Here is a 288358-nt window from a genome sequence, read left to right on the forward strand (position 1 = left end):
CGAACGAGTCTTTGTATAAAATGGCAGTGCCACACAGAGTCACAGTCCACATTGTAAATAACTCCATAGCCAGGAATATCACTAAAAACTCTGCCGGCCACCTCCTGAAGAAGAACATCATAACGGCCAAATTTTATGAGGTCAGTAAATAATAAAACTTTATACGCAGCAGTGACGCTATTGACATTCAACGTGAAGATCGAAAATAAAGTCATCGGTCTAGAGGTGGAGTACAGAGAAAAACATCAAGCCATCCGACGGGAGGCGCGTCACATAACATGGTAGGAAAGTACCCAAAACAATATGCATATCATGGGGATACAAATGGAAGTCAACATGTAAACATGTAAAAGTGGAAAGAGGCAACATGCATAATAAAAAATAAAACGTAGAAACAGAAGTGGGCAGATAGCACGTACCCACCCCGTAAGGAGCACAGTACCACCATTCAGGAAGTTGCACAAAAAAGACAGAAAACAAAAACTCCGCATCAAAGCAAGACCCATCTGATAATTGCAACAGATAAGACAGTCACTCATAAGAAAAATAACACAATGGATACAGAAAAACATGCACCGGGTTGTGTGTTGAACATGCGCGCAGCGGAGACCGAACACAGCGGAACACAACAGCTACGCAAAATGACAACATCTAACACCACATAATGCAACGTGCGGGTACAATCGTTCCGTAAAGACGGCGGAAACACGCGACAAACATGGCATTCCAATATCAGTTATAGAACGCGTGAAAAGGACGCCAAACTTACAACAGCACTGACATTACAAAACGTCACAACAATAGTAAGACAGCAAGGTAAACATGAATATCAATCGCCAGTAATAGACCGTCGATAGAACAGACATGTGGACAGCAAGCAAATATGGGAAATAACACGGATGTCTATAAAAGAAACTGCAAAAAAAAAAAAAAACGCCAACTAGCATACAAAAAAACCGCCCCTCAACATAACATTGCCAGACATGAGTATTATCGGCAGTAATAAACCGGCGATAGAACAACAGACATTAGACAGGAATCAAACACAGGGAAACACACGGATTTCTAAGAAATAAACTGCTGCAAAAAAGATGCCAATAGGCAGACAGAAACCGCCCCACAAAATAGCAACATTGCCACAAGACAACGTGACAATACAAGCGGAACATTAGAACAAGCACGACACTAAAATCAAAGTTTTAACGGCGGCAGCAGGACGTCAAACGGAGATACTGCACCGTCCAGTGGCCGATAAACACGGCACGGCAAACAGTCACAGTAAAAAACAACACCGTTGCTACTCTGGTAAGCCTTTGGCAAGCCACTGTACAAAAAGAACAAAAGGGAGAACACTCTATCGCAATCAAATATTGTCCACGTGCAAGACACAGCGTGATTAGTACAAATGCAGTGAGCATGATAAACACAGAAAGGTAACATTAAGCGTCCTCCGGCGACTTCCACCAGGCCTCATCCTGCTCCACGCGGTCCCTGTCGACAACCTGCGGAGCTTCTGCTTCCATCGGTTCCGCACGGGCGGGGGAGGCCGCAGCCGCCCCCGAACGCGTGCGCTGCCGTCTCAGCGACTGATCGCCGGCCTGATCGCTTTCACGTTTAACAGGCGGCTCAGCCTTATCGCCCTGACTACCCAGTAGCTGACGCAAATGCTGGGTCTGCTCCTGTATGCACGTCTCCCTCGTGCCTTTCGTCCCACCCCCCGAGCACGACGACAGTGCCTCAGAGTCACTGCCGGTCCCTGAGAGAGGGGTCGGTGAACTATCCCTGGATTTCTTCCCCTTAACCTTACGCTTACGCTGCTGCTTCGGCTGCGTAGGCTTTTCCTTCGGGGCGGGCGGCGGGGGCAGAATCGCCTCCACGTGTTCAGAAACAGGGACAGAAGTTTCCGGTAATGCAGCTGCCGGAATGGATTCTGGCCGCGAAGGAGGAGGTTCTACTGGTGACACGTCTACAACATCCATAGCATTATTCACGGAAACAGAGGGAATGGTTGCGTCTACTGAAGGTGGCGGAATCGGTTGAACGGGTTGGGATACCGTGCCCGCTGCACTGTCACTCAAAAGCGGGACAAACTGGCCAGAGGCGTCTACAGGCCGTTCCCGCGGGAGCTGAACAGGGCATCGGCGTGGGCAGACCATACGCAAATGTTCCGACGAGTGACAAACAGAACAAGTTGGCGGTTGCCCGACATAACTAATTTGCGCACGCACGCCCGCGATCATAAAATAAGACGGAATGTGTTTTTTCAGATCGATTCGAACACTCCGTATGCCACTGTTTACTTGGTAACGGTACCCACTACCCCAATTGTCATTACTTATGGACAAGACCGTGCGAAACTGTGTCAACCCGCAAGAGATATAGTCGTTCGGACATTCAGGTGGCACATTAAAGACGCGAACAGTTCGCACACCGTAGGCAGAGGGAACTATCTGCACATCACTGACACTGCCGTCAAAATGCTTAAACTTGCGAACGCCAGCAAACGTTTCGATAAATTTATCGTAATGGTCAACATTAGTAAACTTGATAAACAAGGAATACAGTATAAAGTCAAGCTGGAAAGTGTCTACGACTTCATCCGGTAATTTAAGCTCCTCAAAAATCCACTCGTGAATTTCGAATGCTGTCGGCCGCTTAGCATTACGATCAAAAACGCACTGTGCGCTATTCGCCCTGTTAAATGTCGACACGGTGGTACTTACCGGCTGTAGAACAGCAAACACAAACACGGGCAGGAACAAACCACGCGCCGACGCGCGCGCGACAACAGCGAAGTCACGACTGAGCGCTAGAGCCCCGGAGCGGTGCGACCAGCGCGCTCGGCGTCTCAGAGGCGACTGCCGGACGTAGATGAGGCGCACAGCACGGCTGCTCGGTGCGCCGCCTGTCATTCATTTGGTGCGTGCGGCCTCCGACACTCGCGGGCGACGCGCCTTGTTCCTGTTATCCGGCGCGGGGCTTGCGCGCGGCCGGGCGGCGGGGGGACTGCGTGGGGTGTGGCAGTGTCCTGCTGGACCGACGGAGGCTTTCTCACCTGGCTGACACATGCCGCGCTTCCAGATATTTGCGTAATTTGCGCGGTCCATTCGCGCCTGTCCCCCCCCCCCTTCCGTCCCGACTTGTCCCGACTTTGCTCGACTGCCGCTCGGGTCGCGGTCCATATGACAGCACAAGCGCGAGAAACATCTGCGGGAGGAGGCGAGACGACAAAAGAATAAAGTTATGATTAGAAATCGAACTTGGAGCTGTACGCCGCTGCACAACGATAGGGAGGCGCTAACGTATTTCGGAGCATACCGCCCGATTCGTACTGTTTTGTCGTTTTCAAAGACATCCTGGCAAACTTGATTGACACATTCTCCTTCAAACTGAGTTAATTACTGCAGTTTTGTACCTTACGGCCGTTTAAAATGCCTAAGGAAGTCTCTTTGTCACGACAGAAAGGTGGTATGGGAAGAGGGCTGGCAGGAGGAGCGACTAAAAAGCGAAAAATGAAGGCAGCCAGAGTTCCCAGGCGCTCACCCTTCCGAGTACTAACGTCGTTGCTTCACTTCGGTGATCGGACGAGAACGGAAGATTTTTTTTTTTTTTTTTTTTTGTTTATTTACATTGTGGAATTTAGCACTGCTACAAAACAGTAGGCCCCGACTTATTTCAGAACTCATCTGTCGATTCATAGTGTGTTGTTGTTTTCAAGGCGTTCTAGCACTCTTCTTTCGCGCATTCTTGCTCAAACTGAGTTCATTACTGTAATTTTGTATCTTATGTTTGATACAGTAGTTTAAAATGCTTGTGGAAGCATCTTTGTCAACACCTGAAAGTTAGTATGAAAAGAGGGCTGCCAGGTGTAGCGGCGTAAAAATGAAAAAATGAGATAGAGCCAACAGCACCTTTTTTTTTAACGTATATAGACTTTTATTGACAAAATAACAATTTCGTTTTACAAAATACAGTTTAAATTTTACTTGTAAAGACGAGACAATCCATTCTTTGCTCTTGTTTTTCTGTTGCTGTACTGTCCAGGTAATTATTTCATTTGGTGTTTTTTTAATATTTTTTTTTCGAGAGTCTGTCAGGGTTTTTTTAGTTGTTTCTTGCACCGTTTATTGTTGTAGTTTAGCAATTTAGCTTTTCTGAGTCTTTGTACGCTACATTTGTACGTATGGCAGAGTGAATTTGGAATAAGCATTGATTGTACGATCTAGTTATTTACAGAGAATAATTAGTATATAAGAAAAAAAAAGAAAACTTATTCTATGGAATTTTACTTATTACTACTTATGGTATTATTTTGTAGATATTTTGAGTGGTGGATGTGCTCTAATCATTTTAAAATAATGTTGAGTTATTATTATCTTCTTATTAAATCTTGTGTTAGAAAATAAGGGGCAGTCATTTTACGTTGGGTCTTGAAAACCGAGACCTTAGTGGGACATGCACTAGTCATGAAATCAGTTTGATAGAAACATTAACGAGTGTATCAGTTGTCAGCTCTTGTTTGATGAGTTAAGTGGTATCCCAAGGGGAAACACTCATGAAGAACTATTTTAACATATTAAACAAACCATGACAAAAGTAAAAGGGCATTACTATTTAAGCGAATTATTAAACCTATTGTTTTCGATTGAGCAAAGAGCAAAACACTAGGAAGCATTATATAGTGCAATTTTAGAGCTAGTTTATTATAGGTGGTGCGTGACAGTAAGGAAGACTGAAAGGAGGAAACTATTTGTGGTGGAGAGACAGACATCTATAGGCATGTGAGTCACTTGTTTGTTGTACTGGTAGACCTGTAATAGTTTTGTGGTACTCACAGTTACGCACACCTCTGGATTGCACACGATGGAACGTAGAAAACAAAAAACACACCAAAAAAAAACACAAAAGACAAAGGGGCACTCGGAGCTATGGTTATATTGACACTATATTTGAAACTTTTACGTGTTCAAACACTTTTCACTGTCACATTTAAAAAAAAAAAAGAGAAACACTTTATCACTTTAACACACGTATCACTGTTGGTGCTTTTGGGATGTGGGAGGACATCTGCGACTGCGACAAGGGCGTGGGGGGTGTTTGTGGCTGTGGGCGGCGGCGATGGCGGCGGCGGCGGCGACGGCGACGGCGGTGGCGGTGGCGGACACGTCACGTGGCGGCAGACAGGGCGTCCCTGAAGGCGGCGGTCAGCGGGATCTCCAGGAAGTTGTGGAAAGTCTGACGATATGTAGCGCGTTGTTTTGCCCTCTTGTGCTCTTCCCACAGGTCCGTGAGGAACTGCACGCTGTCTGACTGCTTTTTGGCAATGACTGCGTGTGCAGTCATGGCGAGTATCCACAACGTGGCCGTTCGTTTTGGCCTGGGGAACGGTTTCGCGTCAGGGACGGTGAGAGCCGTGACTTGGATGTTTCTTGGGTCGCTTCTGTTCATGTGGGCTATTATCTTCTTGCTTGTCTCCCATATGTTGCTGGTTGCCCTGCATAGGAAACGGTGCTCTACAGTGTCTTTTTCGTTGCACGTTTCACAATTGGGCGATTCTTTTATCCGGATTCGCGCCAGTCTCTCGTTGGTCGGTACGGTGTTGTGCACTACTTTGTACCACGTAGATCTGGCGTGCTCCGGTATTGCTTTTTCTGAGATATTTCTCCAGACGACTGGCCAGTCGTGGTCTGGAGATTTTATCTCGATTCTTGTTCTGTGTGTTTGCCCTCTTAGTGCGCCGTAGATGTTTTTCGCCACCCTTAGCTGCGGGTTTGTTACGGTGGGCAGTGCGTAACTTTTATCGAGGATCAGTTGCCTGATGTGTCGCATCTTAAACAGTATGTGACTGGTGTCTACCGGCGCTTCTTCTGATCGTGGCCTGTAGATGTTTATTAGGCAGGCCGTGATGCTGTCTTTGTTTTTGCCCTCCATTTGGATTGCTCTGTGGAGCAGCAGCGCAGCACACTTTGTCCTGACGTCCACCAGCCCCAGCCCTCCTTCCTCCTTCTTCAGTGAGCACGTCGCCTGCGATACTTTGAATATTTCCCGCCTCCACAGCAGGTAGTAGACGGCTCCTTGTATCGCTCGAGCGATTTCTGTTGGTGCACTCAATATCTGTGCCACGTACCAGGCTTTCGACAGGATCGTTGTGTTGATCAATTCTGTTTTTTGTCCTAATGTTAGATGTCTACTCGAGTGAGTCCTGGCGAGCCCTCGTATTGTATGTAGGGCTGTTCGCCAGTTCTGTGTCGCCATCTTTAGTGGGCATTTTTGGATGAGTATCCCTAGTGTTTTGTGGGTCTCGGTTACTCGATACCACTCCCTATTGATGGTCAGACTTCCGTTGCCAATGGGGAGCAGCACGGTTTTTCTGGGATTGACCCTTGCTCCCAATGCGTTTTGAAATGTTTTGATTATCGGTTCTATTTCGTCTATCTCCTGCTCGTTGTTCACAAAGATTCCCACATCATCGGCGTAGGCCATGCATGTGACCTTCTCCTGCCCGATTTGGTAACCGTGCAGGCTTGCAGCCAGTTTACGTAGCAGTGGATCAAGCGCTGCCGCGAAGAGGGCCATGGACAATGGGCAGCCTTGCCTTACTGACTTGCCTAGTTTTAACCTTTTTGTTGTCCATCCATTTACACCTATTATCGATGTGGCGTTCTTTAGAAAGTTTCTTATAATGTCGGTGAACTTTTGTCCGAATCCGATTTTGGTTAACGTTTGCAGGAGATATCGGTGGCTGATCCTGTCGAAAGCCTTGTCGAAGTCAACAGAAATTATTGCTGCGGTCGTTCTGCTGGTGGCAGCGTGCGCAATCACGTCTCTGTATGCGCAGGCGGCGTCGAATATGCTCCTGCCGAGCACTGCACACGTTTGCCATGGGCTGATCGCCTTCATTAGCGCAGTCTTGATGTTATTTGCGAGGCATTTCGCGGCAATCTTGTAATCTGCATTCAGCAAAGTTGTGGGCCTGAACTCTTCGATGTGTTTTGCTGCCTGTGTTTTTGGGAGAAGGATTACCGTCCCTTCCAGAAAGGAGGCCGGTACTGCTGTCCCATTTAGGATTTCGTTCACCATTTCTGTCAGATGTCTTCCTACTTGGTCCCAGAGCTGGCTGTAGAATTCCTTGGGGATGCCGTCGGCTCCTGGTGCTCTGCCGTTTGCGCTGTCTTTGAGGATGGCTCTCACCTCATCCTCGGTCACGTTTTCGGTCAGCAGCGCCCGATCTTGATTGGTCAAGAGCCGACGTGTCTCCAGCAGGATGTCTGCCGTTTCGGCATCGTCCGTCTCTTGGCTTCTGAAGAGCTTTTCGAAGTGGTTTTCCACGTGGTCCACAATTTCCCGTTTTGTGGACAGCTTGTTTCCGTCCTATTCGAGGAGTTCGGAGATAACCTTGCTGTTTGCCCTTTGCCTTTCCCTGACTAAGTGGTGCAGTGTGGCAGGCTCATCCTCGATGACGCCGTGCGTTTGACTGCGAGCGATGACGCCTTCCATTCGCTGCCGTTTCATGTTGAGCAGACGTGCTTTTAATCTTCTCACGCGCGTCAGGTACTGTGGGTCGTCAGCAGGGGCGTTCAGTGCGTCCTTAAGACAGAGTGCGTAGAAGTCTGCTGTGCTTTTCTTCCAGTATGCTTTTTCCGCGCTGTATCTGATCAGTGCTCTTCTGATTGCTGGCTTGGCAAGTTCTGTCCACCACTCTATAGTGGAGTTGTATGCGTGACGTTTTTCTGATCATTTCCCTACTGTGTCGGAGATTTCCGACCGTAGTTTCTCGTCTTTGAGGTGTTTGACGTTTAGTTTCCATCTCGCCTTTTGCCCAGTGGTCTTTCTTCTCGGCAGGTGGATTTTGGTTTCGTATGCGCAGTGATCAGAAAAAATCACTGGGCAGACCTCTACGTGTGATACAGAGGCGGCCAACACTCTGCTCACGTACACCCTGTCTAATCTGCTTTTTCCCCTGTTGTAATGAAAAGTGAACTCTGTATTCTCTTTGTTGAGCAGACGCCACGAGTCGTCAAGTTTTAGACGCCTTATGAGCTCTTGCAGTTCCATGCATAGATTCGGTACCGGGATCTGATCTTCTGGTGCAGCTACGCAGTTAAAATCTCCTCCTAGCACAATGTTGGTGTTATTGTGCGGGAGGAGTTCGCAAATGCGTTCGTTGAAATATTGTCCTCTCGCCCTCTTCTTTTCTGAGCCTGACGGTGCGTATATGTTTATGAACACCGTTCCTGATATTTCTACTGCGATCCCGCTTCCATCTGCCATCAGTTTTGGCTCCCCTGTCTCTATTTCTTCTCTTATCATAATCGCTGTCCCTCGTCGGGTTTCGGGGCCTATGTTGCTGATAACTTTGTATCCGGGTACCTCTTCTATTTGCGTCGTTACCACCTCCTGCAGGAGAACTACGTCTGCGGTTCTATGCTGCAAGAATTCTGATAGGGCGTCTAATTTAACTGAAGAGCTCATTCTATTGACATTGCACGAGATGATCGTGTGCGTTGTTTTACTGTGCATTTAGAACGAGGGTCGTCAGGCGCTTTGCTGGGGCGGGTCGGGTGTGTGCTGTGGCCGGTCAGGCCGTAGGACGACGTCCTCGGGTTTGCTGGTGTGCGTTACGGTTTTTGCGGGTGGTGCGTCTGATGATTCTCCATCAGATGTCTCCATCCGTTCTGCGTTATCGTGGCTCCTCCTGGCGCCTTTCCTTTTCGGTTTTGTCGGCTTTTGCCGCTCTGTGTTGGTGTCCTTCCTCTCGTCGTCCGACTCTTTAAGTATGTGCGCAATTTTGTTAACAGATTTCTTGATGCTGGCCTCGCGCATCTCACTAAACGTTTGTGGCGTGTTGCTGCTGGGGCCGGCCGTCTGGCTGGCCACAGCTGTTTCCTGGGCGGGGGCTGCGGCCACCACGCACTCCATTGTGCCTTCGCCCTCCGAGTCGGAGCTGAGCTGGCGTTTCTCTCCCGCGCTACCTGCGCTGGCCGCGGCCGGGGCCGGGACGACGGCAGGGGGTGGGGAGGCGCTGGGCTTTCCGTGGCGGCGGCTAACGGGGCTGCCACTTCCGCTGTCGCTTCTGTGGCTGCTACGGCTACGACCGGCTCTTCGTTTAAACGTGGCGCTTCTCCAGCTACAGCTCCGGTGTAGCTGCCGGTAATGTTCTGTTGCTCGGCATTCGTATTCGGTTGCCGTGGCAGTTGCGCCGGTCGTTTGTTTCTTGGGCAGTTTGCGCGCATATGCTCTGTGGAGTTGCATATGGAGCACGTCTGGGGCTGGCCATTGTACTGCACCACTCCCCTGTGCCCTCCAATCATCACGAAAGATGGCACGTGTTTCTTTAATACCATCGTCACAGCCCTGACGCCCGAGTCGACCTTGTATCTGTGTCCCGCTCCCCAGAACTCGCGGTTCACCGACAGGACTTCTCCGTACAGTCTGATACATCGTGCAACTTCCTCGTCCGGCACTTCGAAAGGCAGATCGTAGACCTTCAAGTGCCTCACACCGTAACCAGCATACGAGATCTTTACGTCACTCACGGCACCGTCCCTGTGCGTGAATTTACGTATGCCACCGTGGGTGGTCACCAAGGTTTCACATCGTATGAGCGTTTTTAATTTAATGAAAAGACTGTATACTGTAAAGTCCAGCATCAGTCCCTCAAGTTCATCCTCCTCTATCCTCAGTTCACTAAACATCCAATCCTCAATTTCAAACGACGTTGGCCTAACGAATTCCCGGTCAAATTGCAACTGCAGCATCGTATTAGATCGGTTGTAAGTAGTCATTTTGACTCACCAAATCGTTGAAGCTCACGTTAAGGCGAGGAAACAGCTACGGCTGGCGCGGCGCGGGAGCCGGCAGGCGGCGGGCGCGGGCGCGGCGCGGTAGGATGTCGGGCGGCAACGGCTCGGCGGCCGGTAATCCTCGGCTACCTGGGACGCACAATAGCGAGCGGCACACGTGTTGCCAGGCGGGCAGCCAGCCAAGTACTAACCGGGCCCGATGATGCTTAACTTCGGTGATCGGACGAGAACCGGTGTATTCAACATGGTATGGCCGTTGGCGTCCTTATACTGTAGCCGCACCACAGAAGAAGCATTCGCCTCTTCTGCCAACACACGCAATCGCCGCTTTCCGTGGCACATTTGACGCAAAGCACGTCCTTCCACCTCGAAGGTGGCGCGGAGTGCGTGCTCGCCTCGGCGTCTCAGAGGCGACTGCCGGACGTAGGTGAGGCACGCACAGCACAGCTGCTCGGTGCACCGCCTGTCATTCGTTTGGTGCGTGTGGCCTCCGTCACTCGCTGGCGACGCGCCTTGTTCCTGTTATCCGGCGCGGGGCTTGCGCGTGGCCGGGCGGCGGGGGGACTGCGCGGGGTGTGGCAGTGTCCTGCTGGACCGACGGAGGCTTTCTCACCTGCCTGAAACACGCCGCGCTTCCAGATATTTGCGTAATTTGCGCGGTGCATTGGCGCCTGTCCCCCCTTCCGTCCCGACTTTGCTCGACTGCTGCTCGGGTCGCGGTCCATATGACAGCACAAGCGCGAGAAACGTCTGCGGGAGGCAGCGAGACGACAAAAGAAGAAATTTATGATTACAAATCGAATTTGGAGCTGTACGCCACTGCACAACGATAGGGAGGCGCTAACGTATTTCGGAGCATACCGCCCGATTCGTACTGTTTTGTCGTTTTCAAAGACTTCCTGGCAAACTTGGTTGGCACATTCTCCTTCAAACTGAGTTAATTACTGCAGTTTCGTACCTTACGGCCGTTTAAAATGCTTAAGGAAGTCTCTTTGTCACAACAGAAAGGTGGTATGGAATGAGGGCTGGCAGGAGTAGCGACTAAAAAGCGAAAAATGAAGGCAGCCAGAGTTCTCTGGCGCTCACCCACCTGAGTTCTAACGTTGTTGCTTCACTTCGGTGAGCGGACGAGAACGGAAGATTTTATTTCTTTCTTTTTTGTTTATTTACATTGTGGAATTTAGCACTGCTATAAAACAGTAGGCCCTGACGTATTTCAAAACTCATCTGTCGATTCGTAGTGTGTTGTTATTTCCGAGGCGTTCTGGCACTCTTCTTTCACGCATTCTTGCTCAAACTGAGTTCATTACTGTAATTTCGTATCTTACGTTTGATACAGTAGCTTAAAATGCTTGTGGAAGCATCTTTGTCAACACCTGAAAGTTAGTACGAAAAGCGGGCTGACAGGTGCAGCGACGTAAAAATGAAAAAATGAGATAGAGCCAACAGCACCTTTTTTTTTTTTTTTTATAACGGGCCTCCCATCTCCCCTTATAGCACGGCCTTGTCGCTCTCCACAAAATGCCTTCTATTGGCGAGCTTCATGAGCTATAAAGGTGGTGTTGACTCCATGTCCCACGACGAACGGACGAAAAATCAGTATCCCCCGTTGGTGTCCTTAAAAGGGTCGACGTCCATTGGGAGAAAGCGGCAAGAGCAAAAAAAGTCCAGTAATCTTCTGCATGGAGACAATGACTCCGCCAGGGAAACAAAAATCCAGTACAAAAAAAAAAAAACACTTCCTCAGTGTCACAATTACCGGGGAAGTTCCACACCAGTAAAACTGAGGAGTAAAGTCCATCAGGTGGACAACTGAAACGAAAAGGGAAAAAAAAATGAAAGTCACTGCGCGGTAACACTAGTAAAAAAGTGAAAATAGCACTGCCGCCACATGGGAGACCTACAGGAGAAAACCAGTTCTCTTAAATAAAAGTGCCGATGTCCACAGCATAAAAAAATCAGAAACAAGAAAAAGGTAAACTATACCGGAAATGAAAAATAACACAAAGAAGAAAAAGAAGAGTTCCTCTGAGTACACGTATTTCCAATAATGTTCGTTCCTTGAAAAACACAGCTTGAGCGGTCAAAGTAGAATAATATACCAAACGCAAAACATGTTAAGTATCCACCGACATCCGGGCAAAGGCATGAGCAAGTGCAACCTTCAAAAAATTTGCAAAAGTAGCACGATAGCCAGGCAAAGCTTCAGTTTGTTCATGCTGAGTCCATAAATAGGTAAGATAGTCCAAATCAGTAGTCAATTTCAGGTGAAACATCACAAAAACGGTATGACCCAGGAGCCACACCGTAGCATTCTTCTTAGTATTCGGGTAGGCGACGCATTGAGAAATTAAAGCGTCGGTCGGCAAGACTGAACGCATATCCACTCGATTGATTAGGCGAATCATATCTCTGGCGGCATCCCAAACACTGCGAAAATGTCCACACATGAAACGGTGTTCAAGTGTATCTTCCGCATCACACAAATCGCAAGCTCCAGACGAGATGAGGTTGATGGAATGGAGCTTCGCATTCGTAGGGAAGGTACGATGCACAACCTTGTACCACACGGCATGTACAGAGGGAGGAAGAACATGGCTGGCAAGATTCTTCCATACCGTGACCCAATTATACCACGGTAGCCGATACTCCCACTTACAACGCACAGGTGATCCACGGAAAGCGGAGACGATGTCGCAGACTCGAAGGCTGGGAACATCACAGAGCGCGAGGTAGCTGTTATCCATATAGTAGCGACGCACATAATTAAGAAAAAACGGAATGTGCGAGACATTCACCGGCGCCTCCACTGATGAAGGACGATACATACTGAAAACCGCCGCAGTGGTACCGTTCAGGGCCCTCTCCATGACAACGGTGGTCCGTTTCCAAAGGAGAGCAGAGCACTTCGCGCGAAGATCTACTAGACCCAAACCACCATCTGTCGGGCTGAGAGTACAGGTGTCACACGAGACTTTAAAAATGTCACCTCGCCATAAAAACCAATACACCGCCTGTTTGAGGGCACGTTCCAACTGCCGAGGCAGTGGAAGGACCTGCGCGAGGTACCACACCCTGGCCAGAATGTTAGTATTGATCAAGGCCACCTTGTCACGAAGCGCCAACGTGCGAGCCGCATAGATCTTGGCAACGGCGCACACCTTATGCAGCGTGGACCGCCAATTGAGCGCTTCCATCCGTTGTGGATGAGAAGAAAAAAGCACGCCCAGGACTTTGTGCTGTTCGCGGACACAGAACCAGCTCTGCTGTATGGACCGTGCACGGGGTGTAAGAGGCAAACAAACAGTCTTAGCTGGGTTGACAATGGCACCTGTGGCTTTTTCAAAGCGTTGCAGTGCGCCATATAAAGTGTCAACGTCATCAGAATGGCCAAGAAAAACACCAAGATCGTCGGCGTACGCCTTGCAAATGAGGCGGTGCGTCCCTATCTGAATGCCGCGGCAGTCGCGGCCGATAATTCGCAGCAACGGATCTAAAGCTACAGAGAAAAGGGCCATGGAAAGGGGACACCCCTGCCGCACTGAGCGCCCAACACAGAAAGCAGGCGTCAAGTGGCCATTGACACTAACACGTGACGTCGCATTCTGTAAAAGATGCTTTACCACAGTCGTAAACTTAAAACCGAAGCCCATCCGCACAAGAACCTGGCGGAGGTACACATGGCTAATGCGGTCAAAAGCATTTTTGAAATCAATTAAGAAGATGGCAGCTGTCGGCAGTCTCGCACTTTTAACAAAACCGATACAGTCGCGATAGGCGAGGACGGCGTCAAAAATGTTTCGACCCTGCACCACACATGATTGACTATCACAGAGGACAGACGGTAAAACAACTTTAAGGTGTTGAGCCACACAGCGCGTCACAATCTTAAAGTCGGCGTTCAGTAAAGTGATCGGCCGAACAGCATCAATGCAGGGCGTCGCAGTCGATTTGGGAACCAATGTCACTACCCCCTCCTCAAACGCAGCAGGGATAACAGCACCATCCCGTATTTCATTTAAAAGAGCCACAAAAACATCACGAAAAAGATCATAAAATTTCAGATAAAATTGAGCAGGAATGCCGTCGGGACCAGGCGATTTACTTTTAGGGCTTCGTCGGATAGCGTCGTACAGGTCGTCAGGTACATAAGCAGCATTCAAATGCGTCCTATCCGTACGAGTTAAAACATGAGGTATGACTTGTAAAAAATCCCGCAACGCATTACAATCAACATCCAGCGCACGGAAAAGGGAACTAAAATGAGTAAAAACATCCCGCTCAATGTCGGACTGGACAGTAGTCCGTTCACCGTCGCACTGTTTCCAGGTACCGATGTGCAGACGGGCGCGCCGCCTTCGTTCCCTGTTCAGATGATAAAGCGACAAAGGTTCGCCATCCACAACCCCCGCAGGCTGGCTGCGGACGACGACACCGTCACTAACATCACGCAAATCAGCGAGAAGCTTACGCTGGAATTGCTTAAAAGCGGGCAGCAAGGCAGGCTGTGACGTCACGCGCAGCGCGAGGTCTTGCAAACACGCCTGATGGAAGTGGGCCGTAGCGCGACGCCACCGAGCCGCCTCGCGGCTGAAATCCAGCAAAAACCGCCTGATCACCGGCTTGGCCTCCCCGACCCACCACTCCAGCACACTACAGTCACCTCGCTTAGTCCCGAGCAATTTGTGCCACAAATTGGTAAAACACGTCACAAAATGGGCGTCGTTCAATAATGCACAATTAAATTTCCACAAATTCTTTCGTCTGGGAAGACAAAATCTAGGCAATAAAAGCTGACAAAGGTAACCGGAATGATCAGAAGACAGCACGGGAAACATTTCCGTGCGGCAAATACGGGCAGAAAGCGGGGCAGAAACGTAAATTCTGTCCAGGCGGCTGTGCCCCGTGGGATAAAAATGAGTAAAATGCGTAACATCAGGGTTTAAAACACGCCACGTATCAATAAGCTGAAAACTGCGAATCAAGTCGCCGAGCTCGCGACAAATGTTAGGACGAGGCACCTGATCAACAACATCTAAAACGCAAATAAAATCGCCGCCTACAACTAAAGCATCCACATTCCGGTGTAACAGCGCACACAATTCCTGCCCATAAAAAACAGCCCTCGCCGGCTTATTGTTCCCAGACGGAGCATAAACGTTAACAAAGACAACGCCCAGTATAGTGCAACTAACGGCACGACCATTAGGTAAAAGAGCAACATGTGAAATAGCGAGGTCAGAACGTACTAAAATGGCAGTTCCTGTACTGTGATCCGGTAAAACATTGTCAATAACAGTAAAGTCACTAAAATCGTGTAAAAAAACAAGGGCATCACGCGTCACCTCTTGTAAAAAGACAAAATGGCAGTGGTGATCGCGTAAAAAGTCCTTAAAAGCCAGTATCTTACACGGGTGACTCAATTTGTTAAGATTAATGGTGACAACATTCCACTGGCTAAAATCGTAAGTCATAGACTCACACAATTAAAAGACACACACAAAAGTAAAACACACATAAAACACGGGACGTGCAGGTGCGCGACAGAGGAGGGGGCACACAGGACACACACTTCGTCTCCCCACCCTCCACAACATCCTTCGCCCACTCTGAAGGCTCGAAGGGGGAGAGGGGCGGCAGGGTGGCAGTAGCCGTCACGCCAGAAGCGACCGACACAGAATCCTTAACGGACATCTCCACGTCGGAAGAAGGCACCGACACGCGGTCGTGAATAGAAGGACCAGCACGACGACGGTGTACATCCTCAGCCTTCCGTTTAGTCGACAGAGATGCTGCAGTCACAGCCGAGACTGTGTCTGGCGCTAAAACAGGCACGTCTACAGAGGCGGGTTGACTTAACACAGTCCGCAGATGGCGAACAGCAACGTCACGTTGCTGCACTGCAACACTCAGATCAGCTGACTGTGCGTGGCGAGAGGAGGCACGCTGCTGCTGTTGTTTGCGCGGCGGCTGACGCCCGGAGCCGGCAGCCTGAGGCGGCCGTAGCTCCACGTCGAGGTCTCGCCGCGCGGCGCTGCGACGCCCAAGAAGAGGCGGGGGAGCGCCCCACTGCGGACGGACTACGGTCACCTCTCGTTAAACCCCTGTCGTAGGAAGGGGAGCTACTTGCACTGCGAAAGCGTTGCCTACTGGAACTTCGAGAACGAGCTTCATCCCGCTGCGGTTTGGGTTCCACAAAAACATCGCACGATTCCGCAACAGGAAGAGGCACAGAAACGTCAGAGGGTGCAACGATGGGCGCAGGCACAGAAGGAGAGGGCTCCGCCTGCGACACAGTAGGTGCAACAGAGTCCGAATTAGGGCGCGAAACAACATCGCTTACCGACTGTGGCACGCAGTCAGAGACTGTCTCCGACACAACAGCACCCACAACCGGTTGAACAACAGCAGGCTCGTTTTCCGAAACCGCGGACAAAGATTCCTGGCCGGTAGTTGCAACAGCAGAGACAGTATGATCAGCAGACACATCCATCGCTTCCGCGGCGGCAGCAAGATTAACATCTGCCGCACGCCGCGCGGGGGCGGGGGGGGCGGAACCCAAGACCGTTGCGGCGACGGAAGCAAAACTAACTCCTTGCAAATCGGCCTCAAGTGGTAGCTGAACAGGCCGTTTTCGCTTCGGACAATCCTGCCTATAATGTCCTACACCATTACAAAAGGAGCAAGTTTGTGGCTGGCCACTGTACGTGACAAACGCACGGTGACCGTTTACCAAAATAAAAGATGGAATATGCTGCCTAACCACCATCTTAACACTGCGCACACCGTTCTCGACTTGAAATATATACGCAGACGACCATTTCTCTTTCACGACAGATAAAACAGTGCCATATGGCCGCAAGTGACGAGAAATAGTGTCGTTACGAATCTCAAACGGAAGGTTAAATATCCGTATATGTCGAAGACCAAAACCAGCGTGAGACACAGTGACATTACTAATATTTCCGTTAAGGTGTCTAAATTTGCGAACACCGTCATTAACAGAAACTACAGCATCACACAGATCGGAAGATTTGAGTTTTAAGAACACAGAATTTAAGAACGTATCGAACTGAATACCGAGTACGTCATTAGTAGACAACAACAAATCCTCAATTAACCAAGGATGAATCTCAAAAGCCGAAGGTTTCTCTACGGAACAATCAAACTCGCACTGAACATTGTTCTGTCGCTCTTCACTATCATCGTAAAGCATATCCATTACTTACAGTTCAGTAGAAAGAAAGCCACGTGGCAAAGGAAGCAGACGACACGCGAGGCGCCGCCGGCCAAGTCGCACAAGGTAAACACTGCTCGCTCGGCACCGAGGTGTTGCCAGGCGGTCACCCATCCAAATACTAACCGGGCCCAATGTTGCTTAACTTCGGTGATCGGACGAGAACCGGTGTATTCAACGTGATATGGCCGTTGGCGTCTTTATACTGTAGCCGCACCACAGAAGAAGCATTCGCCTCTCCTCCCAACACATGCAATCGCCCCTTTCCGTGGCACATTTGACGCAAAGCACGTCTTTCCACCTCGAAGGTGGCGCAGAGTGCGCTCTCGCCTCGCCGTCTCATAGGCGACTGCCGAACGTGGGTGAGGCGCACAACACGGCTGCTCGGTGCACCGCCTGTCATTCGTTTGGTGCGTGCGGCCTCCGACACTCGCTGGCGACGCATCTTTAGGACCTGCGTCTCGCGACCCGCTGGTCGCGATGCTGATTGGCTGACAGTAAAATTCATGACGTCATATACAGTAGCGAATCAGAAGCGCAGCATTGCGACCAGCGGGTCGCGAGACTCTAGTCGAGACGCAAGTAAATAACAGCAGTATTGAAGCCTGCGATTTTGCGTATTACGAAAGTAATGATCCACCATATTAAAGATCTCTCCAAAAAGTGCCATTTTTAATTCTGTCTTTCATTTGTGTATGAGGATGCTAGTATTATTGCGTGATTACTGATAGATAAATTGCAGTTGCGCATTCTACAAATGATTAAATTAATGCTCATATTCTCGTACTGGCATCTTCAGTGATCTTAAACAAAACACTTGCCAAGTGGTTTTCCGAAAGGAAGTACCGAGGTTTCTAGTAACAATATAATTCCAGTCTGACTGTATCCCTTAATAAAAGAGATCGAATTTATTACAATGTCTTATAGTGTATTTGTACGTAACATAACTCCAATATCTGTAATTGCGTAACTTTAACATTAAAGATCTCGAACAACTTCACATTTTGATATACCAGGCCGTATTACGTTGGTTGTATTGATAGAGAACGGTATTATTGTTTTACGTGACAGTTTGTCATATAATTTCCAAACACAGATTGTGTATGCGAGATTACTGCGTTATTAATAGATGTAACACAAACAAATACGACGTTTGATAAACCAACAAGAATAACGTTAGCGTTTATAGGTCCTTAGATCATCTTACATGATGACAGCTTGAAACAAGCAAGAAAAACAAGAGTTTTACGTTACAGGACTGATAAGAATCGTACATATTTTTGGATACACATTATCAACATAATTTTCCCAGATTTATCACTACACCCAAATACTTAAATATAGCTACTTGTCTGTTGTAGGTCTGTGTTCCCATACTTTAGGCTGATATTTTCAGTATGGATATTCCTGCTGGCTTTGAACTGCATTTACAAATTTTGTGTGTACCAATTATGAACAAACTGTTGCCACTGAAATACTGGTTTGCATTTTCTGTGTCCAGAGGAAGTTTTTTCTCCAGATCATTGTAAGTGCTGTCACTAGCTACAAAATATGCATTATCTGGATTACAGAAGCGTCCGATTCCACTCGTATGCTTTGACTCTCACTAATATGGTGGAAACGGCTTCTCAATATCTCCAATATAGCGCCTATAACGTCATTACATGAACACAAAAATAGATATAAAACCAACAGACACATCTTCCTCCAAAAATATAATCAAACTAACGAGACCAGTGCGGGAAATTGGGGGTTTATGGGTGGGGACAAACTAAATATAAACACATACAGGCACACACCACGATCCCAAACCACACAAAACGACTACATAAAAACACCACAATATCACAAATTCCGCTACACTCACAATATCGACAGGCATCGGTCACTTCCCTTCACCTGCATAGATCAACAGCAATTGTCGATACCACAAAATAAAAACCAACTACTCAAAAAATTATAATCACATCGCAACTATTAATACCACAAAACCAACACATGAAACAACGGGAATTGCACACTTTCCTTGACCTGTATAGGTCAACAGCAGCTTACGATACCAAAACAGCTATGACGACATATTGGTATCGGACACTTCCCTTGACCTATATAAGCCAACAGCAGCTCACGATACCAAAACTCACATAGCTACGATGACAAATTGGAATCAGACACTTCCCATGACCTATATGGCTCAAATACAACTGACGATACCAAAAAAATTGGAATTGAGTTCTTCCCCTAAGAAACATAAATCAACCACAAGTGCCGATACCAAAATATCAGCTACCAACACATGCAGTAAGTAACACCAACCGAACAACATATGAAAACTCCACCAAACATCATAACACGTGAACAATATATCCAAAACAATGACTATTTACCCCAAAAAAGTTCTGGCACTAAACACTAGGTCAGCCACCCCAATCTCTCTCTCTCTCTCTCTCTCTCTCTCTCTATCTCTCTCTCTCTCTTTCACACTTCACACTCCCCCCAAAGACAAAAACCCACCAACAGTCCCTGGTCCGAGATGCCAGAACTCTGGATAATCACATATTCAGCGTGCATACACCACATTTCACTATCTCCACCACAAGCCCAAAAAGTTGCAGATATTAATAAAGGACAATATGTCGTCCCCCATTTTAGTCCGCAGACGCACACTATTAAACCTAGAAGTCATATCCATACGTAATAATAGAAGCCACAAATAATCATAACACAACAGAAACTTAATTCTTAACTCACTGAAATCAATTTTCGTTCTGCTATAGAAGTCACGACTGATAAAAGCACACTTCTAGCACCGAGTCCCAAATGAACCCAGTGTACACCACATAACATGCGGACCATACACACACCACCAACCGCAACAAGACAGCATCTACAAACAAAACACACTCATAAACTAAACTCTGCACCATAATACGTCACACACCACAACACCTTTACGTCATGGGCCAAAGCTGACGGGTGGGATTGGCCACCTCCATTGACCCATGTCATCAGCATATATAATGACATTTGGACCCTTTAGTGTACTCATATCGTTTATATAGAGAATGAAAAGCAGTTGACCCAATACTGTGTTGGCTTTGAGGCTCAGGGATTCTTCCCTACACTTGTTTATTAGAAACGTCAGTGGCTCCACTATCGGGCCCTATGGCAATTTTTTCTTTATTTTCGTTTTGCAGATTATTTTTTATATTTACAGATCATTTGTGAGAAACAGAAATAAACACTCTGTTACATTTAAAATGCTTAAAGAAATATATCATTCTTTTTGTTTTGTTTTGTGGGATTTTGTCATATGAGATTGTCTACCATAGTTACAATTGTGTTCATAGAAAATGGAATAGATGAAATGTGGGTCCAAAAGTTCACTTCCTTCTCTTTTTTAGGTATTATGTTTTCATTATTGTCGGCACGAATTTCTTTTCTGTCTGTGCTAATCAAAGTCCAGACAGTCTTTGCCATATTAGGTGGGTAATTGATTTCTTGAAGTACATTGTCTTTATTTCTTTCAGCAATCTGCGGTAATATCTCTCTCTCTCTCTCTCTCTCTCTCTCTCTCTCTCTCTCTCTCTCTCTCTGTTTGTGCAGTCTTCATTACTGGTTTGATTTTTAATATTTTTTGTGACTCTCATATGGATGTTTCAGGTCCCTTCCTTCCCATGGAATGACTGGTGTGATCCATTTCTTTCCCATTATATTTTTGCTTTTCTTACAGCATGCAATATTTTTGCAGTAGCTTGGAGATGAATAGAAAGTTTCTCAATGTTTATCCATGGATTTTCTATAACCATGTTACTGTTATGCTATTTTCTGCACTGTACTAAACTGGTAAATCAGAAGTGTATAAAGAATTGTATGGTAGAGCTAAGTGTAAGTATGAGCAGGCAATCAATGAAGCAAAGAGACTACATGATATAACAAACATTGAAAAGTACAAAAAATTAATAAATAAATAAAATAATAACAGAAAAAATGCAAAGAAGTTGGAAGTGAAATTAACTCTATTGTCTACCCTAACCAAAAAGATGATATTGCCATAGCCCCAGACAAATGTAAGAAATTTTGTATCCAATCCATTGAAGAAATTGTTGTTGTGGTCTTCAGCCCAGAGACTGGTTTGATGCAGCTCTTCCTGCTATTCTATCCTGTGCAAACTTCTTCATCTCTGAGTAGCTACAGCAACCTACATCCTTCAGAATCTGCTCAATGTATTCATGCCATGGTCTCTCTCTATGATTTTTACCCTCCATGCTGCCCTCCAATACGAAATTGGTGATCCCTTGATGCCTCAGAACATGTCCTACAAAGCAATCCATTCTTCCAGTCAAGTTGTGCCACAAATTTCTCTTCTCCCCAATTCTATTTAGTACCTCCTGATTAGTTACATGATCTACGCAACTAATCTTCAGGGTTCTTCTGTAGCACCACTTTTTGAAACTTTGTATTCTCATCTTGTCTAAACTACTTATCGACCATGTTTCACATCCATACATGACTGCACTCCATACAAATACTTTCAGGAAAGACTTCATGACGCTTAAACCTATACCCAATGTTAACAATTTTTCCCTTCTTCAGAAACGTTTTACTTGCTATAGCCAGTCTACATTTTATATTCTATCTACTTTAACCATCATCATGTATTTTGCTCCCCAAATAGCAAAACTCATCTACTACTTTAAGTGTATATTTCCTAATCTAATTCCCTCAGCATCACCTGATTTAATTCGACTACATTCCATTATCCTCATTTTGCTATTCTAGATGTTCATCTTATATCCACCATTCAAGACACTGTGCATTCTGTTCAATAGCTCTTCCAAGTCCTTTGCTGTCTGTGATAGAATTATGTCATCGGCAAATTGCAAAGTTTTTATTTCTTCTCCATTGATTTTAATACCTACTTCGAATTTTTCTTTTGTTTCCTTTACTGCTTGTTCAATATACTCATTGAATAACATTGGGGAAAGGCTACAACCCTGTCTCACTCCCTTCCCAACCACTGCTTCCCTTTCATGTCCCTCGACTCTTATAACTGCCATCTGGTTTCTGTACAAATTGTAAATAGCCTTTCACTCCCTGTATTTTACCCCTGCCACCATCATAATTTGAAAGAGAGTATTCCAGTCAACATTATCAAATGCTTTCTCTAAGTCTACAAATGCTAGAAACGTAGGTTTGCCTTTCCTTAATACAGCTTCTAAGATAAGTCGTAGGGTCAGTATTGCCTCACATGTTCCAACATTTCTACGGAATCCAAACTGATCTTAGCCGAGGTTGGCTTCTACCAGTTTTTCCATTCGTCTGTAAAGAATTTGCGTTAGTATTTTGCATCCGTGACTTATTAAACTGATTGTTCGGTAATTTTCACATCTGTCAACACCTGCTTTCTTTGGGATTGGAATTATTATATTCTTCCTGAAGTCTGAGGGTATTACACCTGTCTCATACTTCTTGCTCACCAAATGGTCGAATTTTGTCAGGACTGGCTCTCCCAAGGCCGTCAGTAGTTCTAATGGAATGTTGTCTACTCCGGGGGCCTTGTTTCGACTCAGGTCTTTCAGTGCTCTGTCAAACTCTTCACGCAGTATCGTATCTCCCTTTTCATCTTCATCTACATCCTCTTCCATTTCCATAATATTGTCCTCAAGTACATTGCCCTTGTATAGACGTCTATATACTCCTTCCACCTTTCTGCTTTCCCTTCTTTGCTTAGAACCGGGTTTCCATCTGAGCTCTTGATATTCAGACAAGTGGTTCTCTTTTCTCCAATGGTCTCTTTAATTTTCCTGCAGGCAGTATCTATCTTACCCCTAGTGAGATAAGCCTCTACACCCTTACATTTGTCCTGTAGCCATGCCTGCTTAGCCATTTTGCACTTCCTGTCAATCTCATTTTTGAGACGTTTGTATTCCTTTTTGCCTGTTTCATTTACTGAATTTTTATATTTTCTCCTTTTGTCAATTAAATTCAATATTTCTTCTGTTACCCAAGGATTTCTACTAGCCCTCGTCTTTTTACCTACTTGATCCTCAGCTGCCTTCACTACTTCATCTCTCAAAGCTACCCATTCTTCTTCTACTGTATTTCTTTTCCCCATTCCTGTCAATTGTTCCCTTATGCTCTCCCTGAAACTCTGTACAACCTCTAGTTTAGTCAGTTTATCCAGGTTCCATCTCCTTAAATTCCCACCTTTTTGCAGTTTCTTCAGTTTTAATTTACAGTTCATAACCAATAGATTGTGGTCAGAGTCCACATCTGCCCCTGGAAATGTCTTACAATTTAAAACTGGATTCCTAAATCTCTGTCTTACCATTATATATTCTATCTGAAACCTGTCAGTATCTCCAGGCTTCTTCCATGTATACAACCTTCTTTTATGATTCTTGAACCAAGTGTTAGCTATGATTAAGTTGTGCTCTGTGCAAAATTCTACCAGGCGGCTTCCTCTTTCATTTCTTAGCCCGAATCCATATTCACCTACTACGTTTCCTTCTCTCCCTTTTCCTCCTACTGAATTCCAGTCACCCATGACTATTCAATTTTTGACTCCCTTCACTATCTGAATAACTTCTTTTATCTCATCATACATTTCATCAATTTCTTCGTCATCTGCAGAGCTAGTTGGCATATAAACTTGTACTACTGTGCTAGGCATGGATTTCATGTCTATCTTGGCCACAATAATGCGTTCACTGTGCTGTTTGTAGTAGCTTACCCGCACTCCTATTTTTTATTCATTATTAAACCGACTCCTGCATTAACCCTATGTGATTTTGTATTTATGACACTATATTTGCCTGACCAAAAGTCTTGTTCCTCCTGCCACCGAACTTCACTAATTCCCAATATATCTATCTTTAACCTATCCATCATCATCATCATCATCATCATCATCATCATCATTTAAGACTGATTATGCCTTTCAGCGTTCAGTCTGGAGCATAGCCCCCTTATAAAATTCCTCCATGATCCCCTATTCAGTGCTAACATTGGTGCCTCTTCTGATGTTAAACCTATTACTTCAAAATCATTCGTAACTGAATCCAGGTACCTTCTCCTTGATCTGCCCCGACTCCTCCTACCCTCTACTGCTGAACCCATGAGTCTCTTGGGTAACCTTGCTTCTCCCATGTGTGTAACATGACCCCACCATCTAAGCCTGTTCGCCCTGACTGCTACATCTATAGAGTTCATTCCCAGTTTTTCTTTGATTTCCTCATTGTGGACACCCTCCTGCCATTGTTCCCATCTACTAGTACCTGCAATCATCCTTGCTACTTTCATATCCATAACCTCAACCTTGTTGATAAGGTAACCTGAATCCACCCAGCTTTCGCTCCCATACAACGAAGCTGGTCGAAAGATTGAACGGTGCACAGATAACTTAGTCTTGGTACTGACTTCCTTCTTGCAGAAGAGAGTAGATCATAGCTGAGCGCTCACTGTATTAGCTTTGCTACACCTCGCTTCCAGTTCTTTCACTATGTTGCCGTCCTGTGAGTATATGCATCCTAAGTACTTGAAACTGTCCACCTGTTCTAACTTTGTTCCTCCTATTTGGCACTCAATCCGTTTATATTTCTTTCCCACTGACATTACTTTCGTTTTGGAGATGCTAATCTCCATACCATAGTCCTTACATTTCTGATCTAGCTCTGAAATATTACTTTGCAAACTTTCAATCGAATCTGCCATCACAACTAAGTCATCCGCATATGCAAGACTGCTTATTTTGTGTTCACATATCTTAATCTCACCCAGCCAGTCTATTGTTTTCAACATATGATCCATAAATAATGTGAACAACAGTGGAGACAGATTGCAGCCTTGTCTTACCCCTGAAACTACTCTGAACCATGAACTCAATTTACCATCAACTCTAACTGCTGCCTGACTATCCATGTAAATACCTTTAATTGCTTGCAAAAGTTTGCCTCCTATTCCATAATCTTGTAGAACAGACAATAACTTCCTCCTAGGAACCCGGTCAGATGCCTTTTCTAGATCTATGAAGCATAGATACAATTCCCTGCTCCACTCATAACACTTCTCCATTATTTGCCGCTAGCTAAAGATCTGGTCCTGACAACCTCTAAGAGGCTTAAACCCACACTGATTTTCATCCAATTGGTCCTCAACTAATACTTGCACTTTCCTTTCAACAATACCTGAGAAGATTTTACCCACAATGCTGATTAAAGAGATACCTCTGTAGTTGTTAAAATCTTTTCTGTTTCCATGTTTAAAGATTGGTGTGATTACTGCTTTTGTCCAGTCTGATGGAACCTGTCCCGACTCCCAGGCCATTTCAATTATCCTGTGCAGCCATTTAAGACCTGACATTCCACTGTATTTGATGAGTTCAGACTTAATTTCATCCACCCCAGCTGCTTTACTGCACTGCAATCTATTGACCATTTTCTCCACTTCCTCAAATGTGATCCTATTTCCATCATCATTCCTATCCCATTCTACCTCGAAATCTGAAACATTACTGATCATATTTTCACCTACATTGAGCAACTCTTCAAAATATTCCATTCATCTGCCCAAGGCATCCACAGGATTCACCAGCAGTTTTCGTGACCTGTCCAAAATACTTGTTATATCCTTCTTACCTCCCTTTCGAAGACTGCTAATTACACTCCAGAATGGTTTTCCAGCAGCTTGACCCATGGTCTCCAACCTGTTTCCAAAGTCTTCCCAAGATTTCTTCTTGGATGCTGAAATTATCTGTTTGGCTTTGTTTCTTTCTTCAACATAACTTTCTCTGTCTACCTGAGTTCTAGTATGTAGCCATTTTTGATACGCCTTCTTTTTCCTTTTACAGGCTGCCTTGACTGTGTCATTCCACCAAGCTGTTTGCTTCATCCTGCTTTTACACACTACTGTTCCAAGACATTCTTTAGCCACTTCTAGTACTGTGTCCCTGTACCTTGTCCATTCCTTTTCCAATTACTGTAATTGACTACATTCAACTAACTGGTACCTTTCTGAGATCGCTGTTATGTACTTGTGCCTGATTTCCTTATCCTGAAGTTTCTCCACTCTTATCCTCCTACATATGGACCTGACCTCCTGCACTTTCGGCCTCACAATCCCAATTTCACTGCAGATTAAATAATGATCAGTGTCATCAAAGAACCCCCTGAATACACGTGTGTCCCTCACAGCCTTCCTGAATTCCGGATCTGTTATTATATAGTCAATGACAGATCTGGTTCCCCTGCCTTCCTAAGTATACTGGTGAATGTTCTTATGTTTAAAAAAGGAGTTTGTGATTACTAAGCCCATACTGGCACAGAAATCCAGTAGTTGTTTCCCGTTCCTGTTGGCCTCCATATCCTCTCCAAATTTACCCACAACCTTTTCATACCCTTCTGTTCGATTTCAAATCCTGGCATTAAAATCACCCATGAGCAGAATACTGTCCTTGTCCTTTACTCTAACAACTACATCACTGAGTGCCTCATAAAAACTATCCATCTTATCTTGATCTGTCCCTTCACAATGCGAATATACTGACACAATCCTAATTTTCTTGCTAGATACTGTCAAATCTATCCACATCAGTCGTTCGTTTACATACCTTATTGCAACTATGCTGGGTTCCATTTCTTTCCTGATGTAAAGCCCTACACCCCATTGTGCTATTCCTGCTTTGACTCCTGACAGGTAGACCTTGTATTCTCCCTCTTCCTCTTCTTTCTCACCCCTTACCCGAATGTCACTAACAGCTAAAACGTCCAGCCCCAACTTACTTGCAGCCTCTGACAGCTCTACCTTCTTCCTAGAGTAGCCCCCATTGATATTAATAGCTCCCCATCTCATTGCCATTTGTTTGCCAAGTCGTATCTTAGGGGTCCCTGGTTTGTCAGTTAGAGGTGGGACTCCGTCACCTCCAAAGGTCCGAGGCATTTTGCTCTGATTGTTGCCAGCATCATATTTAAAGTACCAGGGAAGCAGGTTGCTAGCCTTACTTGCCCCGAGTCCCATTGGGTTTTACCCCTAACGGCTGAGGGACTAACCGGTGGATTTGGTAGTCTTTGCCGTATGGGCACAAAGGTGACCACGACTCAGAATATGTCCGAGATGCCCAGCCATATTCCAAAGTAACTGGTATTCCGACTGTTGGAGCACTTACTTGGCCACTCATACTCTGCCCGTGGTCCCTGAACTACGACATGACTACAGGAACCCACACCATGAACCATCCATTTCCCTTTTTAAATTTTCTAACCTACCTACTCGATTAAGGGATCTGACATTCCACGCTCCGATCCGTAGAACGCCAGTTTTCATTCTCCTGATAACGACGTCCTCCTGAGTAGTCCCGGCCCGGAGATCCGAATGGGGCACTATTTTACCTCCGGAATATTTTACCCAAGAGAACGCCATCATCATTTAACCATACAGTAAAGCTGCATGCCCTCGGGGAAAAATTACGGCCGTAGTTTCCCCTTGCTTTCAGCCGTTCGCAGTACCAGCACAGCAAGGCCGTTTTGGTTAGTGTTACAAGGCCAGATCAGTCAATCATCCAGACTGTTGCCCCTGCAACTACTGAAAAGGCTGCTGCCCCTCTTCAGGCACCACACGTTTGTCTGGCTTCTCAAAAAATACCCCTCCGTTGTGGTTGCACCTACGGTACGGCTATCTGTATCACTGAGGCATGCAAGCCTCCCCACCAACAGCAAGGTCCAGAACTCCTACCTAGTCCTTAGACTAAGGACATTTTACAGACTAAGCAAAGATTTTACAGAATTACCTGTAAATGTTTTTAAAGCCAAATTTTATAAGCTACTAGTAATTGATCCTTTTTACACTGTTGTTGAGTTTTTTAAGAGGAAAGTACTGCTTGGTAACATGTGGTTTCTACTTTTATCCATTTCATGCAAACTAAAATACACTGGGAAATGTATTTTTCTTGACTTAGTCTATTGCTTTAACAAGCTGAATGACAATAAAATTTTATTATTATTATTACTCCATTTTTCTGAGCTAAATGGAACATATTTATTTATATTTACTGTGTCTTACATCCATAAATGTAAATGCATTGTGTTTTGATTTGTCAATTATTTCTATCAACTACTTGCAATGGTCTGAAATTAATATTTAATACATGAACTTTTTATATAGACTGATGACATGATTTACCATGTCATATAGTAGTAGTCCCCTCCCCCATCAATTTAGGTTGTGAAGATCTGATTAGATCATATAAGTCTCTTGAATGAGAACTGCCTTCTAGTGTTTTTATACTATCACCTACTACTATTATTTAAGGGAATTCTCTGGTATCTTTTCTGGTAGTACATACAGTTACTTGAAAAAATGTCTTGCCTGACAACTTGGAGATTAGTACTGCCCTAGTATTAAGCTCTTCTTCCTTTCTCTGTATAGCCACTGCTTCAAGACAATTTCTGTATGTTTGTCTGTCCACAAAGTGGTATCCTTTACCTTTCTGTTTAAATATATAGCAACTCTACCTCCCTTACGTCCCTGTCCACTGAAACATTGCAAGTCTCTTGTATCCAAAAATGTGGCTGGAATATTTACATTGTTTTGTGTATTATAAAAGCTGTTGTTGTTGTTGTGGTCTTCAGTCCTGAGACTGGTTTGATGCAGCTCTCCATGCTACTCTATCCTGTGCAAGCTTCTTCATCTCCCAGTACCTACTGCAACCTACATCCTTCTGAATCTGCTTAGTGTATTCATCTCTTGGTCTCCCTCTACGATTTTTACCCTCCACGCTGCCCTCCAATGCTAAATTTGTGATCCTTTGATGCCTCAAAACATGTCCTACAAACCGATCCCTTCTTCTAATCAAGTTGTGCCACAAACTTCTCTTCCCCCCAATCCTATTCAGTACCTCCTCATTAGTTACGTGATCTACCCACCTTATCTTCAGCATTCTTCTGTAGCACCACATTTCGAAAGCTTCTATTCTCTTCTTGTCCATACTAGTTATCGTCCATGTTTCACTTCCATACATGGCTACACTCCATACAAATACTTTCAGAAATGACTTCTTGAAACTTAAATCTATACTCGATGTTAACAAATTTCTCTTCCTCAGAAACGATTTCCTTGCCATTGCCAGTCTACATTTTATATCCTCTCTACTTCGACCATCATCAGTTATTTTACTCCCTAAATAGCAAAACTCCTTTACTACTTCAAGTGTCTCATTTCCTAATCTAATTCCCTCAGCATCACCCGACTTAATTCGACTACATTCCATTATCCTTGTTTTACTTTTGTTGATGTTCATCTTATATCCACCTTTCAAGACACTGTCCATTCCATTCAACTGTTCTTCCAAGTCCTTTGCTGTCTCTGACAGAATTACAATGTCATCGGCGAACCTCAAAGTTTTTACTTCTTCTCCATGAATTTTAATACCTATTCCGAATTTTTCTTTTGTTTCCTTTACTGCTTGCTCAATATACAGATTGAATAACATTGGGGATAGGCTACAACCCTGTCTCACTCCTTTCCCAACCACTGCTTCCCTTTCATGCCCCTCGACTATTATAACTGCCATTTGGTTTCTGTACAAATTGTAAATAGCCTTTCGCTCCCTGTATTTTACCCTTGCCACCTTTAGAATGTGGAAGAGAGTATTCCAGTCAACATTGTCAAAACCTTTCTCTAAGTCTACAAATGCTAGAAACGTAGGTTTGCCTTTTTTTAATCTTTCTTCTAAGATAAGTCATAAGGTTAGTATTGCCTCATGTGTTCCAACATTTCTACGGAATCCAAACTGATCTTCCCCGAGGTTGGCTTCTACCAGTTTTTCCATTCGTCTGTAAAGAATTCGCATTAGTATTTTGCAGCTGTGACTTATTAAACTGATAGTTCGGTAATTTTCACATCTGTCAACACCTGCTTTCTTTGGGATTGGAATTATTATATTCTTCTTGAAGTCTGAGGGTATTTCACCTGTCTCATACATCTTGCTCACCAGATGGTAGAGTTTTGTCAGGACTGGCTCTCCCAAGGCCGTCAGTAGTTCTAATGGAATGTTGTCTACTCCCGGGGCCTTGTTTCGACTCAGGTCTTTCAGTGCTCTGTCAAACTCTTCACGCAGTATCGTATCTCCCATTTCATCTTCATCTACATCCTCTTCCATTTCCATAATATTGTCCTCAAGTACATCGCCCTTGTATAAACCCTCTATATACTCCTTCCACCTTTCTGCCTTCCCTTCTTTGCTTAGAACTGGGTTGCCATCTGAGCTCTTGATATTCATACAAGTGGTTCTCTTCTCTCCAAAGGTCTCTTTAATTTTCCTGTAGGCAGTATCTATCTTACCCCTAGTGAGGCAAGCCTCTACATCCTTACATTTGTCCTCTAGCCATCCCTGCTTAGCCATTTTGCACTTCCTGTCGATCTCATTTTTGGGACGTTTGTATTCCTTTTTGCCTGCTTCATTTACTGCATTTTTATATTTTCTCCTTTCATCAATTAAATTCAATATTTCTTCTGTTACCCAAGGATTTCTATTAGCCCTCGTCTTTTTACCTACTTGATCGTCTGCTGCTTTCACTACTTCATCCCTCAGAGCTACCCATTCTTCTTCTACTGTATTTCTTTCCCCCATTCCTGTCAATTGTTCCCTTATGCTCTCCCTGAAACTCCCTACAACCTCTCGTTCTTTCAGTTTATCCAGGTCCCATCTCCTTAAATTCCCACCTTTTTGCAGTTTCTTCAGTTTCAATCTGCAGTTCATAACCAAGAGATTGTGGTCAGAGTCCACATCTGCCCCTGGAAATGTCTTACAATTTAAAACCTGGTTCCTAAATCTCTGTCTTACCATTATATAATCTATCTGATACCTTTTGGTATCTCCAGGTTTCTTCCAGGTTTACAACCTTCTTTTATGATTCTTGAACCAAGTGTTAGCTATGATTAAGTTATGCTCTGTGCAAAATTCTACAAGGCGGCTTCCTCTTTCATTTCTTCCCCCCAATCCATATTCACCTACTATGTTTCCTTCTCTCCCTTTTCCTACTGACGAATTCCAGTCACCCATGACTATTAAATTTTCGTCTCCCTTCACTACCTGAATAATTTCTTTTATCTCGTCATACATTTCATCAATTTCTTCATCATCTGCAGAGCTAGTTGGCATATAAACTTGTACTACTGTAGTAGGCATGGGCTTTGTGTCTATCTTGGCCACAATAATGCGTTCACTATGCTGTTTGTAGTAGCTAACCCGCACTCCTATTTTTTTATTCGTTATTAAACCTACTCCTGCATTACCTCTATTTGATTTTGTATTTATAACCCTGTAATCACCTGACCAAAAGTCTTGTTCCTCCTGCCACCGAACTTCACTAATTCCCACTATATCTAACTTTAACCTATCCATTTCCCTTTTTGGATCTGACATTCCACGCTCCGATCTGTAGAACGCCAGTTTTCTTTCTCCTGATAACGACGTCCTCTTGAGTAGTCCCCGCCCGGAGATCCGAATGGGGGACTATTTTACCTCCGGAATAATTTACCCAAGAGGACGCCATCATCATTTAATCCTACAGTTAAGCTGCATGTCCTCGGTAAAAATTACGGCTGTAGTTTCCCCTTGCTTTCAGCCGTTCGCAGTACCAGCACAGCAAGGCCGTTTTGGTTAATGTTACAAGGCCAGATCAGTCAATCATCCAGACTGTTGCCCCTGCAACTACCGAAAAGGCTGCTGCCCCTCTTCAGGAACCACATGTTTGTCTGGCCTCTCAACAGATACCCCTCCGTTGTGGTTGCACCTATGGTACGGCCATCTGTATCGCTGAGGCACGCAAGCCTCCCCACCAACGGCAAGGTCCATGGTTCATGGGGGAAGTTATAAAAGCTATGTCTTGGTTTGTGAAACAAATACTAACTAAGAGATAGAGGGGCTGGCCAGTACTTACCTCAGCTCAGTACAGCCGATAGATACACATAAAACAGAACCGAAAATTACATTCCTAGCTTTCGGAACAGATGTTCCTTCATCAGGGAGGAGAGAGGGGAAAGAAAGGGAAGAAGGGAAAGGAGATTCAGTTACTCACAACCCAGGCTATGAAGCAACAGGGAAAGGAAAATAGGGATGGTAGCAAGGATGGAGGCATGGTTGTCAGAGGGAAGCCAAAGATATTCTACTGTAAGTACTGTGCCAGCTTCAAACCAAAGAGGATGCATACAGAAGTAAAGAGGTATGTAGTATAAAGATAAACACAACTATGTAGGAGGAAAAGATGCGTGAATGGCTAAAGAGGAAAGGGAAAGAGGAGAAGACTGAAGAGTAAATGGGAGTGAGGTTGTTTAACGTAGGTTCAGTCCAGGGGGATGGCGGGATGAAAGGATGTGTTGGAGTGCAAGTTCCCATCTCCGCAGTTCAGAGGGACTGGTGTTGGGTGGGAGAAGCCAAATGGGACATACGGTGTAGCAGGTTCCTAGGTCCCTAGAATTATGCTGGAGGGCATGCTCCGCTACTGGGTATTGGGCATCTCCTAGGCGGACAGTTCGTCTGTGTCCGTTCATGCGCTCAGCCAGTTTAGTTGTTGTCATACCGATGTAAAAGGCTGTGCAGTGCAGGCATGTCAGTTGATAAATGACATGTGTAGTTTCACATGTGGCCCTGCCTTGAATTGTGTATGTTTTACCAGTAGCGGGGCTGGAGTAGGTGGTTGTGGGGGGATGCATGGGGCAGGTTTTGCAGCGGGGTCGGTTACAGGGGTAGGAACCGCTGGGTAGAGAAGGTGGTCTGGGAATATTGTAGGGTTTAACAAGGATGTTACGGAGGTTAGGGGGGCGACGAAAGGCAACTCTGGGTGGTGTGGGGAGAATTTTGTCAAGGGATGATCTCATTTCAGGGGTTGACTTGAGAAAGTCATATCCCTGGCGGAGTAATTTGTTGATGTTTTCGAGGCCAGGATAATATTGGGTGACAAGGGGGATGCTTCTGTGTGGTCTGGGGGTAGGAACATTGTTGTTGGACGGGGAGGAATGTATTGCTCGGGAGATCTGTTTGTGGACAAGGTCTGCAGGATAGTTGCGGGAGAGGAAATCACTGTTGAGGGATTCATCACTGGAGCAGATGTGTTTGCCACGAATACCTAGGCTGTAGGGAAGGGAGCGTTTGGTGTGGAATGGACGGCAGCTATCAAAGTGAAGGTACTGTTTGTTTGTGGGTTTGATATGGACAGAGGTGTGGATGTGAGCTTCAACAAGACGAAGGTCAACATCCAGGAAGGTGGCTTGGGTTTTGGAGAAGGACCAGGTGAAATTCAGGTTCGAAAAGGAGTTGAGGTTATGGAGGAAATTAAGGAGTGTTTCTTCACCATGAGTCCAGACCACAAAGATGTCATCTATAAACCTATACCAGGCCAGGGGAAGCTGCTGTTGGGTCTTCAGGAAAGCCTCCTCCATGCAGCCCATGAAGAGGTTGGCATAGGACAGAGCCATCCTGGTTCCCATGGCCGTTCCCCTGATTTGTTTGTAGGTCTGGCCTTCAAAAGTGAAGTAGTTATGGGTGAGGATGAAGTTGGTAAGTGTGATAAGGAATGAGGTTTTTGGAAGATCTTCGGGTGGGCGTTGGGAGAGGTAGTGCTCAAGGGCAGAGAGACCATGGGTATGTGGGATGTTTGTGTAAAGGGATGTAGCATCTATGGTGACAAGAAAGGTTTCAGGTGGGAGAGGAGTGGGAATGGATTTGAGGCATTCTAGGAAGTGGTTTGTGTCTTTGATGTAGGATGGGAGTCTGCGGGTGATAGGTTGGAGGTGCTGGTCTACCAGAGCTGAGATACGTTCGGTTGGGGCTTTGAAGCCTGCTACAATGGGACGGCCAGGATGGTTCTCTTTGTGGATTTTGGGTAATAGGTAGAAGGTAGGGGTACGTGGCTCAGGTGGAATGAGTAAGTCTATGGAAGCCGTTGTGAGGCCTTGTGAGGGACCTTGGATTTTTAGGATTTTTTGCAGCTCAGTCTGGATGGAGGGAATGGGATCCTGGGTAACAGATTTGTAGGTTGAGGTGTCGGAGAGTTGACGCAGTCCTTCTGCCACATACTCCACACGGTCAAGTACGACAGTTGTGGAGCCTTTATCCGCCGGGAGGATGACAATAGAGCGGTCTATTTTCAGCTCCTTAATGGCACGGGATTCAGCTGGGGTGATGTTGATCTTTGACATCAATGCCATCTGGTGCAAGTTAAAAACAATACAATCCTCAAGTCTGCAGTCTTCAGTTCGACATGAAGCTCCCAGATAATATCTTCTGTTCCAAATGTTGCCTACCGGCAATTGCGTACGAGACGGTGTGTTTTTCTTGTATTGCTAACTCATATGAACCTGCCTAAGCATATTGTAGGTACTTGTACCCAGTATGTATTTTCATTCCTGATGTTACTTTTGCCTCATAATTATTATGAATTAGCTTTCATAATTTGTCTTTAGTGTAAATTTGCCACAATTATCTGATGACTCAAAACCCATAAAGTTTTTAGCAATTAAGGCATTTCCATCGAATTACTACATCGAAAGTCTGAATTGTCACATACCTTACAAATAGAAGAACGTTGTACATCTTGATTACATTTTCTTCCGGTCCACTTTCACACAATCTCTGGTGTCTCAGAATCAATTATTACTTCTATTGCTCTCAATTTCCTAGCAGCATAGTGCCCATTTTGAAGTAAAATTCTTACAATTGAAGCATATCATGTTGAGAAATATGTGTAGCTAAAGAAAGAATAAGTTACAGCATCTTCTGTACCAATAAAAATTGGGTGAATGACTCCAAAATAGTTAAAAGTTTTCCTCTTTGCTATCTATTGGTTGGTAAATTCTGCCAACCAAGCATTGCACAGTATCAATCTACATAAAAACTCCTATTCTGAAAGATGAATCTCAAAAGGTACTGAAGACAAGTAAAGGTATATAAATCTAAAAATATAATTGCTAGATGTAAAGCACATGAGACTGCAAACTCTAAAAATAATTCTAAAGCAGCTTGGAATGATACTGAAAAGGAAATGATTAATTGTAGTAAAGAAAATAGTGTCCCACTTGTCTTTACAATTCTCAGTATTCTGTAAATCATACTAACCACACCACACTGCTCAGTAACTGCACCCTGTTTCCTCAGACTGAGCACTGTGTGAAATTCTTTACCACAAATTTCCTTGGTCAATAATTACTGTAGGAATGCACATACAAAATTTTCAGGAAGTTGCTACATTCAGAGACTTTAAATAAATATAAAGGAGCATCAGATACTTAGCTCAAGTGCACTGAATTTTATTCTGTTGAACTCTTAGTAATGAACCACATTGAAATGCGATTCAGAAGTGAAAAATATATTTTTAATTTTTATGCAAGCAATTTTATTTTGCAATGTATTGTTACAACAGACTTCAGTACATCATATGATAAGGGGCTTCAAATTCATGCCACACAAGCTCTGCAGATGTCAATTTTCTTCACTAGTTACACAGCAATTCATTTTAATGTAATCGAGTAGTATTTCAAATGAAGGTTTTAATTGCACATACAAATAAAAGGATAAAGGTATCAATTGAAAAACAACACTGCAAAAAGATTTTATTTTCTTTATTAATATCACTTGGGTTTCCACATCACCAACAGGGGTACCAAGCACAATGCATTACTCTGTTTTACATGGCGAGTTTCCCCAGTAGGCCTACAAACCATGGAATGTACAGAAGCACATACACATCTAAAACTTAGTACCGACAGTAATTATGGTCAGAATTTAAGTGAACATTTAATATTTCACTTTCAGGCTGCCTCAGTGCCTAAACAATATTTGCTTTTTCAGCAAGAGTTGGTTTCTTCAAACTGCCCTTTGGCTGTTTGTTACATTTACCAGGTCTTCGTTGCACTTTCACCTTCTCGTTGCTGGGGCGTCGTGGAGCTTCCCTGCAGTCTGATTGAAAAAGTGACAGCGAATGAGCTGCATCCTTCTGTAGTGACTTCAGGATTTCTGTGGACACTTTACCTGAACTGACACGGTTAATCAAAATTTGGTATGTGGACACTAGTTCTCGGGCCAGAGATGTGTTCTCGTGATCATCAGTATTCGTTTACAGTGAACACAAAATGGCAGAAGCCTCTTCTGTCACCGTTGCTTCACTTGGTGTAAATGTGGCACTTGAATGTAATGCATACGTCATTGACACTGCATGAATGTGCTTGCATGTTCAAATGAATTAAACTGTCCACACAAGAACAACTAAAAGCATGTATACATATATTACATTTGGAGCACTTCAACTTGCACTCAAATTTACATTCAATGTTATTTAAAATCACAGTTTGTGTTACACCACAATGTGTTTGGGATTTCACATGAAACTTTGTACCATCAGTATTGACTGTAATGTCATTCTCCTTAATACTACATGAAGCTTTATGATGAGCCTCAATAAGATTGATTCTATATGAATGGCCACCCTTATACAGTTTAACCATTCGAGCACACAGTTTGTCACACACCAATTTCATCAACACAACAAGTAGACTGTCAAGTCTATTGTTTGTTTTTCCCTCTAGATAACAATATTTTAAAACTCTATGCATTGCTTCAAGGTGCACATTTGTATTTATACCCAGATTGTGACGGTGACAGTATGCCCACTGCTGAGGCCGGAATAAGTAATTTGACGAGAAATATACACCAAAGTCTCTTGTACCTTCATCTGCTTGAAGCTGCCCGACGAACGATTCCAGCAGCTCATTAAAATTGTCTATGTCTGCTTCTTCAAGCAATGTACGAAGAGCTTTGTACACAAGTGCTTTCTTCTCTTCATTGCCATGGACTTTCTTCAAATTATTCCGCCAGCTGCGGTCTATGTGCCAAGCACACAGTAGATTATTTTCTGCAGGTCCCATGACTCGTGACCATGCACTGCGGAAAGTATTAGTGTCGTCGGACATGAATACAGACGTTTTTATGATGCCAGCTCTCTCTTTCACAGCACTAAAGAAATGTGTCATTATGGAAGTAGTCTCCCGATTTGAAACACACAATGCTACAGGCATACCTGAACCAAAATCGTCTACCACTAACAATGTGGTCACCAACAGTTTGTAAACATTTGTACAATGTGTGGAGTCTACACATACAATATTTTGTCCAAATCTCTGTAATAACTGCTTCTGGTAGTCAGTCATTAACACTATCACCGAGTCAGTCCTATCAAAATCTTCCCTGGCCTCACCTTCTTTCTTATAGAGGAGAACACAGTCTTTCATTTTCTCCAACCACATACTAACACTGACTTCATCAATTTTATGCTGCTGATCATCACCAATGGCGAAGTCTCTCTTAATGTTATGAAGGTCATGTCGAGTCAGGAGATGCAGCCTCTCCACTCCGCTGGAATGAACTGAGTCCTGCACATCATCCAGAATTCTCTGGAAAGTGACCCCCTCAGCAATTTTACCTGCAACATTTTAAAATTACTCCAACTACAAAGAGGCCAATTCCGAGTATGTACATGAAAACACTCTTCAGAAAGGACACTGTAGTTAACCACCCCCAATAAAATAAATTCATGCAATATAACAATTGCTTAGTACTTATAAACTAGATAGTTTAACAAATGGCTTAACAGTATATTCAGTGTACCCTTCCAACAGTACTGAAGATGCTATTAACACACTGGGGATGGGAGAATAAACAGGCCTGATTAAAGCACCTGTTGCAATGTGATATTTCCCAGTTTCAGCTACCAAGGCTATTTTCAAATGATTACGAGGTACATGTACATGGGTACATGTAAAGAGAATTGTAACTGGTGTTTTTGTATAGTCACAAATCCATTATTGTAGTTGCAAATGCCCTGATCCACTATGTTTAACATGCTGGACAAGAAACAATAAATGTACTCCCTTTAGTCTACCCAGATACATTAATGATCTATTCTTAAATAGATTACTATGACACAAGCAATAACACAGGGAAACATAAGTATTTCAGAACTTATTTCCACACTTGCATTACTGTAATGCATTACACCTGCTCTCACACACACCTAAGTACATGGCATTACAGTCACCAATATTGTGGTCAATACGGATCACAACTGGTCTTTTACAACTGCTTTCATGCTACCTTCACATATTGTATTCATATGAACTGCCAATCGATATATTCACACCTTTTACGCCAGATCACATATCCATAACAATATTAATTTCTCAGCAGTAAAAAACAATACTCCTTCACTGCTTTAAACGCTTAGTGCCATAACTAGAGACAAAACTACTTTTTGTTCTCTCCTCCTCAGACTTCCACTTCATAAAGTCTAAAACAAAAGCATCGATGAAAGAATTGCATTCAGATTCAACTACTGCCAAGCACACAGCAGGAGTAAAAAACCTGCACTGTTAGATACCCTCACGAGTTACTGGTGTGATTTTAATCGTTTAAATTTGCAGCAATTTAACCTATACTTAATGTAGCAGACAGTAAGCTTACAGTTAATGTGAAATGCGTCTTTTTCAGGGTTTCAAATAAGCACATGTTCTATTGACCAACAAAAACAAGATCTAATGGCCACTGGTCAGGCAAGTACGTAATAATAATAATGGACGATATTAATTTAAGTAGGCAGTGTACACTTAACTTACCGTCCTTCGTTTGAAATTCACTAATTTCTTTTACCATCTCAACCATGTGCTCCTGCTCAACATGTAGGCGCAACTTAGCCAAAAAATTGCATTTAAAGCTGCAGTCACTTTTTGAGCACTTTATCGTACCTTCTTCACCTGGCTGAATTTTATGCACATTTCTCAAATGAGCATTCAAATGCTTCCTTGCTGAATATTCTCTATCACATACATAACACGCTACAGAACCAGCCATTCCAACGAAATAACTCGCTCTCACAAGGTGCACTGTTGCAAGGATATTCGCTCACATCAACTGTGAATACGAGAATAGGTTCGTACGAGCAGTTGCCAGCGGACTCGTGCGCATGCGCAGAGCTGAATTCGTGTACGAGCAGCGCTTTCTCCCGCTTTGTGGCTACTCGAAGTAGGGCTGTTTGGTGCACGAGCAGTGGCAGCAAGCTGCCAGACGCTACCCGGAAAAATGTTTCTGGCGCAGCCAAGCTGCCAGAATCGCGCATGCGCAGAGCTGTGAGAGTTGGAGTGGGGGGCAGACTCCACGTGTGTGCGTGCGTGTTCACTGTCCATTCCCTTGCAAGCTATTGTGGCGATAGGTCTGCTCTCTTGCTGTTACGCTTCATCATCGTGAATTGTAAGGTAAGCATTTTATTTATTTATTCTCATATGAAGTCACCTTTACTAGGAGTGTGAAGGACTTGGTTGAAACGTGAAATATATTGATACTGTTTATTCCAGATGTCCAGCGAATCTGAGACAGATTTTCTGTGGAGCGACGAGGAGCTGGAAATGTTGCAACCTCAAAAAAGACAGAGGATTGAAAATTATGTGGAGGATGTGGTGCCACAATATAATGACAGGGAATTTGTAGAGCATTTTCGGGTGCTGTGTCACGTGGCAGATGACCTTTGCGAAATGTTTAGGAATTCCAGATTCTACAATTATCAGGCAGGGGGAAATGGGAAACTGCTCCCACTGCAGCATATATTGATCTTTTTGTGGTTCGCGGGCCACGAAGCTGCAGGTTTCAGGGATGTAGCAGATAGATTTAACATTTGTATTTCTTCTCTGCGATGCGTTATTCAGAGAGTTACAAACTTTATTAGTGATTTGGGAAGAGAGGTTATAAAGTGGCCGTCCGCCGAAGAAAGAGCAGAGATTGAGGCTCATTTCCGGGGAAATGGATTGCCTGGTGCGATTGGGGCAATCGACGGTTCCCACATTAGGATTGATAGACCTCAGAAAGATCCCAAGTCCTATATGAATAGGAAGAATTATTTTTCTATTCAGCTTCAAGTAGTTTGTGATCAAAATCGATGGATTAGGGACTTATTCGTCGGCTATCCGGGCTCGTTACACGACGGGAGGGTTTTCAGGACGTCCACACTCTACCACACACTCGAAGAAAAGTGTGGAGATTTTCATATTCTGGGTGACAGTGCCTATCCCTGCACCAGAAATTTATTGACACCCTTTAGAAATACAGGGAATTTGTCCAGAGTGCAATGTGAATTCAATAGGGCACTCTCAAAAAACAGGTGCGTTGTGGAACATTGCTTTGGCCTGTTGAAGCAGCGTTTCAGACAGTTGTATCATCTGAAATTGAGGAGTGCTAGAGAGATGGCGCACTTCATCCGAGCGTGCTGTGTGCTACACAATCTCGCCGTGGAAGATAACTTGGAGTTAGAAGATAACGAAGGTACATACAGCAATAACTGTATCATTTCATTGTTTTACTACATTTTCAATAATTTTGTAAACGCTACCGACAAAAGCTGAATATACAAATAACTTCTAATTCTTTTGTGTGTATTTACGTATATGATCCTCACAGGTGAAGAAGATGATGCACCGGCTGAAGAACGAGTAGTCTGCTTCTACAACAGGGATGACAGAAGTGGCATTGCAAAGAGAAATATGATTGCAGCACAGTTGCAAATGTAAAAGCAGCACCAGATGCCCATCACCAACATATTACAACAAATGTAAGTGAAACCATATCAGATAAAATTATACCTTCAGATTAACAGCTTTAGTTACTACAAATTTGACGGTTTGATGTTCAGTGTCTAAGAATTTCATTCATTCATTCTTTATTGATCAACAAATTTTGTGTTCAGAGAGTACTACATGATATGGCACAAGTCATACTTCTGAAGCATTTAAAAAATACACAACACCAAATAAATACACCTACACTTACACAATTGTATGGGAATTATAGATTACAGGATACAGTATATTAGTACATTCAAAAGTTGTTTGAAATTAAGGTCAAAAAGGCCTAATTAAAATTTGTGTATAAATTTAAAATCAAATTCAGTACAGATAAGCATTACACAATGTATACAGTAGTTATGATTTGCTGGATAAATATAAGTACATACAAATAGATCAACTTTGACAGTTGTTTAGGCCATATTGAAATTTACATTTTGAAGGTAAATTATAGTAGAGAAAGATAAGTGTGCAAATATATTACATAAAAAAAATAGCATTCAAAACAGTCATGTTACAAAAACAGTATTTTAATAATATTGACAAGCCTTATTTTAAAATGTGCTGGGTTTTTGTTTAGTGGTAGATGATAATAAAGTTTAATCCCCATACATTTTACACTATCAGCTATATGCTGAAAGGAAAGGGTAAACTGTGTCAGCAAGTATTTCCCTCTAGTGTCTTGCTGGTGGTAGTCCAGATTCTGCTTCAGGCTGCCAATATTTAGCTTGGTAAAGCTTAGTATCTCCAATCTATACTGGCATGGAAGTGGAAGAATATCTAGTTTTTGGAATACTTGTTTACATGAGTCTCCCTGCTTTTTAAATAACACAATCCTGATGGCTTTATTTTGGAGCTTAAATATTTTATTGGATTCAGAACTGTGGCCACAGAATATGAGGCCATATGTTAGGATTTAGTGCAAGAGCATGGTAAACTGATGTTAGGATATTTATACTCATCAGTTCCCTGACTGACAAAAGCGTAACACATACTTTACTGAGGTAGCAGTACATTTGATTTTTATTACTTTTCCCCTCCAGATCATACCAATGATGTGGATGTTAGGATGTATTGTCACGGACTACAAGCAGGAGATCAAGGTGAAGGAAGTCAACTGCAGGCCATGGAGGAAGAATAAAGGGCTGTCCAAGAATAATCAACAGCTGAGGCATATAAAGGGAAGTTTTTTTATTTTTAATATAGACCATATTAGTTTTTGAGCTTTAATTGCATTTGTCTCTTGCCAAGTGAGATTGGTCGGTTATTTGACAGCATTTCTGTTTCTTGTGGAGAGGTATAACTTCAGCATATTTAAGCCAGCCTGGGAATGTTCCTGTAATAAGTGATTGATTACACAAATAACTTTAGATATGACTAAGCTCACATGAACACTCGTTTATTAACTCTGTTGATGTGTTATTGTAACCACTAGAATGGTTTAATTTCAAGGACATTGATACTATTTCTTTGGGTGAAGTGTAAATTTCATTTCACTGAGATTGCTTGTGTACACTGGTCTCAGATATTCCATTGTTTATCAGGGTTTCATTTACTTTTTGAGCTACTTGTTCCTCCTCATTTCTCGTCCTACCTGTCTCTGATTTAACTGTATCCCATATTGTTTTTATTTTATTGCTGGATGTACTTATCTTCTTCTCATAATGCTGGTGTTTAGATTTCTGGATAACCTTCTTCGATGTTTTGCAGTAAATTTTGTAATGAGCTGTAAGGCTAATAACCCATTTACTACTGGTTTTGTGATGTGGCTTACTTGCCTAGAATTGGCTATAAATATATTGTCAGTGGCTGTCTTAGCACATTTGTATACCCTAGTTGGGAAATTTACAGTAGAAATTAAATTGAATGTCAATGTAACTGATTTCAGTGTTTTTCAGGACATGTATATTAAAATCACCAGCAACCACTAGTTCTTTGTGAGTTTTTTTTAGATGTGTGATCATTAGCTACAATGTTAGGAAGAGTGCCTGGGACTCACTAGGACATGTCACCCATAAACTAACTTACATGACTAATTACACAATGTTATGGATTTACATTTACTCACACCAAAATTAGTTGATGCAGTAGTTTTTTGAGTTTATTATAAATGATTTTACAAACCACATATGTCGTATTGTGTTCATCATTTCTTCAAATTGCGTGCTTTGTCCTGTTTCCTTACTAAAGTCCTTATGAGCTCAACATCTTGTCATGCAAATGATAGGGTGTTGGCTCATTGTTTTTACAGGTTGAAGCTGAGGGCATCAGATGTCGCGTCTGAAGAGCAATGGAGGAGTAGTGATTATGAACTGTAATTTTGAACTGTGCATTTGGTGATTATAGTTTCAGTGTAATTGTGACTTGTCTTTGTGTTTGTAGTTAAATTGTAATTGTGAACTGTGCATTTGAGTATATTATAAATTTTAATTGTATATTGTAACATCCCACCCTCCTCTGCCATCCTGCCTGATGTGGGTCTTCCATGGTTTCCCCAGATAGTGTCAGGCGAATGCCAGGATGGATCCCTAAGTCCATGGCAGTTGTTCCAATACCCTTTATATGCTTATTTATAATATTGGAACAATTAAAGTGTTAAAAAAATGAAACTCAGCTTTTTTAATTCCTGTCATTTACCACCACTCAGTGACCTCATTTTATGCTTATAATCAGTATATTTTACAAATCAATGTTAAATGCCTATTTGCATTTGTTTTCCTGGTTTGACAATCAGTTAAACATTTTCTCAAAAGTAGTGTGCAATTTGTTTGGACCATACAAGGAGTGTAACTGATCAGACAGCAACTTGTACCAAACCAAACTCTAGATACCACACCTGCTAAATGACAAACATTCGCACTTGAATGAAAATGAATTAAGGAGTCAAGGTAACTCACAGTATTACACATGCTGAGACATGTAAAGCATATTAACAAGAGAACTTTTCTGGCTTTTGGACAAATTATTTTTCAGAGCTATACAGTCTATGTACTCACGTAATGCTGCAAAAACTGACCGAAATAAGTAAAAATAGCTGGTAACAGTATCAAGCACATGCACGGTTACAGCAGAACTTATTGGACATGTAGTCTTCAAGAGAAACAGGTCAATGCCATTTGTTGAGTCAAAGCATTCCACGCAGTAACGTGTGTGGACTGTATAATGTTAATTTTTCAGGTCTGTCTTCCTTTTGAGGAATGAAATGGATCTCTGCACAGCAGCCATACTCTTGCTTTCATGGGGTGAATTATGCTGAGGTCCAGAAGTGTAGGTGACTCGGGCAGTTTGCAAGGGAAAGAGCAAATGATGTTGCGTTTGGATGTGGAGATTAACTGTCAGTAATAAGAACAATGTCTGTCTCTGCTTCAACTTTACAATAAACTACTATATAGTAGGTCATTCCATTAATTTCAGAACCTTTTCCTGCTTGTCTATCACAGATTTCACTGAAATTTTATTGAACATTCACACGTCTCCCATGAACACTGATAAAGTTTAACATTTGTCGCAGCAATAATGGCAGAGATACAGCCGCTCGCTTTACTCCATGTGCAGAGTGAATGTAAATTTCTGGTGAATTTGAGATGTTACCTTGGGCAAAATTTTGTTGATGAAATGAAATTAGGCCATCTTGTACCACTTTATGCATTCTCATAAGAACAATAATGAAAAGAATTTTACAAATCATATTCAGCCAGAAAATTGTAGGCAAAATTGCCCAGAAAATTTTAGAGTTTGGCTTTATATATATATCTCAGGGACTAAAGGTATGATGAACATGAAACTTGGTATGTAATCCAATAACAAGGTTGTCAGGTATAACGTTTTGTTTTTGTACCACTTTCCAGTATGGAATAAATTAAATGGAAAGTAGATTTGGTAAGTAGGTGAAAAATGTGGTCTTTTTGACCTGATTTTGCAAAAGAACTGTTCTATTACTCTTTCCAAACTGGACTCGTTAAAACACCATTGTTTTAACAAAAAAAAAAAGACCAAAAAAGTTTTTGCTTACCCAATGTGAGCTATCAATGCTAAATAATTTGAATCACGGACATGCAAATTGTGGCACAGAAGAAATATAAACTTTGAATTTTTACATCTCATAGAGTAAACACGTGCTGATCATGAAACTTAACATCCAATAGATCAGAATCAGGATGATTTGGGATACAAAATTTCAGTTACTTTTGTCTAATGATGTACAAATTCATCCACAAGATGATGATCTTTATGAAATGATTAAAATGGGATACATTCCACACTTCATTTATAAATACAATTTTCTATTAACGTGTCAAAACTAATGTCCTTCTAACCAATGTCTTAAGCCCCCCCTGCCCCCAGACAGTGGGATTAATTTTCATCCAGGCCTAATACTGCTCCGTAAATTGAGGCAAAGTAGCCAGAAAAACCATGCTGCGAATAAAGTTTTATCTTTAGCTTCTTATAGCTTACTGATTAAAGTAATCATAAAACATGAAACTTTAGACTCAACAACTTTGCAATGTAAAGTTACCCAGTATAATATATCATTCACATACTTCTTTCGAAATTTCTAAAACATCAGTTCAAACTTGATGTTGTGGTCTTCAGTCCAGAGAAGGGTTTGATGCAGCTCTCCATGCTACTCTATCCTGTGCAAGCTTCTTCATCTCCCAATACGTACTGCAGCCTACATCCTTCTGAATCTGTTTAGTGTATTCATCTCTTGGTCTCCCTCTACAATTTTTACCCTCCACACTGCCCTCCAATACTAAATTGGTGATCCCTTGATGCCTCAGAAAATGTCCTACCAACTGATCCCTTCTTGTTGTCAAGTTGTGCCACAAGCTCCTCTTCTCCCCAATCCTATTCAATACTTCCTCATTAGTTACGTGATCTACCCATCTAATCTTCAGCATTCTTCTGTAGCACCACATTTCAAAGTCTTCTCTTCTTGTCCAAACTATTTATCGTCCATGTTTCACTTCCATACATGGCTACACTCCATACAAATACTTTCACAAACGACTTCCTGACATTTAAATCTATACTCTATGTTAACAAATTTCTCTTCTCCAGAAACACTTTCCTTGCCATTGCCAGTCTACATTTTATATCCTCTCTACTTCGACCATTATCAGTTACTTTGCTCCCCAAATAGCAGAACTCATTTACTACTTCAAGTGTCTCATTTCCTAATCTAATTCCCTCAGCATCGCCTGACTTAATTCGACTACATTCCATTATCCTCGTTTTGCTTTTGTTGATGTTCATCTTATACCCTCCTTTTAAGACACTGTCCATTCCGTTCAGCTGCTCTTCCAAGTCCTTTGCTGTCTCTGACGGAATTACAATGTCATCGGCGAACCTTAAAGTTTTTATTTCTTCTCCATGGATTTTAATACCTACTCCGAATTTTTCTTTTGTTTCCTTTACTGCTTCCTCAATATACAGATTGAATAACACGGGGAGAGGCTACAACCCTGTCTCACTCCCTTCCCAACCACTGCTTCCCTTTCATGTCCATCGACTCTTTTAACTTCCACCTGGTTTCTTTACAAATTGTAAAAAGTCTTTCGCACCCTGTATTTTACCCCTGCCACCTTCACAATTTGAAAGAGATTATTCCAGTCAACATTGTCAAAACCTCTCTCTATGTCTACAAATGCTAGGAACGTAGGTTTGGCTTTTCTTAATCTAGCTTCTAAGATAAGTCGTAGGGTCAGTATTGCCTCACGTGTTCCCATATTTCTACAGAATCCAAACTGATCTTCCTTACCAGTTTTTTCATTTGTCGTCTGTACAGAATTCGCGTCAGTATTTTGCAGCCGTGACTTATTAAACTGACAGTTTGGTAATTTTCACATCTGTCAACACCTGATTTCTTTGGGATGGGAATTATTATATTCTTCTAGACGTCTGAGGGTATTTCGCCTGTCTCATACATTTTGTTCACCAGATGGTAGAGTTTTGTCAGGACTGGCTCTCCCAAGGTTGTCAGTAGTTCTAATGGAATGTTGTCTACTCCTGTGGCCTTGTTTCGACTTAGGTCTTTCAGTGCTCTATCAATGTCTTCACGCAGTATCTTATCTCCCATTTCATCTTCATCTACATCCTCTTCCATTTCCATAATATTGTCCTCAAGAACATTGCCCTTGTATAGTCCCTCTATATAGTCCTTCCACCTTTCTGCTTTCCCTTCTTTGCTTAGAACTGGGTTTCCATCTGAGCTCTTGATATTCATACAAGTGGTTCTCTTTTCTCCAAAGATCTCCTTAATTTTCCTGTAGGCAGTAGCTATCTTACCTGTCGATCTCATTTTTGAGATGTTTGTATTCCTTTTTGCCTGCTTCATTTACTGCATTTTTATATTTTCTCCTTTCATCAATGACATTCAATATTTCTTCTGTCACCCGAGGATTTCTACTAGCCCTCGTCTTTTTACCAATTTGATCCTCTGCTGCCTTCACCACTTCATCCCTCAAAGCTATCCATTCTTCTTCTACCGTTAATCTTTCCCCCATTCTTGTCAATTGTTCCTTTATGCTCTTCCTGAAACACTCTACAACCTCTGGTTTAGTCGGTTTATCCAGGTCCCATCTCCTCAAATCCCACCTTTTTGTAGTTTCTTGAGTTTTAATCTACAGTTCATAACCAATAGATTGTGGTCAGAGTCCACATCTGCCCCTGGAAATGTCTTACAATTTAAAACCTGGTTCCTAAATCTCTGTCTTACCATTATATAATCTATCTGATATCTTCTAGTATCTCCAGGGTTCTTCCATGTATACAACCTTCTTTCATGAATTTTGAACCAAGTGTTAGCTGTGATTAAGTTATACTCTGCGCAAAATTCTACCAGGCGGCTTCCTCTTTCAATTCTTAGCCACAATCCATATTCACGTACTATGTTTCCTTCTCTCCCTTTTCCTACTCTCTAATTCCAATCACCCATTACTATAGTTCAAACTTAATTTTTCTAAAAATTAAAATAAGTCACATTCAACTTGCTTTTAGAAAATTATGGACAAAATTGAGGGAATGAACCCAAATAACAGGCTAGATTTCAACAACCTGTCGACCATGTTCTGCTGTGTCATTGACGAGTGATATCTCACTGTATTGCATTGGTCCGTGATGATATTGTTTAGAGATAATGCAAAGTTAATTTTACAAGGGTTAAAACAACTGTGCTTCACTATGAATGACCTATACATTAATGCCTAGCAGTTAATTGTAATCTAACAAAACTATGAAGAAACTGCGTGACTAAAATTTCTTAGGGCCAATAACATGCAAAGCATTAAAACAAACGACAATATAAAAAAATGAGTAAATGAATTTTTTTTTGGAGTTAAACAGGACAAATGAAAACAGCCTAAGAAATTTATCTCCAGATATGTGGGAACAAATGAACAAGCAATATCTTAGCAGTTAATTATAAATGAAAGTAGCTCTCCCCCCACCCCCTGTAAGGTTTCAGATTTAGGATTCCAAACACAGAAGCATTGATCAGTGCGAGCTGTTCTGAAGGGAAGACACGATGAGAAAATACTGGAGGAAAAATAGAGCAATGAAAGAATGACTTGCCACACAGTCCCGAACTGACCGAAGTATCTATTTGGGGACAGACATTTAAAAAAATCAGATTTTGGTTTATTTGTAGAATACAAGGGAAATGCAATCAGTCTACAAAGAAGATTGCTTATAAATCACTTTTGCCACCATCCCTAGACTATTGCTTAAGTGTGAGAGACTCATAACCAAACAAAGAGGTATATTGAATATACAGACTGAACAAATGGTCACATGGTGGATTCATGAAAGTGTCACAGATGCTTTAAATGAACTGGTAGACTAACAGTCACAGTGTCCCAAGAAAGCCTACTCACAAAGATTTAAGAAACAGCTTTAAATGACTGTACTAGTCTTCTACATATAACTCCTGTAGGGATCAAGACTAGATAAGACCAAATACAGCTCACACAGAGGCACTTCTACATGAACATAATGGGAAAATCTAATAAATGGCACACACCCTCTGCCATGCATTTTATCAGCAATAGAGCAAGTGGTAAATACCTATCAAATTCCAACACTTATCACTAACAAACCACTATTTAAAGTTTAGGTATCTAGCAGAGAGTTCAATATTTGTGATACATAAATTATAAAAATTGAAAGGGCACAATATAAAGAAAAGATTTAAAAATGAAATTTTGGAAGAGAACTTATCCGAGCCTCAAAATACTTCCTGATGAGCATATTATGCTCCAACGTTGCATTCAGCAAAGAACGATTCACTTCCATCCATTCACGTTTCAGTTCCAAGCTTTCCCGTTTCAACTGGAGCCTCTCTTTCTCCCTCTCGTCTCTCTTTTTCTGTCTTTCCCGCTCCATCTCAAGCCTCTCCTGTAAATAATTGCTCCTCTCTTCTCGGAAATCTCTTACTGTGCGACTCTTCAGTTTAAGCTTCTTGTGAGGAGGGGTGGATGTACTTGCAGAGTCCTTAAATATTAACATGCACAAAAATTGCTTACATGCTCATGCACCAAAATTGCTAAAATGCTCATGCATAAGTATGGCATAGAGAAGTATTACATCATAGTAATGTTAGCACTTACCCAGCGATGAAAATAATTTAGTACAGGAAAGACACTAAAAAATAGAGTAAAATCAGATTTGCTTGGATAGAGATAATGAACACAGTCAAATAGCAATGCTTTTAGGCACAAATTGTGTTACTGAAAAAAATTTTCGTATAACTAATAAACCAGTTTAATGTAAATACCTCCAGAAGGAATAGGGGTAGATTAGAGATGTCTGCAATACTTAAAGAGGGTAAAACGCATATTAAGGAATGAAAACTACAGTGCCTCTAACCAATTAAATTATTGCCATTAATAGTGTACAAATCAAACTGTGGTCATACTTGCTTGGAAGATTACTAACATATAAAGAAATTTGAATGAAATTAACAACGAATGCACTGAAAACGAAAAACGTTCACACAAACATCCAGTATACTCCCACAATATTCACCGAGAGACCTGACAAACTGCATAACTTCGGACCGCGATGTTGCAAATATGAATCAAACCATTTTATATTTACAGATATTTGCAAAACAAAATTGATACCTCCAGTTACCTTGGAGGATGAATTGAAAAATTACTTACGCACATAAACCATAAATTGAAGGATACAAAAAATAGGAAGGTCATATACAACAAAAATCTATGAAACTGCAATGCTCACACCCACGTGGACACTTAGCATTTAGTAATTAACAGCTAGTACAGTACGAATGAAACTATCAGAAATCATTTGCTTGGAAAATACTCCATGCAAAGCACTTCAAGATACTTTAGTAGTTTTGTTATGAAAGTCATAAAATGCAGTCTCAGCAAGCAGTAGGCATATTTCGCTCAAAGAATGAGCGCGCTGCCAAAGAGAGTGAGAATTAGAAAAAACTAACCTTCGTCGAGTATCCCGATGGACCTGGAACAGCCTGGTCGCTTGGTTGGTCGGTGGTCGCTGCCTTCGCCACAACGTCTAAAGAAAATAAAGCACTGCGTTAATGTACATCAAAAATCGTTATAAACCAAGTCTCTTGAAGAAATTCACGTGATGACTGTACGAAGTATCGAATGTAACTTACTTGCACCATCAAGCAAAATCTCCGGGTAAATGTTGGTCTTTTTTTCGAAGATTTCGTCCATTTCCTTCATATATACGAAATCTTTCCGACCTCTCCCCGACTTTTTGTTATTGTCCACTACGCCCTTATAAGAACGTAGCAAACATCGCCATTTGTTTTCCCATTGCGCTGGCGAGAACGTCTTTCCCAGCGCTTTCGTGATATACGTGGACATCGCGTCCCATAACTGCTGCTTCCTCTTCAGATCACGGCTCTTACCGAGCCGTTCATGATGAATTCTATAGAATTCAATTAATTTCAATGTAGACTCCTTGTCCCACAACGGTTCCGGTGTGGGACATGAAGGAAATTGTTCTTGGGTACGGGGTGGATGGAAAACCAAGAACTCGTCCATTAGATCGTAGTCTGAAAATAAATATATAATAGAGTTTCTATATTCTCACCCATAATTAACATACACTTTTTACAACTAATTAACAAATAATCTTACTTTGCATCACCTCGTCCCCAGAAAAAAACATTGCTGTTGCTGCTGCACATGGTCGGCGGTAACAACTGAAATCAGCTACGAGCTACGTCTCACGTGAGTCCAACCAGAAATGGGCCGCCAGAAAGTGTACGAGCAGAGCAAGCAGCAAGCGCGGAAGTTCTACGTCATCGTAGCCGCGCATGCGCAGTAGCGCCTTATTTCTCGCGCTGGAAAACTGCTTTCTGGCAACTGCTCAAACACACCTAATGTGTGTAGCAAAGATGTTGCATTCGCTCAGATGTCACCTATGCTTCTGATAACCTATATAAGGTTGGCCGCGCTGCAAGACAGGATGTCGACATGGAGATGGAGTACTTTTCGGGACTCTCAGGTAAACTTTGTTACTGCTTACGTTGGAACAGTAAGCTCAGCAGTTGCGTTGTTTTTTTGCCTTTTGTCTATCAAGTCGCCCAGCCGAATGGGAACGCCTGTCTGATAGTGACATTGGATCTGCTGTGTTCGTGGGTGCCTGCAGAAATTTATCCGGGGCCATTTGAGATAGAAAAGAGTTGTTCAAATGATTTGCGTACGGTGTTCCAGTTTGTTGCTATACCTACATTCTTTAACAACATTTGTGAAAATGGGACTTGCAGGGAATCACGTATCTTGCGTTTAAGAACAACCAATGTCACGGATTATAAGTCAATTTTCATCGACGTTTAAGAGATCGATGATGGTAATTCATATTAAATTTGGATTAAATCGAAGTTAATGTTCTTCGCTCTCGCGATTGTCATCACGTTTACTTAATGTTTACACTATTTCCAAACTTTTACAACCATTCGTTTTGGTATACCGTGCACGATTTTGTTGCCGAGTCATGTTAAAAAGAATGACACTCATTAGGGCTTATGTGGAATATTTAAACCGTTCAAAGTATACGCTAATGATACTCTGCTTCAAACAAAACTATCGAAAGAAGCTTTGTTTTGTGTCGAAGTTAATGATTTTTGGGTCTAGTGCAGCACGGGATACAACCCGTCGGCTTTGAACAATGACGTCATTCCTTAGTCATAGATCGTAATGTCTTCACTTCGAGGCATAGATAATAAAGCAGTTCTGTGTTCTAATAAGCACTATCATTAAAATAATGGAATGTAAATCTAAAAGCGATCGCTTGATATTGGGTGCATCATTTTACTGATTGCTTAATGAAGTAGGATCAGTTTATTCTATCTCGTGAGATTTTTTTTTTTAAAAAAGTCGAAAAACACTTATGCTTTTGACAAAGATCAATGTTTATCTCTCTCGCATTCCTTTGTTTCTCAACATTCTCCTCAGCTCTTTCATCCATGGAGGTAAGAATAAGGGGAGATGGCGCTACGTATCCCAGCCGTACTACGTTTTGAAGCCATAGGGGCGTGGCTCGCTGCCATGACACTCTGACCAAAACATTGCCAGTGTGCTATAGTGCTGCGTGTATTACAGTCGCTAATTGCACCATATACACATGTAACGTCATCAGCTTGGTTGTTTCAAAGTTTTTGTTTAACATAAAATCTCGTAAAGGCGAAATTCTGCGTTCCTTCTGATTAAAAATAGTTTTTAATGTAATATTACAAATAGCTAGCATTCAATGTAAACGATACAATTTTGTTAATACAGTAATAAACGTGTATCACAAACTAAATAATAGAAACTGAAAACTAAGTTAGCTATACCCTCCCTCCAAAGCCCCATAAATACATCTTGTTTGTAATACGTACTGGGACAGGAAATACGGAAGCGTCCGATCTAACCCATCGGCTTTGACCCATGACGTCACAAATATAGCGGAAACGACAATTCCAATATGGCGGATATAGAAACGTTGCATAGCTACAGATCAATGTGTAGGTCAATCAAAAGATAAAAAAAAGAAACAAATAAAAAAAAAAGAAAACAATATTGATTCATTAGACATGGGGGGTAAGGTGTGGGATGCGTCACCAATAGCCCCTCCCACACAAATGTCAACCTCTCCGGCACGTGGTATCCCCTGCTACGCTAACGAGGCTCTGGCGACCGAGTTTCTCCCGGGATAAGGAGAACCCTCTACTAAGTCAACGACCTTCTAGAAGGGCGGATGAGCTGGTAGAGCAAGGGCACCCTCTTGTCCTTGGAGTGAGAAATCACTCCTAAAGACGGAAGAATCACCAAGGGTGGTCAACGGCATACGATGCTGAAGTTAACGGGAAACCACAGCATTAAAGATCCAATGGATATCCCCAGGAAAACTCATCATGGCATGGTTCAATGTCAAATTATCCGGAGTTTCAACTCCCCCACTCGGATCTCCGGGGGGGGAGAGCCTTGAACAATGCCACAAGTAAATACAAAAATAATGCAACAATAGCAACTTGGAATGTAAGATCATTATACCAACCAGGCAAAGTAAATAATGTTATACAAGAAATGAAACGCCTAAAAATTAACATTTTGGGTGTAAGTGAAACAAGATGGCCTGACTCAGGAGAAATGACCATTAACATGAAAGTATATTACTCAGGAAATTCTGATAGCCAGCACAGGAATGGGGTAGGAATAATTTTAGATGAGTATGCTAGTAAATCTGTCAAAAGCATTTTACCAATCTCAGATAGAGTAATCAGTCTACATTTACAAACGAAACAAACAAATATTAATTTAATCCAAATCTATGCTCCAACAGCCGACAAAGACCAAGAAGAAATAGGAAAATTTTATGAAGAATTAACACAAGCAATAGGAACCTCAAAAAGCAGAGACATTATTATCATCATGGGAGATTTTAATGCCAAAATAGGTGAAGGAAGTGAAGGTGATCTTATTGGACCTTTTGGTTTAGGAACAAGAAATGAAAGAAGAGATTTGCTGTCACAATTTTGCCAGGAAAACAATCTGTCTATTACAAACACATTTTTTAAACTCCCTAAACGAAGACTTTATACTTGGAAATCACCAAGAGACTGTAATGAAGAAGTTTGCAGAAATCAAATCGATTTCATACTTATAAACAAGAGGTACAAAAATTCTATTCATGGTGTGAAAACATATCCAGGAGCTGATATATTTTCTGATCATAACCCTTTAGTAGCAAAGTTCCATGTGAAACTGAAAGCCATACAAAGGAAACAAAAGAAGGACTATATAAATACAACTATTCTAAGAGACCCCTTGACTAAAGAAAAGACTTATGAAGAGATTAATAAGGAATTAGTTAGGATAAAGAATAATCAAACAGAAGACATTGATGGCAAATGGGAACTTATAAAAGACACATTAAATAATGCATATAAAAACACAATGGCGACCAAACACGACAACATGAAAAAGAAGTGGATGACAGAGAAGATATTACAATTGATGGAACAAAGAAGAATACTTAAAAATAGAGATGAAAGTTAGTATAAAAGATTACATGCAGAAATACGAAAAGAAACACGGCGAGCAAAAGAAGAATGGTACAAGGAACAATGCTCTGAAATTGAGAGTTATGAAACAAGACATGATAGTTTCAACTTACACAAAAAAGTTAGATTTAGCTGGACTTAATAAAAAGAAAAGTACAAGTTTATTGTTAGATAAAAATGACAAAATAATTCCTGATGTTAAAGGAAACTGGACAGGTGGACAGAATATGTCAAAGAACTATTTGAAGATACAAGAAAAGATCAAAAATTTTATGATAACATGATCGGAGAACGAGGACCAAGCATATCGAAAGAAGAAATATTACATGTTATCAACAAATCAAAGACAGGAAAAGCCCCTGGACCGGATAAGATACCAAATGACATCCTGAAACTCATAGGAATAGACCATATAGATATATTTGTACAATTGTTTAATGATATTTATAATTCGGGAATTATTCCTAGGGATTGGTTGACATCTACCTTTGTTACATTACCCAAAAAGGCTAATGCCAAAACTTGTAATGATCACCGTACAATAAGCTTAATGAGTCACACCTTAAAGATATTTCTAAAAGTTATACACCAACGAATATACAAAAAAGTAGAAGAAGGTATAAGTGAAACACAATTCGGTTTTAGAAGTTCCCTCGGTACAAGAGAAGCATTGTTTGCTTTTAACATATTAGCGCAACGATGTATGGAGGTTAATCGGCCACTATATGTGTGCTTCCTGGATTATAATAAAGCATTTGACAAAGTTCGTCATGATCATCTCATAGAATTGTTAGAAAAGAAAACACTTGATAAGAAAGACATCCGCATTATATATAACCTCTACTACAATCAAACCGCAACCGTGAAGGTAGAAAATGAGTTATCGAATGATATAGAAATAAAGAGGGGTGTGAGACAAGGTTGCGTTCTCTCACCCTTATTGTTTAATATGTATTCAGAAGACATATTCCAGGCAGCTCTATCAGATGAAATAGCTGGCATTAAAGTGAATGGGCTAAACATTAACAATGTTAGGTTTGCTGATGACACTGCACTACTAGCTGGAAACCTCAAAGATCTACAATTACTTCTTGACAAAGTCGCAGAAAAAAGTGAAGAATTTGGCTTGACTCTTAACGTAAGCAAGACTAAGTTCATGGTGATATCTAAAACACACCAACAAGAAAATCTTCCAATCAATAGGGAAAGAGTCGATCAAGTACGTAAATTTAAATATCTCGGAACAATTGTAAATGAGGAGATTGAAATCTCAGAAGAAATTAAATCGAGAATAGGACAGGCCAGAAGTATCTTTAATAAGATGAAAAATGCATTCTGTTCGAGAGACATTTGTTTAAACACAAAAATGAGGTTGCTAAGATGCTATGTATTCTCAAAATTACTATACGGAATGGAAGCGTGGACATTGAAAAAGAAGGACATGAACAGTTTAGAAGCTTTTGAAATGTGGGCATATAGAAGAATACTTAGAATTAGTTGGGTGTCGAGGATTACTAATAAAGATGTCCTAAGAAGAATGGGAAAGGAAAAAGAATTAATTAAAACTATTAAAGTAAGGAAGCTACAATATTTAGGCCATGTTATTAGAGGAGTAAATTACAAAATATTGCAAATAATAATAGAAGGGAAAATTTGTGGGAAGAGAACGAGGGGTAGAAGACGGACATCCTGGATTGACAATTTAAAAAATTGGTACAATTGCTCAACGTCAGAACTCCTTAGATCAGCCAAATCAAGATCAGAAATTGCCATGATGACAGCCAACCTTCTTAGAGGAGACGGCACATGAAGAAGAAGAAGAAGACATAATGAGTAGCGACAAAACATAGACCATAAAGATTGAAATGACGTCACACACCACAACACCCTTACGTCACGGGTCAAAGCCGACGCGTGAGATCGGATGTTTCTGTTGACCCCTGGGACATTTCAGTTACGTTACACTACTGGGAAACACTGTTCATTACCACCAATATTTACTGAAATAAGATACATAGAATGGCAAATCTACACAGTGTCCTGTTTAGGCCTATACTTTACGCCAGTTAATGTAATGTTAGCTTTTAATTTGGTACATGATGAAGACAAAGTGAGTTACTCAACACTTCGATTATCGACAATACGTACGTATTATACTGAAACGTGAACTTGAAAACCAAAAATTTAATTATTTGAATTAACATACCTTTTGCAAATGTTTTGGGTGTGTAGGGAAAACTGATGGTACAGCATTTTATCGAAGCCTTATTGTTTTAAGGGAAGTTCGGTCTATGTCCTCTTCTCGGAAATGCTGAGAACATATAGTGCTCCATTTGGACGCACGCCAATTCTTCCTCCTCACGGCATTCTCCCACAGAGCTTTCCGACTTTCATTTTTAGGAAATCTAAAATCATTCAGGAGAAAAAACACGCTATAGTACAAGTACCGATGTAGCACACGTTCATTCGCAATGAAGTTGTAAAATCACACTTAATGAGACAACTTACACATGAAATATTATTCCCTTCGATTTCGCATCACAATCAGAATGATTCGTACATTCGAACAGCACACAAGTCACCATAATAGCGCAAAATCCTTCCAAAAGCGAGCGACAAGCCTAAACACACAAGCTTACAGCAGCAATGTTTTGGTCAGATTGAGATGGCTACCCTCGGCTTCACATAGCTTCACAGCTGTGACGTCACGGCGTCTCCCTCTATTCTTACCTCCATGCTTTCATCTCTGTAATACATGCTCTCTGGCGACTTGTGACGTCATTGTTCAAAGCCGACGGGTTGTATCCCCTGCTGCACTAGTCCCTGATTTTTTTTTTATTTGGGTATTACAAAAGTAGAATGTGTACCGAGTATAGCGAAAGTTCCGAGGGTACCAAGGCCTACATCGTATAAATAGCAGCTATAGTTTCATTTGTTATAAAGTATTTTCATACGGAACCCCCCCCCCCCCCTCCCCCAAGCACATAAATTATCAACATGGAAAAGCAATGCGTACATGAGAACTAATACTCAGTACCAAAATATTAAATTTTACAGACATGACCAAAAGTGTATGAACACCATTTTACACCTAAGCTGTATTACGGTAACACTAGAAGAAGCTTTTGTGACAACAAAAGCATTTTTTTTTTTTTTTTTTTTTTTTTTTTTTTTAAAAAAAAAAAACAGGTGCATTAAATCACAGCATCAAATACAAGACCCTTCTTTTCTCAAACTATATGTTGTTAAACAAATTGACTCTTATGAGAGGTTTTCTTTTCTGTCTGTTCTGAATTGGTTCACAATATTAGGACTGGAAAAAAGTGAACCAGAAGAAAAATCCTTAGATAGAAACACTGTATGAAGAGTAACTTTTATTTGTGAACTGAACTTTTGCAACCTCGTATTGTGAAGGTATTTGTTAATAGTAATCAGACAAAATGTACAGAAATTACATTTCAAATTATTTCAGCATAGTGAAGTCTTTTCTATAGGTTTTATGCTGCATAAAGGTCTTGTGTAAAATCCAACTAGCATTTATATAGAGATCTGATCAGTTAAAGGAAGCTATTTTCTGTGTACGTGAGAAACTTTCTTAGAGCTTGCTTTATATTTATGTTGGCTATGTTCCTGTTCAGCTAAGCAGCACCATTAATTTTTACATGCGAGATTATTTCATACAGGTATAGTGAGGAAACTAGTTCTGTGTTTCAACTTCTGAGGGTTGAGATAGTCATATGTTGCATAAATGGTGTCGAGTTGTTTTGGTGTGTACATTTGTGTTTTAGACCTCTGTTTGTTGCAATTATGATACATTGTGTATTTCTCATGGGCAGTGGCTTATATCAAATTGTTTACTAGACATATGTAGGTCTAGTGGAGATGCTGCTGGAGTACTGTTTGTTCTGTGTTTTACTGTTACTGTTAATACATATTGATAAAATGATTTTCGCACTATTTGGGGGTGCTGTATTGAATGGGCATGAAAAATTCTGCTTTAAAATAATATTCTTTGCAGTGTGGAAATAAATTGACTCTTTCCATCAGCACTGGTTATTTTATGAGAGACTTGATGAGCTGTATTTTTTGTTTGGGCTGACTCCAGCTACACATTGGAGGAGGAGGGGGGGGGGGGGTCAGAATTGCAGATATCTACTGAAACATCAGAGAAAATGCACCTGTTGAGTCTTGGGAGGGACACCCAGTGTAGTTTAATTTCCTGAAGTTGGGTCAAGGCTCCACTTATGGCCACTATGATGTAATTTATGTACTTTTAACCTTCCTTTGAGTACCTGCCAATCTTTTTATTTATTTGTTTGTTTATTTTTTGTTTTGATCCTCTGAATCATACATTGTACAGAAATGCACATCATGATATAGGACATGTCATTTGATACATATTAGGCATTTATAAGAAGAGGTACATGTCTATGAATCTATAAAATGATTACATACTTTTAAAAATGGTTCAAATGGCTCTGAGCGCTATGGGACTTAACATATGTGGTCATCAATCCCCTAGAACTTAGAACTACTTAAACCTAACTATCCTAAGGACATCACACACATCCATGCCCAAGGCAGGATTCGAACCTGCGACCGTAGCAGTCGCGCGGTTCCGGACTGAGCGCCTAGAACCGCTAGACCATCACGGCCGGCTTACATACTTATATCACATGTGTAATGTACTTAGGTCTTATATTTATTCTGTACTGGTATTTAGCATTTACAACAATAAAACTTACTTTCAGTTATGTTACATGATGTCAATAGTTTAGGATCAATTAGGCCTATGTCTATGAATCTATAAAATTATTACATATTTATATCACATATGTAATGTACTTAGGTCTTATATTCTGTAGCAGAATTTAGCATTTGTACCAATAAAACTTACATTCAGGTATGTTACTTAAGGTCAATAGTTTGTGATCCATTATCTGATGTTTTTGTTGAGCAGCTCCTCATAGTAGTTCCTTGTAGCAGGTTGTTTTCAAGGAATTCCTGTATGCTGTAGAGGCAGTGTTTAATTAGGAGTGACAGTAGTTTTACTTTAAAATCATTCACTTGTGTAATGTTCTTCACTGCTATTGGGAGATTGTTGTAGAGTTTTATTCCCATATATTTGACACCTTTACTGTATAGTTTTGTTGAATCAGGAATTACTCATAGAGTGTTCTTTGACCTTGTATCATGTTGGTGCTAGTTTGAGTTTATATCTAAGTTGTTTATTTTTCTTGGTGAAACATAGTAGGTCAAGTATGTGCGGAAATGGGAGGGGTAATATGTTCAGATTCTGGAACAGTGGTTTACAAGATTCTTTCTGCTGTTAGAATAATATTATTCTAACTACTTTTTTTTTAACAGCCTCACTGCCTCTGCACTGTGGCCCCAAAAGATAATTCTGTAGCGTAATATAGAGTGGAAAAGAGCATAGTACATTGATGTGAGGGTGCTGGTATTAACAATATTCCTTATTTGTCTAATCATGAAACATACTTTACTCAATTTGGTGCAGGTTATATCAATATGACTTTGAAGAGTCCTCTTTTTCTTTTTGCCGAGGCGATAATACCTGAGGATATCCACTTGGGGGATTTACTGTTACTGAAAATATTTTTTGTTTTTAAGGGGAGGTGCTAATTGAAATAATAACTAAAAGTATTTAGAAAAGTCTCAAATTTGTCATCTACGTTTTGAGACTGATCTATATCCTGCCAGTTTTCTGTTTGCATGTGGAACAGAAAGGTGTGGATATTGCTTTGACAGAAATTTTTAGCTTGTTGAAAACAACTTGAAATGTGCTGCTCAATTAAATATAGAAAGATTTCTTTGTTTGTTCTTGTTTGGAGTCGTAGTTTTGTGAAAGGATTGGTGCTGAAAAGCTGAGTTTTGTAGAGTTTTTCTTTAAGCAGTCGCGAAGCCTTCAGTGGTCACCATAATAGAATATTGTCAAATGATCTTTCACAAAACACAAAGAAATTCTGGTTGTATGTGAAGGCTGTTAGTGACACCAGGGTTAGTGTCCATTCCACAGCGAATGAAACAAGAGCTGAAGCTGAGGGTAGCACAGTAAAAAATGAAATGCTTAACTCTGTTTTCAAATGTTCCTTTACAAAGGAAAATCCAGGAGAAGTGCCCCAATTCAATCTTTGTTCCATTGAAATGATAAGTGAAATAACTTTTAGTGTCAGTAGTGTTGAGAAACAGCTGAAATACTTGAAACTGATCAAAGCTCCAGGGTCTAACTATAGTCTATCGTAGACCCTTTGGGGAAAAAAAAAAAAAAAAAAAAAACTATGCCCAGTAGTTGGAGGAAAGGACAGATCACTCCCAACTTCAAGAAGAGCAGTAGAAGTGATCCACAAAAATGTCATGTAGTGTCTTTGACTTAGATTTGTTTTATAATCTTAGAATGTATTCTGAACTCAAATATAATTAGGTATATTGAACATGTGACCCAACTCACACTTTTGTCATATGACATACCTAAAGCTTTATATCAAGGCAGCCAGGTAGATGCTGTATTTCTTGAATTCGGAAAAGCATTTGTTTCAGTACCACACCCATGCTTATTGTCAAAAGTATGTTCACATGGGGTATCAAATGAAATTTGTGATTTGATTGAGGATTTTTGGCAGGAAGGACGCAGCTTTTTATCTTGGGTGGAGAGTCATTGCCAGATGTAATAGTATCCTCGAATGTGTTCCTGGGAAATGTGTTGGAACCCTTACTGTTCATGTTGTATATTAGTTACCTTGCAGACAATATTAATCACAACCTCACACTTTTTACAGATGGTGCAGTTATCCATAATGAAGCACTGTCGTAAAGAAGCTGCCTAAATATTCAGTCAAATCTTGATAAGATTTCAAAGATTGGCAACTTGCTTTAAACATTCAGAAATTTAAAATAACTTCACAAAGTTAAAAAACGTAGTATCCTACGGCTGTAATATCAGTGAGTCACAGTTGAAATCACCTAACTCAAAAAAATACCTGGGTGTGAAATTTTGTAGGGATATGAAATTGAATGGTCACATAGGCTCAGTTGTGGCTGAAGCAGGTGGTAGGCTTTATTTTATTGTTACTGGGGAAGCGCAAACAGTATATGAAGGTGATTTCTTAAGTCACCTGTGTGGCCGGTTCTAGAGTGTTGCTCAAGTGTGGGATATTGAATGTATGCAGAGAAGGGCAGCACAAATGGTCACAGGTTTGTTTGACCCGTGGGAGAGTGTCACAGAGATGCTGAAGAATCTGAACTGGCAGACTCTTGATGATAGAGGTAAACTATCCTGAGAAAATCTACTAAGAGTTTCAAGAACTGGCATTAAATGATGACTAGGAATATACTAAAAACCCCTATGTACTGCTCATATAGGCACCATGGAATAATTAGAGCACACACAGAGGCATTAAAACAGACATTCTTCATGTGCTCCATATGTGAATTAATGGAACAGAAAGGGACTCTGATAACTGGTATTATCTGCCATACACTTGACAGTGATTTGCATAGTGCAGATGTAGATGAAGATAACTGGTTTCATATTCTATCCATTTAAATAGAATATTGGAAGAAACTTAATCTGTTAGGTGGTAAAGTAAGTATTATTGTTTCATTTATTAGAAGTTTAAAGTAGTACCCCCTAAAAATGTATCATTAAACTTCTGTGGCCATTAACAGATCCATACTTAGCTTTAATTCCCTGTTGTGGCCTTGCTTGGGGCTGTAAGTAGAGACATAAATGTGTCTGTTTTGGCCACTTTTAAAAACTTATATAAAACCTCTCTAATATACAATTGGTCTGCATTCTAACCACATTAATTTTGTTTAAGTCAGTTTATTTAGTCTTGCCTGAGCATCACACCTTAATTTATCTATCATTGTAACATAGTAAAATATTTTTGAGGGAATGAGGGTTGCTAGTGCAAGAAAGTTGTACAATGGTCCAAGAACATTAAGAAATAAAATTTCTGATCTATCTCCAAAAGAATCTACTGGACACTGTGGTCCAAGTTCAATCTACATCTACATACATACTCCGCAATCCACCATATGGTACGTGGCGGAGGGTACCTCGTACCACAACTAGCATCTGCTCTCCCTGTTCCACTCCCAAACAGAACGAGGGAAAAATGACTGCCTATATGCCTCTGTACGAGCCCTAATCTCTCTTATCTTATCTTTTTTGTCTTTCCAAGAAATGTAAGTTGGCGGCAGTAAAATTGTATTGCAGTCAGCCTCAAATGCTGGTTCTCTAAATTTCCTCATTAGTGATTCACGAAAAGAACACCTCCTTTCCTCTAGAGACTCCCACTCGAGTTCCTGAAGCATTCCCGTAACACTCGCGTGATGATCAAACCTACCAGTAACAAATCTAGCAGCCCGCCTCTGAATTGCTTCTATGTCCTCCTTCAATCCGACCTGATAGGGATCCCAAACGCTCGAGCAGTACTCAAGAATAGGTCGTATTAGTGTTTTATAAGCAGTCTCTTTTACAGATGAACCACATCTTCCCAAAATTCTACCAATGAACCGAAGATGACTATCCGCCTTCCCCACAACTGCCATTACATGCTTGTCCCACTTCATATCGCTCTGCAATGTTACGCCCAAATATTTAATCGACGTGGCTGTGTCAAGCACTACACTACTAATGGAATATTCAAACATTAAGGGATTCTTTTTCCTATTCATCTGCATTAATTTCCATTTATCTATATTTAGAGTTAGCTGCCATTCTTTACACCAATCACAAAACCTGTCCAACTCATCTTGTATCCTCCTACAGTCACTCAACGACGACACCTTCCCTTACACCACAGCATCATCAGCAAACAGCCGCACATTGCTATCCACCCTGTCCAAAAGATCATTTATGTAGATAGAAAACAACAGTGGACCTACCACACTTCCCTGGGGCACTTCAGATGATACCCTCACCTCCAATGAACACTCACCATCGAGGACAACGTACTGGGTTCTGTTACTTAAGAAGTCTTCGAGCCACTCGCATACTTGGGAACCAATCCCATATGCTCGTACCTTAGTTAGGAGTCTGCAGTGGGGCACAGAGTCAAATGCTTTCCGGAAGTCAAGGAATATGGCATCCGTCTGATACCCTTCATCTATGGTTTGCAAGATATCATCTGAACAAAGGGCGAGTTGCGTTTTGCAGGAGCGATGCTTTCTAAATCCGTGCTGATGCATGGACAGCAACTTCTCTGTCTCTAGGAAATTCAATATATTCGAACTGAGAATATGTTTGAGAATCATGCAACAAACCGATGTTAAGGATATTGGTCTGTAATTTTGAGGATCCGTCTTTCTACCATTCTTATATACAGTCATCACCGTGCTTTTTTCCAGTCGCTGGGGACTTTACGTTGGGCAAGAGATTCGCCTAAGTAAGGAGCCAATGCAGTAGAGTACTCTCTGTAAAACCGAATCAGAATCCCATCAGGACCTGGCGATTTATTTATTTTCAACCCATTCAGCTGCTTCACAATCCCAGGAATGTCTATCACTGTCCTCCATACGGGAATCTGTACAAGACTCAAACGGCGGTATGTTTGTACGATCCTCCTGCGTGAAAGATTTCTCAAATGCTAAATTTAAAATTTCAGCTTTTGTTTTGCTGTCTTCCGTTGCCAGGCCAGACTGATCAGTGGGTAACAAGAAGAATGTTGATGGACTTGGTTGTGGACTGTTCCAACATGGGGTTTCCAGTGTCTAAGGAAAGCCTCTGCGTGTCTCTGCGTAATAAACTTATTGATAAGATAGATTAGTGAAGTCTTAAGGCGGCATTGCAAATTATCAACATGGAAAGAAAGCGATATTATTTCTTTAAGAGAGACAATGTTTTGTCGCAAAAAAGATGCTGAATGTTAATTGGGCTAGAGGTCTGTTACAGAGGAGAAAAATAAGAAATTGGTTCCAGGAAGTATCAGAAACTTTGAGTGAGAAGGATATGTGAAATGACCTAACAATTTTTAATATGGGTGAAATCTATTTTCTTGGCTGCTAAAGAGAAATTGTCATAGATAGTTCCTACATCGATCATTATAATAGTTTTTGTTAATAGTTTCTCTGTTCCACTGAATTGCTGTAGGCTTAACTTTTCTTTAGTTTATGCATGTTTGTTTTCTTATAAGCTTGTATAAAGAACAAATTACTTCTTAGTGAATTGATTGTATAATTATTTAAAGCCTCTGTTTTATTATACAGTACAGTGACCAAAATAGGGCAATGACTGGCTATAGGTAGAGTTAATATGGCCAAAACTGGGGAAATATGCCATTTCATGTTTAATATATATATATTTTTTGCTTCTATTATAAAAATTAGAACATTTGTTTCTACATAGTTGTAATGTACAGACTTTGAAACAATAGATACGATGTATTGAAGTAATTGGTAAACTTTTATCCTATTATAAACATATAACATATCCTGAATTGTACTAAAGATAGCCATAAGTGGTGTCTCAACCCTAGCACTGGCAGACTGAACGGTAGCACAGACTGAGGCCTAAGTTCGTGATGAGTCGACAAAGGCATAAAATGTGTTAGGGTCTTTTTTTAAATACCCATTGTGCACTCTGTAGTTACATTTTAGTCCCTGACGAAACCCCTATTTTGCCACTTTGATCTGGTGTTGTCAAGCTCATAATATGTTTCATTGCATTAATGACAAAAACTTCCCCATCCAAAACCCCCTCGTCTCGTTAATTAGCCATTTTTTTATTTTCTTGATATTTTCCTATTGTTATTGATGTTGTCCATAGCTTGTTTTGTGAAGTCTTTATATCTGCCACATTAGTGACTTCATTGGTCTATGTATGTGGTATCATGTTGTTAACTAATCCTATTGAATCAGTCATTGTGTACTTGGGTTTGCAACGTTTTCGCATGTTAGGTACTGTGTGATAATTGTGGGTAGTTATGTAGTTACTGATCTTGGTTTACTCAAGTTTGAGTTATAGTAACATTGGAATGTTTCCAAAAGTCTCCAGCTGAATGATGCTGGATTGTTTAACGTCAAATAAGCATAATGCTCTTTTTTATAGAAACATTGGTAAATTAAAAGAATCCCACACACAGAGAGCCGAACCTCTGACTGGGCCAGATTAAGGGGAATTAATAGCTGCCTTTCCACATGAGTGAGTAGAAGGGACTGCATACCACCATGTGCTTGTCTTAATTGAACTACTGCAGAGGACAGAACAGGAAGTCGTTCCTATTGTGCATTCATAATAGTCTCTGCCAACAAAGAGACAGAGATTAACATATCTGAGTAGAAGGACAAGAATTGTAATATGCTTGTATCAGAGAGTAGTGTGTCTCCAGGAATCCAATATTCTTTTACAGAGAGACTACGGACAGAAAACTGTCTTTAACACAGAATTGTTCAGGCCACAGCAGGTAAAATGGGATCTACATTCGTTCACAGCTTTTGGTAGATCTTTAAGGCAAACTTATCAGTTTCAGCTTGGACGGATCAAAACGCATGGTTTTGTCAATGCTTACATGAGATGACAGAAGTACGACTCTTGGCTGGAATCGAGCAGCAGAATTTTTACTAGGCTAGGTCCACGTAGATGATAAATGTTGCAGAACATTGTAGACTAAGAACAAATCTGGAATATGTTTATATTTCAAATTTAACACCTCCCCATTCACATAACAGAAGATTGGGTGTGTGGAAAGTATTGGTAAAACTTAAACCTAAAAAGGACCAGACCCTGAAGGTATTCACCCTGAAGTTTTGCTTGAAGCAATACCACAGATACTTTTCTCTCTTAAGGAACTATTCAATGATTGTTTAAGACTGGAAAGGGTTCTGTAGTGTTGAAAGCTTGTGGGGATGATTAAGAAATCTGAAGACATGGATGTAGTGAATTGTAGGTCTCATAGGCCTATTTACCTCATCAAATGCTGGCTAAAGTTCAAGAGTATCTCCTATGTGATCGATTGGAAGGATGCAGATAGCTTTAGGGCCTTAACTGATTCCAGTTTTGTTTTAGGAATGGATATTTCATTGATGACTAGCAGTCGAACACCTCATTTAGTTTGTAATTTATTCTGGAATTATACGGTTGCATTAGTGATCGACATTTTGAGCTTCTTTGACAACCTGTGGTGACCTGCGATGGTTACATGTGTGAGAGACCTCCAGATTCCTGACACATTATACATTAGTGTCCGAGATTATTTTGTGGGAGGGTAGTAAAATTCAATACCAGAAAATATAAGGTTGTCAAATGCATTACCAAGAGTTGACATGTGGCTTGATTATCCATTGAAACCCTCCTTAAGATTATAATGGGACTGAATTAACTAAGCCATGGTGGCATATGCAGGCAACTTGTTAGTAGTTGATTCAGATTAATCCAGGGCAGCTTTGGAGGAGGGTGCAGGTAAAGTCTTAGGTCAAATGCATCAATGGTACAGAGGTAATAAATTGTCATATTCTCTCTGTTTCCTGCTGAGCTGTCAAGATGGAAACGTAGTACCACTTTTAACCAGGGTTAAACATCACATCGACTCCAGAGTGGTGAGCAAGATAAGACGTTCGGCGAGCATGGCCCTTGTGAGAGAGAGGATTCAGATATGCGCAATAGGCTATATGTGGTAGACGAGACACTTTTATACCTTCACTTGTACATGGCAAACTCCTTAGCAGCTGAAGATTGGGACTTGGTAAATAGTGCCTCTTGGTCTCTAGCAAAGAGCACGAAGAAGAACGCATAAGCATGCCAGCCTGTGAAGTTTCAGAGTAGGAAAGCACAGCAGATGAAGGGTTCTCAGACTGTTAATTGACAAGCAGGCAGTTTGATAACATTGCTTTGAAGATGCTCAGCAGGGTTTTCAACTTCACAACTACTTCCAGTAATGTGTCCATTTCAGGTCTCAGCAGTGCAATGAAGCAAGTAGGTAGCACAGTTCCACCAAATGTGGCAGAAGAAATTTGATGAGTGACCTGCAGGGTGCTCAGCAAGATACCCTCCAAAATCAAACATCAAGTGACAAGAAGCTCACACTTTAGTGGACCCAGGAAGACAGCAATGTCGCCGTGTCGCTAACAGACGCAGAACTCCGTAGTTGTTCTGCAACAGACTGATTACAATGAAGAAGTGTGTCAAAATCTGGAGGGCCTGCATAAAAGCTTTTCAGGCTTTTGGATTGTTACCCTACAAACAAGGTCCGCAAGATGACCACAAGGTCCGCAAGATGACCACAAGGTCCGCAAGATGACCACAAGGTCCGCAAGATGACCACAAGGTCCGCAAGATGACCACAAGGTCCGCAAGATGACCACAAGGTCCGCAAGATGACCACAAGGTCCGCAAGATGACCACAAGGTCCGCAAGATGACCACAAGGTCCGCAAGATGACCACAAGGTCCGCAAGATGACCACAAGGTCCGCAAGATGACCACAAGGTCCGCAAGATGACCACAAGGTCCGCAAGATGACCACAAGGTCCGCAAGATGACCACAAGGTCCGCAAGATGACCACAAGGTCCGCAAGATGACCACAAGGTCCGCAAGATGACCACAAGGTCCGCAAGATGACCACAAGGTCCGCAAGATGACCACAAGGTCCGCAAGATGACCACAAGGTCCGCAAGATGACCACAAGGTCCGCAAGATGACCACAAGGTCCGCAAGATGACCACAAGGTCCGCAAGATGACCACAAGGTCCGCAAGATGACCACAAGGTCCGCAAGATGACCACAAGGTCCGCAAGATGACCACAAGGTCCGCAAGATGACCACAAGGTCCGCAAGATGACCACAAGGTCCGCAAGATGACCACAAGGTCCGCAAGATGACCACAAGGTCCGCAAGATGACCACAAGGTCCGCAAGATGACCACAAGGTCCGCAAGATGACCACAAGGTCCGCAAGATGACCACAAGGTCCGCAAGATGACCACAAGGTCCGCAAGATGACCACAAGGTCCGCAAGATGACCACAAGGTCCGCAAGATGACCACAAGGTCCGCAAGATGACCACAAGGTCCGCAAGATGACCACAAGGTCCGCAAGATGACCACAAGGTCCGCAAGATGACCACAAGGTCCGCAAGATGACCACAAGGTCCGCAAGATGACCACAAGGTCCGCAAGATGACCACAAGGTCCGCAAGATGACCACAAGGTCCGCAAGATGACCACAAGGTCCGCAAGATGACCACAAGGTCCGCAAGATGACCACAAGGTCCGCAAGATGACCACAAGGTCCGCAAGATGACCACAAGGTCCGCAAGATGACCACAAGGTCCGCAAGATGACCACAAGGTCCGCAAGATGACCACAAGGTCCGCAAGATGACCACAAGGTCCGCAAGATGACCACAAGGTCCGCAAGATGACCACAAGGTCCGCAAGATGACCACAAGGTCCGCAAGATGACCACAAGGTCCGCAAGATGACCACAAGGTCCGCAAGATGACCACAAGGTCCGCAAGATGACCACGACTCTTCTGAAGTAAACCGGTATGCCAGACGAGATTGTTGAACAACTGTGACTGAATGCACTGTTTCCACTATGGGCTGCCGAAAGTTCACAGAGTGTGTACCAGTGCACTCAATTGTCAGTAACACTGGCACATCAAAGTACACAACAGCCAAGTACTGAAAGAAACTGTTGTTCCCATATGTGGGGAACTGTATTTACCATATCCACTTATCGGAGGACTTCTTGCAATATCTCAAACAACTGCATGTTGCTGAACCTGATATAGTGGTCAGTTTTGAGGTGGTATCCTTGATAACTTGGGTATCACTGAAAAACTCATTGGAACTGATTGCAGAGGAATTTGGCAATGCTCTTTTGGACATGTTCAGGCACATACTCTCAGTGTATTTTCTGTATGGGGGCCAATATTATGAGCAGACAGAAGGTATAGAAATGGGCAGCCGTCTCTCTCCAGTGGTTGCTGGATTATGTTCATGGAGAGATTTGAAGTGGAGACATTAGAGATGGCTAGATACAAATCCATATGCTTCTTCAGGTATACAGATGGTGCCTCTGTGATCTGGCCTCATGGTAGGGATAGCCTCAATGAGTTTCTGGTACATCTTAACTCATGCTACCCAAATATTAATTTCACTATGAAACTGGTACAGGATGGCCATTTTTGTCTGTAACTGTCAAAAGGAGAGAAGATAGTTTGTTTGGCTACAGTGTGTGTCACAAATCTACACACACTGATTGACACATACAAGCCAGCAGCTTTCACAATTCAGTGCAGAAGAATGGAGTTTTGAAGACATTGGTCCACATGATACACACCTTGTCAGACTCAGGAAGTTTGGTAATAGGAATAGAGCCTCTACGGTCAGTGTTCTGCAAGGACGGTGATTCTGACAAGGTAAAAATTCCACAAGCAAAAACCGACCTATAAGGTTAGGAGGCAGTTCGTTTTCTAGACAGGTTGTGTGCAGATATCTAGGGGTACATCTACATGAAAAATCAAACTTCAACTGCCCATCACCAATGCAGTCTCAAAAGCATCTTAAGTCATTGCATAACTTTGTAAAACAGGAACTACCACCTATAGACTCCCACTGCTGGCAGTCAGACCCTACAGCAATGTGACGCTTTTGCCATTACCAGCTTCACAGCCAATATGTTGACATTACAGCAGTGCTACATACCACATAGGAATGTCTTGCAGATGGCACAATGAGGCATGCTTGTAATGCTTACCAGAGTGTTTGGTGCCACTGTAGTAGTCACTGCTTGTTATTTTAGGTGTACACCTAGTGGATATTACTGCCAGTCATCTTGTTGTCTCATACTGGGTCAAGGAGGGGTGAGCTGTACAAGATCCAGATGTTAACCACTAATGGAATCTGAAATACACTCCAGTTAACATACTGACAGATGGATATCTGACAAAACGACTGGGACTCATCTGTTAATGGTTGATGGATCTAGAAAATATTCCCAAACATACAGAAAAGGCTAATATTTCACCATGTTGTGTGGTTAAGTGTAACTATTAGAGACCTAGAGTTGTGGTAGATTGGGAAGAGTATAGCAGATTCCACTCCCTTCAATAGTTCAGGGGATACTTCTGCAGGTCTTGTCAAAATCTGCATAAAAGGCTTAGAGCTCACAACACACAGTTCAAGTGTCACTGAACATGAAAGGAGGAGTGATAAACTATCAGCAAAGTACTAAGTGAAGCGGACTCAGTGCATCGAAGCAGACATTACCTTTGCCTGCTTCATCCGTGGATGGCACATGAAGGTTTACCTAAATAACAATCAGTGGTTGAATAATAGCATTTTTAATGTTGCAATACCATTAATGTGTTATAGTGATTCATTTATTTGAAAAATATAAGCAGCTTACAGTATGTGGCATTTAAAATTGAAGTTTTCCATAGAAACCATTTTGGGAATTCCACAAATGTGGGCACTATACCAGTGGCAGTAGATTAAGATGTACAAACGATAGGCATAGTCACTGCTACAAACATTTGGAGGACACCCCTGCTGGCTTGTGAGCAGACCTGAAGTTATTTCTGGGACACTGACGTAATCAGTGAGCTGGTGACAGGATTCAGTATATAGTTTGTTTTCTGATTATATTTTTAAATCTTTTCATTAATGAGTGTATAGTACCTCCAGCTACAAAAATTGTAAAAAAGTGAAGTAACTTATATTGTAATTTTTTCAATAGTTATTGGAGAAGGAATGCCATGAAGTTGACTTGTTCATACTTAGTAGAAAGTGTTAATCTGTAAATACTCCGCTTGAAGAAAGATAGCTGACATCAACTATCCAGCTAATTAAGATACAGAGTACATGTATGGCTCTAAATGGGTACTTGCACTGACCTTTACCAAGGTATTAGGTTTAATATTAATTCACTCCATGTATCATGTTTATGATGTTTTATCCTGTTTTTCATAATTTAGTATTTTACACTCTATGTACACTTTTCACGAATCAGGTGATGATACCACTATTTTCCTCCACTTCTCTATCAGTATTTCTCTGCCCTTCATCTCACAGATACAGCAGGCTTCTCAAGGTTCAGACTGTGTCCAAATGATAACATTTTGTAATACCTGGTGAGAGATTAATTTTTATTTATTCATTCATTCATTCATTCAGCTGTTTGAATGATACTAAATTTGCCATCATAATATAATGAAAATAAAGAGCTCAAGAAATATACATACATACATACATAATACATAAGTATGCTTTATGAAGATAGGCCAGTGGTTGGCCTTGGCCCTAATGAACGAACTATCCTCGCATTTGTGTAAAATTATTTAGTACAACCTAAATCAGGATGGCCAGACAGAGCAAACATCTCCTCCTGAATATGGAATCATCATCTTAACAAATGCACCACTTCATTTGGTTGGTCCCTAATGTACAATGTTCTTCGATGCACAGCTTTTCTCTTCATTGGTGCACACATCAAGGACACCTGCTGATGACTCTAGAACCATGAGTTTGCTACAATGTCCCTTGCACTAACCACAGTCCATTTGGAATGCCTTTAAACATGCCACTATTCCCCACGCACATCTTCATGTTCTCCCGTCAATGCACCTGAAAAACTGAATCAAAATCACACCCGTGATGATGAGTGAAATACTGAAGTCAAGAGAATGACAATACATTACTGTCATCCTAGCACATGATTTCCTTGCAAAATCGTTACAATATTGAAATGTGACAAGGTGATTAATTATCCCCTTTCATTATTAACCAATACTGTGAGTCCTCTAAGTAATTTTGTATTTTGTAGTATGCATTGCTTATAAACATTTTAGCTGCCATTTTAAACAGATGTACTTTAGTATTTTCATCTTCTTGGGCAATTTATTATGCAATTTTATTCCCTGAGAGGAAATGCTGTTTAGAGTTTTTTTGTTTATTTTTACTTGGTAACTTTTTGTCCAAATTAGGGCTGTAATTTTACCCAACCCATAAAAACCCAAGTGTTTCTTTTGTACCCTGCCAAAATCCCAATAAAACCCAACTATATTTAATTACAAAAATTTAATTAATGTACAAAATGTTCTATAGTTAGCCTTACATATATTAAACAGAACCATTATATTTATTGAAGCCAACTGTCTACTGTGTTCATTAATATCATGTTTTAACTTTTCTTGCAATATAAGAAACTCATCTAAGTAACATTTTCACTTCCAGAAAAAACTTAAGCCTGATGTACAGTCATAGTGACTGTAAAGTACTATTTACTACTTTTTGAAAGCTTGCACAAATTTGTAGATCTTCATTAATTTCTTGGTTCTTTTCTGTTGTTGTTGTTGTGGTCTTCAGTCCTGAGACTGGTTTGATGCAGCTCTCCATGCTACTCTATCCTGTGCAAGCTTCTTCATCTCCCAGTATCTACTGCAACCTACATCCTTCTGAATCTGCTTAGTGTATTCATCTCTTGGTCTCCCTCTACGATTTTTACCCTCCACACTGCCCTCCAATGCTAAATTTGTGATCCCTTGATGCCTCAAAACATGTCCTACCAACCGATCCCTTCTTCTAGTCAAGTTGTGCCACAAACTTCTCTTCTCCCCAATCCTATTCAATACCTCCTTATTAGTTACGTGATCTACCCACCTTATCTTCAGCATTCTTCTGTAGCACCACATTTCAAAAGCTTCTATTCTCTTCTTGTCCAAACTAGTTATCGTCCATGTTTCACTTCCATACATGGCTACACTCCATACAAATACTTTCAGAAACGACTTCCTGACACTTAAATCTATATTCGATGTTAACAAATTCCTCTTCTTGAGAAACGCTTTCCTTGCCATTGCCAGTCTACATTTTATATCCTCTCTACTTCGACCATCATCGGTTATTTTACTCCCTAAATAGCAAAACTCCTTTACTACTTTAAGTGTCTCATTTCCTAATCTAATTCCCTCAGCATCACCCGACTTAATTTGACTACATTCCATTATCCTCGTTTTGCTTTTGTTGATGTTCATCTTATATCCTCCTTTCAAGACACTGTCCATTCCGTTCAACTGCTCTTCCAAGTCCTTTGCTGTCTCTGACAGAATTACAATGTCATCGGCGAACCTCAAAGTTTTTATTTCTTCTCCATGGATTTTAATACCTACTCCGAATTTTTCTTTTGTTTCCTTTACTGCTTGCTCAATATACAGATTGAATAACATCGGGGAGAGGCTACAACCCTGTCTTACTCCTTTCCCAACCACTGCTTCCCTTTCATGCCCCTCGACTCTTATAACTGCCATCTGGTTTCTGTACAAACTGTAAATAGCCTTTCGCTCCCTGTATTTTACCCCTGCCACCTTCAGAATTTGAAATAGAGTATTCCAGTTAACATTGTCAAAAGCTTTCTCTAAGTCTACAAATGCTAGAAACGTAGGTTTGCCTTTTCTTAATCTTTCTTCTAAGATAAGTCGTAAGGTCAGTATTGCCTCACGTGTTCCAACATTTCTACGGAATCCAAACTGATCTTCCCCGAGGTCGGCTTCTACCAGTTTTTCCATTCGTCTGTAAAGAATTCGCGTTAGTATTTTGCAGCTGTGACTTATTAAACTGATAGTTCGGTAATTTTCACATCTGTCAACACCTGCTTTCTTTGGGATTGGAATTATTATATTCTTCTTGAAGTCTGAGGGTATTTCGCCTGTCTCATACATCGTGCTCACCAGATGGTAGAGTTTTGTCATGACTGGCTCTCCCGAGGCCATCAGTAGTTCAAATGGAATGTTGTCTACTCCCGGGGCCTTGTTTCGACTCAGGTCTTTCAGTGCTCTGTCAAACTCTTCACGCAGTATCTTATCTCCCATTTCGTCTTCATCTACATCCTGTTCCATTTCCATAATATTGTCCTCAAGTACATCGCCCTTGTATAAACCCTCTATATACTCCTTCCACCTGTCTGCCTTCCCTTCTTTGCTTAGAACTGGGTTGCCATCTGAGCTCTTGATATTCATACAAGTGGTTCTCTTCTCTCCAAAGGTCTCTTTAATTTTCCTGTAAGCAGTATCTATCTTACCCCTAGTGAGACAAGCCTCTACATCCTTACATTTGTCCTCTAGCCACCCCTGCTTAGCCATTTTGCACTTCCTGTCGATATCATTTTTGAGACGTCTGTATTCCTTTTTGCCTGCTTCATTTACTGCATTTTTGTATTTTCTCCTTTCATCAATTAAATTCAATATTTCTTCTGTTACCCAAGGATTTCTATTAGCCCTCGTCTTTTTACCTACTTGATCCTCTGCTGCCTTCACTACTTCATCCCTCAGAGCTACCCATTCTTCTTCTACTGTATTTCTTTCCCCCATTCCTGTCAATTGTTCCCTTATGCTCTCCCTGAAACTCTCTACAACCTCTGGTTCTTTCAGTTTATCCAGGTCCCATCTCCTTAAATTCCCACCTTTTTGCAGTTTCTTCAGTTTCAATCTGCAGTTCATAACCAATAGATTGTGGTCAGAATCCACATCTGCCCCAGGAAATGTCTTACAATTTAAAACCTGGTTCCTAAATCTCTGTCTTACCATTATATAATCTATCTGATACCTACTAGTATCTCCAGGATTCTTCCAGGTATACAACCTTCTTTTATCATTCTTGAACCAAGTGTTGGCTATGATTAAGTTATGCTCTGTGCAAAATTCTACAAGGCGGCTTCCTCTTTCATTCCTTCCCCCCAATCCATATTCACCTACTATGTTTCCTTCTCTCCCTTTTCCTACTGACGAATTCCAGTCACCCATGACTATTAAATTTTCGTCTCCTTTCACTACCTGAATAATTTCTTTTATCTCGTCATACATTTCATCTATTTCTTCGTCATCTGCAGAGCTAGTTGGCATATAAACTTGTACTACTGTAGTAGGCATGGGCTTTGTGTCTATCTTGGCCACAATAATGCGTTCACTATGCTGTTTGTAGTAGCTAACCCGCACTCCTATTTTTTTATTCATTATTAAACCTACTCCTGCATTACCCCTATTTGACTTTGTGTTTATAACCCTGTAGTCACCTGACCAGAAGTCTTGTTCCTCCTGCCACCGAACTTCACTAACTCCCACTATGTCTAACTTTAACCTATCCATTTCCCTTTTCAAATTTTCTAACCTACCTGCCCGATTAAGGGATCTGACATTCCACGCTCCGATCCGTAGAACGCCAGTTTTCTTTCTCCTGATAACGACGTCCTCCTGAGTAGTCCCCGCCCGGAGATCCGAATGGGGGACTATTTTACCTCCGGAATATTTTACCCAAGAGGACGCCACCATCATTTAATCATACAGTAGAGCTGCATGTCCTCGGGAAAAATTACGGCTGTAGTTTCCCCTTGCTTTCAGCCGTTCGCAGTACCAGCACAGCAAGGCCGTTTTGGTTAATGTTACAAGGCCAGATCAGTCAATCATCCAGACTGTTGCCCCTGCAACTACTGAAAAGGCTGCTGCCCCTCTTCAGGAACCACATGTTTGTCTGGCCTCTCAACAGATACCCCTCCGTTGTGGTTGCACCTACGGTACGGCCATCTGTATCGCTGAGGCACGCAAGCCTCCCCACCAGCGGCAAGGTCCATGGTTCATGGGGGGATTCTTTTCTATCTTAAATTATTTCTTAATTTTGATCAAACAAGCTCATAGATGGTGTACATTATCTCTATGGATGCAGTGCTGGCAGGGTAAGGAAAGAGGCACTAATAAAGTAGTTCTAAGGAAGAATGAGTGCTTTGAATAAATTAATCATAGGAATTTAAATTTAACAAAAAGAGACAGATTTTATTCATTTTTTAAATATCTGGGCTTTCCTCAACCCTGGTCCAGATTGGCCCCTTTTTCATGTGTTCAATATGTGAAGAAAAGCTCCAATTTTTACACACTTAAGTTTTTCTTCTTTTATTGAATTTCTTTATTCTAGTCCCTAGATATCTTTGGAATCAACTTCAAAAAAGTAATTAGACTTCTACGGATCAAATGAAAGTTTGATTTTCTTCTAACACTACATCATTTTACTTGGCTCTCTTAGCATAGTACCTTTTACCAACAGAAAATGAGGAAAAAACCTGATGTTGTGATATGTTGGACTATTTGACCTTGCATGGAATTGCAGTAGCATGCCCCCACAGCTAATTAAGATGTCAAAAATAAGCCTATGCATGTGTTGCAGCAAATTTTGAAGGAAGTGGAGCCACACCCATCTTTCAGCAGTTGAGACTCTTAATCTTATCTGTAGAAAATTATATTGGGGACTGATGACCATAGTTGTTAAGTCCCATAGTGCTCAGCGCCATTTCAAAATTATATTTCTGATTTCATTTCATCTACGTAGAACTCGGGCAGCACAATCCCGCATTAATACCGACGCTATTAAGTGTGCAAATGGGGGGGCAAGTAACTTGGTATATTACTGCTCTTTATGGGGGTAGCAGTAGTCAGAATTTTCATACGTACCTAATTTCCTTTGAGAATGTTATTCTGGAATAAATGTATAGATTCACTGAAGCCTCAAAAATACAGAATCGTGAAGATGTTTGAAGTGACTGTATAATGGAAATATATTTTATGTATAAAGTGACAGAGTTTTTTCTCCAGTCACTTCAGTATAGTTTTAACACAAATACGGTGAGGAAAAATTGAAAATCTGCAACAAAATGACTCTGTTGCCTAGTGGCCTTTTAATTGTTTCAGAATGTGAACTGAGAAGGAAAGGTCCTAGCTTAAGAAAAATCCCTTGTGGTTCTAAGGCGTCACAAACTCCATAAAAAGCACTTCACACAACTGTTAATAGTGAAACTTTTTTTGCTGGTAATAGTTATCACTTAAGCAATCTTCAGTGATTTGCGAGTGCAGCAAGTGATAGGAGCAGAAATGAAAGATGAAAGTTTGCATGCATTTCTGACTTCTTCACAATACCCTGGTACTGATATTTTTTCCCTGTTTGTGTGGAGACAAAAAAAATTTTGTAAAAATTTGCATGGATACAAGAGAGACTGCAAAAAGTCCCTCTGCTACTGTATTCCTTTCCCTGTTAATATGTAAAGCTTTCTTTCCAAATTGATTACCTCTTTTTTTGAGGCTGCATATTACTCTGATATGAGAGCAAATAAAATGTTGTTCTTTCGTGAACTTTCTTGTCTATTCTGGTACAGAGAGTTCATAAAACCATTCATAATATGTACCCACCAGAGAATGATGGCTAGATCATTCAAAACTCCCTTATCCACATACAAATTAGGGATTTTATCATGCAAAGTACGAGGACAAATTTGAATTCAGGGAAATGAAGCAGTGTATGTTGTAGCTAAATGTTTGTATCTTGTCTTCAGAGGCCTGTATGCTAACTCCGTTAAGAAGACTCCCCAGTGCACATTAGCTTTGCTATAATAATTATATTGTCTGATTACAAGAATGACATGCCAGTTCTTGCAGCCCTCTATCTCTGATAACCTCGCTATTAGTGGGATGATTTACCTAAAACTTTATTCCTTTGTGCACTCCCCTCCTATCTCCCTGTACTACTTGTAAAACTGACCTAGCATATTTATCTTAATGAATACAAGGCCAATAGATACTATGACTATTAAGAATCACACATATTTTCATTCAACATGTTTGTCATGCTTAGTCATAAGTTCAGTTCACATTTAAATTATGTGTGAATTCTGTTAATGTTTCTTATCTTATTTACTCATGAGAAGAAAGCCACCAGTTCTGAAAGTCAGTGATTCATTGTGTTTTCATTTTCTCTGCTAGAGTTTGTGTTTCATTCTTTAAGAAGTGATTCTTCTTCTATCTTGTGTTTGCATTCACTTTTTTCTTTTCTATTCAGCTTATAGATAGTAATTTCCTTTGTGTGTGTGTGTTGGCACTGGTTGCCATATTTTAACATCAGGGGAAGTGTTATATTAATATTATCATAGTCAGTTATGTGAGAAAGGGGTATGGGGGGTTGGGGGGGGGGGGCAATGGTTAAGGTTTTGGACCCATACTGTGCAAGAATGAGACACAGATCCCCATCTGACCTCCCAGATCTAGGGTTAATCAATCTTTCCCTGAATCGTGTAGCTCAAATGCTGAGATGGTTACCTAGGAGTGGCCATGGTTGCTTTTTATTTTCTGTCCTTATCAACCAAAGGTGTCTCTAAGCGTCTCGATAATTAGTTGCTAAAATGTAACATTATCATATTCCTTCCTGCTATATTTTCTTTGACCTTTGAAATATTCTCAAAGGACCTAAATTGTTTGTTTCCTTTATCGACATCAGTATACTTTATATGACAATTAATGCAATAAACATTTTTTTGCAGGTGCAGGATAAAAGTTCGTGGCAACAGAATTTGACAAAAAACTTAAAGAACTATCAGAAAAAGAGACTGGTCTGAGTGGTGATGAAATTACTATCCTCCTCCGTGTTTTAACAAGAGCCACACTTTGTAAGTGCTATTTTAATTTTCCATCTTCTGTATGTGCCAAAATCATTTTTAATTGATTTTCATATATTGCAGTCTGGTTTCCAAAAATAAATGGTGTTAACTTAGTGACTGTTCAAGTGTTGAAATATTGCACAATGTAGAGGTGGAGAAGTGATTATTCACAGGTACCCCCCTTATCCTCGAGGTAGGATGTTTCACTTACATAGCAAGAATTGACAACATGGGGGTGAGAATGGAAAAGACATGAAGCAATTCCTTGCATACTGAAGACAAGTTGCAAGTTTCACATCCACGTTAAAATAAGATTACCAAGTAGGTAGGGCATCAGACTGCAATCAGATGATGCAGTCCCATCTCAAACATTGAATGAAAGCTCATCAGAGGTCAGTGCACTTAAGGCAAAGTTAGAATGTAGATGGCACCACGGTAATAGGCTTTTTCTTTGTCAGACCTACAAATTCATCACCAGTAGCAAATTCATTGTCGTTGTCCTCGTCTATCACCTCCTCCTCCTCCTGATAATATGAAGGCCTAACTAGGCTTCTTCATACATTATGGTCTTTAGCTGTTTTTTAATGTTTTCTACCCTCTCTCCATTGCATTGCCTTCTTCGCAGAGTGTTCCTTCATCCATTTACCAACCACTGATCTGATTATGTGTTCCATCCATCGCTATTTCATTCTCTTTGTGCTCGTGGCTGTCTTCTGTTCCAGTCTGTCCCCTGAACTATTTGTTTGTTTTTCTTGTCTCTGTAATGGAGAATTATTTGCTGTTCTGAAGGCACTTGAACAGCGGCACAGTTCAGTAAGGCACATTCCTCCATTAGTGACACACCAGTAATCTAGCAGGTTACATATTTAGTTTTGTAGTTAATTCTGAGGTTAGTAATATTAGGGTGGATAGGATGTGTGCAATGCTGCTTGCGTATGCAGAAGGAGCTGGCTGCAGTTCACGAACAGCTGAAGATGCTTCTGGCCATGGTCATTCATCTTCATGCTGCTGCCTCAGGGTGTAGCAGTTATGGATAATATGGCGCATCACATGGAACATCTCAGGTGTCTCTCATTTCGTCCATGGACTGATCCAGACCCACCTCGCAGTGAGGCATGAAGGATCCGCCCCCACCACAAGGTGTGTGGTGGGTTGTAACGTGTTCGCATCACTCGAGGCAGAGTGTCAGTATGAAGGCTGGCCTTCTGGCCTTACCCACTCACACTGTGAGTGAACAGGTGGCCGCTCCTGCAGAAGGGTTCGAGCAGGCATACAGGGACAGGTGTTTGCTAGTTATGGAGGTCCAATGTTAAGCACGTTATGGAGCAGAATAGAGGTGAGGGAAATAGGGATAGGGTCCAGGGCTAGAAAGAAGTCTGATATTTACTCGGTATGTCTCATCCGAGGTGCGGAGAAGGCCCTGTCGAGGGTGCGTGGTACTGTCGTCTGCAAGTTGTGGCTCACATCTGCACCGATGACATCTGTCATTTGGGATTTGAGGCCATCCGTAGTTTGTACTGGCGACTGGCACAAGTGGTGAAGACTGGTGCCCTCCGTTGCAGGGTGTAACCAGCTCACAGTTTTTCGGCGTAGTACCCGGAGTTGATGGGTGTGCTTTAGTTTGGAACCGAGAAGAGGATCTCGACCAAAGACTCTGTCGATTCCATGCCAGTCTTGGTTGCAGATTTTTGGACCTGCATTAAGGGGGTAGAGAGTTGTGGAACTCCTCGTGACAGATCAGCTGTGCACTGCACAAAGGAAACAGCTGCTCAGGCAGGAGAGTACTTGTGGAGTGCACGTAGGGGATTTTTTTAGGTGATATTTTGAGATTCTCTGAACGCTCACCATTTGATACACGGAGAGTGAAATCAGACTGTGTACAAATTAAAGACACTGTGACAGTCAAACTTTTAACGGTAAATTGCTGAAGCATTTGTAACACAGTTCCTGAATTTGCTGCCCTCCAGGAAAGTTTGTAACACTTACATCAGTTAGGAATAGGTTTATTTTAAGTAACTGTGTATCTGCAATTTATGGAGTGTGCATTCTGTGTTGTTTGAACTCCTTGATGTATGGCAAGAAAACTAGAGTTATGATATGTATATATGAAAAAAAGCAAAAGAATATGTTGAAATTTTAAATTATTGTAATATGAATATGTTTATGAAAGTTTTGTTTGTTAAAAGCTGATTCACACTTGGGGCACTTGTATTTGTAACATGTAAATGCTGTAGGGAAGTCCCTCTGCAACGAAAGTGGCACGGCGTGATGTAAAAGGTAAGTTTGGTGGTCGAACTGAGTGGCTCCTTTGTGTGAATGACACGCAATGTGTGGCTAGCCTTAGCACGATACACTTCGATCGTGCTGAGAGAGGCAATTGGAAGCTGGATTATAAGGGATTTGCCTTCGATGTGGGTCTGGCTATTACTTGGTATTCACGGAATAATGTAATGGTTCTAATATGTTGAAAATCCGATGCCAAGAAGAGATTTTATAGAGCATTCGCGCATCAAGAGCCGTGAGTACAGTCAGCTGCCATTTCGCCTGCCACTAATCTTCGCCACTGCCTCGCAGACTTCATACATTCACTTAAGTAATATATATTGGTGTGGACCAGTTAATTTTTGTGTTGTTTCAATAATAATCACATAAAACGTCAATTCGTGTTTCAAACCATAACTTCAGTCCTAATCACGAACCTATGCGGGGTCCTCACCGAAGTGCTACTAAAACTGAGTAGCTTATCCTGATTTAAATGAACAATTCTGGCATTCATGTGTTTAAAAGTGATATTTGGTCTAAAGTAAAAGGAGTAGAAAAAGTTAAAGTAAGAGTAAAATTTGGATGCTTTGTGTATGGACTACTCAAAGTGAAATTGTTAAGGTAGGAAGTTTAAATACAAAACAGCTAAAACCATAAAAGTGATGTTGGATAGGTTTTTGCTAAAGTATCTTTTGTTTATCATTAAATATAGTTTTGTAGTATTACAGTGCAAGAGTGTGTTAATACTATTGCCAAGAATACCTGCTTCACATGTGATTAAAATACAAGTACATATAAATCTTTAATGAACTGATTTGCGGTAGTACTGTTAGAAGTGAAGTTATGAACATTTTCAAAGACAGTGTAGTTTTTTACTTTTGCAATAATCAAAGAACCTTGGCTAATGGAACTATACCAGTCCCCATCATATTATCCTCCTATTAAGAAAAAAATGAACTATTATTGTTACTAAGCAAAACTGCTATAAGCAGAGGAGCTTAATCAGTGCATTTAAGATGTTATTCATCTTTGTGTTATTCATGTCAGTCAAGATAGAAGTCCCTCATGTCCAAAATTAGTTCTGCACTTCATGCAGTGATGTTTCAGTATTTTGATTAAGTAATGCTATTGATTGTGGCTGTCATTAGTATGAACTCGGTGCAGTTTTGCTCCCCATAATTTACTGGTGCGTGTGTTATTGGTAACTGCTACTACACACAGTGCAGAGTGCACTGTATCTGTTTGTATCCTGTTTGCTATTCAAAGGGAAGTCTCAAAAAAGTAAATTCAGTAACTAATAAACATATTTTCTCAAATATGTATTTCCAAATTAAGGTGCCTAATTAGACTGGCGGCTGTTTGTTTTTTCATTCACTTATAGTTCTACCACTTCTGTTAACTGCCAAGGTCAAGGCCCGTTTAGTTTTGTCAACTGCACAAAATTTGAAATTATAGTCAGATACCCTTTTCCATTAGACACATGCTCTGTCAAACTTTGAAATCCTCTCAGAGGGTAACATTAACATGTTTCACTGCACATTATTCTTATAAGTTGTCACATTTAAGTTCTTCGAACCAAAAGGTGACTGAACCCAAAGTAGAAGTCTGTGAAATATTTAGCAAGACATGGAATTTATATAAAAAACCGTGGGTTAGATGACATACTAGGATAGATTGTTGTTGCAGTCAACAAAAATATAGTTCCTATTGAGGTAGAAATTGGGTCTAACTGCAAAGTTATGTGGATGCGAGGAACAGGTGTAAGTGGACCCAAGTTAATTATTGTATTTTTTTTTTTTCGGCTACCTGAATGTGTTGCGACAGTCTTAGATCATCCGAGGAAAGTCTAAGTTCAATAGCACGGAAATTACTAATTCGAGCATTGTTAGATCGATGTGATGTTAACCTGCTGAATATAGACTGGGGCGTCTGTGGATTCATTGCTGGTGGTACGGACAGACAATCTTGTGAAATACTCTTGTACTGGTTTTCCGAAAACTGACTTGAGCAGCTAGCTTGACAGCCCATGTGCAATGGAAATGATTCAGGCCTTGTAAGTACAAACAGACATGACCTTATTGACAGTGTCAGTATAGAGGCAGGGATTAGTGATCATGATGTCATCATAGCAGCAAAGGTCACTGTTATCATCCTATTTAGACAATGAATGGACATCGTTTGGTTCCAATATGGTGGACATAGAGGAATTATGGGCAAAGTTGAAACTGATTGCAACTCATGGTGTGGAGAATCACGTGTCAAAGATGTGGATTAAGGATGGAAAAGATCCATCATTATTTAATAACGAAATTATGAAAATGCTGAGGAAGCACAGACTGTTGCATTCTCGGTTCAAATGATGAGTGGTAAAAATTTATAGAAATGTGTGCATCTGTAAAAAGATCCAAATGCAGAGCATATAGCAATTTCCATTATTACCCTGTAAAATAAGGTCACAGCGAGAAGTGTAAAGCAACTTCCACTTTCATACCTTAACGAAAGATGTTGCCATGAAGCCAGGAAAATTCTTATCCTGTGTAAAATCGCTAAGCGGGTTTAAGGCCGCTATCCAGTCTGATGTAGCAGTAGAAGAAGGCATAAGGAAAGCTGAAGTTTTAAATTTCGTATTTAATAAGTCATCCATGCAGGAGGATTGTGCAAACATATCTTCATTTGACTGTCGTATAGGCTCATAGTAGGACATAGTAATGGGTATACCATGCATAGAGAAGCAACTGAAAGGGTTGAATCTCTAGGACCAGATATAATCCCAGTTCAGTTTTTCAGAGCATACTCTCCAGCATTGGCCACTTTACTTAGCTTGTATTTATTGCAAATCTCTGGCCTGGTGCAAAGGTGCAAATGACTGGAAAAATGTACAGGTGACTGTAAGTAGACTAAAAGAATAAATTCCCAAAATTACAAATGTACTTAATATTGGTTTTCTGCTGAATTCTTGAACATATTCTGAGTTGGAGAATAATACAATTCCTTGAGTCTGAAAAGCTCCTTTCCACAAGCCAGCATGGGTTTAGAAAGCATCTCACATATGAAACTCAGTTTGCCCTTTTCTCACATGATATACTGTGGACCCTGGATGAGCAACAAGTAGATTCTGTATTTCTAGATTTCTGGAAAGCATTTGATATTGTGTCCCACTGGAGAGAGACTATTAATAAAGGTATAAGCATAGAGAATAGGTTCTCAAATATGTGAGTGGCTCAAAAGACTTCCTAAGTTGTAGACCCAGTACACTGTCCTCAATGGAAAGTGTCCATCAGAGACAGAGGAGTACTCCAGGGAAAAGTGGTAGAACTACTCTCATTCTCTAAATACATAAATGATCTGGCGGACAGGGCTAGCAGGAATCTGCGACTGTGTGCAAATGACACTGTGGTGCACAGGAAGGTGTCATTGTTGAGTAACTCTAGCGGGGTACAAGATGACTTGGATGAATTTCTAGTAGGTGTGCTAAATGAGTTTGCTTTCTATATGTAGAAAAATGTAAATTAATACAGGTGAGTAGCAGAAAAAGAACTCTCAATGTTCAAATGCAGCATTAGTAGTGTCGTATTTGACACACGTGTTGATTAAATATATAGGTGTAGTGCTGCAAAGTGATATGAAATAGGATCAGCATGTGAGGACAGTAGTGAAGGCGAATGGTCTGCTGTGGTTTATTGGGAGAATTTTGAGAAAGTGTAACTCATCTATAAATGAGACTGTGTATAGAATACTGGGGTGACCCATTCTTGAGTACTACTTGCATGTTTAGGATCTGCACCAGAGTTGATTAAAGGAAGACATCAGTGGTATTCAGAGGCTTGCTGCTAGAATTGTTACAGGTAGGTTCAATCAACACACAAATATTACTGAGATGCTTTGTGAACTCAAGTGGGAATCCCTGGAAGGAAGACAACTTTTTTTCTTTTCACAAAACACTGTTGATAAAATTTAGAGAAGCAGCATTAGAAGCTGCCTGCAGAGCTATCATACTACTGCCAATGTACAGTTTGCATAAGATCCACAAAGATAAGAGAAATTAGGGTTCTTATGGAGGCAAATATGCAGTCATATTTCCCTCACTCTATTTGCATGTGGAACAGAAAAGGGAATAACTAGTAGTGGCACAAAGACTTGCGGAGAGTGGGTGTAGATGCAGATGCTGTCAGTGTCCTACCTGCAGCCCTCTGCCTACTCCTCGTATACCATGTCCCATTTCTCCATATCTGCTATTCCAATGTATCTTCATTTCATTAATGGCTAGTTGTAGTGCTTGCTTTTCAGCAATAATCAAGTGTTCTTGATATTTGACAATGATCCTCTTTTTTTTTTTCTTCTTTTTCCTTTTTTTTTTTTTTTATCCCTAACATTTGTCACTTCTTTCATGCACCTTAGTAGAATAGTTGTAGTAATGCTCAGAGATGAAAGAAATAGACAAACTTGAATAAGAAACAAAATTATTAGTGAATTAGTCAGTTGCCACTGTTAGCCCATTTCATCTGCCTGTCTGGAATGTTTGTTGGTTTTCAGCTACTGGTAGAATGTATTTTTTTGTAGTACAGTTGTTGTTACAGTTTTATTTTTAGCTACAATAACACACAAGCTGACAGCGGGAACCTTGTGTTTTCGTGATAAAATAAAATGCTTATGTAACTATTAAAACAGCAGCAGCAAACAAAATAAGTGTTTTAACATGTCTAATGTTATAGTAAACAAGAAAACGGAATCGGAAGCCGTGACAGGCTGTGTAAAGTATGGTACATATAAAACTAACAGCAGGAAACTACTCTCGACAATACTAGAGATAGAATGGGTAAAAACCTACTAAAGGTAGCACATGAATGTTGCAGCTTGTATGGTTAAAACAAAAATAAAGACACTGTTTTTTGTACAATAATGATATGAAATTGTTATAATGTTATGTTAGAGAAGTACATTCTTAGTAACTGTACTGTTTTCTATGCACAGCTAGAAAGCGTTTCCAGAAACTTCTGCATTGTGTTGTGCCAGAGACAATTGTGCAGAAAGAACACATACAAACTGTTGTCATCTGGATGCTGAGGAGACACTTATATGAACCACCTAAAAAGTGTGTTGCTGTCCTCCAGTGGCTCATTGGTGAGTTTTTAAGGGGTAAATAGTATAATTTGTAGTTAATGATCTAAAAGATTTAATTATGAAACAGTTGGCTGATTCTATATAAACATTGGTGATGGGGGTTCACCTTTGGCCTTAGTTCATAAATTGAACTTACGTTCAGGAATCCACTCTGTTGTGGAACTCTAAACTTGGATCAACTGAACGAGATGATCTAAATTAGCATGAAACGCACTTTGCAACACCATTAAAATTAGCTATCAAAACAGTTATGGAGCTTTGGCTGCAGTTACTAACTGCATTTTAGTTTCACAGTATATATTATTGACATTGTCTTAGTGTAAAGATGGAGGAAAATAAGCAGAAACTAATCTACAGTTGAAAATGACTTATTCCTGGAAACTGTATTGAAACCATACAAAGTCGGCCAAAAAAAATAAAAAAAGACTGATGAAGTTACTATGGCCAACAAAGGAAAGATGTGCTAAGAAGTTGCCGTTAACTTTAACTCACAGGACATAGGGACAAATCATAACTAGAAAAATTTGAAAACTTGTTATGACAATGTAGAGAAAAGAACCAAGAAAGCATTCACACATGACAAGATATAATTGCAACCCTTTACAATTATAAGTGGCGTTCAAAAAGAAACAAGCTGGAGGCATAATTACAGAAACCAGTACCTGTATCTTAGAAGTATTGACGCTGGTTGTTGAGACACTTGTCCCACTGTGACACAAGGTGGTGAATGGCTGTCTCATAAAATTCCCAGGGCTGTGATGTTAACCAGTTCCGTATGTAAAGCTGGACGTCGTCGTCCGAGGTGAATCGTTTGCCCCTCAGAGCCTTTTTAATGTGACCAAAAATGGCCCCCTTTTGATTCACTTCCTGCAGCACGGGACAACGGTGAATGCCCAGCATTACTCTTAAACATTGACTACCCTTCGCCAAGCGATCAAATCGAAACAACTAGGCAGTCTCACCTGTGGGGTTATTCTGCTCCACGACAATGCAAAGCCTCATGTGGCCAACATTTTTGACGTCGGAGCTAGTTACAGTGGAGTGGCTGGCACACAATGGAAAGACTGATGTGAATTTTATACGGTGTGAGTAGGCTGCTTCCCTACGTACTTTCTCTGTGCTAGTCTTAAGATCAGCTGCTTTATACAATTGACCCTTAATAGTCGTGCCCTTTCTTTCTTTTGTTAAAAGTGAAGTTTCTGGACATAACATAACATAATGTTATTTAAATTTGCTGAATGTAAGCATCAGGCCAAATGTAAAGTAGTACTTTAATTGTTGTACTTTCTTCTGCTCTCCCCCGTGCAGATCCGGGGGTCGGAATAGGCCTGAGGTATTTCTGTCTATCGTAAGAGGCGACTAAAAGGAGTCTCACACTTTTCAGCCTTATCAGTTCAGGTCCCATTTTATGGTTTGACCTACCACTTTCCATATTATACAGAAGTGCGGGCCATATGGGGAAGGATGCCTTACATGGTGCACGAGTTATCCACAGTGCCCTCAGATTCAATCTCCTGAACCTCTTGTCGTCACGGCTTTGCATCTCCACCTGCAATTCAACTATATGGGCGAGGACTCTTTCCGGCATATGTCACCGTCTTCCTTTGTCTCCTGTCCTCTTTTGCTCCCATAACAATATTGGATTTCCCTGTGGCCAATATCCAGCACGGTAGCCAGTCCATTGTAGTGGAGCCGTCGTGTACCCATTTGGTGGTAGCCCCCTGTCAACGCAGGGCTGGCACTGCTGATGCCTGAGCTGTAAACTCCCCACATATGCCAAGGAGTAGATGCCTGTCTTCCTGGGGCATCAGGACTCCCGCCAATGGCCATCGTGCCATATGGCCTTCGCTGTGGCTGTGTGGTGCCCATGGGGAGAGCCCCTGACCAGAGTGGGCGGTGGCATAGGGTGGATGACCCGCAATGTAGCGGACTAAGTCATCTCTTGCTGGTGACCGTACAGTGCCAGCAGTCTCTAAGAAGGGCAAAATTGATTACAATGCTGACAGGTATGATCCTAAATCATTTCTCTCCCTTGCTACACTATGGGAGGAACGTAGGGCTACAGAAAGAAGAGAGCCATTTTCGCCTCAGTATTTAGTCTGTTGCAGAATACGTGGGGACTCCTTTCTACCTACGAAGCCTCAATTTTTTGTCGAACGTCTTGAGGATAAGTTTGGGGAGTGACAGCGCTGTCCAAGATGAGAAGTGGTGCAGTCTTGATTCAGACAGCATCCCCAGCCCAGTCCCGGGTGTTACTCACTTGTAACCGGCTGAGTGATATTTCTGTTTCTGTCAATCCCCTTAAAAGCCTCAACATGGTCCAGGGGATTATTTTCCCTCACGACCTCCTGTTACAGTCTGACTACAAGCTCCACGCCGATCTAGAACAGTGGGGTGTACATTTCATCCGGTGTGTTTACAGGTGATCCAAAGACAACAGGGTTGCTACTGGTGCCTTCATCTTGGCCTTTGAGGGTGATTTAATGAAAAGGCCGAGGTGACGGTTTACTGTTGTGACGTTAAACCGTACGTCCCTCCCCCTATGTGGTGCTTTAAGTGCTGGAAATTTGGGCACACATCTTCCGCTGCACTTGCAGTGCCACATACCGAGACTGCGGACATCCACTGCATTCAGATACTCCGTGTGCACCTCCTTTCGCTTGTATTAACTGTGGAGAGAAGCACTCCCTGCTCACCAGACTGCGCAGTACTCCAAAAGGAGTGGAAAATCGTGGAGTAAAAGACCCTGAACTGGTTGACTTACCGAGAGCTCAACTTAAGTTTGAACGATTACACTCCGTTCGGTTGACATCTACATATGCTGCAGCTACATTACTGTTGCTGTCACACAAATACCAGTCGTGCCACATTCTGTGCCACAAACAGTGGGCCGTCCGGGCCACCGGAATACGTCTGCCCCTCGTGGTAGGGGGAAAATCTCCTTCTGTTCTCGCAGGGTACCTACTTTGGGAGCAAGGCCGCCCCCCTCCCTCCCCCAAATGCAGGGGACATAAGTCTTCTGCCCCCAGCCGGAGAAGCGACAGCCTCCTCCGGCTCCTCTCGTGTGGGACCCTCTCTCCCGAGGTCTCCACTAATGCCACAGCAGATACTCGCCAGTGGCAGCCGAAAGCTGCTAGTAGAAGAGCTTCACGATCTTCCTCCGTGCCCGAAGCTACTTTGAAGAAGTGCTCCCGGTAGGCCCGTAAAGAGAAGTGAGAGGGTAAGCAAACAAAGAAGTCTGCTGAGAAAAAGGACCCTCCGGTGCCCTCAGCAGCACCACCACTCCCTATCAGTTCTGCATCTGAGGATGAGGTGGAGATCTTAGCGTCCCTTGAGGACCTGCATCTCACTGATGCCTCATCCACAATAGGAATGGATACAAATACTCAGTCGGTGGCAGGAGGTGACCCTGAGGCATAACCTCCCTCCTTGCATGCTTCCTGCCTTCCCAGACTCGTGATAGCGTCATCCTCCAGTGGAATTGCTGTGGTTTTTTCCACCGTCTGGCTGAGCTACTGCAAATGTTGAGTTTTACAACTGCTTTCTGCATTGCCCTCCACGAAACCCGGTTCCCGGCAATGCGAACCGCTGCCGTCCGCGGCTATAGGGGATATCGCGAGAGCTAAGCGAATAGAATAGTGTCGGGTAGAGTTCGTGTCTGTCCTGAACACAGTATGCAGTGAACCCATGCCCCTTCAAATCCTTCTCGAAGCTGTGGCTGTCAGGATAAGGGCGACACAGGAAATAACTGTCTTCAATGTGTGCCTTCCTCCAGATGGTGCAGTCCACCTGAACACATTGGCTGCTCTGATTCATCAACTCCCTAAACCTTTCCTACTTTTGGGAGATTTTGATGTCCATAACCCCTCGTGGGGTGGCACCGTGCTTACTGGCCGAGGTAGAGATGTCGAAACCTTACTGTCTCGACTCGACCTCTGCCTCTTAAATATTGGAGCCACCGTACATTCGGTGTGGTTCGTGGCACTTACTCGGCCATTGATTTATTCCTCTGCAGCCCAGGACTTCTCCCATCTGTCCACTGGAGAGCCCGTGATGATTTTCCCATCTTCCTATCACTCCCCCAGCACCATCCCCCTGGACATCTTCCAAGATGGGCTTTAAGCGAGGCAGACTGGGAAGTTTTCACCTCTGCTGTCACCGCTGAATCTCCCCCACGTGGTACCGTCGGTGTGGTTACTAGAATGGTTGTTTCTGTGGCAGGAAACACGATCCCTCATTCTTTCAGGGGCCCGTGGCGAATTTCAGTACCTCGGTGGTTTCTGGAGATTGCCGAGGCCGTCAAAGAGTGTCGGCGAGCTCTACGGCGACATAAATGACACCCTTTCCTCGAGGACCTAGGAGCTTTTAAACGACTCCGTGCCCGCGTACATCGGCTTATATAAAGATGGAAACGGGAGTGTCGGGAGAGGTATGTCTCGACTGTTGGGTGCTATACGTCACCTTCCCCTGTTTGGACAAAGATCAGACGTGTTTGTGGGTACCAGAAACTGGAGCTGTCACTGGGATTAATATCGATGGCGTGTTATCTACCGACGCAAACGAAATTGCCGAACACTTTGCTGAGCACTGTGCTCGGGCCTCTGCGTCAGAGAATTATCCCCCAGCCTAATATAATGCTCCATTTACAGAGTGAGAGCTCCTCAGTGCCCTTGCACATTACTCTGACACAGCTCCTGGGCCAGATCGGATCCACAGTCAGATCGTCAAATATCTCTCGTCCGACTACGAGCGACATCTCCTCGTCATTTTCAGTCTGGTGCAGTGGTGTCTTTCCATCACAATGGCAGGAGAGCACCATCATTCTAGTGCTCAGACCCAGCAGATGTGGATAGCTATCGGCCCATCGGCCTCGCCAATGTTCTTTGTAAGCTGTTAGAATGTATGGGTCTTGGAGTCGTGTGGCCTACTGGCTCCGTGCCAGGGCAGTTTCCGCCAGGGGCACTCCGCCACCGATAACCTAATTTCCCTCAAGTCTGCCATCTGAACAGCGTTTTCCAGACGCAGACACCTGGTTGCCGTGTTTTTTGATTTACGAAAAGCTTACATAACCTGGTGACATCATATCTTTGCCACATTATATGATTGGGGTCTTTAGGGCCTGCTCCTGATTTTTATCCAAAATTTCCTATTGCTCCATACCTTCTGTGTCCAAGTTGGTGCCTCCCATAGTTCCCCCCATATACAGGAGAATGGGGTCCCGCAGGGCTCTGTATTGAGTGTATCTCTACTTTTAGTGGCTATTAATGGTCTAGCAGCAGCTGTCGAGCCATCCGTCTCACCTTCTCTGTATGTAGATGTACTGCTCCTCCAGGACTGATGTTGCTGAGTGGCCCCTACAGGGAGCCATCCACAAGGTGCTGTCATGGCCTCTAGCTCGCAGCTTCCAGTTTTCAGCCGCGAAGTTGTGTGTCGTGCACTTCTGTCGGTGTCGTACCATTCGTCCGGAACCAGAACTTTACCTTAATGATGATCCCTCACTGTAGTGGAGACATTTTGATTCTTAGGACTGGTTTTTGACGTCCAATTGATGTGGATTCCTCATCTTAGTCAGCTGAAGCGGAAGTACTGGCAGCACCTCAATGCCCTCCACTGCCTGAGCAGCACAAACTGGGAAGCAGATCGCTCTATGCTGCTGCAGCTCTACAGAGCCCTTGTTCAATCCCGCCTTCACCGTGGGAGTCTGGTTTATGGTGCGGCAGTGCCCTCAGCGTTGCATTTATTCGATCCAGTGCACCACTGTGGTGTTCGACTGGCAGTGGGAGCTTTTCAGGCAAGTCCTGTGACCAGCGTCCTGGTAGAGGCCGGAGTCCCTTCATTGAAGGTTAGGCATGCACAACTGCTCACCTGTTATGTTGCACACATTTGCAGTTCTCCTGAGCATCCGAATTACCGTCCCCTTTTCCCACCCGTGGCTGTTCATCTCCCGCATCTCTGGCCCAGGTCAGGGCTTACACTTGTGGTTGACATCCCATATCTTCGTCGGATGTGCAGTCCTTGCGTTTGCCACCTATATTTGAGGTCCATTCATGTACACCTCCGTGGTGTACACCTAGACCGAAGCTTCACCTCGACCTTTCATATCATCCTAAGGACTCCGCGGCTCTCCACTGTCACTTCCTCTCATTTCTTGACATGTACCGGGGCCATAGCTCGATGGCTGATGGTCGTGTTGGCTTTGCGTATGTTCATGGAGGACATATTGAACAGCACTCCTTGCCAAATGACTGCAGTGTTTTCACAGCAGAGCTGGCAGCCATTTCTTGTGCTCTCGAGTGCATCCTCTCGTGCCCTGGCGAGTCGTTTATTCTCTGTACTGACTTCTTGAGCAGCCTACAAGCTATTGACCAGTGGTACCCCAGCCATCCTTTGGTAGCAACCATCCAGCAGTCCATCTAAGCCCTGGAACAATCCAGTCGTTCTGTGGTATTTGTATGACCCCAGCCATGTCAGAATCCCAAGAAATGAACTTGCCAACAGACTGGCCAAACAGGCTACATGGAAACGGCTCCTGGAGATCGGCATCCCCACAACTGACCTGCGATCATTATTACGCCGCAAGGTTTTTCAGCTGTGGGAGACGGAATGGCATAATCTCAGTATGCATAACAAACTGCGTACCATTAAAGAGACTACAAATGTGTGGAAGTCCTCTATGCGGGCATCTTGTAGGGCCTCTGTGCTTTTCTGCCAGCTCCGCAATGGCCATACGTGGTTGATGCACGGTTACCTTCTCGGTCACGAGGACCCACCTCGATGTCATTAAGAGTGGGCATTTAGTCTTCTCTCCGAGGCCACTCCGCTCCCTCTATTTTAACTCTGTCGCACTTTCTTTGCATTTGTTTGTCTTGGTGGTTGTCTTTTCACTACACATGTTAATCTTGCCTTGTCTTTTTGGGGTGAACATTTTAATGTGTTGGAGTGGCTGGCTAATCCTCTTTTATTGTTGTGATCGGTCAGCACAGACCATCTGCTCTATGGTTTTAATACCTTCTTCTACTTTTCCTTGTGGTATATGTTTTCCCCGTTTCTTTCTTTCTTTTTTTCTTTCCATTCCATTCGTTTTCTTTGTAGGTGTAGTTCCCCATTCCTTTCCCCCCCCTTTTACTTTCTCAAACATACTTTGGGTGTTTTTGTATGTTTAGCCTTGCTTGCATCAGGAAAAGGGACTGATGACCTTGTAGTTCGGTCCCTTTATACCCCAAACCAACCAACTTTTTGCCCTCTACTGCACAATATTGTCAGTGATTTTGTGTAAAATGGCATAAAGTGTTTTCAGCACAAGTCACACACACACACACACACACACACACACACACACACACACACACACACACTAGCAGCTGAAGCCATACTGCGAGCAGCTGGGCATTATGGGAGAGGCAACTGGGTGGGGGCAAGGAGGAGGCTGAGGTGGGGAGGAGGATGGATAGCAGGGTAGGGGTGGGAGATGGTAAAGTGCTGCTGGGAGCATGCAGGGACGATGTGGAGAGGGGGGCAGCTAGGTGCTTTCAGGAAGTTAGATGGAGGGTGGGGGGGTTAGTGCAAAAGGAGAGAAGTAAAAAGACTGGGTGCATTGGTGGAACAGAAATGTGTAGTGCTGGAATGGGAACAGGGAAGGAGCTGGATGGGTAAGGGCAATGACTAACAAAGGTAGAGACCAGGAGGTTTATGCAAACATAGGATATAATGCATGGAGAGTTCCCACCTACACAGTTCAGAAAAGCTGGTATTGGTGGGAAGGATCCAGATGGCACAGGCTGTGAAACAGTGTGGCGTCGTGTTGGGCAGTGTGTTCAGCAACAGGGTGGTCCAGTTGTTTCGTGTCCACAGTTTGTGGTGGCCATTCATGTGGACAGACAGTTTTTTGTTTGTCGTGCACACATGGAACCAACAGGCTTTCTGTCCACATGAATGGCCACCGGCAAACTGTAGAAAAGAAACAACTGGATCATCCTGCTACTGAGTACGCCACCCAACATGATGTCCTTCATTTCAATGAGTGCTTCGCAGCCTGTGCCAGCTGGATCCTTCACACCACTACCAGCTTCTCTGAATTGCGCAGCTGGGAACTCTCCCTGCAATATACCCTATGTTTCCTTAACCCTCCTGGTCTCAACCTTCGTTAGTCATTGTCCTTACCCATCTAGCCCCTTCCCTGTTCCCATTCCAACACTACACAGCCCTCTATTCCACCAACGCATCCAGTCTTTTTATTTCTCTCCTTTCCACTAACTCTCCCCTGCTCTCTCCCCCTGCCCTCCGTCTAGCCTCTCGACAGCACCTAGTTGCCCCACTCTCCACCTCCTCCCAGCAGCACTTTACCATCCCCCATCCTTATTCTACTTTTATTAGGTGGAGAAAGGCCACTGCTTAATTTTACAAAAAAATAAACTTTCTTCGAAAACAAAAGGCTTCATCTCCTACAAAAATTTTATAACAAGCCAAAGAATATGCCACCTTATGGAATTGAAATATTAACAACTGAAATGAATTTATGTTCCTTTGTTGGGTTTCCTCTCGATGCTTTCCGGCGGATGTCGAGGAAGTAGACAGGCGCAGAGTCCGGGGTCGATGGCCGGCATTGCGAAGACTTGGCACCTGGACGTTGCGGCTGCGTTAAAGTATCTTCCGGGCAGCAGTCCGCGGCAGGTCGAAAGATGCCTGTTTCCCTTTCTTCTGGCTATTTAACACAGCAGCTCCAGTCTTCCTCCGCTGATTCTAGAGTGACGATTGGCGGCCATTGGCGATCCCTGACTGGTGGATGGTGATATCATAGTGACCATTCATGCCGGAAAAAGGCTTGTACATATGGGTAGTTCCCGGCTGATTGAATGTTTGGTGGGAACGCCTCTAGCGCCGGCTGGCGGAACGCGCCGGCACTAAGTTGCCCCCGCCGCTTAACTCTGCCACGGTAGCCGACCATTGCGTTTGTGTGACTGTGCGTGCCACAGCACTCCCCACCTTAGGCTCCTCCTTATCCCCACCTGGTGTAAATGGGTGGATGGGTGCATGCATGTGTGTTGCATTTGCACGAGTGTGTGCTTGTGTGTTGTTGTCGTTATTGTTGTTGTTGTTGTGGTCTTCAGTCCTGAGTCTGGTTTGATGCAGCTCTCCATGCTAATCTATCCTGTGCAAGCTCCTTCATCTCCCAGTACCTACTGCAACCTACATCCTTCTGAGTCTGCTTAGTGTATTCATCTCTTGGTCTCCCTCTACGATTTTTACCCTCCACGCTGCCCTCCAATGCTAAATTTGTGATCCCTTGATGCCTCAGGACATGTCCTACCAACCAATCCCTTCTTCTAGTCACGTTGTGCCACAAACTTCTCTTCTCCCCAATTTTGTTCACTACCTCCTCATTAGTTACATGATCTACCCACCTGATCTTCAACATTCTTCTGTAGCACCACATTTCAAAAGCTTCTATTCTCTTCTTGTCAAACTATTTATCGTCCATGTTTCACTTCCATACATTCCTACACCCCATAGAAATACTTTCAGATATGACTTCCTGACACTTAAATCTATACTCGATGTTAACAAATTTCTCTTCTTCAGAAACGCTTTCCTTGCCATTGCCAGTCTACATTTTATATCCTCTCTACTTCGACCATTATCAGTTACTTTTCTCCCCAAATAGCAGAACTCATTTACTACTTCAAGTGTCTCATTTCCTAAACTAATACCCTCAGCATCACTCAACTTAGACTACATTCCATTATCCTCGGTTTGCTTTTGTTGATGTCAGCTTATATTCTCCTTTCAAGACACTGTCCATTCCGTTCAACTGCTCTTCCAAGTCCTTTGATGTTTCTGACAGAATTACAATGTCATCGGCGAATCAAAAAGCTTTTATTTCTTCTCCATGGATTTTAATGCCTACTCCAAACTTTTCTTTTGTTTCCTTTACTGCGTGCTCAAGATGCAGATTGAATAACATTGGGGAGAGACTACAACCCTGTCTCACTCCCTTCCCTACCGCTGCTTCCCTTTCACGTCCCTCGACTCTTACAACTGCCATCTGGTTTCTGTACAAATTGTAAATACCTTTCGCTCCCTGTATTTTACCCCTGCCACCTTTAGAATTTGAAAGAGATTATTCCAGTCAACATTGTCAAAAGCATTTTCCTAAGTCTACAAATGCTAGAAACGTAGGTTTGCCTTTCCTTAATCTTTCTTGTAAGATAAGTCGTAAGGTCAGTATTGCCTCACATGTTCCAATATTTCTACGAAATCCAAACTGATCTTCCCCGAGGTCGGCTTCTACCAGTTTTTCCATTTGTCTGTAAAGAATTCGCGTTAGTATTTTGCATCCGTGACTTATTAAACTGATAGTTCTAATGGAATGTTGTCTACTACCGGGGCCTTGTTTCTACATCTACATCCATACTCCGCAAGCCACCTGACGGTGCGTGGCGGAGCGTTCCCTGAGTACCTCTATCGGTTCTCCCTTCTATTCCAGTCTCGTATTGTTCGTGGAAAGAAGGATTGTCGGTATGACTCTGTGTGGGCTCTAATCTCTCTGATTTTATCCTCATGGGCTGTTCGCAAGATATACGTAGGAGGGAGCAATATACTGCTTGACTCTTCGGTGAAGGTATGTTCTCGAAACATTGACAAAAGCCCGTACCGAGCTACTGAGCGTCTCTCCTGCAGAGTCTTCCACTGGAGTTTATCTATCATCTCCGTAACGCTTTCACAATTACTAAATGATCCTGTAACGAAGCGCGCTGCTCTCCGTTGGATCTTCTCTCTCTCTTCTATCAACCCTATCTGGTACGGATCCCACACTGCTGAGCAGTATTCAAGCAGTGGGCAAACAAGCGTACTGTAACCTACTTCCTTTGTTTTCGGATTGCATTTCCTTAGGATTCTTCCAATGAACCTGTCTGGCATCTGCTTTACCGACGAGCAACATTATATGATCATTCCATTTTAAGTCACTCCTAATGCGTACTCCCAGATAATTTATGGTATTAACTGCTTTCAGTTGCTGACCTGCTATTTTGTAGCTAAATGATAAGGGATCTATCTTTCTATGTATTCGCAGCACATTACACTTGTCTACATTGAGATTCAATTGCCATTCCCTGCACCATGTGTCAATTCGCTGCAGATCGTCCTGTATTTCAGTACATTTTTCCGTTGTTACAACCTCTCGATACACCACAGCATCATCTGCAAAAAGCGTCGGTGAACTTCCGATGTCATCCACCAAGTCATTTATGTATATTGTGAATAGCAATGGTCCTATAACCCTTCCCATGCGGCTCACCTGAAATCACTCGTACTTCGGAAGACTTCTCTCCATTGAGAATGACTTGCTGCGTTCTGTTATCTAGGAACTCCTCAATCCAATCACACAATTGGTCTGATAGTCCATATGCTCTTACTTTGTTCATTAAACGACTGTGGGGAACCTTATTGAACGCCTTGCGGAAGTCAAGAAACACGGCATCTACCTGTGAACCCGTGTCTATGGCCCTCTGAGTCTCTTGGACGAATAGCGCGAGCTGCGTTTCACACGACCGTCCTTTTCGAAACCCATGCTGATTCCTACAGAGCAGATTTTTAGTCTCCAGAAAAGTCATTATACTCTAACATAATACTTGTTCCAAAACTCTACAACTGATCGACGTTAGAGATATAGGTCTATAGTTCTGCACATCTGTTCGATGTCCCTTCTTGAAAACGGGGATGACCTGTGCCCTTTTCCAATCCTTCGGAACGCTACGCTCTTCTAGAGACCTACGGTACACCGCTGCAAGAAGGGGGGGCAAGTTCCTTCGCGTACTCTGTGTAAAATTGAACTGGTATCCCATCAGGTCCAGAGGCCTTTCCTCTTTTGAGCGATTTTAATTGTTTCTCTATCCCTCTGTCGTCAATTTCGATATCTACCATTTTGTCATCTGTGCGACAATCTAGAGAAGGAACTACAGTGCAGTCTTCCTCTGTGAAACAGCTTTGGAAAAAGACATTTAGTATTTCGGCCTTCAGTCTGTCATCCTCTGTTTCAGTACCATTTTGGTCACAGTGTCTGGACATTTTGTTTTGATCCACCTACCGCTTTGACATAAGACCAAAATTCCTTAGGATTTTCTGCCAAGTCAGTACATAGAACTTCACTTTCGAATTCATTGAATGCCTCTCACATAGCCCTCCTCACACTACATTTCGCTTCGCGTAGTTTTTGTTTGTCTGCAAGGCTTTGGCTATGTTTATGTTTGCTGTGAAGTTCCCTTTGCTTCCGCAGCAGTTTCCTAACTCTGTTGTTGTACCACGGTGGCTCTTTCCCATCTCTTACAATCTTGCTTGGCACATACTCATCTAACGCATATTGTACGATGGTTTTGAACTTTGTCCACTGATCCTCAAAACTATCTGTACATGAGACAAAACTTTTGTGTTGAGCCGTCAGGTCTCTGTAATCTGCTTTTTGTCACTTTTGCTAAACAGAAAAATCTTCCTACCTTTTTTAATATTTCTATTTACGGCTGAAGTCATCGATGCCGTAACCGCTTTATGATCGCTGATTGCCTGTTCTGCGTTAACTGTTTCAAACAGTTCGGGACTGTTTGCCACCAGAAGGTCTAATATGTTATCGCCATGAGTCGGTTCTCTGTGTAACTGCTCAAGGTAGTTTTCAGATAAAGCACTTAAAAAAATTTCACTTGATTCTTTGTCCCTGCCACCCGTTATGAACGTCTGAGTCTCCCAGTCTATATCCGGCAAATTAAAATCTCCACCCAGAACTATAACATGGTGGGGAAATCTACTCGAAATATTTTCCAAATTATCCTTCAGGTGCTCAGCCACAACAGCTGCTGAGCCTGGGGGCCTATAGAGACATCCAATTACCATGTCTGAGCCTGCTTTAACCGTGACCTTCACCCAAATCATTTCACATTTCGGATCTCCGTCAATTTCCTTCGATACAATTGCACTTCTTATTGCTATAAACACGCCTCCCCCTTCACTGTCCAGCCTGTCTCTGCGGTTGTTGTTGTTGTGGTCTTCAGTCCTGAGACTGGTTTGATGCAGCTCTCCATGCTACTCTATCCTGTGCAAGCTTCTTCATCTCCCAGTACCTACTGCAACCTACATCCTTCTGAATCTGCTTAGTGTATTGATCTCTTGGTCTCCCTCTACGATTTTTACCCTCCACGCTGCCCTCCAATGCTAAATTTGTGATCCCTCGATGCCTCAGAACATGTCCTACCAACCGATCCCTTCTTCTAGTCAAGTTGTGCCACAAACTTCTCTTCTCCCCAATCCTATTCAATACCTCCTCATTAGTTACGTGATCTACCCACCTTATCTTCAGCATTCTTCTGTAGCACCACATTTCGAAAGCTTCTATTCTCTTCTTGTCCAAACTAGTTATCGTCCATGTCTCACTTCCATACATGGCTACACTCCATACAAATACTTTCAGAAACGACTTCCTGACACCTAAATCTATATTCGATGTTAACAAATTTCTCTTCTTGAGAAACGCTTTCCTTGCCATTGCCAGTCTACATTTTATATCCTCTCTACTTCGACCATCATCGGTTATTTTGCTCCCCAAATAGCAAAACTCCTTTACTACTTTAAGTGTCTCATTTCCTAATCTAATACCCTCAACATCATCCGACTTAATTCGACTACATTCCATTATCCTCGTTTTGCTTTTGTTGATGTTCATCTTATATCCTCTTTTCAAGACACTGTCCATTCCGTTCAACTGCTCTTCCAAGTCCTTTGCTGTCTCTGACAGAATTACAATGTCATCGGCGAACCTCAAAGTTTTTACTTCTTCTCCATGAATTTTAATACCTACTCCGAATTTTTCTTTTGTTTCCTTTACTGCTTGCTCAATATACAGATTGAATAACATCGGGGAGAGGCTACAACCCTGTCTCACTCCTTTCCCAACCACTGCTTCCCTTTCATGTCCCTCGACTCTTATAACTGCCATCTGGTTTCTGTACAAATTGTAAATAGCCTTTCGCTCCCTGTATTTTACCCCTGCCACCTTCAGAATTTGAAAGAGAGTATTCCAGTCAACATTGTCAAAAGCTTTCTCTAAGTCTACAAATGCTAGAAACGTAGGTTTGCCTTTTCTTAATCTTTCTTCCAAGATAAGTCGTAAGGTCAGTATTGCCTCACGTGTTCCAACATTTCTACGGAATCCAAACTGATCTTCCCCGAGGTCGGCTTCTACCAGTTTTTCCATTCGTCTGTAAAGAATTCGCGTTAGTATTTTGCAGCTGTGACTTATTAAACTGATAGTTCGGTAACTTTCACATCTGTCAACACCTGCTTTCTTTGGGATTGGAATTATTATATTCTTCTTGAAGTCTGAGGGTATTTCGCCTGTCTCATACATCGTGCTCACCAGATGGTAGAGTTTTGTCATGACTGGCTCTCCTGAGGCCATCAGTAGTTCTAATGGAATGTTGTCTACTCCCGGGGCCTTGTTTTGACTCAGGTCTTTCAGTGCTCTGTCAAACTCTTCACGCAGTATCTTATCTCCCATTTCATCTTCATCTACATCCTCTTCCATTTCCATAATATTGTCCTCAAGTACATCACCCTTGTATAGACCCTCTATATACTCCTTCCACCTTTCTGCTTTCCCTTCTTTGCTTAGAACTGGGTTTCTATCTGAGCTCTTGATGTTCATGCAAGTGGTTCTCTTATCTCCAAAGGTCTCTTTAATTTTCCTGTAGGCAGTATCTATCTTACCCCTAGTGAGACAAGCCTCTACATCCTTACATTTGTCCTCTAGCCATCCCTGCTTAGCCATTTTGCACTTCCTGTCGATTTCATTTTTGAGACGTTTGTATTCCTTTTTGCCTGCTTCATTTACTGCATTTTTATATTTTCTCCTTTCATCAATTAAATTCAATATTTCTTCTGTTACCCAAGGATTTCTATTAGCCCGTGTCTTTTTACCTACTTGATCCTCTGCTGCCTTCACCACTTCGTCCCTCAGAGCTACCCATTCTTCTTCTACTGTATTTCTTTCCCCCATTCCTGTCAATTGTTCCCTAATGCTCTCCCTGAAACTCTGTACAACCTCTGGTTCTTTCAGTTTATCCAGGTCCCATCTCATTAAATTCCCACCTTTTTGCAGTTTCTTCAGTTTCAATCTGCAGTTCATAACCAAAAGATTGTGGTCAGAGTCCACATCTGCCCCTGGAAATGTCTTACAATTTAAAACCTGGTTCCTAAATCTCTGTCTTACCATTATATAATCTATCTGAAACCTGTCAGTATCTCCAGGCTTCTTCCATGTATACAGCCTCCTTTCATGATTCTTGAACCAAGTGTTAGCTATGATTAATTTATGCTCTGTGCAAAATTCTACAAGGCGGCTTCCTCTTTCATTCCTTCCCCCCAATCCATATTCACCTACTATGTTCCCTTCTGTCCCTTTTCCTACTGACGAATTCCAGTCACCCATGACTATTAAATTTTCATCTCCCTTCACTACCTGAATAATTTCTTTTATCTCGTCATACATTTCATCTATTTCTTCATCATCTGCAGAGCTAGTTGGCATATAAACTTGTACTACTGTAGTAGGCATGGGCTTTGTGTCTATCTTGGCCACAATAATGCGTTCACTATGCTGTTCGTAGTAGCTAACCCGCACTCCTATTTTTTTATTCATTATTAAACCTACTCCTGCATTACCCCTATTTGATTTTGTATTTATAACCCTGTAATCACCTGACCAAAAGTCTTGTTCCTCCTGCCACCGAACTTCACTAATTCCCACTATATCTAACTTTAACCTATCCATCTCCCTTTTTAAATTTTCTAACCTACCTGCCCGATTAAGTGATCTGACATTCCACGCTCCGATCCGTAGAACGCCAGTTTTCTTTCTCCTGATAACGACGTCCTCTTGAGTAGTCCCCGCCCGGAGATCCGAATGGGGGACTATTTTACCTCCGGAATATTTTACCCAAGAGGACGCCATCATCATTTAATCATACAGTAGAGCTGCATGTCCTCGGGAAAAATTACGGCTGTAGTTTCCCCTTACTTTCAGCCGTTCACAGTACCAGCACAGCAAGGCCGTTTTGGTTAATGTTACAAGGCCAGATCAGTCAATCATCCAGACTGTTGCCCCTGCAACTACTGAAAAGGCTGCTGCCCCTCTTCAGGAACCACATGTTTGTCTGGTCTCTCAACAGATACCCCTCCGTTGTGGTTGCACCTACGGTACGGCCATCTGTATCGCTGAGGCACGCAAGCCTCCCCACCAACGGCAAGGTCCATGGTTCATGGGGGGTCTCTGCGGTATACATTCCAATCTGAGTTTAGGATTTCATTACTGTTTACGTCTGGTTTCAGCCAACTTTCTGTCCGTAGTACTATATGGGCATTGTGACCGTTTATTAATGAGAGCAGTTCTGGGACCTTTCTATAGACGCTCCTGCAGTTTACTGTTAGCACATTAATATTATTCCCTGTTGCATTTTGCCTACTCCTACCGTGCCGTGTCTCAGGAGGCATCTTGTCGGGCCTAGGGAGGGAATTATCTAAACTAAAAAACCCCCATGTGCACTCCACACGTACTCTGCTACCCTTGTAGCCGCTTCCGGTGTGTAGTGCATGCCTGACCTATTCAGGGTGACCCTACATATCTCCACCCGATAGCGGAAGTCGAGAAATTTGCACCCGAGATCTCCACAGAATCGTCTAAGCCTCTGGTTTAAGCCTTCCACTCGGCTCCAAACCAGAGGACCGCGATCGGTTCTGGGAACGATACTACAAATAGGTAGCTCTGATTCCACCCCACGAGCGAGGCTTTCCTCCGTCACCAATTCCGCCAACCGCTTGTACGAACTGAGGATGACCTCTGAACCCAGACGGCAGGAGTCATTGGTGCCAACATGAGCAACAATTTGCAGTCGGGTGCACCCAGTGCTCTCTATCGCCACCGGTAGGGTCTCCTCCACATCTCGGATGAGACCCCCTGGCAAGCAGACAGAGCGAACACTGGCCTTCTTCCCTGACCTTTCCGCTATTTCTCTAAGGGGCTCCATCACCCGCCTAACGTTGGAGCTCCCAATAACTAATAAACCCCTCCCCCGTGTGCCTGCTCGGACCTTGCTGAAGGAGCAGCCACATGTCCACTCACAGGCAGAGTGGGTGATGCCACACGGCCAGCCTCCACATTTACCCTCCGCCTCGTGCGCCGCTGAACGCTGCTGAACCCGCCACTCCCCTTGGGGAGAGGGTGGCACAACCGCGCCCGGTACCCGTGAAGATGTCTCAGCAGCAGGGACAGTGGGTGAAGCGTGTAACACCTGGAGTGTACCTTGCGAGACACCAGACTCCCCACTGCCGCTACACTCCGAGGCAGCAGCCTGAAGACGACTGACCGTGGCCATCAACACAGCTCAGCTGTTTGCAAACAGTGGCCAGCTCCTCCCGCATCCGTACACAGCAGTCACACATCCTATCCATCCTAAGGAATCAATTTACTGAAGAGAGTTAATCAACCTTTAACTAGACTGCTGATTCACTAAAGGCGGCTGTTTATTCGCTAAACTGTGGTTGCTAGCCACTTCTTGTAGAAAACAATAAAAATAGCACTATCTGTCTCTGGACTGTATTGAAAACAGACACTAGCACTATGGTTGACTAAAGGGACTCTCTCTGACTGTATTCAAAACAAACACTTGCGCACTGCTGACACACTGCTCGGCAGCGGAAGGAGACTACGCCATTTGACACTATTCAGGTACTAAAACGCGATGCTACAACTCTCAAATACTATAATACGCCCAAAATTTATGAATTAAACAATCCAAATACCAAAAGCACGCAAAGAAATTAAGAATTAAACTCTGTAACAAATAAGTAAGCTAGGGGTGTAAGACTTGCTGCTGCAGCTGCTTATCAAACGGCGACAGGGAGGTCAGGACTCAGTTCTTTCAGTGTTCTGTCAAACTCTTCACGCAGTATTATATCTCCCATTTCATCTTCATCTACATCCTCTTCAATTTCCTTAATATTGTCCTCAAGTACATCACCCTTGTATAGACCCTCTATATACTCCTTCCACCTTTCTGCTTTCCCTTCTTTGCTTAGAACTGGGTTTCCATCTGAGCTCTTGATACTCATACAAGTGGCTCTCTTTTCTCCAAAGGTAGGCAGTATCTATCTTACCCCTAGTGAGATAAGCCTCTACATCCTTACATTTGTCCTCTAACCATGCCTGCTTAGCCATTTTGCACTTTCTGTTGATCTCATTTTTGAGACGTTTGTATTCCTTTTTGCCTGCTTCATTTACTGCATTTTTATATTTTCTCCTTTCATGAATTAAATTCAATATTTCTTCTGTTACCCAAGGATTTCTACTAGCCCTCGTCTTTTTACCTACTTGTTCCTCTGCTGCCTTCACTACTTCATCCCTCAGAGCTACCCATTCGTCTTCTACTGTATTTCTTTCCCCAATTCCTGTCAATTGTTCCCATATGCTCTCCCTGAAACTCTGTACAACCTCTGGTTTAGTCAGTTTATCCAGGTCCCATCTCCTTAAATTCCCACCTTTTTGCAACTTCTTCAGTTTCAGTCTACAGTTCATAACCAATAGATTGTGGTCAGAGTCCACATCTGCCCCTGGAAATGTCCTACAATTTAAAACTTGGTTCCTAAATTTCTGTCTTACCATTATATAATCTATCTGATACCTTTCAGTATCTCCAGGATTCTTCCATGTATACAACCTTCTTTTATGATTCTTGAACCAAGTGTTAGCTATGATTAAGTTATGCTCTGTGCAAAATTCTAACAGACAGCTTCCTTTTTCATTTCTTAGCCCCAATCCATATTCACCTACTATGTTTCCTTCTCTCCTTTTTCCTACTCTCAAATTCCAGTCACCCACGACTATTAAATTTTCGTCTCCCTTCACTACCTGAATAATTTATTTTATCTCATCATACATTTCTTCAATTTCTTCGTCATCTGCAGAGCTAGTTGGCATATAAACTTGTACTACTGGAGTAGGCATGGGCTTCGTGTCTATCTTGGCCACTATAATACGTTCACTATGCTGTTTGTGGTAGCTTACCCGCACTCCTATTTTTTTATTCATTATTAAACCTACTCCTGCATTACCCCTACTCGATTTTGTATTTATAACCCTGTATTCACCTGACCAGAAGTCTTGTTCCTCCTGCCACCGAACTTCTCTAATTCCCACTATATCTAACTTGAACATATCCATTTCCCTTTTTAAATTTTCTAACCTACCTGCCCGATTAAGGGATCTGACATTCCACGCTCCGATCCGTAGAACGCCAGTTTTCTTCCTCCTGATAACGACGTCCTCTTTAGTAGTCCCCGTCCGGAGATCCGAATGGGGGACTATTTTACCTCCGGAATATTTTATCCAAGAGGACACCATCATCATTTAACCATACATTAAAGCTGCATGCCCTCGGGAAAAATTACGGCTGTAGTTTCCCCTTGCTTTCAGCCGTTCGCAGTACCACAACAGCAAGGCCATTTTGGTTAATGTTACAAGGCCAGATCAGTCAATCATCTAGACTGTTGCCCTTGCAACTACTAAAAAGGCTGCTGCCCTCATCAGGAACCACACGTTTGTTTGGCCTCTCAACATATACCCCTCTGTTGTGGTTGCACCTACAGTACGGCTATCTGTATTGTTGAGGCACGTAAGCCTCCCCACCAACGGCAAGGTCTATGGTCTATGGGGGAGGCTTGTGTGTATGTTGTCTAATTTTGACAAAAGCCTTGTTGGCCAAAAGGTGATTGTGTTAGAGTTTTTTGTTGTGCTTTTCTGCGACTCGTTATCTTTGGTATATGGTGAGTAGCAATTATCCTTTTCATTATATTGTTCATTCCGTCCTGGATTTTCCATTGTTTGTTTATTGGTTGGTTTGGTGTCGTCAGAGGATCATTGAAGAGTCTCAACAGGATGGAGACATCCATAAGGGTGTTTGTGATGTGGAGAAGGGCTACATTTCAATTCAGTTGGGAAAAGTGCTTCAGTTGTTGAAGGAAGATGAAGATTTCTTATTCGCCTTAAATTCAGACTGCAGAGATCTCGAAACCCTATATCAAGCCAAGGGGTGCATTTGGGAGTTAAGGAAAATTATCTGGCATGGAGCCTTTATGATGTGATCTCGGCGCAAACTCGAGAATTCTACCAGTTAAGGAATGCAACCTTCATGCAGCCTTTAAGAAATTGATATTGCGTTGGTTCATTCGGGTTTATGAGCCCATCCACATAATTTTTTGTAGGTTTGGGCCTCAAAAGTTAAAAGGTTAAGGCTGAAATCATCTAATCCAATTAGGAATGAAATTTTTGGGAGACATTCTGATAGGCTCTGGGAGTAATGTTAAGGGCAAAGAGGCCATGTGTGTGTTGGATGTTTGTGTACACAGATGTCACATTGATGATAACAGGAAAGATTTGTGATGGTAGGAGATGGGAATACATTGGAGCCATATCAATTTTATGTAGGATGGTGCACTTTAGATGAGTGCTTGGATACGATAGCCCTCCAGAGCTGATGTGATTTTCGTTTCAGCTGTGAAGTCTGTGACACTGGTATGTGCAATGTAGTTCGTAAGGCAGGAATAAGCAGATCTGTGGAAGTAAGGTTATGTAAAGAGGCTAGTTGCTCTCCTTTCAACCACAGGACTCATGTGGACCCTTCCATTCAGCACTAGGTTTGGGGAGCAGTGAAAGGCAACTCTCTGAAACCACACCGAAGCAGTCTTTCATTGCACATTTCTCTTGGAGTCAAACTCAACCTGGCCCCCTTCTTCCTCCCAATTATCTTACCCTTTTCTTTTCTTCTTAGCGCTCAATTTCTACTCCATTTATTTGTTCTACTTTTTATTATTTACTTTTATTTTTTTTCCCTCGCTATCTTCTTCTTCGTCTTCCTTCTCCTTCTTCCACTACTATAATACCTTTGCTTTTTCCGCTGTGGCACCCTCACTTCGTATTTGAGTTGGCACTGGCATAATACTCTCTGCTATAATATATTTCTCCTCCCAACCCATTTGATGTATTGTGTTTTACTTTTCTCTTCCAATTTTTCCTTATACCACAGGTATTGCATTTAACTTAGGTTGTGGTGGGGCTAGCTCTCTCTCTCCTTTTCCTGTGTCCCTCATTGTACCTCGGGCACTGATAACCTTGCTGTTGTGCGCCCTAAACCACTAATAATAATAATCATCATCATCATCATTATACCTCACTCTGAAAAATAACCTGTTGTGAAAGCTAGAAATACTCATTTTTTTATTGTTTTTAATAGTTGTGCTTACGGGAATAAAGACTGATTGGCCATCTGGCTATCACCTAATTTAACAAAAGAACATATTTTGCATGTGAAAGTTATTGCAATATGTCAATGCTATAAAATATTCACATATTACTAATCTTGTCATTCCACAGTGTATTTGGGACAATGGGGTACTGAAGGTAGCACTTCTAGAAAACTGGAGAAAATAGCTATGTTGTTGCTGCCTCGTCACCAGCACTTATTCAGACTCCTGACATCATTCATATTGGATTGGGAATTGCACTGAACCTATCAGAAGGCCACAGATATCAGTAATGAGCAGTGTGATAAGTTTCAGGAATTAATCCAGTGCTGCTTTGCTCAAAGAGGTCATTATTTTTTAGAACTGTTGTGACCTTCACTAATGGAGAAATGAAGTAACAAGAAATTTGGGTCCTCTTTGTGAAATATACAGCAACTGTGCCATGAGCACATGTAGGTCATTCCATACAATCTGTCTGAAACTCAGTGCAGTTTGTGGACATCTTGAAAGCTATAAAACTGAATTCAGACAGAACCCTGGTGTGGGTTTTTTTTTTTTTTTTTTTTTTTTTTTTTTTTTTTTTTTTTTTTTTTTTTTTTTTTTAATGTAGTTTCAGTGGTTGCAAGAATTTTTCTCCTTGTGTCACTCTCTAAGCCAGAGCAACATTTTGAACATCATTTGTTAAACTTGCTTCATCACAACTTGAAAGCAAGTACCTCCTGCATGATAGTATGCGATGTAAACATTGGATTCCACTGGGCACAACTCTATCTCCTGTAGTGGCAAGCTTCTACATGAAGGCAGCACCATGCTCACTTGAAGCATGTTAAGTTGTAAATACATAAAACTGCAACCAGTCACCTCTTTTAAATATTCCATGAAGCGGTTTTCGAACCTTTTCAGGTTCATCTTCAAGTGGTTTCTGGATGTGTGTTCCATCTTCTTGTCACAGAGCCAGCACCCAGCATTATGCTAGAAATAGTGGTGTAACTTCCAGAAACCATCTGAATATGAACCTGAAAAGGTTCAAAAACCGGTTCATGGAATAATAAATAATTATTAAAAAAGTGACTGGTTGCAGTTTTATGTATTTAAGTTAGAGTCATGGGTTCTAAAATATTCATAATGGATAAGCTTAATTTTAAGTTATTTAGGTGATATGTGTAACTGCATTGTTGGCATAGTCCATATCATTTCAGACAGACCTTGGAAAAGTCTTACCTTCGGAGTCCTAGATATTATTGAATTTAACATACGTTAAAATTCAGGACAAAGTAAGAAATCTGTTAATTCCTGTCTCCACTTCCACTCTGAAGAAAATTCCCAGCCTGAGGTACAAGCTGCCAAGGAGGATGCCTTGCCCCCCCTTTCTTTCTTTTTCTTCCTTCCCCCTTCTTCCTCCTCCCCCTCTCTCTTTTCTTCTTCTTCTTCTTCTTCCTTTTTTTAAGGTAATAGCTTTGTGATGCAATGATGTCCTCTGTTTGGAAATGTGTGGGATTTTTATTTAAGAAAAAAATTTTCTCAACAAATGTCAATCCCAAAAATTTTGAATTTTTTTCTGTTGATTAGTACCATATAGTACATTCCCTAAAAAAAAGAGAACATCCACTTTTCAATTGAAAAAGTTTTATAAACAATGTTCATATTTTAACTTGCATGGCTAATTTCTTTACTGTAGTTTCTTTGTTACCAATTGCTTTGTTGCAGTTTTTTTTCTTCTTTTTCATAGCCAATTTCTAAAGTGCAGAGCCTTTTAGGAATTCTGAAATCATCCAGGTAATTCTTGATCTGTGAGGATTCTGCTGACCAATGGAGTTCTAGGGTGAAAGACAGAAGGATGTGGGTTTTAAGGAAGCTTTTCGTCTTTCCCTCTTTCCTGATGAAGCAACCGTTTGTTGCGAAAGCTTGAATTTCGTGTGTATGTTTGTGTTTGTTTGTGTGTCTATCGACCTGCCAGCACTTTTGTTCGGTAAGTCACATCATCTTTGTTTTTAGATATATTTTTCCCACGTGGAATGTTTCCCTCTATTATTCATATGTACAACATTAGGTAGAGTTAAAACTTCACAAATGAATTTACAACTTCAGTTTCACAACGGAACAAAGACTCGTGGGTTGTCTCTCATTTGACCTAGTGCAAAATAGGTGTGACATTAGATGAAGCTGTAATTTCACTAACAAAATGTTATCAACAGCTCAGATAATGGGCTGAGCAGGAACGGGATAGTATATTATTTTAGTAGAAGAACAGTTCATTTAAAAAGCTAAAAACCAAGTATGGTTGATCGCTGTGTGCTCATTGATCAAAAGGGTCTTGTTCGACGGGTTACTGATGTAAATTTCCATTTCATTGATTATATCCCAATTATTATCCATATTTTCAATGTGCAATATTTATAAACAATTCTCAGTTTGAACTAAATGATGACTCTGTTCCCTTAAGCGGTATTCAAGAACACTACCATTACGAGTGTATCCATGCTCCCTGAAACATATTTTGAATTGTCTTCCCATTTGTCCAATGTAGCAACATTCACAGAATCCACATTTGATCCTGTACACATCGGCATTACAATACTTACACTGATACCTCCTAATATTGCGTCGATCTCCTTTTGCCCGGTATATTGCAGCAACACACTGTTGCATTGACTCGACAAGTTATTGGAAGTCTCCTGCAGAAATATTGAGCCATACTGCCTCTATAGCTGTCCATAATTGCGAAAGTGTTCATGATGTTGTGAATGAACTGATCTCTTGATTATCTCCCATAAATATTTGATGGGTGGCCAAATCATCACTCGAATTGCCCAAAATGTTCTCCTAACCAGATGCAAGTAGTTATGGCCCAATGACATAGTCTAGAGTCATCCATAAAAACTCTATTGTTTGGGAACATGAAGTCCATGAATGGCTGCAAATGGTCTCCAAGAAGCCAAACGTTACCATTTCAGACTGTGATAATTTCAGTTGGACGAGAGGATCTAGTCCATTGATGTAAACACGACCAACACCATTATAGAGCCATCGCCTGCTTGCACAGTGCTTTGCTCTTACCAGCTGAAATCGGAACTTATCTGACCAGGCTACTGTTTTCCAGTCGTCTAGAGTCCAACCAATGTTGTCACGATCCCAGGAGAGGCCTGCATGCAAAGTTAAGCTGTTAGCAAAGGCGTTCATGTCAGTTATCTGCTTCTATAGTCCATTAATGCCAGATTTTACCTTATTTAATGCAGAGTTGCTTGTCTGTTAGCATTGTCAACTCTTGGTCATTAAGTGAAGGCTGTCGGCCACTGCGTTCTCTGTGGTGAGAGGTAATGCCTGATGAAATTTGGTGTTCTTGGCATACTTTGACACTGTGGATCTTGGAATATTGAATTCCCTAATGATTTAAAAAATGGAATGTCCCATGTGCCTTGTTCAGCTACCATTCCATGTTCGAAGTCTATTAATTCCCGGTCATAATCGTGTCAAAAATCTTGTCACGTGAGTTACTTGAGTACAAATGTCGCTGCACCAATGCACTAAGCACTGGCCCTTTATATTTTGTGTATGTGATACTGCTGCCATCTGTGTGCGTGTGCGTGTGCGTGCGCACATATCACTATCCCATGGCTTTTGTCACCTCAGTGGATTTTTTGGGGATTCCAAACAATGTTTCACAATGTGTCCTAGTTTGTTATTGATTTGGAATCCAAACCATATATTGATTTCTTAAACATATTTGCAATTTTGTCTGATAGTGGATCATGGTAAGACAAGTCTCATGTTTTTCTTATTTGTTGTTTTCAATTTTCCTGATCGTTTTGTTACCTATATTCCTAATATCTTTTTCATTGAGACCATTTGCCAAACCTACCTTAACAGTTGTTTCTATTTCTTTACTTCTTGTGTCACAGCACAACTGAAATTTGGCTAGCTTGTGGAACATGGAGTATGGCATGAGTTGGTAGGAATAATAAAGTCCGTAGTTGTTGCTTTATGAAATATATAGTACCTATTTTTATAAGTAAGATAGGATTTTTGCCCGTGTGGAGCAAGCAATTTTTAAAATTTTTGTGTTTATTGACATGCACTTTTGGCAGTTGTTCCTTAAAAATTTAAATGTAATACTTGAGTCCCAAATCTGTATGGCCCTCTTTAAATGTGCATCAATACATTTATGCCACTTAGCATGACAAAGTCTTCCTCCCAGCACACACAGTGGTGGTAGTCAGTGCTTGTATGGTATCTCAACAGTTGGGGTCAATCTGTGCAACTAATGGTGCTACCTGTTATTCTACATATTAGTAATGACAGTATTTGGCATCTACATCGAATTTTTGTGTATTAGTATCTACAGTGATATGTATTTCTGTATCAAAAAGTATTTTCCCCCTGAATATTGTTCGTTTGGAACTGATTTGGATAAGAATGTTTGTTTCTGTAAAATTTGTAACATATCTGTTTCTTTTGTCGGTTTGTAGTATATCATCAGTCAATCGGGTTAAATCAAACACGCTATGGCAGTTGATAAATTCAGAGAAAACCAGCAATTGTCCTTAAGCAATCCCACAATCTTTTACGTTCTTTCCATTAATTATAGTCATAGTAATTGCATGCCTCTACAAGGACGTTCTCTGATTTTGAATTTTTGTGAAAGGAATTCAGAAGACTCATTTTTGAACTCAAAGCGATGGGTGAACTTTAAGGGCAAGAAAGAAGAAATTTCATTTGTCCAACCAAGACCTCAGAAACAGCAGAATATTCAGATTCACAACCTGCAAAAAGGGATGTTTGTGTCCCTCATGTATGACTGTGACTGGTGGATTGCACAGCTAATAGACATCAGTTATGACTTAAATGAAACAGTTTTGAACTTTATGCTACCACATGGACCAGCTGCTGGATATAGGTTTCCAGTTGCAAGACAGGAACACCACCATCAGTGCTCACTTCTAGTTCACAATGTTTTAATAATTGTGAGTGTCTCAGTTTCCAATGTTCAACAGGAAGGCATCACTTAATCTCAAAGGAAGATAATGATGCAGTCGAACACCCTTTTTAGTTCATTAAATAACTAATTTCAGTTCTAAGCAGACTGCACAGAAGTTGTATGCTTTGGAACCTGTGTGTGTCTGAGTCTTTCACATTGGAATCATTTGGAAAATGTCCCTCGTACTCATCTTTCAGAAGAAATAAAACTCTTATGTTAAATAAGACTAACCTTTTACTTCATGGAACCAATATGAGATAATGTGGTAATGGAAACTAGTTTAATGTGTGGCAAAATTTTCACTTCAAATTTTCACTTGTTAATAAAACATGTTTAACTGAAAAGTGGAAGTACTCCGTTTCAGGGAATGTAGTATTATATGGTGCTAATCGGCAGTAAACTGTCTAACAGTACACTGTCTGAGGAAACACACTCCTGTTGCTGCCAGTGGAAAGAAAGAAGGAAGGACGTCTTTTTCAAAACAACATGGATAACTTGCAGATTGACAGTATGCAGTGTCTTTGGAAATCTTTGCATCAAACGTCTTGGGGTGATACATTACACTGTGAGGAACAATGTTTGTTAGCCAAAATGTTTGTTGGCACTTTCCAGTCACATTAGGTGTCATTTTATATTGGTTTTGTCCCAGAGAGGCAGCAGGACAATAGCTTACTTCTACATTCATATTCATTGTGTGTTGCCTGTCGTCCAGTCATCTATTCTTCACAAGAGGGGATAGGCCCAGCAAAATTAAAGTTCCTGATTCACTTCTAAAATATCTTTCTCCACTTGTAGGTACTCATTCTTATTGGTTTCTTGTTGAAAATCACGCTGTCAGATCACTGTGGTAGGTAGTATGTTTCACACCTGATTAGTAGACTCTGCTAGTTCGTGAAATCTCATCGTCTCAGGACCGACATATACTAAAGAGTGCCTAGTGTTGTCTGGAAGTAACAGCAAACATTTTGCCTCTAACAAAAGTTGTTGTACGTGGCTTGATCTGTCATTCCTAGATGTTTGAAACAATGACTTTGAAATACACTGTGTATATATTTTGCGGAAAAAAGTCTGTAGAGGATATTTTGTTTACCTTCAACCTTTCCAGAAGTGTTGTTAGATGCTATTTGACATATTCTTTTTGTTTTTTCTAGCTTTGCTGGAGAATGAGCTTGCAGACAGACAAGCGATTGACAGCTTTTATCATCAAATTTATTTTCTATCACTTCTTGAAAGTCTGGTAAGTTTGCCAATAATTGTTGGAGTGTGCATTTTGTTTGTTTTTTGTCTCTTAGCAACAAATGTTTTAACTACATTCCAGTATTATTTTTTCTTCATGTTGTCCTCCCTCAATTCCTTTCTCTCTTCTTTTCCAACTTAAACCACTAAATATGCTGTTTTTCTGTACTGGAAACAAAATCTGATAAACTTTGCACTACAGATATGAAATTTGGTGGCCAATATCATTGTACTTCTGTCAGACTTATGTTTACACCTACAGAGACATGCAATTATCTCAAGATTACTCAGATACTACAAATTCCTTCTGTTTTCCACAATCTACACCCAATCTGTGAGGTATATTCCGTGTAGGGCTTCTAATATTATTACTTAAATAGGTTTTGGCCACTTGTCTTTATCCTCAGAAATACCAACAGGGGGGGTACTTTATGCCCACCTTTTGAAAATGCTTCAATCTATTCATGTTGTTTATATTTTAAAATATGAAAAAAATTATTGAACATTCTTAGTTAATTCCTCTACAAAAATCAGTAACTGATTTAAATTTTTTTAGGTAAACTTCAACAAAAAAAATTTTAGTAGAAGTGGTGGTGGTGGTGGTGGTGGTGGTGGTGGTGGTAGTAGTAGTAGTAGTAGTAGTAGTAGTAGTAGCTGTAGCAGCAGCAGCAGCAGCAGCAACAGAAGAAGATGCAACTCTTCACAGCGAATATCATATTAGGCCAGTAGTGTAAGACCAAATAAGTAGACAAAATAGAAATAATGGCTAGAACAGGTTCTATTGTTTTACTGGCTTCATTTGTGGTCCAATAGGACTATCCTGTGTTTCACATCACAGCGGAGTTGTGGTGTTGGTGGAGTTCATATTTTCTCTTTCAACTGAAAAATGTGAATGATGGTTTGGACCATTATCAACCAACATAAAAATATTCCTAGTATTGCCAGTTGCAAACTGATGACATTTAACTGCAATTGCAAATGGTACAACAGTACAATCTGTCACAGGTGAAGGTTCAGACATCAACACCAGGCAATAACAATGACAGTTTGCAGGGTGGGGGAATGTGCCAGGCTGGTAAGCCCAGTGTCAGTGGACCTTCTGCATGCATGTTTGCAAATGTCAATTTTCCAACTGGAATGTTTTCAGTTAAATGATAAAAAATAAAATCATTTGCAAATATAGAAATTACAGCACCTATAAATAACAAAAGATGTATTAAATATTAAATGTAACTACTGTCCTGAAATGTTTGACAGTAGTATTTTCAATCTCATTGTGTAAACCTTGTCTAGATGACCTCCAGAACACGTAATCTTTTCTAGTAAAAATCACCTGCTCTTTCTAGTGATACAAAAATAAAGTAAGTAGGAGGTAATAATGTTTTACATCAAACTATGCACAAATTTGATGCGAAATTTTTTTTTTAGGGGTTCTATATATTAGTACAAGGGCTGTTCAATAAAGAATGATGATAATTTTTTTTATGGTCATAATTGCTTGTGCTAATATTTAATCTTAAGATATTCTGTTAGCTTAATATGCAATAAACACGCTGTAATAGTTTCATTGTTGGGACTCCTGGCTCCCGTCTGCCAGAGGCGGCCAAGGTGAGAAGTGTTCAGTATCGCCTACCGCTGCGTGGAGGTAACAAGTGAGGAACAACATGCGGCTTTGAAATTCTGCTTTTGTCTCAACAAATCTTCAGCTGAGGCCTATACAATGTTACGGGAGGCCTATGGAGAGTCTGTTCTTCCCTACAGCACAGGTTGAAGGTGGTTTAAAGTGTATGAAGAGAGGAGACAATCAATTTCAAAGGAAGGTGGACCCGGTGATAAAGTTACTGCTGTTATGGAAGAAAACGTCAAAACTGCTGCTGTCATTGTGAGAGAGGATCCACAAATTACCTTAACATTACTTTCTAAAATATTGAACATTTCATTGGTTGCCACCCACACGTTGGTGACAGAAACATTACACGACACGTGTTTGTGCGCGATGGATTCCAAGACTGTCGATTTCCAAACAAAAGGACATTAGCGTGCCGGTGTGCGTGCAATTAAAGTTGATGTTAGAGGAAGATCTGGAGTTTCTTTCAAATGTAATCGCAGCTGATAAAACTGCGCTACACCATTTGGATCCTGAGAGCAAACAGCAAAGCTCAGTGTGGAAATCTCCATCACCAATCCCAAAAAAGCAAAAGTGGTTGCTTCTGCTGGGAAAGTTGTAGTTATCTCTTTCTTTGATATTCATGGAATGGTTTATCAGCATGTTGTACATGCACACACATCACTGGACAATACTACAGGGATGTCCTGAAACCATTGCAAGTCCATATCAGGTGCAAAAGACTTCATTTCCATGAAGCAGGATGGATGCTACACCACGATATTGCGCTGCCGCATATTGCCAATGTTGTTGCTGAATATCTTACAAAAATCAACTTGAAGGGCATCCCTCACCCTCCCTATAATCCGGATTTAGCTCCATGTGACTTTTTTCTATTTTCTAACGTGAAGAAACGCCTTCATGGAAGACATTATCAATCATCAGAAGCAGCGGTGAAGGCCTCGGAGGCAATTTTGAAGGACCTCTCAAAAATATTTTTCCAGCATGTTTTTGATAACTGACAGAAACGCTGGGAGGACAAGTGCATCGCACTCATGGGAGACTACTTTCAGATGGACCATCAAAATTATGAGGATGAGTAAAGGTATGGTTTTTTTTTTTTTATTGAACAGCCCTCGTAACTTATAGAACACCTACAAGTAATGATTCATATAATTACAATTGGTAACATGTAACGTCTTTATGGAACTGCTGAAGACCAGTCGACACACTTTGTTTGATCATAAATTATTACAGTCACAAAATGATTGCTAGATTTTGCAACTGGTTTTTCCCCAATGTTGATGCCATGTAGCACTAAAATGGTGACGGATACAACCTTGAAATATTAATAATGTGCAGAGCATAAAAATATGTGCATCTGATCCAAATATCTCTTTTGAAGTGCTTCTGGTTTCACTTTTAAGCCCTCTTAAATTTGGCGAAAACTGTTGTGTAGTTCAATGACTTTTTTTATTTTTTGTAAGCTGTAGCTTGGATTTTGCACAGATTAATTTTATTCTGCATGCTTCATATGTGCAGAATTTAATTCTAGTTGGAGCTTTTCTTGTTGGGATTATTCCTATGATTGGTCCACTTCATATGGAAAATGCATCTTGAATTTTGAAGCTAACCTCGCGCACAGTGTCTCGCATAAAGGAATAACTGGAAGGTGGCTTGTATATGTAAATAAACACGCAAAATGCACTGATTTTACACTTAGCTTATTTAGTGACACATTCTACACTAACATGCAGATGAACAGTATAGCATCGGTTTATTCCATTCTAAACTACTAATATAGTAGAGGTCCAATAAGACACATCTGCCATTTGGAGTGGTTGACACTTGTTTAAAAGGAAGGAGCAGACTTAGGAATAGACTTCAAATCGTAAGCATTAACATACTTTCAGTGAATTTCGATTGAAAATAAGTCATCCATGATGGTAAAGTATTACTGTTTATCTATTTGATCAAAACTACTTTAAAATGGTGTACAAACGGAACTCTCCCACGTGTATAATTTATACTTCACGTCCTTCTTGTGCAACATTTACCAACATAATGAAAACTATATTAGGAACATAAAACACTCTCTCTGTGGCAATCAAAGTGTGCGTTGTGTAACATCAGTGGCTTTTACACGTTTATTCTTGCTTCAGTCCCTGCTATCCTCTCTCAAAATATTAAACTGCTTTATTCTAACATCTTGAGACTATTTCTGGAGACTTTCTTCTTTGTGAAAGTATGCTGACTGTGATGGCTAGTTAATCATAGACATTACTAATCTTTTTTTTTTCCTTTTTGGGGTTAGCATTATTATTACTAGCTAATTATTAATGTTAAATAAAGTATAAACTGCACAAATTATTTTTACCAGGCACCGTGGGCTTCTAAAATTGTATATACGTTGACTACACCAGATGACGTTACAAGAGCGAGGGTTGTAACATTATTTAGATGCATCTTCAAGCAGACAGGAGCACCTCACACTGAAGCAATACTGGGGTAAGCTACTTTGGTGTAAAAATTAAAGCTACCGTTAATAATATGTGACAATAATTCGTTGCCTGAGTAATGAAGCTTCTGTACAGAAAGGTATGCTGTAGCTTCTTCAGCCTAGAAGTTGGATATCTATCTACAGTCTTTGTTTTTTTGTCCTAGCTTTCTAAACCAGTTTCGTACAGGTTTAAAACCGTTGATACCTAGAAAAATGTGTGCCATGTTAGATAATACTGATAGGCAGAGCAAATAGATGTCAGAGCCAATGTGGAACACAGCAATAATCTGCTGTTAATATAGACTTCTTCATTATCAATCCGACATTCACCACTGGATGAAGGTCTCCTCCATACACTGTTTTAAACATCCGTTTTGCTCCTGGTGTTTCCATAGGTTATTGATTTGATCCTTTCTTATCTCTTGGCATTTGGAAAATAGCTTCCTTGGTGTGTCTACCATCTGTTTACTTGACTGTGTCCTATGCATCTGTTATGTTTTCAATACAGTTGTAATTAATTGGTCCTCTCCAGTGTGGTCCCAGAGCCATTTGCTTATTTTAGTAATGCATCTTTTAACTGAATGCTCACTGACCCTCAGCCTTTAAGTGGTCTCAGTTTTTAAATAAAAACTGATAATACACACTGACTATAACCTTTACTTTTCAGGATCATCAGAAGTTTAGTTTTGAAACCTATATTTAATTTTCCAAAAAGCCTCCGGCAATTTTTACTTTTCTGTTTATTTATGTTAGTATCCACCTTATCATTTCCCATTGCTCTAAAAACAAGACCTCAACTGTTTGTGGAACTTCATTGTTAATTTCTATCATTTTCCATTCTGTGTTGTATATGTGGGTTATTCATCATTTTAGTATTGTTATAATTTATTTCAAAGATTACTCTATCCCAGGATGTCTCTATCATGTTCTTTCATCAGTTGTTGAAGTTTGTCTGTACTACTACACACTTATTCTGTGAACAACTGTGAGGCAAATGCAATCTCCCAGGCTAGACTTATCTCACTTGTGATTTCCTCACTATCCTGATGAAGACTCACTTAAGGTTTGGCATTGAGATATTTATTCCTCAATATCTTGAGGCAGGTTGAATTGGTATCTTGTTTCTCTAAGGCTGTTAATATAAATTTATTTGAAACCTTGGCTAAAACTTTCTCAGAATCTATGAATCTCGGATGAAGTGGTAACTTTTATTTTGTGCTCCAATCTATGTTTAGTTCATGACTTAAAAATTGATACATTGTGCTGTATCCACTTAAATATCCAGTTTTATTTAATTTAGCAAATTTGGCCATATTCCTTTAGGAGTTTTCTTGAAACTCATCTGTTAATCAGTTGATTCGGACTATTTGAGATTTGCTTTTCTTCCACCTTTTTTTATGCCTGCAACATCTTTTTCTATTTGTCTAAGTTCCTATGTTAAATAATTATCCCTGTTTTCTATGTCCAAATAACCTCCCTTTTCCATGGTGCTGAACTGGTGCTTAATTTGATCTGGTATTCCTGCCCAAACTTTAAAGAATCAGAAATCCTAATGTGTATTTGTGATGTCCTGCCTGATGCATTTCCTCCTAGCTTTGTATCTAGCGCCACACGTATTTTTAAAGTCATTAAAAATTGTTGAATTCTCTAAAATTTCTGTTTTGTTTGATCAGATATAGTCATTTCATGTCCATATCCATACTCTCCCTTCAGAACTCTCTTTAAAATTCCGAAGGCAGCAGGAGTAAAATACAGGGAACTTAACACTATTTACAATTTGTACAAAAACCAAATGAGAGTTATGAGTCGAGGGGCATGAAAGGCAAGCAGTGGTTGAGAAGGGAGTAAGACAGGGTTGTAGCCTATCCACGACGTTGTTCAGTCTGCATATTGAGCAAGCAGCAAAGGAAACAAAAGAAAAATTTGGAGTAGGAATTAAAATCCACGGAGAAGAAATAAAAACCTTGAGGTTTGCCCATGGCGTTGTAATTGTATCAGAGACAGCAAAGGACCTGGAAGAGTAGTTGAATGGAATGGACAGTGTCTTGAAAGGAGAATATAAGATGAACATCAACAAAAGCTAAACGAGGATAATGGAATGTAATTGAATTAAATCAGATGATGCTGAGGGAATTAGATTAGGAAATCGGACACTTAAAGTAGTAGACAAGTTTTTGTTATTTGGAGAGCAAAATAACTGATGATTTTCGAAGCAGAGAGGATATAAAATTTAGAGTGGCTATGTCAAGGAAAGCGTTTCTGAAGATGAGAAATTTGTTAAGATTGCGTATAGATTTAAGTGTCAGGAAGTCTTTTCTGAAAGTATTTGTATGGGGTGTTGCAATGTATGGAAGTGAAAGTAGGACAATAAGTAGTTTAGACAAGAAGAGAATAGCAGCTTTCAAAATGTGCTACAGAAGAATGCTGAAGATTAGATGGGTAGATCATGTAACTAATGAGGAGGTACTGAATAGAATTGGGGAGAAGAGGAATTTGTGGCACAACTTGACTAGAAGAAGGGATCAATTGGTAGAACACGTTCTGAGACATCAAGGGATCATCAGTTTAGTATTGGAGGGAAGCACGGAGTGTAAGAGTCGTAGAGGGAGACAAAGAGATGAATATGCTAGGCAGATTCAGAAGAATGTAGGTTGCAGTAGTTACTCAGAGATGAAGAAGCTTGTGCAGGGTAGAGTAGCTTGGAGAGCTGCATCAAACCAGTCTGACTGAAGACCACAACAACAACATCCATTTAGTAATTGTCATCTGTTTTCATTTTACTTTTTTTTCTGAATGTGTTAAGAAACAATACCTAATGCTTGACTTGTGTTGTCTCTGCTATAATATCCAACATTCTCCACTGAAATATTTTTCTTTGGTATTGTTCTACTTGTGAATTAGAATACCCTTTTGCCATCTTTTAGTGTGATTTGTTTTTGTTTATCAGCTTCTGCAACCCTTTGTAAAGGGTTTCTACCTCACCGTGATGTAGGCCTGTTGATGCAAACACATGAATGAATTGATTTCTTCCTGTCTTTCTTTATAGTGGCTGGCGGTAGATTTTTAGTTCTGAAATATTGTGGTTTGATGTTTAGTGTTATATTTTATGAGAGAGTAGTTAAATTTTCACTATAGGTGTGTGTGTGTGTGTGTGTGTGTGTGTGTGTGTGTGTGTGTGTGTGTGTGTGTGTGTGTGTGTGTGTGTGTGTGTGTGTCGGGGGGTGGGGTGGGGGGAATGGGAAGAAATTACATGTGGTGTCCCACAAGGATCCATCTTAGGGCCATTGCTTTTTTTGTGTACATTAATGATCTCTCATCAGTTACACTGCCAGAAGGAGAGTTCATTTTGTTTGCAGATGACACAAGTATTGCAATAAATAGTATGTCGAGTGTAGTTCTAGAAAGATCTGCTGGTGGTATTTTCATGGATATTAATAAATGGTTTAAAGCCAACTCACTGACATTAAACTTCGAAAAGACTCACTGTATGCAATTCAAAACCTGTAAGAAGTTTCCACCCAACATATGCATAAAGTATGAAGAAGAGCAGATAGAAGAGGTTGAGTCTTAAATTCCTTGGGTTACAACTTGATAATAAATTCATTTGGGAGGAGCACACCACAGAACTGCAGAAACGCGTTAACAAATCTGTATTTGCAATTCGGGTGTTAGCAGACATAGGCAACATAAAAATGAAAAAGCTTGCATACTTTGCCTACTTTCATTCCATAATGTCATATGGTATAATATTTTGGGGTAACTCGTCAAATCAAACAAAAGTTTTCAGAGTCTAAAAGCATGTAATACATATTATTTGTGGAGTACATTCACAGACGTCCTGTAGAAACCTCTTCAAAGAACTGGGTATACTAACTACTGCCTCTCAGTATATTTACTTATTTATGAAATTTGTCCTAAATAATATCTCTCTTTTTTTCCAACAAACATACATACAATACGAGGAACAAAAATGATCTACACAAAGACTTAAAAGCACTTACTTCAGTTCAAAAAGGGATCCGCTACTCAGGAACACTCATCTTCAATAATTTGCCAGCAAACACAAAAAAATTAGCTACAAATAAAAATTACTTTAAAAGGAGCCTGAAAGACTTACTAGTGGCCAACTCCTCCTACTCCATTGACAAATTTTTTAATAGAAACAAATGATGTATTGTATATACTCGTACAAGTAGTATTGTTATTTCAGCTTAAAAAATGATGTATTGTATATACTCATGCTATTAGTATTGTTATTTCAGCTTTAAAAAACAAAAGTTGACATGTTCCACACCCACAAGGATCTCTTCAGCATGGCTCTATGGAACACAATACTAAGCTAATCTAATCTCCCTTCGCTCTCTTCAATCCTCCACCATCACCTCCATCCCCTTGCCCCATTTTTCCATCACCCATCCCACCTCTCTCCTACCTTAAACAACCTGTCTCTGTCCTTCATGCTTCTTGCACTTACTTTCCCCCCTCACACCTCCAGCTCTGCTATCATCTGCCCCCCCACCCCCTACTCCACCCTGTGTGTATGTTATTGTATTTGGGTCTGTCTGCCTAATTCAGTGTCGTTGTTTACAGCTTATTTAAGTCTCTCCGTCCAGAACTTGTCCCAGAAGATATTTCAACTGTAAATACACATACAGCCTTTGGAAGAATACCTGCTACGCTGTCAGAGGCTGTAAATAAGAGCAGGTGTTGCAGACCCAAGGCAAGAAGTTAATCATCAAACAGATGCAGAACATGTCACACTGGTATCTTTGGCTTTTAATATCAGTTTTTAGAATTATTTGACCATCGGTTTTACTAGTAGTATTAGGAATAACAACAATAATAATAATAATGTTGTTGTTGTGGTCTTCAGTCCTGAGACTGGTTTGATGCAGCTCTCCATGCTACTCTATCCTGTGCAAGCTTCTTCATCTCCCAGTACCTACTGCAACCTACATCCTTCTGAATCTGCTTAATGTATTCATCTCTTGGTCTCCCCCTACGATTTTTACCCTCCACGCTGCCCTCCAATACTAAATTGGTGATCCTTGATGCCTCAGAACATGTCCTACCGACCGATCCCTTCTTCTGGTCAAGTTGTGCCACAAACTTCTCTTCTCCCCAATTCTATTCAAAACTTCCTCATTAGTTACGTGATCTACCCATCTAATCTTGAGCATTCTTCTGTAGCACCACATTTCAAAAGCTTCTATTCTCTTCTTGTCCAAACTATTTACCGTCCATGTTTCACTTCCATACATGGCTACACCCCATACAAATACTTTCACAAATGACTTCCTGACACTTAAATCTATACTCGATGTTAACAAATTTCTCTTCTTCAGAAACGCTTTCCTTGCCATTGCCAGTCTACATTTTATATCCTCTCTACTTCGACCATCAGTTATTTTGCTCCCCAAATAGCAAAACTCCTTTACTACTTTAAGTGTCTCATTTTCTAATCTAATTCCCTCAGCATCACCTGACTTAATTCAACTACATTCCATTATCCTTGTTTTGCTTTTGTTGATGTTCATCTTATATCCTCCCTTCAAGACACCATCCATTCCGTTCAACTGCTCTTCCAAGTCCTTTGCTGTCTGACAGAATTACAATGTCATCGGCGAACCTCAAAGTGTTTATTTCTTCTCCATGGATTTTAATACCTACTCCAAATTTTTCTTTTGTTTCCTTTACTGCTTGCTCAATATACAGATTGAATAACATCGGAGAGAGGCTACAACCCTGTCTTACTCCCTTCCCAACCACTGCTTCCCTTTCATGTCCCTTGACTCTTATAACTGCCATCTGGTTTCTGTACAAATTGTAAATAGCCTTTCGCTGCCTGTATTTTACCCCTAAATTACTAAAGATAACAGAAGTATTCAGCAATGATATAAATATGGCTTTTGGAACAGACAAATGTAAGAAAAATAGCATAGTCAAGGGCAAACGCACTAAACAAGAAGATTACATATTGGATAACCACAGCGACTGCATAGAAGCGATGGAAAAAACTGATGCCTATAAATACCTAGGATACAGACAAAAAAATAGGAATAGATAATACCAATATTAAAGAAGAACTAAAAGAAAAATATAGACAAAGACTAACAAAAATACTGAAAACAGAATTGACAGCAAGAAACAAGACAAAAGCTATAAATACTTATGCTATACCAGTATTGACCTACTCATTTGGAGTAGTGAAATGGAGTGACACAGACCTAGAAGCACTCAATACACTTACACGATCACAATGCCACAAATATAGAATACATCACATACATTCAGCAACAGAAAGATTCACATTAAGCAGAAAGGAAGGTGGAAGGGAATTTATAGATATAAAAAACCTACATTATGGACAGGTAGACAATTTAAGAAAATTCTTTCTAGAACGAGCAGAAACTAGCAAAATACACAAAGCAATCACTCATATAAATACATCAGCTACACCATTGCAATTTCATAACCCCTTCTACAACCCTTTAGATCACATAACATCAACAGATACAAAGAAAGTAAATTGGAAAAAGAAAACACTACACGGCAAGCACCCGTATCATCTAACACAGCCACACATAGATCAAGACGCATCCAACACATGGCTAAGAAACGGCAATATATACAGTGAGACGGAAGGATTCATGATCGCAATACAGGATCAAACAATAAACACCAGATATTACAGCAAGCATATTATTAAAGATCCCAATACCACAACAGATAAATGCAGACTTTGCAAACAACAAATAGAAACAGTAGATCACATCACAAGCGGATGTACAATACTAGCAAATACAGAATACCCCAGAAGACATGACAATGTAGCAAAAATAATACATCAACAACTTGCCATAAAACATAAACTAATAAAACAACACGTTCCCACATACAAGTACACACCACAAAATATACTGGAGAATGATGAATACAAATTATACTGGAACAGAACGATTATAACAGATAAAACAACACCACATAACAAACCTGACATCATACTCGCCAATAAAAAGAAGAAATTAACACAACTAATAGAAATATCCATACCCAACACAACAAATATACAGAAGAAAACAGGAGAAAAAAATTGAAAAATACATCCAACTGGCTGAGGAAGTCAAGGACATGTGGCATCAGGATAAAGTCGACATTATCCCAATTATACTATCAACTACAGGAGACATACCTCACAATATTCACCAGTACATCAATGCAATACAGCTACATCCAAACATATATATACAACTACAAAAATCTGTAATTATTGATACATGTTCAATTACCCGAAAGTTCCTAAATGCAATATAACATATACCATACAGTTACAAGGAAGTCACGCTTGACCGAGGTCCGCGTCACGTTCCATTTTTAACCAGACTTAAGTCTGAGAAAAAAAAAAGTCTAATAATAATAATAATAATAATAATAATAATAATAATAATAATAATAATAATAATAATAATAATAATAATAATAATAATAATAATAAACTTCTTTCTTCCATGCCTTTTCACATCCTAAAATATGTGGCATCTTCTTTTCTTTCTTAGACATTTGAACATTTCTGAGATGAAAGATCATCTTTTGTCTCATTCTTCCTTCACATTATGTTCTTGTTTCACCCCTCTTGCATCACTATGCATTCTCTCTCTCTCTCTCTCTCTCTCTCTCTCTCTCTGGTATTTTGGATAACTTGCTAGCATCAGCATTATTTCAATCTGTTTATCTTCTGACCATGCATCTTCTATGAATGCCACCTCAAAATCTGCACAGCTTTCAACTGTTGTTCCTATGTGCATGCACCACCAAACTGTCTCCCATAGCTTCCTTGCTTCAAAACTGATCTCCCATCCATCCAGTAGGTCACCCTCCTTTGAAGTTCTCCAAAAATGGTACAAGGTGGATTGATCCTTTCAAATTAGATTTGTCTATCCCACTTAAACATTAGTTATGACACTCTGTGACTGCTAATCCATTGTGCACACTATGTGATTCTGCCTTTAATTCCTTTTTTATACATTCCTGTATGTCTGCTTCAGTCTTGTTATTGTTCTTGGCATTTTCTCATTTGTTTCCACTGCAGTCTTCTTCGTTCTGGTGACATATCTATGAACCCTTGTACATTGAATTCTGCTTCCACATTTTCTTTCTTATATAACTCTGTGCTTTCCCAGATTTCCTCCCTCTTTCTCTCTTATTATTAAATACATTGATGCTTTGATTTGATTTCGTAGTTCCAGTTCACTGCTGGTCATTTCTTCCTTTTGTTGATCTTTGCATAACCCTGAACATGACGTACTACTGTATGTGAGGTTTTCTCGCATTCTGATTTTGCTGCTATCCAAAAATTCTGAAGTCTTACACTCAAGTACTTGCTCCATTTTGTTGTCTTATAGTCTATATTTATCCCACTAAAAATGTCTGCTAGTTTGGCAATATGATAATTTGTAATCTTACAAGCTTAACAATTGCCATGTAATTTGGATAAAAATGTAAGGTACATTTTCAACACAGTTAGCTCTAAATCTTGACGTGCTATTTCACACCCAAAAATACAGCTGTAACCACCAAAATATTATACTGTGTTGATGCTAGACAGTCTATGATGTTGCTTCTTGTGACTTTTGCTTCTAGTTGTCTTGAATGAATGTGGCTACATAGCATAGGATGCTCTGCAATGTGTGGAACTATTCTAAGGCATTCTTGTGACTATTGTGGTTGTTAAACACATTGACAATTACTTCTTTTCCATACCAAAATTCATTCAACACCTTAATCTGCCTGCACAATTCTACATTAATTCCTACTTGTTGTTCAACAGTATGAGCACTCCTTTCTATTGGCAACTCTTTTGTTCGCCCATAATGCTAATCTCTTTGTAACGTACGCGTGGGGCACAAAATACTCATTAAAGCCTGTACTATGGTAAGTGAGTGGGGCTCACCTTACGAGACAGGAATTTCGTATAGATATTGACCACGTGTACCTGAATGGTGGCAAAATCAGATTTACACCCACTCTGTAATAACAATGATCCGTCAAGTAAGTTCAAAATGAAATTACACGTCAGTATGTACCAAACACAACACTGAAGATGCTACCAATTTGATAATAATATGGTCGCCAGCCTAATTAGGCATTAACTGAGTTTCTTCCCTGTACAAGTTGATGTATATTCATGCAAAACAACACGTAGTAACACTGCATAATATAGTAAAATTTTAGAACCAGAAAATCCATTGAACTGATAGTTTCACGTTGCGTACTGATATGGGAAAACCATGAATACATAACGGTGCACTATAATGTATACTACAAAGCTTCATACTGTCTATAGATCTGATTAAAATCGGGCATAGGTTACCCTAGAAATAGCACTTTCGAGCCACACACAAAATGTCAATTTTGATAAAGATAAAACATTGATAAATTTTGACTTATATATGGACTTTAACTTTTGCTGGTCAAACCAATGTGGAACACTTCAGAATTCAAATGAATAAAAGGGGGGGGGGGGGACCCTGAAACTGTTTTGATCACTATATTAAAAAAATTGATTACTGAAATTATCATGTGTTCGATTTCCAGTATATGAGTTACTATTCTTTTTATCTTATTTACTTCTCATTTAAATACTTTTATATCTGTCTCGAAATAATTAAAGTTATCTTTCAACTTTGTTAGACCTTTGTTATTCATTTACTGGTTCATTAACAAAACAGTTCTTTAAACACCATTCTAACATAACTAGGTCTGCAAGTAATTATTATTAACACAAAATTTAATTTTTCATTTCGGGACACTCGGATTGCACAACATTTGGAAAGGACCCTCTCTAGGTTAGTTGTGAGGATAATTAAATGAGGGGAAAGTTCTGGTAAAATTTAGGTTATTATTGAACAGTTCACTCTATGGTCCATACGCATACAGTACTAAAAGTTTCAACCTGCTTGTATCGATGCGGCGGTTGGCAAGCGGCGAGATGGCAAGGCACAGAGCACACATACAACCACAGCTATGGCTCTTGACGTATCGGCACTTTCATTCTTCTTAGCGTCGCAATACTTTCCCATTTAGTGCCTATGGAATGTTGCCATGCTGTGTGGGCGTTTGAACAGCATACCCGAGGCTCAGGAAACTACATCTTCCAGGAGACCCTCCTCGCTCCAGAACGTGTTGCTCAGACCAATGCCAAACTCCAACTACTATTGCTGAGCCCGGTGCGCCATACAGTGCCCATGCGCAGTTTCCCGCGCTCGCCTGCCATCCACCTTTTACCGCTCCCTTACAGACAGGGTATTCACCTGAGGTTTTGCATTCTACATATCCTAAAAATTGCCTACGTATGCACCAGACGCTCAGTTACAATTTTAAACATCTTACAACAGTCTCAACATTTGTTACATTTCAATTCTATTACAATATTGCTTGACATTTGACATAAACATTAATATTTACATTGAAACTTGTTTAGTTTTCTTAACACAATGATATGAAACAAAAAAGAAATGAAATCAGAACATCAATTACACTAGTTTAATGAAAAATCAGATGGGAAAAAATTTACTTATATGTACAATAGTACAGCATCGTTGTTGTTACATCTTCACCATCACTTTCACTTTTTATATTATAGTTTCAGTTTGTTCTCCCCACATTCTTCTTCACTGAAGCTTGTACTGATCACTCATTGCCTCTTGTAACATACCAGTGTGCTGGAGCAAGAATCATCATATGCTGTATCACTCATTACTACTTTAAAGATCAGAATGATAGCACTTATGGATGACAACAGTTAATTTAAAACTTTTTATTTCACTGAACAATGTTTTCTGATGAGAAATAATTTATACACACACCTGTTTTCCTCCTCTGTTGTCAGCAGTCTGACTACTTTCCTCATCTCAAACAATCACACCTTGCTCAAACTGCCATGCTAGCTCCAACCCCCACTAAAAAATTGCAAAGACACAGTAATCTTACTATCATAACTTTACACAATGCCAGGTCTCATTTAAATGGTGTAAAATAAAATATTAAATTGTATTTTTTCTAAACATAATAAGCAAACAAAAATAAGAAGTAAGTCTCTGGCCCTATATGTTGGTGACTATTATGTTGAGCAGTTATGCTACAATACCAGAGCTGCAAACATAACATAATAATGCTAACAATGTCTGGGGAGTCAATAAATCTTCCTCTCTGCAGAGGAACACACAGTTTCTAAACTGTAAGAGACATAGTATTAAATCTGAAAAATTGTCTTTTACAGAAAATGCTTTAAAGGTGAAGGCATTTTGACCCAGCATACTGTTTGAATGTACAAGGAAATTCTTAAAAAAATATTAATACAGACTTGTAAAATTAACTGAAGTCTCATTATCATGTACCAATGCAAGCTTTCATGGCCGATATTAGTGATGTTGCTGACATTTTATTTATAGGCAGAAAGCTATGGTCCAAGGCATAATTCCCTGCCTAATTTTTCATCTTCTACCACTGGTGATTTCATCAGAGGCTTTAATGACTAACAAAGCTATTACAGGCTCAAAACAAGCTCAGCAAGCCAAACTGTTTGCAAGTATACATACAATGGTTGGTTCATGACATCATCAGACCACTGCCAAAGGAGTCATTCCAACATATGCTATGGAGCCCGTAGAGGGAAAAGCTGATGCTGTTTGTTTTATTTAGCACTAGGGCCCACAACTTGTCTAATTTCAATACTTCTTTTCTGCAGAAACTGTTTTTGTGCTTTGGAGTTTCTATGACCTCCCTGTGCATCCTTGTGTAGTAATTATTAGATCTTACTAAAACCAAAATGTGAAATTAATGAATTTGATGGTTTTCCAGTGCTCCTGCATGATCTGCTACTGCCAATTTGCCCATCTTGCCAAGGTGACAGTTGCTCAGGTGTTTGTGCTGTACTGGATTTTCCTTAAAGAGGATGGAAAGATGTAGAACAAGAGCCACTTACAACTTGCTTTTAGCCACAATTACCTTCAGTGATTTCCTTTTAAAGGCAGTAGTTATTGTTTTAAATTATAAAGTAATGCACTAATTAAGTTTTTTTTTTGTGTGTAGTATAAACTCGTTTCACGGCTTTTTTCTCATTTTTAAGTACCTTGGGAGTTTACATAGATACTGAATGTGATGTCTGAGGGTGAGATGTTATGCCTGTCTTTCCCTGTAGGCATTGGTTTATGTTCTCAGTGCAATAAGAAAACCAGGAAATAAGAATTATGATGATTTAGGTGATGTTGTTATGGGACAGTATCTTTTTACAGATACCGTGCCTCATCCATCATTCATAAATTCACACACATGCAACATACCATTTACTGCATTTGTTTACATTAAATAATAACATAGAATAAAGGTATTGTGATAGTATTTCTTACCAAATACTTTGGATACAGTCAAATATGTTTTATTTTATAACAATAACAATTACATCTGTACTTACATTAATCTATTCTATAGCTGCTTTCAGTAACACAGTTACGATTTTACATAACAATTATGCCTTCCATTGTATTTTTATAATATTTTTTCACTCTGTAGCTGTAGCTGCTGAACATGAGAAACGTATGAATAAATTTAACATTTTTGGAATTTACTATAGTTATTATTTGAAAGAGTATTATTACAAGAAAAATAATTGTTTAACTATCTAGCTTGTCATTATAGATCATTTTTCTCCTGACTTTTTCTGGTGTACAATCTGATCCCTCTGTAGGATCATTGTATGTGCTTTCTGAATTGCATGTGCATTTAAATATGAAGTTATGGGGATGTTAATTAATAAACACAGACTCACAACATATGGGCAATTTATTCCTAATATATCACTAAAACAGTTCAACATATATACATCATCATCATGACATTAAGATAGTTCTTGATAACTCTCATTGTATTCCTGTGTGATATACTTCACATGGGTTTGCAACATAGTCCATGCTGTCAACCTAACCTAACCGTAACTTGACTGTAACTGAAATTTCACTAATTGTAACTGATATGCAGCTTACTTACAAATGGATCATGTCCAGCTATATATGTTTTCACCCCTTGGCAGGAATGCCTCACTTAATGGTTTTTTAGCCAAATAAAAGTGGATGCTACAATAACTGATCATACAAAAAAGAGAAATTGTTAAGGTAACCAGCTTGGATTTTTAACACTAAATACTTCATGTACATGATGTTTTGTGTCCTTGTGTATTACACAAACACAAGACAATACTTCTTCATATTGTAATGATAGATTCAATAAAAATTCCCTGGTGTCTAAGAGACTTACCATTTATAATTTATTTGACAAAAGTTTAAACTTTCATGATTTCCTTTATAAAATAGAATATGGGAAATCTAAGAACAGCACTGTGTTCTGTTCATGCTTTGGTGTCATCAGAACAGAATTGTGAAATATTACAAGGTATAAAAGTGGTTGGTGTCTTGAAACTGTTCCTTAATTAATTAATAACTTTTGAATATAATAGAGGGAAACATTCCACGTGGGAAAAATGTATTTAAAAAGAAAGATGATGAGACTTACCAAACAAAAGCGCTGGCAGGTCGATAGACACACAAACATACACACAAAATTCTAGCTTTCGCAACCAACGGTTGCCTCATCAGGAAAGAGGGAAGGAGAGGGAAAGACGAAAGGATTTGGGTTTTAAGGGAGAGGGTAAGGAGCCATTCCAATCGCGGGAGCGGAAAGACTTACCTTAGGGGGGAAAAAAGGACAGGTATACACTCGCGCGCACACCCACACATATCCATCTGCACATATACAGACACAAGCAGACATTTGTAAAGGCAAAATCTGCCCAAACTCTTTCTGCTCCCGGAATTGGAATGACTCCTTACCCTCTCCCTTAAAACCCAAATCCTTTAGTCTTTCCCTCTCCTTCCCTCTTTCTTGATGAGGCATAGGTGGTGGTGGGAGGGTGCATGGGACAGGTTTTACACCGGGGGCGGTTACAGGGGTAGGAGCCAGAGGGTAGGGAAGGTGGTTTGGGGATTTCATAGGGATGAACTAAGAGGTAGCGAAGGTTAGGTGGACGGCGGAAAGACACTCTAGCTGGAGTGGGGAGGATTTCATGAAGGATGGATCTCATTCGAGGGCAGGATTTGAGGAAGCTGTATCCCTACTGGAGAGCCACATTCAGAATCTGATCCACTCCCGGAAAGTATCCTGTCACAAGTGGGGCACTTTTGGGGTTCTTCTGTGGAAGGTTCCGGGTTTGAGGAGATGAGGAAGTGGCTCTGGTTATTTGCTTCTGTACCAGGTCGGGAGGGTAGTTACGGGATGCAAAAGCTGTTTTCAGGTTGTTGGTGTAATGGTTCAAGGATTCCGGACTGGAGCAGATTCGTTTGCCACGAAGACCTAGGCTGTAGGGAAGGGACGGTTTGATGTGGAATGGGTGGCAGCTGTCATAATGGAGATACTGTTGCTTGTTGGTGGGTTTGATGTGGACGGACGTGTGAAGCTGGCCATTGGACAGGTGGAGGTCAACGTCAAGGAAAGTGGCATGGGATTTAGAGTAGGACCAGGTGAATCTGATGGAACCAAAGGAGTTGAGGTTGGAGAGGAAATTCTGGAGTTCTTCTTCACTGTGAGTCCAGATCATGAAAATGTCATCAATAAATCTGTACCAAACTTTGGGTTGGCAGGCCTGGGTAACCAAGAAGGCTTCCTCTAAGCGACCCATGAATAGGTTGGCGTACGAGGGGGCCATCCTGGTACCCATGGCTGTTCCTTTTATTGTTGGTATGTCTGGCCTTCAAAAGTGAAGAAGTTGTGGGTCAGGATGAATCTGGCTAAGGTAATGAGGAAAGAGGTTTTAGGTAGGGCGGCAGGTGATCGGCGTGAAAGGAAGTGCTCCATCGCAGCGAGGCCCTGGACATGCGGAATATTTGTGTATAAGGAAGTGGCATCAATGGTTACAAGGATGGTTTCCGGGGGTAACAGACTGGGTAGGGATTCCAGGCGTTCGAGAAAGTGGTTGGTGTCTTTGATGAAGGATGGGAGACTGCATGTAATGGGTTGAAGGTGTTGATTTACGTAGGCAGAGATGCGTTCTGTGGGGGCTTGGTAACCAGCTACAATGGGACGGCCGGGATGATTGGGTTTGTGAATTTTGGGAAGAAGGTAGAAGGTAGGGGTGCGGGGTGTTGGTGGGGTCAGGAGGTTGATGGAGTCAGGTGAAAGGTTTTGTAGGGGGCCTAAGGTTCTGAGGATTCCTTGAAGCTCCGCCTGGACATCAGGAATGGGATTACCATGGCAAACTTTGTAAGTAGTGTTGTCTGAAAGCTGACGCAGTCCCTCAGCCACATACTCCCGACGATCAAGTACCACAGTCGTGGAACCCTTGTCCGCCGGAAGAATGACGATGGATTGGTCAGCCTTCAGATCACGGATAGCCTGGGCTTCAGCAGTGGTGATGTTGGGAGTAGGATTAAGGTTTTTTAAGAAGGATTGAGAGGCAAGGCTGGAAGTCAGAAATTCCTGGAAGGTTAGGAGAGGGTGATTTTGAGGAAGAGGTGGTGGGTCCCGCTGTGACGGAGGACGGAACTGTTCCAGGCAGGGTTCAATTTGGATAGTATCTTTTGGAGTTGGATCATTAGGAATAGGATTAGGATCATTTTTCTTCGTGGCAAAGTGATATTTCCAGCAGAGAGTAAACCTTTCACCTGACTCCATCAACCTCCTGACCCCACCAACACCCCGCACCCCTACCTTCTACCTTCTTAACAAAATTCACAAACCCAATCATCCCGGCCGTCCCATTGTAGCTGGTTACCAACCCCCCACAGAACGCATCTCTGCCTACGTAGATCAACACCTTCAACCCATTACATGCAGTCTCCCATCCTTCATCAAAGACACCAACCACTTTCTCGAACGCCTGGAATCCCTACCCAGTCTGTTACCCCCGGAAACCGTCCTTGTAACCATGGATGCCACTGCCTTATACACAAATATTCCGCAGAGATACGTTCTGTGGGGGCTTGGTAACCAGCTACAATGGGGCAGACGGGGTGGTTGGATTTGTGAATTTTAGGTAGAAGGTAGGTGTGCGAGGTGTCGGTGGGGTCAGGAGGTTGATGGAGTCAGGTGAAAGGTTTTGTAGGGGACCTAAGGTTCTGAAGATTCCTTGAAGCTCCACCTGGACATCAGGAATGGGATTACCTTGGCAAACTTTGTATGTGGCGTTGTCTGAAAGCTGACGCAGTCCCTCAGCCACATACTCCCGACGATCAAGTACCACGGTCGTGGAACCCTTGTCCGCCGAAGAATGACGATGGATTGGTCAGCCTTCAGATCACGGATAGCCTGGGCTTCAGCAGTGGTGATGTTGGGAGTAGGATTAAGGTTTTTTAAGAAGGATTCAGAGGCAAGGCTGGAAGTCAGAAATTCCTGGAAGGTTTGGAGAGGGTGATTTTGAGGAAGAGGAGGTGGGTCCCGCTGTGACGGAGGACGGAACTGTTCCAGGCAGGGTTCAATTTGGATTGTGTCTTGGGGATTTGGATCATTAGGAGTAGGATTAGGATCATTTAACTTCATGGCAAAGTCATATTTCCAGCAGAGAGTATGAGTGTAGGACAGTAAATCTTTGACAAGGACTGTTTGGTTGAATCTGGGAGTGGGGCTGAAGGTGAGGCCTCCCACAGAAGAGCCCCAAAAGTGCCCCACTTGTGACAGGATACTTTCCGGGACTGGATCAGACTCTGAATGTGGCTCTCCAGCAGGGATACGACTTCTTCAAATCCTGCCCTGAAATGAGATCCACCCTTCAACAAAACCCTCCCCACTCCACCAAGAGTGTCTTTCAGCTGTCCAACTAACCTTCGTAACCTCTTAGTTCATCCCTATGAAATCCCCAAACCACCTTCCCTACCCTCTGGCTCCTACCCTTGTAACCGCCCCCCATGTAAAACCTGCCCCATGCACCCTCCCACCACCACCTACTTCAGTCCTGTAACCCGGAAGGTGTACACGATCGAAGGCAGAGCCACGTGTGAAAGCACCCACGTGATTTACCAACTGACCTGCCTACACTGTGAAGCGTTCTATGTGGGAATGACCAGCAACAAACTGTCCATTCGCATGAATGGACACAGGCAGATAGTGTTTGTTGGTAATGAGGATCATGCATGTGGCTAAACATGCCTTGGTGCACGGCCAGCACATCTTGGCACAGTGTTACACCATCCGGGTTATCTGGATACTTCCCACTAACACCAACCTGTCAGAACTCAGGAAATGGGCACTTGCCCTTCAATATACCCTCTCTTCTCATTATCCGCCAGGCCTCAACCTCCGCTAATTTCAACAACATCTTTTCCTCTGTACTTCTGCCGCGACTGACATCTCTGTTGAAATTCTTTGCCTTTACAAATGTCTGCTTGTGTCTGTGTATGTGCAGTGGGATATGGGTGTGCATGGGAGTGTATACCTGCCTTTTTCCCCCCTAAGGTAAGTCTTTCCGCTCCCGGGTTTGGAATGACTCCTTACCCTCTCCCTTAAAACCCACATCCTTTCGTCTTTCCCTCTCCTTCCCTCTTTCCTGATGAAGCAACCGTTCGTTGCGAAAGCTTGAATTTTGTGTGTATGTTTGTTTTTGTTTGTGTGTCTATCAACCTGCCAGCACTTTCGTTTGGTAAGTCACATCATCTTTGTTTATATATATATATATATATATATATATATATATATATATATATATATATATATATATATATATATATATTTAAAAAGAAAGATGATGAGACTTACCAAACAAAAGCGCTGGCAGGTCGATAGACACACAAACATACACACAAAATTCTAGCTTTCGCAACCAATGGTTGCCTCGTCAGGAAAGAGGGAAGGAGAAGGAAAGACAAAAGGATATGGGTTTTGAGGGAGAGGGTAAGGAGTCATTCCAATCCCGGGAGCGGAAAGACTTACCTTAGGGGGGAAAAAAGGACAGGTATATACACACACACACACACACACACACATAGCCATCCGCATATACACAGACACAAGCAGACATTTTCAAAATGTCTGCTTGTGTCTGTGTATATGCGGATGGGGGTGTGTGTGTGTGTGTGTGTGTGTGTGTGTGTGTGTGTGTGTGTGTGTGTGTGTGTGTGTGTGTATATACCTGTCCTTTTTTCCCCCTAAGGTAAGTCTTTCCGCTCCTGGAATGACTCCTTACCCTCTCCCTCAAAACCCATATCCATTTGTCTTTCCTTCTCCTTCCCTCTTTCCTGACGAGGCAACCGTTGGTTGCGAAAGCTAGAATTTTGTGTGTATGTTTGTGTTTGTTTGTTTGTGTGTCTATTGACCTGCCAGCGCTTTTGTTTGGTAAGTCTCATCATCTTTCTTTATATATATATATATATATATATATATATATATATATATACTGCTGCTCATCAGGAAAGAGGGAAGGAGAGGGAAAGACGAAAGGATGTGGGTTTTAAGGGAGAGGGTAAGGAGTCATTCCAGTCCCGGGAGCGGAAAGACTTACCTTATGGGGAAAAAAGGACGGGTATACACTCGCGCGCGCGCGCCCACACACACACATATCCATCCACACATATACAGACACAAGCAGACATATTTAAAGTCTTGGTCTTTAAATATGTCTGCTTGTGTCTGTATATGTGTGTGTGTGTGTGTGTGTGTGTGTGTGTGTGTGTGTGTGTGTGTGCGCGCGCGAGTGTATACCCGTCCTTTTTTCCCCATAAGGTAAGTCTTTCCGCTCCCGGGACTGGAATGACTCCTTACCCTCTCCCTTAAAACCCACATCCTTTCGTCTTTCCCTCTCCTTCCCTCTTTCCTGATGAGGCAACAGTTTGTTGCGAAAGCTTGAATTTTGTGTGTATGTTTGTGTTCGTTTGTGTGTCTGTCGACCTGCCAGCACTTTCATTTGGTAAGTCACATCACCTTTGTTTTTAGGTGTATTTTTCCTTCATGGAATGTTTCCTTCTATTATAACTATATATATATAATCAGAAGTTACCATGTTTCAATGGTTTTCAGATTGTCACCTTCAACTGAATAGTGCAAAAGTCTGTGTGGTATACACGTGTAACTGCAGGTTATCTTATTGCCACCAATCTGTTCCACAAGTTATTCTTGTTGGCCTTTTCCAGTTCTTTCTTAGTCCGCTCAAAAAAATTTTGCCTTTCAGTTAGTATTCAAATTTTTGCATTTCAATTAGTATTCAGTTGCTTTTTATTTAATAACCACTCTTTGCTTGTTCAGTTGGCATGGTTCAGTCATTTTTGCCTGTCTCCAGTTTTTCAGTTTCTTCATTCTGAATGTGATTGTATGCTACAACCTCTGATTCCTTGCCTTCTGTATTTGGTCTTCAGGACCAATACAGAAGAGGTGAGGCTGCCACTATCTTGTAGAATTTCACTCAGATCTCTGTGCAGTACACCTCTGAAAGTATATTCTGATTGTGCTGCATACCTGTGATAAATTAGCTAACTTTTGATCTTTCAGTCATATTCATATCTGATATTTCAGCCTAGGTAAAAGTGTAATACTTCTTTGAAGCAGGTGCCATCTAAGCATATTTCTGATTTTATAACTTTTTTAAAGGTTATAAGTTGGTTACAGTTTTTTAGGTTTCACTGTTGTCTGTTGCTACCATGAAATGCTCTATGTATGCCACCTTTAGAGGAGGCAATTTGCAGCAAATGAAATGCTTTACGTATGTTATCTTCAGAGGAAGTGAGAACAGTCTGTGGCAGTCAGCAAAGATTGAGATATTAACAGCTTTATGTTGTTGGGTCTGGATACGTGATGGAGATAGTGCTTTCAATAATGTCATCTAAGTACAGGATGAATATGACATAATAAGCAGCAACCATGTCTAATATCGTGATTGGTTATCATAGACATTATGATCTCATCATTGGAACTGCTAAAGGGAATGGAGGTGTATTTCGTAGGGACAGGAAAAAATTGTTTTATTTAATGGCCAATTTAGGTGTTATTTTTTTCTAAATTTGGTGTTATTTTTTGCCAGATGTCGTTTTCCTGTGCCAGATTTGGTGTAATCATTTTTGCCAAATTCGATGTAATTTCTTCTCAAATTGGGTCTATTTTTGTCAGTGTCATTTTTTCCCCAGTTTTGGTGTTTCTTACAAGTTTAGTGGTCTTTTGCCAATTACTGTATTTTTTTCTTTTTTTGCCAATGCTTTTTTTTTCGAGTTTCACTGTTTGCCCAAAACTGACCACTATTTCTGCCAATTTTGCTGTTTTTTGTAAATTTTGTGCTTTCCTCCTTCTGGTTTTATTTTTTGCCAAATTCAAAGATATTTTTTGCCTAATTCAGTTGTTTTGCCAAATTTCAAGTTTTTTGCTAGATCAGGAATTACCTTTTGACAAATCAGTTTATATTTATTTCTAGTTATTTTTTGTAAAATTTGTGTTATTTTTTCGTAAATTTGCTGCTGTTTTTGCCAGATTCAATTATGCTTTTTGCCACGTTCAGGGTTATTTTTTGACAAATTCCATATTACCTTTTTTTTCAAAATTCTGTTTTTTTTAACAAATTCAGTGCTATTTTTTCATCTAAATTCATTGTTTTTTGCACAACTCGGTCAATTTTTTCATCAAATTCATTGTTGTTTTGCCAGTTTCAGTGTTTTTCTCTATCTTTGGTGTTTCTTCCTTTTTCGTTGTCACTTTTTTCCAATTTCAGTGCCTTTTTTTTTGCCACTTACAGTGTTAGTTTTGACATTACATCAATGTTAAACAGGAAATGATCATTTTAAGATTATACATGAACCTCAGGTTTGAAGAAACAAGAAGTTGCAATTCAGTTTCAACATTCAGTAACTAGCAGTTACAAAATTTGGCAAATAGCCACTCTCAGATTTATAACGTATTTTGTATGTAAAAATGACAAATTTCTCAAATTTCATACAAATCTCTAATTTTGTGATATTTTGTAAGAACTGGTGATATTGTGATATTTCATTAAAAATCGCCAATTTTGCATTATCACTTTTAAAAAAATTTTCCTATTTCTATGTATTTATATAATCTTTTAACAATTTGCACCAGATGTTTTGGAAAATGATTTACTTTCAAGTATTTCCCAGCATCTACTCCATTTTGCTGCCTTAGTACAGTTCATGAATGCTTCAGATTCAGATTCTTCAGATTCAGATTCTTTATTAGTTATTCAGCATTATTACATGCAATAGACTTTGTCAGTTCACTTAACCTATTAATTTTACAAAATAAATTTTTATGTATTTAAGTTGATATTGGGCATTTCTAAAAATTCTTCTAATGAATAGAATGGATTGGTTAACAAGAAGTTATGAACATTATCTTTAAATAATTTGTCAGGCTTGATTGACCCATTTTTAGACAATTCGTTATATATTTTAATTGCCATATACTTATGACTATTGTTAGTTTTAGCTAATCTATTTTGTGGCAACAGCAGAGAAGTACACGTTCTTGTGTAGTAGCCATGCCTTTCATTTGTTACACTTAAATTAGGTAGTTCAGCAAGTATGTAGTTAACACTGTCAAGAATATATAAATTAATTACTGTTAAAATTCTATATTTAATTAACAATGGTTTACAATGTGTTCTATTATCTACCTTAGCCATTACTCTGATTGCTTTCTTCTGGATCACCATAATTTCATTTATTTTTCTACTGTTTCCCCAGAGTATTAACCCATACCTTAAAACAGATTGAAAAAAGGCAAAGTACGCTGTCCTTACGTACTCAAATGTCACACAACACATCAGTCTATTCAACAAATATATAACTCTTGACAACCTAACCACTATGTGATCAACATGAGAGTTCCATGTTAGACTGTTGTCAAGTACAATACCTAAAAACTTTGCCTTTTGTTTTTCTATTTTTGTAGTCTTTGATAGACTGAACCACATATTCTGGGTCTTTTCCTCATTTAATAGCAGACCATTGGCATTAAACCATGATGTTGCATTTTCTTTTGCCAATTTCATATCACTTACAAGGTTATCAAGTACATGGTTTACAGATAGAAAAGTTGTGTCATCTGCATACATATGTCATTACATCTATATTTCCTGGTAAGTCATTTATGCGTGCAAGGAAAAGAAGTGGTCCCAATTTAGATCCCTGTTGCACTCCGTGTTGAACCTCGAGTATGTTTGACAGATGACTTCCTGAACTCACCACCTGGTTCCTTTTTTTTGAGGTACGATTTGATGAGTTTTAAACTTTTATCACATATCCCATAGTACTCAAGTTTAGAGAGTAGAAGTGGGTGGTCAACACAGTCAAAAGCTTTGCTCAGATCACATAAGGTTACCTGTACGTGCGCATAGTCCTCAAATGCTGCTAGAATGTCTGACTAAGAGCTCTATGGCATGTATTGCTGACCTTCCTTTTCTGTAACCAAACTGTGATGCACTTGACATACCATTTAGGTCTAGGTACTCATACATCTGCTTATATATTCTGCCTTCAAAGACTTTTCCTAGTGCTGGAATTAGTGAAATTGGTCTGTAGTTTGCAGGATCTGATTTGACACCCTTCTTAAAGACTGGAGTTACCTTGGATAGTTTGAGAGGATCAGGAAAAAACCCTTCTATGAGACACAGGTTTATAGAATATGTTAATGGTGCTGCAATGTAATGTATGATTTCTTTCAATAGATTGTTTGACATATTAAAAATATCTGTACTGTATGAATTTTTCATTTCTTTGACTATTTTAAGAACTTCATGTTGGCATACCTCTTCGAAGTGTTTCAATGATGATCTGGCCCTATTATTATTTAGGTTTGCCCTCTTCAGATAATCTATACATGTTACATTGGGTTTACTGATCAACTTTTTGATATCATCAGCACAGCTTACAAAATATTTATTGAATGTATCTGCTGGTATTGGGACTGTCTTGTCGAAGTTTCTGACTTCACCTTTAACAGTATTAATTACTGACCAGGCTGTTTTACATTGGTTTTTACTATTTTTTATGAAATTTGTGTTGTATCTTAGTTTCGCCAATTGCAACTCTTTCTTATACAGTTTCTTAGTGAGTTTTTCAAGATCCTTAATTTCATTAGAACTGTTTACTTTGGCAAGGCGCTTCAACAGCAGTAGCTTATTTTTTAGATTCTCCAGTTCTTTGGTGTACCAAAATTTACCCTTTCTTGTTTTATGGTATTTCTTTTGAACAAGATGGGCTTTTAAAATACCTGTTAAGAAATTGTGGACTGTTTCATAAACTGTTTGGGCACTGGAATCACAGTTTTGAAATAATTTGTCCCAGTTTGTTATGCTCAGCTGGTGTGTTAGTTTTATGAGATTGTGTTTTGTTAATATTAAGGTATTAGATTTTGTTAACTTTTGTGCAGCCTTGCTCTCATCCCCTTTTATAAAATGTCGTAACTCTGTTAACATGGAGTGGTCTGAGAAAACAAATTCCTTTACCTTGGTGGAGTACATATCATGAGCACAGTTGACAAAAGCATTATCCAAGCACACTTGTAGTCTTGTTGGTTCTGAATTTACATGATGGAAGTTACCGTATTTACTCTAATCTAAGCCGCACTTTTTTTCCAGTTTTTGTAATCCAAAAAACCGCCTGCGGCTTAGAATCGAGTGCAAAGTATGCGGAAGTTCTGAAATATGTTGGTAGGTGCCGCCACAACTAACTTCTGCCGTCGAATACATGTAGCGCTCGCCAAAACCTCTGCGTCAGTAAATAAATTTTTAAAAAGGCGGAAGACGAGCTTTTTTTCTCCGCCCCGAATTTCGACCACTGCATTTTCATACATTATCCAACGAAGTAAATACAAATTCCGTATTGTTCATCTTCGAATGTAGCAGCTTTTCAATGTACTACGAAAGTCCGACTGGCAACACTGTTTGCGATGTTTGTCAGTATGGCCAATTCTACGTTCTGAATTTTTTCCTACCTGTGAGAAGAGATGGTTGCTAATGGGAACTTTTGTGAATCACATGCAGTATTGTCTTCACCATAAGAATAATACGAATATAAACATTTTGCCATGTATTCTTTCGTGTTTGCTGCTATCTCATTTAAATCCTGTCTGGCTAATAAACTACGAAACTAGAGTGAGACGACAGTAAACGCGGAAGTATACACATATCATATGATGTTTATATTCGTATTATTCTTATGCCTAATAGGGATACAGTCAGAAATGAAGCACAGCAATTGACTAGATTTTTGAATCTAAGATGACTAATTTCTGTGCAGAAAGTAATGTACTAAAGAGGCGTCTGCAAAGATTTTCAAACGGAGAAAAAGTTTCGCTAAACTCTTGTTCTGAACATATTCTATCATACGCAGTTTATTACTTGGTTCTTCTTGATCACTAACAAAGAGAGCAGCAATGTAAATAACAACAAATAGCAGTCTCTTGCCATTATTTCGCTACTGAGACAATTCCTCTCTTTTTTTTTTATTGTAAGCGGCGGTAGCACGCACAAAAGCAAACCATGCCGCAAGCGGCGACAGGTCGTAAACAATAATTATCAGAATGCGACAAACAATGCATGACACAGTACAGTAATGCATTTTCAGCTCAGAGTGACGTAAACACCTATAACAAAGAGAACAGCACTTATCAGATCAAAGAAAAATAAGCAATCAATTCAAACCAGACGAAGCACGTGAAAAACGAAGGGTACCCGTATAAATACGGACGGAGCGCCTGACGCATAGCAATGGTTACCTCGTAAAGCTTAACTGCTAAGCCTACGGCTCGGACCAAACTACTGTAGCTGTATCGTCATTCATTTGACCTAAATTGTGTCTCATATTACAATGGACCAACTTTGTTCCGCTTTGGAGGTGCGGCCTAAAACTTGAATTTCGAGTCTCAAATTTCAGGTGCGGCGTAGATTCGGGAAATTTTTTTTTTCTTTAATTTCGAGTCTCATTTTCCAGGTGCGGCTTAGATTCGAGTGCGGCTTAAATTCGAGTAAATACGGTATGCTGCCTTAGCATATTCAGTAACTTATTTACACTGGGTTTGTTACATGTTACATCAAAGCTTGAATTAAAGTCTCCCCCATTTCGTTATGTAGCAGAGTACAATGTCTAAATTATCTAAAAAAGTTTTATCATCTGAGTCAGGGGAATGGTAGATACATACTATAAGTTTCATTATATCACATATGATCCCAGTAATTTCAAAGTGTTTCTCTACACATGCCCAACTAAGATCTAGTTTTCTACACTCTATTTCATTTGAAACATAGATAACAGTACCACCATTACGGTACTGAGATCTGCAAAAACTGTTTCCATATTTATAACCTTCTGGTACATAGTATTGTATTTGTTCTGGTTTAAGCCAATGTTCTGATAGACATAAGAAAGAATACTTATTCTGTGGCAATGACTCCTCCAGAATTTCAACTTTATTTTCAAGACCCTGAATGTTTAAAAATAGGATGTTGTTGTGACTTATCTGTGAGTTAGCAGGCTGGTTTTTCACATTTTTATTTTCTTCTTGGCTTGAAACCATAAAAAATTATCACTGAATGACACAGATGTATTTTTCCTTTGGCTCCTCCTTAAGCATTGCTGTCTTGCTGCTCCAGTTGTTGGTTCTGCTGCTGTTGCTGCTTCTGCTGATAATGATGGTGCTGCTGCTGTTTCACTTATTTCTGGTGTTTGTTTGTCCCATAACTGCTGTGCCTTTCTGTGAATTATTAACATTTGGAGTGTTCACTTGCATTAATAAAATTTCACATTTGTCTTGGAGAGGTGTAGCTTCACTGACAGCAGATTTCACATTGGAGTCTACAGGATACACACACTTCCTGTCCATGAGAGGTATGACTTTTCTATCACACTGAACATTTGAGATTTTATTTACAAGTTCTAAAATTTTTGTTACTGTTACATTTTTTCCAAGTACATTTAGATGGGAACCATGTGTTGTGTGAAATATGTATTTCAAGATTAAATTAACGTCATTTTTCTATCAGCTGTTCTATGGTAAAGAGTAACTTTACTGGGACAATTATGTTCTTTTTCTAAGAAGTGTTTTGCTAATGTATGAACTCCTGTAGTTATGAGTCTTACATTTTATACCCAGTAGGCTATATATTTGACTGTAAATATATGAAAACTATTTTCCGTGTTGTTACACTAGCAATATGTGTCACCACGGCTGGAGAGGCATCAGCCAGTAGGCTGCCATTTTATACCAAAGTTACAAAGTTCACCCACAGACAAAGATACTGGATTGTTGTGGTGCAGATATCCATTGTACAAAACATTCTGTAACTTGCTTTCATACATGTTTTCTTCTAATGGTTATTCATATCCAATTTCATTGAAAGTAGTCAATGTTTGGCTTGAGTGCCACATTTGTATGGGTATGGGAAGGAACATACTTGGTCAGATGCAGACTCTATACAGGAATACACCATGAGACTCATCTCAGCCTTCACTGGACATAATTACTCCATGATCTACAGGACCAATAATAAATCAAATCAAATCAGCCTAGTTGAAAAGAAAAGTTCCTGGGCCATACAATCTAATCCTGGTATTGCTGACCCCTCCAAAAAACAGCTTGGGAGTACACCTCTAGTCACTCAATACTATCCTGGTCTTGAATGTATTAATCAGCTACTTCAACAAGGCTCTGACTTCCTAAAATCTTGCCTTGCAATGAGGTCCATTCTGCCTGACATTTTGCCCACCACACCTAGAACAGCCTTTTGTCACCTCTCTTTCACTACCCCTCTCACTCCACATCACACTCCAATCCTGTCAATTTATCCCATGCTCCTTCTACGCCCATTTCTCTGCTCTGTGGCTCCTACTCTTGTGACTGTGCCCAATATAAGACTTACCATATGCATCCTCCAGCCACCACCTAGACCACCCTTGTAACTGTCAAAACATATGCTATCAACTGGAGAGCAACCAGTGAAATGACACATGTTGTGTACCAGGTGTTATGTAAATGCTATTCGGCCTTCTACATTTGTATGACTACTACTAAGTTACTAGTTAGGATGAATGGGCACAAATGGAAACTGACATTGGCAACACATAATATCCTCTTTAAAGTCAGTACTGCCATTAGACTGTTGTTTATTTACTGTGTTACATTTACACTTACACAATCATGATTTCGGCTTCAAAGTGCCATTATCACTTGTTTTAAGTGTTATACATTGCCTAAGATTCCATACTGTCGTATTAAAATGCACTATTAGACACATTGTCTAAGAGTCGATATTGCTGGCAGAACCTACTGCTTTGTTTCATCACTGAGTATACCATCTTGACTTGGCAGTTGGCTAAGTAGTCAAGATGGTATACTCAGTGATGAAACAAAGCAGTAGGCTCTGCCAGAAATAGGGACTCTTAGACAATGTGTCTAATAGTGTATTTAAATACGACAGTATACCATCGTAGGCAATGTATAACACATAAAACACTCGATAATGGCACTTTGAAGCCAAAATCATCATTGTGTATGAGTAAATGTAACACTGTAAATAAACAACAGTCTAATGGCGATACTGACTTTAAAGAAATATGGTATATTACGACTGACCCCGCATTATGAAAAAATTATTACATAATATCCTATTGCAGGGCATGCTCTACAACATGGCACTCGTGTCCTTAGTGGCTGTTTCACCACACATTCCATCTGAATTCTCACCCATGGCAACAGTTTTTCAGAACTACAAAGATGGGAACTGGTGTTAAGAGTGCCCTTGGTTCTCGCCACTCCCCTGGCGCTAATTTATGTTAATTTCTTCAGTGTCAGCCTTTCCTTTGAGTAACTATTCCTTTTTTTGCTCCCTTTTAGTTTTCTACACTTTTCATTTCCCTCCCACTTCACATGTCTACCTTTCTGATCTTATTAACTCTTGCATGATGTTTTGTCATTACTCTGTCTATCTTCCACCTTTAACCTCTCAGGTTTTCAAATCTTATCTTGTACAGTCCCTGACAATCAATCTTTCCCTCTCAGTCTGTCTGGTAAGTCTTTCCTGATCCAGGATTCTGCACAACTTTTCCATAATTCTGCTCATTTTCTAAACCTCGGCAGTCCTTTTTTCTTCAGCGCTCTTCCTTCCCCTCCAATCCTTCTGCCAGAAGAAAGAGCCACTGGCACTGAAAGCTTGCATATTTCCTGAACTTTTATGTGTATCTTTTCCCGCCATCACTTCGTAGGCATATTTTTTATCAGTCCAATTATATTATAATACAATAACTAAGAATATAAGAGTATAAGAATAGATCACTGCTGACCAACGGTAGGGCATGCAGGTAACAATAATAATTTGCTGATAAACATTGCCAGGGATGACAGAAGTATAAGTAACAGACAAAACTCCTATGAATGATTACGAACTAAATGCCTGATCTATGTTTGTGTAGCTGACACTTAGACACACATAAATTTACTAATATAAAAAAGTACTTTTTGTCTGTTTAGTGTAAAAAGAAGTATTTGCATTCAGTTTGTGTATTGTTTTCATACTGTCAACTTGTTTTCAGTTGTATGTTACACAATAAATAAATAAATAAATAAACTAGTAATAGGGTCATGTTGAGTAAAATAAAACAAATTGATGTACAGAAGTCATACAACTTTATACTTTGTGAAGTTTTCTTATACATTTTACATACATACTCACAATGGTGAACATATGGAAATGAAACTATAGTGTCATACTTCTCACAAGTTTTCACAGCAATCGGAGGCATTTAGGCAAGTCCTCAGTTTCTCAAAAAACTTAGCCAACTTTTTCAAGATCATCATCAGCATCAATCATCCACTTAGCTTTCCTTTGCGACAGGTGGTGTGGGTTATAATTAAACACATAACAATAATATACAGTATAAAATACAATAATATGCACTTAGTGCTTACTTATTATATTTTGTACAAGAGAGGCACTAAAGACTGTTTACAAAAATATATAAACACAGAAGTCAAGGGAAGATGCCATGAATTAAAGATACATTGATATAAAGGCTGTAATATACAATGAAAGTAAAAGGTCATTGGTAACATGAATTGTGACTGTGTTCCTCACACATTAGTAAGGAAAAAGAAAAATATAGGTGGGAAGATGAAATGGAAGGAGGCACAAAAGACAATATGGAAAAAGAGATAGGCAACAGATGGATATCATACAATGACAATAATGTTTTATCAGCTGCTTATCATGACCACAACAGGTGAGAAGTCTTTTTTGTCTATCGCATCCACAAAATAGATTTAGCGCACACTGTATTCTGGAGAGACTTTGCATGTACTGTCTCAGTAAGTTTCGTTGTGCGGCACGATGATGTTCAATTCATAATAATGTCACAGCAGCTGCTATACTGTTTCCACTGATGCTGCAGTACTCTGAGGGGGAACTTCTGTTGCAGTGTGATTTAGTCCCGTTTCAGGTTTACTTCCTTCAAGAGAAACCAACGACAGCCTGTGCTCCTTGCGCTGCTGCTCCAGGCGCTCAATCATTGCATCCCTCCAGACCTGTGCTGCCTTCAGTTCTGCACGAGCTGCTTCATTACGTGTTGACAGTTCTTCCACCTGCAACAGCAAAGTCAAATCTAACAACACTGTATGGAGTCTCGCCAAAAACTATAAAAGTACTAGGAATTTGGTACTTGTCTGTCTGTTGTTTGTTTACACAGATTGCAGTGGGGTTTCAGTTTTTTGCAATGCTTATTTTCACATTTGATGAGTGCAAAGAGCTGTTATGTCCAGCATTGTTTAATGAGTAGGTACAAAGCTGAAAGCTTTCGATCAGCACTCTCTGTCACAGACAGTAAAAAATATAGTTTAAAGCAGTGCTAAAATATTGTGACTTTTTCCTACAAAATTAGTGTTGTTACTGCATATTCATGTACATAACACTGTAAATAATCAAATCAGAAATCTAACATAAATTTCTTTCCAGGGGAGCTGCACGTACAATAATTGGTGAGAGTTAGTATATGTGCAACATCTTTCCTTCTACCCCCTCCCCCATACTGTAACTCTCACATATTATCCATCACTTATCTTGTTTGCATGTGTAACCTTGTCTGCTTAAATTCCCCACCAGGATAATATGTAACTCAGTGCAGCAATGACCTATTGAAGTGGATAACAGGTCCCTAATCAGAAGGTGCCAGGCTTACTAAAAGTGTTTTCTAGCAAGGTGTAATGATTTATCCCTTAGACCTTCCACATTGTAATTATTAACTTTATAGATCCAATTTGTCATAAAAATTTAAATAATGTATGTTTATGTGGACAAATCTATCCACTATCACATGGATTCTAAAATCTGCTTCCATTGAAGTAAATTTTATTGAATATTGGGCTCCAAAACCAGGTTCCTTGCTCTCCATTCCCAGTTTAATTCTCACCTCTTGCATCAAGCAGCAGGTGCAGTGGAACTGTGTTTGCAGGATATGATGATAATTGTCTCGGCAGGAATAGCTTGTGCCATCAGTGTTGCTTGAAGACAGTGAACTGGCTACTCACTGTAACATCACAGAGATGAGAGATTCTGACTCCTCATTTGAAGATCTGACAGTTGACAATGTGGGAAAAAGACACTCATTGAGTATCACTTTAAAATGAGGAAATATCTACATCTATGCTCTGCAGACTACTGGAAAGCATATAGCAGAGATACATCCCATTGTACCAGTTATTAGGGTTTCTTCCGGTTCCATTCATATTTGGTGTGTGGGAAGAATGATTGTCTAGATGCGTCTTTGCATGCTGTACTTAATCTAATGTTGTCCTCACAATCCCTGTGGGCATGATATGTACAGGGTTGTAGTGTATTCCTAGTCACAATTTAAAGCCGGTTCTTGAAACTTTGTAAGTAGGCTTTCTCAGGATAGTTTACATCTTTCTTCTAGAAACTGCCAGCTCAGTTTCTTCAGCATCTGTCACACACTCCCATGAGTCATACAAACCTGTGGCCATTAGTGTTGCTCTTCTGTGTTTATGTTCAATATCCCCTGTTAGTCCTATTTGGTAGGAATCCCACACACTTGAGCAATATTCCAGAATGGGTTGCAGGAGTGATTCTTAAGTGATCTCCTTTGTAGACTGACTGCAATTCCCTGGTATTCTACCAATACAGTGAAATCTATCAGTTGCTTCACCCATGACTGAGACTGTGTGATCATTCTGTTTCATATCCCAAAAAGTGTTACACCCAGGTATTCGTATGAGCTGGCCGATTCAAACTGTGACTCATTGATATTACAGTCAGGACATCATGATTTTTCATTTTGTTAAGTTTCTGAACATTTAAAGTAAGTTGCCAATCTTCACACCACTTTGGAATCTTATTAAGAGCCAATTGAATATTTATGCAACTTCTTTCAGACAGCACTTCATTGTAGAACTGCATCATTGTGTAATGCAAGAAGTCTGAGATTATTATTAACATGGTCCACTAGGTCATTAATAACATGAACAGCAAGGGTCCCAACACACTTCCCTGGGGCACACCCGAAGTTACTTCTACATTTGACAATGACTCTCCATCCAAAATGACGTGCTTCTTTTTCCCTACCAAAAAATCCTCATGCCAGTCACAAATTTCATGGGCCTTGGAGCTTTGTACAATTTTAATGATTTCAGCTGTTTGTCAACAACACTGACACTAACACTTATTTCACTCATCTTTTTAATACCGAGCAAGGCGGTGCAGTGGTTAGCACCCTGGACTCAGGTTCAGGAGGATGACAGCTCAAATCCTCATCCGGCCATATAGTTTTAGATTTCCTGCGATTTCCATAAATTGCTCCAGGCAAATGCCAGGATGGTTCCTTTGAAAAGGGCATAGCTCATTTCCTTCTCCATTCTTTCATAATCCGAGCTTGTGTTCTATCTCTAATGACCTTGCTGTCGATGGGGTGTTAAAACTCTAATCCTCCTTCCTTTTTCATCTTTTCAGTGGTACGAGTATTAAATTGGGGCAGTTCTCCTGGGTTTTTCTTTGTAAAGAAACATTTGCAAACCTAATTAAGCACTTCAGCTTTTGCTTCGTTACACTCAGTTTCAGTTCTGCCTCATTTGCAAGTGACTGGACAATAACTTTGGTGCCACTAACAGCCTTTACATAAGACCATAATTTCTTTGAGCTTTGTGGAAAATCATTTGGCAATATTCTGGTAAAGTAGTCACTGAAGGCTTCATGCATTGCTCTCTTGACAGACAATGTGTTCATTCAGAACCTCTCTATCTCTAGCCCTAAGCTTTGTTTTACACCTATAATGCAGTAGTCTCTTGTTTCTTTAGAAGTTTCTTTACAGTGACTGTATACCATGGACGGTCCCTCCCATTATGAACAGTTTTACTGGGTATATACTAATGAGTGCATAGTCAACTATTCTCTTAAACTTGAGCCATAGTTCCTCTACGTGTTCCTATACTGTGCTGAAAGTTCCAAGTTCCTGATTGAGATATGACTCAACTACTTTTTTTATCTAGTGTAATGAACATACATATCTTTCAACTGTTTTAGTTGTCCTTTACACTTTGGTAATCATTGTTGCCAAAACTGCCACGTGGTCACTGATACCAGTTTCAGTATGGACATTATCAGAGAGGTTAGGTCTATTTGTTACCATTACATCTAATATATTTCCATCATGAGTGGGGTTCTGGACTATCTGTGCTAGTAGTTTTCAGAGAAGACCTTTTGTAATATTTCACAGGATGTCTTGTCACACCTGCCACTAACAGAACAGCAATTTTACCAATTGATTGCTGGATGACTGACACCTCCGTCGATGATCATAGTGTATCTAAAAAGAAAGATGATGAGACTTACCAAACAAAAGCGCTGGCAGGTCGATAGACACACAAACAAACACAAACATTCACACAAAATTCAAGCTTTTGCAACAAACGGTTGCCTCATCAGGAAAGAGGGAAGGAGAGGGAAAGACGAAAGGATTTGGGTTTTAAGGGAGAGGGTAAGGAGTCATGCCAATCCCGGGAGCGGAAAGACTTACCTTAGGGGGGGGGGGAAAAAAAAGGACAGGTATGCGCGCGCGCGCACACACACACACACACACACACACACACACACACACACACACACACACACACACACATATATATCCATCTGCACATATACAGACACAAGCAGACATTTGTAAAGACAAAATCTGCCCAAACTCTTTCTGCTCCCGGAATTGGAATGACTCCTTACCCTCTCCCTTAAAACCCAAATCCTTTCGTCTTTCCCTCTCCTTCCCTCTTTCCTGATGAGGCAACCGTTGGTTGCGAAAGCTTGAATTTTGTGTGTAGGTTTGTGTTTGTTTGTGTGTCTATCGACCTGCCAGCGCTTTTGTTTGCTAAGTCTCATCATCTTTCTTTTTAGATATATTTTTCCCACGTGGAATGTTTCCCTCTATTATATTCAGATGATCATAGTGTTATGGATATAATAGGGGGAAACATTCCAAGAGGGAAAAATATATCTAAAAACAAAGATGATGTGACTTACCAAACAAAAGCGCTGGCAGGTCGATAGACACACAAACAAACACAAACATACACACAAAATTCAAGCTTTCGCAACAAACAATTGCTTCGTCAGGAAAGAGGGAAGCAGAGGGAAAGACGAAAGGATGTGGGTTTTAAGGGAGAGGGTAAGGAGTCATTCCAACCCGGGAGCAGAAAGACTTACCTTAGGGGGGAAAAAAGGACAGGTATACACTCGCACACACTCCCATATCCAACCTTACAAATGTCTGCTTGTGTCTGTGTATGTGCGGTTGAATATGGGTCTGTGTGCGAGTGTATACCTGTCCTTCCCCCCCCCTCGGTAAGTCTTTCCGCTCCCGGGATTGGAATGACTCCTTACCCTCTCCCTTAAAACCCACATCCTTTCGTCTTTCCCTTTCCTTCCCTCTTTCCTGATGAAGCAACCGTTGGTTGTGAAAGCTTGAATTTTGTGTGTTTGTTTGTGTTTGTTTGTGTGTCTATCGACCTGCCAGCACTTTTGTTTGGTAAGTCACATCATCTTTGTTTTTAGATAGATGATCATAGTGTGGCGTATGTACAAGTGAACTGAGGTTTTCTCTAAGGTTCTCAACTACTTCAGGTGCTTCACGTCTGCTGTGCAGCAAGCTACCTCAGTCTAAGTATTAACTGTATTTTTCTTACTTGTCACTTCTTCTTCTGTGTGTGTTTGCTTTTAGGAAGCTTTAATTGTTGAGTGCTAGTAATATTGTTCCATAGAATTCGTGGTTGTTTTGAATACAGTCAGAGAGAGTCCCTTTAGTCAACCATAGTGCCAGTAGTGCTAGTGTTTGTTTTCAATACAGTCCAGAGACAGGTAGTGCTATTTTCATTTTTTCTGCAAGAAGTGGCTAGCAACCACAGTTTAGTGAATAAACAGCCGCCTTTAGTGAATTAGCAGTCTAGTTAAAGGTTGATTAACTCTCTTCAGTAAATTGATTCCTTAGGATGGATAGGATGTGTGACTGCTGTGTACGGACGCAAGAGGAGCTGGCCACTGTTCGTGAACAGCTGAGCGTGTTGATGGCCGCGGTCAGCCGTCTTCAGGCTGCTGCCTCGGAGTGTAGCGGCAGTGGGCAGTGCGTCGCAAGGTACACCCCAGGTGTTACATGCTTCACCCATTGTCCCTGCTGTCGAGACATCTTCACGGGTACCGGGCGCGGTTGGGCCACCCTCTCCCCGAGGGGAGTGGCGGGTTCAGCGGTGTTCGCGGCGCACGAGGCGAAGGGTCAATGTGGAGGCTTGGCCGTGTGGCATCGCCCACTCTGGACATGTGGCTGCTCCTTCAGCAAGGTCCGAGCAGGCACACGGGGGGAGGGGTATATTAGTTATTGGGAGCTCCAACGTTAGGCGGGTGATGGAGCCCCTTAGGGAAATAGCGGGAAGGTCGGGGAAGAAGGCCAGTGTTCACTCTGTCTGCTTGCCGGGGGGCCTCATCAGAGATGTGGAGGAGGCCCTACCGGCAGCGATAGAGAGCACTGGGTGCACCCGACTGCAAATTGTTGCTCATGTCGGCACCAATGACTCCTGCCGTCTGGGTTCAGAGGTCATCCTCAGTTCGTACAGGCGGTTGAATTGGTGAAGGCGGAAAGCCTCGCTCGTGGGGTGGAATCAGAGCTAACTATTTGTAGTATCGTTCCCAGAAGCGATCGCAGTCCTCTGGTTTGGAGCCGAGTAGAAGGCTTAAACCAGAGGCTCAGACGATTCTGCGGAGATCTGGGGTGCAAATTACTCGACCTCCGCTATCGGGTGGAGAAATGTAGGGTCCCCCTGGACAGGTCAGGCGTGCACTACACGCCGGAAGCGGCTACAAGGGTAGCGGAGTACGTGTGGAGTGCACATGGGGATTTTTTAGGTTCGAGAATCCCCTCCGTAGGCCCGACAAGATGCCTCCTGAGACGCAGCAAGGTAGGAGTAGGCAAAATGCAACAGGGAATAACAATATTAATGTGCTAATAGTAAACTGCAGGAGCGTCTATAGAAAGGTCCCAGAACTGCTCTCATTAATAAACAGTCACAACGCCCATATAGTACTAGGGACAGAAAGTTGGCTGAAACCAGACGTAAACAGTAATGAAATCCTAAACTCAGATTGGAATGTATACCGCAGAGACAGGCTGAACAGTGAAGAGGGAGGCGTGTTTATAGCGATAAGAAGTGCAATTGTATCGAAGGAAATTGACGGAGATCCGAAATGTGAAATGATTTGGGTGAAGGTCGCGGTTAAAGCAGGCTCAGACATGATAATTGGATGTCTCTATAGGCCCCCAGGCTCAGCAGCTGTTGTGGCTGAGCACCTGAAGGATAATTTGGAAAATATTTCGAGTAGATTTCCCCACCATGTTATAGTTCTGGGTGGAGATTTTAATTTGCCGGATATAGACTGGGAGACTCAGACGTTCATAACGGGTGGCAGGGACAAAGAATCCAGTGAAATTTTTTTAAGTGCTTTATCTGAAAACTACCTTGAGCAGTTAAACAGAGAACCGACTCGTGGCAATAACATATTAGACCTTCTGGTGACAAACAGACCCGAACTATTTGAAAAAGTTAACGCAGAACAGGGAATCAGCGATCATAAAGCAGTTACAGCATCGATGATTTCTGCCGTAAGTAGGAATATTAAAAAGGGTAGGAAGATTTTTCTGTTTAGCAAAAGTGACAAAAAGCAGATTTCAGAGTACCTGTTGGCTCAACACAAAAGTTTTGTCTCATGTACAGATAGTTTTGAGGATCAGTGGACAAAGTTCAAAACCGTCGTACATTATGCGTTAGATGAGTATGTGCCAAGCAAGATCGTAAGAGATGGAAAAGAGCCACCGTGGTACAACAACAGAGTTAGAAAACTGCTGCAGAAGCAAAGGGAACTTCACAGCAAACATAAACATAGCCAAAGCCTTGCAGACAAACAAAAACTACGCGAAGCGAAATGTAGTGTGAGGAGGGCTATGTGAGAGGCGTTCAATGAATTCGAAAGTAAAGTTCTATGTACTGACTTGGCAGAAAATCCTAAGAAATTTTGGTCTTATGTCAAAGTGGTAGGAGGATCAAAACAAAATGTCCAGACACTCTGTGACCAAAATGGTACTGAAACAGAGGATGACAGACTGAAGGTCGAAATACTAAATGTCTTTTTCCAAAGTTGTTTCACAGAGGAAGATTGCACTGTAGTTCCTTCACTAGATTGTTGCACAGATGACAAAATGGTAGATATCGAAATAGACGACAGAGGGATAGAGAAACAATTAAAATCGCTCAAAAGAGGAAAGGCCTCTGGACCTGATGGGATACCAGTTCAATTTTACACAGAGTACGCAAAGGAACTTGCCCCCCTTCTTGCAGCGGTGTACCGTAGGTCTCTAGAAGAGCATAGCGTTCCAAAGGATTGGAAAAGGGCACAGGTCATCCCCGTTTTCAAGAAGGGACGTCGAACAGATGTGCAGAACTATAGACCTATATCTCTAACGTCGATCAGTTGTAGAATTTTGGAACACGTATTAAGTTCAGGGTATAATGACTTTTCTGGAGACTAGAAATCTACTCTGTAGGAATCAGCATGGGTTTCGAAAAAGACGGTCATGTGAAACGCAGCTCACACTATTCGTCCACGACACTCAGAGGGCCATAGACACGGGTTCACAGGTAGATGCCGTGTTTCTTGACTTCCGCAAGAAGTTCGATACAGTTCCCCACAGTCGTTTAATGAACAAAGTAAGAGCATATGGACTATCAGACCAATTGTGTGATTGGATTGAGGAGTTCCTAGATAACAGGACGCAGGATGTTATTCTCAATGGAGAGAAGTCTTCCGAAGTAAGAGTGATTTCAGGTGTGCCGCAGGGGAGTGTCATAGGACCATTGCTATTCACAATATACATAAATGACCTGGTGGATGCCATCAGAAGTTCACTGAGGCTTTTTGCAGATGATGCTGTGGTGTATCGAGAGGTTGTAACAATGGAAAATTGTACTGAAATGCAGGAGGATCTGCAGCGAATTGACGCATGGTGCAGGGAATGGCAATTGAATCTCAATGTAGACAAGTGTAATGTGCTGCGAATACACAGAAAGATAGATCCTTAATCATTTAGCTACAAAATAGCAGGTCAGCAACTGGAAGCAGTTAATACCATAAATTATCTGGGAGTACGCTTTAGGAGTGATTTAAAATGGAATGATCATATAATGTTGATCGTCGGTAAAGCAGATGCCAGATTGAGATTCATTGGAAGAATCCTAAGGAAATGCAATCCGAAAACAAAGGAAGTAGGGTATAGTACGCTTGTTCGCCCACTGCTTGAATACTGCTCAGCAGTGTGGGATCCATACCAGATACGGTTGATACAAGACATAGAGAAGATCCAACGGAGAGCAGCGCGCTTCATTACAGGATCATTTGGTAATCGCAAAAGCGTTACGGAGATGATAGATAAACTCCAGTGGAAGACTCTGCAGGAGAGACGCTCAGTAGCTCGGTACGGGCTTTTGTCAAAGTTTCGAGAACATACCTTCACCGAAGAGTCAAGCAGTATATTGCTCCCTCCTACGTATATCTCGCGAACAGACCATGAGGATAAAATCAGAGAGATTAGTGCCCACACAGAGGCATACCGACAATCCTTCTTTCCACGAACAATACGAGACTGGAATAGAAGGGAGAACCGATAGAGGTACTGAAGATACCCTCCGCCACACACCGTCAGGTGGCTTGCGGAGTATGGATGTAGATGTAGATGTAGATGTAGATGTAGATGTAGATGTAGATGTAGATGAGTCTGATGGGCAATAGAAGGATCCAATTATGCCCACCCCTGATACTGAACCTTGCCCAAAAAAAACATGCACAATCAATTTCTATTTGGGTGGATTTGAGTTTCTTGTCTACTGTGACAAATACACAACAACACCTCCATTTCCCATTATACTATCCTTTCAATTTACATTTGAAGTTTTCCCAAAAAAATCACACTGCTATCAATGTCAGGTTTCAACCAGCTTCTGTACCTAGTATTCTGTGAGTTTCACTGCTTTCCAGTAGTGCTTCAGACTCCAGCACTTTTTTGTGAATGCTTCGGCAGTTAACTATAAGGGACATTCAAATGAAACCCAGTCACTAGCATAAAGTAACGGCAATGATTTTATTAACTCAAAAATGTAGTTATACACAGTACATATACTCAAAAATAGTCGCCAAAACTGTTGGCACACTTATCCCATTGCGACTCTAGCCAGTCAATTCAATCCTTCAAGAAGCTAGTACACTGCTCTCGGCTCCAGGCCTGGACCCAGTCACACCCTTTATCATCTATGTGAATCGATGTCCGCGAATAGCTTGTTTTAGAGGTCCAAACACATGGAAGTCACATGGTGAAAGATCAGGACTGTGTGGTGGATGTTACAGCATTTCCCACCAAAACTACTGCAATGTCGTCTTCACCGCATTGGCGTGTGTGGGCAGGCATTATCATGCAGGAGGATAACGCCGCTGGACAACGTGCCTCAACATTTTGACTCAATGGCTCACCTGAGGTTCTGTAAAGTAGCTTGATAATGCTAGGCACGAATTCGAATCACTCCTCATTTTTCCTGCTTAATCAAATGGTTCAAATGGCTCTCAGCACTATGGGACTTAACATCAGAGGTCATCAGTCCCCTAGAACTTAGAAGTACTTAAACCTAACTAACCTAAGGTCATCACACACATCCATGCCCGAGGCAGGATTAGAACCTGCGACCGTAGCGGTCGCGCGGTTCCAGACTGAAGTGCCTAGAACCGCTCGGCCACTCTGGCCGGCTAGCGGAGTGGTACTAGACGGAGTAAAAGCTAACGAAAAGAAGTAAAACTAAGAATTAGATTACACCACAGAAATCACACTGGCGCTATGCAACATCAAACGGTGTGCGTGCATCTGTGTCTCTACCAATAGTGGTGCCACCATTCCCCCAGTTACGTGGTGCCACCTTAAATGTAAGGCAAAGGTAGACACACTGACCAGGTTTCATTTGAATGAACCTCATACTATGATTTTTATACTCTTGCCTGTGTGGGGCATTCTTTTGGATCTTACACTTATATTTTTGGGTCTCCTGCAGTCATTATCTGGACTGGACTGGATAGAAAGTCGATTAATCTAAAATACCCTTGTTTGCACCCCACATACAGTCAGCTGCAGGGGTAGCAGCCTCTAATGTGTAATGCACACCTGACCCATTTTGGGAAAACCTACAGTGCTCAACACTAAGGCACGTGTCCACTATGTCACAGCCTACCTTGTCACAGAATCTTTGAAGTATACGATTCAGTCCTCCCACGGGGGTATGATCAGTTCCAGGGACAATGCTGCAAATTGTGAGCTTCGTTAAAGCTCTGTGTGAAAGACTGGTCTTCTCAACCTTCTCTGCCAGTCACTGGAATGATCCAAATCCACATATGACCTTGGACACAACTGGCATTGTTTATTCCAATGTGTACCACAATCTGCAGTTGGTTGAACCCTGTTCCCTCAATGGCTGCCAGAATAGCATCTTTTAACATGTTGAATGAGGCCTCCAGGCATACGCATTGAGTGCATCTGGTGTTCCTTCCTGTCCTTGCTATTGTTTCCCTAAGGGATACCATTGATCGCCATACACTTGGGCTGCTAATGATTACTAGACCCCTAACCTTTAACATTCCCTCCTCTTGACACAGGACAAAACAGGTTTTCCAACATGTTCAGTGAGTCCCACTGGCTATCTTTCACTTTTAGTGGAAGACAACACCTCAAACTTGTTGGTTAGGGGTACCGGTATAAGGCCCGATTCCTGCCTGGTCCCTGTCTAACCTGTACAGGACATCTTGATGTACCATTGACATGCCACTCACAGTCAAGTGGACGAGTAATGACAGATCCTGTACTTCTAGCAGAAGAGACAGGATTCACAGGACAGAGGTAACTCTGCTACCTAAGGTACCAGTACATGACTTTTGGTATCTCTTCTAACACATCAATACACAGCAGATTCCAATCATTTGACAGTAGAGTGTGTGATTTACAGCTGCTTATAAATGTCAACTAACCGATTCCATGTTCAAGAACAGCATTCACCTACCACCATCTTACATTGGGCAGTGTGCAGTAAAGTTTACACAAAATGTGAGTTTGCAATCCATTTCAGATGTTCTAATTTTCGTTCTTGCTCTCGTTTTTCCTTCAGAAATTATACAATAGTGGATCTTACTTTGAAAAATTGTTTCGGGAATACCCTTTGACTTAACCAACATACTCCACAGTAACATATAATGTCTCACTCCACAGTAACGTATAATGTCTCCATACTCTTCATTCAATTCCATCAAAAACTGCTGCAACTGATGGAACTTAAGAAAATTTACTATTTCTGCCACTAATTTTATTAAATGCTCCTTGCCTGCAAATTTAGCTCTAACTGCTTGTGACAGTAGATCACTAGACTGTTTCTTTCTCCTTTTGTGCAAACAGCCACTGGACCTGTGAAACCCCGTTATATGGAATACAAACAGTGAAGGATAAAACCATGATTCTGCCCAACCAGACAATTATGCTGACTAAAATATGCCACGTCAAATGCCAGAAGAAACAGCGTCACATAGCACTGCTACATGAAATGTTAAGCAGCACCAAGCAGTTGTGAGCAAAGTTGAATCATACTGAGACAGGCCGAGCCTCAGACTGCTTGCTTGCAGCACATATGCACTTTTGCATGCCGTTGTCAACCCTGTTTTATAAACCGTGCTTTGATCTGACATGTTCTTATTACTAATCCTGCCTCATACCAGGGCTCTCTCATCAAGCCATTTCTGTTCTCTTTTTATTTGCACTACTTCTTTTCTTGCACTTTCTCAGTCTGATATTTTTATTTCTTTTCCATCTCCATACAATTTCTTCATGTCCTCAACAGGTTTCTCTGACTCTGCTTTGAGAGGAACTCCTTATTTATAAAATGATGTGACTGGCTTCAACTGAATCTGTAAGCTGAGAAATAGCTTCTTCCCATGGGTGTTATATTTCAGACTTGACTTTGTGCTGTTATGTTCAAATTATTGTTTAAATTTGCCATAAGAGTGAGATATTGTCTGAACTATTGAGACATAATGACTTCAACATTTATTTTACTTGCCTTGAGTTGATACAAATGTTGTTGATTGAAGCGTTCCTGTTTGGCAATTTCCAGCTGTATTTCCATAAGACGGTCCATTCCAACATCCTTTCTTGATCGTCTTAGTGTGTCTGTTAAAAGCATATGTGATCTTAATCAAAATGTTATAGAATAAAAAATATATTATATGTGTTTTCACTGTAATGTTATCACTTTCATTTATCCTCATATTCAGAAACACAACTTGAAATTTAAAAGTGTGAAATATGCTGGATGAGACAGTGATGATAAACAAAAGTTGTGAGAGGTTATGAGGAGTATACATTGTAAATGAGAACATGGTGAAAAGTTCTTTGTCGGGCATAGACACTTATTTTATTTCAATGTTTGTAATGACTTTTCAAGCTGTTTGTGCTGATTTCTTTCAGTCCTGAAGTCCTATAAAAATTGATTATAAGTAAATAACTGAACCACTGAATCTTGAGTAATAACAAGACTTCTGCTTTAAGTATTTTTGTAAGTGTAGGAAAACCAAGAAAGACTATTTCATGTTAAGAAAAAAAATAGGCAGTACTGCTGATTATTGTCACTGCTATCTGACTATTATGCTAAATAATCTACGGGGGGAAAACGAAAAAGGTTCATCACAAAAGGAACAGATGCTAATAGTACTGCTTTCAAATGACACCTATTCTGACTACAAAATGAGGACTTGAAAGAAGTACTGCATAGATAGACATATTACTTATTAAAAAATATGACAAAGATAAAGAGCAGTACAAAGGAAGTTCAGTTTTGTTGTTGCCTATATATGACAATAAGATATTTTTTTCAGTTGAATATACATTTTTTAAACAAAAAGAACATCGTCATCTTCTCAGTTGTGACAATGCTGTGGTTTACAAGACAGTAGCTTGCTAAATATCTAACTTGAGGAAGAAACAGTAGAATAAGAGAGAAATAAACAGTCTTTTACGGAAGTGAAACATGAACCATGGAAAACAAATGTTAAATAAACTGGAAGCCTGTGGAAAAAGCTGCTCCTCGCCATATAGCGGAGATGCTCGCCATATAGCAGAGATGCTGAAAAAACTGTCACAGTATAAGCTTTTGTCCAACAAGGCCTTTGTTGAAAATAAATACACACACACACACACACACACACACACACACACACACACACACACACACACACACACACACACACAGAAATGCAACTCACACGCGTGACTGCAGCCTCAGGCTGCTGAAGCCACACTCATGTGGCATATGTGTGGCTTCAGCTACGAGAGGCTGCAGTCATGTGTGTGTCTGTTGTCTACTTTTGACAAAGGCTGTGTTGGCCGAAAGCTTATACTGTGACAGTCGTTTTGATGTGCCTATCTGCAACTCAGCATCTCCGCATGATGAGTAGCAACTTTCCTTTTCATAATAGTGGAGCTACAAAAGATGTACAAACTTATGTTTGCAGGCAAAATAGAAAATGAAGAGATATTGGAAAGGAAAGGTCAGGAAAGAAGTGTGTTTGGAAATGCCTCATTGTATTAACGGAAAAGTTAGAAGAATGGGGAACATACGCAAAGAGCATTCAAAATTAGTTAATTTGGCAGTAAGAGGGCCACTAATGAAACAGAATTATAAGGTATAAAATTATGAGACAGATTTGTGGCCAGGAGGTGAAATTTTTTGTACTGCTAATAGAGACCCATAAAAGTATGTAAAACTATCCTAGAAATATTTTTTATTATTTAAAACTTATTGTTCAAAACAGCACATACATGAACATCAATGGATTAGCACAAGACAGGAGGAACTGGAATAGGGGATCAAACAAGCTGAAGAACTAACGAATAAAACAAAACCACACTGCAGTATATTACCCATCACTTCAAAGACATACCTTGGGTCTCATCTGGTTCAGGAATCTTATGGCAATCATCTTCATCAGATCCATCAACACAGTCAACATTGCCATCACAGACCCATTCCTTAGGCAGGCAATGGCCAGAACCACAACGAAATGCATCACCACAACCTTTCTGCAAGGCAAGTCACAAGCAAAAATGTTTAGACTTTTGTTATTGTAGCCTTACCTTAACAGTAACTGCAGTTGTGATTTAACAGACCAACAATGTTACTTATCTAAGATTTGATGCGAAGATTACTACAGAAATTGAGGAAGCCTTTCTGATCAAATGTCTCTTCAGAAACTATGAGAAACATTCAATTATACTGTTAACATTTTTAAATTCCGTATGCTTACTTATAGATATGATAGTGGAAAGTCCTTGATGAACTATAGATAATGGAGAGAGCTAAGGCAATTCATAGAATAGTTGAGACACTGAGTTGTTGACAGTCACTTTATAAATACAGACATTGCCATGCTTGGCAATATTGTCCCAGCTGCCATGAACTGCCTACACTCTTTCCAATTTTAAGTTACATAATATTCACAGTGTTACTCAAGAAAAAAATAACTGATCACTTGATAGTGTTGAATGCTGATAATTAATGTCAACAATAAGCTTTACACTAGAAACTGGTTGTTTTATTTTGGGTTAAATATTCAACTGTTGGGAAAGAAACATATCTGAGACCCAAATTTTAATGTGAAGTCTAGCAATAGTTATTCCATAAAATTATTAATTATTCAATACTCAAGAGAGATACAATGTCAATTACCCTCAAGAGGCAGCCTTCGACTTCATCACTGCCATCTGGGCAATGGGCTACCATGTCACACAGAAGGTTCCAGTCAACACAGGAACCATCATGACAATGAAATTCATCGTCTTTGCAGTCATACAGTTCTCTAGTTTTGTTTGCACCCACTGTGCTGTTTACTTCTGGTGGTATGTGGATGTCATTTCCAGTGTTATCTTGTGTGTCCACTGGTTTCACATCTGCGGTTGAAACCTCTGTCTCTGATGATGCAGTACTTTCCTGTGAACAGAAATGAACAAGTTGTTACAAGTCTCCATAAAGTTCATCAGATGTATAGGTTCAATCCAAAGCATGACACTATCATGCCTACATCACTAACAACTTATGTAAGTGCATTGACATACACATGCTAGTGGAATATTCTAAACAATGAACCCACGACCCTGCTTCTATTGCATTGTTACCACTATTCTGATAGCTTGAAATAACTGCAAGTCTTCTTCCATTCATCACTGCTTTGTCAAGTGTTCCCTCAGGTTGCTGTAATCTGGTCCCAGATTCTCTTCTTCAATAATAAAAAGTAGTTGTTCTGGAAAGACCGTTCTCATTCCTTGTTGTGAAGCACCTTATTCTCATGATGCTGGGAGTACAAAGGATTACTTCTTGTACATGATTATCTCTTTGATAATGTCACTTTGGATTAAACCTATCCTCTCATCAAGTTCTACAAGTGGAGTGCCAAATATTTCATATACAAAGTCATATAAAGGCCAGGTAGCTGGGAATACTGCACTTTCAACCTGACAAACAGGTCACTTTATGTGAGCAGCCAACTATATCACATTCACAGAAGAAAGCATAGAAGCAATTACCTTTTTGATCTGCGATTATAATGTAATACAAATAGATTCAGAGGAAAGCATGGCCCTTCCCATATTATTTCTTACCATAGCTCATTCAGAAGAAGTCCACAAATAAAGTAATTCACTTATAATGTCTCTACTTCTTATTTTAGTGATTTAGAAGGGAAACTTAATGCGCAGACCCTATTTCTTGTCATAATGTTGCAACAAATACTACAGCTATCAAATCTTTGTAATTACCATAGCTTATGCGAGCTATACAAGGTGCATCAGAACAGTTTGATGCATGGTCTCAGAAAATAAATACACTCCTGGAAATGGAAAAAAGAACACATTGACACCGGTGTGTCAGACCCACCATACTTGCTCCGGACACTGCGAGAGGGCTGTACAAGCAATGATCACACGCACGGCACAGCAGACACACCAGGAACCGCGGTGTTGGCCGTCGAATGGCGCTAGCTGCGCAGCATTAGTGCACTGCCGCCGTCAGTGTCAGCCAGTTTGCCGTGGCATACGGAGCTCCATCGCAGTCTTTAACACTGGTAGCATGCCGCGACAGCGTGGACGTGAACCGTATGTGCAGTTGACGGACTTTGAGCGAGGGCGTATAGTGGGCATGCGGGAGGCCGGGTGGACGTACCGCCGAATTGCTCAACACATGGGGCGTGAGGTCTCCACAGTACATCGATGTTGTCGCCAGTGGTTGGCGGAAGGTGCACGTGCCCGTCTACCTGGGACCGGACCGCAGCGACGCACGGATGCACGCCAAGACCGTAGGATCCTATGCAGTGCCGTAGGGGACCGCACCGCCACTTCCCAGCAAATTAGGGACACTGTTGCTCCTGGGGTATCGGCGAGGACCATTCGCAACCGTCTCCATGAAGCTGGGCTACGGTCCCGCACACCGTTAGGCCGTCTTTCGCTCACGCCCCAACATCGTGCAGCCCGCCTCCAGTGGTGTCGCGACAGGCATGAATGGAGGGACGAATGGAGACGTGTCGTCTTTAGCGATGAGAGTCGCTTCTGCCTTGGTGCCAATGATGGTCGTATGCGTGTTTGGCGCCGTGCAGGTGAGCGCCACAATCAGGACTGCATACGACCGAGGCACACAGGGCCAACACCCGGCATCATGGTGTGGGGAGCGATCTCCTACACTGGCCGTACACCACTGGTGATCGTCGAGGGGACACTGAATAGTGCACAATACATCCAAACCGTCATCGAACCCATCGTTCTACCATTCCTAGACCGGCAAGGGAACTTGCTGTTCCAACAGGACAATGCACGTCCGCATGTATCCCGTGCCACCCAACGTGCTCTAGAAGGTGTAAGTCAACTACCCTGGCCAGCAAGATCTCCGGATCTGTCCCCCATTGAGCATGTTTGGGACTGGATGAAGCGTCGTCTCACGCGGTCTGCACGTCCAGCACGAACGCTGGTCTAACTGAGGCGCCAGGTGGAAATGGCATGGCAAGCCGTTCCACAGGACTACATCCAGCATCTCTACGATCGTCTCCATGGGAGAATAGCAGCCTGCATTGCTGCGAAAGGTGGATATACACTGTACTAGTGCCGACATTGTGCATGCTCTGTTGCCTGTGTCTATGTGCCTGTGGTTCTGTCAGTGTGATCATGTGATGTATCTGATCCCAGGAATGTGTCAATAAAGTTTCCCCTTCCTGGGACAATGAATTCACGGTGTTCTTATTTCAATTTCCAGGAGTGTAAAACAAGAGTTACAAGCAAAATACCTTTACGGGCCTTCAAAGTAATAACAATTAGCTACAACACCCTCTTAACACTAGTTGTACAGTTATTGGAAACTGTCAGCATGGCACTGCTTGAAGCAAGGTGGTCACATGTTGTTGGATATCTGCATCATTACAGTTGAGACTTGGTGCCATCAATATTATCTGGAGACCAAGCGACAGTCAATGGTTTGGTGTTCCTCACCTCATAAAAGAAAAAAAAGAAACCCGCTGACAAAATTCAAGATTAAGATGATGTTGATTGCCTTTTTTGACAGCAATTGCTTGACTCGTCACAAATTTCTACCCGAGGAAGACGATGAACAACATGTCACTGACTGTCACTTGATCTCCTGATCGGATTGGTAACACCAGGTCGCATCCCCTGTAATGACACATATGTCCAACAGTGCATGACCACGGTGCTTTGAGAGAGTTCATAAAAAGCACTTGCTGACAGTTTCCAACAGCTTTACAACCAATGTCAGAAGTGTGTTGTAGATAATGGTGATTACTTTGAAGGTCAGTAAAGGTATTCTGTTTGTTAACTCATGAACTTTTCAGATCATTTTGTACAATAGACATTAACATGTTGTTGAGTCTTTACTGCTTGTTTCAAACATTGGGTTTGCAGTTCTAGGCACATGGGCTTTGCTTACCTATTCTTTGTACATAATTAATATCATTTGCAAACAAGTAATAATGATGGTAATTTTCCAATGCTTTCATCGTGGAGTAATTTACACCCTTATGGGAAATGTTACAATTGAAAATGTGTACTGCCTTTCACATACAAAATGTTCAATGAGAGAAAAGATGGGAAATTAGTACAGCATATTCAAATTTTCTGTCAGATTTACAAAGACTAAACTGATGTGATACAGAATATTTTCAATCTATTTACTGCTATAAATCACACTCTCCCCAAAAAAGTTAGGAAACAGTATTAAAATTTTATGAGACGGCGGAACCAGTTCTAATGTATGGGTCAGAGACTTGGACTATAACCACCAATCAACTGAAGAGGACTGACGCCACAGAGGTGAAGCTCCAGCAACCTTTTGCCAGTTACAAACTCATGGACCGGAAAAAGGAATAGTGAAAATGGAAATGAACTGAAAAAGCATACTCCAGAAAATATACCTCAAGGGAAAATGTTGAGTGTCCTAAGAAGAGAGGGACAGATTAGTTGGAGCAAGTAATGATACCTAAACCAAACCTCACTATTTTGTGGATGATGATGATGACAATGATATTTATTACAGAAATTAATAAAGGCGAGGCTTCTGGTCCAGATTGTATACCAGTCCACTTCCTCTGAGTATGCTGATATAGTTGCTCCATATTTAGCAATTATATACAACTGCTCAATCACAGAAAGATCCGTACCTAAAGACTGGAAAATTGCTCAAGTCACACCAATACCCAAAAAGGACGTAGGAGTAATCTGTTGAAGCACAGACCCATATCACTAATGTCGGTTAGCAGTCTGGTTTTGGAAAATATACTGTGTTCGAACATTATCAAGTACCTCAAAGAAAATGATTTATTGACACATAATCAGCATGGATTCAGAAAATATCGTTCTTGCAAAACACAACTAGCTCTTTATACTCGTGAAGTAATGGGTGCTATCGACAGGGCATGTCGAACTGATTCCATATTTTTAGATTTCCACAAGGCTTTCCACACCATTCCTCAGAGTCTTCTAACCAAACTGTGTGCCTATGGAATATCGCCTCAGTTGTGCAACTGGATTCGTGATTTCCTGTCAGAAAGGTCACAGTTCATAGTAATAGACGGAAAGTCATCGAGCAGAAAAGAAGTAATATCCGGTGTTCCCCAAGGAAGTGTTATAGGCCCTCTATTGTTCTTGATCTATATTAAAAGTATAGGAGACAGTCTTCATAGCCATCTTAGAAAGTTTGCAGATGATGCTGTCATTTACTGTCTTGTAAAACAAACTAAAACAAATTGCAAAATGATTTAGATAAGATATCTGTATGGTGCTATAAGTGGCAATTGATGCTGAATAAAGAAAAGTGTGAAGTTATTCACATGAGTACTAAAAGAAACCCACTAAATTTCTATTATGTGATAAGTCATAAAAATCTGAAGGCTGTAAATTCAACTAAATACTTAGGCATTACAATTACAAATAACCTAAATTGGAATGATCACATAGATAATGTTGTGGGTAGAGCAAACGAAAGACTGTGATTCATTGGCAGAACACTTAGAAGGTGCAACAGGTCTGCTAAAGAGACCGCTTACACCACACTTGTCCACACTATTCTGGAGTACTGCTCTGTGGTGTGGGATCCGCATCTGGTGAGACTGATGGATGACATTGAAAAAGTACAAACAAGGGTGGCTCGTTTTGTATTATTGTGAAATAGGGGAGATAGTGCCACAGACATGATACGTGAATTGGAGTGCCAATCATTAAAACAAAGGTGTTTTTCGTTGCAATGGGATCTTCTCATGAAATATCAATCACCAGTTTTCTCCTCCAATTGTGAAAACATTCTGTTGGCACCCACCTACATAAGGAGAAATGATCATGACAATAAAATATGAGAAATCAGGGCTAGCACAGGAAACTTTAACTGGTCATTTTTCCCGTGTGACGTTCGAGAGTGGAATGGTAGAGAGACAGCTTTAAGGTGGTCCACTGAACCCTCTGCCAGGCACTTTATTTTAAATAGCAGAGTAATCATGTAGATGTAGATGCAGATGTAGAATTCCAGTCTTTACTGAGGAATCAGAAACTGAATGAAATGAAGAAAAGCAGAAGGACTGAGATGTAATGTGGTATTGATCATGACATCATTAAAGATAAATGTACGGTATTACTTATATTTCTCTTTTAGAATATCACTTTTACAGTTGCAGGACTACACTTTCCTGAAAGCTGGCAAACAAATAACAAAGCTTTAAAATGGAATTAGAAATAAATTTCACATTACTTAATATCAACACAAATAATGTGGATATAACATAATTTGCACTAGAAAGACATAAGACCTCTCCCCAGTTCAGTAAATAAGGATTCAGCAGAGCGGACAGAGTGCACTTACCGCCGAAGAATCATAGGAAGGGCAAGGCCCCTTCTCGTCGCTGCCCCCAAGACAGTTGACGACACCATCACAGACACGGCTACGTGACAGGCAGGTTCCATCAGGACACACAAACTCCTCAGCTGTGCAGTTCATCTGTACAACACATGCACCCTCCACCACATGCAACTACCAATGCCTTCACACACATAACTAGTCAAGCGCATGAATTCCCAACTTGATTATATCACAAATTAAAAAAAAATCTATTTCAATTTTTGAAATAATGCCAATATTCTTGGACAAAATTATTGTACTACTCATCACTTTTGACATGTAAACAACATATAAAGTTGTATCATATTGATTGTTCTATGAGCTGCTTGAATTTTATTGCTGTCTACAGTGACTCATTCTACATCTTCAAAGTTCTGCTTGATGGATGTCTATAAAGCGCAATGAATAAGTGAATGAACCGTTACAGGTAGTGTGATTCTCATAATTATTAGTCTTTCTTTCTGTACATACATACTCTTATCCTTTGTAGATTAAGAGTTTTGTCTTTAGTGAACTATTCAGTTGAGGTAATTGCAATGAATGTGTAAAGTGTGGCGCCATCTTGTGCTTGTGTTGCTGAGGACAGTGAGACAGAAGCAAGAGGGAGAAACAAAGCTTACACCTCTCAAACTACATCAGGGAAGCTGCTGAACTTAATGTCTTGATCCAAAGGAAGGATAGTCACCAATAATGTCACAATTTCTCGTTTATGAGAGACTAGAAAGATGATTTAACACAGGACCTAAGTGTGCATTCTGGCCATCAGGAACTTCACACTACACACTCTTCTCCCTTGGCCATAAAATTCTTGGAACAACAGTTTCTTTTCCAACTATGATTTGAATTAACTAACCTAGTCTAAGTGGTACTCTGCCAATATGCTTTAGTTACCTTGAGTATATGGCCTGCCATCATCCTGTTACCTGTTGATTGCACATTCATATAAAAAACTTCTAAGAATCTGATATATGGAACATGTACAGCATCCTGTTGATGCTCCTTAAGAAATGAAGAAGATGTGCTTACTACTCACAAACTCTAAACATTGATACTATGATTGAAACAGAATCTCTCTGTAATGAATGGAATCAGAAGTAATGATGGCTCAGAGACAACCGGAGACCATTTCAACACATACCGAAACTAATTTCTTTAGGTAAACAAAATCCAGTGAGCATCAATTGATCCTCAAATAAATATGCTCAAGTTGTTCATATACTGAGCATCAATTGTTACAAAGGTGTGCACATCTACTGCCTCCAATCAAATGGTCTGCATATCTACTGTCTCTATGGTGTAGGCTTACATTAGAGTTTAATGAAAATTACTCCGGGTTCATCTCATCAAAGGATTTCTTTTGAAAGCAAGCAAAATTTTCATTCTCTTTTGTGGGTATGTCTGTATGACTCAATTATGCTGCTATTTTGTGAGTGGGTTCCTTTACATGCAAATTATTTGTATCCAGCTAGAACTTTCCTTACTATATTTTCATACATCACATACATTTTCCATATATGATGCTATGGACTAGCTGCACCATAATCCCAGTACATATTCAATAAGAGGTCAAGTGTGCTGTCTGTTTTCACCAGTGTAACTACATAAATCAGTGTAACTTACTGACACCTTACTGTAATTAAATATATGTGAAATTTATTAAAAGGGCATTATAGCTCAGAGGTAAGATCCGGAATCTTAAAATAGCACACACAGCCTAATACTGTTATTCATCCAATTATGTATGTACTTCTGAGAATATTATTCAAATATGTCTTGGAAATCTAGTGTTGGCTAAAACATAACATTCTTTTTATTTATTTGCAGAGTTCAAACATTTTCTAATGTACTGTATATTGCAAGCTCCATGAAAGTCTGTAAGAAAATTCATTGAATCCAAATGAATTTTAAGGAAAGGGGGTTGAGAAGGGAAAGGGGGACTAATTCTTTGATTATTAAAAAAAATCCAATGCAAGTAGTAACTGTTTAATTTTCACTGCAAATATTAGCATATGAAGTTGAAAAATTTCACAAGTTCTATTAAACTGAACCCCAACAGGCTCTGCAATAAGACGCCAAGCAAGGTGTCTCACGAAAGACACCCTCGACGGGTCCGCGGGTCACGCAGCACAGCCACCGGCCTCTGCCACCACATCCACCGGCCACCACCGTGCCCGACTCTCGGACACTTATCTGCTGGTAGTCAGCTGTGCACATGCTTCCCTTAGTTAAGCATAAATAACATTGCCATCTTATTAACTTAAGTTTACCTTTATTTGCAGTAGGTGTTCAAAATGATGTCCCTCTGTGGTAATAGCTGCCTGACATCTCCTGAACGCATTAGCAAATAAGCAACGAATTTTGGCTGCCAAAATCTGGGAAATGATAAGCCAAACCCCTCGATGAAGGTTTCTCGGGTCTCCAGCTGGGTCGTAGCATCGGAATCTCACGACGTTTCGGGAAGTGTCGTACTACCCATCTTCTGGCGAAGTATACAGTTCACTTCGGCAGAAGACGGGTAGTACGACACTTCCCGAAACATTGCAAGATATCGACGCTACCACCTGGCTGGAGACCTGAGAAACCTCCAATAGTTTACACTCGGAAAGCCTACAGTCACATATAAGCCAAACCCCATCTTCCATCTCTTAGAGTGTGTGGGGATTGGTTGCATACACCTTGTCTTTTAACATTCCCCAAGGACAAAAATCGCACGGATTTAGATCTGGAGAACAAGGAAACAAGTAAACTATCCTATCATCAAAAACACTTCGTATTGCTGTCATAAAAGCATTGGCGATGTGTGGTCTTGCATTATCCTGCACGAAATAACCGTATATCTTTTTGTTAGGTGTTAGCTCTAAAATGAAAAGGATGCAGTATATTGTTCACATACGTGTCAGAATTTATTATTTTGTGGAAAAAGATTGGTCCAGTATAACTGCACACCACACTCCTATTTTCACATCGTGCAGAGGTTGCTGAGGTAATTCGTGAGGATTTTCAGAGCTCTAACATTGATTTTTCTGAGAATTTGCATACCCTGACAAATGCAGCCATGCTTCATTTAAAAAAAATTATCAAGACCAACCCCCCTCCCATGCATGGACTGTGACAGCCAACAGCCAGTTGCAATAATGACGTCAAGCAACAGTATCTGAGTTTTTCAGTTGGTGCACTACCGTCATTTTGTACGGTTTTAACTCCAGTCTGTGCACAGCTCTGCGAGCAGCTGCTCTTGTCACACCACGCTGAAGTGCCAAACGGTGCAGAGATTTTCTCGAACTTTTTTCTGAGGCCTCCCCTATCTCGTCTAATTTATTTCTCGTTAAAACACTAGGTTCTTTAGGCCTTTCTTTGTGTAACACAGATCCAGTTTCTCAAAATTTCTTCACTAATCTGTGTATCGGCAAATCACTGGGACCACTTACAATGGGAAATTTTCATACGAATTCGAGCCGAAATTCCACATACGATTCTGTTTTTGCATAGTTCGACACGAGAAACACTCACTGATCATTCTGTATACCATACGACATACCGATGGAAACTTGACAGGAAGCTTAAAACAAAACACCTGAACACCCAGTCACATAGTATGGTAGACACATGCACAGTGTTTCTGTCTGAGGATTGAGCCCAGTGACATACAGGCAGGGAAAGCCACAGACTGGGCAAAATTGCAATAATGATGTCTAGCAATAATATCTGAAATGATTAAACTTGACAAAAAAACTCTAAAGAAAACTCCAGTGCACTTAGTTGCACAGTGTAGGGGGCACATGCAAAGTATCGGTGTCCGAGAACTACACACTGACAACTGGCAGATACAGTGGCGACAGCAGCAAACACGTCGCACGACTCACAGACCCCTCCCGGGCCTCTTTCTGAGACACCCTGTATTAACAATATTATCTTGACATACTTACAACCTAGGCAGTGGGGTACACAATTTTGTGTGTAAGTTAGTTGAATAAGGCCTTTTATTCATTTCTTTGTAGAAGGTTACCCTCTTAGAGTCTATTACTGTTTAAAGGACCCATTTTCTGTGATGAAAGGAAAAGAATTTTTCAAGCAGTGAATCAAATGATGAAAAAAGCAAATCTGAAGAGTGTTGTAATATGGAGAAGTTGAGCTCCTTCAACGAGAGTTTTGATGAACAGCTATACTTTGCTAGTTCAACAACACTAATAATAAAAAATACAAGAGTAATCCCAAAAGTAAGGTCTCCTATTTCTTTATAAGTACATAGACCTGTTTATTTCTACAATGGTTTACATCAGTTTACAGCTTGAACATTTAGCTATTTGTTGTAATCACCATTTTTGTCGATGCTGTGGCAGTCTTTGTGTGCCCGTGTAATACCAGCTCGCTGCCATGCTGTTCAGAAAGTTATGAAACTCTTCTTTCACCTCGTCGTCAGAGGTGAATCTCTTTCTGGCCAAATGTTCTTTTAACCTAGGGAACAGGTGATAGTCACTGAGCGCCAAGTCAGGACTATAGGATGGATGGGTGATTATGTTACACTGAAACAGTTGCAGGAGAGCAACGGTTTTATGTTCCACTGAAACAGTTGCAGGAGAGCAACGGTTTGCCGAGTGATGTGTGGCCGAACGTTGTCATGGAGAATGTGTATGGCTTTGCTCGACATTCCTCTTCTCCAGTTCTGAATTGCCCGTTTGAGTTTTTTCAGAGGCTCACAGTACCTGTCAGCATTAACTGTGGTCCCAGCTATTCAGCTCCATTGATGAAGTGAAAGAAGAGATTAATAACTTTCTGAACAGCATGGCAGCGAGCTGGTACGACATGGGCTCACAAAAACTGCCACAGTGTCTACAAAAATGCATCGACAGAAATGGTGATTATGTTGAAAAATAGCTAAATGTTCAAGCTGTAAACTGATGTAAACCATTGTAGGAATAAACAGATCTATGTACTTATAAAAAATTAGGAGACCTTACTTTTGGGATTACCCTCATATAATCTAAACTTTAAGACCTTTGCCTACAAAAAATTTAGCTCCAGATTCAGATCTTTCTGTTGCCCACAACTTTCATATGCCAAAAATTTCCATCACAGAAAATGTCTACATCCACCAGCTCCAGATTCAGGTCTTTCTGTTGCCCACAATTTTCATATTCCAAAAATTTCCATCACAGAAGATGTCTACATCCACATCATACTCCACAAGCCATGTAATAGTTATGACAGGTGGTACTTTTGGTACCACTAACTGATCCCCCTTCTCTATTCTGCTCACAAATGGTATATGGGAAGAATAATTGTCAGTAAGCCTCTGTATTAGCTCTAATTTCTTGAATTTTCTCATTGTGATCATTACACTACATGTTATGTAGGAGGAAGTACTATTATGTCCGATTCTTCCTGCAAAGTGCTCTATCGAAATTTCAATAGTAAACTGCTCTGTGATGCACAACACCTCTCTTGTAGCATCTGCCAATGGAGTTCGTTGAACATCACTGTAATGCTCTTGAACAGACTACATGATCTTGTGATGAAATTAGTGACTTTTAGTTGGATCTTCTCTATCTCTTCTGTCAGTCCTATCTGGTAAGGATCCCAAATTGATGAACAGTACTCAAGAACTGGTCGAACAAGCACCTTGTAAAACACTTCTCTTGTGAGTGAGTTACATTTCCTTAAGATTCTTTCTACAATTCTTAGCCTGGCATCTGCTTTTCCTACAATTTGTTTAATATGATAATTCCACTTAAGGTCACTCTGGACATCTGGATAGTTACTCCTAGATTTCTTATGGTATGTACTGTTTCTCCCCCCCCCCCCCCCCCCCCCCCCCCAACCCTCCTCCATGATCAATGGACCTTGCCATTGGTGGGGTGGCTTGTGTGCCTCAGCAATACAGATAGCTGTACCATAGGTACAACCACAGCGTAGGGGTATCTGTTGAAAGGTCAGACAAACATGTGGTTACTGAAGAGGGCAGCAGCTTTTTCATTAGTTGCAGGGCAACAGTCTGGATGACTAACTGATCTGGCTTTTTAACATCAACCAAAACGGCCTTGCTGTGCTGGTACTGAGAACGGCAGAAAGCAAGGGGAAACTACAGCCCAATTTTTCCCGAGGACATGCAGCACTACTGTATGGTTAAATGATGATGGCGTCCTCTTGCGTTAAACATTTCAGAGGTAAAATAGTCCCCCATTCGAATCTTCAGGCAGGGACTACTCAGGAGGATGTTGTCATCAGGAGAGATAAGACTGGCATTCTACAGATCGGATCGTGGAATGTTAAGATCCCTTCATTGGGGCAGGAAGGTTAGAAAATTTAAAAAGGGAAATGGATAGGTTAAAGTTAGATATAATGGGAATTACTGAAGTTTGGTGGCATTAGGGACAGAACTTCTGGTCAGGTGAATACAGGGTTATAAATACAAGGTTACAATTATTGGGCTATACGAAATAAAATCATTGTAGCTTCTGAATGGTTTGCGTTAGGACGTTCAACCTGCACGGTTGGGCGTGGGGCATAATGTGAATTAGTATGGTCATGCGTACGGGCCTTGTAGTTGTTGGCCATTTGCACATGAAAATGTCACGGTACAGGTGCCTGAGCATATAGCGCTTGTGAAGGCCTATTACTCGAGCCCAACTGTGGCTCAAAGGAAGTTCCAACCGAGATCAAGCTGAAGACAACTGGTCAAAGTGTGCTAACAACCACGAATTTGATTTGCAAGTTTAAGAGAGTGGGTAGTGTTCATGCTGACAGTGTTGGCAATGTCGGTCAGCAAAAAAGAGTGAAAACACCTGAAAACATTGAGAAGATAAAGCACTGTGTTTCAAACCAGCCCCACGAAGTCGATCACATGAGCTGCACAACAGGTGGGGATCAACCAGTATCTCTTCCTATACAAAAGTCAGACCTATCAGCCATCAAGCCTCAGGGCCATGGAACAGTAGCTGTATTTCACCAACACTATCGTCCACAGAATTGGCAAAAAGAACTTTGTGCTGTTTGAGGCTTTCCCGGCGCTGCATCTGCTTGATAGGTTCCCGGGATTTACGCCGGATCATATTGTAGTTTCTACAATATGATCCGGCGTAAATCCCGGGAACCTATCAAGCAAAAAGAACTTTGATGGCAATATGGTTTGGTTTAGCAATGAAGCCTACTTTCATTTGGATGGTTTTGTCAATAAGTAAAACTGGCGCATCTGGGGTACTGAGAAGCCACATTTTGCGATCAAGAAGTCTCTTCAACCTTATCGGAGGACTGTGTAGCATGCAATGTCCAGTCGTGGAATAATCTGTGTGATACTCCTGGATGCCATGGTGGCTACCAAATGGTACATAAAAGTTTTGGAAGATGATTTCATCCCCCTTATCGAAAGAGACACTGATTTCGACAAGATGTGGTTCATGCAAGACAGAGCTCAACCCCATCAAAGCAGGAGAGCATTTGATGTCCTGGACGAGTGCTTTGGGGACCGCATTCTGGCTCTGGAGTATCCAGAGTCCACTGGCATGGGCTCTGATTGACCACCATATTCTCTGGATCTGAACACATGTGACTCCTTTTTGTGGGGCTATATTAAAGACAAGGTGTACAGCAATAACCCCAGGTACAACCACAATGGAGGGGTATCTGTTGAGAGGCCAGACAAACGCGTGGTTCCTGAAGAGGGGCAGCAGCCTTTTCAGTAGTTGCAGGGGCAACAGTCTGGATGATTGACTGATCTGGCCTTGTAACACTAACCAAAACGGCCTTGCTGTGCTGGTGCTGCGAACGGCTGAAAGCAAGGGGAAGCTATGGCCGTAATTTTTCCCAAGGGCGTGCAGCTTTACTGTATGATTAAATGATGATGGCATCCTCTTGGGTAAAATATTCCGGAGGTAAAATAGTCCCCCATTTGGATCTCAGGGCGGGGACTACTCAAGAGGATGCCGTTATCAGGAGAAAGAAAACTGGCGTTCTACGGATCGGAGCGTGGAATGTCAGATCCCTTAATCGGGTAGGTAGGTTAGAAAATTTAAAAAGGGAAACAGATAGGTTAAAGTTAGATATAGTGGGAATTAGTGAAGTTCGGTGGCAGGAGAAACAAGACTTCTGGTCAGGTGACTACAGGGTTATAAACACAAAATCAAATAGGGGTAATGCAGGAGTAGGTTTAATAATGAATAGGAAAACAGGAATGCGGGTAAGCTACTACAAACAGCTTAATGAACGCATTATTGTGGCCAAGATAGATACATAGCCCACGTCTACGACAGTAGTACAAGATTATATGCCGACTAGCTCTGCAGATGATGAAGAAATTAAAGAAACGTATGATGAAATAAAAGAAATTATTCAGATAGTGAAGGGTGACAAAAATTTAATAATCATGGGTGACTGGAATTCAGTAGTAGGAAAAGGGAGAGAAGGAAACGTAGTAGGTGAATATGGACTGGGGCTAAGAAATGAAAGAGGAAGCCGCCTGGTAGAATTTTGCACAGAGCACAACTTAATCATAGCTAACACTTGGTTCAAGAATCATAAAAGAAGGCTGTATACATGGAAGAAGCCTGGAGATACTTACAGGTTTCAGATAGATTATATAATGATAAGACAGAGATTTAAAAACCAGGTTTTAAATTTTAAGACATTTCCAGGGGCAGATGTGGACTCTGACCACAATCTATTGGTTATGACCTGTAGATTAAAACTGAAGAAACTGCAAAAAGGTGGGAATTTAAGGAGATGGGACCTGGATAAACTAAAAGAACCAGAGGTTGTACAGAGTTTCAGGGAGAGCATAAGGAAGCAATTGACAGGAATGGGGGAAAGAAATACAGTAGAAGAAGAATGGGTAGCTTTGAGCAATGAAATAGTGAAGGCAGCAGTGGATCAAGTAGGTAAAAAGACGGAGGCTAGTAGAAATCCTTGGGTAACAGAAGAAATATTGAATTTAATTGATGAAAGGACAAAATAAAAAAATGCAGTAAATGAAGCAGGCAAAAAGGAATACAAACGTCTCAAAAATGAGATCGACAGGAAGTGCAAAATGGCTAAGCAGGGATGGCTAGAGGACAAATGTAAGGATGTAGAGGCGTATCTCACTAGGGGTAAGATAGATACGGCCTACAGGAAAATTAAAGAGACCTTTGGAGATAAGAGAACCACTTGCATGAACATCAAGAGCTCAGATAGAAACCCAGTTCTAACCAAAGAAGGGAAAGCAGAAAGGTGGAAGGAGTATATAGAGGGTCTATACAAGGGTGATGTACTTGACTAGCATATTATGGAAATGGAAGAGGATGTAGATGAAGATGAAATGGGAGACACAATACTGCGTGAAGAGTTTGACAGAGCACTGAAAGACCTGAGTTGAAACAAGGCCCCCGGAGTAGATAACATTCCATTGGAACTACTGATGGCCTTGGGAGAGCCAGTCCTGACAAAACTCTACCATCTGGTGAGAAAGATGTATGAAACAGGCGAAATACCCTCAGACTTCAAGAAGAATATAATAATTCCAATCCCAAAGAAAGCAGGTGTTGACAGATGTGAAAATTACCGAACTATCAGTTTAATAAGTCACAGCTGAAAATACTAATGCGAATTCTTTACAGACGAATGGAAAAACTAGTAGAAGCCGACCTCGGGGAAGACCAGTTTGGATTCGGTAGAAATGTTGGAACACGTGAGGCAATACTAACACTATGACTTATCTTAGAAAATAGATTAAGGAAAGGCAAACCTATGTTTCTAGCATTTTAGACTTAGTGAAAGCTTTTGACAATGTTGACTGGAATACTCTCTTTCAAATTCTGAAGGTGGCAGGGGTAAAATACAGGGAGCGAAAGGCTATTTACATTTTGTACAGAAACCAGATGGAAGTTATAAGAGTCGAGGGACGTGAAAGGGAAGCAGTGGTTGGGAAGGGAGTGAGACAGGGTTGTAGTCTCTCCCCAATGTTATTCAATATGTATATTGAGCAAGCAGTGAAGGAAACAAAAGAAAAATTTGGAGTAGGTATTAAAATCTATGGAGAAGAAATAAAAACTTTGAGGTTCGCTGATGACATCGTAATTCTGTCAGAGACAGCAAAGGACGTGGAAGAACAGTTGAACAGAATGGATAGTGTCTTGAAAGGAGGATATAAGATGAACATCAACAAAAGCAAAACAAGGATAATGGAATGTAGTCAAATTAAGTCGAGTGATGCTGAGGGAATTAGATTAGGAAATTAGACACTTAAAGTAGTAAAGGAGTTTTGCTATTTGGGGAGCAAAATAACTGATGATGGTCGAAGTAGAGAGGATATAAAATGTAGACTGGCAATGGCAAGGAAAGCGTTTCTGAAGAAGAGAAATTTGTTAACATCAAGTATAGATTTAAGCGTCAGGAAGTCATTTCCGGAAGTATTTGTATGGAGTGTAGCCATGTATGGAAGTGAAAAATGGACGATAAATAGTTTGGACAAGAAGAGAATAGAACCTTTCGAAATGTGGTGCTACAGAAGAATGCTGAAGATTAGATGGGTAGATCACATAACTAATGAGGAAGTATTGAATAGGATTGGGGAGAAGAGAAGTTTGTGGCACAACTTGATCAGAAGAAGGGATCGGTTGGTAGGACATGTTCTGAGGCATCAAGGGATCACCAATTTAGTATTGGAAGGCAGCGTGGAGGGTAAAAATCATAGAGGAAGACCAAGAGATGAATACGCTAAGCAGATTCAGAAGGATGTAGGTTGCAGTAGGCACTGGGAGATGAAGAAGCTTGCACAGGATAGAGTAGCATGGAGAGCTGCATCAAACCAGTCTCAGGACTGAAGACCACAACAACAAACATAGTCATCCTGTAGGCGTATTGCAGGAGTGGGTTTAATAATGAGTAAGAAGCTACTATGAATAGTTTAGTGAATGTACTATTGTAGCCAAGATAGACATGAAGCTCTTCCCTACCACAGCAGTACAAGTTTACATGCCAACTAGCTCTGCAGATGAAGAGATTGAAGAAATGTTTGATGAGATAAAAGAGATTATTCAGATAGATAAAGGAGATGAAAATTCAATTGTTATGGGGGCTGGAATTTGACAGTAGGAAAAGGAAGAGAAGGAAAAATAGAAGGTGAATATGGCCTGGGGGAAAGGAATGAAAGTGGAAGCTGCCTGGTAGAATTTTGCACAGAGCATAATTTAATCATCATTAACACTTGGTTTAAGATTCATAAAAGAAGGTTGTACACGTGGAAGAGACCTGGAGACACCAGAAGGTTTCAGATTGATTAAATAATGGTTAGACAGAGATTTAGGAACCAGATTTTAAATTGTAAGGCATTTCCAAGTGTTGATGTGGACTCTGACCACAATTTATTGGTTATGAACTGTTAATTAAAACTGAATAAACTGGAAAAAGGTAGGACATTGAGGAGATGGGACCTGGATATGTTGAGCTTTAAGAGATGGAAATAATGAAGGGGATGAAATAGGTACAAAGACCATGCCTAGTGGAAATCTCTGGATAATACAGGAGATGCTGAATTTAATTTATGAAAGGCGGAAATTTAAAAATGCGGCAAATGAAGCAGGCAAAAAGGAATACAAATGTTTAAAAAATGAGATTGACAGGAGGTGCAAAATTGCTAAGCATGAATGGTTAGAGGACAAATGTAATGATTCAGAAGCATATTTCACTAGGAGAAAAGACAGATACCACCTACAGGAAAATTAGAGAGGCTTTTGGGGAAAGGAGAGGCAGCTGTATGAATATCAGCAGCTAAGACGGTCAACCAGTCCTAAGCAAAGAAGGGAAAGCTGAAAGGTGGAAGGAATATACAGAGTACCTATACAAAGGAGATGAACTTGAAGGCAATATTATAGAAAGGGAAGTTGATGTAAGGAAGATGAGATGGGAGATACGACACTGCGAGTAGAATTTGACAAAGCCCTGAAAGCTCTAAGTTGAACTACTGATAGCCTTGGGAAAGCCTACTACAACAAAACTCTTCCATCTGGTGTGCAAGATGTATGAGACAGGTGAAATACCCTCAGACTTCACGGAGGATGTAGTAATTCCAACTACAAAGAAAGTAGTTACTGACAAGTCTGAAAATTACTGCTATCAGTTTAATATGTCATTGTTGCAAAATACTAAAATGAATTCTTTACAGAAGAATGGCAAAACTGATAGAATCCAGCCTTGGGGAAGATAAGTTTGGATTCCAGGGAAATGTAGAAACACATGAGGCAATACTGATGCTACAACTTACGTTAGAAGATAGTTTAAGGAAAACCAACTTATGAGGGCTATTCAGAAAGTAGGGAACGTTTCCATCTGACGCCGCTAGGCACATGCCGATCGCATATATTTTGGTATGTACGTGGTCAGCAGCTCAGTTGGCATCCATCCGTGACAGCGGGGACATCTCTATGCCTCTGGTTGTTTCGATATTCGAATTTGATATGTGTGCTGCAATCGAAAATCCCGCCAGTTGTGAGGTGCAGTCTGTGATATGGGTTTTGTTGGCAAAAAACCTAAAACCCATAGAAATTTATCGTGAACTGTGCAAAGAGTACGGAAACAATGTAATGAGTGAATTTTCCATCTGGAAATGGTGCATTCGGTTTGAAAATGGCCGAACCAATGTTCATGATGAAGAGAAGAGTGGACGCCCGAGCACTGTGACTGACAATATTGTTGTTAAAGTTGATGAAACGATTCGCGAAAACTGTCGCTTCACAATAATGTTGATTTTGCTTTCTTTTCCACAAGTGTCATTGACCTCTTTGTTTGAAATTGTCACTCAAAAGCTGGGCTACCACAAATGTTGTGCACGATGAGTGCCCAAAATGCTTACAGAGCTCCATAAACAACAGTGAGTGGGGACAACGTTGACATGTGATTCATTACTGAGCTGAATCATAACCAGTGACGAGACTTGGGTGAAACACGTCAATTGTGAGACAAAATTACAGTGCATGGAGTGGGGGCACACCAGGTGTCCCCCCCCTCCCCCCCCCCCCCCCCCCAAAAAAAAACCAAGAAAATGTTTGCAAACCTTGTCAGCAAGAAGTTGATGGCAACAGTGTTTTGGGATAGGCAATGTGTGCTTCTTATTGATTTTCTCGCTCGTGGAGCAACCATAAATTCTGGCCGGTACTGTCAAACTTTGCACAGCCTTAGAAGAGCAGTTCAAAACAAACACCGAGGAAATCTGACGTCCAAAATTTTGTTTTTGCACAACAATGCCTGACCTCACACAGGAAACGGCACTTAAGAACTCCTAGATTCATTCAAATGGGGAATTTTCCCTCATCTGCCCTACAGCCCCGATCTTGCACCAAACGACTTCAATTTGTTTCCCAAGATGGAGAACTGGCTTGCAATGCAGCACTTTGATGACGACGCAGAACTCCAGGCGGGCGTGACTCACGGGCTGAAGCCTCAGGCAGTAGAATTTTACGATGAATGTCTTTCAAAGCTTGTCCACCGCTATGCCTCAGTGTGTTTGGTGACTACGTAGAAAATTAATTTCTTGTACGTAGTTTTTTTTAAATGCCAAAACGTTCCCTATGTCAAAACATTCCCTATGCCAAAACGTTCCCTACTTTCTGAATAGCCCTCAAACATTTACAGCATTTGCAGACTTAAGAGAAATCTTTTGACAATGCTGACTGACTCTTGAAAAATCAGGGGTATAATACAGGGAATATCAGGGAATACAGAAACCAGACAGCAGTTATAAGACTTGAGGGCGCATAAAAGGGAGGCAGAGGTTGAAAAAGGGAGTGAGGCAGGGTTATAGCCTATCCCTGATGTTATTCGGTGTGTACACTGAACAACAGTAAAAGAAAGCAAAGAAAAATTTGGAATAAGAATGTAAGTTCAGGGAGCAGAAACAAAAACATTAGGTTTGCCAGTGACATTGAAATTCTGTCAGAGACAGCAAAGGACTTTGAAGAACAGTTGAATCGATTTGGCAGTGTCTTTAAAGGAGTATACAAAATGAACATCAACAAGGATGATGGAATGTAGTGGAATTAAATTATGTGCTGCTAAGGGAATCATATTCGGAAATGAGACACTTAAAGCAGTTGCAGAGTTTCGCTATGTGGGCAGCAAAATAACTGATGATGGCCAAAGTAGAGAGGATAGAAAATGTAGACTGGTAATGGCAAGAAAGGCTTTCCTGAAGAAGAGGAACTTGTTAACATAAAATCTAGATTTAAATGTTAGGCAGTTTTTTTCTGATGGTTTTGGAGTGTAACCATGTATGGAAGTGAAACATGGACTATAAACAGTTTAGATAAAAATATAATAGAAGCTTTTGAAATGTGATGCTACAGAAGAATGCTGAAGATTAAATGTGTCAATCACATAACTAATGAGAAAGTACTGAATAGAACTGGTGAGACAAGAAATTTTGTGGCACAACTTGACCAAAAGAAGGGATTCGTTGACAGGACACATTATGAGACATCAAGGGATCACCAATTTGGTACTGGAGGGAAGTGCGGGGGGTAAAAATAATAGAGCGAGACCAAGAGATGAATACAGTAAGGAGATTCAGAAAGATGTAGGTGGCAGTAGTTATTTGGAGTTGAAGAGGCTCACACAGGATAGAGCAGCACGGAAAGCTGCAGCAAAAGAATCTTCAGACTGAAGACTACAACAACAGCAACAGTGTCTAGCAATTTGTCATCAATAGTGTAGTTGTGCAATAGTGGATTTGTTTTCTAAATTATGCACAGTGTTACATTTATTTATGTTGAGGGTCAACTGCCAGAGCCTGCAGTTATCTGAAAGTCATTCCGCAAATCAATACTGTCTTCTGGTGTTGCTACTTTCTTATAGAGAATCATATCATCTGTAAACAGTCTTAAAGAGCTTCCAACACTTTCTACTAGATTATTTATATACATTGTAAACAGAAATAGTCCCACCATGCTTCTGTGGGGTACTCCAGAAAGTACCTTTACATCTGTTGATTTGGTTCCATTAACAGCAATATGTTGAATACTGTGCATAAGAAAATCTCAGTGAGCCCGTACTTTCTTTCCCTAAATGCCAGTATGGGATGGTGTTAAATATCATCCTGAAGTCAAGAACATTGATGACATCAAACTGAGCACCACTCTCTACAATGCTACGGATCTCGAGCACAAACAGAGCAAGTTGAGTATTGCAAGATGTTTGTTTGTGGAAACCATGTAGATTTTTATACAGGAGATTTATTACTCTCCAAAAACACCACAATACATGAGCACAAAATGTGTTCCATAATTCTACAACAAACTGGCAGCAATGATGTAGGGCTATAATTATGTGCATCTGTCCTATGACCCTTCTTGAAAATGGCAATGACATGCACTTTGCTCCAGCAATCTACGATAAACTGCTGATTGTAGGGGAGCAAGTTCTCTTGCATGATCTGTGTAGAATCTTACAGATATCTCATGTGGTTCTAATGCCTTTACAATATTAAGCAGTTGTAGTTGCTTTTCTAATCTGTGATCAGTTACCTTTGTATTTACCATTTCAACGTTCATACACTGATAGAAAGGAGGGATCGTGTTACAATCTTCCGTGGCAAAACAATTTCAGAAGACTGAATTCAATATTTCAGCCTGCTCTCTGTCATCTTCCATGACAGTGCCATTATGGTCACTGAGTGAATGAACAGAGAATTTTTAACTCCTTACTGATTTTATGTAAGACCAAAACCTCTGTATTTTACTAATTGTTCTCTCTATGAAGAGTTACGGCATTGTGGCTGACAGGAGTAGCTGTTTTTATTTATTTATTGATGAAAGTCAATGGAAGGCGCATGGCTTCAGGCAAATATTCATGTGCGTATGGTCAGCAACAACCTTAGGTTTCAATACTGTGTGTAAAGAGTATTTGCACTGAACATATCAACAAATTTAAACAATTTCAAATTAAGTTACATATGAGGTTGCTGTGACCTCTAACTGTGTCTTACGGCTGCTACTGTTTATGAGTATATAGCTACTTGAAACACACTGCCATGGTTGACTAGGTTGGCTGTGCTGCAAAAGCTGTCATTACCGATTGAGGCTATTCGACTTCTAACAAGACAGTCACTCCCGTCACCCACATAACTCTCATTAGAGTGAACAATTGGTGGAATATTTTCTGTAATAGACATTTTTGGCCTATGAACATTGTGAACAAGAGAAAGAATTTAATCTGAATTTAAAGCACTTGTAGGCAAAGGCCTTCCAGTTCAGCTAATATGTTTTATTACTTATTAGTATTGTTTAACTAGCAAAGTGTAGCTGTTCATGAAAACTCACACTGAAGGAGTAACAATTAACACTATATATAGAATATTTCATTGCAGTAACAATCCCCAGACTCCTTAATACATTATCTCTACCATCTTTCCTTCTGGAGTGCTGTTCCTCTATGGTTGCAAGGGAACCTCTGTGTGGTATGGAGAAGGAGGAGGTAGATACATACAACATCCTTAAAAAATATTCCCTACATCCTCTGAACACAGGATAGTTGATGATAATACACCAGACCTCATTCTGATTTATTTTCAAAAGTAAATTTTGGTCTTGCTCTGGTAGCTATTCTATGCATATTAAGGATATATATTATTATTCTTGAATGAATTTTTATTCAGTTAAATGTAATTCACCTCTATCAGCTTTACAAGTAATTCTGAACACAACAGTATGTATTCTGAGCAGTATTTCATTAATAGTGTTTAAGTAGTATGTATTTCTCACAATAAGGCTTCAAGTGTTCAAATTATTGTTGTATATATAAGACTAGACATGAAGCTATAGTATACTAATTTGGAATCATTTGGTCAAGTTCCATCATCTGACATCCATAACAGATAAACAGTATTGATTACAAGACCTGCTATGAATTTCACTCAAGATGGGAGGAAAACGAAATCAATGCACATTCACTAGATTCAAAGGCAAACCCACAGTCACTAGAGTTGAAGAGTTTGTTACTACTGAGTGTCTAATGACAGTAAAACTCCTGCACACATCTCAATTCCATGCTTCATGCACAAAAATATTTATGACAATACAAAAATAGTTAAGAATACCTCCAAAATACTGAAAACAATACACACAATAAATCTGAGGACAAACAATAAATTGCCATGCAACATGCACAAAGTCAAACACGAAACATCATTTGATGTGGTGAAGTAATTAGATGACAAACAACACCTTAAAATCCACAAACATTTTTCCTAACCATTTTCAAAGGCTTTTTAACATTATGCAAATATTTTCTTCACTTGTAAATCAGCTTTTAGTAAAACAATAACCATAAATTCTTAAAATCAATCATGTTTAGACTTTTGATCATCATATATTTTCATATTCTATAAAGCCCATGCAAAGCAAGGAAGATGTAGATGGCATAACTTATAGCCTGGTGCAGAAGGAAAAATATGCCTAAATGACAGATTCAGCTAAATTACAGCCATACCAAATCTTCACATCCGTTTTGCATTGCATTTGTATGGCCTCATATTAATTTCTAAGGCATCAACACCAGTGACAGTAAGCATGTGCTAAGGCAGTTCCAACTGACTTAATTCTTGCTAATTTTCAATAACATCTGAAACTACTACTACTACTACTACTACTACTACTACTACTCCACTGCTATAATTACATCACAGTAAGTGGTACTCACATCAACTGGTGGTCCACATCCCATTTCATCTGAATGGTCACCACAGTTATCTTCTCCATTGCACTTCAAATCAGTACTAATACAGTTTCCATTTCCACATGGAAATAAATGTTCCCCTTCACACACAACAGCTGAAAGGTAAGTTCAGAAATATAACAATCAAATTATTACTTGTATTACAAACTAGTTTATTTCAGTGTATATGTTCCTAATTAATCTCATTGAATGTTCCTTTAAGTATGTATAACTATTTAATTACATTTATCAGTAAACTGGGTTGCAGAATAAAATATATAGAAATTGTAGTCTCAATATCAGATAATGCATACAAATAAGTATGCCAGAAATGCACACGATTTTGGTTCAATGGCTAGCATAGACTGAAATCACCTGTACTGTAACAAAGAAGAAATGTTGGGCACAAGGAATTACTTAAAAAATATCTAATCACTGACATCAGCATCTTCATCTAAAAAGTTGAACAGAATATAATTCTGTAGCATTTTTATAAAATCTGTCCAACTTTTTAGCCTTTTATCAGGAAAAATGACACTTCATAATGAAAGAATTGTGTCAAAAATATAGAGAAATCTCATTATGAGATTTTTCATTATTTTTGTAACTGGTCACACACTTACCCAGTTTCAGAGTGCAAATTATTTGATTTCAGTGAAGGAAGAAGTGCAAAAACAGCCTGTTGTCATGATGACTAAATATGATGGACATACAGCAAAAGAAGGAAACCATATTCATGTGTTTATTATATTAAAATCAATTTTTAGTGCACTCACCAAAATCATTGCTATGTAAAGCTTTAGCTGTTACAGAAATCTGTTATTCCACGCATGATATGCAATTTGTTTTTTTTATATATTCATTCGAATGCCATAGCAATACTCACGACAATTGTACTCGTCACTGCCATCTGCACAGTCCTCTATCTTGTCACATCTTTGGTGTGCCTCGATGCACTGATCCCCACTTTTACATGGGATTGAATTCTCAGGACACGTTATATTTTTTTCACCAGAATGCTCAACTCCCTCTGTAAAAGAATTAGTATGAGAGGATAAAAATAAGAAAGTAGTAAATTTGATCAGGACATCAATTTACATTGAACATTTACTTCCAAATACATTCATGTATTTTTTAACTGCACCACAATAAAGGAATTATCATAATTGTACAAGACTTATTATAAATACAGTATAAATTAGCATGTCTTTTATGTGCAGTGCCCTCTGAGCAGCTGTGTGATGAATGTAGTGATCTATCGAGGAAACAAGTAGTGACCGTTCTTACTTAGTCCTAATCTGTTCAAACTGTGACATTTGTCACTTTTCAGCATTAAAAAACTGTATATAACAAGCAGCACTGGCCTGCACCGGGGTGTACACCTTCAGTGAGACATTAGCTGTTCTTATGGAACATAGTTTTATGCATACAAAGTGTGCAATCAATGAACAGAGAAAACTACATCACTAAAAATTGGACTACGGATAACACACGGTACTACAGGGTGGCAAATGTCTCTCGTGCGTGACAGTGTCGCACTGTGTAACTTCTGCTGCAGTGTTGCTGAGGTTATGACATTGTCTGCATAAGTGGATGCCAAGTTCTGAAAATAGCTGGACACGTCTAATGTTCAGCCATGTATTAATGACTAAGATTATTAGCTCAAATCAAACAATGGAAAATCCACAATGGAATGTAACAATAATATGAGAAGGAAAGTTGCTACTCACCATATAGTGGAGATTCTAAGTGGCAGATAGGCACAACAAAAAGATCTCACAATTAAAGCTTTTGGCCATTGAGGCCTTCATCAACAATAGACACTCTCTCTCTCTCTCTCTCTCTCTCTCTCTCTCTCTCTCTCTCTCTCTCTCTCTCACACACACACACACACACACACACACACAAACTCACACAAATGCAACCAGTCATGTGAGTGAGTTGCGTCTGCATGAGTGTGTGCGTATGTGTGTCTATTCTTAATGAAGGGCTTAATGGCCGAAAGCTTTAATTGTGAGAGTCTTTCTGTTGTGCCTATCTGTGACTCAGTATCTCTACTATATGGTGAGTAGCAGCATTCCTTCTCATAATAAGATTATTAGCTGAAATTCATTACAATAAATAAAAACAGCTCAACAATGGCCTGTTTTCATTGTATGTTCAGTAACTTGTCAACTGAAACATCAAATTACTGTAACCAATTACTTTTGTTACACGTCCCATGTGACATTTTGGCGGAGTAGACGTCCACCATTAGGTGGATTTAAGTAAATTACGAAGGCACAGCTATACTGTATGTACGACTTTTTGGTTAATCTGTGGCTCTGCCTTTCAGTGGTCACAGGCTGCTTTTCCAGTTGTATTTATATTGTATTATCACAGGCACTTCCTACAAACTAAACTATGTAAAGACGTCAAACAGTCATATATACAATACATCTGTTTCTCTTAACTAAGATAAATTTACCTAACTATGGCAATGTAATCCTTCAAGATACACCATGGGAAATATGATGCAAGTGACTGGTAACAGTAATTTGTTGTTTTAATTCATATTCACAACAGTCACAATCAAGCCTAACTTAATCTGTTCAAATTTAAAATTATGGAAGATAGATAATACTATGCAGAAAGTGAGAGAGTTGCATGTGATGTCACGATTTATGACTGGTATACATCAGGATGTCAAATCAAACATCGTTCAGCCATCTAATTTCCGAACTTATTTTATTTGGCTACCAGTTTCAGCAATTTACTATGGCCATTTTCAGGCCCCTGACTGAAGTGTAGGAAGATTCCACCTCGGTTCTGGTCAAAATAGGGGCCAGTATTCAAATACTGGTAACTGTATGTTTCTGCTCGCTATAGCGATCACTTCAACCGTCACATCAGGTTTATTGGTGCCATACAAACTGCAAAAATTGTTTTACACCAGCCCTATGACTTACATAGTAATTTTTTTTTTCTTTTTGATCGGTGACTTCTTTTTCGATACGCTTTTGACCACAGGAAGTCAGCTGTGTAATGGAGATGACACTGAACCTGCATTTTCAGCCCAGTTCAGTAGAGTGCACTGTGTCTCGAATCATGAACAGGACAGTTTGGCTTCTGTTCATTGTTCAATCAAAATGTTTCAGAGGGGCATTTGAAACTTTAGACTTTGTGCACATTATCACACGGGAGGTTGCTAGCCGAATTGGTTTTTATCACAGCAACACCATTTGAACGTGCAACTGCCACTGGGAGGCACAAAATATTGAAGATCTGCCTTCTACAACACAGTTGATGAATGCCATCTACAAATTATGACTCACAGATACTCTGAGAACAATGTAACAGAACTGTGAGCTGCCTCTCTGGAGGCAACTAGGAGGGCTGCATCAACCAGATAATACACATAACTGAGGATTTCAAGGTGGTACAAAGGAACACCTGGAATGCAACCTTGATCAATGACATTGAGTTCTCTTCACCAACGGATGCAGGATTTGTCTGACACATGTGGTAAGTGCCAGGTGTCAATGCTTGTTCGAGGCACACAGTCCCGTGGGTTGAGCAAGGGTATGTGTGTGTCAGTCACCTTTTTTGATAAAATCGTGGACTTATGTTGGAAACCTCCCATCACTATTGTGGATAATTTGATGACTGTGCAGTACCAGTATCAGGACATGACTCACAGCCATGTAACATGGTGTAAGAACATTTGTCATAAAAATATCCCAACCAACTGGGACTGGAAACACATATCAAGCCTCGGCAAAAACAGTTGGTGTCAAATCGGATTGGAATCGCAGGTCCACCTCGACCAGTTTAAAACTTAACGTTGTGAACTGAAATGCTTGCAATAGATAATTAGAGTTGGGTCCTTCATAGGGTTGCCATGTGTCTGGCTTAGCCAGACACATTCAGCTTTTTATGCTCATGTCTGGCCAAATATATATCAGTCCAGACTGTCTCACTTTTGATAGGCTTTCTGTTGATGCAGTAGAGAATGCACAACTGAGGCCCATTCCAAGCTAATGACTTAAGTGTGAGAAGTAAGTATAAGGAGGAATTACAAGATTCAAGGATATATAGATATTCCAACCAATGCTGTTCTTATGTCTGTGTCCCATGTTTTTCTTCATAGGCTGAACAAATCCAATACAACATTTTAAAACAACACTATGCACAGAGCAAGTGACGCAACATACAATGAGCCAGTTAGCTGATGCCAACCCGCCCAAACTTCTTTATAAATCAAATTAGAATGATCAAATATCACTTTGTTTGCCATACAATAAGAATTAATAATAGTTTATTTTGAACAATGAAGAACTTTTAGTTTCTTTTGACACAAGATTATCTTATGAAGAAGACTGAGTGCTTACTTGCTACCATAACTGCCAAATTATAATGCTGCTTGTTGACATCTTTTTTCTTTCTTCCAGTTTAAGCATGTTGGGTTGGTCTCACAAAGAGCTTACTATATTTGATTTAACAAGACTGAAAATACCCATCTGACTCGATTCCTATTTAAAATATGAAGTTTGGCTTTTAGGGCAAAACGTCCGGCTAAATATCACACCATTTCTAAATTTGGACTTGCAACACTAGTCTCTCGTGAAAGCCAATTGCCCACAGAAACACACAAAGCTGCACGACTTCAACTGGCCAAACAACACAGACACTGTGTAGTAACTGACTATCACATTTTCATCTTTTTTCAAACGATGCAAGAGATCGAGCCCACCGACAGTCCAATGAAAGGTTCAACACGCACAGTTTAGGCAGGAGGTGATTCTACGAATGTTTTGGTGGCATTTCTGCACTACGATTTGGACAAACTCATTCAGATTACCGCAAACTTGAACCCTGAGTTTATTTATACATTCTTGATGACCAAGTGTTGATCTCCCTTCTGCATCTTCATGATGAATAAGCAGTGCACACTGTCATCTTCCAAGCTGGGAGTAGCCATGTTTCCAGGGCAGAATGCATACCTTCCTAGTTTAACACTCTGGCATCCTGTCAAACCTCAACTTGCTGACTAAATCATCCAGTCTCGATCTCACAGAAAATTTCTATGTCTGTTTGAAACAGCAAGTGAAATGTAGCACTTACCATCACAAGAATTGGTAGCTCTATTGGATCTAACCATCAATAAGTGGCTTCACCTGGGTATGGCATACCCAAAGAAATGTACAGATTCTCTTCCTCACCAAACTGAGGCCATTATCAAGGTTAGAGGCAGTGTTACACGATATTAGGGTGATGTTTCCTAGGGGGTGGGGGTGGAGGGATGGGTGATGTTTCCTAGGGGGTGGGGGTGGAGGGATGTTTGATTAACTTTTTGTTTGCTTACAAGAAATGACAACATCTGACCCTGTTAAGTTGTCAGGAGTAAATAAAGATTATTATTATTATTATTATTATTATTATTATTATTATTAAAACCAATATATGTTACCAAAACTGGGTTGGACAGACTGTTATTGAGAAGAAATTTGAGAGTGAGTGGGCACATACTGTGGGGCTATGGAAAGAGTGTTGAATGTGTCACGTGGACATAAAAAAAGAGGACAGTAGAGTGCACTGGAGCTTTACAATGATAGCTCACTGTGTACCACCGAGAAGTCAGGAGTAACTATAAAGATGCTCTCATCCTTTAACAGGATGTACACATGGAAAAGAAAAAAAATTCCCAGATTTTCTGGTTAAAAATATACTTCTTCCCAGGTGAAAGTACATTTTGTATGTGTTAAGTGACAATATACCTTCCCTCAGAGCTTTAAAACTTATCAATCCTTTGAATGGTAAAGGTTTCATACATATTAGCACTTGAGGAAACGAAAACCTGCAAAAATCAATGCAGTTTGAAAAGATCTTTGATGCTCAGCAGCATGTACACCACACATTTTTGTATTATGAAAGTATAAATACGAATTCCACCAAAAGCTTACAAAGCACTGAAATTGAGATTTCACCGTGTGATGCCCTTTTCTCAGCCTATCATTGCTCGTGTCATGTAATCTTGCCAGCCAATGACAACAGATATTCAGAGCATAGGACACAAGATGTGCCCAGCCAATAGCAACATCACTGCTAAGTAGCACGAACACACAAATAGGAAAAGTTAATGGTTTAAATCAATATACATACAGTATAGCTACAAAAAAAGCTAAGCTTTCACATATAATTTTTTAATATACATATTACCCTTTAAGATATATCAAACACAAACATACCACAAAAATCTTAAGCAATGGTATAAAGGGCTGGTCTTCTGGGCCCAAAATTTCTCCAGGTGGCTTGTGCTCAATGTGTTAAGAATTGAATGTGAGTGAAAGGCACTTAAGAAATTCATCACACATTCTCACACAACATTATTCAAGTTGTGTAAAAGGAAATTTACTTTGAAAGTAACATTTCTCAACCCACCATTCACAATATTTTTCCGCTACCCATTAGAATTGTAAACAGTCGCGATGTCACACTCGTCGATAGTAGTTTATTATTAGAAGTATTGCATAGTCTTCATCCTAAAGCCTTTCACACATTTTGCTATCAGCAGACACTTGTGTGTATACTCTGTTTCGTTATTGTAATTGACACATTTTCTTTGCAACTAAAGTTTTATTTTGGTGTTATGCTATCATTTATGTTTTTTTATTGCTGCAGTAGCGAGCTAAAGTGAAATTCTTTATTAGAGTATCAGTTCTTATTAGTCAAAATTGTAAAAATTTAACTGAAAACTCAAACAATGAAGAATTCCTGGAATCCTAAAATATTACTGGGTTCTTCACAATTTTTTCCCGGATGAAGAAATTCCCACGTTTTTCCCAGATTTCCCAGTTGTGCCAGGCTGTTTAATTCCTGTCTAAATATAATATTGTATAGAAAATATAGAAACAACCGTTCTAATGTGAGGGCAGTCAGAAATTAGGAAGTTCAAGTGAGCATAAAAAAGAGAATTTGACATTTGAGACTCTTGTCAACACAACAATAATCTAATTGAGACTTATTGGTTTTGTCACTCTAAATTTAAATCACGCTATTCCTATAACTTACCACAGGCATATTCATCTGTGGTGTCATCACAGTCCGCATTTCCGTCACAGCGTAAGCTGGCGCTGTAGCACTGTGAGCCGTCGAGGCACATCAGTGAACCTGGTGGGCAGGTTCCAGCAGAAGGAGAGTGTACTGCCATTGTTGACACATGAGCTGTAAATCAAACGAAGCACTGAGGAACTGTTGTTTGTCAAATAAGAGTCACGACCCTCAGACCAATATTGTTATTCCCGAATTAGAACTTTCGTCATTCTACACACTCCTTTCCTCCAATCTGTAACACTTCTTAAACGATAGAATGTCTCTATTAGTTGTTACGGCCTAAGTAAAGTAACCTTGAGATTGGCATATTGCAGTAGAAGATCCTGCACTGCTGGTGCACAGCCAGCCTCACTCGACAAGACTCTGCACATACAGTACCTGCAAAATATGCAGCATAACTAGCACATCGGCTCGAGAAAGAACTACGACTGGCCGGCAGCTAGTCCGTATCACGTGACTCACTGGAATGTCAATCACAAAATTTATTTTAATGGAAGCATATCCACAACTGTTGAAATTGGCATTCTATATATACATAGATTTTTTTGTAAGTAAGTTTGGTAAGCATACCTCAAAACAGTAGTATAAGTTTCTCACTGGCAGTGATGCCTTAGTAAGTAGCCAGTATATTTGAAGCTCAATTTTATCATTTATTTTTGGAACAATCACGAATGTATATATAAAGCCAACTCCAATCAAATGATTTCATTTTAAATAATTCGTAATGAGATTCTAGATCCTATGCATCCATTCTTGCAGAATCTACATGCATTCTTTGACATGAAGGTAAAGGTTGATTCTCATGTAATATCTTTTTGTTTGGGATTCATGCAACAGCACAGTGAGAATGTAGGTACACTGATATCACACAGCTGCTAGTAACATAATTACTTTCTGCACAGTTTACGGCAATATATGCACCGGTGTAGATTGGGCTGCACCGAATTTTCTTGCTGTAGTCATACTAGAATAGCCTTTCCCAAGCTGAGCTACAAATACAGCAAGAGAAACTACAGAATGTGGTTTGTACTCAGTCAGCTCAACAGTTGTCCTTTTCATCCATTACTCATGAATGGAACCTGTGGCGTCTTACTTGTGCTGGCGTGAGCATTGCTGTTAATTTCAGTGGCATTCATCACCTAATCTGTGGGATCTCTTCATCATTACAGTTTTATGTACCACCTACTCACCAAATTAGATTTTGTGAAACATTTCTCTCTTCTCTTTCTTTTCTGTCAGATTTAACTGATTAGAAAATCCATCAGTATCATCGTTTGGAAGAAAGAAAACAAATAAGAAAACTAAATAATATGACTTCCTAGCAGTGGCAGCATTGATTTAATTGGTTTATTGTAGTCACATGAGACTGATTGATTCACATACTGTGACAGTATTTAATATTATGCTTTGGATGCAACGTTCTAACCTGGTACACCAGTTTTTAATTTTGTTACAAATAAATAAAAGAACTACATGGAAGATTCCAGAATGAAACTTCTTAAATTATATACAGAATATATAAATAAATATAAAAATGAAATCTATACACCAGATGACAGTCGAATTTCTGCCTCCCGCAGGCATGTAAGCGTGCCTCGTACATTGATTTCGAGCCCCGATTATATACCAACTTCCCAAGCTATACAGAGGCTTTCCCATACTTCCAGCTTGAGTAACACCCGTGAGATGAAGGTATGTGAGAGATATTTTAGAGTAGCAAACTATCTACTTGAATAAAATAAAACAAAACAGTTAAAAACCTTATAAATAAAAAAGTTTGATATTTTAAGACAGATGCAAATTTACTTGATCCATTCTAGCTTGATGCACAGATCTTAAGGTATCTGTAATCGAATTTGGGAGGTGAGGCATTCAAATAACTGTCCAGATTTAGATTTTCTGTGGTTTCCCTTAGTCCTCGGTAGTTGCAGTGAAAATGATGCCGCTGATTTCCTTCTACGTCCTTGTTCTTTCCGAGCTTGTGATCTATCTCTAATAGCTTCACTACCCAATGGAATGTAAAATTTGATTTTCCTTGCTTCTGACTCATATTATGAGTAACTTTTTGTCATTTTAGTCTTATCTAAACATTTTTCCTAATCTTTCTTTTCTCACTCTACAAGAAAGTTTCTTGGTTTTGTCACTACCAGTAACTCAAATGTTTTATTTTAAAAGTTAAAAATGGTGACATATGTCATCCAGTTTCACTGAATTGCTCTACAGTGGTTTCCTTTCACAAAAGAGGCACTGAGCAGTAGATGATAACATACAAGAGCTGGAAAACTAGTCTACAGATGCAGTTCTCCTTGAGAGCTAACAAATACTGATATAACACAAACACACACAGCAGTCGCATATACCGACAGTTGGCATTTGCATCAGACACATCTGTGTGCTCGTTACCTGTGAATAAAGACTCTGTTTAGAAGCACATTTCTGTGTGTATCCTCTGCACTTTTTCTCTTCTATTTGTTAAGTAGCAATCTAGCTTCATTATATGTATCCAGGAATTTACTGCCAATACTTATTTGTGTATGTGGTTCTTAAACAACTATTTATTAAAGCCTTTAAACAAACAAAATTACAAATTGCATAGCTTGGGAATTATTTCTTGGATGAAACAATATTGAAACTGCACTAATATACAACAAAAAGTACAGGCTACTCACCAATTAGTAGTAAGATGGAAAACAAGTATCGTGCTGAGGACACCGTATCTGCCATTGTTGTTAACCTGAAAGAAATAAGAGGTTATATACTTATGGTAAAAGGAAAAGGTTATACTTCAATATTATGCTGCTATTAGTTCATACCATGAATACTATCTATCAATGCTGCGTTAAGAATATTCGTAACACGGAAATAAACTGAAATATTTCAGAGGATATATTTTTACCAACAAATATGGGAATATAATATTAAGCAAAAGCTTTATGCTGTAATAAGACCAATAAACAAACAAATTGCTAATTCGGCTATAACAGTGTTATAAATTCAGTGTTTTTTGCCTTCAGTAAATACTGAAACAGTAACATGGAAGTAAATATATTCCAGCTTTCAGGACTACTATATTTTTTCAGAATTACTTAGTTGACTCTTGAACGGAAAACTGTATTTGACAAGGCAAATGAGAGTATACTGTCAGATTCTGAGACGTTTTCCATTCTGGTGTCTTTTGCAGCTTTGCTGTGGTTTTTGATCAAAAAATTACTGGAATATTTGTCTGGGCTTGTAAAGTGCTATATTATCCAAAAAGAATTATTCAAAGCTCGTTACCAAATAATTTTACAAATTCAAAAACCTACATGTTGCTATAGCAACCAATATCTTATCTTCTGGTCGAGCTAATTATCCCTACCAAAGGGCTGTTACCAAATTATTTTTGAAGTGTGGCACAGATTCTCTATACAAATTGTTTTATTACGCTGCACAAACACAAACAAAAGACTTGATCTCTCTTCTACTCGTATTGTTAAGAACAACTGTCATCAAACCAAAGATTGATTCGAAACACAGTGCTTAAGTAGGCATGAGCCTCTTGCAGGTGGTATGCTGATGCCTTTCTCTCACCTCTGAACTGGCTGACCCGGCCACTAATTGGGTGACATAGCGATTAACTTTGACTCCTGATTCACGGTACAACTCACCATTTTTCACTGTTAACAGTTACTACAGATGAATTGGATATGAATATGCTCTGCTCTCCTACTTTAGCCGCTAAATTTTGCGCAAACAATTATTTTTACTTCCGAGTTCGCAATTCATCATCATGTGAATCCTTTAATAAAGTGAGTGACTTGCCTTCATTTCTTTGGAGATTCTGACAAATGCCAAATATCACGAAAAAATCTGGCAATGCCTTTTAAATGGCTCATATCCGCAAGTTCAAAATGGTTCAAATGGCTCTGAGCACTATGGGACTCAACTGCTGTGGTCATAAGTCCCCTAGAACTTAGAACTACTTAAACCTAACTAACCTAAGGACATCACACACATCCATGCCCGAGGCAGGATTCGAACTTGCGACCGTAGCGGTCTCGCGGTTCCACGCTGTAGCGCCTTTAACCGCTCGGTCACTCCGGCCGGCCTATCCGCAAGTACGCACGGAAAAAAAGAGATCGCTGCCTCTGCAAACGCGAAGTAAACAAACATATTTTCCACAGTTGGTAGCACCACTTAGATCTTCCAAGCTGGTTCAGCGAAACGGATCACCTTCAGGATTTCGATTTTGCTCCAGAGTTAGTGTTAACTCTACTGCTACTCAAAAACCTGTGGGTTAACACTACACTAAAGGCCAATTTTTTCAGCGATCCAGTTGACGAGAAAGAAAGAACTTTACCAGAGTGAAGCACCTACAAAGAAAACGGTGCAAAATTTCATTCTAACAATCAAAAAGTGTATTTGGATGCTACTGAGTCAAGTAAGGTTTTGGTAAAATCAACGAGATAAAGCAGAAGTCAATATCTGAAATGGCGTGAATTTTCTTGCGGTATGTTTGCAATCAACAATTGTACAACCCAAGCGTTCAGAACGAAAATGCAGAGAAGCCAATCAAACAAATAAACATCGTTTAGTATGCGGACAACAAACTGACATTCGGAGTGCAAATGAAATATTTGTGGACTTCAGTTCAATAGGAAAACCCAGTAAATCAAATTTCTAGTGAATTTGTTAGACATTATTGAAAAGTAAATACCCGGAAAGCTCTGTTACTAATGACAGTATGATAAATTAGCTATGCGAAATACGCTGTCTCAATAAAATACAAAGCTCTGGTACTCACCTGCGGAGGGGTCAGATGGTAAGTTCTGCAGAACGCGTGCGCGGCTGCCCGCTGCTATATAGCATCCCCCTGCTGATGAAGCATCACGCCACTCTCCTGCTTCGGCGCTCCCTTCTTTCCCCTACCACCAGTCTGCCGAGAGAGGAAGCACACATTTCACCCCGTTTCTGGCCATGCAAATAAAAAAATTATCATCGCTATTTTAACGCGTTTTTGATTAAATGGTCAAGTAACTTACAATTATTAGTGTAAATTGTTATTGCCGTCGCATTCTGGTTTTTCAGCTATGTTTTTATAAGCCTGATGCACTTATACAAAGGTAATAATTTTTAATCTAGAGGCGGTGTATATGTTACCGGCCAAACCCGATTTTAGGATGAACTAGTTTCGCCTAGGTCAAACTCGTTCATCCTGTTACCTATAGGATAAAACAGGTTAGCCTAGGTCGAATCGGTTTATCCTCGTTAGAATTTACGTGCTTTAGGATAAACCGGCAGTTCCTAGTCTGAACTAATTTTGCCTAGTCGGAACGCATGTCGCTGTACGTACGAATCATCTCTGGCTCCCGCCTCTCAGCCGCTCTTCGCTCGCACAGTTCTTTGTTTTGAACGGTATTTTTCGTCGACGAGTGCGTATGCTAGGTTGCTGGTTGCGTTTAAAAGATTTTATTATAATCCTAGTAGAATTATTGTGAGGCGTTTCATAATGGATGAGCCTTCGTGTAGTAGACAAGCCAATCTAAAACTGTGGAGGGAAAAGTTTCTGGAGGAAATTTTGCAGAGTGAAAACAAAAAGTGTTCTCATAATACTGTGTTATCAGTAGACGAATATAAACATTATTACAAGCTCGTGCCGCGCACTAACAGTGAGTCTGCCCAGTTCTTATGAGGTAGATTACTCATTGGCCGTTTTGAAATGAAAATAATTATACCTTTGAGGTTTATGTACAACGAGTTCGGAGTATTTTTAAAGCACTGGAGGTAGTATAACAGTGGTGTGTACTTTTGAATGAAGACTACGTTCTTCGTGATTCTAATTTATTAAAATACATAGCACAATTTATAAAATTACAAAACTTTTTTTTTTAATTTATATAATCTGTTTCAGTTTGGTACGCTGTACATCATAACAACCTTGCAACATAATACTACCGATGGAGATCATTTCCTTTGCTTTACTAACAAACTCCCATTAAAATAGTTTGTTGATGGTACTCTCTCACCAACAGAGCAGTACTATCATTACCAAATGACGTAGGCAGCTAAGCGAAGCAGACTATCACAACATTCCCAAACATTGACACCTTTTCATTTGGATTAAGGCATGTTATAATATACAGTAGTTCATATAGCACTGTCCTGTTTTACGTTACTTTCAATAATTTTAAGCGTATCATTGCAGTATGTTTATCTACAATGTTTGAACGAATTGCTCTGAAATTTTCTTGCGTGCTTCAATGTTTTAACACTTTCAAATACAGTCTGCTACCAAATCACTAAAAATGTTAGGTTTCGTTAAGTGTTTAGCATGTCCGATCAGTCAACACACTGTTGAACAAATATATTCCGACGTAAACATTAAAAGTGTTCGACAGAATACGTCGCCGAATATCGTGCAAATATACTTCCGAATGTCTCGTCCTAAACAAAACGTATGCGGTGTAGGTTCAAGGAACTACTTCACATTCGTGAAATACTGCGGCGCATTCAGACCTAGGAAGTGTTTCGTCGCATTGCCCCTGAGTTACATGTCTTCGAAAAGAGAAATGTTGACATTTCCGCAATATGGGCCGACGCGAACTATCGGTATTCATATTTACTGAAGACGGAATACTTTTCTGAAACGTAGTAATTAATGTGAGATCTGCTTCACTGCAAGTGATTTCATTTCAAGACACAGTGACCGTGACGCGTTGTGGCAACAATGATTAGAAAGTACAAAGGACAACCAAACAAGCAGAAAGATATATATGTTGAGTAAACTAGACAAAAAATCAGTAATGTCACATCTCAGTGAGCACAGGTCAGGAGCAAGTAAACGAGCTCTGGCTCAAGTTTAAAAGAATAATTGACCACGAAGTGGATAGATATGTACCCAGTAGAACAGTTTGTAATGGGGGAGAACCTCCAACGTATACAGTCACTGTAAAGAAACTGCTACAGAAACAGAGATTGCTGCATAATAGGTGTAAAACAAAGCCTAGGGCTACGGATAGAGAGATGTTGAATGAAACGCGAGTGGCTCTCAAGAGAGCAATGCGTGATGCCTTCAACGACTACGTTAGCACATTGTTGTCGTCTTGGCACCAAATGAATGTCCAGTCCCTAGCGAATGAGACAGGAACTCAAATTCAGGGTTGCAAAGCAAAGGCTGAAATGCTTAACTCCGTTTTCAAATGTTCGTTTACAAAGGAAAACTCAGGAGAATTGCTCTAATTTAATTCTCATACCATGAACAAAGCTCCAGGCCCCGATGGAATCTCTGTCAGATATTATACTGAATTTGCGGATGAGTTAGCTTCTCTTCTAACTATAATCTACCGTACATCCCTCGAACAAAAAACCGCACCTAGTTCTTGGGAAAAGGCACAGGTCACACTCGTCTACAAGAAGGATAGTAGAAGTGATACACAAAACTCCCATCCAATGTCCTTCACATGGATTTGTTGTAGAATCTTAGAACATATTCTGAGCTCAAATATGAACACAATGACCTTCTCAGTGCCAACCAGCATGGATTTCGAAAACATCGATCATGTGAAAGCCAACTCGCACTTTTCTCACATGACGGACTGAAAGCTTTGGATCAAGGCAACCAGGTAGATGCAGTGTTTCTCGATTTCCGAAAAGCATTTGACTCAGTACTGCGTCTACGCTTACTGTCGAAAGTACGGTCATATGGTGGTATGAAGAGAAGTTTGTAACTGGATTGAGAAATTTTTGGTAGGGAGGACACAGCATGTTATCTCGGATGGCGAGTCATCGGCAGATACAGACGTAGCTTTGGATGTGTTCCAGGGAAGTGCGTTGGGACCCTTGCTGTTCGTGTTGTATATTAATGACCTTGCAGACATTACCAATAGTAAAGTCAGACCTTTTGCAGATTATGCTGTTATCTATTATGAAGTACTATCTGAGTGAAGCTGCATAAATATTCAGTCACATCTTGATAAATTTCAACATGGTGCAGAGATTGGCAACTTGCTCTAAATGTTCAGAAATGTCAAATTTTGCACCACACCAAACGAAAAAACGTATCTATGACTATAATGTCAATGAGTCGCTGCTGGAATCGGCGAACTCATCCAATTGCCTGTGTGTATCACTTTGTAGGGATATGAAATGAAATGACCACATAGTTTCAGTCGTGGATAAAGGTGGTGGTAGAAAAATGGTTCAAATGGCTCTGAGCAGTATGGGACTTAACTTCTGAGGTCACCAGTCCCCTAGAACTTAGAACTACTTAAACCTAACTAACCTAAGGACATCACACACATCCGTGCCCGAGGCAGGATTCGAACCTGCGACCGTAGCGGTCGCGCGGTTCCAGACTCTAGCACCTAGAACCGCTCGGCCAAAGCGGCCGGCCTGGTGGTAGACTTCGGTTTATTGGCAGAATACAGGGGAAGCGCAATAAGTCCACAAAAGAGATTGCTTACCGATCATTCGTGAGACCATCCTAGAATACTGCTCAAGTGTGTGCGATCCTTACCAGATAGGACTAACAGGGGATATTGAACGTATACAAAGAAGGGCAGTATGAACGGTCACAGATTTGTTTAATCCATGGGAGAGTGCCATAGGAACACTGAAGGAACTGGACTGGCAGACTCTTGAAGACAGACGTAAACTATCCCCAGAAAGTCTATTAATAAAGTCTGAAGAACCGCCTTTAAATGATTACTCAAGGGATATACTACAACCCCCTATGCATCGCTCACAATAGATGTAAATGAAGATGCAGATAAATTTTGTTTGTATTAGATTGGCGCATAAGTTCATAGAGTTTTTGTTTTGCATGTTAGTATTTCAGTTGCCATGGGTTTATTTATCGATTGTCATTGTTATGTTTAGTTCACTGGTGCTACTTGAGTTTACATACTGTTATTTGGAGACAGCGAGTGATTTGTGGACACTAAAAAAATGGAGTGACAAGTGGAGAAATCGGAACACTTCCGGAATATTCTTCTGTTTGAGTTCAATAGAGGGGTGACGCCAGCGGAGACAGCCAGAAACATTTTGGCTGTGTATAGGAATAAAGCCATTGGACAGAGCATGACAAGAAGATGATTTTCTCTTTTTGACATTAGTGAGTCTTCACGTCCAGGAAGACTTTCGGGGTTTGATGAAGACCGTTTAAACACATTAATCCAAAGTGATCTAGGTCAGTGTATTCGAGAAGTTGCAAATGTGATGGAATATGATCATTCTACTATGGTGCGACGTTTGAATGCAGTGGGTAAGGTTCAAAAATCGGATGTATGGGTATCGCATGCTCTAAGCCAAAATTACAAAAATCAGCAGATGTGCATCTCTGCTTGCTCGTCATCAGTCGACTCGTGAATAACACCGACCAGTGCCGTGCTGTATCGTTACGGTGACGAGGAGTGGTGTCTCGATGCTAGCATAAGGGAAAGAAAAGAGCGGTTGAGACCAAACAAAGCAGCAACTCTCAGAGCAAAGACTGCACACATCCACAAAAACCAATGTTATGCATCTGGGCAACAGTGGCGGTGTGTTGTACTACAAGCTAGTTCTCCGAGGTGTAACCATCACTGCTGACATTTGTTGTCAACGACTGAGACGTCTTGCAGACGACGACCCCGGAGACTGCGTGAGATAATGCTACTCCACCATAACGCCCGCCCTCATTCCGCTACACAGACAAAAACCACCATACAGGAGCTGGATTGGGAAGTCATTCCGCGCCCACCTTATTTACCTGATCTTGGGCCCTCGAATTTTTACCTTTTCGGCTCTCTATCGAAAGTCTTCCAGGAACTTCCTATCTGGATGAAAATGCGCTCCGAACAGCGCTCCAGTCGCAAATCGAAAAATTACCCCAGCATTAGCAAACTGTTATTAATACTGAAGGAGAATATATTATTCATGTCTAAAGTCTCTGTTTGTGAATCTGTTGTGCTTATTAGGCTTATTTTAGCTGCCTAAGGAACATGTACCAGTCATTAGTTTGAGTTCCCGTTACAATGAACCACTTAGCATCAGTTGAAATAAGAACAACACGGAAGCTCGATCAACATATGAACTTAGATTTTTAACGTTTGTATCAGATGTAGAGTACGTATATCTATGGAGTAAGCAGGAACGCTTGTGTCAGATACAGAGTATATATACCTATGGAGTAAGCAGTGTCTACTGTGCACATTCGGGAGGACGACGGTTCAATCCCGCGTCCGGCCATCCTGATTTAGGTTTTCCGTGATTTCCCTAAATCGCTCCAGGCAAATGCCGGGATGGTTCCTCTCAAAGGGCACGGCCGACTTCCTTCCACGTCCTTCGAATGGATCGGTTAGGACGTCACATTCTGAGACACGAAAGGATCACCAATTTAGTAGTGGAGGGAATTGTGCGTGTAAGGAGCGGGGATAAAAATTGCAGAGGGAGACCAAGAGCTGAATACAATAAGCAGATTCAAAAGGATATAAGTTGCAGTAGAGATGAAGAGGCTTGCACAGGATAGAATAGGACGGAGAGCTGCATCAAACTAGTCTTCGGACTGAAGATCACTGTGACAACAGGTAAATAATAGTTAAAAGAGCGCTAATTCAGCTCCAAATTCAGCATAGAATCTGATACGGATTCCATCGGGCCACGGAGCTTCGTCAGGTTTTATAATTTCAACTGTTCCTCTACTCCACTGACACTATTATTTCACTTATCTTACCAATGGTACGGTGATTCAATTGGGGCAATATTTCTGGATTTTCGTTAGTAAAACTGAGTTCAGCGTTTCTGCCATCCGACGGAAGAATGACCGTCACCAGGAGGATGACACGCCCTCACTCTGTGAGGAACTGCGGACGGGTTTGGAACGTAGCCCAGGACACTGGCGCGGAGGCTTGTGACCGGGAAGTGACTGTACGTCACCAGCCGGCCTCCACTGGCCTACCAAGTACTGGCGGCGTTAGTGTCGCACACCACAAGGACTCGAACCGTCTCGCCTCCCAGTCTGGCGCCACCTCACGGGCGTGTGTCGGCGACCTCGGCTACGAAGGCGGCTGTAAAAGCAAGAGACTCGACCGATACAGGAGATAACATCATTAAAAATGGAACAAAATTACGTGTCCGTTTATGCACTATAATATGTCAAAAACCTCGCTTCGATATCTTGTATCGCTAACGGAATGAAAGGGATGTTTCGTCTTACGTTCTCTTCTCGCATAGGAGTTAAAAGTTGCGTCGAGTCGTTAGTGTGCGACTTTTTACCAGAGGCGGTGGTATCGTTAGGAAGTGTGAGAGGAGCGCTCTCTTTCTGTACGTACATAAACGATCTGACGAACAGCGTGAGCAGCGAGCTGCGACGGTTTCTTGACGACGCTGCAGTGTATGGGAAAGTACCGCCGTTCAGGGATTGTAGAACGATGGCGGATGACTTAAACGTAACTTCTTTTTGATGTGACGAAAGGGAGCTTGCTCTAAGATGTAGAAAGATACAAGTTGATGCAGACGAGTAGGAGAAAACAATCCTCTTAATGTTCGAATACAATATTAATGGTGTGCTTCTCGTATATCTGCGCGTAACGTTGGAACGCGATACGAAATGGAACGAGCACGTAAGGACAGTAGCAGGGAAGGCGAATGGCCGACTTCGGTTTATTGGGAGAGTTCGGGGAAAATGTAGCGTGCCTCGTCTACAAAGGAGACCGTGTATAGGCTAGTTTGTTACCGCTAGAGTCGATCGAAACGCGAGTCTTGAGGAAATACCTCTGGAAATCTCTGGAGGGAAGATGGCATTCTTTTCGAGAATCACTATGGAAGAGATTTAGGGAAACGGCATTTCCAGTTGAGCACATAGCGTTTCTACTGCCGCCAACGTACATTTCGCGGAAAGACCGCGAAGATAAGATACATGTAATTAGGGCTCATTCGGAGGCATGTAGACATACATTTTTCCCTCGCTCCATTTGCGAGTGGAGCAGGAAACGTGGTTAGTAGTGGCACGTGCTACCCTCGGCCATTAACTACACGGCGGCTTGCGAGTATGTGTGCAGATGTAGATGTAGTGTTACACTCCCTGATGAAGATAATTTGCAATTATGAAGAAGAATACTTTGGGAATCACTCTCTTTACGACTGTTTTACGACCCTTCGATGTCTCACCCAGAGTCTTATGTTCGGTACAGTAGGAGACAGACGGCAGACGCACGCGGCAGCCAGCCAGACGGTTTCGCCTTCTGCTGGTGCAGGTCTTCAGGTGGCGCTCGCTGCCACGGCCGGCGCCTGCGCTGCGCATGCGCAGTGATGTAACCTCACCTCGTGTGACAGACAACCGACTGACAGCTGCACTCCCGCCCGTCGCTCCGCAACTGACGTGGCTCGGTGAACGCCGGCCGCGCGGCCTACTGCCACACCCAGACGATATTTTATTCTCTCACACGCGTCAAATGAAAACCGTAGAATTCGTTAATTTTGACACTATGCACAGGCTATGTATCACGTGCTACATGTCGAGACATACGTTCGTGGCTTGTAGAAAACAAATCGATGCTTAATAACAGTAAGACCCAGATATACACAGTTCAACTAAAATTGACACTCTGATTACACAGAATGGGCATGTTATTTGTGAGTCCGAATAATTCAAATTTCTTGGTGTTCGGATAGAATAAAATGACGTGGAAAGCTCACGTTCACGATCTTATTAAAAAAATTAATGATACTGTATTTACCATTATGCGGGGAAAACGGTTCCTAGGGTTGTACTTCGTGAGAATATAGACCGTGTGTCTATACGAGGTTGTGTTAGAAATAACTGAGTTAATGTCTGATTATTTCGCCCTAGAAGAACTCGTTTTACTTCCGGATTATGTGAATATGGAGAATATGATTCGACCTAGTCACTAAATTATAACACACACTGTAGGATTAACTATACATCTGTTCACTTATCCCTGTAATCACCATCGAGCAACTTATTACTCGTAAAAGTGTAGTAACGAGATTCCAAGTACGATGTAAACATAACTTGCGCGGTTTGAGAAGCTGGGACCAATAGCGAACAATCAGCTTTAATTTTATTGGTCGATGCCCAGAAAATAATGACGGTGCAGCGATTTACGCGCGCGACCGTAACAAACAGTACGTATGCCAACCCACTTTGAAAATAATAGTGCACATGCGTTTATAACACTTCCCTCAGAAAGGCAAACAAACAATATCCAGCTACAGCAGCATTAATTTGAAAGAAAGAGATAGTTTAAGTAAAAGAAAAATACTTAAGCAAGACTCCTTGTAGTTTCTTTTCAGGATCATTATCATAAGCATAAGAGATGTGGACTTATACCAGTACGTTATTCTCAATTATTATTTTAACACTACGGTGTTCTTTTCTTCAAAAGAACGTAACTTCAGTTTGATTTGTGGACGTGGTTAAATTATGTTGTTTTGCCATTATATGTAAGGGTCAAACAGTTCCTTGCAGATTGTATAAAATGGTCATCTGCAAATAGGAGTGAGTTAAACACTGTATATCTTGGTTGGTTAGCAATTTTCGATTCTATTTTGCCATTTATTGGCAATGTCATTTGTATGTGTTTTAAACAAAGTGAGCAATAAAGGACACCCTTGTTAAACTTCGTGCGTGATTCTTCTCATTCCTGTACTAATGGTTGGGCCGACATGTATTTTGCTATTGTTATCAGCGTACAGACTCTGAACTGACCTCATTAAATGCAGAAGAATGTACGTCCAATCTCCTTGGAAGTCGTGGAAGATGCAATAGGAACCACGAGAAAGAGAAAGTGTCCAGGAGAAGACAAAATAAATTTGGATCTTATTAAATAGGTCCACGAAAAGCTTAAGATCAATCTTCTAAATTTTATAGATCTATGCTGGAAGAATGGCTACGTTCCAGAAAATTGACATAGCTCATCCCCAAAGCCCCAGATGTCAGACAGTCAGATAGCTACCAAACGTTGTACAGCGATAGTGTATCAATGAACACTCCGATGTAGTTAGTGGTATGTGCTGCCATTCAGGAGAACGTGCGTAAACGGTGAGTAAAGTAACACCTGACCTACGGACTGCAGCAAACGTATAATTGTAAGCGTTTGTCGCATAGAGTTCCCGTGGGGAAGCCGCTAGAGGAATAGTTTGTCGTACCAAGAGTCTCGGGTCTCGAGCACTGGTCGTGCCAGTTTTGGTACTGCTGGACATGTAAAATTCGTATGTGGGACAACATGTTCCTGAAACATAAAACAGTGTTCGGAGTTCATAGCAAACTTCTACTGGCAGTCCGCTTTCGCTTCGTTTATTTAAAAGTAGCAAACCTACAGAGCACATCTGCAGTTTCACAGAATAACCGTAAACAATCGGAAGGTAGAACAAAGAAACAATTGCATCACATGCGCGAAAATATTAATAGCAATAATAATAATTATTCTTATTATTATATTACAAATATTCTCTACAGGTCTGCTACATCCAAATAAACGAAGCGAAAGCGGACAGCCAGTGGCGCATAGCTATAAACTCCGAACAGTCGTTTTACCTGTTAGAAACATGTTGTCCCATATGGTGGACATGTCATTTGTTTTTTTGTAAGTTATCGATGTGCACGTTAGAGAGAGAGAGAGAGAGAAAGTTACGTTGCTGATAATCAATCTTTGGTCTTGTCGTAGCACAGTCTTCGCCTCTGCGCAGTCTGATACATTTTTAGTTGAAGTGTGATAGTTGATGGACATATTCAGTTGTGCTGTGTTGACTTAAGTGATTGTATCTGTTAGAAGAAAGATTTATTGTAGAGGACAGCAACGATGAATATGATGTTTATACTGGAAGGCGAAAGAGATATAAATTTTGAATAATGTTATTACTTTTGAAAAGAATGTAGTAAGACTGCAGCACTGCGCAGCTAGTAATGATTATTGTCAGCTAATTAACTTGCTCAGAGCTGATAGAAAAACCACCCAGCTTCCCTGAGTCATGCAATAAGATCTCAACTGATTAAGCTGTTCGGTTTTTACAAACACTCTCTGTTAAAATTGTACTCTTGTCAAATCATTGTTCACTTTGTTAATCATTGTATTGTTCAGACCAATGTAAAGTGTGAAGATCACTCGAAGCTTTTCTCTGTCCTTTTGAGTACATTTTTTTCGTTCTAAAATCGTTGTCTCGGAATATCATTTCGTAGGAATAGTTATTCTCCGCGACCCACTGTTTAAGGAAGGTTTATCCTTACGCATTACCACCACGTGGTATGGAACAGTTTGAATATTTATTCAGAACTAGAAACTTAGCTTAGCCGCTGTCTGCTTGCTGTTTGCTGTTGTGCTTTCGATAAATCTACGACAGTGTTGTCAAGACGCGAAGTAAGTGGAAATTTGGATTAGGGCCAGATAATAGTTTTACTTCAGTTGCACATTTAATACAAAGACAAGTTATATTCAGACCAGTTACAGTTCAATTCAAGTCAGGTTCTCTTTAGTCAAAAGTTAGCACGCGAGTAAGAGGGACAACAGTTTGTGGGCGCGCAGTTTTGGTAATACGTAGACTTTTTATAGAGTGGGAGCTAAATTTGGGCTAAATTTCATACTGAAACTTATATTGGAGAGCTTACAATATAACAGTTCCACGTGTACTACAGTATAAAAACTGTGACGACCAGGGACCCCTGCTACGACAAAGAAACGTTGCATCGACTGCCTCGCCTCACGGGAGCTTCACACGAGACACTCACAGTTTTGGTTTTCCTTCGCTCCGTAGGTCAGATGTTACTTGTTACCGTTTACGCACGCTTCTCCTGGACGACAGCACGCAGCACAAACTACATCGGAGCTTTTGTCGATACTCCGTCATTATACATTTGCTAGCGATCTGAGTGACTGACGGCTGGAGGTTTGGCTGTCAGTAGTCTTACAGCTTTTAGGTGCTCAATGTTTTTTCGATTTTTTTTTTAGGATCTTAAATGATGCCATTCCATTGACTGGAGCTTGTTTTCTGGAAACTCAGTTCTCGTCACCAGTAACACTGTGGCTCAAAACCACCTCGCCCCCTTTGTTGTACCGAGTGAGAAAAATCAGTACTTCTCTCAATCTTTGTTTTTAGTGTTCATCTGTCAAAAGGGAGGAGTCCCCCTGGCCCAAATCACCACTAGCAACGTAATAAAGAACTGACCGTGAAATCTGAGGAAAGTACTGTCTCAGTTCAAAAATAGTGAATCGTGTTGTTTTTGTTTTACTTATCGTTAATACCATCTAGGAAGGTGGTCCGCAGTTCTCATTATTGGGAAATGTAATTTATTTAGCTTTGCGGCCCGATGCCCGTCCTTTGGGCGCAGTCACCACACCAGTTGCCTGGGGGGCGGAAGTCGTGCACGCCACCTGTCACTGTCCTGTGTGTGACCGCATCTCAGCTGTTCGTGTATCGCATTTTCTGGGGCGGGAAGTGAGGACCAGCACAGCGTTTGCCTAAAGTGAGCGTGGGCGGCGGCGTGAGAGCCGTCAGGCGGGCCGCTGCGCCGGCCACAGTCGTGGGTTCGACGCGGGCCTGGCATAACTTCCTGCCTTGCAAATAGTGACAGTCTGTCTTGTTGAATTCTTTCCTCACCAAGGGACCCGTGCGAAACTTTCGCACTTTTGTTGTAGTTGTCTTCAGTCCTGAGACTGGTTTGATGCAGCTCTCCATGCTACTCTATCCTGTGCAAGCTTCTTCATCTCCCAGTACCTACTGCAACCTACATCCTTCTGAATCTGCTTAGTGTATTCATCTCTTGGTCTCCCTCTACGATTTTTACCCTCCACGCTGCCCTCCAATGCTAAATTTGTGATCCCTTGATGCCTCAAAACATGTCCTACCAACCGATCCCTTCTTCTAATCAAGTTGTGCCACAAACTTCTCTTCCCCCCAATCCTATTCAATACCTCCTCATTAGTTACGTGATCTACCCACCTTATCTTCAGCATTCTTCTGTAGCACCACATTTCGAAAGCTTCTATTCTCTTCTTGTCCAAACTATTTATCGTCCATGTTTCACTTCCATACATGGCTACACTCCATACAAATACTTTCAGAAATGACTTCCCGACACTTAAATCTATACTCGATGTTAACAAATTTCTCTTCTTCAGAAAGGCTTTCCTTGCCATTGACAGTCTACATTTTATATCCTCTCTACTTCGACCATCATCAGTTATTTTGCTCCCCAAATAGCAAAACTCCTTTACTACTTTAAGTGTCTCATTTCCTAATCTAATACCCTCAACATCATCCGACTTAATTCGACTACATTACATTATCCTCGTTTTGCTTTTGTTGATGTTCATCTTATTTCCTCCCTTCAAGACACCATCCATTCCATTCAACTGCTCTTCCAAGTCCTTTGCTGTCTCTGACAGAAATACAATGTCATCGGCGAACCTCAAAGTTTTTATTTCTTCTCCATGGATTTTAATACCTACTCCGACTTTTTCTTTTGTTTCCTTTACTGCTTGCTCAATATACAGATTGAATAACATTGGGGAGAGGCTACAACCCTGTCTCACTCCCTTCCCAACCGCTGCTTCCCTCTCATGCCCCTCGACTCTTATAACTGCCATCTGGTTTCTGTACAAATTGTAAATAGCCTTTCGCTCCCTGTATTTTACCCCTGCCACCTTTAGAATTTGAAAGAGAGTATTCCAGTCAACATTGTCAAAAGCTTTCTCTAAGTCTACAAATGCTAGAAACGTAGGTTTGCCTTTCCTTAATCTTTCTTCTAAGATAAGTCGTAAGGTCAGTATTGCCTCACGTGTTCCAGTATTTCTACGGAATCCAAACTGATCTTCCCCGAGGTCGGCTTCTACTAGTTTTTCCATTCGTCTGTAAAGAATTCGTGTTAGTATTTTGCAGCTGTGGCTTATTAAACTGATTCTTCGGTAATTTTCACATCTGTCAACACCTGCTTTCTTTGGGATTGGAATTATTACATTCTTCTTGAAGTCTGAGGGTATTTCGACTGTATACATCTTGCTCACCAGATGGTAGAGTTTTTGTCAGGACTGGCTCTTCCAAGGCCGTCAGTAGTTCTACTGGAATGTTGTCACCTCCGGGGGCCTTGTTTCGACTCAGGTCTTTCAGTGCTCTGTCAAACTCTTCACGCAGTATCGTATCTCCCATTTCATCTTCATCTACATCCTCTTCCATTTCCATAATATTGTCCTCAAGTACATCGCCCTTGTATAGACCCTCTATATACTCCTTCCACCTTTCTGCTTTCCCTTCTTTGCTTGGAACTGGGTTTCCATCTGAGCTCTTGATGTTCATACAAGTGGTTCTCTTATCTCCAAAGGTCTCTTTAATTTTCCTGTAGGCAGTATCTATCTTACCCCTAGTGAGATAAGCCTCTACATCCTTGCATTTGTCCTCTAGCCATCCCTGCTTAGCCATTCTGCACTTCCTGTCGATCTCATTTTTGAGACGTTTGTATTACTTTTTGCCTGTTTCATTTACTGCATTTTTATATTTTCTCCTTTCATCAATTAAATTCAATATTTCTTCTGTTACCCAAGGATTTCTACTAGCCCTCGTCTTTTTACCTACTTGATCCTCTGCTGCCTTCACTATTTCATTGCTCAAAGCTACCCATTCTTCTTCTACTGTATTTCTTTCCCCCATTCCTGTCAATTGCTCCCTTATGCTCTCCCTGAAACTCTGTACAACCTCTGGTTCTTTTAGTTTATCCAGGTCCCATCTCCTTAAATTCCCACCTTTTTGCAGTTTCTTCAGTTTTAATCTACAGGTCATAACCAATAGACTGTGGTCAGAGTCCACATCTGCCCCTGGAAATGTCTTACAATTTAAAACCTGGTTCCTAAATCTCTGTCTTATCATTATATAATCTATCTGAAACCTGTAAGTATCTCCAGGCTTCTTCCATGTATACAGCCTTCTTTTATGATTCTTGAACCAAGTGTTAGCTATGATTAAGTTGTGCTCTGTGCAAAATTCTACCAGGCGGCTTCCTCTCTCATTTCTTAGCCCCAAACCATATTCACCTACTACGTTTCCTTCTCTCCCTTTTCCTACACTCTTATAGTTCCTACACTTTTATAGTTTTAAATAATAACAGTATTTGGAATGACAGATGCAGGCCGACTTCGCTGCCGAATGATGCGGGCGTAAGCCGTAAATGCACGAAATTTTGGAAGATTTCCACTATAAGGCTTCACAAAATTCCTTCGAATTGTTACTTAAAAGTTTTAAACGCATCTCGATACTTAACAAGTAAACCATTTGCGGAAAAGAGTACGCCGAGTTACTAGTAATTTCAGCTAACACTCGTGTAATATACATAAGCAGAGCCGATGTCTTGATATTTAATGATCTTTAAACACTTAATTGCGTAAAATAACAGGTATTTTGAGAGAATATTGACCGAAAACTTTTTTTTGACGTAGTAATCATTCACAGTAACAACCTAACCTAACCATATTTCTAACAAAGAAGAATTATTATGAACTCACTTTCCAACTGGACGCATCCTGTGGTGATTCTTTAGTAACAAAATCACTAAATCCAAAGCTAAAACCGCTCGATATGTTTAAAATAACAAATTATAGGTGTAAATAAACCACAGCTAACTGAACGACAGGGCCACACCGAAATCCAAAACCTCTCGGTACAATTGTCGAAGAATCGGCGAGAGGACCGTTTGGTAACAGGTCTCAGAAGCTTACTGAATAGGAAACTCGGATAAAGAACCGAAAGTGACGTCACTACTGAGACTAACCTACTGCACCGGGGTGTGAACGATACAGAATAGGGCCCCGGGGACTGTCAGTAGGGTCACATAACCTACAACTTTAACTCAATAAACATGTTCAATTACAGTAAAGCACGTTAGGCTGTAGTAACAATAGGAGAACCACAATTCGAGACGAAACGGGCAGATATGTTGTCGTTTCGGAACGTAATTGGTTTAGGAAAGACAACTTGTACATTCGGCATAAATAATGGACTACCACAGTGGTCATCTACGACAAAGCTGTATACAAATTATCCATTTAATAAGCACCTTAAAACAAATAAAATGGCATTTGAAACAAGATAATATGAAAAGGAAGTCTTACTCCTGATTAAGAAGTTAGCTCCGTCAAATATTGGTGTGTAGCTGCACATTCATGATGCCTTTTTGTCTATGATAGTCAAAAGTCTTCTTCGTGTTAAAATTTCCCACAAATAGTAAGTTTTAGCGCAAAATCGTATGCAATGTCAGAAGGCGGTTAAAAAAACCTTTCTAACGATACCTCATTCAACCCTGCACGATTAGTATAGGTCGAGAAAAAGGAGTGTTGACTTAAGAAATAATGTACACTATCCTTGATTTGAGTTGGTCAGTGAAAACTGAAGGTCGACCTGGTCATTCTTCATCACGAATATTCGTTTGTGCGCCATTAAGCATGATGCACCATTTTCTGACTGAAGCTTCATTCATTACACTTTCGTAGATTTGGATTGGCTGTCTGTAAATTTCGATCAACGTCTACAACTACATCTGTAATTCGCGAGCTGCCTTAGGGTGTGTGGCCGAGGGTAATTCACATACCAGTGTCATTTCCCTTTGTCATGTCCCAGTCCGTGTGGACTCGACTCTCTCGTCTTTTCGCGATATATACGTAGAAGGAAGTAATATATTGGTCGACTCTTCTAGGTACCTACTCTCTAAGGACTTTTAACAGTGGACCATACCTTGATCCAGAACGCCTCTCTTCCAGCATCCGCCACTGGAGTTGGCTCACAATCTCTGTGACGCTTTCGCGCTTGCTAAATGAACCGGTAGCTGAACGTGCTGCTCTTCTTTGTATCATCTCTATTTCCTCTATCAGTCCTATCTGGTACGGATCCCATATTGACGTGCAATATTCAAATATTGGGCGAACGATTGTTTAGTAAGCTACTTCCTGTGTTGATAGACTACATGTCCTGAAATTGTTCCAGTTAATCTCTTTCTGGCATCTGCCTTACTCGCGATTAATTTTATGTGGTCATCCCATTTCAGATCGCTCCTGTTTATTTAATGGGAGTAATTGCTTCCAGTGATTGCTCTCAAGCAGTGTAACCTACATCTACATCATACTCCACAAGCCACCCAGTGGAGTGTGGCGGAGAGTACTTCGTTACCACTTACTGGTCTCACCAACCCTGCTCCACTCGCGAATGACGCGCGGGAAGAATGATTGTCGGTAAATCTCTTAGATGGTTCTAATTTCTCGAATACTCTCGTCGTGGTCATTTTGCGAAATGTATGTGGGAGGAAGTAATATGTTGTCCGAATCTTCCCAAAAAGTGCTCTCTCGAAATTTCAGTAGTAAACCTCTCCGTCATGCACAACACCTCTCTTGCATCGTGTGCCAATGGAGTTTGTAGTGTGTCTCTGTAACGCTCTCGCGCCGACAAGACGATTCCTTGACGAAACGTACAGCTCTTCGTCGGATCTTCTCTATCCCTCTGTCTGTCCCACCTGGTAACGAACCCCTATTGATGAACAGTACACAAATATCGCTGGAATAAGCGCTTTGCATGCCACCTCTTTCGTGGATCAGTTACAGTTCCTTAAGATCCTTCCGATGAATCTCAGTCTGGCATTTGCTTGTCCTACTGGATAGTTACTCATAGATAGCTTTTCGGTAGATATTGTTTCCAGCAGTTTCTCATCAATAGTGTAATTGTACAGTAGTCACACAGTAAATGGTCTTTCTATGTTTGCGCAATAAGTTATACGAGGGTCGTCCACAAAGTAAGTTCCTTTTGGTTATATGAAACAAACATGTACAGATACAGAAATAATATTTATTGTACAAAAATATACAACCGTTTAACTACTTTTCTACATACTTCCGAAATCGTGTAGGCAGTTGTCATAGTGTGGCACAAGTTTTTGTATCCCTTCTTCATAGAAGGTTGCCACCTGTGTATTCAAACATGTGGGAACATGTTCTTTCAGCTCGTCATCATCGTTGAAGTGTTGACCACCGAGGACACATTTTAGGCGTAAGAAGAGATTAAAGTCGCTAGGAGCGAGGTCCGGGCTGTATGGAGGATGATCAAACGCGTCCCAGTGAAATTCCCGTCAGAGTTGTTTGGTCACTTTCGCCGTGTGAGGTCGCGCATTATTGTAGGAAGAAACACCACCTTTTGACAGTAATCCTCGGCGCTTGTTCTGTATTGCGAGGCGCAATTTCTTAATGGTCTTGCAGTAACCATGTGCATTGATTGTTTGACCTCATGGTAAGAAATCAATCAGCAAAATGCCTTTTCTGTCCCAAAAAACGGTACACTTGGGCGAGGTGACAAGATTTGCTTAGGCTTAACCTTCGTTGGGGTTCGAAAAGGCTCCGAGCACTATGGGACTTAACATCCGAGGTCATCAGTCCCCTAGAACTTAGAACTAATTAAACCTAACTAACCTAAGGACATCACACACATCCATGCCCGAAGCAGGATTCGAACCTGCGACCGTAGCGGTCGCGCGGTTCCCGACTGAAGCGCCTACCACCGCTCGGCCACACCGGCCGGCCCCTTCGTTGGGGATGAAGTGTGCCTCCATTCCATTGATTGCCGTTTTGTTGCAGGGGTGTTGTACGATACCCAAGTTTCATCCCCCGTGAGTATCCGAGAAAGAAAACTATCGCCTTCTTCATTGTAACGTGTCAAAAACTGAATTGCACTGCCCGTCCGTTGTTTTTTGTGTCGCTCAGTAGGAATTTTGGGTACCCAACGTGAGCAACAATTTCATGAATTAGTGATCGTGAGACTTGCGGAGCGTCCGTACCAAGGGTACTAAGTGTAAACTTACGGCTGTGTGAACCAGTTCATCAGTAACCACAGACGGGCGTCCACTTCAGTCATCGTCTTGCACTTGATCACGTCCTTCATTGAACAGTCTGACCCATCTTCTAACCATTGAATCACTAGCAGCATTTTGTCCGTAATCCTCGCAGATTTGGCGATGAATTTCCTTTGGTTTAACTTTCAATGCATTTAGAAAACGAATCGCAGATCTGATTTCACACGCGGCCGCATTTTCAGTTATGGCTGACATTATAAAGAAGCACTACAAAGCACAAGTCGGCAGCAGCGATCTGAAAATGGCGTACACGTCTCCTCTATGAGTCAGAGTAACTGCCACGCATGCTCGGAACTGCGATCGTAGCGCTGCCGCGGACAGAAACAGAAACGGTACTTACTTTGTGGACGCCCCTCGTATTTGTTCATGTTGAGGGTCAATTGACACTGCCTGCACAAAGCGTCGATACTCTGTACGTCTTCCTCCATTTCACTACAATTTTCTAGCGCTGCGATTCCTCTGCGAACAGCAGCATCACCCGCGAAGAGCCTCATGGAACTTCCGACGCTAAGTCCTAGGTCGTTTAAATATACTGTATTATGAAAAATAATGTCCTGTAACACACCCTTGGGGCACGCCCGAAGTTTCCTTTATGTCTTAAGACTTTTCTCCGTTCAGAATGACATGCTGTGTTGTGTTTGTTGGAAACTCTTTAGTCCAGCTATACCGATGCCTTTCTTTAGTCTTCTTCTTGTTTCTTGTTTATCCCGGCTTCTTGAGATCTCTTGTGAAGAGACACGATACAACACGTTCAGTAGTGGCGTGGGACAATCAATAAAGTTACAAAACAGTTAGTAATTTAACTTTTGAAGCCGCTGGTTTATTGGCATGTCTGGAAATAAAATCACTCTCATACTCTCATGCGGTCAGCAAATTTCGTGTAACAGTTTGTATGAGTAATGGGACTTATTACGTTGCAAATCTTTCTAATGAATTCATTAATCTGCATTACAGTGTTGCTAAGCAACACGATCAACGAGGTGATAGGTGTCTCAATTAAAACAGAACCTCGATATTTTGAATAAACTTTCGGTTCATTTTTGTCAAAATCAGCACTTGCCTCAAAATTAATTTTCAACTTCGTGCACTAAGTCCAAGCGCGTTTGCAACTATTGTATGCGATTCACTGGACAGCTCGATCACGCACTAGCATGTAACGTATTTCAAATCGAGCGCGCAGGTTTCAGTTTACCATAATGGGCTAAACGACTCTTTTGTAATAACGTGGTGTGTCTATCTCACGTAAAGTCTAAATGAAACTGGATTTGTCTCCATTCGGGTCAAAATCACAAAAATAAAATTCACCGCGCAGGTCAGCGAACTGTACACGCGCACTTTTTTTTAGCACGCTTAGTGATAACTCGTCTCAGAGTAAAAGCTGCCCATAAATTCACACTTTTTCATGCACACAAAATTCAAAACACCTTTATATTGAGCAGATAAATTATGGTCTGCAATTACTAATCAACATTTCCATTTCTGGAACAGTACGACCGCTACGGTCGGAGGTTCGAATCCTGCCTCGGGCATGGATGTGTGTGATGTCCTTAGGTTAGTTAGGTTTAAGTACTTCTAAGTTCTAGGGGACTGATGACCTCAGATGTTAAGTCCCATAGCGCTGAGAGCCATTGGAACCATTTCCCATTCTGAATAAACTTCAAGAAGTTGTATTTCCTAATCAATAAAATTTTATCGAATGATAGAAACTATTACTTTGCTAAAACGGATTTGAATTACAGTCAACTCGTGTCCAGACGATGACGTCACGAATCGATACTTGCTTGGAATGAACGAAATACCAGTATTGAAAAATACTGTCCGTTGAGTAATTTACTTTTATAACAAATTTGGTACCCCTTGCATCGCTACACAGCCACACGCACGTTATTTCACTAGCCAGCAGAGCGGAAGTCTATCGGATGCCTTTCTGATGTCAAGGAACACGGCATCTACCTGGGCGCCTGCCTGTACGGCTTTCTGGGTTTGATGGACGAACAGAGTGAGCTGGCTTCCACACGATCGTTGTTTTCGAAACCCATGTTGGTTGCTACAGAGGAGAATTTCGGTCTCCAGAAATGTCATAATACGCAAGCATAAAACATGTTTCAAGACTCAACAGACCGTCAGAGATATAGACTTACACTTTTGTACGTCTGTTCGACTACCCTTCTCGAAAACCGAAATGACCTGTCTTTTTCTTCCAATCATTAGGAACGCTTCGCTCCTCCAGAGACCTACGGTACACTCCTGCAAGGAGAGGGGGCAAGTTCTTCCGTATACTCCGTGTGGAATCGTATTAGTGTCCCGTCAGACCTAATGGCCCTTCCTCTGTTGAGCGATTTCAGTTTCTTTTCTGTTCCGCAGTCATTTTATTTCGATATCTGTCATTTTGTCTTTCGTGTGATAATTTAAAGGAGGAACTGTCGTACGATACTCCTTTGTGTAACAACACTGGAAAAAGACTTTTCTGTGGCATTCTCTGTTTCACGTCATTATGGTCATAGACAGTCTGGATAAATGGCTTTGATCCGTCAACTGATTTAATGTAAGACCACAACTTCTTAGGATTATCTGTCAAGATAGAGCTGCTCAGATCATTAATGTCGATATGCAGCAGAATTCTGGAACATATATTGTGTTCGAAAATTATGAATTACCTCGAGGAGAACGGTCTATTGATACACAGTCAACACGGATTTAGAAAACATCGTTCTTGTGAAACAAACTAGCTCTTTATTCACACGAAGTGTTGAGTGCTATTGACAAGGGATTTCAAATTGTATTCATATTTTTAGATTTCCAGAAGGCTTTTGACACTGTACCTCAAAAGCGGCTTGTAATAAAATTGCGTTTCTTGTGGGACTGGATTCGTGATTTCCTGTCAGAGATGTCAGAGTCCGTAGTAACTGATCGAGTAAAATGGCAGAGATTCCTGGCTTTCCCCAAGATAGTGTTATAAGCCCTCTGCTGTTCCTTATCTATATAACCGATTTAGGAGACAAACTGAGCAGCTGTCTTGAGTTGTTTGCAGTTGATGCTGTCGTTTACCATCTAGTAAAGTAATCAGAAGATCAAAAAAATTGCAAAACGATTAAAAAAGATATATGTATGTTGCGAAAATTGGCAATTGACCATAAATAATGAAAAGTATAAGGTCACCCACATGAGTGTTAAAAGAAATCCATTAAACTTCGGCTAGACGATAAATCAGTCAAATCTAAAGGCCGTGAATTCAGCTAAATACCTAGGAATTACTATTGCGAACAATTTAAATTGGAAGGAACACACAGAAAATTTTGTCAGGAGGGCGATCTATTGGCAGAACACTTACAAGATGCAACAGATGTACTAAAGAGACTGCCTACAGTATGGTTGTCCGTCTTTTAGAGTACTGCTGCGCGGTGTGGGATCCTTGTAAGGTAGCATTAACGGAGAACATCGAGAAAGTGCAAAGAAGAACAGCACGCTTTGTATTATCGATAAATAAGGGAGAGAGTGTCGCGGGCATGATGCAGGATTTGGGGCGGACATCACTGAACGAGGGCGTTTCTCATTGCGGCGGCGTCTTCTCACGAAATTCCAGTCGCCAACTTTCTCCTCCGAAACCGAACATAATTTGTGGACGCCGGCCACACAGTGAGGAACAAGCATCACAATAAAATAAGGGAAATCAGAACTCGCACGGAAAGATATGGGTGTTGGTTTTTTCCGTATGCTGTTCGGGAGTGGAATAATAAAGAATTATTGTGAAGGTGGTTCGATTAACCGTCTGCCAGGCACCTAAGCGTGATTTTTCAGAGTATCCATGCAAATGTAGATGTACTTTCACATTCATTGAACATTTCACGTATAGTCCTTCTTAGACTAATTTTGGTTTTGTTAAGTTTTTGTTTGTCTGCGAGGCATTGGCTACGTTCAGATTTGCAATGAAGCTCTCTTAGCTTTTGTAACAGGTTCCTAACATGGTTTTCGATTCGCGGTGAGTCTTTTGCATCCTTCACAGTTTTGTTTGGGGCATGCTTGTCTTGACCTCTGTCCATTGAGGTTCAACGTTGTCAGTGCTGGAGATGAAATTTTCGAGTTGAACTATCAGCTAATCTGAAATCTGTCTGTTGCTGCTCTTGCTAAACAGAAAGATCTTCCCGCTTGTTTTTATATACTTATTTACAGCCGTACGCTGATGCTGTAACGGCATTTGATCACTGATTCCCTGTGCTATAGTAACTGAGCCGAAAAATCCTGGTCTGCTTGTCAGCAGCCTGAGATATTATCTTTACAGTCTCTGATCAACTGCTCATGGTAATTTTCGGATTAAGCGCTTAAAACAGTTTCACATGATTCTCTGACCCTACTATTCGCCCCAATGTCTTGAGTCTCGCAGTCTATAGTGGTAGGTTGAAATCTCATCCGAAAACTATAAAATGTTCAGGAAATTTACGGTTAAATATTCTCGACGTTTGCCCTCAAAAGGTTCCGCCACTACTTCTGCTGATGGAGGAGATCTACAAAAGCATCCAACGACCATGTTTTATCCATCTTTAACGTTTAACTTCTGTAGCTGTACTGATCTTACTAGATATTATCATATTTTTTTAAATTTTATATAAACACGCCTCCACCATCAGCGTTCAACCTGTGTTTGTGATAAACATTCCTGTCAGAGTTTAGAATTTAACTGCTCCTAACCTCTAGTTTCAGCCAGGTTTCTGTCCCTAGTATTATGTGGTCTTTGTTGCGTTTATAAGCGAAATAAGTTGTGTGACCTTTTTAGATGAGATTGCAGTTAATACTATATTAATATATTCTGTCACCTGTGTGTTAGGTCGAATACTACTCCGTCTTATTTCTCTATCCTAAAAAACCTACATGTCCACGCCAAACGTACTCCGCTACCTCAGTAATCGCTTCCAGCATGTAGTGTATATCTGATCCGTTGAGGGGGGGGGGATCCTATATTTCTCCAACCGATAGCGGAGGCCGAGAAATCCGCATCCAAGATCGTCACAGAATAATCTGCGCCACCTCTGGTTTCAGCTGACTTTTTTGCATTCAGTATTACACTACGAACCAAACACTTGACGTGATCGTCATTTTGTCATACACTTGCACAAATAAACAGTAAACGAACATTGCTTCTCGCTGTTGGCAGCAAACTGGCGCAAATAGCTAGGAAGGCCTTTGACGCGTCGGCGGGAATGGGAGAGAATTCCACGGCTCGTACGATCTAAACGTTTTTTACTTTTAGGAAGGCCCTTGTATTTCAAACGAAATGGACGCAAAAGAATTTACAGCTTCTCCAAGTCGGATTATTGGCTTTTGAAATCGCATAAAAATGCGTCTCAAAAGACAACAAAATTTATGTTGAATATTTGTTGGAGAAAGCAATACGGTAATCCATATTATTAAAGGGCTAATCCGGTTCATGATTCACGTCGCTCAACCTCAGATAGGCGTTGCCTATCTAACAGCTTCCAGGAGCAACAAAAATTTTATTTTCACTTTCTCTTACAATTAGTGACCGAATTAAGACATTTAAAATGCTGCGATATTCTACTTATTAACAGGTATAATTTCATTTTAAAGGTTTAACACGTAAGTGAAGCATTACAATCAGAATGTGTGTACATTTCTTGGGGAAGTGTAACTCGCGGCGCACAGATACACGGACTACATTCACTCAGCATTTGAGAGTGAGGGCACATAGTGACTTACAAAAGACTTGACAAATAATAAACCTTTACGAAACTTTTTCCCGCTGACACCCTCCACAAAAATATGAAAGAAAAAAAAAATATCGCTCAGTACACTTTCGATGTTCACGCAGTAAAACTGTCGCATCGGGCATGACGTTGCAATTTATTACTTGTTTAGTAAAAACTCTATTCGCAACACACTTTGCAGACAGTATCCACATAAACCACTGAATGTATCTGAAAAATTATATCACTGTAAGACACATAGTTCATGAGATATAGCATCATAAACACTGAGACACGTGAAATACTGGCATTTGCTTATGACGAAGCACTTACTACCCCAGTTCATACTCGTCCAGTATTTGATAATGGAAGCACTTAGTGACTTCCAACAGAAATCGAGGCTTCACTGGTTAACACTGACAAGGGAACCTCCCCATCGCACCCCCCTCACATTTAGTTATAAGTTGGCCTTGAAAAACTGAACACAGATCAATCGAGAAAACAGGAAGAAGTTACGTGGACTATGAAAAAAATAAGCAAAATATACAAACTTAGTAGTCCATGTGCAAGATAAGCAACGTCAAGAACAGTGTAACCTGAGGAGCGCCGTGGTCACGTGGTTAGCGTGAGCAGCTGCTGAACAAGAGGTCCTTAGTTCCAGTCTTTCCTGGAGTGAAAATTTTAATTTTTTATTTTCAGACAGTTATTATCTGACAAACCCTTATGTTTTCATTACTTTTTTGGGAGTGATTATAACATCCACAAGAAAACCTAAATCGGGCAAAGTAGAAGAATCTTTTTACCCATTCGCCAAGTGTACAAGTTAGGTGGGTCAACAATATATTCCTGTCATGTGACGCACATGGCGTCACCAGTGTCGTATAGAATATATCAGACGTCTTTACCTGTGGAGGAATCGGCTGACCTATGACCTTGCGATCAAATGTTTTCGGTTCCCATTGGAGAGGCACGTCCTTTCGTCTACTAATCGTACGGTTTTGCGGTGCGGTAGCAAAACACAGACACTAAACTTATTACAGTGAACAGAGACGTCAATGAACGAACGGACAGATCATAACTTTGCGAAAATAAAAAAGTAAACTTTTCCGTCGAGGGAAGACTTGAACCAAGGACCTCTCGTTCCGCAGCTGCTGACGCTAACCACGTGACCACGACGCTCCTGAGGTTACACTATTCTTGACGTTGCTTATCTTGCACATGGAGTACTAAGTTTGTATATTTTGCTTATTTTTTTCATAGTTCCACACAATTTCTTCCTGTTTTCTCGATTGATATGTGTTCAGATTTTCAAGGCCTATCCACTGTGCCAACTTATAACTAAATCTGAGGGGGGTGCGATGGGGAGGTTCCCTTGTAAGTATTGGACAGTTTATATCAGCAACCAGAAGCGGTGTTGCACAACCGGTTACGAAATTCGGTTTTTGGACCCATATAAATGTGGTGACAGCAATGTCCAGTGTGAATGAACCTTACGTTTCAAATATGCAGTATTGAATTATTTCATTTAGGGGCAGCGTAACAGGGCATCAGTATCTTCAAGCCAAATTCAGGGCTAAGTCATGTGCTAGAGGACTTAGGGTCTTTATGTAAGGACTTTACAAAAGAGGACCATGTAGTGATAGTGGCTGGGGCGGGAAACAGTTTGGAGGTGGATGGGGCATATGACATAGGTGGTGACCTGGACGAGACAGCTTCCCTGACTCGTGGCACCAACGTACACTTTGTCGAGCTGTTCTGGCGTCATGATCGACCACACCTTGATGGAGCTGTGAGGTGAATCAATGTGGGATTAGGGGTGGGTCTGAGGACAGCTAACTTTGCTCACGTTTCTCTGGTGCCCATCGGGACTATCAACAGATTAGTTTTCACTAGGCATTGCCTACATGTAAACAGGACTGGCAAGGGAAGATTGGTACAGCTGATTCATGGATCTCGGGCCACCTATGGTCAAATACCTGTTGTCATTGGTAGGAAAAGTAGTAATTTTTTAGGATAAATCCAGACAGCAGGTTCCCCTGCCAAAAGAGTATCTCCAGCAGTTTAAAAAATACTGAAACAATCACTCACAAGACAGATTTTAACACTTCAAAAATCACACTTACCAGATGTTACAAAGAAAAACAAACCACTGGAAAGAGTAACATGGGGCATTTCACAGACTTAACAATCCTCCATCAAAACATGCATTCAATAAAAAATAAAATACAAATATTAGAAGTTGAGATCGAATCTTTGCACTGCACAGTAGTTTGTGTTACTGACCACTGGTGAAGAGACACAGAAATCCAACATGTGGTATTATCATTGTATGAAAGGGCAAACTCTTACTGCAGAACTGATTCAAGGGGTGGAAGATCATTCATTTATATCAGAAAAGGAACACATTTCAAATCAAGACATGACCTCAGTACAGTAAGTCAGGACAAACACTTTGAAATATCAGCTATTGAATTAACAGGGCTTGATACCACCAAGAAACGAATTATTTTGTGTGTGTATAGATCTACCAGTGGTAGAGTGGACACTTTTTTCAATAAATTAACAGAAGTTCTAGATGAAGTCTCAATTACAAAGGTCAACATAATTCTGTGTGGGGACATTAACATCAACACTATATATCATAAATGAATCCAGCAGCACCTTCATTAATATCCTTCAAAGTTTTGGCATGCCCCTATTGGTCAATAGTGCAACAAGGGTTACTACAATGACTGCGTCAGTAATTGACCATGTGGCTACAAATATGGACAGGGAAAAATGTGATGTAGCTGTAAAATATCTCGGACTATCAGACCATCTCTGTCAAATAACAACAGTAAAATCAGGCATCGAATCATTCCCTAAACTACAAACCTACAAACGACGTCTATCAGAAACAAAAATAAAAGATTTTTCAAAAGAACTAGCTAAACAAAGCTAGGATGAAGTGTATAAGAAACTAATGTGAATATAAAATTCTCGAAATTCTCCACACTGTAAATTGAACTTTGAAAAGACATTTCCAAAAATATGCATGTCTGTATCAACATCTCACAAAAACAGATGGATCAACATCTCACTTAACCACCTCAGTTCCATGAAAAAGACTCGCAATGATCCAGAATTTTTAAATTTCTATCATAGATACAAAAATATCTATAGGAAGGAGCTAATTGCTGCAAAAAAGTCACTTAATAACAAAATAATAAATAATGCAGAGAATAAAAACAAAGCAGTATGGGATATTATAAAAATGGAAATGGGGAGATGCAAACAAACGCAGAATAACATACTGATAAGGGAGGGGGATAAGGTAATAAATGATCCACAACACTTAGCAAACTACGCAAACGAGCATCTTTCAAGTATTGCAGAGAACAAACAATCGTGTTGGGAGAACACCCGCAACTGAGCATTATAGCAGAGGTTGAAAATACCACTTCAATTGTAAATTTCTTTATTTTCACACGACTGGTTTCGGACTGTTATAAGCCCATATTCAGGGATCGTAGCTGTGCTGTGGTCCTGTGTACCAGGAGCGGTGTGCTGCCTGTGAGAGCAGAACTGATATGGTACAAAGAGTAGAAATAACACATACTTCAAATAGATCTAAACATTTAGTAAAACACTTATCAGAACCAGAATACATTAATATAGGGGTTCTGCAAGGTAACATATTAGGACCAATACTATCCTGATTTACATCAATGACTTTCCCAGTAGTGTTACTCAAGGTGATAAAATTCTCTTTGCTGATGACAGCAATATTATAGTCACTGAGAAAACAAGAGAACTCCCTGCAGAGAAAGCAAATGAAACTCTCAAGGAAGTTTATGATTGGTCAATAAGCAATAAAGTGACATTTGGCATAAAGAAAACTAATGCCACGAATTTCAGTGTGAAGAGGAAAAATGGCAATGTTCAATTAAATGTAGACGGCACCTTTATAGACTGTGTAACAAATCCAAAATTTCTAGGAATGAATACTGATTCTCAGTTGAAGTGGTGTGAACACACAAAGGTACTTGCAACCAGAATGTCATCAGCTTGTTATGCCCTTATAATCCCATCATTAGTGTGTAACATGCAGTGTCTTTTAGTTACATATTATTCATATGTACACTCAGTTCTTAGCTATGGCATTCTTTTTTGGGGAACAAACGCACTAAATATGAACACAGTCTTCACACTCCAGAAAAGAACCATAAGAATAATAACCAAAAATACTAGTCGAGATCATTGTAAAGATCCGTTCAAAACACTGGGGATTTTAACTGCTCCATGTGAAAATATTTACCAGTCAGTTGTACACATAAAAAATAACATTGGTAATTACTGTACAAGCAGCTCTGTCCATGTTCATGCAAGAAGAACTAGACTCAACTCACATTTACCAAAAAAAAATATACATAAAACTCAAAACAGCATTTTCTACCAAGGAATAAAACTATACAATAAATTACCAAAAGAGATTAAAGAAATTGCAAAAATACACTTATTTAAAAAGGCAGCTAAAAAGTACCTGTTAGACAATACATTTTATGCATTGAAGGATTACTTAGATAAAACAGAGAAGGGGTTTGATAAAAAATGTTATACAAATAAAAAATAATAATGATTATAAAACATCCAACATTCCACATAAGTCCTCCACATTATATCTTTTTACTTCTTTTTTCCTTTCTAGAAATACTTAGCCCCACCTCTTCCTCTTTCAGAGCTCAACATCTCACTCACTGATGCTGACTTAGTTTCTCAGGATAGCAAAGGGGACGTTGTGGTACAGAAAATGGCCCAGAGATCACCAGTTTATGTGTATGTGTTTGTGTGCGTATTGAGTGAAGTGTTATGAAACAATGTGTGTATAGTGTGTGCAGTGACTGATAGTGAGATATGAGTGAACAGTGTGGCATTACGTTATTTAATAAGTTATTTGTAAAAAGATATTGTACACCAGGAGTAAATCTAATGATTGTCTCTAGCTAGAAGTCTGTAAATGTATGTGTATACGGATTAGCTTATTTTAAATTGACCTAAACATGTAAATACTTTGAAATGTCCCATATCCTTGTAAAAAGAGATCTAAAGATGAATAAAGCTGCTACTACTACTACTACTCATTACAGTACACAATCTAATGAATCTACCCTTCGGATGTGGTTCCTTATTCCAGATGCTGACATATCCTAGACAAAGCTCTTTTATCGAAGCCATTTGGTCAAATCTATGACATTGTATAGTTGGGAACACCGACGCTAAAAAAGAATGGAGGTGGCATTACGTCACAAACCTGAGGCCGACGTCCGCCATCTTACCTAGCGCTTTCACACTCCCATAGTTCACGGTGGTGACCCTTCCCCGTAATGCCACTCTGTGTCGTATTACCAGAACAATTCAAGAACAGATAAACGTTCGAAATTGCCTTCTGACACAATGTTAGTTATGTAAGCAATCCATATTTTAGTATTTAAAACAGATGTTGCGCGCACACGACAGAAATAATGGACAAGAAGCACTCGTAAACAATAGTCTGTTAATGTTTGGATTACTTGAAATAACGGCAGGCCCCGCCCACTCTGGCTTCAAAACAACGTACAGCGTAAGTCTGTAGTGCCACTTCCCTTCTTTTTTTTACCTCCATGGTAGGGAAGCTTTTATCAAACACAACTTTTAGTGAAGAACTTTGATAGAAGTTAGAGCTACGAAGAAAGGTCACCGTTGTAAACACGTAGCTTTGCTTGCTCTAGTGTCTTTAACCTACATAATGACGTCAAGTATATTTTGTGCTTGCCCACCACCAAGGCGATCATTGTAAAGTACTAAGAATACAAAATTCTTTATAACTCAAATGGTAATTACAGAAATCACTAGAATCTTACAAAGAAATAGCTGAAGAAATCAGCTGCATTCGAAGTGTCTGCACTGTTGATAATGTAAGGACGAAATTAAATCTGCTAAGGACTCTGTGGAAATGTGGGAAGTGAAGTGTTGTCAGTAAAGTGTACATAAGTGAAATACATGTATTTGTTTTTGATGTAAATAATCTAACCTGGGCTTCATCCATTCGTCCTTAAGTAGTTTATTTATTGTTTCAACTGTTTCTGGAATAACACATAAAATGATACATTGTGGGATTGGAGTAGTATATTGCGAGCTGGAATAGCTTTCGGCAGGTGCTAAAAATCTTAACCAAACCATGTGACGATCTTAGCAGAAATGGTGTCCATCACTTAAATAATTTTACACTACAGCACTTACGTATTTTTCATGCTCAGTGGGACGTGTTTCGAGCATTTACTCTCATTGTCGAGGGCAAATGTTTATGTAGGTTTCGGGAAATCGGACAAAAGAAACTGTTCGATTTTCCGACTGCAGTAAATTATAAAAAGACAACTGCAAGGCAAGGGAGGCAAAACACCACGCATACAAACATCACATAAAATACCTATGAATATATTTGCTCTTGATAACGAGAATAAATTCTCCAAACGCATGAAAAATACGTAACTGCTGCAGTGGTTCATTATTTGAATCATGACTGACACAGTTGCAGGCTAACCAAAAACTTCTATTGTGATGAATGATATTAACAAATGATGTTTTTAAAGGAATATCTAGTTTGTAAATATGAGGGACCACTTTCATAAGAACAAATTGGTGTGTTTATCGCCCACTCTCGAACAATTTTCGTAGTTCTTTATGTCCTCGCTCTGTAGTTAACGATGCAAGTTCTGGTGAACAATTCCAGTTCTAGCTATCCGGGGCTTCATATACAATCGTTTCCATTTCTCTTTCTTTTCGAGCAATGCGCTCGGCACCAACATTACGATGTTGTACAGACGATTAACTGTTCGGCATCATTACACGAGCAACTGTGACGAAAAATTTTACCACGGCGTAATAGCTCCAACGAAGTAGTTCGGTCAAAGAAATTTGACAAAATGTTTGACAGAAATCTTTGTGAAAGATCTTTTACAGCGTAATACGGCACTAATCGGCTCGCAGCTCGCGCCGGTCATTCACAAAGCTGGCAGCCCCACCTACAGCAGAGAAGAAGTGAGGCGAGTCGCGTGTCACTTGTTCGCGTGGCCGGTGGTTTCCTGTTTCGGCAACGCACGCGCGCGTTTCGCCGATTTGTGCCTTTCTCGGGTTTCGCGGCGGGCAGCGTGGGAAACGAGCGAGGCTTCCCGCGATTTCAGCACGGCGTGAAGGAAGCGAGCCGATCGTACGAGCCGTCCGCGTGGCCGCGTCAGCCGGCCGCCGGAAGCGGCTCGACGGCCGGCAAGCGATCACACCACCGCGCGTCGGGAACTGCTGGCGACAGCAATATTCCACCTCGAGTCTTTTGTCCGCGCAACACGTGCTGCGTTCTTCCATTCTTGAGCGAGATGAAACGCACTGTACGGCGTTGGAATGAGTACAAATGTTTGTTTGCGTGCTGGTATACAGATCTGATCTAGGAATTATCGAGAATGTAAACATTGTTTACAATAGCTGCTGCCGTGTGTGGGATCGCTGACATTCACTATTGTGGTGAAATTCGACGTAAAGGTGGCCAAAATGGGCGACTTGCTCTCTCAGACCTATTCACCACTGACTTTTTAAGTGTGGGAGACAATGTGGTAGCTAAGCAAAGAAATAGTGGAAAGCTACCTTTAAGTACCGTAACTTGTCCTTTTCTAATGAATTGTTCCAACGCTTGCCATAAGTGATACGGAGAAACCACAGAAAATCTAAATATGGATGGCCAGAGGCGGATTTTACTCTAGTCCTCTTCAATGCGAAACTAATTAACCAGCTTCCTTTACGTTGATTACCACCACAATAGCGAGTGTCATTGGCCTCACCTTTGGCGGGAGCCAGTTATTACATGCTCGATAATTCCTTGATCACATCTGTATACAAGAAAATTTCACACTCGGTCTTTGGCTGGAAGGTAACAATATTTCATCATAATAACGTTCTATCCCACGGATACATCCCAGACCCCTCAACAGTGTATAACGAAGTGAAAAAGAGGGGATGATTCCTTAAGCGATATAGAAAACCTGAGAAAACATACAAGGAGTGGACAAAAATATGGACACACCAAAAACGCAACACCACGCCTAATAAGGTGCAGGAAACCAGTTGACATTCAAAACAGCTTCCAGTCGTGCCAGAATGAATAAATACTGGTCCTGTATGGTTTTCAATGAAATGATGGGGGTGGAAAGCTGCAAAGTAGACCGCAAAGGCTGAATGGTATTGAGACCTGGTGACTGTGGTGACAGAGAAGACGCGACAATTCATCCTCGCGCTCACGATGCCAGCTGTTTGGACAGGCTTTTGTCGTCTCGGAACACAGCATCACCATTGGGGAACAAACATTGTACCACGGGATGGGCCTGATCAGCCAAAATGGCCACACGATCCTTGGCAGCAGTACGACCTTGCGGAATAACAATGAGGTCCACGGAGTACTGCGATATGGCTGCCCAAATTATCACTGAAGACCCGCCACGTTTTACTCTTGGGACGTAAACTCGGCCTCAAGTTGGAAACTGTTTGAAAGTAAAGTCATCTGACCAAATCACTTTCTTCTATTGCTCCGTAGTCCAGCTGTTATGCCTTCGGCACCACATTTTGCTGTTACGAGCATTTACATCACTGATTAGTGGATTTGCTATTCCAGCTCGTCCTGTAGATTCCTGCTTACGGAGTTCCCTGCGTGTTGATTTGGAGCTGACAGGGTTCACGAGTGCGACATTAAGTTCTGCAGCGACTTTTGCAGCTGTCATCCTCTTGTTTCTCATCAGAATCCTCTTCAATGACCGTCTGTCACGATAGTCAACACAAACTTCCGACCTCGTTGTGACTTAGCGGATGACGTTTTCCACTTTCCCTATATGCGGTATAAATCCTCGATATGCTACCTCTTGAAACACCAAAAATTTCGGCTACCTCGGTTACGGAAGCACTCACCACACGGGCACCGACAATGTGCACACATTCGCGTTCACTTAGCTCGGACATAATGCACTCACAGCTATACAAAACACTGTTCTGACCGAGACTCACAGTTGAAACGTATTAAGGACATTGTACAGGTGCAGCCTGTAGGCCTGGCTGTAATCTGCTTTATGTTCAAGCATTGCATTTCCCGCAGTGTTCAAAAATTTTTGTCGAATCTCTGTAAATATGGATGGCCCGGCGCGGATTTTCATTAGTTTTGCGTGATATTGTGATGCCGTTTGCGATCCAGAGGTTTAGGTGCATTTAATCTTCTTCCACCGGTTAGTTCCTTAGGAAAACAGTTCTCAGCATAGCCCGTGACAATGTCACAGATTACATTTTATTTTTCACTATCGCCAGGTGCTTTTTTATACAACCTTACAGAAATATTTTTCGAGCTTTTCTTGAATTGCTCTATTTTTTTTCCTTTATCACCTTTGTAGTTTTCCAATTATTTTAATTTATGTCTTCCACTATGATGTTGAATGTCGGCCGTTGGCTGTGACGAATGGTGATGCTGGAATCCAGGCTGACGGCTTAGCTGACGCCAGCAATATTTGCTTGAAAATGGGGCTGTGACCCTAAAATTTGTCACAAATAACCATCCGCCAATAAAACCATACTTCAAAACTGATTGTTAAAAAAAAGACAGTCTCAAACAAGATATAGCAATCGCTGTAGTTCGATTGACATCGATGTCTAAAATTATTCTTCAAAAGCAATGGACAAGATAACGAGAAATACCACTAATTTGGATTTGATGGAAAGTGTCTTAAGCTAGTTAGTTAATTATGTTCATGTTGGAGAATCGTTTACACGATTAATCGTAATGTTGTGGAACGAGTCATTTTACGTTCACATTTCACATTCAGATGGAAATACAGCTACATTCTGATCATCTACAATTTTTCCGTACGATTGCTTCCTGCCCATTTGCTTTTACAACTTACAAAATCAGGTATTCTTCTACTGAATAGAAGGAATTGTCAGGGAGAAACTTTTTCAGTGTGTCAGACATTTTACATCGCAGGGTAAGTGATCAAAAATTTTTGTGGCAGCATTATGCACCACTTTCTATAGTTGAGATAACGTTTATGTGAAGTAATGGTTCTCATGTTTCCTTCTGGTACTGTAATGATTTACATCATTGCTCCTTTTCAAACTCAGTGGACAGCACTTGGACTGTATTACACTGGGACGTCCAAGTGCAAGATCTGTAGACGGCGCGTACCACAATTAGTAGCAAAAACTGATACTCGGGAGATTATAAATCGAAAAATGGCATGGAGTGGGGGAGGGGTAAATGATAAGACGCTTCCAGAATGAGATTTTCACTCTGCGGCGGAGTGTACGCTGATATGAAACTTCCTGGCTGATTAAAACTGTATGCCGGACCGAAACTCGAACTCGGGACCTTTGCCTTTCGCGGGCAAGTGCTCTACCGTTTGATAAGTCGCTTGTGTGGAAAAGTGTTACTGAAGCGGCGCTGGGTAGAATTGTGCTGGCGATTGTTTTGAGCGATTCAGGGAAACAACGCAAAACCTGATTCTGGATTACCAGACGAGAATAGTAAGCCCGCTCCTCCACTACGGGATACCAGAGTCTCAGTCACTGCGAGCAGCAAGAAACTGCATTACTACTCACGAATCATACTTTTTTAGTTTTCCATAGTTCTTATCTATTTATTTAGCCTGTGGCATCGCAAATCACATATGTTCGTGTAACAAAAATACCATGGAGGTAAGAATAGAGGGAGACGCCGTGACGTCACAGCTGTGAAGCTATGTGAAGCCGAGGGTAGCCATCTCAATCCGACCAAAACATTGCTGCTGTAAGCTTGTGTGCATAGGCTTGTCGCTCGCTTTTGGAAGGATTTTGCGCTGTTATGGTGACTTGTGTGGTGTTCGGATGTACGAATCGTTCTGATTGTGATGCGAAATCGAAGGGAATAACATTTCATGTGTAAGTTGTCTCGTTAAGTGTGATTTTACAACTTCATTGTGAATGGACGTGTGCTACATCGGTACTTGTACTATAGCGTGTTTTTCTCCTGTATGATTTTAGATTTCCTAAAAATGAAAGTCGGAAAGCTCTGTGGGAGAATGCCGTGAGGAGGAAGAATTGGCGTGCGTCTAAATGGAGCACAGTATGTTCTCAGCATTTCCGAGAAGAGGACATAGACCGAACTTCCCTTTCAACAGTAAGGCTCCGAGAAAATGCTGTACCATCAGTTTTCCCTACACACCCAAAACATTTGCAAAAGACATGTTAATTCAAAGAATTAAATTCTTAGTTTTCAAGTTCATGTTTCAGTATAATACGTACGTATCGTCGATAATCGAAGCGTTGAGTAACTCACTTTGTCTTCATCATGTACCAAATTAAAAGCTAACACTACATTAACTGGCGTAAAGTATAGGCCTAAACAGGACACGGTGTAGATTTGCCATTCTATGTACCGTATTTCAGTAAATATTGGTGGTAATGAACAGTGTTTCCCAGTAATGTAACGTAAACTGAAATGTCCCAGTGCGTATTACAAACAAGATGTATTTATGGGGGGCTATGGAGGGAGGGTATAGCTAACTTAGTTTTCAGTTTCTATTATTTAGTTTGTGATACACGTTTATTACTGAATTAACAAAATTGTATCGTTTACATTGAAAGCTAGCTATTCGTAATATTACATTAAAAACTATTTTTAATCAGAAGAAATGCGGAATTTCGCCTTTACGAGATTTTATTTTAAACAAAAACTTTGAAACAACCAATCTGATGACGTTACATGCGTATATGGTGCAATTAGCGACTGTAATACACGCAGCGCTATAGCACACTGGCAATGTTTTGGTCAGAGTGTCATGGCAGCGAGCCACGCCCCCACGGCTTCAAAACGTAATACGGATGGGATACGTAGCGTCATCTCCCCTTATTGTTACCTCCATGTAAAATACAAAGAATGCAGTGAAACCTCGTTTACATGGCCCTAGGTTGGTCGGTCGGTCGGTTGATTGAGTCGTGAGAGAGAAACAAACAATGAAGTCATCTGTCCCATCGGATTAGGGAAAGATGAGGAAGGAAGTCGGCCGTGACATTTCAAAGGAATCATCCCGGCATTTGCCTGAAGCGATTTAGGGAAATCACAGAAAACTTAAAATCGGATGGCCGGACGCGTGTTTGAACCGTCGTCCTCCCGAATGCGAGTCCAGTGTGCTAACCAATGCGCCACTTTGCTCGGTGTGGCCCTCTTTAACTCATATTGTTATTCGTTTTAGTGAAGTAACTGCGTAGTATTTGATACTCTGGAAGTAATAACGACAGCAAGCGACAATGACAATCACTTAATTTAAATTTAAATTCAGCGACGCGCCCTATACGGATCCTGTCATGCTGCCAGTTGACAAATTGGCATTGTGCTGAAATCCAATGTGTTGCCCTAGTTTGTTGCGAGTGTAAAATGACATCAGAAAGAAACAAGGTGGCCGTGTCCAAGGACAAAAAATTAAGTGTACTATGGCCAGTTATTTGCGAGTGCACTGGCGCAGTTTGCACACGAATAAAGGAACCGGAAACAATGTGGACCCGTCGGCGTTCGCCGAAGCACTTGCAACCATTCCAGGATGCTCAGACACAGGTGGTAATTTTATGTTCACAAATAGTTAACGATAGATGTTCGTGATGAAAATGACGGCATGATTTCTGATGACGAAACAATCGCCGTTTGTTCGTCTGCAGGCAATGACGATAATGATGATGCGTTAGATGACGAAGATGACGTTCGATCTGAAGACGTTATAACGCTTACAGAGGCAACAAAATAATGGTTCATTTGAAACGCAATGCACGAACTGTTTTGGCTGAAATAATGCTGGTGAAGCGCCTGTGAATCGTGCTGCACATAAACGAAATACGAATGTTTCAAAATAAATTTACTGATTACTTCAATTTTTTTCCATATCCGGTCTGAATATGTGAAAATAATGTACAATTATTGTGTTTACTCGAAAATACATGTAGCGTGTGTGTTTATGGCAATTAACCAAATTTCCGGATTATCTCCTCGATATTCCGGATGATCTATGGCGCCAACTATTCCGGATAAACGAGGTAGCATTGTGGTCAGAAAATAAGGTTTGAAAGTCTGTATCTGTGTACAAAACAATAGGGTATAAACCAGAAGCACCGCAAACAGTCATACTTATCATGTATTCCATCGCATCACGGGCTGCAATGAAGAAATCAAATGCCTGCCATAATGGGCATTTTTCCCGAGGACATGCAGCTCTACTGTATGATTAAATGATGATGGCGTCCTCTTGGGTAAAATATTCCGGAGGTAAAATAGTCCCCCATTCGGATCTCCGGGCGGGGACTACTCAGGAGGACGTCGTTATCAGGAGAAAGAAAACTGGCGTTCTACGGATCGGAGCGAGGAATGTCAGATCCATTAATCGGGCAGGTAGGTTAGAGAATTTAAAAAGGGAAATGGATAGGTTAAAGTTAGATATAGTGGGAATTAGTGAAGTTCGGTGGCAGGAGGAACAAGACTTTTGGTCAGGTGATTACAGGGTTATAAATACAAAATCAAATAGGGTTAATGCAGGAGTAGGTTTAATAATGAATAAAAAAATAGGAGTGCGGGTTAGCTACTACAAACAGCATAGTGAACGCATTGTTGTGGCCAAGATAGACACAAAGCCCATGCCTACTACAGTAGTACAAGTTTATATGCCAACTACCTCTGCAGATGACGAAGAAATAGATGAAATGTATGACGAGATAAAAGAAATTATTCAGGTAGTGAAGGGAGACGAAAATTTAATAGTCATGGGTGACTGGAATTCGTCAGTAGGAAAAGGGAGAGAAGGAAACATAGTAGGTGAATATGGATTGGGGGGAAGGAATGAAAGAGGAAGCCGCCTTGTAGAATTTTGCACAGAGCATAACTTAATCATAGCCAACACTTGGTTCAAGAATCATAAAAGAAGGTTGTATACCTGGAAGAATCCTGGAGATACTAAAAGGTATCAGATAGATTATATAATGGTAAGACAGAGATTTAGGAACCAGGTTTTAAATTGTAAGACATTTCCTGGGGCAGATGTGGATTCTGACCACAATCTATTGGTTATGAACTGCAGATTGAAACTGAAGAAACTGCAAAAAGGTGGGAATTTAAGGAGATGGGACCTGGATAAACTGAAAGAACCAGAGGTTGTAGAGAGTTTCAGGGAGAGCATAAGGGAACAATTGACAGGAGTGGGGGAAAGAAATACAGTAGAAGAAGAATGGGTATCTCTGAGGGATGAAGTAGTGAAGGCAGCAGAGGATCAAGTAGGTAAAAAGACGAGGGCTAATAGAAATCCTTGGGTAACAGAAGAAATATTGAATTTAATTGATGAAAGGAGAAAATATAAAAATGCAGTAAATGAAGCAGGCAAAAAGGAACACAAACGTCTCAGAAATGATATCGACAGGAAGTGCAAAATGGCTAAGCAGGGATGGCTAGAGGACAAATGTAAGGATGTAGAGGCTTGTCTCACTAGGGGTAAGATAGATACTGCCTACAGGAAAATTAAAGAGACCTTTGGAGAAAGGAGAACCACTTGCATGAATATCAAGAGCTTTGATGGAAACCCAGTTCTAAGCAAAGAAGGGAAGGCAGAAAGGTGGAAGGAGTATATAGAGGGTTTATACAAGGGCTACGTACTTGAGGACAATATTATGGAAATGGAAGAGGATGTAGATGAAGACGAAATGGGAGATAAGATACTGCGTGAAGAGTTTGACAGAGCACTGAAAGACCTGAGTCGAAACAAGGCCCGGGAGTAGACAACATTCCATTTGAACTACTGATGGCCTCGGGAGAGCCAGTCATGACAAAACTCTACCATCTGGTGAGCACGATGTATGAGACAGGCGAAATACCCTCAGACTTCAAGAAGAATATAATAATTCCAATCCCAAAGAAAGCAGGTGTTGACAGATGTGAAAATTACCGAACTATCAGTTTAATAAGTCACAGCTGCAAAATACTAACGCGAATTCTTTACAGACGAATGGAAAAACTGGTAGAAGCCGACCTCGGGGAAGATCAGTTTGGATTCCGTAGAAATGTTGGAACACGTGAGGCAATACTGACCTTACGACTTATCTTAGAAGAAAGATTAAGAAAAGGCAAACCTACGTTTCTAGCATTTGTAGACTTGGAGAAGGCTTTTGACAGTGTTAACTGGAATACTCTCTTTCAAATTCTGAGGTGGCAGGGGTAAAATACAGGGAGCGAAAGGCTATTTAGAGTTTGTACAGAAACCAGATGGCAGTTATAAGAGTCTAGGGGCATGAAAGGGAAGCAGTGGTTGGGTAAGGAGTAAGACAGGGTTGTAGCCTCTCCCCGATGTTATTCAATCTGTATATTGAGCAAGCAGTAAAGGACACAAAAGAAAAATTCGGAGTAGGTATTAAAATTCATGGAGAAGAAGTAAAAACTTTGAGGTTCGCCGATGACATTGTAATTCTGTCAGAGACAGCAAAGGACTTGGAAGAGCAGTTGAACGGAATGGACAGTGTCTTGAAAGGAGGATATAAGATGAACATCAACAAAAGCAAAACGAGGATAATGGAATGTAGTCAAATTAAGTCGGGTGATGCTGAGGGAATTAGTTTAGGAAATGAGACACTTAAAGTAGTAAAGGAGTTTTGCTATTTAGGGAGTAAAATAACCGATGATGGTCGAAGTAGAGAGGATATAAAATGTAGACTGGCAATGGCAAGGAAAGCGTTTCTCAAGAAGAGGAATTGGTTAACATCGAGTATAGATTTGAGTGTCAGGAAGTCGTTTCTGAAAGTATTTGTATGGAGTGTAGCCATGTATGGAAGTGAAACATGGACGATAACTAGTTTGGACAAGAAGAGAATAGAAGCTTTCGAAATGTGGTGCTACAGAAGAATGCTGAAGATAAGGTGGGTAGATCATGTAACTAATGAGGAGGTATTGAATAGGATTGGGGAGAAGAGAAGTTTGTGGCACAACTTGACTAGAAGGGATCGGTTGGTAGGACATGTTTTGAGGCATCAAGGGATCACAAATTTAGCATTGGAGGGCAGTGTGGAGGGTAAAAATCGTAGAGGGAGACCAAGAGATGAATACACTAAGCAGATTCAGAAGGATGTAGGTTGCAGTAGATACTGGGAGATGAAGAAGCTTGCACAGGATAGAGTAGCATGGGGAGCTGCATCAAACCAGTCTCAGGACTGAAGACCACAACAACAACAACAATGGGCATTGTGATGTAATGTGGTAGCTGGTTTTCCTGTAGACATTGATGAATCTACATTTTCCAATCGGTATGACCAGTCCGCAGCTACATAATGTACAAGGTCCACAAACCACTGCGCAGTACAAGCCGAAGCAATGTATTTTCTGTCATGTTCTATTCGAGTACTGAGTGAGTGAAAAGTAGCTATATGCCCTAGTTAGTTAAATGTTCCATAGATAATTTGAACGAGTCTTTTATTCACGTTATGTGGAACGAGTCAGTTTACAGGATATGTGTACATGATAATGTTAACATTAATGAAATACTATTATTTAATCCTGATGCTACTACACTTAAAAACTAGTATTTCTTTGTTTTGCACGGGCTTCCAGTTTTTAAACAGAAATTCATCCATGGAATAGATATAGTTGTTCAGGCGAAATACTTTTAGGTTAGATTTAAAACTTGCTTTGCTAAATGTTAGACATTTTATGTTCTTGGGCAAGTGGCCAAACATTTTTTTGCTGCATATTGATCTCCTTTTTGAACTACTAGCGTGGTAGGTACGGGCATCATTATTCTTCTTAAACTGTGATGGATTATTTATGACTAATTTCATTAGAAAATATATGTACTCTGGCGGTGCAGTTAAATGTCTAATGCCTTGAAGAGATAACCATATGCCGACAGCGTGCCAGCATCACATATTATGCGTACTGCTCGCTTCAGGGCAATCAATATTTTCTTTGTAAGTGGTGAGCTACCCCGGAAAATTATTCCGTAAAACATTATTGAGTTGAAATGTAGAAAATATTTGAGGAGGTGTATTCGTTTGTTTCCAAGACTAGCAACTGTACGAAGAGCAAAAGTAGCGGAATTTAAACGTCGGAGAAACTCAGTATTATGCTCCTCCCCATTCACGTTTTCGTCAGTACGTATATCCAAACATTTGTAGCGTTCTATCCTATTTACTTACTCCTATTCATGTGCTACATCAGTGAGTGGTATGATTCTATTGGTTGCACAGTCTTAAATATAGTGTGTTTTCTCAAAATTTAGAGCGAGTCCTGTGTCTGAGAACAATTATTCTTTGAAAAACGCCGTTAACGATACCTTCTGTTGCTTTCTCTCAAATGGGATTTATTATAACACTAATACCGTCTCCAAAAAGTACCAGTTTTGCATGTTGACTGTTAAATAGAAGAACATTCACATATATAAGAGTGGACCCAAAATCGAAGGTTGTGGGGCTCTCTTTATGACTTTCTCCCAGTCTCTAAAATTTTCTGCACTTTCAACATTGTTTGAATTGTTCAGCACATATTTTTGCATTCTGTTTGTTAAGTACGACACAAACCAGTTGTTTATATGCCATCATGTCCATAAAACATTAGTCTTTCTAAGAGCTCAACATTATCTACATAATCAAACGCATCAGAAACATCATTGAAAATGCCAACTGGTGATATTTTATTATTTAAAGCTTGTAATATTTGGTGAATGAATGTGCAAATAGCATTCTCAATGGAGCAATCCTTCTGGAATCCAAACTGTGATATGCTAAATACATTTCTCTTGCCTTATTCTCAGGTTCCCAGCTAGAGATATAAGGTGGTGGCGGTATAATGATCGCACAGTATTCTGCAACTGCTGGTTCTCTACATTTACCTAAGAGGGTTTCGTGACACCTACAACGTCCTTCTTCCAAGGATTCTTATTTGACCCGTAAGTGGATAGAGTTGCATATCTTTAACATGGATTGTAAAATCGTTTAGTGCACCTGTAGCACGAATTTAGTTAACTAACCAACTTCTCACAGACACAATGTTCTTAGAGAGTATCTCTTATAGTAAGCATGCAGCAGATGGCTGCACTATAGTTCTCTGGTAACCTCCTTGGACAAGCGCGGAGGAAGTCGTCGACTGTGAATTTTGATTACTTTGACAGTGTGTTTGCCCTGTGAAGGAGGAAGGAGAAAATCACAAAAACTAAAGAAAATACGTAGAACTACATTAAACAAGAAAGATTATGCAAATCATCAAACTTTGGGTAGGAAGTTTATGTATTAGGTTGGAGCATAAGTTCATAGCGTTTTTGTTTTGCATCTTGGTATTCCGTTTGCCATGGGTTTATTTATCGATTGTCATTTTCTGTTTATAGTTCACTGTGGCTACACAGTTCGTCATTTACATGTTTGTATTACATATTGTCATTCTGTCATCTGGAGATAGTGAGTGGAGCTGTGGAACGATAGAAAATGGAGTGACAAGTGGAGAAATTGGAACATTTGCGACATTTGTGACAACCACAGAGGCAGCCGGGCAGCCGGAATCATTTGCGCCGTATATGGGGATAATGCCATCGGACAGAGCACTGCGAGATACTGGTTTTCTAGTTTTAAGGAGAAATAGTTTTGACATTAGTGACTCTTCACGTTCAGGAAGATCTTCGGAATTTGATCAATAACTTTTAAATGCATTAATCCGCAATAATGTATTAGAAAATTGGCAGATGTGATAAACTGTGATCATTCCACCATCGTGCGACATTTGCATGCAATGGGGAGGGTTCAAAAATCGGGGGTATGGTACCACATGCCTAAAGCCAAAATTACAAAAACCTGTCGGTGGCCATATCTGCATCTCTGCTTGCTCGCCACCAATTGGCTCGTGAACAACGCCGACCATTCCTATCCTGTATCGTTACTGGGGACCAGAAATAGTGTCTTTGTGCTGACGTAAGGAAAAGAAAGGAAAGGTTGAGCCAAACAAAGCAGCCACTCCCCGTTCAGAGACCTGCGCACATCAACGAAGGAAGCACTCGCAGTCGAGCAGCCGACCCGAGCGGAACGCTGCTCTCTGCACCTGGCGTAGCTGCCCGGGATAGCTCCTTGGAGTGGTCTCTTAATAAGCTGCAACTGGCGTAGCAGCCAGTGACGCTCTTCTGAGCGGCACGAACTCGCGCAAGCTGCTTAACGCTTTCGGGCGCTAAGTGGCAAGAGCTTCGGCTCTACTTCCTGCAACTTCGGTTGCAAATCTCCCCAGCGGGACTCTCCCGTTCTTTGGTAGGGTAATCTCAGTGTCAGGGGCCCGTTCACGTCGGATAACCCCGCGCACTGTAGGCCGCTCTCTTCAACCCGCGCTCTCTTGCGCCGCGCATTGCACTCCGCGCAGATAGGTCGTAGGGACCCCCTCTTCTGTAGGAACAAGGTACACAGCGCTTTCACTAAAAAGCAAAAATTGTCGCTCCTTAAAAAGAGCAAAATTGTCGTGTTCCATCCTTCCCTATCCGAATAAATAAATACTCCTAAAACAGCAAAGATGTCCGATCTTTCCTGTGCTTCCCCACCACTCACCCGCAGCAAAGCTGCAGCACAAGAGGCGGTGATGCCGGCTACTCCCGCCATCATTTCCGTCCCACTGTCCACCTTCCAGGAGCAGGTTGCCCTGAAGGACCAGCAGATCGCGGAACAGCTAGAGCTGATCGCAGAGCTGATGGGCAGCGAAAACACACGAACAGAAACACCCACACCACACACACAGGCACCTGCTGAACAACAGAAGGACATGCCCCCTATTTCACCTCTGGCGGCCCAGGCACCGACGGAACCGGATCCAGAGCCGACAGAGGAAACAACAAACACAGATCAAGACGGGCCGTGGCAGCAGGTCGGCCCAAGGCGCAAACAGCAGCCAACTACGCAAACAAGTGAGCCCACAAACTCACGAGGCAACGGCCGAGCGCTGCTGCCAACACCATCCATGCCGCGAACAAACAATAACAACACAGGGACCAACACAAACAACCCTGCGACTGCAACCACCGCAAACATACACGCAGCTACGCAGAACACAAACAACACCGCGACTGGCTTCCCACCGGTCATCATTCATAACTATGGAGACCTAAGTCTCCTAAACAAAGAATTTAGCAATAAGCACCGCCCCACAACATACTACTCTAAACTCACTGGGGAACACGCCGCACTGTACGTGGCGAACAAGGCAGACTACACGAATCTACTAGACTTTCTCAAAGAAAGGAAGGTAGAACACTTCACGTACAGGACAGTCTTGGAAAAAACACAGCAGTACGTGATCAAGGGGATAGACTCACGAACCCCGACCGACACGGTACACAACGAACTCTCTGCTCTCGGGTGGGAGTGCATTCGGGTAAACCGGATGTCGGAGTTCGGCACAGCGAGACCGTCGCACAACTACATGGCGGAGCTGGCCGACACGGCCAAATCCCGCGACCTGTTGAAGTTAAAATTATTTCTTCACATGGTCGTTAATGTAGAGGTGTACAACACGCCGCGCACCCCCCAACAATGCCACAACTGCCAGCGCTATGCGCACGCGGGTATCAGATGCGGTCTCGCACCCCGCTGCCGCATTTGCGCTGGCGGTCACACAACCCAACGCTGCAAACTCCCCAATACAGCACCTCGCAAGTGCGCCAACTGTGGTGCTGCCCATCCGGCAAACTACAGAGGGTGCATTGCATACAAAGCAGCTCTGAGGCGCAAACTCGCTAAACATGCGAAACCAACCGCCATCACAGTTCCAAAACCGCCCCCGCGCCCAGTAAGAAGTGGAATATCCTTCGCTGGAGCGGTCGCTGGCAGCCCCAGCAGCGCGGGACGGTCAGAGGAGCCCCAGAGCTCAGAACACGCTAAGCAAACACCCCCAGCAACAGACACACAACAGACAAACACAACAAATGACACCACACCCGCACCGGGCACACCACACGAAACTAGCAACAACACCACCCTACCCCCTGAGATCGCGAACTGCAGCCCACCACAGGCTACAGAAAACACACCCACACAGGGACAACCACAGCGCCAGAGGAGGAGGAGAAGGAGAAACTACCGCAGCACGAAGAACACGACCGCACCACAACAAGTACACAGTCAACAGAACACCAACACCCACGAACACATCCCGGACACCAACTCAACAACCCACATAACACACCCACTCACCACAGAAAGCACACAGGCGCCCACAACTGCCACACGAACAAACGACTCGCAGGCCAGCCCCCACCAAACGCCGACTCTGGAACAAGCGGCCGCTAACACGACCAACAACTCCCAGGCCGACATGACCAACATCACAACAACATTCCAGAGAATAATGGAAACATTATTCCCCGGACGCACGACCACCGAAATAGTCACGAAGATTATGGGGTGTGTCTCACAACTCTTCATGCAGTTCATGTCGAGTACGCTCAACTGGACTAGCTTCCAAGCCACTATCACACCACTCTTAACACTAATACATGGATAATACACCACACCAGCCCCAAAACGCAGACTTAAACACAATCACACAGATCCTGTTTTGGAATGCCAACGGGATCGCAAACAAAAAAAGCCGAGATGGCCGCGTTCATGGAGCGAAAGGGTATCCGAATCGCTCTTGTGAACGAAACACTGCTTACGCCTCGCAAACAACTAAATCTCCCAGGTTATTGCGTCTATCGTACCGACCGAGCGGATGGCAGGAGGGGAGGCGGCACGGCAATCATTATACACAGAGACATAGACCACACGAACATCGAGCTCCCAGCACTTGAAAGACTAGAGGCTACGGCCGTCAGGGTCAAGTTCAACGGAGCCAACACCACACTGGTATCGCTATACAATCCACCTAATCACATAGTAACACGCGATATCAGCACAGTACTCAACATAGCACCGCGGGTAATAGCCGCTGGAGACCTCAACGCAAAACACCCTGATTGGAACTCAAGAATACGAACCTCCAACGGCAAGAAACTGTACGAACACGCACTAGGCCGAAACTACATTATACTTGGGCCGGACGTTCCCACGTTCGTGCCTACACAGGCCCGACATAGGCCAGACGTGTTAGACATAGCCCTCATAAAGGGCATCACATGCACACTCAACCTAACGGTTGAAAACGATCTGGACTCAGACCACATGCCTGTAATACTGCACATGGAAGAGACACTGCAGGACATCGAACCACGCAGGATGCTTAACTACAAGCGTGCGAACTGGACACTGTTCAAGGAAACGCTTGATAGTCGCATTCCTGACACCCACGAAATTAACAACACACAGCAAATCGATGAGGCTGTGGAGGCTCTCACAACTGCCGTCCAAGACGCAATGACTGACGCCATTCCATTTACAACACCAAGACAACACTCGACGGCCCTGCCCCAGGAAATCCTGGGCCTTATCTCAATGAGGAACCGCCTCAGGAGATACTGGCAGCGTACCAGGCGCCCGTTCTATAAACTGCACGTCAACAGACTCCAGGGCATAATACGGAATAAAATCCAAACATTCAGAAACGAACAATGGGGACAGAAACTCTCTCGGCTGGATACCACACGTCCTGGCGTGTGGCAGCTGGCCAGACACTTCACCAGGGAGAAACATTACATCCCCACGTTACAAGGACCAGACGGCCCAGCCTACTCCGCGACGGAGAAGGCAGAGCTTATGGCCACAACACTTGCAGCGTCCTTCATGCCGAATCTGGTTCCTTCAGACCCAGCATTCACACTTGAAACGGACCAGGAGGTTACACGACTTGTAGCCCAGCCCTCGCGCGACGAAATCAGACGTGCTAGCACAAATGAAGTCACATGGGCTATCAAGCACACCAACGCTAGGAAAGCCCCTGGGCCTGATGGCATTCAAAACCGTGTCCTCCAGGAGTTCACGGATAAAGCCGTAGAATACCTCACACACCTAACGAATGCCATCCTGACACACCAACACTTCCCTGACTTTTGGAAGGCGGCCAAGGTCCTGATGTTCAGGAAGCCAGGGAAAGACCACTCCCTCCCACAAAATTACCGACCCATCAGTCTGCTGTGCTCGCTCAGCAAGATTGTTGAGAAGGTAATATTAAAACGTATCACTAGGCATTGCATCGCCAACGACACCCTAAGACCGGAGCAATTCGGTTTTAGGAATCACCACTCGACAACACAACAACTCCTCCGCGTAGTCGAACATATAACACACGGCTACAACATGAACAAAGCCACAGGGGCCGTGTTCCTAGACATCGAAAAGGCTTTCGATCGTCTCTGGCACAACGGACTCATACGCAAACTAAGCGAAGCTGGTTTCCCGGACGGACTCGTACGTCTCATACACTCATATCTCACGAACAGAAGTTTCAACACTAACGTGCAGGATAAACAATCAACACAACCCGGTATCCAAGCTGGAGTACCCCAAGGAAGCATCCTGGGGCCCATCTTGTTTAACCTGTACATTAATGACTACCCAGCGACACGAAACACGACGTTAGCCGTCTACGCGGATGACACCGCCATCCTCGCGCAAGACTGGAAACCGTCGAACATCAACTCACGAATACAGACAGCACTCAGAACAGCTGAGCCTTGGCTGGAGCGATGGCGTATTAAAGTAAACGTCGACAAGTGCGAGGCAGTTCTGTTCACACGCAGACCGAAACTACTGCGCAAACACCAACACTGTAGACCGATAACACTACATACACGCCCAATACGTTTCCGAGAGAAAGTCAGATACCTTGGTGTCTGGCTGGACCGGAAACTTACATGGGGGGACCACATCGAATACGTTGCCAACCGAGCGCACGCGAGGCTCAAACAGCTCTACCCAATGCTCAACAGGGAAAGCACACTGAATAGGAGGGTGTCGAGGTCCTTATACACAACACTGATTAGACCTCTGATGACGTACGCAGCTCCCGTCTGGGGATATGCAGCTCCCACACGACTGCGCCGCCTGCAGATCATACAGAACAAAGTGCTACGAATCATTAGCAATGCTCCACGCTACACACGCACCGTGGATCTTCACCATGAATACCGCCTTGATACCATCAAGGAAGTATTCAAGAAACACGCCACACGACTATACAGGAACTCGAGACACTCGAACAATCCTTTCATCCTCACTCTGGGAAACTACGATCACAACCACAGGTGGAAACACAAGCGTCCAAAGACACTGCTAGCTAGGGCATAACCACCTATGGTAAACTAACATACGCAAACAGCGACAAACGTCGGTAAGCCCCTGCATATCAGCAATACTGACTGGCAACTACCAGCTGCTATTAGAGCCGACCAACAGGCCACAGCAGGGACACCGACGAGCTCGCCCACAGACGCACGAACAATCTCCCAACACTCCCTCACACTATGCCTCCGGTATATAACCTATCGGACACAAGACCGATAACAAACATAACTGTTGCAGGTTGCAGGACGCTGAACGAGGACTCTGTACCAGCACCCAGCGCCAGCCGCCGAGCAGCACAAGCGCACAACGTCAAGGTATCGACATGCATGATACCCACTACTAACAAAGCCTATCCTTGCACAACCTATCGCAGGCAGCAAGATAACCGCTACTGCTCTTGCCGCCCGACCTAACTTTCGCAGAGGTTTTTTTCCCTTGGCTCTTGCCTTGGCACTTTTTTTCCTCTGCCCTTCAAACCGCTACCCTTCGTCAGATTTCGACCAATCTATCTCCAGATGAGCGCGTATTAATGGTTAATCCTAACCAGACGTACGCAAACATCGCAGTACCCACATCCTGCGACACCTCACTTAAGTGAATACTAACCCTTATGCAGAGATGGCAGTAGACCTTTTGTGTTGGCCATCATGCCGGTGTGGGCGTGGAGGGGCTCCACCTCTTATAAAGAAGGATCAACGAAGGATAACGTTGTGCATCTGGAGGAACAGCGACGATGTGGTGTACCGTGAATCGCTACTGACATTTGTAGTCAACAAGCGAGACGTCTTGCATACGCAGTCCAAGAACAACGACCAGGAACACTGCGAGAAGTTATGCTACTCCGCTATAACGCCCGCCCGCGTTCTACTAGACTGCAAAAAGCACTATGAGGGATTTGGGATGGGAAATCATCCCGTGCACACTTTAATCACCTCAGATTTTCGCCTTTTCCGCTCTCCATCCAACAACCATCAAGGAACTTCCTTTCCGGATGAAAACACGCTGCGAGTACGGCACGACGAGTTCGCCCGAAAACTACATGATTTCTACAGTCACGGAAGGGAAAAGTTACTCCAATGTTGGCAGATTGTTGTAAACAGTGAAGCAAAACATGTTATTGATGTTTGGAAGCTCTGTTATGTGTACATGATGTGTTTATTAAACTTTAACAAAACGCAACGAAATTATGCATCAATCTGTATTTCATGTTGGATGTTATTTTTTAGGATGATGCAATTGCTATGGCAGTCAATTATTGTTATTCAATATGGAGTTTTAGCTAATTGGCTGATTATTCAAACACAGTGGCTTTTTTTTATATTCTGGAAGTGGTGACGAGCCCAGTACTTGGACGGTTGTAGTGATCACGATCCTACAGTAAACCCTAATGAATGACTTGGTTACTTCAGTTCTGAAAATAATTTTTCAGCGTAAGATTGAAACGTCCCCTTAGAAAAATTATACAAGACTATGCTTAAACTGACACAGAATACTTTTAGCGCAACGCAATCTGACTTTCAAAAATCCCTACAAAAGAATGGCCCTGACTAACATTAACCTATACCTTTCACAAATCACTTACCTCACCAAAAATCTTCGTTACTCGAACTACTGCAATACAGAGAGTGCCACTACTGCCAGCTAAATAAAAGATTCAAACTACTCAAGGCACTAACTACTGATAGGCATAGTTAGCAAATGAAAGATTTTGATAGAGGACAAACAATGTATTTAACTTAATAGTGTTCAAAAGTCATAATATACATAGCAGTTCATGACATCCAGTCTTACAAATTTCAAAACTCCATCATTTCTCTCCCCACATCCACCACTGCTGGCGGCTCGCCTCCAACTGCGCAACGCTACGCGCTGTTCACATCCAACTGCCCAACACTACAATGGCAGACAACAATGCAAACTAGCCACAGACTGCACACAGCACAGCCAGTGATTTTCATACAGAGCGCTACGTAACGTTGCCAATAAGAAAACATAAACAGCCTACTTACAAGATAAACAGAAATTGTAAAGTTATCAACTTTTTCTGCAAGTGCCTCACAAAGGATTGAGAGTAAACATGATTCACGTTATGTTCCTCCACTAAGTGATCACCATAACAGCAAAACCATTGTCTATGTTCTCAAGAGCCGGCTGGTGTGGCCATGCGGTTCTAGGCGCTTCAGTCTGGAACCACGTGACCGCTACGGTCGCAGGTTCGAATCCTGCCTCGGGCAGGAATGTGTGTGACGTCCTTAGGTTAGTTAGGTCATCAGTCCCCTAGAACTTAGAACTACTTGAAGTTCTACGTTCTAGGGGACTGATGACCACAGATGTTAAGTCCCATAGTGCTCAGAGCCATTTAAACCATTTTTTGTGTTCCCAAGCAATCACACGTTAATGATGAACCTAAAAGTGACAAAGCATCTAAAAACCTAATCAGTATACATGGAAAATAAAGAATCTCTCCTTCACTCACGAGGAAAATAAGTTTAAAGGAAACTTAAATTGTTTTCATGAAATAAAGATATTTCATTTTCAGTGTGTTTTACGTTTGCTTGATCTTTAAATAATAAATTCTTGGATGTTTTATACGGAAGTGCTGCTGAAGAAAAAACCTTCCGACCAACCCCTGAATAAGACGCAGTAACGTAGGAACATATGGAGAAAAGGGAGGGGGGTAGACCAAGCAATATGATTAGCAGCAAGTACAGACAAGAAAGAAAAAGTGTCCCAGTGGTATTGTCCCTTCACAGGATGTACGAAATGGTTATACCGATCACTGTCCAAAACGGAATGTGAAAGAAATCGGTACAAGTATCCTGGACGTCAAGGGAATACATTTGTTTCTTGCACAAAATGTGACGCATATCTTTATTTCAATAAAGACAAGAACTGCTACACCAGCGGACAGAAGATGTTTCGTAGTGCTCTTACTGAAGAAAGAAGATTGGTCGAAATTCACACACGATGTTACCATAGCAACTTGCGTTAATTTATATATTCATGAAAATGTCAGAATGATGATAGAGTTTGTATGTGAGTTGATTTTAAAAGTATCTTAGAAACCAAAATAAGAGAACTGATGTTTTTCCATATTGTATTGTGTGTCTTACTGATTGTCAATCATATGTTTGCAACTCAATTGTAGAAAATGTTTTTTGGAAAACTAGCAACACAGATATTTTTCTTATTTTCCCTTCTTAAGGAATACTTAAAGAGTTCAGCATTGATTTCTTTAGAAAAAATTTAAAAATTATGCATTTAAGAGATGAATTCCCCGAACATATCAGTTACACTTTAGCATGGCCCACACCGATCTGCGTGTGTTCAGTGTCTATTGAGGTGGTGCTGGCTTGACAGGGGCTCGGCACTCCAGAACAGTATTCTAGAATTGGTCGCGCTAGCGTCTTGTATGCGATTTGTTTTACAGATGCAACGCACTTTCTCAGCACCCTTCCAACAAATCAGAATCTTCTATTTCCCTTGCCTAATAATGGTTTTGCATCACAGTTGCATGTCATGTCGGTTCTTGCTATTGCCCTTAAATACCTATACTATGTGACATTCTCAAGGAATTCACTATATATGATGCAATCAGATACCATTAGTGTCTTTCAGTTAGTAGCTGTCATTACCAGACACATCTTGCCGTGGTTTGTTCTTATCCGATCTGGCTGGTGCATAGCGAAGGGCGGCCGGCCGGAGTGGCCGTGCGGTTCTAGGGGCTACGGTCTGGAGCCGTGCGAACGCTACGGTCGCAGATTCGAATCCTGCCTCGGGCATGGATGTGTGTGATGTCCTTAGGTTAGTTAGGTTGAATTAGTTCTAAGTTATAGGCGACTGATGACCTCAGAAGTTAAGTCGCATAGTGCTCAGAGCCAGCCATAACGAAGTCCGGGTTTTTGTATGATAGGGGAAAGGCACATATAGCCAAAGACTCTTATCAATGTTTATGCGTCTCTTCGGTGATATTAAAATGGACGGTAAATAGTTTCTATGGTGAAATGAGGTATCTTACGAGGCGTTAGAAAAAGTAACGAGAAAAGACTGTCGTAATTTAAAGGAATTGCCCCTTGACGTCCATCCGTGTTAAACTGTGAAATTACGACAAAAACCAGGCAAGAGCGAATAGGACTCACGTCTGAGGGTTCCATACAAACTTGACAATGTATACAGACAATAATTATAATAATTTAGTGTGGTTCATTGGTGACTTGCATGTCTCTAACCTACACGTGTCCGTCCGGTAGCTGAGTGGTCAGCGCAATAGAATGTCACTCCCAACGGCCCGGGTTCGATTCCCGGCTGGTTCGGAGATTTTCTCCGCTCACGGACGGGGTGTTGCGCTGTCCCAATCGTCATCAATTAATCCCCATCGACGCGCAGGTCGCCGAAGTGGCGTCAACTCGAGAGACCTGCACCTGGAGAACGGTGCACCCGCCGGCAGGCCCTAGGCACGAGGCACGACATTTATTTACCCACCCGTTACCCCACCGGGGAAAGGGGAGTTAGTGTTTAACGTAGAATCCAGAGCACGTGTTATTTGTGGCGAACCGTCACATTGTTGAGAGGTAAGGGCTAGCTTAAAACGGACAGAGAAAACTCCCACACAGGCTGGATTCCAGGCAGGCGCTTTACCGCCTTTTTTCCGTTCGTTGTTGCGTTGGTGTTGTCGTCTTGTGATTTGGGCGGACGGGACACGACACCCCTGCAAGTTCATCGCTGGATACTTCACTCAGTTTTGTTATTACAGAGGGCTGGGCAGCCAGCCCTCTGAGCCAGCGTGCCGTGCCGACTCCTCGAGGCCAACAGGCGCAGCTTGCACGAAGATTGCTCATCCACAAGTTTTTATGAGTGAGTTACAGAGTATCAAAATAATTGACATACATGGCTGTATCTTTTGATTGCATTGACTTAGAAGCTTAAATTTTTGCACCACCAAGAGACCGGAAATCTTACCTTGACACACGAATTTCAACTCGGTAACTCTACGTGTTTCTGAGAAAAAGGGTCTTAACTGCGGAGAGACAGACGGACAACAAAATAAATGACAGTTACGTTTTCACCGACTGAGGTACAGAACCCCGTTAAGTGTGGTAAAAGCCTTATTCCCCTTCATTTATTTGTTTATTCGGAAAAGAGTGAGAAGATTCGAATTTATAAATACCAATTCATGGTTAGAAAATTATTGGAAACCTGTTAACATAGTCGAACAAAGACTGCTAAATGTTCAAATGCCTGTGAATTCCTAAGGGAGCAAACTGCTGTGGTCATCGGTCCCTAGACGCACACACTACTTAAACTAACTTATGCTAAGAACAACATACACACCCATGCCCGAGGGAGGACTCGAACCTCCGGCGGGAGGGGCCGCGCAATCCGTGACATGGCGCCTCTAACCGCGAGGTGTTCGTGAGGTTTTCCTCGGTTATCACGCTAATGCTGGAATTAGATATCCGCTCTGACGCACTTCCAGCCTAATGTGACATTTAGCTCAGAAGAAAAGAGTCGTGTAACAGCCCGCCGTTCTTTCACGAGTAAGGAGTGGGGATAACAAATCTTACCGAAAAGTCGACTTTAGATAATTATAGGGAAATGCAGGAAGACCTGAATGAGATCGACGCAGTTGGCATATGACCCTCAACATAAACAGTATTTCGTATAAATAAATAGAAATCCATGTTATTGTCTCATTTAGTAGTTGCCGCACAATCACCTGACTATGTCTTCTCCAGGAGATATCTGGGAGTAGGCATCCGGAACGATTTAAAGAAGAACGATCATTTAAAATCAATAGTAGGAAAGGCAGATGGCAGCGTGAGATTCAGTGGGTGAATCCATGAAGGCGGTAGCTTACAAAACTCGTTCGACCGTTATTTGAGTACTGCTCGGAAGTCCGGGATCCATAGCAGATACTATTGGTAGAGGAGCAGATGTAGTTGACGGAGGAAGTAGAGAAAATCCGAAGAATAACAGCGTTTTTCGTCACAGATTCATTTAGTAAGCACAAAAGCGTCACGGAGATATTCAACCAACTGCAGTGACGGAGGCTTCAAGAGTGACGTTCTGCACGACAGTGTGGATTACTGTTAAAATTCGGAGAGCGTACGTCCCTGGAACGGTTAACCAATAGATTGCTTCCTTCAACGTATATCTCGGAAGAAGATCGTGAAGGTAATATCAGATCAGATTACATTAGATTAGCTCAATATCTTTAATTTTTTTTGTGGGTTGGGAAAATTACCCACTTACTATATCCAAAAATTCATCTAATGAGTAGAAGGAGTTGCCATTAAGAAATTCTTTTAATTTCCTTTTAAATGCTATATGGCTATCTGTCAGACTTTTGATGCTATTAGGTAAGTGATCAAAGACTTTTGTGGCAGCATAATTTACCCCCTTCTGTGCCAAAGTTAGATTTAACCTCGAGTAGTGAAGATCATCCTTTCTCCTAGTGTTGTAGCCGTGTACACTGCTGTCAGTGTTAATAACAAATTTCATAAATGAATATATATATTGTGAGGATACAGTGAAGATCTCTAGCTCTTTAAATAAGTGTCTGCAGCACGATCTCGGATGAGCTCCAGCAATTATTCTGATTACACGCTTTTGTGCAATGACTGCCAACAATCGTTCTTCCCACGGGCCATTCGCGACTGGAAAAGAAGTGAGAGTGTTTCGCAAAGTACCCTCACCAAACATCACAGATGTATATATACGTAGATAAAGCGATATAGCGAGGACCCATTGTCGAATAAAGTTTGGCGAAGCCTCCGAGAAACACAGTTCCGATTTGGGAATTTTCTGGCCCCGGGCATCGCGCTGCTGCGTAGTGGCAACGACCGGCGCCCCCCTCCTCTGTCCTCGCTAGGACCCTCCAGTCGGCGCAGCTGCGAGGCGGCCGGAAGCGGCGGCAGCGCGCAGCCTGACAGGCGCCGCCCGCCACGGCCGAGCCGGCGCTGACTCTGCAGGAGGCGTCCCCGGTAGTCGCGCCGCACTTCCCGGAACCTCCCAGCAGACGGCGGCCACCGGAGAAGGTCGGCTGCGTCGTCACTCCTCGCGGCTGACCTCTCCACCTGCTGCCTCCTGGCTGCGCCCAGCGTCTGGAACACTCGCGCAGCTGCGTCTGTCACTGAATGTGTCTGTACTATTCTACGCGTTTTTGAGCTGCACTGGGCATTGTCTCAATTCGTGTTCATTTTTTTACGAGAGTTGTTCAATAAAAAATTATCACCATGTTTTCATAAACATATCCTTACTCATCATCGCAAGTTTGCTGGTAATTCTCAAAATGGTCTCCTTTGGATGTGATGTGTGACGCACTTGTCCCAAAGTTTCTGCCAGTCTACAAAGACATGCTGGAAAGCGTTTTTTTATAGCTGTTTCAGAATCGCCTCGCAGCCGTCACTGCTATTTCTGATGGTGGAAAATCCCTCCCTCGAATGTACTTCTTGACGTTAGGGCATAGGAAGGGTCACATGGGTCTAACCCCAGACAATAGCGAGGGTAAGGGATGCATTTCACATTGAGTTTTTCACGATATTCAGTGACAACATTTTGACAGGCATGTACTATTTTTCAGTTAATGTTGTGTGTGCAGGTATTATATGCTTAATAACCATTCCATGAATATAAAAAAAGAGATAACTGCAACTTTCCCAGTGTTAATAACCGCTTTTACTATTCAGGGCGTTGGTAATGAAGGAAATTTCCACACTGAACTTTTTCTGTTTCCTCTTAAGATCAAAATGACGTAATCAAGTTTCATTGGCAAAGATACTCCGAATCTTCCTCAAACATAAACTTTGTCGTGTGTCACCTCCATTACTGCGGAAGGCGATACGGAACGTGTCTCACAGGCAGGAGCCAGGAGTGCCAACAATTAAACTAATGCGGCGCGTTTATCACACATTAAGGCAACAGAATATCATAAACTTAAATGCTAGCGTGAGAAATTACGACTGTAAAAAATTACCATCATTCTTTGTTGAACAGCCCTCATAGAAAGTGATGTCATCAGGATGTAAAATTGCAGCTGTAGTTATTTTTGAAGACCGGACAACATCCAGACGGGAAATGAGTTAAATGTACTGAAATGAAATGAATGTATCGATAGAGATGAAATTTATGAAGATGTGATGACGTGAAATACACTGACGGAAATGAAAATGCTATACCACGAAGCACCACTCTGATATTTATCAAAATATGTTGGAGCTGTTCATCATATAACGGGTATTAAATGATTAAATTTTCGTTTCACATCCATCACGATTATCAGTATGAGGTTTAATCCCTAAAGGTGCGAATACGCTTTGGTATTCGTTGTGCAATGGAAACAGACACCTTCTGAATGTCAGCCTGAGGAATTTCTTGCCATGCCCGAAACTCATGCTGTGTCAGTTGCATGGGGGCTTAATTATATAAAACTGCAATAATTTTTATTTTCGTCGCTGTCTGTCCGATTACGTAGCCTCGTAACCGGTTGGCCCTGTCTGGTATTAGTACGCAATCTGACTGCATAGAATAACAACAAGAAATGAAACAAAACTTCCGTTAACACAATTAATTAATTAAGTCCCCAGCAACTATAAAACCTACAAAACAACAAAACACAAATGTAACTGTTCTGTGTGTGGAAGTGTGATTCAACGTACACATCTGGCACGGTACTTCCTCAATAAGACAAGATATTTTAAATACCATTTGGACTGAATTAATTAAATAAAACTGAAATACTATAATTGCACATAGAAACCACAATACAGTCTGATACAAGAACACGAGCCAGATGCTTTGTTGACTGAACCTGTGACCAAGAGGCATTATTGTTTAAGACATTGAAATAAATAAAAAAAGGGATTTTTTTACCTTCATATATATTGACGAAAAGTACACTCTAGTCCATCAAAGCAATATGACAACATCTGAACAAGCACTCTCCATGGGATTTTCTCAACAACGACATGCTACTGCAACATCTCCACAAGCACTCTCTACCACCGCCTCTCGACAAGCACTCACTACCACCGCTTCTGAACAACTACTGCCAGTGGAGGCGGCTAAATAATACTCTCTGGTGCAATCTCTGGCGCTGTGACTCAGTGTAGCCACCTTTCATATGCCCCTCCTCCACGGGCTAGAATTTGATGGTATTTTTGCCAGCATTGGTGGTGAAAATACCACCAAATTCGTCCAAAAAATACAGACAAAAATTAAAAAGTAATATTAATAAATAAATATCATATAACTAAATAAATTTTGGCTTTGCACTGACCCTTCAATAACCTAATATATAAAATACAGTAAGGAATACAAATGCTTGCATACATGTGATTTTACATAATAGTTTACATAAGTATTATTCAATCAATGGCACCAGAAATGACTAACAGGTGCAGGCAAGAATCTCATAACATTTCATAAACAGTAAACACACAAAAAATCAGTTTATACAAATATTCACATAAAATCCTTTCAATAGTTCAATAAACAAGTAGGACTCCTCAGAGTAGTTGACAGTTCCAACAGTAGCACCCAGCAATGATCAACAGGTGCAAATAGCAGTCTCATAACATTTCATCAGCAGTATTTAAACAGCTTCAACAGTGGCACCCAGGAATGTTGAACAGATGCAGACACCAACAAGTGACATCATTTCATTAGAAGCAGTTCCATCAGTGGCACCCAGCAATGTTGAACAGGTGCAGACACTAACAAGTGACATCATTTCAGTAGAAGCAGTTCATCAGTGGCACCCAGCAATGTTGAGCAGGTGCAGACAGCAACAAGTGGCATTATTTCAGTAGAAGCAGTTCCATCAGTGGCACCAGCAATGTTGAACAGGTGTAGACACCAACAAGTGACATTATTTTAGTAGAAGCAGTCCATCAATGGCACCTAGCAATGTTGAGCAGGTGCAGACACCAACAAGTGACATCATTTCAGTAGAAGCAGTTCATCAGTGGCACCCAGTAATGTTGAACAGGTGCAGACACCAACAAGTGACATCATTTCAGCAGAAGCAGTCCATCAGTGGCACCCAGCATTGTTGAACAGGTGCAGACACCAACAAGTGACATTATCTCAGTAGAAGCAGTCCATCAGTGGCACCCAGTAATGTTGAGCAGATGCAAGTAACAGTCCATAATATTCACTATCACTAATTAGACAGTTCTTCAAAGTTCATTAGCAGAAATTAAACATCTCCTAGTGGCACCCTTCATGTTGAACAAGTGTACGTAACAGTCCATAATATTCACTATCACTAATTAGACAGTCCATCAGAGTTTATCAGCAGAGATTAAATATTTGCAGTGGCACCCAGCAATGTTGAATAGGTGCAAGCACGTACAACAGTTTGAATGCACACACAATTGCTTTTACAAAATCATTATCAATGCTCTTACACTAAACATACAAATTATAACAAACACACAAATGATATCAGAGAATTGTCATGTTAACTATTACAAATACACAAATATCAGTAAACCTATAATATTTATGGGTGTCAGTGCAAGCCGCAACAAACAAGTAAAATAATATTTAGGAGATAGGTCGGTACCAATTATTTGGGATTAGGAAGGGAAAACACACAAAACACACTCACTCATCTTTCATCCACATTTAAGTACTACTGTGTAATTGAGTAGTGTTAACTGTGTAAATGCAATTCTGTCAAAGGTTTGACTTTCGACATGTGTATCAAGTAGTAGTGGCAGCAGTGTATAACAGTCAATAATAGTTAGTCAACGTCGTAGACATCATGTCAAGACCAATGTTTGCCAAGCCAAATCAAAATGTACGATTGCTGAACAACTGTCAGTGTGCCAAGATATGCAATTACTTCCTCTCTCCAAAAAAAAAAAAAAATATATACTGCTTAGTGATTTAACAAAGTGTGTGTGTAGACAATCTTCCTTCCACTTGGGTGTTCTAGTCTGCTATCTTCATCCTCCTTGTTCCATATAGACCAACAAACAAAAAAAATGCTCCTCACTTACTTCACCTCTTATCCACCAAAACTCCAATAATCATCATCATCACATAATCTTAATACTTCAATAATACCTCTTACGTCGATACATATAAACCTTATCATCAATATCATTTACCTTACCTCTTGTCCACAAAACTCCAATAATCATCAACTTCACACAATCTCAATACCTCAATAATACCTCTTCAATACGTCGATACATATAAACCTTATCACCAATATCATTTACCTTACCTCTTGTCCACTAAAACTCCAATAATCATCAACTTCACACAATCTCAACACCTCAATAATACCTCTTCAATACGTCGATACATATAAACCTTATTACCAATATCATTTCACTTCCATAACAACTCTTTCCTCTAGTCAGTCTCCTCGAACAAGTACAGATAAAATCTTAGTGCAAACTTCAATTCATCATCCCATGCAATCTGAAGACACAATGTCCACACACAACCTCTGTGTAATCCATCTGAGCCAAATCTTCTACTCATTATGAATTATAAAATACATTTTGGTTACCTTGTCCATCAAAAATAAAAGAAATGCATACATGTCCTCTAACAGCCTTTAGTTCGAATAACTATCAGTAAGTAGGTGCGAGTACGTAGTATGGAAGATAACGTAAGACTTTGAGTGAATAAATCGTAATATTTCACAGTGTGTACACCACTTCAAGAATCATGGCAAAACCGAAGCAAACATGTGGAGTATTTCTTGTGTCAAGTGTCACTTACTATTTCAATTGCTCACGAAGAATGCAGTGTAATAACTGTCAATAGTCTAAACCTAGTGTTGGTATGTAATGTCGTTAGCTTCCTTTCTAGTAGCATAAATTTATACAGCTTCCATAAAAACCTCCAGCTCATGGCAGTTCATTTTCTTGTCTTAAAATATAAAGCACTGAGCGTAAGCAAAACATGCAATAGCGAGTAAATATACCAGTAGAGAACACAATGTCAACAAGTGGATGCAGCACAATCCCTATAACGAGGCTCTGCCAAGCAAACAATCTATAATTAATACCATAGTGTAACCTACACTGTACATTAGCATTTCTATATACCAAAATAAAGAGTAGTTATGACAACAAAACAGAAATGTGTAAATATGCAATCCATACGCAATGCAGCAAATATGTATCTTACATAATAAACAAGTCATTAGCATCGTATCAGCGTAAGCAAATAAATGTTCATATGTAATCTTAATAAGTAAACATGAAGGCGCAAGCAGATAAATCACAAAATATGACTTACATACATAACCATATGAGCACGACTAATCAGGTGACAATTATAATTTAAATAAATAAGCACAGCAGGCACATAATATAAAAATGTGACATCAATGAAAAAGCAGTGCAGCCAAGCAATGCATAATATACATAATTAACAACCCTGTTCATTAATCAATCATTGTCAAAATCAGTTAAAACAAAGTATAAATCACGTAATCGCGAGCAGCAAATTACCTCTAAAGTACGTACCTAAGCGGAAATATGTTACCTGAAAAATAAACTCAATTAATAGTTACCTTTTTAGTTTATTACTTTCTTCTTCAAAATGACATTCTTCCTGAAAATTTCTCGATAGCAAGTCCTCTTAACGTCGGACACACACAGAATTTACCTGAAGGTTTTAAATATTTTATACAACCGTATCCTGAAAAATACTGAGCGTTAATAACATAATTTATCAAGTCACTATAGCTTTATACTGAATTTATTCGGAGAAATTAGACAGTGTATTTGTTTACGGCTGTCAGTGCATTCGCACTGAGCGCTCGATCAGCTATAGGTACGCGTGACGTAGGAAGTAATTGTTTGCGGTCGACGACTGCCTTGTGCGGCGCACAGACTTGATTGTTGCTTTGAGTATGTGCCGCCGCCGGAACACGGCGCGGTATCCTTGTACTCTCCGTGTGTTTACGTGTAACTGTTAGTTTCTAGAAAGTATGTCATTCCACAAAAATTTTAACGTTTGATATATGATGTATTCCCTTAGAGCGTCGAGATTTAAAAGTTTCTACTTCAACAGTGTTATCAAGAATAATTTTGCGAACTCTATGTGGACCGTTATAAACCAGAAAAAATTTGCGACACAAGCCGTTTCCTTTGTGAGACAAACGGTGAGACTTATTTAACACCTTTTGACCAACTGACAAGGTTTTTAAGCGACCAGGATGTTTAGATGATTTCTCTCTTCTAGCAGCCGCAGATGCAATATTTTGCAAAGCCAGATTCACAACTTCAGAATGCCGCAGTTTCCATATAGGCGGAAAAGGAACGATTTCAGAAATGCGATTTGTCGGTGCTTTATTTTTTAATATCAGTATAGGCGGTAAAGAAGTTGAATCAGTAGGAAGTTCATTCAGAATGTTTTGAAAAATATGAAGATACTGATCCCACGTTCTATGATTCTGATGACAATAAAGACGACACAATTTATTGATTTCCTTCATCCATCTCTCTGAAGCGTTAGACTGAGGGTGAAAAAGTGAAATGAAAACTGGTTTAATCTTACGATGCTGTAGAGTATGAAGCCAAATTTTGGAACGAAACTGTGATCCATTATCTGATATAACCTTATCAACATGACCCACTTCTTTAAGAAAATGTTTGATGAAAGCATTAGATACTGAACGAGCTGTTGCTTTGCGTAAAGGTGTAAAACACACATATGTTGATGTCAATTCCACTGCTACCAAAATGTACACAAAACCATTTGTAGAACGAACCAATCGACTGCAGCCATGTCTTTTAATTTCGCTGGAATGATAGGAAACAACGGTGCTCTGTGAGAAATAGTTGGCGGCTTAGCCTTTTGACATAATTTGCATTTGGCAAGAACAGATCGAATACGTTTTTCCATATTACTGAAGTAGCAATTTTCTCGTAATTTAGGAAAGCATTTTCTGGGACCAAAGTGTGCATAACTGAAATGTGTGTACCAAATCAATTTATTAACCCACTCATCAGGAATACAAACTAACCAATCAGAGTTGTCGACAGATTTTCGTTTAAAAAGAATATCATTGCGAACTAAATAATACCGTCTAATCGCTACGCTTTCCTTTCTCCTCCACTTCTCCTTAATGTCCTTCCTGATTGGATCCTTATTTTGCTCCTTAGCGATGTCCTGGAGCGAAGACGAAATAAAATTCTCTAACGCAACACCTTGAATATACATTAAACAATAATTGTTTTCTTTGCAGTCCTCTTCAGCACTTTGTTTCAAACCCATAGGTGCACGTGATAAAGCATCAGTAATAATATTTGAAGATCCCTGTATGTAAGCAATACTAAAGTCAAATTCCTGTAGATACAGCGCCCATCGTGACAATCCTCCATGAGTCAATTCCGGTGACATAAGAAACTCCAGAGCTCGATGATCGGTGCAAACCCCAGTATGTCCGCCATACAAAAACATGCGAAATCCCGTGAAAGCCCAAACAACAGCCAAGGCCTCAAGTTCCGTAATCGAAAAATTCTTTTCTGATTTAGGGAGAACACGACTTCCAAATGCAATAGTTTTCTGTACTACAACGCCGTCTTCTTCTATCTCTTGAAATAAATGTGCACCTAGGCCTTTGTATGATGAGGCCGTCCCCAAACAAAAATCTTTAGATAAATCCGGATGTGAAAGAAGTGGAGCAGCAACTAAAGCATCACGAAGTTGTTCAAATTCTGATTGAACTTCCACATCCCAACACCAATTAGAATTCTTTCCAGACAGTTCACATAAACGAGGTGTCCAATCTAACAAAACGTCTAAGAAAATTACAGATACCAAGGAAACTACGAACATCATGTTTTGTAGTAGGAACAGCATAATTACGAATAGCGTCTAGTTTTTCTGGATCAGGAAGAATCCCTTCTATAGAAATAATATGACCAAGAAATTTCACCTGAGAACGACCAAATTCAGATTTTTTCAAGTTCACTGTAATGCCAACTCTTGCAAAAATACGTAATAATGAATCCAAAATTTTGTTATGCTCACTCCAAGAACGTTTAGCAATAAGAAAATCGTCAACATATGAAGTAATATTGTCACGAAGATAAACAGGTAAAATTTCGTTTAAACTACGAATGAATGCTGCAGAAGATACAGTAAGTCCAAACGGTAATTTCCGAAATCACTTTTGGGTAAAATAGTCATATCCGGTTATTCTTTACACGCTCTCTAGATAGATTGATAGTCGAAGAGTTGTTTTGATAGATGCAAAGAATAGTAAAAGAGTAGGCAGCAGTGCAGAAAACTAAAAGGGAAATAGCACTACTACAAATGGTTCAAATGGCTCTGAGCACTATGGGACTCAACTTCTGAGGTCATTAGTCCCCTAGAACTTAGAACTAGTTAAACCTAACTAACCTAAGGACATCACAAACATCCATGCCCGAGGCAGGATTCGAACCTGCGACCGTAGCGGTCTCGCGGTTCCAGACTGCAGCGCCTTTAACCGCACGGCCACTTCGGCCGACAGCACTACTACAGCTCAGGGCCCTGTGCACACTACGGCACATATTCACTTAGCGTAGTGAATCCCCTGAGGACCTTAATAGCCACACATAAATACCAGTTTGTGACTTAGTGGCCAATCTGGCGCAAGTGCGCACACAAACCGATCCAACCATGAATATGAATGTATGTCATTCTTAGAATTGCGAAAGATCTTAAATTTCCAAACAGTTAAGAAGTGTTTATAGTCAAAGTTTTCTCCTCGTGGCGACAAAGACCTACCGCGTCTGTCCCAGTCCGAATGTCGATTATTGTCAAGTTCGCGCGCCTGGCGCTCTCTTGTTGCATCTCGTAAATGAAATAAATTACTATCTTGAAAACCCGCTGCTATCGGTGATTCCAAATTTCTTCTACCGTCTTTTCCTACGATTTTGCTTTCAATTTGATTGACTTGCTTTCCTAATGCCTCAAATTCCCTTTTAACGCGTTCATTAAATTTTCCGTAATTTTCAACATGCTTATTTATGTTCTGATACTCTTCGGTTTCTACAAATGGCAATGGAGCTGTATCATCCGAATCTCTGTCCCCATTTTAACTAAGACTTGTCAATTTATCTGAGATCTCCTCAACTCTTTCCGATGAGTCACCTATTTTTACTTTCTGTATATTTACGTCTTCCGTAAGTGTCGCGACTAGGGTTTCGGTATTGACACATTTGGTAGTTAACTGTTCATATTGTTGTGTTAGGTTATTTATTCTGTCATTTGGTACAGATTCCTCGATTCTTTCAATTATTTCTTCCTTATCGTGTGCACGTTGTAAATTTAATTCTGAAAATTTTTGTACTATCACGCGATCTTTTCCTTCCTGTTCTCTGTCCTGTTCCTCTTGTCTGATTTCTGTTGAAATTAAACTATTATTGTGAGCATTCAAAATCGGTTGTACTTCTTCTCTAATTTCTTTCTTTGATTCATCTTTCATGATTTTGAAACATGTCTCTATTCGTGAGCCTAACTGTGTTTCCATTGTTTCCATCTCGGTTTTACTTGTTCCTATTTGTGAGCCTAACCCTCTTATCATTATTGCTCTTAATTCAGATCCCAGTGAGTCTAACCGTGTTTCCATTGTTTCCCTTTGTGAGTCTAACCGCGTTGCCATTTGTGAGTCTAACCGAGATCCCAAATTTAAAACTGCACTCATCAACTGCTCTTTGTTAACTTGTTCGAAATTCTTTTCGCCCCTAACATTTCCCATAAAACTAACTTCCTTCGACATAGCCATAAAGCTATCTGTGTTCTATACTATTCCAGAATCTTCTGTCGTTAATCTCGTATTCTGAAAATTTTTTGATTGTGAAAAATTTTGAACTGGTTCTGGACTACTTTCCCGACTTATTAAATTGTTTTCTACTTCATTATTCATCATGCCGTTTTCCTGTGTTGGCGAGTTCGCCATGTCAACAATTTCGTCATTCTCACTATCCATCATTTTCGCCTTTTTCATCGATCGCGTAATCATTTACAAAACATACAAAACTCGTCACTGTACGGAAATTACACTCAATGACACTTTATCTCCAACAATACCATTCACACGAAATGCTTCCCGGCAAACACGATTAACGAACAATTGAAATCTTCATAATTGCACAAAATTGTCAAACGCGTATACAAGACATCAAAAATTAAATTCTGCAAAAATACCATTAGAAGAATGACAATTACCAAATCTACACATGCAATATTCTATTACTACAAATTATGACAACAATACTACTGTCTGCTATTTTTACTATCAGAAGATTCCAGGGACGATCCGAGGCAGCGGTCGCCACGTGCACGGGGGCTTAATTATATAAAACTGCAATAATTTTTATTTTCGTCGCTGTCTGTCCGATTACGTAGCCTCGTAACCGGTTGGCCCTGTCTGGTATTAGTACGCAATCTGACTGCATAGAATAACAACAAGAAATGAAACAAAACTTCCGTTAACACAATTAATTAATTAAGTCCCCAGCAACTATAAAACCTACAAAACAACAAAACACAAATGTAACTGTTCTGTGTGTGGAAGTGTGATTCAACGTACACATCTGGCACGGTACTTCCTCAATAAGACAAGATATTTTAAATACCATTTGGACTGAATTAATTAAATAAAACTGAAATACTATAATTGCACATAGAAACCACAATACAGTCTGATACAAGAACACGAGCCAGATGCTTTGTTGACTGAACCTGTGACCAAGAGGCATTATTGTTTAAGACATTGAAATAAATAAAAAAAGGGATTTTTTTACCTTCATATATATTGACGAAAAGTACACTCTAGTCCATCAAAGCAATATGACAACATCTGAACAAACACTCTCCATGGGATTTTCTCAACAACGACACGCTACTGCAACATCTCCACAAGCACTCTCTACCACCGCCTCTCGACAAGCACTCACTACCACCGCTTCTGAACAACTACTGCCAGTGGAGGCGGCTAAATAATACTCTCTGGTGCAATTTCTGGCGCTGTGACTCAGTGTAGCCACCTTTCACAGTTCATAAAGCTTACTGGCTGGAGACTGGTATGAAAGCGTCACCTTTTCATCGCATCCCAGATATGCTCTACGAGTGACGAAACAGGAGCATGTGCAGGCCAGTCAGCTAGCCTTTTGTTCCTCAAGGTGATTCTGGAGTGAACTGCAGTGTGCGACCTTGCATTATGCTGCTGCAGTATGCCATTTGGTAGCCTGATCCTGAAGGATGTATCAATAGAGTTTACCATACTTACCAATTACGGGGGAACATTCAGCCTCCCTTCATATCCAATACACCACTGCACCACTACTCCAGGAATTGGAGAAGTATGGGTCTGCTTCCTATGACCTTCGACGAGGTCAAAAACTGACACGTTGGGGTCGATCTGACCACCACCAACGGAAGCGAGATTGGTCGCTGAACACCAGGGAGTGCCGTTCAATGTTCCTGTTGGCTCTGGCTCTGGGTCTACACGAGCCAAGTTTTTGTTGTATATGGTACTCAGTGGGTCCAGTGTGGCTGTAATTATCACGTGGCAGCGAAATTTGGGAGATATGCTAGTGCTTAACGTGAAACTGATTTGCGTTGAAAGAAAAGTTCAAATTTTGGCCACCAGGTGTGAATCTGGCGCTGTACAGCATCTCGTTGACGTCTATGGTGCTCACATTGAACAAATTGTCTAAGTGGCCTTTCTCACTTGTTTGTACTTTCTCACTTGTTTGACCTTTTCTGTCTACGTCCCGTTCCTAATCAGTTACACACGGAAACATTCCTATATATTTTTCTTGTATTCACAGCGCCAGATTTGCACCTGATGCCCAAAATTGGAACTAATTGTTTCCAGCGTAAATCTGTCCCTCGTTAAAGCATTAGTATGTCTACCAAGTTTCGCTACCATACGATAATTACATCCCACAATGGACCTCTCTGACTAGCTGCACTTTAATTATAACCATTCGGTATGAAGTCAGCGGTAAACATCACTCGTGGGAACTCTATATCTCAACCCCGAATTCAGTAATCTGATCCTGATAGTTAGTGGTAACATTCTGCCTGTAACCTCTGCCTGGATTTTGTCCGATGCCATCCGGCTTTTCGTCAGAGTCAGTCGAACAGTACCACAATCTTGTCGTGGCGTAGTCCTTCTGGAAGAACCTGTTACTGCCCTTCTTGCCACGTTGTTGTCCATCTCGTCACGACTCGTCCCACACTTATTGCACTACAGCCAGTAAACACGGTTTATAGAATCTCGGAAATTCTTAATAATAAATAAATAAGCTGTTGGGACCACCGCAGGAAAATGGAGCTCTGGCTGGGGAGAAACTAATATCTACCGTGGTAACCTCAGCATCAGTGTAATAAAAAATTATAGGAAAGCAAAAAAAAAAAAAAAAATATGGTTCAAGTGGCTCTAAGCACTATGGGACTTAACATCTGAGGTCGTCAGTCCCCTAGACTTCGAACTACTTAAACCTAACTAACCTAAGAACATCACACACATCCATGCTCGAGGCTGGATTCGAACCTGCGATCGTAGCAGCAGCGTGGTTCCAGACTGAAGTGCCTACAACCACAGCGGCAGCCTAGGAAAGCAAAACGCAGGAACAAGATATAGCTAAACATCACGAAAAATAACGAAACGTGCAATCGACAAATAGAATTGAGCCGTATAGCTACAGTAGACAGAGCAAAGACAAAAACCTAACCCTGGCCGGATCTAAGGGGGGGGGGGGGCGGCGGCAATGGGGGCAGTTGCCCCGGGTGGCGGAATTTATGGGGGGGGGGAGGCAAATTTTGGAGTTTTTTTATATATAGGAAGAAATTCCTAGGAAGCTCATACTATTGTGACGATCTAGTAAACAGTTCTTTGGAATGAAATGTTCAGATTAAGATGCAACAGATACAGTACTAGTGCCTTTTTGAGTTCTATTACAAGTCTACGTTATTACAATACCAATTTATTGAAAAACCGTCCCATAATCAAATCCTGGCTGCGTCTATGAAGTGCGATAGTTATGTGAGAAACCACTATTGTTGCGCTGCAGCCTTATCGCACCAGTTGGCGGCATAATCAGACTACTGTCTCAAACAGTGCATTAAGCTATCTGCTCTAAAGGTCCATTCAAAATATTAATACCATTATTAACTTATTGAAACTTTTCGCTTGAACGTAAATATTTGAATCACAATGGGCATCAAGTAAGTTAAATTAAATTATTTAATTGCATTTGCAGCAATACAGAATTTTGGCTGTCGACTAACAAAAGCATTTTCCGGCTTTGTATTCCTCAAATCGGCGAGTATCAGCCGAAAATCGGTTAAGATGTCAGCACCGGCTGGCAGGGAACAGTTTCACACTGAAGCTCTCAGACACGATGCGCGCGCAGCCGCCTGCCTTCTCCCGTCGCCATTTATTGTTGTGGCGCGATGGCGTTACATGGCGTATCATTGTCTTCTGTCGTATTGATCTCTATTGTTCTTCTGTTGTGTATTTAAATTCGTTTAATAACTTGTATAATAATGGATGGTCGAAAACGGAGTGGTGGGGCGACATATAGAAAAATAGCAGAAGAGAAGAAGAGAAAAATAAGTGAGGTGTTATCTCAGACACGAAAATTGGATTCCTTTTTCACAAAGCCTGCTGTCATTAAAGAAAACAAAACATCAAGTAAGATTATATAGTATAAATTGAGTTTAGGGTATTTTGTGAAATGGACAATTTTGTGAAGGAGACTTTTCTAAAAACAAGCATATCAGTTGCAAAGTTGTCACTTGATCGCAATCAAAGGTCTTCAAGTTATCGCTAACGTCTCCAAACTGGAAAATCGTCTTGCACTTACAAATAAAAATGGCCGCCATTCAGTAACAGTGCAAGATAACATTTTATAAGCTGTTGTGAACTTCTCAATTATAGGGTAATCACATAAAATAGTCAAAATATTTAAAAATGGTCAAGCAATTCTAACTGGACCACTTAATATGGATTGACTCAGGGATCAATCCCTTACAGTTACTGTAACATACCACAGCACAGAAGGACATAAACAAATTACTCAAAGACAGTAAATCTCTCAAGTTCAGTATGGATTATATATTTTTTGGTTTCAGGTGAAACCGAAGATGGCCCGAGTACGAAGGTAACAGATGACACTGTGAAGGAATGTGAAACACTACTTCCTGGAACATCAGATAGTGTTCAGCAAAAGGATGAAACTTCTGAGATTCAGTTTGATTTTAGCGATCCTGGTACACGGACGAAGAGGTTTTCTGATTCTGAAGGATGTAACATTATAAATTTGAGAGCAGAATACAGACGTGATCCTGTTATCAGTAAGAGCTATAGAGAAGGTCGCAATTTAAGTAAAGATTGGTTTCTAAAGCAGTTAAAAAATGGGACAAAAGTTAAAAGATCGTGGCTAGGTTACAGTGAGAGTAAAAACGCTTTATACTGTATTCCCTGCAGATTAATTTGTCACTTAGGCTCAGATCTGAGTCAACATCATTCTTAGCTAAAGAGGAAGGGATTGTTAATTCGAAAAAGCTTAGTGAAAATTTGCCTGCCCATGAAAATTCACCAAACCATAAATTTTGTTTTTGCTCTTGGAAGGCTCTAGAGTTTTCTCTCGGAAGCGGAGGCATTGACAGAGAGCTGCAAGACCAGGTACAAAAAGAGGAATTTCACTGGGGAGCAGTGTTGCACTGTATTATTGATGACGTCCTTTTTCTAGCAAAGCAAGGAAGTCCGTTTAGAGGAACAAACGAAGTTGGTGATCCACAGAGTGGGAAATTTCTAAATACCATTGATCTTATATGACACTATTGTGTCCCCCTTCGTCTGTATATTGAACGCCACAAGAAAGGGCAGATTAGCTATTTTTCCAAACATATACAAGATGAGTTCCTTGACTTGATTGCCGACAAAATAAGGCAAGACACAATTAAAGATATTTTAGATGCTACATACTTTTCATTGATGTTTGACTGCACTCCAGATATCAGCCACAATGAGCAGATGACTCAAGTAGTTCGCGATGTCAAGGTAAATGACTCAGAGGTTGTGGAAAGTTTTGTTGACATTTTATAGGTACAGACAATACAAGAGAAGGTCTTAGTCAAGAAATACTGAAAAAATAGAACAAGATGGGTTGAACGATAAATATTGCAGGGGTCAGTCTTATGACAATGGGGCAGACGTGGTTGGAAAGTAGAAAGGGGCCCAGTCAAGAATACTTGAGAAGAATAACCTGGCCTATTTCGTACCATGTGCTGCTGATCTTTAAATTTAGTAGGAGCTCATGCAGCCAACACATCTGCTGAAGCCCAAACGTTTTTTGGAACTGTCCACCGTTTGTATCTATTCTCTGTGGGTTCGACATCAAGATGGGAAATCTTACAAAAACATGTACACACAACATTAAAACCCAGAGCAATACTAGGTGGTCTGCAAGAGTAGAGGCAGCTGAAGCAGTTTACAAGCATTTTCATAAAGTTATAAAGGCTGGAAGAAACTGAAACTTATAAATTCTCAAGACCAGAAACAAAAACAGAGGCAAGGTCTATTTTAAAAAGTATGAGAAAACTTAAATTTATTGCCTTAACTTGTTTCTGATATGCAATATTGAAAAAAAATAGATCATGTTAATTAGTTTCTGCAAAGAGAAGACCTTACAATTGATAAAGCTATTCGAAACAGTCAAGGTCTTTTGAACTTTCTGAAAACTTCCAAAGACTCTTGTACCTCGGAAGCTATTTCTGAGGCCAAAGTGCTAGCAGAAGATAATGAGGTATCAATGGTATTCTCAGAAAAAAGGATCAGGAGAAAGAAAAAAATGACAGATGAGCTTTGTGAGGATGAAGTATCGAAACATTCACAGGAAGATTTTTTCCGGATATCCCTGTTAGAAATAATTGGCAGAGTGATACTGGAGCTGAGTACCTGGCTTACTGCACTGGAGAACATTAGTGCAAAATTTAGTTTTCTTTACGGTGTCCAAATTCAAGAAATGGAAGTGGAGGACTTAAAGGCCAAAGCAGCGGAACTGTCTGATAACTACGCAGAAGATCTAAACAAGGAAGAATTTATTTTTGAAATTGAAAGTTTCAAACACCATGCCCTGGTAATAGAGAGAGACTTGCAAAACGCCACTGCACCATTCACATGAAGTTTGATTTATAAGAATAAATTGGCAGAGGGTTATCCCAACATTACTACAGCCTTAAGAATATTTCTTACCATACCAGTTTCTGTTTCCTCTGGAGAAAGAATTTTCACCAAACTAAAAGTAATTAAAAATCATTTGAGGAGCGTGACTGCTCAACAAAGATTAACGTCTCAGTATAATCTCCTTAAAGCACAAGGGAGCAGCTTCCATAGACTATGATGATATCATAAACGTTTATGCAGCCAAAAAAGGTCGGAAAGCGAAGTTTCAAAATGTTCAAATGTGTGTGAAATCTTATGGGACTTAACTGCTAAGCTTACACACTACTTAACCTAAATTATTCTAAGGACAAACACACACACCCATACCCTGCGAAGTTTCAAATTGGTTATTGTATGAGATTTATGGTATATTCTTGTTTATTTTGAAATTGTTTGTTTGTTTTCTTTGACCTTAATTCATTTAATAAAATAAGTTAATGTTGTCAGATACTGACATTTATTTCGAAATACACTCCTGGAAATGAAAAAAAGAACACATTGACACCGGTGTGTCAGACCCACCATACTTGCTCCGGACACTGCGAGAGGGCTGTACAAGCAATGATCACACGCACGGCACAGCGGACACACCAGGAACCGCGGTGTTGGCCGTCGAATGGCGCTAGCTGCGCAGCATTTGTGCACTGCCGCCGTCAGTGTCAGCCAGTTTGCCGTGGCATACGGAGCTCCATCGCAGTCTTTAACACTGGCCGCATGCCGCGACAGCGTGGACGTGAACCGTATGTGCAGTTGACGGACTTTGAGCGAGGGTGTGTAGTGGGCATGCGGGAGGCCGGGTGGACGTACCGCCGAATTGCTCAACACGTGGGGCGTGAGGTCTCCACAGTACATCGATGTTGTCGCCAGTGGTCGGCGGAAGGTGAACGTGCCCGTCGACCTGGGACCGGACCGCAGCGACGCACGGATGCACGCCAAGACCGTAGGATCCTACGCAGTGCCGTAGGGGACCGCACCGCCACTTCCCAGCAAATTAGGGACACTGTTGCTCCTGGGGTATCGGCGAGGACCATTCGCAACCGTCTCCATGAAGCTGGGCTACGGTCCCGCACACTGTTAGGCCGTCTTCCGCTCACGCCCCAACATCGTGCAGCCCGCCTCCAGTGGTGTCGCGACAGGCGTGAATGGAGGGACGAGTGGAGACGTGTCGTCTTCAGCGATGAGAGTCGCTTCTGCCTTGGTGCCAATGATGGTCGTATGCGTGTTTGGCGCCGTGCAGGTGAGCGCCACAATCAGGACTGCATACGACCGAGGCACACAGGGCCAACACCCGGCATCATGGTGTGGGGAGCGATCTCCTACACTGGTCGTACACCACTGGTGATCGTCGAGGGGACACTGAATAGTGCACGGTACATCCAAACCGTCATCGAACCCATCGTTCTACCATTCCTAGACCGGCAAGGGAACTTGCTGTTCCAACACGACAATGCACGTCCGCATGTATCCCGTGCCACCCAACGTGCTCTAGAAGGTGTAAGTCAACTACCTTGGCCAGCAAGATCTCCGGATCTGTCCCCCATTGAGCATTATTTGGGACTGGATGAAGCGTCGTCTCACGCGGTCTGCACGTCCAGCACGAACGCTGGTCCAACTGAGGCGCCAGGTGGAAATGGCATGGCAAGCCGTTCCACAGGACTACATCCAGCATCTCTACGATCGTCTCCATGGGAGAATAGCAGCCTGCATTGCTGCGAAAGATGGATATACACTGTACTAGTGCCGACATTGTGCATGCTCTGTTGCCTGTGTCTATGTGCCTGAGGTTCTGTCAGTGTGATCATGTGATGTATCTGACCCCAGGAATGTGTCAATAAAGTTTCCCCTTCCTGGGACAATGAATTCACGGTGTTCTTATTTCAATTTCCAGGAGTGTATATTCCCAAATTACCCTAAAATTTTTTTTTGATTTTTATGAGTTGGTCTGAAAGAAGGGGCAGCAAATTTAAGCTTGCCCCCTTCGTAAAACTCCTAGATCCGGCCCTGTACCTAACGCACTGCTTTCTGCGTGGGAAGGCGTGTCGGTCCCCGGCACGAAACCGCCCGGCGGGTCAGTGTCGCGGTCCGGTGTGCCGGCCAGCCTGTGGACGGTTTTTAAGGCGGTGTTCCATCTGCCTCGGTGATGCGGGCCGTTTCCCCTTATTCCTCCTCAGTGACAGTATGTCGGTGATTGTTGTGTTGTGCAAACACATTCTCCGCGTACGCGTACACCAAAATTACTCCACCCCGTATTGGGGCCACACTCGGCTGGTGTGAGGCGTTCCTGCGGGGGTCCACAGGGGGGCCGAACCTCCCAGTGTGGGGCGGCGGTGGGGTGAAGTGGACTGCTGTAGCCTGTTGTGGGCTTGTGAACCACTGACGCTACGGCGGGTACGAAGCCTCTCCGTCGTTTCTAGGTCCACATTTCCACACAATACAATACAATGAGAAATCGTGGAAAAATGAGGAAAACGTGGAATCGAGAGCTTAAATTGAGCTATGTAGGGACCTAGCTAAAGTGGACAGAGCGATACCAAAAAATAAATTGCTCGCAGCACTCTGCGCACTTAGGTTCCTGCCTATCCACACCCTCCAAAATTCTGTCATACTCGAAATAAACAGAATAGTTTACACCAGTTACTAAGACGAGCTCAGACAACATTTAATAAGAGGCCACTTACATCCACGGAGGTATAATAATACATTATTATGCCACCATGCTTACATTCTTCGCATCGTAAACTCGTGACGTCGCACACGACGTTGTGGCTCAAATCCGAGAATTGAAAATGCACAGTAGAATTGACTCATAATAAGCTGTAGGTGCACATCATGTGGGAATTCTGTGTTGCGCGCTCCATCTGAAACTTTGCAATAACATTAGACACAATCAATAGTTGTCATTACACACCATTCTTCATCTGTAGGGATGGCTTTATTCTGTGATGAAAATAAGTTTACATAAGGATGAATTTTTATCGGGTCATGCCACAGGCGTGGCAATACTGCAGTAGGAGTTTGGTGGTGTTCGTACACGGTGATCATGGTGTAATACTTCTCATTTCTGTCATTGCGAAATGAGAGAAAACCAATCAGATACGCTGAAACTACACTGTAATCAATACAGAAAGAACTAAATTTTGTGCCACACCTGTACTCGAAGAAATATTTCCTGCATATTGCGAACGACCGCCTTAACCATCAAACAATATGACCGCAGCGTACGGCCTGACTCAGACTTTCATTGGCACTGATGTTCTAACCTGTCATCTCCAAACACCGCTACCTACCACAGGTTCTCCCAGGGTGTAGGGGAAACTGGGGTTAACTGGCCATTCTAAAGGGAACTGAATTTTTACCAAAACATGGTTATTGATAGAAGGTTGCCACTTACCCATTTTTAATCTAGGTAACACCAAGTATCACATATGATATTTTAAAGTGAAAAACGAAATAACATATAAGAACTGTACCTAGGGAGTAAAGTGGCCATTGCCATCGCGACAGCATCCATGTTTGTTTCTCTGATATCCAAACATATTTTTAGGCGTCTTGATGCCCTATCTGCCTACTATATGAAACAATAACAAGCGGCTCGAACAAACCATTTTCAACCAGATTTTTGTATTAGGTCAAATGGAACAAACACAGTTTAAATAATATAAATTAATGAATTCAAAATCTTCACAGAGGATAGAATGACAGATAGTAACATAGGGAACATGCTGGCCACTCTAGTAGAGTGATCTCGTTATCGTGAAGGAAGTCATTCACAAGATGTGAACGATGGGGGCGCGAATTGTCGTCCATGAAGGCGAATGCCTCGCCAGTATGCTGCCGATATGGTTGCACTATTGGACGGACGATGGCATTCACGTATCGCACAGTCGTTATGGCGCCTTCCATGACCATCAGTGGCGTACGTCGACCCCACATAATGCCACCCGAAAACGTCAGGGGACCTCCACCTTGCTCACTCGCTGGACAGTGTGTCTAACGCATTCAGCCTGAAGATGGGTTACCTCCAAACACGTCTCCGACGATTCTCTGGTTGAAGGCATATGCGACACTCATCGGTGAAGAGAACGTGGTGCCGTTCCTGAGCGGTCCATTCGGCATGTTGTTGGGCCCATCTGTACCACGCTGCATGGTGTTGGGGATGCAAAGATGGACCTCGCCATGGACATCGGGAGTGAAGTTACGCATCATGCAGCCTATTGCGCACAGCTTGAGTCGTAACACGACGTCCTGTGGCTGCACGAAAAGCGTTATTCAACGTGGTGGCGTTGCTGTCAGGATTCCTCCGAGCAATAATCCGTAGTTAGTGGTCATCCACTGCAGTAGTAGCCCTTGGGCGGCCTGAGCGAGGCTTGTCAGCGACAGTTCCTGTCTCTCTGTGTCTCCTCCATGTCCAAAACAACGTCGCTTTGGTTCACTACGAGACACCTGGACACTTCCCTTGTTGAGAGCCCTTCCTGGCAATGAGTAACAATGCGGACGTGATCGAACCGTGCCATTGACCGTCTAGGCATGGTTGAAATATGAACAACACGAGCCGTGTACCTCCTTCCTGGTGGAATGACTAGGACCGATCGGCAATCGGACCCCCTCCGTCTATTAGGCACTGTTCATGCATGGTTGTTTACATCTTTTGGCGGGTTTAGTGAAATCTCTGTACAGTTAAGGGACTGTGTCTGTGATACACTATCCAGTCAACGTCTATGTTCAGGTGTTCTGGGAATCGGGGGGATGCAAAACTTTTTTTGATGTGTGTAGTTACCTCTGAGTCGAGCGCAACTTGACATTTGTGGACGGGCGAAATCCGCTGTGGAGGTGGGTTGAAAAACTGTTGTTTTTCTTCGAAAGAGATTATTGCATGGTGTGTGAAATACAGATCAGTTTCAAAGAACAGAGTGCATCGTTTGTATACAAGAAAACATCGACCTTTTGTGAAAATGGTTTGCAAACGACGACTTCAAGAAAGAAGCCTTATCTGCACAAAATTGCATGGGGAAAAACGTATGCAGTGGGCTGCAGCGTACATTGAGTGAATGCAGAAAGACTGGTCTAGAGTAATTTGGAAGATCAGCAACTTCGGAAGTCTACTAGGCGAAGACTTGTTGCCTGAGTGACTCACGGCTACTATGAAGCATTCCGTCAGTGTCACGATGTGGGGCTACGTGGTGAGACATGACAGTCGGCTTCTGCAAGTGTTCCACGGCGACATCAACTTAGAAGAGTATCTGCTTCAGCGTCTACATGTTCTTCTTCTTCTTCAGTAGCGCTAGAGCCCTTGGTGAGCCTTGGCTTCTTCAACAATCTTCCTCCACACTTCTCGGTTACTTGCTGCTCTTTTCCAGCCCCGGAGTCCCATACTAGTGATATCCATTATTATCTCGTTGATCCATCTTCTTCTAGGTCTACATCTACATAGATACAGATACTCCGCAAGCCACTGTACAGTGCGTGGTGGAGGGTACCCTGTACCACTGCTAGTCATTTCCTTCCCTGCTCCATTCGCAAATAGAGCGAGGGAAAAACGCCCGTCTATATGCTTCCGTATAAGCCCCAATTTTTCGAATTATATCTTTGTGGTCATTACATGTTGTTTGAACCTACCAGTAACAAACCTAGCAGCCCACCTCTCAATTGCTTTGATGTCCTCCCTCAATCCGACCTGGTACGGATCCCAAACACTCGAGCAGAGTATTGGAGCACAGCCTGTTCTACGCCACTCTGCATTATTGCCAGATATATCCGAGATGGCGGCGATGACGTCATCCAAGATGGCGGCGTGCAGACTTGGTAACAGCGCACGACGTCATAGAAGACGGTGGCCACGACGTCAGCTGATGACGCAAGTACCATTATCCGAGATGGCTGCTTTTGGCGGTAAAGTGCCACGCCCCCTCCCCTTCCCCATAAAAATGGCAGTTCAAATTCCAACAAGATAATGCATCACACCTAAGAAAATTGCGGGAACATTGGTCAATTGTGCTACCGCCACTAAACTAAGGCATCCGACCGCCAATTCTTCCTAGTAACCGGTACCGAGCTTGAATCTTGGTAGTAAAGGACGGTCAAATCGCGTATCTCTACTAAGCTAAGAAAATGGCGCGAAAGAAAGGTTACCTTCACTAACCTCAGTCATCCGACCACCACCTCCTCCTAAGGATTCGTGGGAAAAGGTGTAGACCAAGTCTTTATTTAAACAATTTCATGCAGTACAGCCATACAGTGTGTTCGCCAGCAGGTCCAGACTCCAACTGACTTAGTACACAGTACCACAGCCAGAGGGAGCTCTCATCTGTGACGTAATTCAAGATGGCGGAAAACAGTGTGTTTGCCACGATGTCTGGACTTAAACTGACCTAGTACACAGTGCCAGCACCAGGGACCACGACGACAGGTGATGCTGCCACCCCCCCCCCCCCCCCCCCCCACCAGGCAGGAAATTCAAATTTTCGCAAGTGCCTCTTCCACCTGGACTTGGTAGGAAATAATTAAAGTTCCACCACTACATCCTCAACCGACCACCACATCCTCTTACAACCCACGTTGGTGGGCTAACGTGTACTAACGTGCCCTAACTTGTACTAACGTGCACTAACACATACTAATGCGACAGTGTGTGATGCACATACGGACGTCACAGATAGCTATACTAAAACTGTTCCACTGCTCCTAAATAGTTCAGTACACTGATGTGCAGACAGAAAATCGTAAACTGTCAAAATAACGCATAGTACAGCCTACAGACCTGCTTGCAAAATAATCCAACAGATGCACACAAGCACGCACAATCACCCCCTCTCCGCCAGACAGCACAGGAGGTTAACGGCAGCCCCCATGAAGTGACGTGGCCGTCAGCTGTCAAACCACACACAGAAGCCCGCTAAGGTCCCACACGCATGAGGCAGTGTAAAATACCGTCCTGGATTCAGGAGGTGGCGACGTGTAACATGCATTTTCAAAAATTCCATTGGCTCACATCTTTAATTGCGCTGCTCCCTACGCTATTCTGGGACAATTAATGCGTGCATTCTTAAACTGCTTCAGAATTCATTTAGTGAACGAAAGTGGAACCCAACACACAATCTGCATTTATGTTCAATCGTGCATTTCTAGCGCACTTTTGTCCAATCTGTGTATTTACAAAGAGACTCCGTATGATGATATCTTGGTTAGTATTCGAAGATCCGGGACTGTGTCGATCACTTTTCGGAATCTATCTGTTCACCTGCATCTATTGTTTGCAAGATGTCGTGTACGAATAAATCAAGCTATCTTTCGCAAGAGTGTTTAATATGTGCACTTCTTTTAATGGTAACTTCTGATGACCACTTTGTGCATTTTTTTTCTTTTTTTTTGCACAATGTCATTGAATTTCTTGTATATTGCGAAATAATAATGGGTAAGTAGGGTAAGTAATTATGACTTTTATAATCTAGAAGAAGGAGAAATTGTACGAATGACGTTAGCATAATGTAGTAATGTATACTACCGCTAACAATGTTTCGTGTATGCAGTGCAGTCTGCAGCCGTTGTCGATTGCCTGTTGTGGACGAGCTCTGAACCTGCACAGCAGCGTCTCAGGGGTCAACGGCTGATCGCCCCACATCGCGTACCAAACTCAGCAGAATGCGCCCGGAAGGACGCCTGACGTCGTGCCGTTCACTCGAGCTGTGGTGGAGGCTGAGCAGCGCCTGCCTGCCTGCCCAGCACTGGTGAGCATCCAGCCACAGGAGGCGACCACCGCCAAACGCACTTGTCTTGCAGACGGACACTTGCACTTTTATTACTTTAAGCCGAAGTGTAATTAGATATGTGTGTTGCCAACAACTGAGAACAACGTGTATTCTATTTGATTTTAGTAAAATTGAGTTTGGTAAAATTGGGTTTTCTGAGCACGTCTTACATCACTACTTTATTAGGTCGCTAAAATCAGCGGATCATTTGTTGTTAAAAATTATATTGATAGGCGTTTCAGGAGTAGCTCATCGTCGGAACGTCTACAAAATGAAATGTGTACAAAATATCATAATACGTAGTATTGTGCCACATAATTATATTCTGGATATCGGTGTTCAACTGTCGCTTAAAAAGTAACTATCAATACGCGCCAGCAGGTGGCATAGTTCTGTGCTTGTAATAGCCCTAGAAAAGTTCGTAAAACGTTACTGTGACTGCCCCAATATGCCCCCCACCCTCCCTCTATCCACCCTCTATCCTCTATCCACCAGCCCTCAAATGAATCACATCCTTCATGGGTGTAATTCTGTTTATACCTTTATGACAACTGCTTTTTAATTTTTCTTACATCTGTTGGCTCCTATTATCTATCCATTTTTCCTAACTATTTTTGTTAATAACCAGTCGGCATGCTTCTTATGTACGCTTTAAACGCAGCTACAACGATAGCACTATGCCACTTCGTGACATTTACTGGTAGTTAGTTTTTGAAATGGCAGCCCGCCAATGCCGAGAAAGTAATTATGTGACACAACACTATATACTGAGGCATTTCATATTATATGTGAACTTGAATATTTTTACCCTTAATGTTATGCATACGTTCTGGTTCTACTTTCACGGCAATTGTGATTTTTTTTTTATTTGGTGGATGTTCCGATGATAGGCTACCCCTGAAATGCGACAGCAAATATAATTTTTGATAACAAACGATCTGTTGATTTTAGCTCTCTAACAAAACAGCGATATAAGACGTTCTCATAGTTTACGTAACGACACCAGGCTTCCTGCGCGACTTTGCACTGAGGCGAAAAAATTCGTGGTCTGCCTCCCAGTGTTCTGTCACGCGCGGGGCAGGAACTCGACGTAGCACGGACTCAGATCGTTGCAAGTCCCCTGCAGGATTATCCAGCCATGCTGCCTGCCTCTAATGCCCTCCAAAATTGCGAAAGTGTGGCCACTGCACGAACTGACCTCTCGATGTGACTCACGTCGGGCGCTCCAACCAATCGCGAACAATTGTGGCCCGGTGACATAGCACACTGTCGTCCATAAAAACTGCATCCTTGCTTGGGAACATGAAGTCCATCGTCTCCAAGTAACCGAACATAGCCGGTTCTAATCAGTGATCGGTTCAGTTGGACCAGAGGACCCAGTCCATCCCATGTAAAGACAGCCCACCATTGTTGAGTCACCAGCAGCTTGTACAGTGCGTTGTTGACAATCTGGGTCCACGGCTTCGTGGAGTGAACTCGACACCTACCATCAGCTCTTACCAACTGAAATCGGGACTCATCTGACCAGAAAATAAACAATTTTTTCAGCCTTCAGTTGCAAGGTAATTTTACTCGTTTACCTAGGTTTCGATTCCAGTAATGGAATCTTCTTCGGAACAAAAAATTAAATTATTTTGAGAGCCAAACACTGGCCATGTCACAGATTAAAAATTTTGGCTCTCAAAATAATTTAATTTTTTGTTCCGAAGAAGATTCCATTACTGGAATCGAAACCTAGGTAAACGAGTAAAATTACCTTGCAACTGAAGGCTGAAAAAATTGTTTATTTTCTGTACATTTCACAGTTGCTGACACGCTGCAATATGTTAATCATCTGACCAGGCCACGGTTTTCCAGTTGCCTATAGTGTCCAGGAGAGGCGCTGCACGCGACGTACTGCGGTTAGCCAAGGCGTCGGTTGTCTGCTGCCATAGCCCGTTAACGCCAAATCTCGCCGCGCTGTCCTAACGGATGCGATCGTCGTATGTCTCAGATTGATTTCTCCGGTTGTTTCACGCAGTGTCGCTGGTCTGTTTCCACTGACATTTCTAAGCAAACGCCGCTGACCTCGGTAGTTAAGTGAAACCGTCGGCCACTGCGTCGACTACGGTGAGAGGTAAGGCCTGAAATTTGGCAGTCTAGGCACATTCTTGACATTGTGGATCTCGGAATTCCGAAATGGAATGTACTGTGTGTCTAACTCCACCTACCATTCCGCATTGAGAATCTGTTAATTCCTGTCGTGCAACCGTAATCGCGTCGGAAACTCTTCACACGAATCACCCGAGTACAAATCACAGCTCTGCCGACGCACTGCCCTTTTGTACTTGATGTACGCGATACTTGGCAGTTATAAAGACAAGTGCTGGCCCGTCTGATTTCTTCAGAGTCTTCTCAAAAGGAGTGAGAGACAGGGTTGTGTCCTATACCTACAACTGTACAACATCTGTGCAGAACATTTCACTAGGAAAGCTCTCGATGTTTCGACCAAAAGCATCTCAGTTGGTGGGAGAACTATTAACAACCTCCGTTTTGCTGACGACACTGTGCTTTTAGCCAACAGCTAAGATGAACTTGCCGAGCTACTAACAAGAATAAATGATATTACTGTAGCATATGGATTAGACATCAACCTCAGCAAGTCCAAACTCGTGATAATTGATCGAGAAGAACAGATCGAGTTCACAGGTCGATTAAAGGAACTGGAAGTCGTGCATTCCTTCATCTATCTGCAGCACAGGAAATATTGAAGATGAGATAAGAAGACGGTCACGCCATGGCTATGGCTATGAAGCAGCTCACCGAGATCTGACAGAGCAGAGCAATAACAAATAGCACAAAGATCCGGCTACATCAAACACTCGTGTTTTCTCTCTTCTTTTGTGGTTGCGAAACATGGGCACTCGAGGCCAGAGACAAACAGCGCATTGATGCGTTTCAGCTTTGGAACTGGCTTAGGATACTACGCAGAAAATGGACAGAAAGAAGAACAAATGAATCCGTTATTGAAGTTACAGTTCAGTTCGTATTAGGTTCTATTTAGTCAAAAGTGAGCATACGAGTTTAAGTTGGATGACGGTTTGTGGGGACACAGTTTTTGATAATACGTAGATTTTATAGAGTGGGAGATAAAGTTGGGCTAAATTCCATACAGAAACAAAATATAGTGGGGAGGTTACAAAATATAGTGGGGAGGCTGCAAAATATAAGTAACTGAAGATGAGTAGCAAAAACAATCCTGTCACGTTCGAATATAGCATTAGTAGTAAACTGCTTTGTAGGTATGGACATAAAGTACCGATATATGAAAATGTCGATATTTCTTCGTAACATTATCAGTACCTATCGCCAGGATTTACGTCATCGATATTTCAGTTAATCGACGTCATATACTGAGTGTCGGAAGCGATCTTTTTTGTTGTCTGTCTCTTCTCGACTCATAGGTACTATAGTTTTCATCGGCAGATCTCTTGCCCATTCTAGCTACCCAATGTTTACAATCTAGCAGTAAATATCTTACAAAGGGGTTAATTTAATTTCATATTCAGTACTAAAAATGAGCACCAGATTTGGACATGATTGTATCTGCACTGCATATTCATGAATGCTTGTTACTTGCGCGTTTCATTTCTACAACTGCAAATATAGGCATGAGGTGCGAAATGAACACGTTTGCTGACAGCTGTGTATGAGAATGGTGGAAATTACCACTCCCAGCTCCCAACTATGAGGCAGAATGTGAGCTCTCCTTACCCCCCGAGTGTCTGAACCAAGAAGAGAGACTCACGGTAAAAGTAACGTACAAGTCACACACATTACTTCATTGGTATTTAATGGAATATGAATTCTTGTTGTCTGAAATATTTATGGCAAGTACAATATGACATGTTCAGAATACGTATCAGAAGTGTTTCACTACCGAGACTTCTCACGCATAGGGATGGGCCAAAAATATTTCAAAATATCGGTATTACTGTCTCGACATTATCAATGTCTTTTAGAAATATCGATACTATATACAGGGTGTTTCAAAAATGACCGGTATATTTGAAACGGTAATAAAAACTAAACGAGCAGCGATAGAAATACACCGTTTGTTGCAATATGCTTGGGACAACAGTACATTTTCAGGCAGACAAACTTTCGAAATTACAGTAGTTACAATTGTCAACAACAGATGGCGCTGCGGTCTGGGAAACTCTATAGTACGATATTTTCCACATATCCACCATGCGTAGCAATAATATGGCGTAGTCTCTGAATGAAATTACCCGAAACCTTTGACAACGTGTCTGGCGGAATGGCTTCACATGCAGATGAGTTGTACTGCTTCAGCTGTTCAATTGTTTCTGGTTTCTGGCGGTACACCTTGTCTTTCAAGTGTCCCCACAGAAAGAAGTCACAGGGGTTCATGTCTGGCGAATAGGGAGGCCAATCCACGCCGCCTCCTGTATGTTTCGGATAGCCCAAAGCAATCACACGATCATCGAAATATTCATTCAGGAAATTAAAGACGTCGGCCGTGCGATGTGGCCGGGCACCATCTTGCATAAACCACGAGGTGTTCGCAGTGTCGTCTAAGGCAGTTTGTACCGCCACAAATTCACGAAGAATGTCCAGATAGCGTGATGCAGTAATCGTTTCGGATCTGAAAAATGGGCCAATGATTCCTTTGGAAGAAATGGCGGCCCAGACCAGTACTTTTTGAGGATGCAGGGACGATGGGACTGCAACATGGGGCTTTTCGGTTCCCCATATGCGCCAGTTCTGTTTATTGACGAAGCCGTCCAGGTAAAAATAAGCTTCGTCAGTAAACCAAATGCTGCCCACATGCATATCGCCGTCATCAATCCTGTGCACTATATCGTTAGCGAATGTCTCTCGTGCAGCAATGGTAGCGGCGCTGAGGGGTTGCCGCGTTTGAATTTTGTACGGATAGAGGTGTAAACTCTGGCGCATGAGACGATACGTGGACGTTGGCGTCATTTGGACCGCAGCTGCAACACGGCGAACGGAAACCCGAAGCCGCTGTTGGATCACCTGCTGCACTAGCTGCGCGTTGCCCTCTGTGGTTCCCGTACACGGTCGCCCTACCTTTCCAGCACGTTCATCCGTCACGTTCCCAGTCCGTTGAAATTTTTCAGACAGATCCTTTATTGTATCGCTTTTCGGTCCTTTGGTTACATTAAACCTCCGTTGAAAACTTCGTCTTGTTGCAACAACACTGTGTTCTAGGCGGTGGAATTCCAACACCAGAAAAATCCTCTGTTCTAAGGAATAAACCATGTTGTCCACAGCACACTTGCACGTTGAGAACAGCACACACTTACAGCAGAAAGACGACGTACAGAATGGCGCATCCACAGACTGCGTTGGCTCCTATATCTTTCACATCACTTGCAGCGCCATCTGTTGTTGAAAATTGTAACTACTGTAATTTCGAAAGTTTGTCCGCCTGAAAATGTACTGTTGTCCCAAGCATATTGCAACAAACGGTGTATTTCTATCGCTGCTCATTTAGTTTTTATTGCCGTTTCAAATATACCGGTCATTTTTGAAACACCCTGTATATCGATGCTTTTTAAAATTTGCAAGTCCCTACTGCTTGACACAGTCAGGTCGATAAAATATCTGGTTGTAAGTTGCAAAGCAATATGGAATGGAACGAACACGTGACGATGGTAGTAGGGAAGGCTAACGGTCGACTTCGGTTTGATGGGAGAATTTGAGGAAAGTGTGGTTCTTCTGTAAAGAAGACTGCGCACACAACGCTAGAGCGATCCATTATTTAGTACTGCTCGTGTGTTCGGTTCCCCACCAGGCCCGATTAAAGATATACATCGAAGCAATTCAGAGGCGGGCTCCTAGATTAGCTACGGGTAGGTTCGAACAACACGGAAGTATTACTGAGATGCTCCGGGAACTCAAATGGAAATCCCTGGAGAGGAGGTGACGTTATTTTCGTGAAACGCCATTGAGAAAATTTAGAAACTGGCATTTGAAGGCGGCTGCAGAACGAATCTACTGTCTCCAACGTACATTTCGAATAAGGACCACGAAGATAAGAAAAATACGAACGGAAGCATGTCTCTCTCTCGCTCTGTTTGCGAATGGGACAGGAAAGAAAATGGCTAGTAGCGGATAGGGTACTCACCGCCACGCACAATACTGTTTCTTGCCGAGTATGTATGAAGATGTAGATTTATCTAGCAGGAGGGACATATAACAAGGTAACAAGGAAAGTTACCCATTTGTAACGGCGAAATGGAATAATAGTGATTTTAAAGTACGCTGATGTGTTTGTTCTACGACCCATCAACATCATTTACATGCAAAGTTTCTCGTTTGCACAGAAGAGGTGTTTGAAGGTTAATGAATCTAAACACCGTAGAGGCACAAGTCGTTGAACTAACAATACCGTGTTACAGGCAATTATAATCAACAAATTCACAACTATTATACATGAGATACGCTTGGAAATTTTTTTATTTACACTTGGGAGTACTTACAGAGTCATATTTCCCAAAACAGAGGGTGCCCCATAAACTAGACCCTGCCTGATTTTACCACGGGAAATTGAGAAAGTATTTCCGTAAAGAATTATTGGGAAAGCAAGAATGAACTTCTCTTCCTACATTTAATAACGAAAAAGCACATCAAATATAAGTACTTTAAATAAAGTGAAAATATCGTGATGTTAGGAATTATTATTCTGAGATCAGGATATATTTTACTGCTACGAAAAATTGTCTGGTTGGATATTAAGCATTTTTCTTTCTTACTCGAAATAAACTGAAAATTCTTTCAATTCTGAAGTATTACTTCGTCAGGTTCAAGCCAAAGTTAATGCAAGCTTCTGTTAGTGTGGTTTTATGTAAATATAAATTTTCAACAATCAGAGATAACCGTGCTGTGTTAGCTGAAAATCGGATTCTGTAAATAACTTTAAAATGCAAGTCGTTCAGAATGCGCAGCGCGATAAATGATAGAAAACTAATTTTAAGCTACTTTTGGGAATTAGATTAAAATACCACACGAGCTTCCAGGCGTACACAGCACTGGCCACATTTGCGTAAATGGTAAGGAGAGGAAAAGATTTCCGTTTCACGGCAAGAACAAATTTTTAAAATTCGCACTGGTAATTATTATTTAACAGTAATTCGACTTACATGAATAGGCAACAAGCCTCTATACCTCGAACTGCATACACAGCCACGAACGCAAGACAAGACCTAAGCAACAAGATCAAAAAGACAAGCGATAAGAAAAAAGTAACATGGCGCCTTTCCTTTGTACTATCAGTTCATGCACTATTTATACGTCAACGAGAAATCTAAAGTTTTAATACACTACTTGTGATAATATTCTTTGTTAAGCATACGTCACTGTAATTACTTTTACTACTAATTAGAGGCGTCACAGCCATGAGAAACGGTACATTTGCCATTTGACGAGCCATCCACGCTGATAACACATTAAAAATTTCTCGCTAATATTTTAGGGAACAGGTCGGATATTATACAGAACGAAAAAGCGTATCACACGCGTCTCGTTGTCAGCTAAAATAAGAGGTGAGATCTACTGCTAAATGAACCACAATCATCTTATCCAACTTGCCAGTCCACTTTGTCTAAATATTAAACAACTAAAATGTGGCACACTGTAATCAGCAGGCACAAGCATTACACATAAGAGGCACCTGTCGCTGAAGCAAGAAGTCATGCATCGTATGACTGTGCTTATACGAGCATGAAGTACAAGGACCTCATCTCGTCCGTGTGGTTGGAAAGAGTACGCCACGGCCTCGGTGTTTACTAGCCGCGGTTTACTGTCCGTCACTTCCAGTCTTTCTTCTTCCCATTACGCACGACTTAGTATCTCAAAAGTGAGGTGATAGCATATACGGGGACTGCACATTGAACCACATGTACATCCCATTCCATTTTTACTCTTACCATGAAATTTGCAATCTTGGAGTGATTAAAAAAAACCTTGAGAAATTAAAAACACAGGAGAAAAGCACACCAATACACAAATATAGGCGGTAAGGGAGAAGTACGAGGTGCATTCAAGTTCTAAGGCCTCCGATTTTTTTTCTAATTAACTACTCACCCGAAATCGATGAAACTGGCGTTACTTCTCGACGTAATCGCCCTGCAGACGTACACATTTTTCACAACGTTGACGCCATGATTCCATGGCAGCGGCGAAGGCTTCTTTAGGAGTCTGTTATGACCACTGGAAAATCGCTGAGGCAATGGCAGCACGGCTGGTGAATGTGCGGCCACGGAGAGTGTCTTTCATTGCTGGAAAAAGCCAAACGTCACTAGGAGACAGCTCAGGTGAGTAGGGAACATGAGGAATCACTTCAGAGTTGTTATCACGAAGAAACTGTTGCGTAACGTTAGCTCGATGTGCGGGTGCGTTGTCTTGGTGAAACAGCACACGCGTAGCTCTTCCCGGACGTTTTTGTTGCAGTGCAGGAAGGAATTTGTTCTTCAAAACATTTTCGTAGGATGAACCTGTTACCGTAGTGTCCTTTGGAACGCAATGGGTAAGGATTACGGCCTCGCTGTCCCAGAACACGGACACCATCATTTTTTCAGCACTGGCGGTTACCCGAAATTTTTTTGGTGGCGGTGAATCTGTGTGCTTCCATTGAGCTGACTGGCGCTTTGCTTCTTGATTGAAAAATGGCATCCACGTCTCATCCATTGTCACAACCGATGAAAAGAATGTCCCATTCATGCTGTCGTTGTGCGTCAACATTGCTTGGCAACATGCCACACGGGCAGCCATGTGGTCGTCCGTCAGCATTCGTGGCACCCACCTGGATGACACTTTTCGCATTTTCAGGTCGTCATGCAGGATTGTGTGCACAGAACCCACAGAAATGCCAACTCTGGAGGCGATCTGTTCAACAGCCATTCGGCGATCCCCCAAAACAATTGTCTCCACTTTCTCGATCATGTCGTCAGACCGGCTTGTGCGAGCCCGAGGTTGTTTCGGTTTGTTGTCACACGATGTTCTGCCTTCATTAAACTGTCGCACCCACGAACGCACTTTCGACACATCCAGAACTCCATCACCACATGTCTGCTTCAACTGTCGATGAATTTCAATTGGTTTCACACCACGTAAATTCAGAAAAACGAATGATTGCATGCTGTTCAAGTAAGGAAAACGTTGCCATTTTAAGTATTTAAAACAGTTCTCATTCTCGCCACTGGCGGTAAAATTCCATTTGCCGTACGGTGCTGCCATCTCTGGGACGTATTGACAATGAACGCGGCCTCATTTTAAAACAATGCGCATGTTTCTATCTCTTTCCAGTCCGGAGAAAAAAAATCGGAGGCCTTAGAATTCGAATGCACCTCATATATTAGGACGCGAATGGAAGTACACAGACAACAATTCATCCTTTTCTCCGTTCCCGAACGGAAACAGAGGATGCGCAAACGAAAGAACGAAGTAACCCCCTACCCCCAATCCCACCCCGGTCCCACAATGTTAAATGTACAGTGTTTATATTTGTAAGCCAAGGAGAATAGGGAATGTGAATAGCGTATACACTTCACTGTCCATATGATACCATTTTTGACATAGGAATGCGTAGTAGCTAGCGAGATTCAAATCGTGGTCAGTTGGATCAAAGGTTGTGCTCAAGGAATTCATCTAAGTCGTTTTTGGACTGAAAAATTGTGGCTGTCAGATGATCAAATACGTAGTAAGTACATTCAGTCAATCGAAATGTTAAGAGTATCTCATTAATTTTTGTGTCAGTTGGCCAATAATTTTTCATGAGAGCTAACTAACAAAGAGAGCTACATAAAAGCATTATATCAGATTTATTACATCAGCGTAAAGATGCAGAAGAGATTACCTCTGGAACATGGTAACATTAGAAAAGAGCTTAAATTTTACATATCATGAAGTAAACTGCGGTATACAGAGTGAAAAAAATTCGCACACTCGGACTGCGCAGCGCGATTTCTCACATACTAGCAATACGGAAACGTCTTTCACAAAATTTCGTCCTTCCCATATGTCCGACAGTAAACGGATGTTAAACACTGACAATGTGGCAGCACTGTAATCACGTGTACGGTAGCTACCTGTGTCAGCTCGCCGCAGTACTGCTGTGGAGTTGGGGCAGTGGGTAGCAGGCAAGAAGGAGGTCGACGGTTCGTTTCTGGGCCGAGGTGCATTATTTTGTTTTTATTTGCTAAATGTAGTCTGTGTAGTACGGTACCTGGTGTCTTAATCATCGTACAGTGATTACAGCGGGTATTCTACAAAATATTTGCACTTAATACTACGAACACAGAAATGGAAATACAATAGTTTCGACTGGTCAACTTTTAAAGAAGCCTTTTGCACGTCATGGACGCGCCTTGTTTCATACAACTGCATCTACTAGATTCCACTCCCCCAGCTGTCCCATAGATTAGTAACGACTATTATTGTTGCCACGTTGGGGTCTATTACATTTTGTTGTGGCCTTACGCCACCAGAAGGGCTAGAAAAGTGCTCTGTACATAATCTCCAAAGATGTACTATGAAAATGTCGGATACATGTGGCTCAAAAAACAGTGTCCACTACAGTATTATATGGCGGAATGAAAATGGCAAATAAAAACAAATACACCTCGATCCAGAATCAAGCCCTCGACCTCCTCCATGCCAACCCAAATCCCTGTCCACTGCAGCTACAGAGCACTTGTCTTACTTATATGCTGCTGCGCGGGGTAGCTACGCGGCTCTTCCCGCCGGAGGTTCGAGTCCTCCCTCGGGCACGATTGTGTGTGTTGTCCTTAGCGTAAGTTAGTTTAATTTAGATTAAGTAGTTTGTAAGCCTAGGGACCGATAACCTAAGCAGTTTGGTCCCATAGAAACTTACCACCACCACCATCTTATATGCTGACAGAGGTGGTTCCTTACATATGGTTACGGTGTTGCACATAGCCAATGTTTATAGTCCATTTACTGCCGGAAATATGAGTAATACTAAACTATGAGAGAGACATTTTTGTGTTGCTAGTATGTGAGAAATCGCGCTGCGAAGTCAGAGTGCTCGAATTTTTCTTCACCCTGTATAAAAAATACAATGGCAATAAGCGTATTATTAAATTAAAAATAAGAAAGCTCAATCAGGATCTCCTGGTTTCTCAGTTTACTAACTTTTAAACGCAAAGGGCTTGCGAAAATGTTGTGAACTAGAAACATGTAATCTGTCAGTGTTCGTGAGAGCCCTCGATCCTAAATTGTGGAAGTGAAGCCAAAAGTTCCTGTAACACAATTATGAGTGATTATACGCAAATGAGAAAACATGTTCATGCAGAGGAGCTCTTTCTTGCAATTTACCGTGCCTCCGTCAATAATGACAATAGCAGCTTAACGAAATTAACAACACCGCAACACGAATTACGTCTTTTATACTGTGAAAATCCTATTCAGTATAAAAGAAAATAACTACCCCAAACATACAGTCTCACCTGCTCTAAAATTTTCGACTCGGGACAAATGTCATACAAATGTTGGTGGGGCAGAAAATAACACGGGAGAAAAGACATTTGACATCCGCAGCAGCAATCACCAGCTTTCTGTAGGTGTAAGAACCTCGATGGGTTTTGATGGTGCACATGAAAGAGGAGATATGTAATCAAAAGTGGAGGAGACACATACAGAAGAGAGAAAAAATGTTCTGTGCCTGCATGAGGAAGGCAGAATTCTTTAGGATGTCAATGCTGGGCAGTAGTAAATCTGCTGTGAGGTCAAGCATGACTCCTAAGAAGAGAGAGTTGGCACAGGCCGGGAAATCTCATTTCCATAGAAGAGGGGCGTATGGTCGTCGCTGCCGAAAAGAACACGAATGCAGCGTATTCGGAAATTTATACACAGTTGCTGGACTACTGTAGCTCGTGTGTGTCGTTAAGGCCTATCGGAAGGATAAAGAAGGTGCGTTGCGTAATTCTGGGCGACGGCAGTGTTTAATGCTTTTACAAGTTGCGCGTGTGTACAAATGTCGATTTCTGAGAAAAGTTCCACT

The 288358-nt window shown here is 41.3% G+C and overlaps 3 protein-coding genes, 1 long non-coding RNA gene and 2 pseudogenes across 5 annotated transcripts; 2 read left to right on the forward strand and 4 right to left on the reverse strand.

Moving 5' to 3' along the window:
• Positions 1 to 9946: 9946 nt before the first annotated feature.
• On the reverse strand, positions 9947 to 10064 carry LOC126093021 (5S ribosomal RNA; annotated as a pseudogene).
• Positions 10065 to 17118: 7054 nt separating this feature from the next.
• Positions 17119 to 17236, reverse strand: LOC126092973 (5S ribosomal RNA; annotated as a pseudogene).
• Positions 17237 to 35494: 18258 nt separating this feature from the next.
• Positions 35495 to 50924, reverse strand: LOC126092504 (uncharacterized). Of its 2 annotated transcripts, none has more exons than XM_049908129.1 (4): positions 50829 to 50924; positions 50339 to 50743; positions 50156 to 50232; positions 35495 to 37511 (listed from the first exon to the last, which is right to left on the reverse strand). In XM_049908129.1, exons 1-4 carry the CDS (start codon positions 50857 to 50859, stop codon positions 37419 to 37421), a joined length of 606 nt encoding a protein of 201 aa, XP_049764086.1. In that variant the 5' UTR covers positions 50860 to 50924; the 3' UTR covers positions 35495 to 37418. The 2 variants fall into 2 exon arrangements, with proteins under 2 accessions (XP_049764086.1, XP_049764084.1); XM_049908127.1 differs by having other exon boundaries at positions 35504 to 37511.
• Positions 37505 to 43103, forward strand: LOC126092505 (putative nuclease HARBI1). The gene is made up of 3 exons (XM_049908130.1): positions 37505 to 40396; positions 40532 to 40682; positions 41739 to 43103. Exons 1-2 carry the CDS (start codon positions 39436 to 39438, stop codon positions 40639 to 40641), a joined length of 1071 nt encoding a protein of 356 aa, XP_049764087.1. The 5' UTR covers positions 37505 to 39435; the 3' UTR covers positions 40642 to 40682; positions 41739 to 43103.
• A 146-nt stretch (positions 50925 to 51070) lies between the features above and the next one.
• LOC126092103 (uncharacterized) lies at positions 51071 to 131006 on the forward strand. Its single transcript, XR_007521303.1, has 7 exons — positions 51071 to 51198; positions 78550 to 78675; positions 85900 to 86049; positions 113512 to 113597; positions 117583 to 117710; positions 122293 to 122465; positions 129562 to 131006. It is a non-coding gene; the product is annotated as an uncharacterized LOC126092103 (long non-coding RNA).
• Positions 131007 to 158982: 27976 nt separating this feature from the next.
• LOC126092239 (low-density lipoprotein receptor-like) lies at positions 158983 to 185462 on the reverse strand. Its single transcript, XM_049907744.1, has 5 exons — positions 185434 to 185462; positions 167740 to 167874; positions 162064 to 162324; positions 161279 to 161417; positions 158983 to 159509 (listed from the first exon to the last, which is right to left on the reverse strand). The coding sequence occupies exons 1-5, from the start codon at positions 185455 to 185457 to the stop codon at positions 159361 to 159363; spliced, it is 708 nt and encodes a 235-aa protein (XP_049763701.1). The 5' UTR covers positions 185458 to 185462; the 3' UTR covers positions 158983 to 159360.
• Between the last annotated feature and the right edge of the window lie 102896 nt (positions 185463 to 288358).

This window comes from Schistocerca cancellata, chromosome 7, assembly GCF_023864275.1.
Source record: "Schistocerca cancellata isolate TAMUIC-IGC-003103 chromosome 7, iqSchCanc2.1, whole genome shotgun sequence".
Taxonomy (NCBI): Eukaryota; Metazoa; Arthropoda; class Insecta; order Orthoptera; family Acrididae; genus Schistocerca; species Schistocerca cancellata.

What these genes read in the sequence shown, in the direction of transcription:
- LOC126092504 (XM_049908127.1), bottom strand. Translation starts at nt 37,335, where the DNA reads ATGTGGTTGGAGAAAATGAAAGACTGTGTTCTCCTCTATAAGAAAGAA.
- LOC126092505 (XM_049908130.1), top strand. Translation starts at nt 39,436, where the DNA reads ATGTCCAGCGAATCTGAGACAGATTTTCTGTGGAGCGACGAGGAGCTG. An exon ending in GGAGTTAGAAGATAACGAAG is followed by an intron (nt 40,397 to 40,531) that starts GTACATACAGCA and finishes TGATCCTCACAG; the next exon opens with GTGAAGAAGATGATGCACCG.
- LOC126092239 (XM_049907744.1), bottom strand. Translation starts at nt 185,457, where the DNA reads ATGGGATGTGGACCACCAGTTGAT. An exon ending in TCGAAGGCTGCCTCTTGAGG is followed by an intron (nt 161,418 to 162,063) that starts GTAATTGACATT and finishes CTTGCCTTGCAG; the next exon opens with AAAGGTTGTGGTGATGCATT. An exon ending in TGAACCAGATGAGACCCAAG is followed by an intron (nt 159,510 to 161,278) that starts GTATGTCTTTGA and finishes TGCTTTTAACAG; the next exon opens with ACACACTAAGACGATCAAGA.